We start from the raw sequence: 288,358 nt of genomic DNA, 5'->3' as shown, positions 1-288,358 counted from the left end.
TTCGAAACATTCAGCACCAGATGTTTTTCACTTTTCCACAGAATAAAGTCCTAATTTCTGGGGGCAACATATAAGAACTTGCTTTTTTAAATTCCAGCCAAATTAGGTCCAGCATCATCACCCCCTATATGACATGTCTTTAGGCTGCATTTACATCTAAGTGTCTATTTTTCTTCCCAAATATTAGGCTATTTCAGAAGACTTTCTCTCTGTCAGACTATTATCTTCATCCAAAATTTCCAGCCTGCAAATAGTTATTCTGATTTCTTATACCCACAACAGAATCCATGGTTTATATTATGTCTTATATCCACGACAGAATCTTTATGTGGGATCACCTAATTTTTTATAGACTTCATTGTTATTATAGTTCATTTGTCATTTTATTGTGGTTCATTTACATTCTTGCCAATGCCTTTCTTCATCCTGGGAAGTGACATATCTAATCCAGATCTCAAGCATGAATCTTAGATAGTATTTAGCAAATATTTTCTGGACTGAATTGGATTTGTATTACCCGAGAGCCTTCTTGCAATAAAAAATTATTAAATATAGTAAAACACAGAAAGTTGAGAATTTATTGAAAGTTTCTTATGAATCATGGAGGCAAGTATTGGTCAGGACCTCGCAGACATACAGAACAGGGGACTTAAAAGCAGGAGAACCACCTGCTTTATATCACATCGCAGTTTTCTCTGCATGTGTGCTTTGATTTCTTTCCCTGCTTTTCTCCACGTGGTTGGAAACATGGGTGTCAGTAGCTCTGAGCTGAGCTGTAGTATGGAAATCTCAAGCCAAGACTTTGATACTTTGGGCTTGAGTCACATTCCTGCCATTGGGTTCCTCCCCCCCCCCCCCCCCCGGCAAAAAGCAGGATTCTGGGGTGGAGGGCCCAGTCACCTAAAGCACGTAGTTGGATTTATAGGAGGAACAATTTTTCTCAAAGATGTGGAGAGCTGTTCCCAGCAGGGAAGGATTCTGTAGGTTTCATGTCTACACTGGAAGAAAGTTATGGATAAGGTAGAGAAGAAAGTGGGCAGGAGGGCATTCTAGATTCACCTGAGGTTACATCCAGACCAATGGCTCCCAATCTTTCCAAGCGTGAGAACCATCTATGACACCCACAGCCTGGGCAGACCTCCTTACAGCACTCACACATTTACTAAAAGTGCTGGATCAACAGGGATGCCTGGGTAGCTCAGTCAGTTATGACTGAGTTATGACTGAGTTATGACTCAGTATACGACTCAGCTCAGGTCATGATCTCGCGGTCCTTGAGTTTGGGCTCCGCACAGGCTCTGTGCTGACAGCTCAGAGCCTGGAGCCTGTTTTGGATTCTGTGTCTTCTTCTCTCTCTGCCCTTCCTCCACTCACACTCTGTTTGTGTCTCTCTCTCTAAAAAGTAAATAAACATTTTTTAAAAAGTGCTGGAACAACAATTTGGTGAGGGTGACAGCAGCTCTCACAAGGGCTATTATTACACATAGTTTGTGTTGTGAGCTCACTCAGTACCTGCTTAGCAGAGGGGTGATAGTCCTAGCCACATGCTGAAAGGAGGAAATGAAAGATCACAGACAGCTAGTGACTGGTGAAGCCAAGGCTCCAAATCAGTTCATGGAGACTCTAAAGAAATCCTTGCACTTACCATAGGCTGCTGTCAAAAGGTGCCACAAAGGAAATGGTAATCTATTTGCATTGGATTAACTACAATGCTATCTATTGTCATTTGAGAAAGAGTTGTGCATCTATTTACAAGATTATCAGTAAGATCCTCCTGTACCCCTGCCACACCTCCCCCAAGTCCCACACCCTCTCCACTCCTTCCTCCTGACAGCCCCTGCTCTGGGGCCTTTGGTCCAGTGATTAGAAAACTCTGAGATCACACAGGCTGCCAGCTTCACATGGGAAAGGCTTGGAAACTCCATTCTGGATGGAGAGGGGGTGATGGGACCAGTAGTTTGTCACCAGCTCATCCAGGTTTGTCTCCAGAACTTACACAGTTTTCAAATAGGAGAGCTGAGCTCTGAGAGTGACAGTGTCATCTGAGTGTGCCAACGGGCAGGGACAGACAATAGGGCTTCAGCCATGGGGGCCCAGATTGTTTTGGTGACTCTTGGGACTGTCTTATTTCTTCTGCTCAGTGAAGCTGTCCATTGTGGCCCTAACTTGTCAATAAAAGTGATATTTATTGAAGAAAAAGATGTTCAACTGAAAGCGGTTAGACTCCACTCATAGTATATGCACCTCTCGGGCTTGTCTTAAATCCTTCCTACACATGGTAGGATGGTTTTTGAAAAAGGTCAGGAACCAGCCTGTGCCCAAATTGTCCCATGTTCATATAAACTTTGACTCACCAAATGTAAGAAGAAGGATATGTATTAGAGATGAGGAGGTCAATACCATCAGTTTAAATTCATTAATTCAATTAATTTAACAAATATTTATTGATGATCCCAGATGGGGCCCAGATTATGTGTCTCTGACAAAGACTTAAGAGCCTGTGAACAGCACAATGTGTAAATTAGGGGATGCAGTAGCTGTTCCAAATGCAGCCCCATGTCTTGGGGGCTTCACACACCGAAAAGTCAATTCCTCCTCACATGAATCCTATAAGGGGGTTTCCACAGTGGATTATCATGAACTAAATTCAGTTGTTGCCCCTAGAACCTCAGCCTTGTCAGACTTTGTGACTGCAGCTAAACTGATTATGCATTTTGGCAGGATTCTGCCTTGAATATGGCTAATGCCTTTTGTTCAGTCTCTGGCACAAAGTGTCAAAGATCATTTGTGTGCAAGCTCACCTGGACCAGCAAACATGTTTTATGTCCTGCCACAGGGATACCTGGATGCTCACACTCAGTGCCACCAAGGCAGGGCCAGTAATGGGACAGGTCTTCCTCCCTCAGGGGTGACTGCACTGATGACCTCAAGCTGATGGGCTCCCAGGAAGAGCAGGTGGCAGCAGCCTAGGAGAAGAGTCCTAAGGAACCAGCTTCTAGTCAGTCTTGGGAGGACTGTGGACTGAGGTTTGAAGACACAGTTCTGAGGTAGGAAAAGAAAAGTGACTTCCCTTACAGTCCTCACAAGCTAAGTGGGAAGCCTGGGACTTACTTGGACTGTTTGGGAATAGGAGCCAATATGTGTCTCATCCAGGTATTTTGTTGAGGTTGAGCCCTGTGTATAAATTGACCAGAAAATCTGCTAAGTTTGCCCAGGGACTTGGGTAGCAGGTGTGTTACAGGCAGCCCCACAGGCCACCTACCTCAGACCCTGTAAACACCAAGGACCTTGGTGGAATCCAGGATTCTGACACTGGGAAGTGTGTTGATTGGCACATTTGACAGTGGAGGTGACATGTCCACCCAGAATCACCCCTTAGGGCACCAACTTCCTGCCCACATGACACACTGCTGCTGGCCTACTATTGGGCACTTGCGGAGAGTGAGTGGCTTTAGGGAGGACTGCCAGTTATCATTGTGTCCAGGGGTCCCCATCCTGCATTGGCCTCCCCAGATTCTGGGAAGGCAAACAGGTTTCTCATTAAAAATGGAAATAGAACATTCCAGAGCAGCAAGTCAGGTCCCACAGACAGGTGTTCTTCACATAAGAAAGTAGAACCTCATCTTTAAGGACCCTTTGTATCTCCCTTGATGACTCACACAGGAGTGTGGAGTCCCAGGAAGGTCCCTGGAGATGGCTCCCAGGAAGGTCTTGAGGATGCCTGGGCCTGGTTCACTGAAGGCTCATCCCAATTACAAGGTGATGTGTCCCTGGGGTGGCAATGACCCTCTAGTGCCAGTGACAACTCTTTAGTACCTACAGTGCTAGGAGCCCATCAGCCAATCAGTTAAATTTAAAGACAACCCCTTCCCTTAGGGAATACTCTTAACTACCTAGAAAGCCTTTTATCCCTTCTTCTTTGGCTCTAGCTAGCAATCTTGCTAGAGGGTAACAATCGACTGGTGTATCTTTTTGGATCCTGTGTGGATGCCCGTGGGAAGGTACAAGCCTGGATGAGGCTGACTGAAGTGATGTGGTTGATCAGCTCTGCCTAGCCCACGTGGTAGCATCAGTACCTCCATCTATTATTGGACCGGGTATACTAACCCTGCCGGCATACAACGGGCTCTAAAGATAGGCCTCCTTTATATGCCAAGGAAACTGAAATGATCTACCAAGGTTGTGGTACCTGTAACTGATCTGTCTCAGGGTGAACAAGGACTCTAAGGTCTCAAGGTGGGTCCTGTCCATGTCTGACAAATAGAACACATTGGTCTGCTGCTGCTGTCATATGGTTGCTCTGGCATCTAGTGGCCTTTGACACTTAACCCCACAACTAGAATTGCCATTCCTGTGCATGTGGCAGATTCTAGCCATACCACAGTTGCATTTGAGACCAAGCTCTGCCATAGTTTGGATATCCGGGACATTTGCAGTCATATGCTGCCACAATGCCACATATGCTATCACAGCAAAGGGACCCTGACAGTGGGCTTAAGAAATTAACATTCAGGGGACATTTCATATCCCTTCTGATTTTCAGGATGGTGGAATCATCAAGAGGCGTAATGAACTTTAAAAGACTTGACCGGAAAGGATTGCTGGATAGACCATGTTACCAGTATTGTAGACTCCCCATATGGCCAGGCAGTATGAATGTAATGCAGGTGATGCTCAGAGGAAGCATTCTCTCTGGAGAAGGTGTTTGGATAAGTTTAAGACAGAAGCAGTGGGGAGTGGGAGAGACAGCTTTTCATATCCATGATTCCACCCCCACAACCCCAACCACTACTCTGTGTTTTCAAATGATAATACTGCTTGTGAAGCCTGTAGCAGGTGGCATCATAAGTGACAACACAGAGACTGACTCTAGTCTGTTGTTTCTATGGCCCCTGGTTGATTATTTAATATGGAATATTACAGGCAATTAGAATTACGATGAGTTGGCTGAATTTGCAACCCCAGTGTAGTCTTACACTGGCTCACAGGGAAGCAATAGGGAAGTCATTGAACATTGAAAGTTCTCTTATTTTGCCTCTGTCTCATGACCCTGATCCATCTGGATGGAAAATCTAGTTTTGGGTGGATAATTGGTTGACAAGGAAATAGTAGTGGCTACTGTATCAGGACAAACAAGTTGTGACCATGGAAGGAAGTCAACACACCCAGTGGTTGGGGAGGGAATCCCTTTTACAATTAGGTCTATAATCCATTTTCAGTAGATTTTTTTTTTTTTTTGCATATGGTTTGAGGCAACGGTCAATTTTCATATTTTTTTCTTATGGATATCTAGTCGTGTCAGTAAAATTTGGTGAAAAGAATTTCCTTCCCTTTCTGAATTGAATGGAAACATTTCTTCAGGGTATCTCGTGCAGAAGTGGACAGGTCTGCCAGTCTTTGTTTGAACCCTTAGTGAAAAGGAGTTCGCTGCCTCAGAAAGAAACCTGATCTGTTATTTATTGGAAGCCTGCTTATGGGCAGGTGACATTGGTTCCCTTTTACTGAGCCCTACTCAGTGCCAGGCCTGATGCTGATCGTCTGCCCAATAAAGTAGGTGCAATCCCTTCCCCTTTACAGAGGGGGCATGTGGCTAAGGGAGCCTGAACTGCTTCTCAAGGGAGAGCCACATGGGAACCCAGGCTTCTGAGTCTGATACCAGCCCATTCTGCCTCTAAAGGACCATGGGAATCAAAGGAACCTAAAGACATGGTCTTTGTGCACAAGTGTTTGAAATCTTATTGAGGGAGAGAGAAATGAAATAATCACTCATTGAGAAGATTACAGAAAAGGAGTGGGAGTGTCCAATCTGACCTAAGGAATGGTAGCAGTAGCCCAGGAAAGGCACAAGGGGGTGCAGGAACCCCTACCCTGGGAGGACAGGAATGGAGACAGTTATTTCAGATTGACAGTGGGCTTTGGGGCTGTGGTTAGCCCAGTAAACCACCCCCCTCCCCAACCCCACCATGAATACACACTCAGAACCAACTCTACCTCTCCCATTTCCCCAGCAGTTACATAGCTACTGATGCTCTGTCAAAAATCTATAGTATGCAGTGGAGCTTAGTCATATATCTTGGGCAATAGCTATTTTCTAAATGGATCAAGACCTTTCCCTTTAGGCTGATTTGAAATATTGATTGACCAACCTTACTGTGCTTCAGACTCATCTGGAAAGCTTGTTAAAATACACATTCTTGAGTGATATCAATACGTTGGCAAACGTATTGTGATATCTCCCATTTTGTTCATTTTCAAGATTGTTTTGGCTATTCAGGGTCTTTTGTAGTTCCATACAAATTTTAGGATTATTTGTTCTAGTTTTGTGAAAAATGACATTGGTGTTTAATAGGGATTGCATTAAATCTGTATATTGCTTTGGGTAGTATATACATTTTAATAATATTTGTTCTCCCAATCCATGGACATGGAATATCTTTCCATTTGTTTGTGTTATCTTCATTTTCTTTCATCCATGTTTTTAGAGTATAGGTCTTTTGCATCCTTCATTAAGTTTATTCCTAGGTATTTTATTATTTTTGGTGCAATTGTAGATGGGATTGTTTTCTTAATTTCTCTATTATTTCATTATTAGTGTATAAAAATGCACAGATTTCTGTATATTGATTTTATATCCTGTGACCTTACTGAATTCATTTATTATTTGTACTTTGTTGGTGGAGTCTATAGGGTTTTCTATATATAGTATCATGTCATCTGCAAATAGTGTAAGTTTTACTTCTTCCTTACCAATTTGGATGCCTTTTATTTCTTTTTGTTTGATTGCAGTGGTTAGGACTTTTAGTACTATGTTGAATAAAACTGGTGACAGTGGACATCTTTGTTTTGTTCCTGATCTTGGGGGAAAAGCTCTCATTTTTTCACCACTGAGTATGATGTAAACTGTGGGGTTTTCATATATGGCCTTTATTATATTGAGGTATGTTCCCTATCAACCTACTTTGTTGAGGGGTTTATTATGAATGGATGTTGTACTTTGTCAAATACTTTTTTCCATCTATTGAAATGATCGAATGGTTGTTATCCTTTCTCTTGTTGATAAGATGTATCACACTGATTGCTTTGTGAATATTGAACCACACTTGCATCCCAGGAATAATTTCTAGTTGATCATGGTGATCTTTTAAATGTATTGTTCAATTTGGTTTGCTAATATCTTGTTAAGGATTTTTGCACCTATGTTCAGTTACATGCAAAAGAATGAAACTGGACCACTTTCTTACACCACACACAAAAATAAACTATAAAAATGGATTTAAGACCTAAATATGAGACCTGAAACCGAAACATCCTAGAGAGAATGTAGGCAATTTCTCTGACATCAGCCATAGCAATGTTTTTCTAGATATGTCTCCTGAAGCAAGGGAAACAAAGCAAAAATAAACTATTGGCACTATATAAAAATAAAAAGCTTCTGCACAGCAAAGGAAACAGTCAACAAAACAAAAAGATAATGTATTGAATATGAGAAGATATTTGCAAGTGATATATGCAATAAAGGATTAGTATCCAAAATATATAGAAAAAGGAGGCATCTGGCTGGCTCAGTTGGTTAAGTGTCTAACTCTTGATTTTGGTACAGGTTGCTATCTCACAACCATGAACTCGAGTCCCACATCAGGCTCTGCACCGGGCGTGAAGCCTACTTAAGTTTCTCTCTCTCTCTCTCTCTCTGCTCCTCTACCCACCACCTCTCTCTCTCTCAAATTACAAACAACAAAAACAACAAAATATATAAAAAACTTATACAACTCAACACTGAAAAAAACCCCAAATAATCCAATTAAAAATGGGCAGAAGATGTGAAAAGACATTTCTCCAAAGAAGACATACAGATGGCCAACAGACACATGAAAAGATGCTATCATCACTAATCAGGGAAATGCAAATCAAAACCACAATGAGGTATCACCTCATACCTGTCAGAATGGCTACTACTGAGAAGACAGAAAATGACAAGTGTCAGTGAGGATGGGGAGAAAATGGAACCTTTGTGCACTGTTGGTAGGAATGCAAATTAGTGCTGCAACTGTGGAAAACAGTATGGAGTTTCCTCAAAAAAGTAAAAATAGAATAACCATATGATCCACTAATTGTACTACTGGGTATTTACTCAAAGAACAAAAACACAAATTTTAAAGGATATATATACCCTGATGCCTATTGCAGCATTATTTATAATAGCCAAAATATGGAAGCAACCCAGGTATCCATCAATACATTAATGGATTTAATGGATAAAGAAGAGGTGATACACACACACACACACACACACACACACACACACACACATATATATCACATGTATATATGTATATATGTATAATGGAATATTACTTAGCCACAAAAAGAATGAAATCTTGCCATTTACAATGACATGGATGGATTTAGAGGGTATAATGCTAACTGAAATAAGTTAGTCAGAGAAAGACAAATGCCATTTGATTTCACTCATATTTAGAATTTAAGAAATAAAACAAAGAAAAAAAGAGACAAACAAAAAAGCCCCAGATTCTTAGCTATAGAGAACAAACAGATGGTCACCAGAAGGAAGGCGGGTGGGCGGATGGGTGAAATAGGTGAAAGGGATTAAGAGTGCACTTACGATGATGAGCACAGGGTGATGTATGTAAGTGTTGAATCACTATATTGTACACCTGAAACTAATATAGCACTATATGTTAGTTATACTGGAACCAAAAAATAAAAATGTATTTAAAAAGTATAATTTACATACAATAAACTGTACATATTAAAACTGAAAGAAAATACTGGTACATACATCTACATGCTAAAAATTTATATTAAAGAGAGCAGATTAAATTTGCTGCTTAGTTCCTCACATTTTTTCACATTAAAATACATTTGGATTCTTTTTCTAGCTGCATATAGACACTTTTTTTTCTTCTTTCTTTCTTTCTTTCTTTCCTTCTTTCTTTCTTCTTTCTTTCTTTCTTTCTTTCTTTCTTCTTTCTTCTTTCTTTCTTTCTTTCTTTCTTTCTTTCTTCCCTCACTTCTTTCTTTCTTTCTTTCTTCTTTCTTTCTTCCTTTCTTTCTTTCTTTCTTTCTTTCTTTCTTTCGAGTGTGCAAGCCAGGGAGAGGGACAGAGGGAGATAGAGGGATAATCTTAAGCAGGCTCCACATTCAGCAAGGATCCGAATGCAGGGCTCAATCCCACAACCTTGGGATCATGACCTAAGTGAAAATCAAGAGTTGGATGCTCAACTAACTGAGCCACCCAGGTGTCCCATTTCTTCATTCTTTTTAATTAAAACAAAAGTAATTATATAATATCTGCTTTCAGGCCCCGATGGAATTGAACTAGAAATCAATAACAGAAGAATAACTGAAAAATCCCCAAATACCTGGAAATTAAACAACACCATTCTAAATAATAAATGAGTCAACAAAGAAATCTCAAGAGAAGTGTGTAAATGTTTTGAACTACATGAAAATGAAAATACAACTTACCAACACCTCGGGATACAGAGGAAGTAGTGCTTAAAGGAAAACTTATGGCAGTGAATGCATGTATCAGAAAAGAAAACAATATGTAATACAAAATATTTAAGTTTCCACCTTAGGAAACTGGAAATAGAAGAGCAAATTAAATTTGCATTAAGAAGGAAAAAAGAAAGTATTATTATCAGAGAAAACATCAATGAGGTTAAAACCACGAAATCAATACAGGAAATGAATGAAACCAAAAGGGGCTGTTTGAAAAGGTCCCTAAAATTGATAAGACTCTAGTCAGACTAATTAAGAAAAAAAGAAAGAGAACACAAATGACTAATACCGGAAATAAAAGAGGGGATATCACTCCAGATCCTATGGACATTAAATGCATAATAAAGGAATACTGTGAACAACTTTATGCCCACAAATTTGATAACCTATATGAAATGGACCAATTCTTGAAAGACACATTTGCCAAAACTCACATAAGAACAATTGATTGGGCCTATATCTATTAAAGAAATTGAATCAATAATTAATAACCTTCCACAATATAAAGTGTCAGGCCAAGATGGGTTCACCAGTGAATTCTACCAAACATTTAAGGAAGAAATTATACAATTCTCCATAACCTTTTTCAGGTGACAGAAGCAGAGGGAATACTTCTGAACATATTTTATGAGGCCAGCATCACCTGAATGCTGAAACCAGACAAAAACATTACAAGAAAGAAGGTTCAAGAGCAATATGTCTCATGAATATGAATGTAAAACTCAACAAAACATTAGTAAATCAAATCCAACAATGTATAAGAAAAATATATACCATGACCAAGTGGGATTTATGTGCTGTTGTCTCTTTCTCCCTTCAATTCTAGTCTTTTGACTAGACTTCAATTTTGACATAACCTCAATTCAAATGAGTTTGTTTCGTATATTTAGGAGCTCTGATGTTTGGCCTAAATATTGTTTTTTCTTCTTGGTGAATTAACCCCCTTATCATTACATAGTGACCTTCTTTGTCTCTTGTAACAGTTTTTGATTTACAGTGTATATTAGTGTGGCCATCTCTGCTCTTTTTTGGTTGCCATTTGCGTGAAGTATCTTTTTCTATGGTTTCAATTTCAATTCACATGTGTCCTTAGATGTAATCTGAGTTTCTTGTAGACAGTATATAGTTAGATTATGCTTTACTGATAAGGAAGGACTCACTCTACCATTTTTAAAAATTTTACAGGTGTTGGCAAGGATGTGGAGAAAGGGGTATCCTCTTGCACTACTGGTTAAATGAAAACTGATGCAGCCACTCTGGAGAACAGTATGGTGGTTCCTCAAGAAACTAAAAATAGAAGTAGCCTACAATTCAGCAATTGCACTGCTAGGTATTAATCAAAAGATACAAAAATGCCGATTTGAAGGGGCACATGCACCCCAATGTTTATAACAGCACTGTCAACAATAGCCAAATTATGGAGAAAGCCCATATGTTCATCAACTGATGAATGGATAAAGATGTGGTATATATATATATATATATATATATATATATATATATATATACACACACAATGGAATATTTCTTAGCCATTAGAAAGAATGAAATTTGCCATTTGCAATGACATGGATGGAGCTAGAACGTATTATGCTAAGTGAAATGATTCAGTGAGAGAAACACAAATATATGATTTCACTCCTATGTGGAATTTAAGAAACAAAAGAGATGAACATATGGGAAGGGAGAGAAAAAGAGAAGAGAGGGAAACAAACTACAAGAGACGCTTAATGATGGAAAGCAAACCGAGGGATGATGGAAGGAGGTGAGTGGGAGATGGGCTAAATGGGTGAGGGGTAATTAGGAGGGCACTTGTGATGAGCACTGGGTACTGTATGTAAGTGATGAATCACTGAATTCTATTCCCGAAAACAATATTGCATGGTATGTTAACCAACTAAAATGTAAATTAAAAAAAAAGTTGAAGGATTAACAGCAACCCTCCTCAAGCTCTTCTAAAAAGTTGAAGAGGAGGAAAACTTCCAAACTCATTCTATGAGGCCAGCATTACCCTGACACAGAGCCAGATAAAGACACTACAGGAAATTAAAACTACAGACCAACATTTCCGGTAATTATCAATACAAAATTCCTCAACAAAATACTAGCAAATAGAATGCAACAGCACATTAAAAAGATTATACATCATGGCCAAGTGGGATTTATTCCTGGGATACAAGGATAGTTCAAAATAAGGTAATCAATCAATGTAATACACCACATTAACAAAATGAAGAACAAAAACCACAAGATCATTTCAACTGATGCAGAAAAAGCATTTGACAAAAATCAACACCCTTAAAAATCCCCAACAAGCTTGGATTAGAAGGAAACTATCTCAGCATAATAAAGGCCATTATTAATCTCACCACATTAAAGCCCACAGTGTACATCAAATTCAATAGGGAAAGACAGAAAGCTTTCCGTCTATGACCAAGAACAAAATAAGGATGCCCACTGAAAGCACTTCTCAGTAGTATCAGAAGTCCTAGCCAGAACAATGATACAAGAAACAGAAAAAAAGGAAAAAAAAAGTCATCTAAATTGGAAATAAATAAGTAAAATTAGCTCTGTTCGGAGATGACATGATTGCATATGTAAAAAATTCCAAAGATTACACACACACACACACACACCACAGATAAATTTAACCAAGTTGCAAGTTACAAAATTAATATACAAAAATCATCTTTGTTTCCATACACAGACAATGAACAACCCAAGAAGGAAATTAAGAACACAATTTCATTTACAATAGCATCCAAAAGAATAAGATACAAGGAATAAACATAATCAAGGAAATAAAAGAGCTGGGCACAGAAAACTACAAAACACTGCTGAAAAAAATTGAGGAAGTCACAAATAGAAAGACATACCATTTTTATGGGTTGGAAGACATGATATTATTAGGATGTCAAACTACCCCCAAGATTTATAGATTCAACACAATCCCTATCAAAATCCCAGTGTCATGTTTGTAGAGGTAGAAAAAAATCATCCTAAAATTCATATTGAATCTCAAGGGACCTAGAATAGCCAAGACAATTTTGAAAAAAAAAAAGAACAAAGTTGGAGGGGTCACATTTCTGGAATTCAAAACATATTACAAGGTTACAGTAGTCAAAACAGTGTGGTACTGACATAAAGACAGATATATAGACCAATGAAATAGAATAGAGAACTCAGTAAAAAAAAAACAGCAACACATATATTGTCCAATTATCATCAACAAGGGTGTCAAGACCATTTGGTGAGAAAAGGACTACCTTTTCAACAAATGTTGTGGGGAAACTGAAAAGTTACATGTAAAAGAGTGAGGTTGGACCTTTATTTTACATAATACACAATTATTAATTCAAAATGAATTAAATACTTAACATAAGGTCTCAAACTAAAAAGCTTCCAGGGGACAAAAAAAAAAAACAGGAGAAAAGTTTCATGACATTGGATTCAGCAATGATTTCTTGGATAAGAAAGCAAAAGCATGAACAACAAAAGCAAAGTAGACATAAGGGACTGTCATATGTACATCAACGGACAAAATCCACAGAGTGAAAAGGCAACTTGTGGAATGGGAAAAAATATTTGCAAATCCCATATCTGACAAGGTGTTAATACCCAGAATATATAAAGAATACCTACAGCTCAACAACAACAAAAATGATATAGCTCAATTAAAAATTGGGTGAAGGAGTTGAATAAACAGCTTTCCAAGGTAATATATGATTGGTCAACAAACATAAAAAGGTGCTTAACATCACTATTTTTAAAAAAGGTGGTCTGTGCATAGTTTTGACCCTACAAGGCCTCATAAGAATGAGCTTGGGCCTGAAACACTTTTTCACCAAGAGATAAGGAGTGTATACAGCTTGTGCTGGATTTATCACCTTGTGTGGGATTATCTTTCCTTGTTTCAACTTGTGCTCCTTTGTTCTGCTTAAACATGTACATTATGTGGCAATGGGGCCAGTCTCATTACTGTATCTGTTCTCTGCGGAGAGGGGATAGAGTCCTTCTGCAACAGCATAGGAGGGATGTGCTATATGCTAATAGCCCTGAATCAGCTGCCAGGAAGGACCTATTGGACATAGGGAACTGATGCCCATGATGCCCACTGCTAAAACTGATCTTGCTCTTTCTCTTTTCTACGTGAGTAAAGCGTCTTTCCATCCAGGGTGTGACTGCATGGTTTTCCTTGGCGACTCCAATACCACGATGCAATGGGCAGAAGTGCTTGAACTTCCACTCTTGATAGCAGGCAAGAGGTATCACTTGCTCAACACTTATCACTAGACAAATAAAAATGAAAACCACAATGTGATATCAACTCACACCAGAAACCAGAATATAACTAGTGTTAGCAAGGTTGAGCAGAAACTGGAACCCTCTTGCACTGTTGATAGGACTATAAACTGGCACAATCTCTATTGACGACATATACCTGTTCCTCAAAAAATTAAAAATAGAGCAATGATGCGATCCAACATTCCTATTTCTGGGTATATTTACAAAAGGATGGAAAGCAGGATCTTAAATACATATTTGCAGACCCTTATTCATAGCAGCACTGTTCACAATAGTCAAGAGGTGAGAGTAACTCAAATGTCCATATGCGGATGAACGGAGAGACAAATTGTGGCATACACATACAATGGCGTATTATTCCACCCGAAAAAGGAAGGAAATTCTATCACATGCTACAACATGTGTGAACTTCGAGGACATTACGCTAAGTGAAACCAGCCAGTCATAAAATGACAGACAGGGTAAGGTTACACTTATAAGGTGTCTAGAGAAGCCATATCCATAAACACAAAAAGTAAACACAAAAAGTGGGGGACCTGGCTCCTCTTCTAGTCCAGACACATGAGCTGTGTGATGTTAGACAACTCACCTCTCTAAGCTTCAAGTCACTTCATTTATAATTGGGAATAAAACCGCTGACCTCATAGGGATGTAGTGAGGATTATGTGAAGTGACAAGTGAAAGGCACAGAGCCTTTATAAGAAACAGATTTGATAAGTGTGTCAAAGTAGACGCTTGATTCATATAATTTTAGAAACTCAATGGCAGCAAACCTCCCGTGACCCCCACCACCACCCAGGCTTCTCTGTCTCTCACACACCTCCAATGGGTTGTCTTAACTCCAACCCTGACACTGAGGTTCTAGGAGGTTATGCCTTGTGTGTTAGATCACCTTTGCTTTATCCAGTGTCTTGCACAGTGCTTATATGATAAATAAATAGATATTAATTGTATAAAATACATACAGAAGCTGTATTAGCAGTTCTCAACCAGGGTATCACATGGAAAGTACCTGGGAATTAAATACAAATACGGCTGCTGGGGTACACTCCAGAGATTCTGATTTAATTGATCTAGAACAGTGTTCAACCTTGGTTGCACATGTAGAATTACCTGGGGAAATTTAAAAATCCACTGCTCGGGCCACATCTCCCACCAATTATATCAGAAGCTCTGGGCATGGGACCGAAACATCAGTATTTTTAAAAAGAATCTTCAGGGGCGCCTGGGTGGCCTGGTCGGTTAAGCGTCCGACTTCGGCTCAGGTCAGGATCTCACGGTCTGTGGGTTCGAGCCCCGCGTCGGGCTCTGTGCTGACAGCTCAGAGCCCGGAGCCTGTTTCGGATTCTGTGTCTCCCTCTCTCTCTGCCCCTCCCCTGTTCATGCTCTGTCTCTCTCTGTCTCAAAAATAAATAAACGTTAAAAAAAATTAAAAAAAAAAATAAAAAGAATCTTCAGGTGAACCCACTGTGTAGCAGGACTGGGCAGATTGGAAAGACAATTTACATACACAAGCAATGGACTCCTAACCTGTTCTTAGATGAAGACAAAAATAAAATTAGGAGGAGAGTGAGTCACTATTTTGCATGTGCCTGATAAAATCTTATTGTCTGCCCTTTCCAACTTTGTTCACTTAATTTACTTTCTGAGTGTTTAGAGCTGCTCTCTTTCAGGCTCACTTCTCTCTCTTTTTGGCTATTTGCTATTGCTCTTGGGTGACGGTGCTGGGTTGAATACTTTCTCCCAAAACTTCACGTCTATGTGGAACCTGTGAATGTGACCTTATTTGGAAGTAGAAACTTTACGGATGTAATCAAATTAAGATGAGGTTGTAGTAGATGAGGATGGACTCCAGTCTAATGATTGTTGTCCCTCTAAGAAGAGGGAAATCTGGATACAAGACACACAGGACATGACTCCATGTGGTGACAGAGGCCAGGATTGGAGACATACTCTCCAAGCCAAGGTGTGCCAAGGTTTGTCCGCAGCCACCAAGAGCTAGACGACAGGCCTCTATTGCTTGTGTGGCCCAAAACAATTGTATAGGGAGGCTGGAGAAGAAGGCGGATTGATGGATGGCCAGGGAGATGTGTTGGCACTGCCGTGGTTGTGGGTTTCTGCGCAAAGCCAGTGCTGAAATGTGGTTTTCGGAGGGAGGAGAGACCTCTCCAACACTGGGCAGCGTTGAGAGATGCAGACATGCTATACAATTGTAGATGTTTCTGAACGTGCCAAACATGAGCCAGTCATTGGAGTATGAGCCCTATAAAGAGAGTGACTTTTTTCTTCTTCTTGGTTTTCTACCCTTTTCTACCCCTAGAATAGTGTCTGGTGCATAGTAGGAGCTCACAGTAGATAATAAATAAACTAAGTATTTTCCGGGCATTTACACTGAATGCCTTCTCCCTGTGGGACACCTTTACGCCCGAGAGTCACCTGGCTTGGCATTTCGTTTTACTCAGGTAGGCTCAAGTCACCTCCACAGAGTGGCCTCCCCTGTTGTCTCATTTAAGACTGGTTTTAGTCCATCACTTTTGCCCGTTTCCCCTTTCTATCACTTGCATGTTTGTGACTTTATCATCAGCTTCCCATTGGTAGTTCAGCGGGGCAAAGCGTCCATCTCCTTTGAGCTACTGTATCTCCAGGACCTATAACATGATCTGGCTAAGTCAGTGCTCAAAAAATTATGTGTTGAATGAATGAGTGAGTGAATGAATGCATGCCGGCTCCATGGACTAGCTTAGCACAGTGCCTTGTACATGGCAAGGGAGAGATAAATGTCAGTGTTGATGTTGGTAACATCAAATGTCACTCTGAGGCTGTCACACTCTGGATTGGCCACTGACAATCCTCAGTGCAGGCAGTGGGTATTGGTGAGTGTAAAAAGTCACTCTTCCACCCTACCTGCTATTCTTCCCTGCCACCAGGAAAGACTCTAAAAAATAGTGCTTTTACCATCCGCTGCCCCTGACTCTTTGTTCTTTGTAGAATTGTGACAAGGCATTGATGATCACATCTTCCTCTGTCCGTAACTCTTGCATTAAAACACTTTCCGATCTTTCTCACTAACGTGTAAATGACCAAAAGCATTGTCATCCCTGCATCCCATCTTCTAAGATTTTCTCTTTTCTTTCCTTTCACATATGCTGTCATCTGCCTTCACTCTGTCTCATTTCCTACCTATGGATACTCTTTCCAAATTCCAGCTTCCCTACCACTTTTCTGAAAGTTCAGTTGATGCCTTTCTGCTGTTTCCACCTCTGTTGTCAATGCCACTATGGCCCCTTCTGTTGGTGTTTTCACACAGGTCATTGTATTTTCCCCCCCTCCTCTCACCCAGGCCAGATGAACGTTCTCAAGCTCACGGGCCCCACATATGGTGGGCATAATGGACTCTGACTTAGGTCAGTGAAGGGCATTCCTCCAGCCTGTGGACTTGGCTTACAGACCTCCTGGGTTCCAATCCTGCCTTTCCTACCATTTGTGAGACCCTGACAACTGTCTTAATCACCACATGCCCCATGTGTCCACTTGAAATCAAGGATCCTAGTTATTATAGTTCATAAATAATCAAATGCCTCAGAACAATAGATGAAAGTATGCAGAGAGGAATTCTAAAATGGGTCACCTTTGGGGACAACTTAGGATGGGTGGGCAACAGAATACTCTTTCTTAGATATTTTTCAGTGATATATTGAGAACTGTTTATGAATTCATTTGGAACCAGACATAGAGAAGCCAAACAACTATTGGACATATTTCTGAAAAATGCCCAGAACTTTATTATCTTTGTTAATTTGACAGAAATAGCGTCACACCGAAATCATCACTCTGGCTCATTCACCTCAAAGGCGGATCCTCCCTGGGCATATACACATAGCTTTGTGGGCAATGGAACTATACTCTGTGGTAACAGCCTCTGAAAATCACCTCACAAGTGAATATGAAGGAAACTTTAAAACAAGAACACAAAAATTACAAAATCTAAATATTCCACCGTACTCCCATAGCACAACACTTCATATTCATGGACAACTTGGAGAGCTTTGCAGCATACAGAGGGACAAAGGACATGACATTTCTTAACTGACTCCATTTGCTTTTGCCTCATGATGATTATTTGTCCAGTAATTCAATGACTAAAATTTTGCCAAAGATACTCTTACTCCTCACGATAATCAAGGGCCATCTGCTGGGCAGTAACTGGATGTACCTGCTGTGCTGTCTTCTGAACTGTACCCTACTATGGCTGCAGGTCTGTATCCAGGTATGTCTGCTGGAACATATCCAGGTCAGACTGCTGGAACGCATCCAGGTCGGACTGCTGGAACATATCCAGGTCGGACTGCTGGAACGTATCCAGATCCATCTGCTGGAACGTATCCAGGTCCGTCTGCTGGAACGTATCCAGGTCCGTCTGCTGGAACGTATCCAGGTCCGTCTGCTGGAAAGTATTCAGGTCTGTCTGCTGGCTTGTCTTTGGCTTAATTTTGATGGTAGAGTCATCCTTAAAATTAGGTTTGGTGGTAGTGGTTTGTATCTCCACTGGAACGGTGGTGGTAACCTCTTTGGTGTAGAATGATTCTGTGGGGGTGGTTTGTTTTGGGGTGGTCTCTCTGACTGTGGTCTGCTTTGTAGTAGTGGTCTCTTCAACCAACGGTTCGGTGGGGGTGGTCTGTTCCGGGGTGGTCGTGGTTGGCTGTGTAGTGGTGGTCTCTTCCACAACCAAACGTTCTGTGGGGGTGGTCTGTTCTGGCGTGGTCTCTGTGGTCGTGGTTGGCTGTGTAGTGGTGGCCTCTTCCACCATCAACCGCTCTGTGGTGGTGGTCCGTTTTGGAGTGGTCTGTTCTGGGGTGGTCTCTCTGATCGTGGTTGGCCGTGTTGTGATGGCCCCTTCCATAACCAACAGTTCTGTGGGGGTGGTTTGTTCTGGGGTGGTCTCTCTTACTGTGGTCTGCTGTGTAGTGGTGGTCTCTTCCTCAACCAAATCCTCAGGGGTGGTGGTTTCTTCATTAACAACGGGCACTGTGGGAGTGGTCTGTGGGACATGGATCACCTTGGTAGGGAAAGGAGGTATGGTTTGGGTCCGTTGCATGGGATAGTAGTGTTTGACATCTTTGGAGCTTGCATCAGTGTCTCCTCTGACAAAGATACGACACCAGGGGTTGCGCTCCACATTAGAATAGCTGGGATCGTGGATCAGAGAGGAGTACACCAGCTTCAGATTGGATTCTGGAAACCTCCAGCTGCACACCCTGGTCCTCAGGACCATCTTGGAGTCCTCACAGATGTTGTTTTGCCAGTGTAAGTTCTGGACAATTTGCCTCCAGTAGATTATGTCATTTCTAAAACATGATATGCAGGAGGTTGGGTTGCCAGCAAAGACACAAGAAAACTTGTGGTCCAGTCGGGTGCACTCCACCATCAGGGCGATGCCTTCCTTCTGATCAGCCACAGTCAAATAACATGTGGCCTGGTCTCGAGTAACAATTACGCCCCTGACCACGTGCCTTTCTGGCCATCTTCTCTGCACAATTTGAGGCTTACCCAGAGGGATCCATTCATCCCTGGCTTCAGTGCTGCTTTGCCTTTTCCATAATTCCTGTTGGCCTTCCACTAAGTGTGCCTGGGCAACCAGGAGGAGGAAGGAAAGCAGGGTGAGGCTGTGGAACCTCATGGCTTCAGCTTGGCGGGAACCTGTTTGGCAAAAGCAGGTGAGTCAGTGCCTGGCTGTAGTTCAGCAACACAAGGCTGCAAGATGACCCTCTCTCCACCCTGACACATTTCTGCCTGATTAGGAGTGAGATCAGGAATTCTGGCTCCCGGAATTACCAGACCAGCAGTCCTTCTATTCACATTTCTGCTTGAGTCCTGAACGTCAAAACCTCCCACTCTTCTTTCCTTCATTCACCATGTCTAAGCCAAATTAAATCTCATCCCTCACTCACTATTCCTGCATCTGCTCACTCACTTCTTCATTTACTTATTCACTTAAGAAGCACCTACTGTATGCCATGCACTAAACCAGATGTTGAATTAACCAAGTTGAATAAGAAAGTCTCATATCTTAACCTCTTAGATAGAACTCTTTGGTCAATTTGAATGACATTAACCAGAAGTCTGTCCCAACTCTGTCTTTAACATGATCTTGCGCAAATCATCTTCCCCCTCCAGGTCTTGGTTTTGTCAACTGGATATTGAGGTATTGGATGCAATGCTTGAGACTCTCTTATAGCTCTGTGTACTAGATTTGTAGTATAGGTTTATATGATGTCATTAGACCATGTAATGATAATGGACATGGCAAGTGACAAGAAAGGTGATGATTGACTCAAAATTCAACATGGGTGGAGTTCAGACACTCTGAGATAAATGGGTTTGTGAGGCTGGGCATTTGAGGTGTAGTAAGAACCCAAAGAAAGGCATAAAGGAGCAGAATTTATCTAATCTGAATGGGCTAAGTGAACCAGGGTGGATGGGGTGAATTTCTGCCAGAATGTTTAGACTAGGAAATTGAAGGGAAGGATGATGCCATCTCAATTTCTGGAGCCCTGTTTTGGTACAGTTCTGGGCGGGTAGAAAGCTCTTGACCAGTGCTTTTAAAAATAAACCATCGACTAGAAAGGGTGACCTTAAGAACTTACACAACTCAAATACCATAAAAAACCCCAAATAATCCAATTTAAAAAACAGACAGAGGACCTGAATAATCATTTTTCCAAAGAAGACAAATGGCTAACAAACAATGAAAAGATGCTCGACATCACTCACCATCAGGGAAATGCAAATCAAAATCAGATCTTACATCTTATACCTGTCAGAATGGCTAGAATAAAAAAGACAAGAAAAGTTCTGGCAAGAAAGTGGAGAAAAAGAAACCCTTGTGTGTTGTTGGTGGGAATGCAAATTGGTGTAGCTACTATGGAAAACAGTACAGAGGTTCCTCAAAAATTAAAAATAGAATTACCATATGATCCAGTAATTGCACTACTGGGTATTTACCCCCCAAAATGAAAACACTAATTTGAAAAGATATATACACCCCTATGTTTATTGCAGGATTATTTGTTTTTAAAGGATTTTTTAAAAATGTTTACTTTTTTATTTATTGTTATTATTTTTGGCATGAATAGATTTAATGAAGACCTATAAATTTGCTAAACGTAAGTCACAAATCAATTTAGCACAAAGGTATTTAGCAGGTTAAACATGATCAGTTATAAGATCCACGTAGCTTCCTGGAAGGTAGCAACAAATTCACTGATGCAGACACTCATGATCATTTCTAGTCCTGCAAACAGAGAAATTCATATCTAGGATGTAGTGTCATTCCTTCATATAGGTGGATTCATGCAGTATTTGTCTTTCTGTGACTGGCTTATTCCACTTAACATAATGTCCTCAAGGTTCATTGATACTAATGTCTATTGAAAAATGTCCTTTTTCAAGGCTGAATTATATTCCAGAGTATGTATACACTATTTTTTCCTTATCTATTCACCTGTTGGACATTTGGATTGTTTCCATGCCTTGACTCTAGTGAATAGTGCCACAGTGAACATGAGAGTCCTAATATCTCTTCAAGACCCGATTTCAATTCTCTTGGGAAATATCCAGAAATGAATGGAATAGCTGGATCATATGGTAGTTATATTTTTAATTTCTTGAGGAATTAAAAAAAATTGTTTTCCATAGTGGCTGCGCCATTTTGCATTCCCACCAATAATGTGCAAGGGTTCCAATTTCTCTACATCCTTGCCAACACTTTGTTGTCTTTTTTTTCTTTTCGTATTCTATCCTTAGACCTTTATTACTTACAGATAATATTGTGTATATATTTAAAACAAAACAAAGGTCAAATTAATATGATTTAACCCCCAAACTGTTGGCGATATTGTAAAATATAGGCAACAGAGGCTCTTACAAAATACTTAAGAGAAAAATTGGCTCACTATTTTAGACTTTGAAATTTAATTAGTACACAAATGTTCAAGCTTAAAGAAAATTTCTAGTATTGATTTCTCTCAATTTAGACATTTTTAAATGGTTACATTATTTTCTTTAAATATGGTCAAACATTCTCTCAATGGTTTATACAAAACATGTTTCTCTGGAATAAATATGATTATCTCAAAGTTCCTATTTAATGATAGCAATCATAAAAGCAAAATAATAAAAATAATGAAAGCTCAGTTACCAAAAACCTTGGACATTTTTCCAGTACTTATAATGAATCAATTGGCTTCCTGGCATTGTTCTATGGAAACATGATTGAATAAATAACCTTAGTGGTGCTATCTCATCCCTGTGGAGAGCAGCTTGATTTTATTTTATTTATTTATTTTATGAGAAATAAATTACTTTATTATCTAATTTTTAAAAATTTAAATCCAAGTCAGCTAACATATAGTGTAATAATGATTTCAGGAAGGGGTGCCTGGGTAGCTCAGTCATTTAAAAGTTTGACTTTGGCTCAGGTCGTGATCTCACATTTGTGGGTCTGAGCCCCCTGTCAGGCTCTGTGCTGATAGCTCAGAGCCTGGAGCTTGCTTCAGATCCTGTGTCTCCCTCTCTCTCTGCTCCTCCCCCGCTTGTGCTCAATCTCTGTCTCTCAAAAATAAATAAATGTTAAAAAAATAACGATTTCAGGAATAGAATTTAGTGACTCATCACCTACACAACACCCAGTGCTCATCTCAACAAGTGTCCTCCTTAATTCTCCTTGCCCATTTAGCCCATCCCCTCAGCTAACACTCCTCCAGCAGCCCTCAGTTTTGTTCTCTGTATTTAAGAATCTTTTATGGTTTGTCTCCCTTCTATTTTTACGTTATTTTTGCTTCCCTTCCCTTATGTTCATCTGTTTTGTATCTTAAATTCCACATATGAGTGAAGTCATATGACATTTGTCTTTCTCTGACTTACTTATTTCACTTAGCATTATACACTCTAGTTCCCCAAAGCAATCTACATATTCAATGCAGTCCCTATCAAAATAACACCAGCATTCTTTACAGAGCTAGAACAAATAATCCTGACATTTGTATGGAACCAGAAAAGACCCCAAAAAGCCAAAGCCATCTTGAAAATGAAAACCAAAGCAGGAGGCATAACAATCCTGGACTTCAAGCTGTACTACAAAGCTGTAATCATCAAGACAGTATGGTACTGGCACAAAAACAGACACATAGATCAATGGAACAGAATAGAGAACCCAGAAATAGACCCACAAATGTATGACCAACTAATCTTTGACAAAGCAAGAAAGAATATCCAATGGAAAAAAAAAGACAATCTCTTCAGCAAATGGCGTTTGGAAAACTAGACAGCGACATGCAGAAGAATGAACCTGGACCACTTTCTTGCACCATACACAACATAAACTCAAAATGGATGAAAGAGCTAAATGTAAGACAGGAAGTCATCAAAGTCCTCGAGGAGAAAGCAGGCAAAAGCCTCTTTGATCTTGCCCGCAGCAACTTCTTCCTCAACACATCTCCGGAGGCAAGGGAAACAAAAGCAAAAATGAACTATTGGGACCTCATTAAGGTAAAGAACTTCTGCACAGCGAAGGAGACAATTCGAAAAACTGAAAGGCAACTGACAGAATGAGAGAAGATATTTAATTTATCAAAATCAACACCCCCAAAAACAAATAATCCAGTGAAGAAATGGGCAAAAGACATGAATAGACACTTTTCAAAAGAAGACATCCAGATGGCTAACAGACACATGAAAAAATGCTCAGCATCATTCATCATCAGGGAAATGCAAATTAAAACCACAATGAGATACCACCTTACACCTGTCAGAATGGCTAAAATTAACAACTCAGGCAACAACAGATATTGGTGAGGATGCAGAAAAAGAGGAACCCTTTTGCACTACTGATGGGAATGCAAACTGGTGCAGCCACTATGGAAAACTGTATGGAGGTTTCTCAAAAAATTAAATACAGAACTACCATATGACCCAGCAATTGCACTACCAGGTATTTATCCAAGGGATACAGGTCTGCTGCTTCAAAGGGGCACATGCACCCCCACGTTTATAGCAGCACTATCTATAATAACCAAAGTATGGAAAGAGCCCAAATGTCCATCGATGGATGATTGGATAAAGAAGATGTGGTGTATATATATATATATATATATATATATATACACAATGGAGTATTACTTGGCAATCAAAAAGTATGAAATCTTGCCATTTGCCAAAACATGGATAGAACTAGAGTGTATTATGGTAAGTGAAATAGGTCAGTCAGAGACAGTTGGGGCTAGAGTGTATTTATTTATTTTTGAGAGAGAGAGACAGAGCGGGAGAGAGTGTGTGCACAGGTGGGGGAGGGGCAGAGAGTGAGGGAGACAGAATCTGAAGCAGGCTCCAGACTGAGCTATTAGCTCAGAGCCTGACATGGGGCTTCAACCCATGAACTGTGAGATCATGACCTGAGCCGAAGTAGGATGTTTAAGTGGCTGAGCCACCCAGGTGCTTCTACTGCAGCATTATTTGCAATAGCTAAGATATGGAAGCAATCCAAGTGTCCATCCGTAGACAAATGGATCAAGAAGATAGAGTGTGTATATACAACAAAATGTTACACACTCATAAAAAAGGAATGGGATCTTGCCATTGCAGTAACATGGATGGATTTGGAGGGTATAATGCTAAGTGAAATACATCCGATGGAAAGGCAAATACTATACAATTTCACTCATATGTGAAATTTAAGAAACAAAACAAATGAACAAACAAAGAAAAAAAGAGACAAACAAAAAAAAGACTCAAATACCAGGAACAAAATGATGGTTGCTAGACAGGAGGTGGGTAGGGGAATGGGTGACATAGGAAAAAAAAATGCATCACCTTAAACAGTACATTAAACCTCATGGATTTTATCAGGTAGCCAGTAAAAAAACTACACTTGAAAGAAGAAAAATAGCATTTGTCTTTGTATTTGATACCTATTTACATGCTATGCCCTTGACTAGCATTTGATTCTCACCTTGTTTAATCCACTCAAGAGCTATGCCTCATAGGTAATAAAAAATCACCCCCAAGTAACAGATATGACAGTTAAGGCTCATATCACACAAGATCCCCCAAAGGACAAGTGACAAAGATGGGACAGGCAGCCAGACCATATCTTTCTGGTTCTGAATGCCATCACTTGATTGATGGTTGCCTTAAACTTATTGTATTTTTCAGAAAATATTGGCAACAAATAAGAAAACAATGAACTACTCAGGATTTGCTTTGGTTTAGATGATAAGATGATCCATATTATTGTGGATTCACTTTAAAAATACATTAAAATCCATTTACAGTGCTCTACCATAAAAATAAATTCAGAATTTTGTTTGCATAAGGGAGACAGTCTTCTGTCTTTTGAGGATTGAGAAAGGGAGACAGTCTCAGGTACGTGGGCTCCCAAATGAAGGTTGGTGGGGAACTAAGTACACCAATTGAATATCCCCTAATTCATCAGGGTATTGGGACTCAACCCTAAGTGTCCCTGATGGCCTCCAGTCTTAGGATCCTGAGGTCCTCTGAGGAGCTAGAAGGAGGATGGGGGCAGGTAGTGAAACTCTTAAAAGAGCCAGGCTCTTACCTTGTTCTCAGTATGCAGGTCCACTGCAATCCCAGATGGGAGAGTGAGTTGTACACTTACAGCTGTCTCCTCTGCCATGCCAGGCAGGGACAGCCCTTCTTATAGAAGCCCAGGCAGATGGATTTTACAGCACACATATCTATCAATCTTTATCACACTCCTCCTAGCCACACCCTTCGGGAGGGAGCTAGTTCCTACAGGGAAAGTGGATGGTGTAATCTTGAGTGGGGGGGGAGGTGGCGGGGGGGGGGGGAGTACACGCAGACATTAGACCTGCTTCCCTCAAGCCCTCTCTTTCCCCTAGTGGCCACAATAGGAAGACAGTTCAGCCTTGCAAAGGCCCTCCTTGATGGGATGAGGATTCCAGCAGCAATATTCCTGGGAAGAGTTATAAACAACAACAGAATTATCATAGCTGCCAAGCCCTGTGATGCCCATTTTACCTACAGCTGTCACTGAATTGATGGCAAATGACATCTGATCTTTTTCTTTGACACAGCACAATGGAGAATTGTGTGGACTGTGGTGAACTAGAGATCGTCTGCCTCTCTAAATGTCAACTCTCAGTTCCATTGGCTGAGTACACTTGAGGGTGGGGATCAGCATTGTGAGACTTTCTGAATTTCCAAATGCCTGAAATCCAGACGTTGATATGAAATCGGGTTGACATTTAACTCATATCTTCCTAACGTAGTAATATGTTCCAATGATATACAGATCAAAAGTTGTAACTGTGGTTTTATTTTATTCAAGATTCACTTGTTTGAGAATTACAAGGTCACAGAGACATGGATGTTGACTTGTGCACTCAGTTTTTCAAAGAGTCTCTTCATGAATTCCACTGGAGGTGGCTATGTCCCCAAACTCCAGGCCTTTTGTAAAATTGTTCATTAGGGGCCATCTCTATTATCTTGGTCACCACCGTTTAAACCCCTGATCTCCATAAAGGCAGATCTGCAGGGTTATTTGGACAAGGGCAAAATAAAGCAACTTTGTTCCAAAGAAAGATATAGTTCAAGGTGACCACCTAAAAAACGAGAAATTCATCTTGGTCACAGAAGGCAACCAGATACTGCCTGGAGGAAGACTGTAGGTCAGAATACAAAGCAAATTTAGAAGGAAACACATGGACTCCAGGATCTTTTCTGGGAAGGGTCTCTAAGCTTTGGCAGAGAACATGGAACTTCACCCAATGGCTTCTCATGGATCTTCTGCCTTCCTGTGATCTCAAATTCTGCCTTGATCTTGTATTACAAACAGGTGGCACAATGTGAGACCAGGCTGTGTAACTTCCCCTGTTGGCTCAGCCTGTCTTTCCAAATTCTAACACACACACACACACACACACACACACACACACACACATCTGGCCACACTCAAGTCCCCAACCAACATTTCCTGAATACTTGGTGCACTTGCTTGCTCCCTTCCGGCCTTGATCCCACTGTTCCCCTTACTTGGAATTCCCTTCCAGTCCTGCTTTACCAAGCACACACCTGCTCATCCTTCAAGATCCAGCTCAAATGTCATCACCCCCCTGTTGGTGTCATTGGTCTCTTCATCCTTGCCTATGCCCCCCACCCTTTTGTGGATATTCATGGAGAGAAATAGACCATCACTCCCAGTTAGTGTATACAATGTGCCAGCATTGTGCTGAGGCTGTGCTATTATTTCACATGGAAATCCTGGGAAAATGGTGCACTTGTACCACAATGCACTGGAGAGACTGAAGACGTTTGGGGCCCAAGCAAGGCTGTCCACAGCAGAATCCCTCCACCTCCCCATGCTTCCAGGACCAAGGGGAAACCTGCCTTCAGCTGACTATGTAAAGACTTATCCCCTTTTTTCCACAGGAGAAATGTGGGATCACCTTGGAGTCTCATGGTACAGAGATGAACATGAGGTTTGGGTGGCCAAGTGCTTTTTGCCAACCTCTGAATGGCAGAGCCTGAAATGACTGTGGGTCTGTTGTTGGTTAATCTCCCAGCAGAGTATTTTGGACATTGTCTTATGGCTCTGAGACCTGAATCTGCCTCAATTCTACATTATGTGGAGAAGACCCTGCCATGCTGTCCTATGTACCTCCTTGTCCTTATTATCCACAGAAGTTCCTGGCATATAATAGGTATAGTAGGTGCTTTCATCAGAATTGTTGAAGTAATGAGTTGAAACCCTCAACTTCAACTGGCTTCAAAGACAAAAACATTTGACTGGGCAGTTGTAGGAGTAAGGTTGGTTCAGATACACATAGATTCAAAGGTTTAAAAGTCTCTTCTCTGTGTCTCCATTTTTTTTTTCTGAATCTCAGACTCTGTCTCTCTCACATTCTTGCTTTCTCTTCTGTGCACTCTCTGCTGTCTAGCTTCATCCTCAGGCAGGTCCCTTCCATTTGTCATAGAACAGAACATGACCTTTCATCCCTAGCACCATATGAATGCCCAGAAGAACTCTGATAGACCATCCCTGGTACATTTCACTGAGTCTGTTGCAGGGAGCAGAGACATGTGATGGACAGCCCACCAGAAGCACAGGGAGTGGAGGATGGACAGTTTGCAACCAGAAAAGGGGCTTCTGTTATCCACAGAAGGTGAAAAAGTGGACAAAAACAACCAATCTACATTTCAGCAGGTTCTCATTTAATGGGGACAAAGGCAGATAATGAATTATATTGGAATTCGCAGCTGTGGGTTAGTTGGCTACCCTCTGGAGAATGACTTCCTTCAGGCTAGGCAGGACTTCGCTAATTAGGGAAGCCATATCAGATTCATGGGACAGAACTGTTCCTAATCTGTTTGAGGATCGGTAAGTAAACTAGTTGCCTAAGGAGAAGGTTTGTGACAGAAGGAGAAGGTTTGTGACAGGAGAAGGTGGATGATCAGATCTCAAAGTCAAAGAGAGGTCTTGAATGCAAAGCTGAGGGTTTTGTTCCACAAGCTGAGGATGACAAAAAATCAACACAGGAGCCCTCACTTTCCCTTCCAGTGTCCTTGGAAGACTGCCAATAGGCTGTGCAGGGCACTCCTGCTGAGCCCAGAGACAGCCTCAGAAGTCATTTCAACCCAGTTCTCCAGAGAGCCACTAATCATCTATCAGTATTAACATGAAGGACAAAACCTATTTGCCATTCCTGCCATAGATGGGGCTTTTGACTATTTCTGATATTTTTACCAAGAAGAATGAGCAAACTCATACCTTAGAGAATCCACAAGCTTTACAGAAAAAAGTGAACCTGTATCAGGAATGGGACTTACACTAAAGATTTCACATTTAGGTTCAGATTAAATAACCCTTGAGAAAAAGGAAAGCAAATAGCATGTGTAGCTCAGGGTCATGTGTCTTTCATTGATCTGAGAAAGGCTTTATCTTTGGCCAACCAATCCCCCAGTGGAGATGGGAAGTAGAAACAATGGTACAGAGAAGAAACCAGACAAAAGAGTGTGAGAGACCAGAAATCTGAACACTGCCCCCACGTCATCAAGATTGTCTCTGTTGGGGATTTAGTTAGAAATATTCTCCTAATAAAGTTCTCTCGTTCTTTCCTCAAATTTGTGAGACATTGTCCACATTTTACCTTTGCAGAAAGATAAGTTAAAGATATTGATGGAGAGTTTTCCCCTCAAGATAGCTACCTAATGGTGGTGATGGTGGTGATGATGATGATGATGATGATGATGAAGATGGTGATGACGGCGGTATATAAGCATGGTCACAGAGCCTCTACATTTCAAGCACCATTCTGAAAGGTCATCTCGCTTTATTTGTACAACCCTATTATTACCTCCATTTTACACATGTAGGAACTAAACTACACCAAAGGTAAGGATCTTTCTAGACAAGTTACTTCAACCTGGGAAGTAAATATCTCAGCTGCATATAAGGGAGAATTATGCCTACTTCATAGAACTGTTTTGTGTTCCAATGCAATACATACAGAAAGTGCCTTGACCGTGGATTGACACACATTTTAAATCTCGTATATGGTAGACACTCCCAGTATTTTAAAAATATAAATAATGTACTTATATGTTTAAAAACTCTCCCTGTTGTCCCCTTATTCTATTAAAGTAAAAAAATTAAAGTTTTAGATTTATAGAAAAAAATAGAAAAAAAAGGACCCCTGCCCCACGTCTCACTCAGGTTGCCCTATCATTATTCTCTTATATTATTATGGTACATATATAAAAATTTGGGGGCTGATATTGATACATTATTATTAAAGTCCATACATTATTCAAACTCTTTAGAATTCACTTTATTATTTTCTTATGTTTATTTATTTTTGAGAGAGAGAGAGCACAGGCAGGGGAGGGGCAGAGAGAGAGGGGGACGGAGGATCCAAAGTGGGCTCTGCACTGATAGCAGTGAGCCCAATGTGGGGCTCAAACTCATGAACTGTGAGATCATGATATGAGCTGAAGTCAGATGCTCAACTGACTGAGCCACCCAGGCACCCCCTTAATATTCTTTTTAAAGTTGTTAATAGAGTATTTTTTAAGGCAGCTTTAGGTTCACAGCAAAATGGCTAGAAAGTATGTAGAATTTCCATATACCTCCCATCTTCACACATATACAGACACCCTAATTGTCAACATCCAGCACTGACGTGTACATTTGTTACAGTGTTTGAACTCACATTGACACATCATGGTCAATGTTTCCAGTCCATAGTTTACAGTGTAGTCCACTCTTGGTGTTCTCCGTGCCATGGGTTTCGACAGATATAATGATAATGTATCCACCAATATGGTCTCAGAGAGAATAGTTTCATTGCCCTAAAAATTCTTTGTGTGCCACCTATTCATCCCTCCTTCTTCCATAACATCTGCTAATCAGTGATCTTGTTTCAGACTCCATAGTTTTGCCTTTTCCAGAAAGTCATATGGTCAGAATCATACAGAATTTAGTTTCTTTAGATTGGCTTCTTTCACTAACTTTATTATTTTAAGGTTCTTCTGTGTCTTTTCATGGCTTGAGAACTGATTTCTTTTTAGCACTGAATAATATTCTAACATCTGGATTCACCACAGTTCACTTATATGTTTACCTACTTAAGGACATCTCAGTTGCTCCCATGTTTTGGAAAAATAAAGAAATAGCTGTTATAAACACTCATGGTTTTATTGTGACCATAAGTTTTCAACCTCTCATGGTCTTTTCTGTCCAGGATGCCAGCCAATATTCCACATCACAGTTAGCGGTCCTGACTTCATAGACTTCTTTGACTGGATGGTTTCTCAGCTGTTCCTTGTTTCTGATGACCTTGAGAGTTTTCAGAGGACTGGGCAGGTGTTCTGAGAAGGTGTCCCTTTTGGAGTTCATCTGGTGTTTTTCTCATGATCAGATTAGTGTTATGTCATTCTTTTCATCAATGATTTAAATGATGGTTGTCAGGTTTCTGTGGGGGGTTTCATAAAGTCTGAATACAATTGGTAACACACAAAGGTTAAGGCTGATTGTTGAATGCATGTCTCGTGTAGTCTGGTCTGGTAGTTGACTTCAAGTTTAAAAGCTAGTTTTAACTCTCATGTGTTTGTTACTGCAATATCATTCTTTGACTTAGGAGGACGGCACCTTAGGGTGCAGATACGAGAGATTCCTCAGTGGGTGCAATTTGGTTTGTGAGTTGAGCTTTGGATGCAATAATACCAGGCTAAATTTGCTTAAAAAAACAAAACAAAAAAAAACCACAAAAACATAGCAAAAACAAACAAACAAAACAGTCCGTCCTTCAAAAGTGACCACATGAATGCACTAAGAAAATGCTGAGTCAGTGCGTCAAAGCAATATTAATTTGTTGGGTCAAGTCATGTGCACTAAAAATTTATTGTCAGAAAATGAGGAAATCGTCTGAAAAATCTTAGCTAAGATCTAACCAGTCTGGCAAAATGTGTTTATCTTAGCTCAACAGAATGGTATTTGCATTCCAAATTTAAAATCCTCATTAGTCATGAGATTTCGGAATTCCTGTTCAGCAAATCAAATAATACATAATGCTAAAGTTTTCCTTTATAAAAATAAGAGACAGTGAAAGGTTGAGAGTACTTGGTATTAATGAGAACTGAAAGCCTATAAAGTGTTTACCTTAATAAGACGTCCAGATTCACACCCCATAATATTGAACCCATGTTGTTAGAAGTCATGTACAATGCTTCGTTTCTATTCTAAATCCATCTAAAAAGAAATGCACATTTTTGATACCATTTTAAACCATATGAAATTGCTGTTTGTAGTAAGTCAAAAGTCTTAGAGTATCAGGCTTTTTTCCCCCTTCAAGTAATAGGGCTGTTTCAGCCTCCTATGTCATTACAATTTTTTTTAGTGTTTTATAACAAACTCTCCAGGAAGCAAGTTCATTGATCACCTCCAGGTTTTTCGTATCTTTGTTTTTAAGGAGAACATTGTAAAACAGGTTAAGCATGCTTTAAAGAAGTCTATGTTTTTTGAATAATATTTCTGAGACATTCAGAAAAAGGCTAGTGGCCCTTTTGAATTTTCATGTGTTACAAAGAGAGCTAGTTGCCACCATGGAAAGCTGGCAGAGGGAGAGGACAAGTGGCCCTTTCTCTGTGTTACTTCGGTGAGCCACCATGCATGTGGGCATATAAAACGCAGCTTCTGTCACAGGGAGAGGTGCAGATGTTAAGCTGAAAAGCACACCCAGGACAAGTGGATCACACACCCAGAAAGCAAAGCTTTCTCACATGCTGTGGGCTGTTTAGGGGAAGTCAGGGATGGGCAGGGGAATAAGACACTGGTTGGCTCCAGCAAGAACAGGGTTGGCCTCTAACCAGACCTCATTCATTCTGCCACGGAATCATCCATTCATTCTATCATTCACTAATTATTCCATTCATCCAAAGAGCACTCATGAGACACCTAGGGTCCAAGGCTCTCTCTGTCATTGCCTGGAATGCAGTCAAGGTGACATGGTCCTTGTCCTCAAGGAGATGCAGACAGTAAGCAGAACGACAAGGATCTCAACCATGACAATAGAGAGGTAATTGCTATGTAGGAAGGAAGCCTGGGGTGATCTGGGTGGGAACACCTAACCTAGCCAGAGGCAGAGAAAATTTCCTAAGAGCCTATAACTGGTTAAGGGACACTCAACAGCTGGAGGAAAAGGAATGTTGTTTATTCAGTGCTGACTCAGTAACTGCTCTATGCCAGTTGCTAATATCAGTTTAGAGAATCAAAGGTGAATAGGAGTTGGTTTCTAACCTCAAGGTGGGCTGGTTTATTCTGTGGCTCACTATCAGATGATAGCTCTAGTGATGACACCTGTCACATCCAAACATTCAGCAACAGATGAGTTTCATTTTCCACAAAATAAAGTCCTGATTTCTGAGGGTGACACAGGAACTTTTTCTAATCCCAGCCAAATTTGGTGCGGTATCCTCTGTTCCTTTTAGGCATATCCTTAGGCTCCATTTACACCTGAGTATCCATTCTTCTGCCCAAATATCAGGCTATTTCCAGAGACTCAACCTCTGCCAAACTGTTACTTTTGTCCTAAAACTCCATCCTACCGTTGTCTACTTGGCAAATAGTCATTCTGATTTCCTGTGCCCACGTACACACACACACACACACACACACACACACAAAATCCATGGTTCTTTACCTGGGTTTCCCTAAATTTTTACAGACATCACTATTATTACAGTGGACTTGTCATTATATTGGGTTCATTTACATTCTTGCCACTATCATCATCCTGGGAATGAATCTCCAGCCCAGATCTCTGGCTTGACACCTTAGAAAAAACTTAGCATATATTCCTTGGATAAAATTAGACTCTGTTTTTCAAGAACCTTCTGCTTTCAGTAATAGGAACTAATTATTTTTAACATATTAAAACAAAGAAAGTTGAGAATTTGGTGGAAGTTTCTTAAGTCAGGGATGCATGCATTGGGAGACCACCCAGACAGAGTTTGGGCTGGAAACTCTGTGGTCACACCACATCTCAGTTGTCTCTGCATCCGTGCTTTGATTTCTCTCTTCTGCTTTTCTCCATGTGGTCGGAAACATGGGTGTCAGCAGCACTGAGCTGAGCTGCAGTGTGGAAATCTCAGGCTGAGACTTTGATACTTTGGGCTTGAGTCACGTTCCTTCCATTGGACCCCTCCACCCTGGCAAAGAGCAGGATTCTGGGGTGAAAGGTCCAGTCACCTAAAACATGTGGTTGGATTTGCAGGATGAACAATTGTTCTCAAAGATGTGGAGAGCTGTTCCCAGCAGGGAGAGACTCTGTAGGTTTCATTTCTGCACTGGAAGAAAGTTATGGATAAGGTAGGGAAGCAAGTGGGCAGGAGGGCATTCTAGATTCACCTGAGGCTACATCTAGACAAATGGCTCCCAATCTTTCCAAGCGTGAGAACCATCTATGACACCCACAGCCTGGGCAGACCTCCCCACAGTGCCCACACTTTACTAAAAGTGCTGGAACAACAATTCGGTGAGGGTGACAGTAGCTCTCACAAGAGCTATTACTGCACACAGTTTGTGTTGTGAGCTCACTCAGTCCCTGCTTAGCAGAGAGGTGCTAGTCTTACCCACATGCACAGAGGAGGAAATGAAAGATCACAGACAGCTGGTGACTGGTGAAGTGAGGGTTCCAAATCAGGTCATGGAGACTCTAACAAATTCTTTGCCCTTACCCTAGGCTGCTGTCAAAAGGTGCCACAAAGGAAATGGGAATTTGGTAATCTGTTTGCATTGGATTAACCACAATGCTACCTGTTGTCATTTGAGCATGAGTTTACATCTGTTTACAAGATTGTCAGTAAGATCTTCTTGTACCCTGTCATACCTCCCTTCAAGCCCCACATCCTCTCCACTCCTCCCACCTGACAGCCCTTCCCCTGGGGCCTTGGGTCCAGTGGTTAGAAAACTCTGAGACCACACAGGCTGCCAGCTTCACATGGGAAAGTCTTGGGAACTGCACTCTGGACAGGGAGGAGGTGAAGGGACCAGTAGTTTGTCACCAGCCCATCCAGGTTTGTCTTCAGAACCGAACACAGTTTTCAAATAGGAGAACTGAGCTCTGAGAGTGACAGTGTCATCTGAGTGTGCCAGCAGGAAGGGACAGAAAATAGGGCTTCAGCCCCAGGTTTGGGGGAAGAAGTGGGGGGGGAGGTAGGCTGGGTTTAGTTACATGATGCCCTCTTCAGTGAGTATCAAATGACCTAAAAGCAGAAAAGCATCAGTCACCTTTTCTTAATTTCTCTTTAAAACAATCATCTGGGGGTACCTGGGTGGCCCCGTTGGTTAAGCATCCAACCTTGGCTTAGGTCATGATCTCACGGTTTGTGAGTTTAAGCCCTGTGTTGAGATATGTGTCTTCTCTCTCTCTGCCCCTCCCCCACTCATGCTCTGTCTATCTCAAAAATAAATAAACATTTAAAAAAATTAAAAAAATAAATAAGCATCTGAATGAATTCAAAGATTTATTTTGTCTGAGATTTAAACTTGTTCTAACCACCTTCTGTAACAGATTATTTATGGTTCAAGTCAGGCCTATTTAGGCTGATGGCCTTCTTGGTGTGATTGGGGGACCCAATTTCACTGTTTTCATGAGCATTGGTGACTCTATATCATAGCTATGTGGTGCTCATATACTGGAAAAACAGATTGGGATATAAAGAGCTTTTCCTCTCCCTTGAATATTTCCATATCTTTTCTCTTGATTGATGATCATACTACACTCCCACATGGCACCATGTCATTTCTAAAGCCTTCACTGCACCTTGCTATGTGAGACCATATCACAACACCATCAGGAATGGCTGTTATTTCAAACAGAATTAACAAGGAGCTAACTGACCTAAACGACTTCCCTAAAGTCCCAAACTCATTTCTCTCAGTTGCACTAGATCTCCTGCTCCAGGTGCAGCCTTCTTTCTGCTCTAATAAGATGAAAAGTGATACCATAACTCCAGACCAAGCCTGATGGCACCTGGGTGCAGAATTCTGGAAGAATCCAGGAGGAGAAGTCCTGGTAAGACTCTGGCTTTCAGCCTGGCCTGGAGTGGCTCCAGGGGAAGAGGGGAAGGAGAGGGAGAGAAGCAGAAAGGGAACAGGGATACCTGGAGGTGTGGTAGGGTGGTATTGGAGATGGAGAGGTATTGGGTGTGGAGATGGACCACACAAACATGGTCATTATCTTTAATAGGTCTGAAGTTTTTCCCAGCTCTAACTTCTAGAGCATGGCATGCATGACTTCAGGAGACCATTAAACAATATAATATATATATTATATTATATACATATATAATAATATATATATTATTAAAGGACCAGTCAGAAAACCTCCCAGCTGCCTCCCAGATGGTGTCCGACTTGAGCTCTTACAGGCAGAAAGAAGTCCTTCCGAGGGTTCCTCTGTGCTGATTATAAACTGCAGTTTTCCAGGAGCTCACAGACCTGGATGTATTTGCAAGTGGACACAAAACACGGATTTTTCATTCTTGCATTTTTCTTAGCTATTTTATTCAAGGCAGTTAGACCCCGACCATAATATATGCATCCCTCAAGGCATGTCCTAAATCCTTCCAGCAAATGGTGGGATGATTGTTAAAAGCTAAGCAACTGGTCTGTGCTTAAACTGTCCCATGAACATATAAACTTTGATGCACCAAATGTGAAAGGAAGAGTATATATTAGAGATGAGGAGGTCAACACCATCAGCTTAAATCCATCAACTGAATTAATCTGACAAATATTTGGTGATAGTCCTTTAAGATACCTAGTCAGATTATGAGCCACTCACAGGGTGCTAGAATATGTGACCCAGCAGAGTGTGGTAGCTGGGTACCGACAGTTGCTGTAACAATAACATCCCAACCTTCAGGGCTTCGCACATTGAAAACTCATTTCTTCCTCACGTGAATCCAAATGGGGGTTTCCACAGTGGATTATCATCAATGAAATTCAGTTGATGCCTCTAGAAGCTCAACCTTGTCAGACTTTGTGACTGCAGCTAAACAGATTACGCATTTTGGCAGATTCTGTCTAGAATATGGCTAATGCCTTTTGCTCAATCTCTTTGGCCCAAAGTGTCAAAACTCATTTGTGTGCAAGCTCACCTGGACCAGCAAACATGTTTCCTGTCCTGCCACAGGGACCCTGGATGCTCACACTCGGTGCCACCAAGGCAGGGCCAGTAATGGGACAGGTCTTCCTCCCTCAGAGGTGACTGCACTGATGACCTCAAGCTGATGGGCTCCCAGGAAGAGCAGATGGAAACCACTTAGGAGAAGAGTCCCGAGGGACCAGCCTCTAGTCAGTCTTAGGAGGACTTGTGGACTGAGGCTTGAAGATCTGGTCCTGATACAGGGAAGGAAAAGTTACTCCCCTACAGCCCCCACAAGCCAAGTGGGAAGCCTGGACTTAGTTCGACTGTTTGGGGAGAGGAGTCAATATGTGCTTCATCCTGGTATTTTGTTGAGGTTGAGCCCTGTGTACAAATGGACCAGAAAATCTGCCAAGTTTTCCTGGGACCTGAGTAGCAGGTATGTTAAAGGCAGCACCACAGGTCACCTACCCTGGGGCCTGTAAACCCCAAGGACCATGCTGGAATCCAGGATTCTGACTCTAGGAAGTGTGTTGAGTGGCACCTCTGGCAGTGGAGGCACTTCTGCCCAGAGTCACTTCTTGGGGTCTGACTTCCTGCCCATATGGCTCCCTGCTGTGCTGTACCTGACACACTGCTGCTGGCCTACTATTGGGCACTTGTGGAGAGCGAGTGGCTTTAGGGAGGACTGCCAGTTATCATTGTGTCCAGGTGTCCCCAACCTGCACTGGCCCCCTCAGATTCTGGGAAGGTAAACAGATTTCTCATAAAAAATGGAAATGGAACATTCCAGAACAGCAAGTCAGGTCCTAAAGACAGATGCTCTTCACACAAGAAGGTAGTGTCTCATCTCTAGGAACCCCTTGTATCTCCCTTGATGACTCACACGGGAGCCTTTTGCTACCTGGAGAAGGTTCCCAGGAAGGTCTTGAGGATTCCTGGGCCTGGGTCACTGAAGGCTCATCCCAACCCTAAGGTGATGTGTCTACTGGGTGACAGCAGCCCTACAGTGCCAGTGACAACTCTCCCACTGTGGTAGGAGCCCATCAGCGGATGGGCTAAATTCAAAGCCACTTCCCTTTCTGTGGACAGTACTCTTAAGTACCAGGCATGACTTTATTATCTGTTCTTGGACCTAACAACCTAGTTCGTGGTTAAGAATGGCACGTATATTAAAAGCACCCGTCTCTGGAATTGTGAGTTCTGGAAAGCCGTTGCTTGATGAAACTCTTCTTGTACCCGATGTGGACGCCCATGGGAAGGCACAAACTGAGATGAGCCAGACTGTAACAATGTGGCTGTTCTAGCCTGTAAGTACCGTAAGGACAGTATTGGTACCTCAATCCATGTTGGACCGCGTGCAGTATTCCTGCCACTAACTGGATGCGCTCGAAGGACGATCCTCCACCTGTACGCCGAGCAGACGGAAATGGCCTACCTATCAGGACGACGGTACCTGTTTGCAGCTGATCTGACTTCCTAAGAGTAAACAAGAGCCCTTAGAGCTCCAAGGGCCATGACCTTTCCAGGCAAATAGATTGCATGTGCCCTCTGCTGCCATCTTGTGGCAACTTGTGGCTTCTTGTGGCCTGTGACACAATAACTGAAATTGCTATTCTGAGGGGGTGGAAGATTCTGGCCACACTATAGTAGCACTTGAGACCAGGCTCTGTCATATTTTGGATATCTGGGATATTTACAGTCATATACTGCCAGAGGGGCCTTGACAGTGGGCTAACGGACATGACATTCAGTGGACATTATATATTCCTTTTCATTCTCAGCTGGTGGCATTATCAAGAAGTAGAATGGATTTTATTTATTTATTTATTTATTTAGTAGTAACTTTTAATTAATTAATTTTATTTTATATGTAATTTATTGCCAAATTGGTTTCCATATAACACCCAGTGCTCATCCCAACAGGTGCCCTCTTCAATGCCCATCACCCTCATTCCCCTCTCCCCCACCCCCCATCAACCCTAAGTTTGTTCAGTATTTAAGCGTCTCATGGTTTGCCTCCTTCCCTCTCTGTAACTTTTTTCCCCCTTCCCCTCCCCCCTTGTCTTCTGTTATGTTTCTCAGGATCCACATATGAGTGAAAACATATGGTATCTTTCTCTGCCTGACTTATTTCACTTAGCATAACACTCTCCAGTTCCATCCAAATTGCTACAAATAGCCAGATTTCGTTCTTTCTCATTGCCAAGTAGTATTCCATTGTATATATAAACCACATCTTCTTTATACAAGAAGTAGAATGGACTTTAAAAGACTTGATTGGAAAATATTGTTGGGTAGATCATGTTATCAGCATTGTAGACCCCCCTTAGAGAAGACAGTGCGAACATATGCAGCTGGTCCTTGGAGGGAGTGTGACAATGGCTGCCCCCTTCCACGACTGCACCTCTGTGATTAGAAGCAGCGGTCAGTGCTCAGAACACAGCTCTCTGATGTCTGAGGGACAGGGTCCTTATGGCCCCTCCTGGCACTCAAAGTCTGTGTACCAGCCACTCCAGGAACACATACACAGGTACCTGTCATCAGACTTGGATGAGGGGTGGGTTGGAATTGCAGAGCTAAGAAATGAAATTCACTGAAGTTAACCACAATTTACCATCCAAGACTCCCTTGGAATTTGCCATGCCTTCAATAGATTTGGAGTTCCAAAATAGTTCATCAGAAAGATTCTGCCAGTGTAATTCCTGTTTAAGTAGGGAGGCGGGTCCTGATGCTTCTTAATCTGCCATCTTCCTTTTCCTTTCCTTTTTGAACTGAGTGAAGACTCCTGTTCATGACGTCTCACAATAGGTTGACCAGCCTTTGCTTGAACCACCGGGACAACAAGATCACTAGCTCTGAAAGAAACTTGATCTATTTACTGGAAGGCTGCCATGGGCAGGTCACATTGGCTCCCTTTTACTGAGCCCTACTCAGTGCTGGGCTGGATGCTGATCATACAGCCGATAAAGTGGGTGCAATCCCCTCCCCATTTTACAGAAGGGGAATGTAGCTAAGGAAGCTTGTACTCCTTCTCAAGGGAGAGCCACATGGGAACCCAGGCTTCTGAGTCTGATACCAGCCCGTTCTGCCTCTAAAGGACCATGGGAATCAAAGGAACCTAAAGACATGGTCTTTGTGCACAGCGTTTGAAATCTTGTTGAGGGGGAGAGAAATGACATAAATGCTCATTGAGAAGAGGACAGAGAAGGAGTGGGAGTGTCTGATCAGACGCAGGGGGTGGTAGCAGTAGCTCAGGAAAGGCACACGGGGGTACAGGAGCCCCTACCCAGGAAGGAATGGAGATGGGCATTTCAGACGGACAGTGGGCTTTGGGGCTGTGGTTAGCCCTGTAACCCTTCCCCCACTCCATGACCACTCTGGACCGGCTCCACCTCTCCCATTTCCCCAGCAGGTGCGTAGCTGCTGATGCTCTGCCAACAATCTGCAGCTCTCAGTGCCACTGAGCTGTACATCTTGGGCAATAGCTATTTTCTAAATGGATCAAGACTGTTTCCTTTAGGATGACTTGAAATATTGCTTGGCCAGCGTTACTGTGCTTCAGACTCATCTGGAAAAGCTTACTAGAATTCACATTCTGGGGCGTTACCCTCAAAGACTGGGATTCAGTGTATCTGGGGTGGAGTCTGAGAATTAGCATTCCCACAGCTCCTCAGGCCATCCAGATGCTTCTGGTGTTCAGGCCATACTTTGGGTAGCACTGATTTATATTGCATTTTGTCATTAGAAAATACCAGACAGCTACAATGTGGTTCTAGTTTGAAATATTAGGAATGCTTAGGAAATGGTTTGTGCCCAAACCCACCCTAGCCTGTGATGTGCATGGACTGAGAGCCAGGGGTTTACATTCTGGGGCACCTGGCTCCTCTTCTGGTCCAGACACATGAGCTGTGTGGTGTTAGACAACTCACGTCTCTAAGCTTCAGATCACTTCATTTATAATTGGGATTAAAAGTTCTGACCTCATAGGGATATAATGAGGATAGTATGAGGGGACAAGTGAAAGGCACAGAGCCTTTATAAGAAACAGATTTGAGGGGCGCCTGGGTGGCTTAGTCAGTTGAGTGTCCAACTCGATTTTGGCTCAGGTCATGATCCAGGATCATGGGATGGAGCCCCATGTCAGGCTCCATGGCAAGCATGGAGCCTACTAAGATTCTCTCTCTCTCCCTCTGCCCTTCTCCCCGATTCGTGCTCTCTCTAAAATAAAAAAGGAAAGATTTGATAAGTGTGTAATAGTAGGTGTTTGATTTATACTATTTTATTTATTTATTTATTTATTTATTTATTTATTTATTTAAATATGAAATTTATTGTCAAATTGGTTTCCGTACAACACCCAGTGCTCATCCCGACAGGTGCCCTCCTCAGTACCCCTCACCCACCCTCCCCTCCCTCCCACCCCCCCCATCAGCCCTCAGTTTGTTCTCAGTTTTTAAGAGTCTCTTATGTTTTGGCTCCCTCCCTCTCTAACCTCTTTTTTATTTTTTTTTTCCTTCTCCTCCCCTATGGTCTTCTGTTAAGTTTCTCAGGATCCACATAAGAGTGAAAACATATGGTGTCTGTCTTTCTCTGTATGACTTATTTCACTTAGCATCACACTCTCCACTTCCATCCACGTTGCTACAAAAAGCCATATTTCATTCTTTCTCATTGCCATGTAGTATTCCTTTGTGTATATAAACCACAATTCCTTTATCCATTCATCAGCTGATGTACATTTAGGCTCTTTCCATAATTTGGCTATTGTTGAAAGTGCTGCTATGAACATTGGGGTACGAGTGCCCCTATGCATCAGCACTCCTGTATCCTTTGGGTAAATTCCTAGCAGTGCTATTGCTTGGTCATAGATCTATTTTTAATTTTTTTGAGGAACCTCCACACTGTTTTCCAGAGCGGCTGCACCAGTTTGCATTCCCAACAGTGCAAAAGGGTTCCCCTTTCTCCACATCCTCTCCAGCATCTATAGTCTCCTGATTTGTTCATTTTAGCCACTCTGACCGGCTTGAGGTGGTATCCCAGTGCGGTTTTGATTTGTATTTCCCTGATGAGGAGTGACGTTGAGCATCTTTTCACGTGCCTGTTGGCCATCTGGATGTCTTCTTTAGAGAAGTGTCTATTCATGTTTCCTGCCCATTTCTTCACGGGTTATTTGTTTTTTCAGGTGTGGAGTTTGGTGAGTTCTTTATAGATTTTGGATACTAGCCCTTTGATATGTCATTTGCAAATATCTTTTCCCATTCCATTGGTTGCCTTTTAGTTTTGTTGATTGTTTCCTTTGCAGTGCAGAAGGTTTTTATCTTCATGAGGTCCCAATAGTTCACTTTTGCTTTTAATTCTCTTGCCTTTGGGATGTGTCAACTCAGAAATTGCTGCGGCTGAGGCCAGAGAGGTTTTTTCCTGCTTTCTCCTCTAGGGTTTGGATGGTTTCCTGCCTCACATTCAGGTCCTTTATCCATTTTCAGTTTATTTTTGTGAATGGTGTAAGAAAGTGGTCTAGTTTCATCCTTCTGCATGTTGCTGTCCAGTTCTCCCAGTACCTTCTGCATGTTGCTGACCAGTTGTTAGACTGTCTTTTTCCATTGGATATTCTTTCCTGATTTGTCAAAGATTACTTGGCCATACTTTTGTGGGTCCAATTCTGGAGTCTCTATTCTATTCCATTGGTCTATGTGTCTGTTTTTGTGCCAATACCATTCCGTCTTGATGATTACAGCTTTGTAGTAGAGGCTAATGTCTGGGATTGTGATGCCTCCCACTTTGGTCTTCTTCAAAATTACTTTGGCTATTTGAGGTCTTTTGTGGTTCCATACAGATTTTAGGATTGCTTGTTCTAGCTTCGAGAAAATGCTGGTGCAATTGTGATTGGGATTGCATTGAATGTGTAGATAGCTTTGGGTAGTATTGACATTTTAACAATATTTATTCTTCCAATCCATGAGCACGGAATGTTTTTCCATTTCTTTATATCTTCTTCAATTTCCTTCATAAGCTTTCTATAGTTTTCAGAATACAGATCTTTTACATCTTTGGTTAGGTTTATTCCTAGGTATTTTATGCTTTTTGGTGCAGTTGTGAATGGGATCAGTTTGTCTTTCTGTTGCTTCATTATTAGTGTATAAGAATGCAACTGATTTCTGTACATTGATTTTGTATCCTGCGACATTGCTGAATTCGTGTATCAGTTCTAGCAGACTTTTGGTGAAGTCCATAGGGTTTTCCATGTATAATATCATGTCATCTGCAAAAAGTGAAAGCTTTACTTCATCTTTGCCAATTTTGATGCCTTTGATTTCCTTTTGTTGTCTGATTGCTGATGCTAGAACTTCCAGCACTGTGTTAAACAACAGCGGTGAGAGTGGGCATCCCTTTCATGTTCCTGATCTCAGGGAGAGAGCTCTCAGTTTTCCCCCACTGAGGATGATATTAGCTGTGGGCTTTTCACAAATAGCTTTTATGATGTTTAAGTATGTTCCTTCTATCCCGACTTTCTCAAGGGTTTTTATTAAGCAAGGATGCTGAATTTTGTCAAATGCTTTTTCTGCATCGATTGACAGGATCATATGGTTCTTATCTTTTCTTTTATTAATGTGATGTATCACATTGATTGATTTGCAAATGTTGAACCAGCCCTGAAGCTCAGGAATGAATCCCACTTGATCATGGTGAATAATTCTCTTTATATGCTGTTGAATTCGACTTGCTAGTATCTTATTGAGAATTTTTGCATCCACATTCATCAGGGATATTGGCCTGTAGTTCTCTTTTTTTGCTAGATCTCTGTCTGGTTTAGGAATCAAAGTAATGCTAGCTTCACAGAATGAGTCTGGAAGTTTTCCTTCTTTTTCTATTTTTGGGAACAGCTTGAGAAGGATAGGTATTATCTCTGCTTTAAATGTCTGGTAGAATTCCCCTGGGAAGCCATCTGGTCCTGGACTCTTACTTGTTGGGAGATTTTTGATAACTGATTCAATTTCTTCACTGGTTATGCATCTGTTCAAGTTTTCTATTTCTTCCTGTTTGAGTTTTGGAAGTGTGTGGGTGCTTAGGAATTTGTCCATTTCTTCCAGGTTGTCCAGTTTGTTGGCATATAATTTTTCATAGTATTCCCTGAAAATTGCTTGTGTCTCTGAGGGATTGGTTGTAATAATTCCATTTTCATTCATGATTTTATCTATTTGGGTCATCTCCCTTTTCTTTTTGAGAAGCCTGGCTAGAGGTTTATCAATTTTGTTTATTTTTTCAAAAAACCAACTCTTGGTTTCATTGATCTGCTCTATAGTTTTTTGTTTTTTTTTTTTTTTTTAGATTCTATATTGTTTATTTCTGCTCTGCTCTTTATTATTTCTCTTCTTCTGCTGGATTTAGGCTGTCTTTGCTGTTCTGCTTCTATTTCCTTTAGGTGTGCTGTTAGATTTTGTATTTCAGATTTTTCTTGTTTATTGAGATAGGCCTGGATTGCAATGTATTTTCTTCTCAGGACTGCCTTCGCTGCATCCCAGAGTTTGGATTGTTGTATTTTCATTTTCATTTGTTTCCATATATTTTAAAATTTCTTCTCTAATTGCCTGGTTAACCCATTCATTCTTTAGTAGGGTGTTCTTTTTTTTTTTTTTTTTAACGTTTATTTATTTTTGAGACAGAGAGAGACAGAGCATGAACGGGGGAGGAGCAGAGAGAGAGGGAGACACAGAATCAGAAGCAGGCTTCAGGCTCTGGGCCATCAGCCCAGAGCCCGACTCGGGGCTCGAACTCATGGACTGTGAGATCGTGACCTGAGCTGAAGTCGGACGCTTAACCGACTGAGCCACCCAGGCGCCCCTAGTAGGGTGTTCTTTAACCTCCATGCTTTTGGAGGTTTTCCAGACTTTTTCCTGTGGTTGATTTCAAGCTTCATAGCATTGTGGTCTGAAAGTATGCATGGTATGATCTCAATTCTTGTATACTTATGAAGGGCTGTTTTGTGACCCAGTATGTGATCTATCTTGGAGAATGTTCCATGTGCACTCGAGAAGAAAGTATATTCTGTTGCTTTGGGATGCAGAGTTCTAAATATATCTGTCAAGTCCATCTGATCCAATGTATCATTCAGGGCCCTTGTTTCTTTATTGATTCTGTGTCTAGATGATCTATCCATTGATGTAAGTGGAGTATTAAAGTCCCCTGCAATTACCACATTCTTATCAATAAGGTTGCTTATGTTTGTGATTAATTGTTTTATATATTTGGGGGCTCCCGTATTTGGTGCATAGACATTTATAATTGTTAGCTCTTCCTGATGGATAGACCCTGTAATTATTATATAATGCCCTTCTTCATCTCTTGTTACAGCCTTTAATTTAAAGTGTAGTTTGTTTCGTATAAGTGTGGTTACTCCACCTTTCTTTTGACTTCCAGTAGCATGATAGATAGTTCTCCATCCCCTCACTCTCAATCTGAAGGTGTCCTCAGGTCTAAAATGAGTCTCTTGTAGACAGCAAATAGATGGGTCTTGGTTTTTTTATCCATTCTGATACCCTATGTCTTTTGGTTGGAGCATTTAGTCCATTTACATTCAGTGTTATTATAGAAAGATAGGAGTTTAGAGTCATTGTGATGTCTGTAGTTTCATGCTTGTACTGATGTCTCTGGTACTTTGTGGTCCTTGCAACATTTCACTCACAAAATCCCCCTTAGAATCTCTTGTAGTGCTGGTTTAGTGGTGATGAATTCCTTCAGTTTTTGTTTGGGAAGACCTTCATCTCTCCTTCTATTCTGAATGACAGACTTGCTGGATAAAGGATTCTCAGCTGCATATTTTTTCTGTTCATTGCATTGAAGACTTCCTGCCATTCCTTTCTGGCCTGCCAAGTTTCAGTATATAGGTCTGCCACTAGACTTATCGGTCTCCCTTTATATGTTCGAGCATGTTTATCCCTAGCTGCTTTCAGAATTTTCTCTTTATCCTTGTATTTTGCCAGTTTCACCATGATATGTCATGCAGAAGATCGATTCAAGTTACGTCTGAAGGGAGTTCTCTGTGCCTCTTGGATTTCAATGCCTATTTCCTTCCCCAGATCCGGGAAGTTCTCAGCTATGATTTCTTCAAGTACACCTTCAGCCCCTTTCTCTCTTCCTCTTCCTATTTTATGGATATTGTTCCGTTTCATTGCATCACTTAGTTCTCTAATTCTCTCTTCATACTCCTGGATTTTTTTATTTCTCTTTTTCTCAGCTTCCTCTTTTTCCATAATTTTATCTTCTAATGCACCTATTCTCTCCTCTGCCTCTTCAATCCGAGCTGTGGTCACCTCCTTTTTGTTTTGCACCTCATTTATAGCATTTTTAGCTCCTCATGACTATTTCTTAGTCCCTTGATCTCTGTAGCAATAGATTCTGTGCTGTCCTCTATACTTTTTTCAAGCCCAGCGATTAGTTTTATGACTATTATTCTAAATTCTTGTTCTGTTATATTGCTTAAATCGTTTTTGATCAATTTGTTAGCTGTCACTACTTCCTGGAGTTTCTTTTGAGGAGAGTTCTGTTTCGTCATTTTGGGTAGTCTCTGGGGTAGAACTGCAGGGCACTTCCCCTGTGCTGTCTGGAGTAAATTGTGTTGGTGGGCAGGGCCGTAGTCAGACCTGATGTCTGTCCCCAGCCCACCGCTGGGGCCACAGTCAAACTGGTATGTACCTTATCTTCCCCTCTTCCAGGGGCGGGACTCGCTGTGGAGTGGTGTGGCCCCTGTCTGGGCTGCTTGCACACTGCCAGGCTTGTGGTGCTGCTTCGATGGGATCTGGCCAATGTCGTATTAGCCAGGGTGGATCTGCAAGGTGCACAGGGGCGGGGGGGGGCAGGCTCAGTTCACTTTGCCATCTGTGGTCCCCTACAGGAGGGGCCCTGCAGCACCGGGAGGGAGGCTGACCCATCAGAAGGTTGGATCCACAGAAGCACAGCATTGGGTGTTTGCACGGTGCAAGCAAGTTCGGTGATGGGAACTGGTTCCCTTTGGGATTTCGGCTGGGGGATGGGAGAGGGAGATGGCGCTGGCCAGCTCTGTCTTCCAAGGGTCAACAACCTTCCCTTCCGGTGTCCTCTCACCCTCCCGCTCTCTGAGCAGAGCTGTTGACTTATAACATTCCAGATGTTAAGTCCCGCTGGCTGTCATAACTCATGGGGTCCGGCCCCTCTGTTTTTGCAAGCCAGGCTCAGGGATTCCACCTTGCCGGTGGGCTGCCCCTCCACCGCCCCAGCTCCCTCCCGCCAGTCCGTGTAGCACGCACCGCCTCTCGACCCTTCCTACCCTCTTCCGTGGGCCTCTTGTCTACACTTGGCTCCAGAGAGTCCGTTCTGCTAGTCTTCTGGTGGTTTTCTGGGTTATTTAGGCAAGTGTGGGTGGAATCTAAGTGATCCGCAGGACGCAGTGAGCCTAGTGTCCTCCTACACTGCCATCTTCTTTCTCCAATTCATACAATCTTAGAAACTCAATGGCAGCAAACCTCCCTTGATCCCCACCACCACCCAGGCTTCTGTGTCTCTCACACACCTCCAGTGTGTTGTCTTGGTTCCAACACTGACACTGAGCTTCTGGGAGGTTGGGCCAATCTGTTAGCTCACCTCTCTTCCATCAGCATCTTGAACTTGCTTGGGACATAGCAGATGATAAGTAGTTACCTATTAATCGGATGAAATGCACATGGAACTGTATTTGTAGCTCTGAAGCCAGGCTGCACGAGAACTGCATGGGGTGTAGCCCAGAAAGTGGTCTGTTAATCCAGGGAAGTGTTTCTCAGCCTTGGCCGTCTATTAGAATCATCTGAGAAAATTTAAGCATCCACACGTTCAGGCCACTATATCCGAATCTCTAAGGGTGGGTCCTCAGCATCAGCCACGTGAATCCATTGTGTGGCAGGGGCCAGGCATCATGGTGTTAGATGAAGAGACACTTTATGCTCACAAGCAGTGGAGTATTAACATGTTCTTAAATAAAGAGATGAACATAAAATTAAGAGGGAGATGAGTCACTATTTTCTATGTGTCTAACAAAATTTATAATTTTTCTATCTTTTATGATTTTGGTAATTTAACTTAGTTTCTGTGTGTAGAGGGTGTATAGTGTTGCTCTCCTTTGAGTTTCCTTCCCTATCTTTTTGGCTATTTGCTATCACTGCTGGATGACTGTGCTGGTCTGAATGGTGTTCCCTCCCAAATTCATATCACCTAGAACCTGCGAATGTTTGTCAATAGGTTGTTTGCAGATGTGATGAAATTAAGATGAGATCATTCTTGATTAGGATGGGCCCTGATCCAATGACTCCTTAGAAGCAGAGGAAATCGGGACACAGGCACCCAAGGAAGACTCCATGGGAAGACAGAAACAGAGACTGGAGTGAGTGTCCAAGGAATGCCGTGGATCATCTCAATCATCAGAATCTAGGAAAAAGGCATGGAACAGACTCTTGTGCAATCCCCCTTGGAAGAACCAGCTGTGCTGATGAATGCATTTTAGACTTCCGGCCTCCAGAACTGTGGGAGAAGGTACTTCTGCTGCTTTAAGCCACCCACCTTGTGTAACTTGTTACAGCAGCCTTGAGCAAATGACACAGTGACATAATCGATGTCTATAATATAGGTATGTGTTTCAATAAGAAGATTAGAGTCAGATTTCTGAAATCACTTTTATTGTTCACACACACAACTGCTATTTGCTGGATTTTGTCTAGCTACAAGTCTAGGTTCCCAAGCAATGAAATGTGACACAATTCATGCCTTGTTCTGAAAACTAAACTGGAAATGAATGAATGTAATACATATTGGAACTTTCATAGAAGGCTCAGATGATTAAAGCAAAACTTCTGGAGAGAAAACAAAACAAAAACCAAAACAGCTGTGAATGCACACTCTTTACTCTTTGGCGCATCGGTGAGTGTTGCATACAAAAATCACTAAACTCTGTAAACTCTGGAAGGGAAGGTTTCTTTTCCAGTATTCAGAGACGCTGTAGGTCAAGAACTCGTGCCGTTGGATCTGTTTAAAAACTTTGTTCATACAGTCTGAGTGGAATGATGTCTATGAAAACCAATATTACCATTTTCCATACTGTAACAAAAATAAATACACCAAAAACACCATGTTATCTCTAAGATGAAGTATTCACATTGTGAGCTACAAAGGCGATGCAAGGGGTCATGAAAAGCACGGGAGCATTTGTTAAATCTACAAAGAGAGTAAAAAAGCTATATTCACATTCTGCTCCCTTTAAAAACCAAGCACTGAAACAGCCATTTTATATATTAATAAACCTAACCTATAAAAATATCATTAATTTAACAAGTATTCCTTCAGTGCCTTGTGTGTGCCGGCCCTGTTGTAGGGGCATCAGCACGGATTTTTATCTGGGCATATCTAACGTTGTCATGTAATTTTAAGATGCTATTAATTCCGTTTTAAAAGTCCATCACATAATAATAAAGACCTCCCCAGTCCCATCTTAGGAATATGGTTTTTAAAAAAAGAAAAGGCTTACTTTTTGACGGATACAGTTTCAGCACTATAAAATACTAAAAAGGGAGATACAATTATTGTTTTTAATTACGATCACAGCTCGACAGCTGGATCCCCCACATTTTTTTTTACCCTAATACAGACACTACCCAAGTACATTCAGGAGAGACACACATCACGAAGGAGGTGAGTGAAGTAAAACACGAAGCATAAAGGTATATACTACAGAGTCAAAGTGAAAACTAGTAAACACAGCTATAAAGTAAAGTGCCAAATCCCCAAGACAGAGGAACTGCAAACAAGAAATAAGAAGGCTGGTTAAGGACACTGAGAAGATGAAGCAAGAGGGAGAACAGTTAAAATAAGCGTAAGAAAGGTACAAAGAAGACACCTGACCAGAGTGACCCCCTACTTTAAAAAAAGACCAAGTTTAATCTCATCAGAGCTCGTTCTGAAGTCGGTGCCTCTTAGAAAATGACCCCCTCCCCCAGCCTCTGTAGAAACGTGTCTACTTACTCCTCATACACATCCTCTGAATCCATTCGACGATAGTACTTGGCCAGCTTTACAGCAAAAATGAGAGCCGGAAGTAGAAATACGGTGGCTTTTCCTATGCCGAACCAAAATAAATTCTAGGGAAAAAAAGAAAATCAGGAGGATCAGATGCCTCTAGACGGGAAAATGGAAAGCAGCGGTCGCTTTTTTTCTTTTTTCCGCCATTGTTTAATGAGGTTTAATTTTGTTCATTGAAACCATTTGTAAATGCAACGGGAGTCATCTACTGTGTGAAAGGCTACACGTTGCTGCGATTCATTAAATCTCTCTGAAAACCTTGACTCGATCCTATTATATTTATTTTACAAATGAGGACCAGTGGGAGCAAGTGGGGAAGCAAGGGTTTGCATCTAAGACCCCACCAGATGGCGTCCCTTTGCTGCCTACGATAGGAGCATGGCGGGCCAGCAGGCCTGAGCTCAATCCCTTTTCTGAGTTGTCTGACGCGGCTAATTCACCTTTCTGGCTTTGCTCTGCATCAGAACCGCGGGACCGAAGCATCTTTATCCCATAACACTATTGTGTGGAGAAGGCAGGATCGGCGCTCGGCACCTGCTAGGCTCTCAACAAACATTCCACATTTAACTTAACCAAGCTTAAGGGCAGATCATAGGCTGCATTCAACCCTATTTTGTTTAAAAAGCATGTGAAGGTATTTTCAGAAGATAGTTGCCAACATTCCTAAGTCAGGCTTCACACAGAAATCTGGAGTCACGTCTTTCTTGAAAAGTCTTCAAGTTCAGTCTCATAAACTGAGCACCCATCCCCACAAGGCAACACCAGCGGCCGCTGAGTGGTGGTTCTTCCATCAAGAAGGTCCGCGTTTGGTTGGGGCCTGGCCACACCGCTAGCTTTTGCAGGGGTGACGCCCAACGCTGTTTAGCCTTATCCACCAATCAGAAGAGACGCAGCTGGAGACCCCGACGACACCATACACCAGCCAGTGTCTTACGCTTGGCCTGTAGAGGTTCGGGTCTATGGCCGCTGCCTTAGGGTGATGTTGTAGGTAACACCAGGACAGCCTCCCCAGCCTACCGGGAGGGAAAAGGCAGCTTGGATGTGACAGCCGCCCTCCTCCGCTGCCCTCCAACCCTCACAGCTCAGCCACTGACGTTCTGCCTTCCTCCGGACAGAGCGCACTGTCGGATGGCAGTGGCACCTCTTGACCCAGAATTTCCAGTAAATTTGTTCTCCTTTCCCCACGTGTTCTTTTATTGGTAGATTTCTGTGCATTCAAACCTCGCTTTGAGAGGCTTTAGAGCTTTATGACAACCAATCCTTTTACTGGAAGCTGCCATAATTCTTTCGGGAACAATCGAGGTATAAAAGAAACATGTTGGGCAGCCTGGGGTCCACTTTCCTGGCAAAATCAATGCCCAGAGCTCTTTCTTACTATTTAAACCACCTCGCTACAAAGCTCCAGCCTCTAGGCCTCCCTTCCACTGGTCCTCAATTACTGGGGGAAAAGCATCGATAGTTGGGTGATTTGACTGGCTGGGGGCAGGTGGTGAAGGCCGAAGGCAAGGAGATCAATTCAGAATCCACCAGGTTAGGGGCACCTGTGTGGGCTCAGTCGGTTCCACGTCCGACTTCAGCTCAGGTCACAATCTTGTGGTTCATGAGTTCGAGCCCTGCGTCGGACTCTGTGCTGACAGCTCAGAGCCTGGATCCTGCTTCAGATTCTGTGTCTCCCTCTCTCTCTGCCCCTCCCCACCTCATGCTCTGTCCGTCTGTCAGTCTCTCTGTCTCTCAAAAACAAACAAACATTAAAAAAAAAAAAAAAGAATCAACCAGGTTAGCCCAGGACACACCTACAAAGCCATCAGCAGGGGTCCAAGAAGCAGCACAAAGGGATTAGGGTCTGGGGAGGAGGGAAGTGGCCAGGAAGCCAAACCTTGGGGACTGCATGGCTAGAAGAGGACAGGAGCATCTCCATTCAGGTGTCAAAGTCCGTCCAGCAGATAGATGGGCATGTGGATGTGGGACAGGGAGATGACAGACGGAGCAGTACAGATGCACTTGGACAGACAGCTGTTTGATCATCCTTCATTCATTCAACTGCCTGTGCCAGGCAATATGCCAGAGGACAGGGACACAGCAACGCACAGGCCCTCTGCTCAGGGGGTTGACGGTGTTGCAGGGGACAGGTCTTTTTGTTGTTGTTTTTTTTTTTGTTTATTTATTTTGAGAGTGGGGGGAGAGGCAGAAAGAGAGGGAGAGAGAGAATCTCAAGCAGGCTCCGTGCTGTAAGCACAGAGCCCGACACGGGGCTCGATCCCACGAACCGTGAGATCATGACCTGAGCCAAAATCAAGAGTTGGGTGCTTAATCGACTGAGCCACCCAGCCGCCCCTGAAGTATCCTAACACATTCATCTCAATTTTAGATTTCAGGTCTTGGATTCTACACCTGTTAACAGACCCAAGCACAGAACTATTTTATATCATAGGGTGTACTACAATCTGCAAACAAAAAATGAAGATTGATGAGTTTACTGTGTTTCCTGATCTTGAAAGATGAAATGTCACCATTCTTACCATGGGGTCGATAATGTAGCTGCACAGAAAGACGTCAACAGCAGAGTCTAAAGCGGTGGCCACGGGTTTGCAGGCTGCAATTTTGTCAGTAATCTAGGGGGTAAGAAACACGAGTGAACTTTGAGGCACATGCACAAAAATCCACAAGAATCAGATGTGCCATTTATCTTTGACCTATTTTCACCAAAAGGATCTCTACACCCTCGTTGACATGGAGCAGAATGCTGATTTCTATGGATGAGTTTGACAATGTTTAAAAGCAGGTACTTGAAAGCAAGATGCTGATTCTCTCTGCCTCTCGGTCTCTGGTTTCTACACTTGTTTTATGGAACCATAACACCCACCCTTACCAGGCTCCTGAGAGAATGAAGTACAAGTGTCAGGTCCAGGGTCTCGGGCTGAATTTCTTACCAGATCCCTTTGAGATCTGACAAAGGATGTGGAAGAAAATGGAAAGCTAACAAATCAATAATTATATATTTTGGACCAGGCCTTGGCAAACTCTTCCTAGAAAGGGCCAGAGAGTAAATATTTTCTACCTCGCAGGACAGACCAAGAAATTTCTGTCACAAGTGCTGGACTCTGAAAAAAAAATGGTGAAAGCAGCCGCAGATGATGTATAAACCAAAGGGGGTGGCTGTGTGCCAATAAAACCATGTTTACAAAAACCAGTGCTACCTGCAGACCCCATTTTAGAAGACAGAAACTAAAATAAATAAGGAAATAAATAAATAAAATTAAAAAAAAAATAAGAAGAAAATAGGGGCGCCTGGGTGGGTTAGTCGGTTGAGTGTCCGACTCTTGATTTCAGCTCAGGTCCTGATCTCAGGGTTGTGGGTCAAGCCCCACTTTGGGCTCCGTGCTGAGCGTGGAGCCTGCTTGGAATTCACTCTCTCTTTTCCTTCTGCCCCTCTCCCCCCACTCACACACACTCTCTAAAATTAAAAAAAATACATTTTTTTTAGAAGACAGAAAACTATGTACTCATTAATGAGTTTAAAATAAACACGTTTACTAAATCTCAAACAGATGCTCCAATCCCATTGACTTACGATAGCCATAGTCATGCGTTTTAAAAAACTTTTGGGGTGCCTGGGTGGCTCAGTCAGTTAAGCGTCTGACTCTTGATTTCAGCTCAGGTCGTGATCTCATGGTTTCGTGGGTTCGAGCCCGGCGTTGGGCTCTGGGCTGACAGTACGAAGTCTGCTTGAGATTCTCTCCCCCTCTGTCTCTGCCCCTTCCCCAGTCCTGCAGTCTCTGTCTCTCTCAGAACAAATAAATAAACTTAAAAGAAAATCTTTAAAAAAAAAAAAGAACTTTTGAGTACATACAATGAGCTCGATGTTAGCTCATTTCCTTTATTGGTTGGTAAACCTTCCCTTTTTCTTCCACCACCTATACCTTCCAAGGCAATCCATGTTAACAACTTCATTTTCACCAAGCTCAACCAACCTACCTCTTTCTTCATAGGCTTTTTCACTGCCGGGTTTTTACAAAAACTGGGGTTGGAGTCATACTCTGTATGCTTTCTGCATCTTGCTTTTCTCCTTTATTTATAACCCTGTGAAAATCTCTCCTAGCCCCACAGCATAGCTCTGATCCATTTGGTACCAACAGTCACCCACTATTTCCATGGCATGGCTCTCGTGTGACTTAACCATTCCTGTCCAGATTCCCTTTGGTTTCACGGTATTTGTTTCATATTCTGGGTATGGATGTGACTAAAATGTGGTTCCTTGATCTGGTGGAGGATATGCACAGGGTCCAGTGGCCGTGGCGGCAATGACGATAATGTATCTCTTCCGCCGCTATTCACCCACGTGTGCACACGTCTCATGCCAGCACCGAGAGGACCCTGCGGTCTTCCCATCTGGTTGGTGGGAGGCGTCAGCACAGACATCAGGAAGCTGGGCCTTGAAGGAGAACCAGATACACGAGGCCCAGATGGTGGGGACTAGAGGTAGGGACTGGGGAGGGGGGTATGACACAGAGGAAATCACATGGAGAAGTGTGAACGTCTCAGAGAATCAAGCAGTGGGGTGTGGCTGGAATCCGGGGTGGGGCAGCAAAGAGGGAGGAGATGGTTGGTAGTCTGGGCTCACGCGGTCAAGGGCCAGGAATACATGTGAGAAGCTCACGACCGCTTGGAGGTAGTCGAAGACCTCCTGAGTCTCCAGACTTCTCAAAGCCCGTCTTGGCTAACAGCAAGTAGCCCAAGTGACTCAGCCCAAGTTGATCAAGTAACTCAGCGGCAAGCATCTCCCCCCCACCAAACCCTGCCCCAGTGGAATAATCCTCACAGAGGGGAGCTGGCCCAGAGCCCAAGATGACAAAAGGCATTTTCCAAGACACTATACTTCTCCACAAGCTGGCTGCTGGGAGCAACGTGCTGCCTTGAAACCACCGGAAACTTCACTCTGCTCCTCGACTTTCCTCTTCTAATGTATTCAGGGAGACCCCACTGTTGTGGACCGAATTGTGTTCCCCCAAATTCGTGTGTTAAAGCCCTACCTCCTGGTATCTCAGAATGTGACTGTATCTGGAGGTAGGGTCTTTGAAGAGGCAATTCAGTTAAAATGAGGTCATTAGGGTTGAGTCCTAATCCAATGTGACTGGCATCTTTATAAACGAAGTGGAAATTTGGGCACAGACATGCACAGAGGGCAGACCTCGTGAAGACACATGGGGAAGGTGGTTGTCTACGACCCAAGCAGAGAGGACTCTAAAGCAGAGAGACTCTAAAGGCTCTGAAGAAACCAACACTGCTGACACCTTGATGTCAGACTTCCAGCCTCCAGAATTGTGAGAAAACAAATTTCTGTAGCTCAAGACACCCCTAGTCGACTGATCCACCAACAGCATGGCAGGCTGAGCGCTGCCCCAGCCACCATTGCAAAAGAAGCTCACAGTGCACTGGGGAGACACAGTCAAGTGTGGCCAGAACTCCTACAATGGTGAGCAAGGGAGCTGAGGGACGATGTGAGGGGCACTTTCTCCCGCTCGGTGTCAGGCCCGAGAAGGGGTCCAGCGTGGACAACACGTGCTGTGTCTTACGCCACCTCCCATCATGGTCCCTGTTCGAGGCCCTTGACTTATCTCTCCTACCCAATTACTAGGATTTTAATTTTATCTCCTCCTGATTGTATCCTACAACATGGCCATCCTAACACATGGCCCTCTTGTGTTCATAAAAGAGAAACTACTTACTGAGATTTTGACCCACTGCAGATAGCGTTCAAAGTATCCTACTATCGTGTTCCCATACTTCTGACTTTCCTGGAAAGAAATCGGAGGGTAGGAAAACCGTTAAAAGGATGCTATGAGGTCACGTAGTTATGGGCACACGCCCACTTACTGGCATACATATTTTTTTTTTAATATGAAATTTCTTGCCAAATTGGTTTCCATACAACACCTAGTGCTCCTCCCAACAGGTGCCCTCCTCAATACCCCTCACCCACCCTCCGCTCCCTCCCTCTCCCCATCAACCCTCCGTTTGTTCTCAGTTTTTAAGAGTCTCTTATGGTTTGGCTCCCTCCCTCTCTAGCTTTTTTTTTTTTCATTCCCCTCCCCCATGGCCATACATATTTTTTAAAAAGAAAACTTACTTCAACAATAACCGAGGAAATACGGGTTGTGAGGAAGTCCTGAGCGGAATCCAAAGAGGAAAGGGTATTGGTCACTTTCATCTGGAAAACACAGCAATCGACAAGTGTCACGTGACGAAGGGATTTCACTAGTTTGCCTGTCGGTGCCCGTGCGGTCAGCTCAGCCCCATCCCACGACGACCTGCTAGTCAAGAAGACGACTGAGCCGGCCTAGCCCTCTGAGGGCAGGGGGACAAGAGATGTCATACTGAACACTCACTTTGTGCCGGACACTGGGCTGGGCCCTTGATCCAAATCGCCTCCCTGAGTACAGGAGGTCCCCCTTATCCACGGTTTCCGTTACTCAGGGTCCAGAAGCAAAGATCCTCTTTCTGACAGATGGTTAGAAATGCTGATAACAGCCTAACGCTCCCTCACATGCCTACCTCATCCCCCCCGGTCAGGCATTTTTACCACGTCACATCCTCGCAAGAAGGGTGAGTCAGAGATTTTGAGAGTGGGACCACATTCACATAACTTCTAGTACAGTACATTCTTATAATTGTTCTATTTTATTATTGATTATTGCTGTTAACCCCTTACTGTGCCTAATTTATAAATTCAGCTGTATCGTAGCTGTGCACGCACGGGTTCAGTACTGCCCGTGGCATCCGCTGAATGTATCCCCATGGATAGCGCGGGGGGCGGGCTCTTGTACTCACAGGCCGTAGGAAGGCGTTATCAGGCCCCCTTCACAGAGGAGGTGGCTGACCCTGCTTGACGTCACCAGGTTGGGGGCATAAGAGCCGGGATGTGCACCTAGTTTCTTGACACAGGTGAGAACTCCGACATGGCAGCTTGGTGCAAATTAGAAAAGGTGCCCTTTCTGTTCTGCCCGGAGACCTCAGGGCACCCAGCTTGGCCAGTGGGTCAAAGATGCATTTCCACCCCAACTCGCCCCCACACTGACCCCTCGTGAAGGGCAACGCGCAGCTCACGCTGTCACCATGAACGTCCAGATGCGCGGGATGGCAAGGGACCCGCACACAGTTACCGGTCTGTCCCAGGCTCCCTTGGCCCAGGACACACATGTGTGAAATGGCAACTGTGATGAGAGGAACAGTGACGGTCCCCAAGCCGAGCAAACCTCACAGAAGAGCCTTCAGGGGAACTCAGGGTCTCCCGTGCCAACAAAGAAGCAGGCCCAGTGCTGCCCGGGGAGTGTGCTAACTACTAGCGAAGGAGCTCACGGTTCACGGGGACACGTGTCACACAGTCACACATGGCAAGAAGCCCTGTGACCAAGGTCTGCAAAAAGACCTCAGAGAAAAGCACAAGGAGGAACGAGGAACGTGGGATTTTCGATTGTGGGCTGACATCCCCAACCTCTCATGGGCAGCCCAATCCGCTCAATAAAGAGAGGTTTCCTGAGTTGCCCATTGGCACTGAGGGTACGAGACAAACACATCGTGGCCGTGGAGCTCGGTTTCTGTTGTGGGGGTGTCTGCAGTCTGAAGGACCCCCTGTGGTCGACTGTATTAACTGCTCCTGACTGCTGATACCTTTTGAGCTCTGGCTTCTCAGCCCAAGATGATGGGCCTGGCAGCCTCACTTGCTTTGGCTAATGGAACGTAGATGGAGCGGCCGGTTCTAAGAAGTTGCTTAAAGGGCAGCTAGTGTTTCTACCTCGAGGACATGAGGTGGCCCAGACAGGAGCTGCTCCCTCAGCCTGGGTCTCTGGGTGGGAAGGTGGGCGGACAAGCCCGCAGTCAACCCAACGGTGAGAATGAGTCTGTGGTCAAAGGCACTGGATTTTGTAGGCAGCATTAGCTCAGTGAGAGTGACCAGTGTACCTTCTGAGCTTACATTCTACACATCAACTCACAGCTTTCACCTGTGTATCTAAGTGTGCCAAGGTGAGAGGTACTTGCAGGAAGCAAATGGTAGGAAAACCCAGTTTGCATTTAAAATGGGTGGATAACCAAGCTTTTTTAAAAAAATTATTTTTAATCTTTATTTTTGAGAGAGAGAGAGAGAGAGAGAGAGAATCTGAAGCAATCAAGTTCCAGGCTCTGAGACGTCAGCACAGAACCCAATGCGGTGCTTGAACCCACGAACTGTGAGATCATGACCTGAGCCGAAGTCAGATGCTTAACCGACTGAGTTACCTGGGTGCCCCCCGCCCACTTTTTTTGGAAATAAAGTCCACTCACAAATGTGGGGCTTGAACTCATGACCCAGAGATCAAGAGTCATGAGTTCTACTGGCTGACCTAGCCAGGTGCCCCCAAAGGATTTTTTTTAACTTAAATACTTGTAAAACCATTACCTCTGAAAGGCTGTGTGTGTTTTTATAATAAGACCCCGTGGCAGAAAAAGAAAGTAAGTCCTTACCCCCAATCCGCTGCTTTTTTGTTGAAGTTCCTTGATGCTTTGGTATACAGAGCTCTGGTGAACAAGCACACATAATATTTTCCAACTTATTACACGAACATTGTGTCTCCCTCTCCCCCTCCCCCCGCAGCCAGCCATCAAATACGACTTTACTGTGCAATATAGATGCAAGTAACCATGTGAGCCACACAAACCTCTGGTGTAAGAAAAGCGGAAGAAGAATAGCAGGATCTGTATTCTAGAACTTTGAAGGGCAGCACATCCCACACGAGGTGTCCAAGAGACCACTCGGAGTAGGGTTGGCTCGAAGTGGCAGACGGGAATAACAAAAGTCTACCCTGACTTCCCAGAGTAGCTCCATCTGAATGGTTTAGGTCAGGAATTGGTAAAACAAAGGCCAGATAGTAAATATTTTAGGCTTTGTGGGCCACGCCGTGTCCAAAGACTCAATTTTGCTCTTTTAGCAGAAAACGGCTGCAGTCATCCGTAAATAAGAGGGCATGGCTGCGTTCCAATAAAATTTTATTTACAAAAGCAAGCAACGGGCTGGATTATAGTTTTGGGGCCATAGTTTGCTAACCCTAGGTTTACATTATCGGTCACCTGTACACAGCAATTTGCCTATTTGTAGACAGATTGCCTCAGCTCTGCAAAGGCCCAGGAGGCTTGTGTCTACTTGAAGGAAAGCCGTTAAGGAGCATGGAAAAACCAGCTTAAAATGTTAACAAACTTGTGCTAAGCATAAACAAACAGAGCAGAGAATTATGATGAGTGCAGCACACATATTAAGAAAATTCAGTTTTCCTTCTGAATGCTCCAATGAGTTAGAAAGTCGGGAAGGAAGAGAGAGAGAGAGATTGAAGTGGTAAAAACTAGTTCTAGGAGGTTCCAAAGCTGAAGTCAAGTGGACTCGTGTGCTTCTCCAAACCTGAGCAAGCTGACTCTGTAACAGGTCTCCCACAGCAGCGTCACAATAATCCCTCCTGTTTACAGAGTCTCTCTGGGACATCAGGGCTTTCGTCTCCAGGAAGCAGGTTAACAGGAGGGCAGGAACCGTTCCCCCCATTTTCAGATGAGAAAATGGAAAATTCTAAGACTTTGGGGAGGTAGAAGCAGGGTCTGAAATCAGTTCCGCCTGAGTGCAGAGCCTGTGTTCTCTCTCTGCTACAAACTGCCTTTCCGGCATTTGGGAAAGAAGCCAGAAGGCAGCCGGAAGCAAAAGAAAGGGGAAGTCACAACAGAGGCTACGAGAGAGGAGACAGGGAACGCGGCCCATCGGATCAGTGAACGGAGCTAAATGAGGCAGGGGGAAAAGGACTTACCCTTGCCTTCCCATATTTCTTGGCAGGGTGTGGAGAAAAAGAATTTGAAAGTAAGTGCAAGGGAGTCCAGAACACAGACATCATCACCCCAGCCAGGTGCCTGGCTTCGGGGGCCTATCGAGCCGCAGGGAACCAGAGCATAGTGTGTGGGGCAAGCACGGGGTTAACCTACCTGGTCACACCCAAGGAAAAGGCAAGGAGATAAAGCACAAAAGGAGTGGGTGGTAACATTGAAAATCTGTCTTGTTTAAAGCCCAGCTACTATCATCTATTAATTTATTGATTTTTAAAAATTATTTATTTATTTATTTTGAGAGAGAGCGAGAGAGAGAGAGAGAGAGAGAGAGAGAGAGGAAGTGGGAAGAAGGGCAGACAGAGAAGAGAGAGAATCCCAAGCAGGCTCCATGCTGCCAGGGCAGAGCCTGATGCCGGGCTTGAACCCACGAACCATGAGATCCTGACCTGAGCTGAAACTGAGTCGGACGTTCAACCGACGGAGCCACCCAGCCGCACCAACTATCATTAATTTTTAATTTCTTAGCCTGAGGCCAACTGGATTTGACCCCCGCGTGAGGTGCAGATGCTTCATTAGGCTACATGAAAGCCAACTAATGACATGGGATTTGCTCGGGTCACAGGGAAATGCCAGAGGTTGTCGAGCGTTACCATTGACTGTTCCAAAGGGATGACTTCGCTACGGTGAATCGTCCTAATTGTCTGTGCATTGTTTTTCAGGGACTGTTTCAGACTTCCGTGGGGCTGCAAAGAGAAGAAAAGAAACAAAGGTCAACACCACCTTTCCAGACTTTGGAGCGCTCTCTGTAACCACAGGGGCTCGGGGCAAGGTAGCTGTGACCGGCGTGCAGCCCTCCTTGTATGCTGTGGGCGTGGGGCCCACCGGACGTGGGGCAGTGCCAGGACACCCTATTTCAAGGTCACAGGACTGTGAACTCTCAGTGGCCACCAAACCCATCAGCCTGTCCTGAGTGCCTGAGGCTGTGCTCTCTTTCTCACCTCCGCATAATACAGCCACTAGAAAGCCACTTCACAGCAGCGATAGCCCTGTCTCGCAGATGAGAACAGCAAGGCTCAACTGAGCAATTTTTCATTTGACCCACACTTAAAAAGTGTTTAATATATTATCGCGTGACATATTAATGGGCTCATTAATACATTAATGAGCAACTTTATTGCTTCCGTTTTACAGATGAGGAAACTAAGGCACGGAGGAGGAAACATCTTGTCCAAGTTCCCATAAATAGGAAGTGGCTGGGCCAGGATTTAAATCCCAGTCTTCCTCCTGAGCCCAGGTTCCTCATGGCCATGCTCTGCTGCTCCGTTCATGATAGCCATTTAGTCACTGGCCAGCAGGGGAAGTAAGGAAGGGAAGCTTACGGGGCTTGGGTGGCGTCTTTGCCTTCCGTTATCCACCTGTCACTGGCGATGCAAAGCACCAAATGGAAATCCCCCTCCCGTGTCCTCAGTTTCCATTCCCTACACTGCAAGAAAAATAGCACGCATGCGTGCACTTGCACACGTGTTTGGTGGCAGAGGGGTTGATGGGGTGAAAACAGAGCTGGTGCTAAACAGTGAGGGCACCCGCGCCACCAGCAGAGGTCGGGAGCAGGCGCGGGCACCCTGACGCCACCCTGGAAACGTCCACGTGCTCACAGACTTCCGGGCCCCACGGCAATGGCTGCTGGTGGGAAGTCTTGACGTGCACACGAGACACATCTTTAACCAAAGCTTACTTGTGGTGTATGGGAGCGAAGAATAGTACTGACATTTGACACCTGTAGTGAATACAGCATTTAAAATGGGACTGTTCGAACTCACCAGATGGTTGGCTTTTACTTCTAGATCATCTGCAAAGGATAAAAGGTTCGCTTTGGTGGGGGCTTTACTCAGCTGCAAAAGAGGGGAAAAGAACTGCGTCATCAACGTGGGATTTTTAAGCCTTAACGGTATCTGATAGACAACATAGTGAACCATCGTCCATGGCCATAAAGGCTGGAAACTCTTACTCAGGCGACTCCGGCTACATTCTTATTGATACATATAAAACCAGATTATTTTTATCCAACCACATCCAGCCATAAGAAGAAATCAAGTGCTGATCCGTGCTATAATGGGGGTGGATCTCAAAAACTTTAGGCTACGTGAAAGGGGGCCTTTTAAGGCCATCAGACACAAAAGGTCACATGCCTTAGGATTCCATTCAGATTCCATTCAAATGAAATATTCAGAATAGGTAAATAGATGGGTGGTTACCAGGGCTGGGGGGTGGGGGTGTGTGGAATGGGGCACAATTGTGTAATGGGAATGGGGCTTTCTTTTGGAGTGACGGAGATGTTTTGGAGCTGGATAGAAATGATAGCTGTGTAGCATTGTGATTATACTACATACTAATGAATTATTCACCTTAAAAGAGTTCATTTGTGTTATATAAATTTCACCTCAGCTTAAAAAAAAAAACCGCCCAAGTTAAAAACAAACAAACAAAAGAAAAACAGAAAAACAAAACAAAACCAACCCACGTTTTCCCCAAAAGATCAAGCATGAACTCATGGTCTCACCTCAGCCAAGTAGATGTTATAATTTATGGTGTCTATTCCTGAAAAGCTGAAATCCATAAGGTTTTTTCTTCCTGCTTCATCCAGCAGAACGATATTGTCAATATTTACTTTCATATTTTGAAAGTCATTGCTTATGTTTCCAGCATGCTGCATGATAAAAAGAAAAGTTATAAATAAGTCCATTCTTCAAGATAGTCACACACTTAGAGCTTTAAAAGAGCAGTAAAGTGACAAGGGACAAAATACACAGACATGCCCCTGACTGACATTTCTTCCCGGTAACCTTCTCTTCCCTTCCACACCTTCCCCGCTTCCCCGGCTCCTTCCTTATGCCCCACGTCGCACACTATGTGAGGAGGTCGGAGGAAAGGAAAATAATATTCCATCTGCACCCTCAAAGTCCTCAAAGGGAGAGGCAGTGTCATAATAAAGCCACATGAACTGCATCAGGACACCAGGCGCAGGAGACAGTTCTCAAAGGTAGGGGACTGGAGAGGACACCAGAGAGGAGGTGGCTTCTGAATGAGCCTTGGCAAATACAGATGCTGAAAGGGGCCAGGCAGGCTGCATCCCGGGGGAAGGAGGCAGCACTCACTGGACTTGGGTGGTGGGGGACACTTGAGATCATGGGGACACGGTTGATGACTTGGGGTTGTCCTAAGCGGCAGTCAGTAGTTTTAGGCAGCGTGTAGTGCCTGAGTGTCCCTAGTGCTCTGTCTCTGGTCCACAGAGAAAATGAAACATGGCATGATGTCAGATGAGTAGAGGGTATCTAGTTAGGGCTAGATATTTTATTTATGTATACATGCAAGGAATATTTAAGAAGGATAATCAATACAATAGAAAATACAATGCAATACAGAATTTTGTATCCAGCTTTTTTTTCTTTTTATTATATATAGAGAGAGCACAAGTGGGGGAGAGGGGCAAAGAGAGGGAGAGGGAGAGAGAAAGAGAGAGAATATCTTAAAAATTTTTTTTTAATGTTTATTTTTGAGAGAGAGAGAGAGAGAGAGAGAGAGAGAGAGAGAGAGAGAAAGAGTGCGAGCAGGGTAGGGGCAGAGAGAGGGAGACAGAATCCGAAGCAGGATCCAGGCTCTGAGCTGTCAGCACAGAGCCCGACACAGGGCTCGAATTCATGAGCTGTGAGATCATGACCTGAGCCGAAGTCAGATGCTCAGCTGACTGAGCCACCCAGGTGCCCCGAGAGACAGAGAATATCTTAAGCAGACATCATGCTTAGCACAGAGCCTGACTCCGGGCTCCATCCCATGACCCTGGGATCATGACCTGAGCCGATATCAAGAGCCAGATGCTCAACCACTGAGCCACCCAGGTGCCCCTGTATTCAGCTTTTAATGAACCTCTTCATATCTGAAAACTGCCAGGCCATCATGGTTTCATGGTGCTTCTGGAAGCCTTCTGTGATGCCTCAGTGGCAAGCTGTGGGGTTTGGGGAATCACCTCTTTCTTCGGTATCTCTTGGTATCTGCTTCCATTTGGAAGCCCAGAAGAAAGAAGTCTCCTTAAGTTCTTTCCTACAAGAAGGCCAGAAGGCCTCCAGATGTGGGGAGGCGGACAGTGCAGGCTGAAGGCACCCTAGGCCTGGGCAGCCGAAACTCTCTTGCTCTTTCTTCTGTCAAGTGTGCTGTGGAGTGGCCTCTCCTCAGAGTCTTAAGGCTCAAGACTAGAGTGTGGGCTTGGGCAAAGGAGAAGAGGAAATCATTCCACTCTGCTTCCATCATTGTGGCCATGCTGTCTTGCTGAGGGCCAGCAGACCTCAGCAGAGTCTACATGGAGTCCGGGGGCCACAGCCATGAGTCACGAGGGGCCACGACTGTGTGGACCAGAGTTCTCGGTGCCTCGTTCCCTCTTCAGGGACCCGGCAGAAGAGGCTGGCCAGTGTTGGAACGCCAATGTCCCCTGGGTGTGTCCCTCTAGGAGCAGCGACACACAGCAATATAAAATCTTCTTATGTAGTGTCCACAGCAAGACCCCTCTTGAGCATTGTGCGGTCTACTAGAGAAACTCATACGTCCATAAAGACAACTGGCTGGGGGTGACAAAAATGTTTTGGAATTTGACAGATGTGAGGTTTGCACGACCTTGTGAGTGTACTAAATGTCACTTTCAAATAGTGAATTTTGGGGAATCTGGGTGGCTCAGTTGGTTAAGTGTCGGACTCTTGGGTTTGGCTCAGGTCATGATCTCATGGTTCGTGGGCTCGAGCCCCACGTCAGGCTCTGCACTGACAATGTGGAGCCTGCTTGGAATTCTCTCTCTCCTCTCCCTCTGCCCCCACCTCCTGTTCGCACTGTATCTCTCTCTCTCAAAATAAATAAACATTAAAAAAAAAGAAAATGGTGAATTTTATCTTATATGAATTTTATCTCCATAAAAAAAAAATGAAAGGGGCCTCCAGGTGGCTCAGTAAGTTGAGCATTCGACTTCAGCTCAGGTCATGATCTCGGGGTCCGTGGGTGTGAGCCCCATGCGTCAGGCTCTGTGCTGACAGCTCAGAGCCTGGAGCTTGCTTTGGATTCTGTGTCTCCCCTTCTCTCTGCCCCTCCCCCACTCATGCTCTGTCTTTGTCTCTCTCCTTCTTTCAAAAACAAACATTAAAAAAAACTTTAAAAAAGTATTTCTGAAGAAAATGAAAGATAACTGGATTTACTAAAGAAATATGTCAATTTCATGATTGGTTCCAAGTCCTTACCTCTTGAATATTGAGATGTTCACTGATATTATAGCTATTCTCTAGCTTAAGTGTGGCATAAATGCCTTTATTTTCTTTGCAATCACTGTGGGAATAAACAGAGAAATCATGATCCAGAAAGGCAGCTGTGGCTGCCTCTGTCCACTGCTAAGGATGGAGAGAAAGGTTCACGGTTTATCTTTGATTTCAATCTGTGAGCAGAGAAGGAGCTTCTAAGCGCCGACGTGGGAGGAGGTCACCAGTGGACCCCCCCGGAGCCTCCCATTCCTGACTTCGTTCCCTACTTCGCTAAATGTCCCATCTTTGGAACCGATACAATAAAACTGGTAAATCAGCCTTCTGTCTGTCTCCTTCGTGCCTTTGGAAAAAGCCATGAGTGATAACAAGTTCACAGATTGGGAAGACATCAGTTCTCATAAAAAACAAACAGCAAAGAGCAACACCTGCTAGAAAGAGGTCTGTTACAAAGCATATCATGGGGTTTAGGATAAGTTTCAATCAAACCCCTGCCAGACCATCTGCCTCCATATTTTCACGGTTGAGCATCACTCTCTTAACATATGGTTGGATGTATATTCTAATGGCAGGATGGAGACAGGGAAGGGGGCCACAAATACCCAGATGGTGAGGACACCTAGCTTGACCTCACCTCTCTGTGCTCCTCTAACATGTGCAAAATGCCTCCTCGACTGAACTAAGAAGGGCGGCCTTATCCGATGCATATCCCTGTTGCTGACACAGCCACTTCCTGGGAGTGCCTCTTTCATGTTCAGCAGCCAGAGCCCTCTAGCCGAGGGATGCCTGGGAGACGCAACTTTCCCACATCCCTGGGAGATGTGATACTCCTCTCCAGGGAACCCCGAGTAGGCTGGTGGTGTTGGAACAGAAAGCTTAATACACGAACCAGCAGAGGTAAGACTCTGCAGGAGCCAGAGTCACAAAGAGCTGGCAGGCCAGGTCAAGAAGCTTGGCTTTGTCCTTTCAGCCCAGGGATGGTTCAATGGTGTGTAGAATCTCCGATCGCTTGATAATGTCCACCTGCATGTTGCGGAGAAGGATTCTGAGACTCTCCGGGCTATGGACAAGACCACAGCTGACTACCGATGTCTACCACGAGGGTCAGGTGCAATGGGTGGGCACGTGAGCTACTCATTTGCTATCTCTGCTAGAGGAGCTGGGGAGCCTTTGAACACTATTGAACAGAGAGGACGTGAAACTGCCCAAGATCACCAAGGCCTGCTCCCTGGTGGCAGAGTCAAGACTGGAGCCCAGGCAGCCTGACCGCAGAGCCTGGCCCTTCAGCTGCTTAACGATCAGCGTGTCTGAGATTTGGACCCATTGCTGAGTTCTTGTTATACATGGTATTCACTTGGGGCAGGGTGATTTCTGTACAGGAGTTTTCAGAGGGTCTCATCAATGCATCTTAGGGTCACCTTAAGCAGTGAGGTCTAGTGCCTACTGGACAAAGGGACTTTGAGACATCACCACACCGAAGTCTAGCAGGTTTTCGGGGGAAGGATTCTCTTTCTGGTCTTATTTCTACTCTCTTTGCCAAGACTACAGAACAGCTTAATTCTGAAGCTGGAAAGTCTTATCGAGTCTTATCAAAGACACTTTGAAAGTAAAATTCTCATTCTGGAACAGCAACATTTCGGTAGCAAAAAATGCATAATGCAATTATGTATACCTGTAAACTTGTTCAAAAGTGAGATTAATATCTGGTTTGTTAAATACCATGCCAGAGAGATAGTGTTTCCAATTCTCATTTAGTAAATACGGCGTGTCCAAAACCTAGAACAAGTTAAAAAAAGACTCTTATTTTTTTAAAAAAGATACTTTTACACTAATATACATGCATATAACAAAATATTCTGTTAAACATATTTCAGGGATTTTTCAGATCATGGTTTTCCTCATTGATTTCCAACTTAAAACCAGAAAATAAGACTATGATTGGAAAAAACTGACTGACCACTGGGTAACATCAATAAGAATGACTCAAATTGCCTTTTTTTTTTTTTTTTTTGGAGAACACTTCTCTTAGTAAGACAAACTTATAAGAAATTGTCAAAGAATAGACAACTTGATTCAAAATAGCTAATAGAAAGCCATAAAGCAGCTGGCCCACCTTTTCACTACTACTTCTCTATAGATAAAATGAATTAAAACTTTCATACTCTCTCATTTCATATCATATATTTAAGATGGCTAACATATGTAATGTAATATGTTATGTATAATAAGATGGGCTCATTAGTGCATGATCACGTACGTGCTTGAGGAACGTAAAGGGTGTCAAAATATTCCTTATTTTTAAAGAAGTTCTTTTCAGCAATTTAATATGGCATGGAAGATAATAAAGTCTGGCTTGATGTATCACTATAATTTTTCATTAAGAGGCCAAATGGACAAAATTTGACAAATTGACACTCTCAACTTAATTTTCTTCAACCAGCTGAATAAATAGAACACCATGACAACTTGTTACCTTAGTATCCACTCACCAGATTTCATAACAGATTTGAGGCAAAAAAATATATATGCAATAAAACAAGAAAACAGAAATATATCTTAAAAATTATTTTTAAATGTTTCTTTTTGAGAGACAGCGGGAGCAGGGGAGGGGCAGAGAGGGAGAGAGGAAGACACAGAATCCAAAGCAGGCTCCAGGCTCTGAGCTGTCAGCACAGAGCCTGATGCAGGGCTTGAACTCATGACCCATGAGCTGAAGTCGGATGCTAAACCGACTGAGCCACCCAGGCGCCCCAAAGAGAAATATATCTTAAAAAACAGCATCTGGAGGAAAGCACTGAAAAGCCAGAGTGACAAGACCCAAACAAGGGCCAAAATTTCCTCATTAATTAGTGAAGCTGAACAGAGAACAGGTCCCTAGAGTCCACAAGACTTGGTTTCAGAGGGAGAAAGTGAAGCCTGAATTCATTTCCCAACAGCCTCGTCAGACGTCTACCAGGGGCAACACTGGGCCACAAGGTGTGGAATTTTTTGGCGTCTTTCACTACAAATTTAGGGCCTCAAAACCATCTGTGTGGGCAACTGTCATTTGAGAAACTCTTTAAAATGTCAGAAACCTCCTGGGGTACCCCAGCTTGGGAATTTTCTCCTCCAGCTTATTACAAACCACATTGATGAAGAGGCCTTAACTCCTGGTGCTGATTTCACCTGACAGTTGACAAATAATACCACCATGGGGGCGCCTGGGTGGCTCAACTTCGGCTCAGGTCATGATCTGGCCATTCCTGAGTTCGAGCCCCGCGTCGGGCTCTGTGCTGACAGCTCAGAGCCTGGAGCCTGTTTCAGATTCTGTGTCTCCCTCTCTCTGCTCCTCCCCCACTCACGCTCTGTCTGTCTCTCTCTCAAAAATAAATAAACATTAAAAAACATTTAAAAAAGAAAGAAAATACCACCATATATATATATTTTTTGCTCTGACAAAGTGAAGGGATCTTAACTTACTGAATGAAAACCAAACTGCTCATCTTTTTTTGCACCCACAAGATATGGGGAAATCAAAGTTTCTAGTCAAGCCTTTCCATAACAGACCTTGAAAGCATACGTACCTGGAATAACTTCCTGTTTTGGTAAGGCTCACAGAGCAGTTTTTCCACGTTTGCACCAAGGACAAAAGTGAGAACCACGATGGTCATCAATATCCAACAAATCAGGAAGCTGACTCCAGCCCCACTGGAAAAAAAGGAAAAACAGACATAAAATTAAGAGTTCTACTGTAGATTATTCAATATTTGGGGATGTCTGGCGCTCAGTCGGTAGAGCATGTGACTCTTGATCTCAGGATCGTGAGTTCGAGCTCCACGTTGTAGAGATTACTTAAAAAAAAAAAACCCAAAACTACACTTCCCATATTACCTACCAGTACTTACTAATTCTATGTATGCAACGTAGGAAATGGACCTAGAGTGTTCGCTTTGTACAGGTTAAGTGAGCCGATTGGCTCAGGAGTGGAGACAGCAGTAAGCACTGTTGACTCTTCGGTCCCAGGCATATAGTGAGGGAGTCCTTCGACTTAGGTCTCTGGTCTCCCTGCAGCCCAGTACTTTGGTGCAGACACAGCCTCCGGGGTCGCTTGAGTGAACTTAGCCTTCCGCAGGGCACACAGTGAGTGGGGAGGTTCTGAGGCAGGAGAGGTACCACTGGGAGTCCGAAGGGGGCCAGCCTGGTTCGGGGAAGGAGGGCCGTGAGTGGCACGGCTACAGCTCGAGAGGCAGGCCGGGGTGCACGAGAGGGGGTCTGGCTGGTCCAGTAAGGGGAGGCTGCTGAGGGCCTTGACGCACAGGAGGAACACAGCCCAGTTTCTCTCTGAGGAAGAACACTCTAGGCAGAGCCCGAGGATGGGATGGAAAGATGCCCACGTGGACGGGTCTACGGCTGATGAGGCTGTCATCCTGGGGTGGTGGCCCGATGTGGCCGGAGGCAGTGGTGAGAAGTCAGCGGACGGAAAAGACACGGATGTGCTGAGGATGCTGCACGGGAGGAGGAGGCAAGGAGGGGCCGGGGGTGAAGCCAGAGCTTGTCAGCAGGGAAAGGAGACACTGGGTGCTGAGGAAGGGAAGAGAAGGCGGGATCTGGTCCTGCTGCCGGGAGACGTGGCGGTGGGGACGCTGCGGGCAGCCAGCTGCGTCTGGAGCACACGTAGCTGGGCTGTGGGCCTTCATGAGGCAATCGGCTGCTTAGAAGTGACCACTGGTCCCCGGAGCTGAGACTGGAGAGAGAAGCAGCCCGGGGCCGGGCCTGGGGACTTCGCCATTTGAGGAGCAGGTGGCAGAAGGGCAGCCAGAGGATGAGACCGCTAGGAAGACTCATAAAGTAGGAAGGAAACCAGTAGCGCTGCTGATGGGGAAATAAAGGCGTGTCTGCAGGAAGAGGGGGCGGGAAGCCGTCCCAAACAGGGCACATTCCAGGGGATCTGAAGCCAGTCCAATGGCTGGAGGCAAAGAGGCTGCTGCTGACCTGAGGGAAGGGGCGTGGCCTTGCCCAGGACGCGGAGGTGAGGAAACAGGCAGCAAGCATCATTACTCTTGATGTCTGTGAAGGGAAGGAGTGGTGTTGGGAGAGGTTTTCGGTTTTCATGGTGAAAGAGAGGAGAGAAGAGAACACGGTTAAGCGTTGAGAAGCAAGTCTGGGAGAGGAGAAGAGATTGAGGACACAGGAGAGGGAAGGGCTCATCCATGACACCCTTGGGCTGTGCGCAGGGATTGAGATTGGGAAAGGAAGGTGGGATGGGCCCAGAAGAGAGGGATTGCTCTGCACTTGACCCTGCACACGTGTGAATGCAGGTGCACTGGAGTTTTGGTGATGGGAAGTTGTATGATGGCTTTTATTTCCTTTGTGAAGAAGGAGGTAGAGTCAGCTGCTAAGTGAAGGAGGAATAAGGAGAATGGATGTATCAGTGTGGAAAAAGCCATTGCTGAGCAGAGGAAGGAGGGAAGGAGGGAGGAAGGAAGGAAGGAAGGAAGGAAGGAAGGAAGGAAGGAAGGAAGGGAAGGAAGGAAGGAAGAAACTTTTAGGGCTGTGAAGGATCCATGTGAGGTGGGGAATCATAATTTTGTAGGGATACCAATGTGCCCACTGCATGACTTCTCTCTAGAGTGCTCAGTTACTCTGGTGTAGACACAGACAGAGCAAACTCTTGAATCAGTCTAGGTGGAGTAGCCAGATCATCACTGATGATTGCACCGTCACTGGTGCAAACAGGAAAGACCCTCCGAAGTGTGTACTAGGCTGATGTACTTAGTAACAGTGGCATCCCTTCCTAAGGGCATGATTCTGCCCAGTGGACACCATTAAGGAACAATTTCGAATATTTGCCTGGTTTGGCTGAAATAAATAACAAGATGTGCCCACTGGAGGGGCCTCTGTCAGCCTGAACTTCTCTGACCTAAAAGGCTTTTGAGCGTGAAGAAGGGGAACACGTGGGAAGCATATGCTAGTCACCATGGTTTGAACGGTGTGCATGAGCATGTGTGTATATTAGAGTTATAAAAAAAATTGGAAACCTTTGATAGAGCATTTCAAAACAACACTGCTAATCTTAAAGAGCTTATGTCCAGCCTTTATTTCTTAAATATGCCTATATCTAGACAATGAACGCAGCACTGCCAGAGGCCTGTTTTTGTAAGGTCACTCAGATAAGAATGGCCAATGTGTGTTGAAAGTGTTGTAAAGAAGGAAAAGGAGAAGAAGTAAAATAAGAACAAGAAAAATAACGTGCGACAAAGACCATATGTGGCCGGCCGAAGTGAACGTATCTATTATCCGGACCTTTACAGAAACGTGTGCTGACTCCCGCCCGATCTACACAGCTGTGAGGAACATAGGCGATAGTCTTGTGAGCCCTTGTTGAACATCTTAGGGACTTTGGTCAACAATCCAGGGTAGCCAACCTAGTTACATTTCACTGGCCGCAGGAATGTTCTACTCCTTGGTGGCTGATGTTTGTGTCATTTCCAATGCCTCACTATTATAACTAAAGCTGCAAAAACATTTCTCTGCTTGTGATACTTTGTCCATAGTTGGGTCCTACTTCCTTAAAAGTGATCCCCTAAAATGGAATGACTTGGCCAAGGAGATTACTGTCTCTTTATGGCCCCTGCTACAGCATGACAAAATGCTTTCTGAAATATTTGTAACCACTGAACGGCCACTGGTCATGTAAGGGCACCCATTTTGTGACCCCATGGCTATACTGGGTATTAGTCTTTCTTCAAAGCTCTGGGTAATTGGAGCATGGTTTTCAAGAACTAAAACTAGAAGTTTCAGAGTGGGCTTCAGTACAAGACTGTTTTCTTGCTGCCTTGTTTAGGTGTCCTTACCTCCAGGGAAACCTTCTATGTGCCCCTGAGACAGATGTACATTCCTCGCTGTATCCTCTTTGGCCCCCAAAATGCTCCCTGGACCCTCAGAAGACACAGGATCAGAGCAGAGCCAGGGCTCTCTGTCTTTCCTCCCCCTAGACCTTCTGGTAGGATCCCCCTGGGAGATAAGGATTCTTGCTTGGTTTCTGAAGAGACCACACTCTTCAACGTCAACGTCAACGGATGGTGTTACTGTTTTTAAGAGCAGGTGGTGTTGTGGTTGCAGCTGAACAAAATATACTTTCTTGTTTCTACAAGTAAATAAATGATTTTTAAGAAATTACGGTCTTCTAATGAGTTGTATCATGCTTTCCCCTTTACAACTCTCGAGTTGTTTACCAGATGTCTCAAGAGATGGAAGCTCCTGCCAAGCAAGATTTCCATGTTGAGCCATGGGTGGCAACAATACAGACCCCACAGCCACCAGTTTGTTTCCTATCAGGTGATAAATCCCCTTGTTCCCAAGCCACATGCTTGCATGTGACTTTGTCTCTTCGGAGATTCCTTCCTCTGCAGAGGTGAAAATTATATCCAAACTGAAGTAATTTTAGCCTCCATCAAATTGCTCATGACTCCCCTGTTTCCGTTTTCTTTGAAACTGGACAGCACATATTTTGGTTTTGTCCCTTAAAAATGTTCAAATAGAATGTTATGAAAAGTGCACATTTTCAGAACAATTTAAGCCCTCCCATCAAGCAGTTAAAAAGATGTGATCTATAGAACCACCATCAAAACACTGACAAAACAGCCAAGTCCCAGGATTAGTAAATCCTGAACATTTAATTCATTTTCTATCTGTAGCTGCATACATTTAAACCAAAAGGAGGGGCAATATACTCTTCCTTGCTGCATGAATTAATTTCTTAAGCGTAGCCATGTGAGCAAATAGGCTTTTCCGTGCACGGAGTTCTGTTCAACTTTGTCTAAATCTGGCAGACTCCTGTGTTGTTAGTTTTAAAGTTATTTGTACAACTCTTGTGCCTTGATTTATGTGCCTTTCTTGGCTTGTTGTGCTATCCTGGAGCTGAAAGGTTTCAGGGCAAAGCTTTACAATCAGAGCTCATAAGTCTGATTCATTACTGTGGTGACCCAATGTTTGAAAAGGCACGTTAGTGCATGACAGTGGCTTGCGGCTTCTCCCAGCCTGGTACTAGTGACATAAGCAATGACAGCCATGGCTGAGGTGTTGATTCTCCATGGCTCCAAGGACTTGTTCCAAATCTTTACCTTGCTCTCCAAACCCATCACACTCCCTGCTGCCGATTCTTGATGTACTTATTGGAAAAGGAAATATCGGTTTGGAACCCACACGGCTTCCTCTCTGGGGAGCATTCAAAGCTTTAACCTCTGCCTCCGGGTTTATGTTTCTGGCTCCAAGTGCAGTCACACCCAGTTGGTGCCCTCTGCGCTCGTCACACCCTAGTAAAGATTTTTTACGTTTATTTGTTGTTGTTGTTTTTTTTTAAGTTTATTTATTTATTTTTTGTTAAAGGGTCAATTCTTTAAAAAAAATTTTTTTACTCTTTATTTTTGAGAGAGAGAGAGAAAGACAGAGTGTGAGCAGGGGGAGGGGGGGAAACAGAGAGAGAGGGAGACACAGAATCCAAAGCAGGCTCCAGGCTCTGAGCTGTCAGCACAGAGCCCGACACGGGGCTCAAACCCATGAACCGTGAGATCATGACCTGAGCTGAAGTCTAAATCTGGCAGACTCCCGTGTTGTTAGTTTTAAAGTTATTTGTAAAACTCTTGTGCCTTGATTTATGTGCCTTTCTTGGCTTGTTGTGCTATCCTCAACCAACAGAGCCACCAACTGGCGCCCCTTAAAGTTTATTTGTTTATTTTGAGAAAGAAAGAGACAGTGCGAGTGGGGGATGGACAGAGAGAAAGAAAAATCCCAAGCAGGCTCTGCACGCGGGGCTTGAACTCATGAACTGTGAGTTCATGACTTGGGCGGGAAACAAGAGTTGGACGCTTAACTGACTACGCCACCCAGGTGCCTTGACAATCTCTTTTCTAAGTCAAGTTTCCAGAGTTTCAAAGCAAACAAGCTGAAGAAACTGGTGACCACAGAGAACAGTGTCTGATACCAGGCCAATCCTCAGCAAGTTTCTGGTGAATAAAATGGATGGATGGATGGATGGATGGATAATAATCCATAATGTGCAGCCCAGAGGCCACCATATTCGTGTCATCAGTCTGCTCTTCTCCCCTCATTTCCACCCCCCACGTGGCAAGGAAGAGCAAACACTCACACCATGAGGAAGATGCCTCCAGTGTTTGAGACGCAGCCTCGTCTGGTCGGGGTGGCATTCCGGTCATAGCCACACGTGCCACACAGCAAGCCCAGGTAATAAAAAATCACGACGAGTGTCAGCAAACAGCAGACAACCAGGCCACCCAGCCACCTGGTGAAGCAAGCACAGTGTTATCATACATAAAAGAGGTGGCCTCACAATAACGCGAAAGCTATCGGACTGGGGCTGGAGCGATTGAGCGATACTTGGCAATCAAATATCTGATTGGCCCGCTGATTCCTCAGAGGGTGACGTTGTAGTGAAAAGATCGCTTCCCACCCCTAGTCCTCCACCCCAGCCAGCAGGAAACCTTAATTTTTATCTTGGTTTTGAAGAGATCTAGCTCGCTCACTGGTCAGGAGAGACTATGGCTTCCTTCCCTTGCTTCGTTTCTGCGGGGGTCCTAAGCAGGGCCCTTGCTCCATTCTCCAAAGCCACTGATAACAATACCCGTTTAAGACTTGGAAGTTCTGTCAAGTTTCCTGCTGCTGCGAGCGCTTATTGCGACGTTGATGACAACAGGCGGACAGGTCATGATCTGACAACAGATACAGAAATACCCAGCTCTTTTCCCCGGTCTTCCTCTAAAATGCTCTGTGGTTGCGGGAATATTTGGGAGGGGACCTTGCGTTCTTTGCTGAACCAGAAACTCTACATGGGGAACGTGCTGCATAGCTTAGAATTTATGAGCATCCTAAATCAAGTGCCTGCAGAACGCCAATCTCAATTTCGTAATGGTCCTGCGAGACATTTTAGGATAATGGAGCCTCAATTAGGTCTTACTGGCATTCCCGGAAGGTACAACAACCTTTTCCAGCAGCCGAGGAGCGTTCAAGGGTAGAAATGCTGCCCAACCATTAAAACACTAAAAAATAAAGCGTTTACTTCTGCGACAAAAGCTGCCTCTGAAGCTTTTCATTAAATTAAGAGCAAACTCACTAATTGTAATGGCCACCTGCACCCTTTCTGTGGCATTTTATTCCAGATACTGGGGATGCCAAATTAAACAAGCCATGGAACCTGGCCTCAGAAATCTTTTACAGTGAATGCATGCTTCATCTGCTTAGTTCGATTTCCTTTAAAAGTAACCTTCTAGTCTCAGGGCAATGGGAGTGGACGTGTAGATAGTAGTTGTATCATTCTTTCCATTTGTGAAACTCTAACCTTTTAAGAGATTGTGAATTCATTGAGAAACGGTCTGTCTTTTTTTTTTTTTTAAGTTCATTTATTTATTTTTGAGAGAATCAGAGACAGCGTGAGTGGGGGAGGGGCAGAGAGAGAGGGAGAGAGAGAGAATCCCAAGTAGGCTCCGTGCTGCCAGCACAGAGTTGACGTGGGGCTTGAACTCATGAAACCATGAGATCATGAGATCATGAAACCATGAGATCAGCCGAGCTGAAACCAAGAGTTGGGACCCTTAACTGACTGAGCCACCCGGGCGCCCCAGAGAAAGGGTCTGTCTTATGTTTGCCCTGATACCTGCTGGAGGGTCCCAGCCACACCGTAGGAAAATGGCTTACTAATTACAGGGCAATATAGACAGAGTATAGTCAGATGGGGATTGAAAACCCACCTCTGCCACACTGTTGTTGGCCTTTTGTAGGTCATTCTACTCCCCCAAGCCTCAATTTCCTCGTCTATGAAACAAGATTACAAATAGAACACAACCCTGGAGTTTTTTTCTTCTCTTTTCTTTTCTTTCTTTCTTTTTTTTTTTTTTTAGTATTAAATGAGAAGTCACACGTATAGCACTTGGAGGGCACATTGTAACTGTTCCTGAAATGCTAGCAGTTATTATTTTATTATTTATTATTATTTTATTATTTACCTTGAGTTCTTGCATAATAAATAACCAAGCAGGACTGGAACTCTCTGGAATCTCCACGAGTTTGGACAGTAAGAACGATTCCCAAAGTGGTAGGGCGTGGGGCTGAGTGTTTCAGAGAGGACAGCACATCTTATATCTCGCATGGTCGTCGAATAACTCAAGTCTGCAAGCCTATTGTTCCCTGAGATGTCCACTGTCATCTCCAGGGCCCAGACCCCATCACTAACATTGTCTAGTGGGGCAATCAACAGCTGGGGTCTAGAGCTGCTTACCTGAGGTCTCCAGCAAGCTCCTTATTTCAAGGATGTTTTTCTGTAAGAACCAACCTCTGTGTGTTTATTTTATAAGCCAACGAAAAGAAGAATATTATCCAAATGCCCTCCTTAATTACTTTAAGGCTTTAAAATCCTTTTCCATGTGTTAGATAATGATAACTAAGATTATAGAAGCCATTAATGACATAAAAATTGCAAAGTATTGACCACTTGGCTCAAGAACTTACAGTCTCCAATTAAAAAAACATACATAAAACTCCATGATTTTGCATGCCATCCTTGTGCAGGGATGCTAATCTTCCCTGTATAGTTCCAATTTTAGTATATGTGCTGCCAGAGTGAGCACTCCAACTTTTTAAATAAACATAAACTAGGATTAACACATATCCGGTTACGGCTTCTTTGTACAATTTTCTCCCACAAGATGATCCTGCTTCTCATGTCAGATTTCTACCCTGTTCTAGAGCAAGGCTCACTCTCTAGTTTGCTAGCTCAAGGGGGGCACTCACCTGTACGAATCATACTCTTCCAACGTGGGTAAATTGCGGTGGATGTAAGTTTCAGTGTCATTAATGTAACCCATGAAATTCGACAGCTGATCCTGAATAGGAATCTGTTCGCCTATACTTTCAATATCTGAACCAATGGAATTCAAGGTACTTTTGACATCTGAAAACAAAGATACCCAGGTTATGCATTTTCAAACCCAGGGGAAACAGGCACTTTGTTTTGGAGCCAAAATGAAAAGCTTCAACCACTTTTAGTTTTCCCCATGTTATGTATGTGGTTAAAACATGAAAAGGTTCTACAACAAGCACGAATGTAGCCAAGACCATCAGAAAGCAATTACTCAACAAAACAGCAAGCTATGAGCGCTGACTTTAATGATATGGTGCTGAATTCAAGCCAGAGTTTTCTTCTGTTACTTACTTCACTAAAAAATAAAATGAATCTGATGATTAAAACTTATGGTGTGCCTACCATGGGCCACACACTTTGATATAAATGTTAACTAATTTATTCCACTGAAATAGATATTCTTATTCCCATTTTACCAACAGTGACCCTGAGGCCCATAGAGGTTAAATTACTTGCCCATAGGTCTTTTTTTTTTCCAGAAAGCACTAGAAATGAAATTTAACCTTGGGTTTGTCTAACTCCAAAACTTCTGTTCAGTGATTTTGGAAAAAATAATTTAATAAGAAATAGCATTCAGGAATGCAGTAATTCTCCAGGACCAATTTTTTGAACAAGTGACCCCAGGGGATATTTTTCGTAAAATTTTATTTGACTCATACAAATTGAGACTTGTTAAAGTACATCTGTGTATCTCATATGCAGAGAGCAATTTATTCCCAGTGGTCAAAGAGTTTCTATTAATATCTACCCTAACCTTTCAGAGAGAAGGTAAGTTCCAATTTTTGGAAAGTGTTTGTTCCTTGTGACAGGTCCTGGGATCAAAGATACTCAGGACACAGGTGTCACTTCATTTAATGCTCACCTAGGTCTGAAGCTGGTGTTATCTCAACATGTGATTTTCGACACGGATGTACTAAGAACATGCTAATCAGTTAAATATCCACCGGTCCTGGAAGGGAGATAAACCTCTTTGCAGCAGCAAAGACAAGGTTAGCTGTTCTCACAGTGTGATCCCAGGGCTCCTGGTGAACTTTGGCTACCGGGTAGCATGACCCATGATGGAGTTACATAAAAGGGTGGGAATCTTTTTCAAAGTGTGCTGTTCACACAGATACGTTGAGACAGAGCTACTAGGAGGAGGCCGTTATCCACAGTGGCTCAATTCTCCTCCAAATGGATTGTGCACCCAAAGGCCTCAAGATCCTCAACAAGGTGACTCGGTGGGTCTCGTACTTAACTCTGGGATTTCTGGGAGTTTGTAGAGATGTGGTCTGCAGATTCCTCCTCTGAACACTTCCCAAAACTCAGAATGGTGTTCCTTCTGCTTCTCAGGCTGTCCTGCCCTCCCACACAACATGGCTCCCTGGCTTTGCCAGCTTGGGTGACTCTGTATGTGGCTGGCGTCCTCTCTCACTGAATGCTTCCCTCGGACTTCAGTTTTGATGTTGCTTCCTCCAGGAAGCCTTCTGCTACCCTCTCCCACCTTGGATCTCTTGCACGTATCCCATCATGTTACCAGAGTGTGATAACTGGCATCTGTATACATGCCCTGCTGAGCGGTAGGCAGGACTCATGCTTTATTCGTCTCCCATTCCCAGAGCCCAGCAGAGCCTGGCACACAGTAGGCACTCAAAATAGGTGTGCAGGGTGGGACCGGATGATCAAAACGTGGGAGCTAAGGGTTTTTATTCGTTTTGGAAGGGCACGAATCTAAGCAATTAATATTCAGGCTGATGGAGTGATATTCTCCCAGACCCGGGAAAACTCTGGCTTGTGTTTAGGCAATGACACCATGTGTGATGGGCCTCGCTCACACATACTGCACACCTCGCTTTGCCAGACTTACAAGGGAGGGCTGCATGTATTGGCAGAAGAGGTCCAGAAAGGGGGAACAGAAAAAGTAAACACAGAAATTAGTAAGCAGGTGGCTATTAGATGTACAGCATGTGTTAGCCTTCAGACGCTAGCACAGGAAAGCATGAACTTTGTCTTTAGTATCAGTATTTTCAAGTAGAATCTTAGATTAAACAAAAAGGAACCCACAAAACATCTAAAGCATTATGTAATAGGATAAAATACTTTTTACCCAAAGTCTTAATGGGTTGAAAGAACACTACTGGGGGGGGAAATCAAGTACTTCTAGCACAACATCTTAAAATCACTTGGTCAACAGATAAAAGGAAGCACAGAGAAGATGATTTAAAAGAAGAAGATCTTCCATAGCTTCAGAGATTTCTTCTTTAAGCGAAGAACCCACGTTTCTTGCCATTACTGCCCCCAAAACTACTTATACTGCACTGTTTCTCTGTACCTTCACCCCAAATACCATGACCTGAATACAACATACTTCAATCATTTAAGACTAGCAGAATTCTCTCAATATCAGTTGTCTTTCCAAAATCGTAAACAACCTTATGAGCCTAAAACACATTTATAGCAGCATCAGAAGGCAGATGTACATCTTCCTAAAAAGACAAAATCAATCCTTAAACATAGTAATTCTGGGAAAAAAAATTGATTTTATGTTCTTTTAGAACATATAATACTCTACAGTTTTTCCCTAGTGAAACCAGTCAAAATGTGACTTTCCAAACAATAGCTGTCTTTAGCGCTGACAGTTCACGATGAGGGCTCATCATTACAGTGTGGTCCTCAACCTTGCAGCCTCTGGCCAGCAGGACCATGTTAATCAGCGTTCAATAGGGTTATTATTTCTTAAGATCAAAATTGTGGTGTGAAAGTGGCACAATTAAAAAGCTCTGATTCTCATTTACTTTTCAAGATCAGTGAGAGGACTTTTTTAAGAGAGAAAAATAATACAGTTCTTAACAATACATTTTTTTGTCCTGATCATCCGTTTCTTAACAGAGAAAAAAAAAAGGACTTCAAACTCTGACTCACCTGATATGATGTCTGTGGTTTGATTTTTCACAATCTCAGGAATATCATTAAAGGATTTATAGCCCTAAAAAATAATTCAAAGTAGATTGATGGACATAGTGAATGGGAGGGCAGTTAACGAGTACCCATTTTCTAGCTTAGTTTGGAGTAGAGAAGCAAACTAAAAATGAAACAGTCATCTTAAGGAGGAAATGATCACTATATGGTCATTAAAAGACTACAAAAAAGTTCCCCTTTAAAGAAGATTTTCTTTAAATTGTATCCACTGAAGTTCCCATGAAAAGTTTGTTACTTAAAAAAATTTTTTGGGGGGTGCCTGGGTGGCTCAGTCGGTAGAGCGTCCGACTTCAGCTCAGGTCATGATCTCACAGTCCGTGAGTTCAAGCCCCGTGTGGGGCTCTGTGTTGACAGCTCAGAGCCTGGAGCCTACTTTGGATTCTGTGTCTCCCTCTCTCTCTCTGCCCCTCCCCTGCTCATGCTCTGTCTCTCTCTATCTCAAAAATAAATAAAAACATTAAAAAAAATTAAAAAAAAATTTTTTTTTAATGTTTATATTTATTTTTGAGAGAGAGAGAAAGACAGAGACAGAGCATGGGCAGGGGAGGGGCAGAGAGAGAGGGAGACACAGAATCTGAAGCAGGCTCCAGGCTCTAAGCTGTCAGCATAGAGACCGATGTGGGCCTCGAACTCACATGTGAGATCATGACCTGAGCTGAAGTCGGACGCCCAACTGACTGAGCCACCCAGGCGCCCCAAAAGTTTTTTACTTTTAAGCTTTTAACTTATCTATATTAGCGTTTCTCAATGGGGGGAAATTTTGTCCTTCAGGGGACATATGGCAATGTCTGGAGACATTCTGATTATCACAACTGTGGCACTGTGTGAGCAAGGTCCCCTACCACGCACAGGACAGCCCCATAACAGAGAATTATCCAGCCCCAAGTGTTAATAGTGCTGAGGTTAAGAAACACCTGATCTGTACAGTGTACCATGTGCAGATATAACGTGAATTTCCAGAACTGGAATCGTAATTTCCAATGCAATTACGAACCAAAACTAGAGATCTCGTCTTACAGAAAACAATAATGCCCCAAAACACAGCTTATAGAGAATATAAATTATAGTGAGGCTCCAGTGAAAACAAAAACAGCAATGCCAAGCTCTGTCATTTTGGGGCTAAATCTGTGACGGGAAGAGGTCATTACTTCCCTCCAAGCAGCTCAACTAAATATACAGCTTTTCCTCTGGAAGAGGTTCAATTTGTGTTTCTTTACTGTCTGCTGGTGTATTTAGCCAACTGCTAGGGAATACGGTATCGATTACAACTTGTCATGGACTGAATGTCTGTGTCCACCTCCTCCGACAGTCAGCATCGTATGTTGAAATCCTAAACCCCCCCCACGTAAGTAATGGTATTAGGAGGTGGGGCTTTGGGGAGGTGATTCATTCATGTGGATGAAGCCCCGTGGATGGGATTAGTGCCTTTATAAAAGGGACCTCAGACAGCTGTCTTCACCACATGAAGATGCAATGAGAAAACAGCCGTCTGCAACCTGGAAGGGTCTCTCACCAGAACTCGATCATGCCGGCCCCCTGATCTTGGACATCTAGCTGCCAGAACTGTGAGAAATAAATTTCTCTTGTTTAGAAGCCAACCAGCCTATGATATTCTCTTACAGCAGTCCAGTGTAAGTTACAGACTTTATAAGATTTATGGTGCCAGCAAGTTTCCAGTTTAATCTAGAAGCACGAATGCCGTAAGAAGAACATCTACCACTTCTGTTTCCTCAACGGTGACTAAGTTCGCAGCCTGTTTGGATTACTGTCCACCTGACCTTCTACATTTATCTGCAGTTGGACTTGTGGAGGCCCCCCACTGTAAGAGGTTTTACGGCCAGAGAGGGCCTTACAGATCTCCTGGTTCAATTCCCTCATTTAACAAATGAGGGGACACCAGGACAAATGACCAAGAGTTTTTAATGACTTGTTTAAGGGGACACTTAACTTTGTCAGTAGATGAGTATTTAACAGATACCTGATGATCTTTTTATATCCCCTGCTAAAAGACATAGAGGCAAGAATAAAACTGTTCTCTCCCTTTCCTGCAGGCCCCAGCACTCTTGTTGAATCATAATCTACAATCTATTGTGCGCTCAATATATAGGTTGAATAAATAGCAATCATTGGTAGGCTACCAGGGAAATGATGATGCCCTAGACCAAAGTGGTCCCTGCCATTTTCAGGGTTTACACTCCAGTGGGACAATAGAAACATTAAAGCAATAATCACAGTCAGGAGGATGTTAACAGAGAATATCTGCTGTACTGCAGGAACGTATTAAAAAGGGTTTGACTTGGTCAAGATGCGCAGGAAAGGTCTCATTAAGAAAGTGATACCGAGGGGTGCCTGGGTGGCTCAGTTGGTTAAGTGTCCGTCCGACTTGGACTCAGGTCACGATCTCATGGTTCAGGAATTGGCGCCCCGGGTTGGGCTCTGTGCGGACAGTTCAGAGCCTGGAGCCTGCTTTGGATTCTGTGTCTCCCTCTTTCTCTACCCCTCCCCCACTCGCACTCTCTCTCTTTCTCAAAAATAAATAAACATTAAAAACATAATAAAAGAAAGAAGGAGATACTGAATGCTTTAAGTAGTTAGTATTTAGCAGCATAAGTAGTTCGGTGAAGGAGAGGGAGAAAGGAGAGAATGGTGGGCATAGCTCACAGCATGTGCAACTGTGCAGAAGGGGGAGGAGACAAAAGCAAGGGGAGTGACTCCCGGCACAGTGGGAGGGACCTTGCCTCAGAGTCAGTATGGGGTTCAGCACCACCCCTAGCAAATTCTGAATCCCAGGAAGGCGAGATCAGGTTTTGCTTTCTACCTCCAGCATGGTGCTGTGCACACAACAGATGCTTAATCCCAATTTCTCGAAGTGAAATGAGCAAAATTATCTGGAAGATAACAGTTATGTCCTTGGCAAACCCCTTTCCAAATTTTCACTGCTTTTTTGCGGTTACGTGTTTTCTTATGTACTTGTCTACTCTTTAAAGTGATGTAAAATAAACTACAGTCTAAACTACTGTATGTTTTTTTCCCCCAAAATACGTACCTGTTGAACCAGGCTGGACAAATTTGTTTGAAGAATATCATTAATCTTATCAATTGGCTTATCCAAAGATGGGAGCTGAAATTTGTAAAACAAAACATAAGGCAAAGTGGTTACTCCCAGCATTATTTGTCATAAAAAGGGAGTCATCTTATATCCAAAGTCTCTATAGTCTCTTAAGAGATTTAAGTCTCTTAAGTCCCAAAATCTCTATATTTAACTTGCTTTTGAACAATAGAATATTTATTGGGGGGGGATACATTTAGCTCAGGGTGGCCTCTACAAGCATCAAGTTTTAGATGTTTGGTGGGTTTCTGTTGCAGTTAGCTCAAAATGCAGGAAAGAAATTTAACACAGAGCGAATGTGGATGACCTCACAATTTCAGGTACCGAATACTGTTGAACAAAGTCATAAATAATACAGGCAATAGTTATACTGGTGAGTGGTCTGGAATGAAGTTTCCATTATAGCATCATACCTGGGTTTAAAGTGTTCTGTCTCTTGCCAACACTGAGACAAACATCATGGACCTTCTGACACGATGTACCAAGAAGGACACAATATCACTCTTGTGATACCCCCGGGAAACATGCGTAACTCAAATCTAATCACGGGGGAACACCAGATAAACTTAAATCATGGGTCCTTCCATAAAACAAATGGTCTGTGGTCTTCAAAAATGTCAAAGTTAAAAAGGAAGAAGATAGGCTGGGGACTGTCCAAGATTGAAGGGCCTAAACAGACATGACAAGTAAAGACCAGGTGTGACTCTGGACCGGTGTCTAGACTGGAGAAAGAAAAACAGCTGTCAGTTTTTTAAAAACATCCACAAAATTTGAATATAAACTATGGACTGGTCAGGAGTCTTGGGTCAGCATTACATGTCCTAATTTTGATAACTGTCCAAAAGGTTGTGTACGTTTAGGAAATGCACGGAAATAGTTAGGGGTAAAAGGACATATTGTCCACAACTTATCGCCAGATGATTGAGAAAAACACAACATGCATCATACTTTATATGTATACATGATAATGAGTAGACGGGAGATACACAAATGGAGAAACAAAGAAAATATAAGGAAGCAAATGAAGCAAAATGGTGGCAATTGGCAAGTCAGAGTAAAGGGTGAAGGAGTTCCTCTTACCATCCTTGCAAATTTTCTGCATGTTTAAAAAGACAACAGAATAAAAAGTTACCTCCCTCCCCAAAAGACTTGAGTTCAAACAATTTCAATGCAAGTGAAAATCCCAGTCTCTGAAAAGCTATTCAATGGTGACCACAGTGATGGTGGTAGATATGTAGACACAGAGGCAGAAGATGAAGAGTCCGTAGTATTGGCCCATGAAATAGGAAGGTGAGAAGAGTAGGTTTTATATATTAAAATATTATTTTAGAAAAAAGGTGGCATGTATATACTGCTATCTCGATAAATTAAAAATCATGAGTAGATGTGATTATTTTATCTGTATCTTGGGACTTTATATTTTCAAGATGCTCCAAATTCTTTTTTTCCCCCTAATTTTCTCTTTGGAATAGGAGAATTACTTCTATTTAGATATAAATGGTTAATGTAGTAGGCATGCCCTTTGAAAATATATTTTAATTTTTAGAAGTCTACAAAAACACACACTTCTTTCTCTTTCTTTCTTTCTTTCTTTCTTTCTTTCTTTCTTTCTTTCTTTCTTTCTTCTTTCTTTCTTTTAATGCTTATTTATTTTTGAGAGAGAAAGAGAGAGAGAGAGAGAGAGACAGAGCAGGAGCAGGAGAGGGGCAGAGAGAGAGGGAGACACAGAATCCAAAGCAGGCTCTAGGCTCTGAGCTGCAAGCACAGAGCCTGATGTGGGGCACGAACCCACAAGCTGCGAGATCATGACCTGAGTCGAAGTCGGATGCCTAACCGACTGAGCCACCCAGGTGCCCCTCTTTTTTCCTTTTAAAGCTGAATTCATTCTGGTAGCTTCCATCAAATCTATTGCAGAGAACACTTGAAAGGGGTTTCCCATTATCCTTTCTCTCCTGCTGCAGCCATGCCCATGTGGCGATCAGATAACCAGGACAGGCTGACAGACACCCAGGCCACTGTCCACTGGACAGGTGTACCCACACTGAGTCCTGCACGGTTGTCCCAAAGACACTGCTCCGTAGCAGAGTCCCCTCACCTGATCCATGTTGGTATTGTCATCCAGCTGGCTTAGAGACGTTCTGATGTTGTTGCAAGTGGTAGCCACTGGAGGTGCAGAGCACATGGGGTCATTGAGTGATTGTTCCAGGTCCCTTTTAACGTCACTGAGGCTGGTGTTCAGTTGCGCGCTTGACTTTTTCAGCTCCTTTAAGGTATTGTTCACATTCAATAGGGCTTCTTTGGTCTCTTTGATTGCTGTAGGAACACACCTTGCTTTAGAACAGAGGCACCCACCAGGCTGCCAATGGCAAAATTCCCTCTCATCTACCAGGTACCCTAAAGGAACTTGAGGCGAACTTCTAGATGACACTGGAAGGCAACCAGAGGAGCCTAAGAGGGGAATATAGGGACATGCTTGGCTTCCTCAGCCAGCAACTCCAACCAGCTCAGCTTTCCCGCCTGCACGCTTTTCAGACAAAAAGAGAGAGCAAGAACCAACTCAGGGACACAACAGGGCATGTAGGTGTAGCATTAAGTGGCCTGCACAGGAGCAGTAACGGCAGGAAAAGGGGCTGTAGCCCCAACAAGCTGGCATCTTCAGCCCCGAGCAGTTTCGACGCACATAAACACTGATCACGCCCGGACCTAGCTTTGCTAGGAGTATTCAAATAGCTGGAACCAAACACAGAGCAACAGTTCAAGAACGTGGTTTTGGATTCAGGCGGGTGTAGGTGCAGATCCCAGCTTTGCTATTTTCTGGTCACCGGAAACTGAATCCTGAATGTTCTTTAGCAATCTCCTCATCTGAAAATGGTGAAACCACCACCACAGTCATCATGAAAGGTGGGGGTCGGATCGATCAGAAGGAGCTCCTCCATGGCAGTGAGTCCATCGGTACTATGTGGGCAGCCTCACAGCCTAGGACACGTGCTTGCATTAGAAAATCCTTGATAACTGTTTGCTATCCTGGTTTTTCTGAGCTGCGGAGCTCTGTATTCATGGCCATGCAAAAGAGTATGGCAAAACACACTTCACATCACACAATACATACCTCACATTTTAATGTGGTTTACCCCTCCTAGTCCTTTCCATTTAGAGGCAAGGTAAATTTTTAAGGCAAGAAATAAACAATAACCTAAAATGATGGATAATAAAATAAATTGATGGTCCAGAATACGTGTGTCCATTGAAATGAGGTCTATAGACATTCTGGGTTATGGGCACTATTCTGTCAGACCCGAGAAAGACTCAGAGGTAATAAATACACATTTTTCCCCAAAGGCTTCGAAGCATTTTATGTCTATAAAATATCTACTGGATCCGGGAGTCATTCCAGACCTAGCAAGATCACGTATATTATGCATCTGAAGTCACTGGAAAGATATTTCAGATTCTCAATTTTGGTTAATTAGCATTTTACCAGCTCATAGCACATTTCCTTTGTAGGTCCTGATCTGAAGCTCAAATAAGATTTACACAAATCAATATGCATGTTTCTGCTCTCTGCAAAGCCACTAAACACGGAAAGCTGCAAAGAATTTTAAGCAAAAAAATTGTCAAGGCATCGCTTCTCAGCCTTTTGGCTAAGATCCAGTGTAGTATCTGTTCTTAGCAGTTTCGTATCAGATATGTCCTCTGTCCGAGGGTAATAGATTAAATGGAGTTTTAGAGCAGGGAGATTGAAGAAGGGTTTCCTCTGTCTACTCCACACATTGACCTGGTCCTGCATTACCTCCAGGAGAGTGACCCCTCAAGGACAAAAATATATTGTCAAAGCAGTTTATTAAGCACACTTTTAAAAGCTCTGACAACACCAGAAGCTGAACTGTGATTTACTCAGGCTGTCTTAAAGACAAATAAAACTTTAACCCTATTGCAGGAAGCACTGAAGAGAAAAATAAAATCCGCTTTAATTGCCTTTAATCCAAAGAGAATTCTAATTCAAACATTGAAGATTGGGCAAATGATGGGCCACAAGTAAAGGTACATGCCAAGCACATTACATCATTCGTATATTTTTGCACAGAATTTACCATCACATAATTTTGGAGCTGGAGGAGATCTTGGAAGACCAATTTTCCAAATGCCTGGCATCATCCCGTGGCCACAGCACACTTGAACTCCAGATTCCTAACTCCTCTCCCAAAGTTACTCTGTGCTGTCTTTCCATGGACGGCACAGAAACACCCTACATCTTAACACTCTCAAATGTACCCAAATACCATCTAGTGCAGACCAGGCAACACAGGCTTTATAGGCAGACCCGCATCTGAATCCCAGTCCACCATTTCCCAGGTACCTGGTCTTGGACAAGTTACATCATCTCTGAGCCTTACTGTCTTGAGTTGGTACAATGGAGGTGACTATACCCATTGCACAGAGCTCTTGGGAGCACTAAGAGGGTTTAGGAAAAGTACCTGCTATGTGGCAGGCCCTTAACACTCAAAAGCTTTCTAAATACTACTTTATAGCCAATCATTTCTACAAAAACTTGCTGTGGACTTTGGTGGTTGGCATCTCGGAAACCATGTCACCTGTCTCCCGTGCTGCAGCAGACTTGTGTTTCAATCACATGGGTCCCACCTCTGGCTTAAGGAGTGGGGCCTGACTACCTCTAGCCAAACCACTTCCCCTGTGTAGCACTGGTCCACAGATGGCCGCAGAAACCCAGATGGCCCAACTGGAGGGAAATCTGGTTGAGGAGGAGTAGTGATGAGGCTGGTGTCAGCCCTCTTGCAACTACAGGGGGAGTTTGCATTGGAGTGATATAGGCGTTATAGAGAACAGCTGGGTGGAGAATCTCACCACTAGATCAAGCCTTACCTGAAGCCAGATATCAGTTACATGAGCAAGTAATCCACTTACTTCAAAGCCAGATAGAGACAGATGTTCTATAGGTGTCAGGGAAATGGCACATAGTTACTCAAGAGATATTAAAATAAGACAAGACAGATGACTGGAGACATCTGACTGTCAATGTCACAGAGCCAGCCCACATCATCTTCAATCCATTGGTGAAGACACACAAGGCTATGATGAGGGGACATGGCGGATCATCAGCAAGAGCAATGCCAGAGATGTGGGCAGTGGAAGGTTGGCATTTTCCAGGAGTGATGGTCCTCCCAGTGAGGGAATGAGGAGCCAACAGACCCTTACCTCCTTCCGTAGTCTGATCCTGGTGGTGATGTAATATCTCCTACTAACCACAGGACAGGGCAAGAGCATGAAGGCTCCTTGACAGTGCTGAACCCCCGAATCCACCAACTTTGGAACTGCCATACGTGCAATATCTTGTCCTGTGTGATAGGCTTCCTGTTGTTTACGCCACTCCAACGATCTTTGGCATTGATAGCACATCAATGGCACCTCCCAAAGATCTCTAAGTATAAGAACTGTCTGCAAAGTTCCCAAAGCAAATGAAAACAACCGTACCCTGATTTGAATAGATAGATATATCCATAAAGCACATCGAGGGCAACTAAAAAAAATCAAATGATTACAGACATTAAAAGTAAAAGATCAGGAAGCTCATGAAGTCGAAAGGAGTTGCCTCGCAACTGAGGCAGGACTACGGAAGAATATAATCCATTTTCTACTCTATAACCAGTGAAGTTACAGGATTCCAAACTTGGAAAATGAAGGTAAGGGCTTCAGGCCTTTCTTTATACGTTCCAGAAATGAGAACCTACTCCAGGCCAGACACTCTGCTGGGCTGTCCCCAGACACAAGTTAGGGGAATAGAGACATGAGCAATATCAACACGTCTTGCCCTTAAGGAGCCCGTTGCCTATCAAAGGTGGGGGGTGGGCGGGTAGGGGGCGGTGCTGTAAATACCACAAATGAGCTGTACGTTTAGGGTCACAAGGTAAGGAGCAGAAATTAGGAGGTTGTCATGCTCTGGGACGGGAAAAGGAGACATGAGGTGAAGCGTGCAGAGAACAGAACACTTAGCTGTGGTTTGGTATGTAGTAAGAAGATGTTGGGAAGGTCCTGTGGCACTTCACACAGAGAAAGCACACGCAGTAAAAGGGTCTGGGAGGGAATGATGCCTTTGGAGACCCACAGAAGAATAATACTGAGGTTCATGGCTTGGAATGGAAGGTTTGGGGGCTGGAGGGTTGAGACAAAAAATGATTGGAATGATAGGCAGGGGCCAGGTTTGGAAGGAAGGCAGGAAGGGAGGGAGGGAAGGAGGGAGGGAGGAAGGAAGGGGCTACATGTAAAACTCTAAGAAAGGAAGGCAGGAGGCATGGATGCTTGCAGTCACATCCCTTCTCTGGGCCTCAGTTTCCTTGCATTGGTAGGACATGGTTGGTGATGCGGAGAACAGGTGTTGGGCGGGGGGGAGGGGAGCATCTAAGGCATCAACAGCAGAGGTCACACCTTCAGTTGCAGGTAGACCTTTTGCAGGGCCAAGGAGAGAGCAAGGAAAGACTGATCAGTTGGTTAAAAGTAATCTTACCAACTCCTGGCCTGTTCTGCACATCACCCTGTTTCCATACATCACCTGAGTCTTTGAACTCTTAAGTGGGGGGTGTCAGGGAGGAACGCCAAAACGAGCGGGCATAATTTTCTCACTTCTACACTGTTCCTTCCTTTGTGGGCTGTCTTCTCAGGAATACTGGCTCATGACAGCCACATTCATGGTGGCTGAATGACGAATGTGGCAAGTAGGTGACATTGTCCTCTCTATGAAATACTAAGCACAGACATCTCCTCAACATTTGGAAGCATCTAGGAGAGCTTTGACTCACTGCAATTGAATATGTCGTTTCTTCAAATCCGCACATCTGCTCACTTATATCACTGTCTGTGGTGTCTTAGAAAGTGTGCAGATTCTTCTTTCCCAAAGGTGGTTTTTTCCAGGGAAAAGGAAAGAGTAACCAATAGACCCCACCCCCATCCCAGACCTAAAATTCTCTAGGCTGCTCATCTTCTATAGCAAGAGCCCACAAGCTTTTTCTGTAAAGGCGCAGAGAATAAATAGTTAGGCTTTGTGGTCCATGGGGTCCTGCCAATGTTCAACTCTGCTGTCAGCCACAGTGTGAAAGCCACCTTAGATGCCACCTCACCAGAGGAGTGGGGCTGCCTTTCTAGAACTGTATTTACGAAAAGACGTGGCAGGCTCCTATCGGATTCTGCTGTTGTTATTTCAAAGGACTTTGAGATAATGAGTACAACTTCTCAGGCACAAGCTTTTTAAGCAAACAAACCAACAAGCCACACCATTGCCACGGCGTGTGTCTGGACTTGGCCTGTGGGCATGTCCGCATCCAGGAAAAATGAGAAAAGGGGAGCGGGATCCTGGGAAGCCAGAGACCTCCAGGGGGAATATTCTCTCGCCCATTTCCGTCACGGTGCTTACCTTCTGCCATGGCTTTGATGTCATCAAGCGCGGGGATCACTTTAGGTCTCAGCTGTTCGTGAATTCCGCCTCCTAGCAATGATTTAACATCTAAATCCCAAGAAGCAGAAGGGGCTATGAGGGTAGGATCCACGAATTTCTGCCCCCCCCCCACCCCTTACCTGCATTCTCCTCCCCCTGTGGGATTTCCTTTCCTAGAAAGTCATCCATCTGTGGTCTCGCCTGCCCCGAAGGCCCTTTTTTTTCGTCCTCCACCCCACCTACGTGCTGATTCTTGCCGAGATTTTCTTCACGCTATTCAAAGTTCCCACACCCGCAGTTCCCATACCTGCGGACTCGGCATTTAAACGCGCAGGTGTCCCCGGCTCTCCGGAAGTTCAGACTATGCATGTTTAGCCTTTACGAAAGACCTACGTTAGTACCAGTTTTCACTAAGGTAAAGGATTTTTGCTTTGATGAAAACATCGCTCATCGCTGGTTTTGCAGCGAGACGAGCCCAGAGACAGCAAGAGTGGCGCCCCCCAGCGCCTTCTGCGGGAACCACACCCAGCATCTCAGGCACAAGCACCAGAGCTCCGAGCCCTGTCTGTGAGCATCTGGGCTGTATCTCCATCAGTCGTATGCATCCGTTAGCAAGATGTGTCCCATGGTATCAGGAAAGCCTAAGAGAGGTGATTTTGGGGGTCTGGGAACGCTCAAAACATTTCCCGTATAAATTAACGGTAATCGTTTCTTTGCTTTATGCCATTTTTGGTTTATAAAAGTATTCACAGGAATGCTCAGCATTCGGTTAGCGGTTAGCGCGGGCGGGGGCGGGATCTGTCCTGGAAACACAATGTTGATGAAGTTGAGCTGCAACCGTTATCTCTAATCTTTCCAGCAAGGCCCGGGGTTCCCAACATTGGCACTATCAATGTCTTGAGCTGGATAATTGGTTGTGGGGGCTGTCCTATGTGTCGTAGGGTGTCCGGATGCATCCCTGGCCGCTACCAACAGGTGCCAGTAGCTCTGTCCCCACCCTCACTGTAGGGACAACCAGAATGTCTCCAGATGTTGCCACATGTCGCCTGGAGGGCAAACCAGCTCCTGGTTGAGAACCACTGAGCCAGGCTGTGTGTGAACTCCTCGCGGACCCGCAGGGACCAGCACTGCCCGCCCCTCGATTTCTGAAGCCCACTGGTTTCTCTGGGGAGCCCACTGCTGTCTGTAACAAGGGACCTGACAGAGACCCATCTCCTCTGTCACAAGGGGAATGAAGAACAAACACTTCTGACTAAAGAAAGCAAAAGCATTTTTACAATAAAAGCTGGGCTTTACTCATCAGGTAACAAGCTGCAAATTGTCACTGTTGGGAATTGTTCTGTTTTGCTCCAACTTTCATGAAGAAATTGTAGACATCGCATACTTTATCCCTTAGCCCATGTTTTATGGGAGATGGTCCTCGCATCTTCTAGCCAAAACAAACAAACAAACAAACGAATGAATTCGAGGCAATTTTAAGTCTTACTCACTATCCAGATCTGAGAATGCCTTTTCCTTAGTGGTGGTGTACTGGCTCAGGATATAGCTGATTTCCTAAAAAAATAAAATAAAATAAAGTTAAATTGCATGAGACCTCTTCTAAAGTTCAAAGCCACAGTAAAAAGAGATTTAACATACAAAAACTACCCTGAATCCAAACATGAAAAAAAATAAAGCAGGTTCTTAAAGATGCTTATATGTTCTGACACCCAGACTTCCTAATACCACTCCAAAACTTCTTGGCTCAGGAAGCATGATTTATACTTTCTCCTGATTCTGAGAGTCTGGGCAGGGCCGGCTCCCCTGGGGACAAATGGGCCCCTCTCCTGACATGGCCTCTCATCTTCCAAGTGGCCAGTCTGGGTGTTTTCACATGATGGTCCTGGCAGCAAGGGAATGAGAGCGAACACTGCAAGGTCTCTGGGAGCTTGAGGCCAGGGTCACGTGCACTGCGTTCTTCTTGCCACGGCAAGTCACAGGCACAGTCCAGATTCAAGGGGTTGGAAACAGATCCACCTCTCTCTCTTTTTTTTTATGTTTATTTATTTTTGAGAGAGACAGAGTGCAGGGCAGGGGAGGGGCAGAGAGAGAGGGAGACACAGAATCCGAAGCAGGCTCCAGGCTCCGAGCTGTCAGCACAGAGCCCGACGCGGGGCTCGAACTCACGAAGCATGAGATCATGACCTGAGCCGAAGTCGGCCGCTTAACCGACTGAGCCACGCAGGTGCCCCTAGTTCCAACCACATTTTAAAAAACTGATACAATATTTAATGTGTTAGTATTGTTTTGGTAGACTAAACTTAGAAGAGTGCATTTCTGTGTGAAAAAGCCCATGGATCCTAGTGGGCTCTGATTAGTGAATTCAACAGGAGGGCATCCTTCTGCACATTCTGGTACCCATCAGCCCAGCATCAATTATTTAAGCTGCTTTCTGCTCAGATGTATTTAAAAACAGTATTTTGTACAGGCAAGACATTAACATGCTTCTGCGATACAGAAAAAAATGTGCCCTCCAGCCATCCTGTTCCCCTTCTCCCCAAAACAACTTCTGAGTGTGCGTGTATGTGTGTGTTCATGCGTGTGTGTGTGCATGTGTGTGCATATGCATGCGTGTGCATATGCATGCGTGTGCATATGCATGCGTGTGTGTGTGTGCATGCATGTGTCTCAGTGTCCCCTTCCCGAGGAATTCTACACAACTATACAGATATTAGCAAATGGGTATTTATAAAGCAGAACATTTTCATGACAAGAGTAACTGCACACAAATGGCAGGTATTCCCAAAGGGAAAGGACAATAGCACCCAGATTTTTCTTTTTAAAAAAATCACTGGGGCACCTGGGTGGCTCAGTCGGTTATGCGGCCGACTTCAGCTCAGGTCATGATCTCGAGGTCCGTGAGTTCGAGCCCCGCGTCGGGCTCTGTGCTGACGGCTCAGAGCTTGGAGCCTGTTTCAGATTCTGTGTCTCCCTCTCTCTGATCCTCCCCCGTTCATGCTCTGTCTCTCTCTGTCTCAAAAATAAACGTTTAAAAAAAAATTAAAAAACAAAAAATAAAAAAAATCACAAGACCCTTAAGATAGTTAAGCAGTTTTATAATAAGTATTATAATCTTATGTTATACCTTAAAATAATTAATTTTTTTTAAAGTTTATTTATTTATTTTGGGAGAGACAGAGACAGTGTGAGTGGGAGAGGGGCAGAGAGAGAGGGAGAGAGAGAATCCCAAGCAGCTTCTGCACTGTCTGCACAGAGCCCAACATGGGGCTCGAACCCACAAAACCATGAGATCACGATCTGAGCCAAAACCAAGAATCAGATGCTTAACCGGCTGAGCCACCCAGGAGCTCCTGTTGTACCTTAAAATAAAGTAAAATAAATAAAATAACAAAATAACGACACCAGTTCTGCAATTATGCTTTTATACTCTTTTGAAAATCACTTGCTGGGCCTTTATTTCCTCATCTATAAGATGAGGATAGCACCTGTGTATGCTGATTTACTGGGTCTCTAGACATCCAAAGGGGGTCCCAGATACATACAGGGACTCTGAGAGGCCCAAACACAAAGCATCACAGATGTACAAGTGTGGTTTTTACCGCTGGAGCTCCGTTCAGGAGAGTTCTCAAGTCTCTGAAGTTGCTGTCTGCCAGTTTCCGAGTCTTTTCGATCTGGGCCCTCAGGTGGTGGTTTGCCACAAAACCATAGATGATACCAATGCTGCAGGAAATGAAGAAGAGAAGAGAAGAGCATTCAGTGTGTGACTCATGGTCACCTGCCCAGGCACAGAGCAGCTCTGTAGATGGGAGGGGAGCAGGGCTTCTGAGCAGAGGCCCCATGACGGCAGGACCCTCCTCCCCACCAGGCCCTCTTCCCCTGCTACAGCCTTCCTGCCAAGATCCCATAATCCAACACGTGGGCCACAAAACAGGACTCGGTCCTCTTGGAGGAGGCACATACCCGTTTAAGATATGCTGTTCTGTTGAATAGGAAATCTTATAAATGGAACAATGTTCCCAAGAAATTGTGGAGGAAACAGAAGGAACAAAGGTTATAAGACAGAGCCTGTCAGAGTCCCATTCCTGCACACATGTGAATATGGCGGTACATCCTCCTGCACAGTGCACGCATAAACGCACCTCCCATGCATACCTCTGCTCCCTCCAAAGGCAGGGATCTCTCTAATTGTCTCTATTAGTTTTATTTTACAGGTTAAAAAGAAACATGAGTTACTTTAGTATTAAAATGCCACATGAGAAGCTGTAAACAAAGCATACATACTGTATCGTTCTGTTTTATATAATGTACCACCTCGAGAAAATGATGGTGCTAAAACTCAGTGGTTCTGTTTGGGGAGGGGTGGCTAATGACATCATCTGCACGTTCACGACATGGAAGTTGATGCCTACGTACTTATGATATGGATGCTCCAGTCTATGTAAAATGGACTTAAATAAGAGTTTAAAAAACACTATGAAAGGCATTGCTCATGGAAAGCTACTGTACGTGAAAATTAAAAACAGAGTTTTCAATTCATCTAAGATGTCTGCATTTGATCACTTTAAGCGTTCTTAATGCTAACTAGTTACTAACAATCTCCTGACTTAAGTTAATTTGACCAGCTGGTTTTTGTGTCGGAGCCTTCCAACGTTAAAATGCTACATTGAAAATTGGGAATTACTAAGGCTCTTCTGTATTTCACCACTAGATGGCAGCAAGGAATTACACAAACTCCTAACAGAACAGTAATCAACCTACAGAAATGTACAACAAATCTTTTGTTTGTAACTATCCGGTGGAAGATGTGGATGTTTCCAGAACAAAGTTTTGTAAGTAACAGGCAAACACTGTGGCCAAGTGCCTGTTTTTTTGCACCCAGAGTCCCATGTTCTCAGGCAACTTCTTCATCTTGGGAAATGGGGATAATCATTCACCCTATATACAGTCACGATTCATTGCAAACAGCATTCGTTCATTGCTGGTCTCACATAAAACGTATTTGCCCTGAGCAGTATTACACAGGTACATTACGTTTGCCAAATGAAGCCAAAAAAAGTCTGTAAGAATACACAGTGTTGAAAAGTATTTCTTATGGTTAACAAGTTGCCATGGAACGTGTACTGGAGTAGGAACATGAGACTCGGGTTCTAGTCCTTCTACTGCCACTAACTTACACAAGCTTGGGAGCTTGGGAAAGTCACTTTCCTTCTCTGAGTTTCAGCCAGTACTGCAAAACTGAAAATTAAACTGGATAAGTACTTCTCTTGTTGCAAAGGAGAGGGGTAATGGATGTCCACAAGTTCTCCAGGACTTTTTTTTTTTAATTTTTTTTTAATGTTTATTTATTTTTGAGACAGAGAGAGACAGAGCATGAACGGGGGAGGGTCAGAGAGAGAGGGAGACACAGAATCTGAAGCAGGCTCCAGGCTCTGACGGGCTCCAGAGCCCGACGTGGGGCTTGAACCCACGGACCGCGAGATCATGACCTGAGCCGAAGTCGGACGCTTAACCGACTGAGCCACCCAGGCACCCCTCCAGGACTTTTTTCTAAGGTTTGGGTTCATGTGGATGGTAATTTAAAAAAAAAGCATATTAACAATAATCTGTGCCATTTGGAACGATCATCCATCGTTACATCTTACAATCCATCTTTGCCAGTCTTAAGTCCACCTTTGTACTCATGAGGCAGACAATATAGCATAAAAGTAATAGTTATCAAATGATGCACCCAATGCCAAATGAGGCCAAATGACCCAAAACAAGGACTTTGGAGTAGTGTGAACAGAAAAATAAAGGAAAGAGTTGGGTTGTAGCAACGCACCTGGATCTTTATTTACCAGGTCCAGTTTCAAACATTCCATCCCATGACGAGTCAGTGCTAACACCTGAGTATACCTGCCCACCCCAGCATTTCACGCTGGGGCCCCTTGCTCTCTCTCTCTCTCCCCCGCGTGTCCACATGGTCACCCATCATGCTCCAGACCGATTTTGTCATGTAAGAAGGTAGAATGAACTTGAGAAACACACAGGTCCAAGTCCACTTGGCTTTCACCGAACCCCCTAGACGGAAGAACCTCCTGGCCCCGAACTCCCAGAGCGCTCTCCCTGAAATTCTCGTGGGCCATTGCTCACTTCATACTCTATTTTGTCTTTATTTCTACCTGTATTTAATTTCCCTAGAAAGAGGTGGGAACTGCTTCTTTGTCAACTTTAGGTGAACGATGGGTCTCTAGTCCACGGGGCGGGGGGGTGGGGGGTGCTCAGTGAAAGTGGGTTTAAAGACTGGGCTTTATTTCACTTGATCCATTTAGAAGATTAGCCTTATGTTTGGAGAGTCTTGGTCATAAACTGTGTTCCTTTACTGGATAGATGCCTTTACTCAAAAGATCATCAATCAGTAAAATGAAATGCAATACAACTCTGCAAAACAATACTGAATTTCAATGCAACATATTTAAAAAGACCCACATTTCTGCCAATCAGTTACGAATCCAATTAAAATGAAAGCATTGATCTTTTTTTGAAAAAACCAAACTGTCCTACACAGAATTCCGGAATAAAATTCAGCAGCTTTCAGAGCTGATTTTCAGACCCATAACACATTGTAAATCTTATATGAAGGATGGCAAATTCAAATGCCTACACAGAAACCACAAAGGGCAAAACCTACGATATGAACCGCTAGGAGCTGGGAGGTGGCAGGTGGGGGTGGGGGCAGATGCTCTGCACTGCCAGACTTTCCACTCATTCCAAAAATCCGGAAAGCTGTATTCTTACGTAAAATTTCCCCCTTTAAAATATTACCAACTAAAGGATGCCTGGGTGGCTCAGTCGGTTAAGCGTCCCACTCTTGGTTTGGGTTCAAGTCATGATCTCACGGTTCGTGAGTTCGAGACCTGAGTGGGGTTCTGCACTCACAGCTCAGAGCCTGCCTTGGCTGCTCTCTCCCTCCCTCTCTCTGCCCCTCCCCCACTTGCACTGTCTCTGTGTCTCTCAAAATAAATAAAAAGACTTTATTAAAAAGATAAAATTTTACCTACTAAGTAAAGGGAAAAAAACCCTAAATACTAAGCAGACCAACTGACAGTCTCCATTTAGAATCTCTAATTTAAAACTCTTATTTAAACACAAATAATAGAGAATAAAGAAGTTATGCTTTTTGTTGCCCTTGATTTAGAAAGTCCTATTATGCAATATGTTTTGTTTTCTTTTTTTTGTCTAGTGTTCTGTTTTGAGAGAGAGCACGTGTGTGCGAGTGGGGGAGGGGCAGAGAGAGACTCATAAGCAGGCTCCGTGCTCAGTTCGGAGCTCGGTGCGGGGTTTGAACCCACGATCCTGGGATCATGACCTGAGCTGAAATCAGGAGTCAGTCACGCGCTGACTGAGCCATCCAGGTGCTCCCTCAATATATTTTTTAAGCAGAAAAAAAATCACATGAATGTGTCAGCCAACTATTAGAATAGGAGAACACTGAGGGAACTGTCTCACACAAAAAGGGGAATCTGGCATTTGACATAAAAAATATTAAGAACATATGCTTTTATGCGGTACAACAAGATCTCTTGAACTTTTTAGCCAAATATAGGAATTTTAATTTTTATGGTATATTAATATTACATCTTCTATATTTTTAACGGACAGACCAATCTTCTCGCATATACACTTAAAAGTGAACTTAAAAGTTTTAAAAACTGAGGCTAACCCTTTAAAATTTGTAGCAATTTTTTTTTACCAATTTCCACTGACTTGATGAAATTAGCCAATAATTGCCAAATAAATGCTCTGTCTATAACTGATCTCTTCTTTTTTTTAAAGATAGTTTTTTAATTTTAATTTTAAATAACTCTTTCATTCACATCTTGAAAATCTCATGATTTTCAGGCATGCTCAGTTTCTTTTCTAGAACCTTGTGGCCTCCATGCCAGGAATTGACCATCACAATCCTAATTAAAAAAATGAACTTTGAAAACAGCCATCTTCCTGAAAGAGACTGGAATTCAATTTTCACCATGGCAACTGGAAAAGCTGGTTTGCTGTAGTCAGAAACTTAGAAATATACTGGAAAAATAAATATGGCTATTTGTTCCTCTTTTGTTACTGTCCATAACCTTTTGGAATTCTAAAAAATGCAGCGATGACAAAGTGTAAAAGAAAGAAGGGAGAGGAAACTTGGCTTTTTCTGGAGTAACACACATCTGCTTCAACAGTCTACAGTGAGAGATGGAAATTCAATTCTGCTGATGGTCAAAAAGACTTACATAAACATATGTCAACGTCTATGAATTCTAACATTCCACAGCTGCCTCTGGAAAAGCTCAGAGAGAGAACATGACCACATATATTCCATATGTACTAGGGGACCTTTCTCCTTAACACCTATGCCTTTCTCAATTAAAAAAAAGATTTAATTTGTTTTAAATAAAAAAAAAAAGGATGGATGAAAAATAAGAGGACTGAAGATGCATTTAAAAACCAACATCGGTATTAATTGTGATGTAGTGGAATGCCACGAAATGAAATTGAGCCTGATAAAAGGCAAGTAGACTGTTCTCGGCTTACAAAAAAATCATATCCAAAAAATAAAAAAAATTTAAAAAATTAAAAAAATCGTATCCAAAGATTATTTATCAATAGGACCCAATCTCTGCTGAGGTCAGTGTAAGCCGGAAGCAAATATCTCTTTTTTCTTCTTTCTGCCTCCTAGCTTTACTGACATTCTTTCCCCTATTATTTTTATCTCCTATGATTTCGTGGACATATTCTTACTCTCCTTTCTATCGAATTGTAACAGAAATCTTCACTTTCCCTTGGTCTTTAACCTCTTTGGCTAGTTCTGATTACTTTGCAAAGAATATACAGCTAGTATTTGACTCATGATGTTGAAAATACTTGCGAACAAATAGAGGTTTCAAAAGACATCATGATAGCGATTCTAAGTTTTACACTTCCAGCCAAGAAGTTTAAACTTCTAGTGTGACTTTAAAGTAAACTAAGTAATCTCAAATGGTACTCCTTTTTGGAGCTGTCTATAATTCATATATAAATTCAATGTATTATGTAAAATTTGTTTTAAATTTGTCACTTGGCCTCAAATAGGTGATCAATTTTGTTTTTTTTTTTTTATTTTTTTTTTTAACGTTTATTTATTTTTGAGACAGAGAGAGAAAGAGCATGAACGGGGGAGGGTCAGAGAGAGAGACACACAGAATCCGAAACAGGCTCCAGGCTCTGAGCTGTCAGCACAGAGCCCGACGCGGGGCTCGAACTCACGGACCGCGAGATCATGACCTGAGCCAAAGTCGGACGCTTAACCGACCGAGCCACCCAGGCGCCCCTCAATTTTGTTTTAATTATATTGAAATTTGAAGTTATGGGTTTTAACTTAGTAAGTTTTACTTGAGTGGGGAAAAATATCTAAACTGAATGTATACAAGGCTGTAGAATCACAGCATGTATTTTTTAAAATAATTTTTTAAACTAAAATATCCCTGGGGAGAAAAAAAAACACTTATCTAAATTTGTTTGATGGATCTGAGTTCTGAAGAAAAAAAAACTGTCACCTTCATTTCACATTATAAATGAAAGTCAAGTTTATTTCCAACTTTGTAGCTTTATTGTTAATTATATTTTGGTATTTTAAACATAATATAAATAATTCAAACAGTTCCGGGGGAAGTATGACATATGTGACACATAATTATACGTAATGTAAATAAAAGCCCAATTTAAAAGTAGAAACCCAGGGAAGGAAAAATAAGACAAAAACAGAGAGGGAGGCACACCATAAGAGACTCTTAAATACAGAGAACAGACTGATGGCTGCTGGAGGGCAGGTGGGCGGGGGATGAGCTACATGGGTGATGGGCACTGAGGAGGGCGCTTGTCAACATGAGCACTGGGTGTTATATGGAAGTGATGAATCACTAAATTCTACTCCTGTAACCATTAATATGCTATATGTTAACTGACTTGGATTTAAATTTAAAAAATAAAAATAAAAATAGAAACCCAATATAGAATATGTGCTTCATTCAAAAAAACCTGGGAAGTCCATTATTGCATATGTAAACATTTATCTGGGTAAATAGGTTAACTACATGCAACAAAGACTTTTCCTGAAATTATATCACATGTATTTATATCAAGTGAAAACTATTAACTATTAAGTAATCATGTGAACAAGAAGCCCTAAAGGCGAGTATTTTTACATGACACTTTGTCATGTGGGCCTCATTTTGGATGCTCAGGGTATGCCTCTACAGAGGGAGAAGCATGGCTGTCCAAGTCTCTGGATGAATGAAAGATGGTAGTTTTAGGCTTAAAACAAATGCACAATGATCTCTGCTGGGTCTGACGTCTCTTTGGACTGTAACTAACACTTTCCTGGTAGCTGGGAGGAGGTAACCACTTCCATAGCTGTAAGGTCCGTGCATTCCTGAAAAGACTTCAAACACAAAGCAGAGAGACAGGGACATCTGAAATCACCATTGACCTGATCTCAAGCTGCTCTTCAGAATTCAATGTGCAGAAACAAATTATTTACAGAGAGAGGTAGAGAGACAGACAGAGAGACAGAGAAAACAAAAATAACTCCCTGGTGGTCAAACAAGGGTGCATGAAATTAGCAATGCATTCACTTGGGTCCTGTTTGCACATAGACCGTTAAGGTCTATTATTTAACTATTTGCAGCAAAAGTGTGTCTTTGTTCCAAAAAAAAAAAAAATGATTGCCCTGGAGTCAGTGGAATGCACTGCCTTTTAAGCTTTTTCTGAAGATTTTGTTTGGTTGTTCAAGTTTAATTTTTGGTGCAATGAAGTCGGTAGGTAATACCTGAGGCATGGTAGGTAATTCAAAAGAGACAAAAAAAAAATCTATATGCCGTGAGAAGTGATTTCCTTCCTACCCTCCACAACCACCAAAGTTCCTTCCCAGGGGCAACCACTGCGTCTGGGTCTTGGCAAGCCTACTACAGATGCTCTGTGTAAATATAACCAAGTGTTTGTGTCTCTCTCCTTTTTGTTTTTGTCATAGGGACCATGTGGATATATACGTGGTCTGCCAGTTGCTTCTGTGAATTCATCTTTCTTGGGGACTGGTTCATATCAGCACTTCGGGATCAGTCCAGTCCCTTCCAATACTGCCTTCCTTTTTTTTTTTTTTTTAAAGTTTATTTATTTATTTTGAAAGAGAAAGCATGAGTGGGGGAGGGGCAGGGAGAGAGGAAGAGAGAGCGAGAGAATCCCAAGCAGGCCCTGCACTGTCAGCATGGAGCCTGACGCAGGACTCGAACCCATGAACCACGAGACCATGACCTGAGCTGAAGTCCAACGCTTAACCAACTGAACCACCCAGGCATCCCTAGGTATACCGCCTTCCAATGAATGATCACCCCAAAGCGTAGGTCTTACCAGGATCCCACTAATAGCCACAATTGAAGAACTTTTCTTCTTGGATTTCCATCTAAAACTTCAGCTGGTAGGCCAGCTTAAATTGTTCCGTTTAATCCTGTTTTCTGCTTAAATTCCCGAACATCAGTTATTTAGTGAAACCAGAAAAATCTTACAGCTACCAAGCAAACACGGTGCTTGGAGGAGACAGCGAGGAGGAGGCTGACTGCCAGTCCTCACGGTCTCTGTGCCTCCTTGGGGCCTAGCACTATTCACGTCATAAGCACTTTACTTCTGTCGCTAAATGTCATGACATGCATTGGCTGAATGAATGAGGAAATGTGGAACCATGACCAAATATCACAACCAGGGGACCCCTAACGTGAAGCACATTCCTCAGCCGAGGATTCTGATTTGGACTCAGCAAAATGCTACTGTCTTAAGAGCAGTGTACTCCTGATCTGTCAGGCAGTTGGAAAGCTGATGGAGCAGAAGGGACCGTAGAAGAAACACATCCTAAATTATGAAGTGTGTTCCAGGCCTCCACAGAGGGTAGCAGCTTAACTGCAAATTCAGGAAAAGTGGGTTTATTATTAGAAAGTTAATTCTGTTCTACAGTGTTCTCACATTCCCCGATTCAGGGACTGTACCCATCCTTCAGGATCCCTTTGGATGCACAAATCAACAAGCAAATTCTCTGCCTTCTGCAGGCCGCCTGTCTCCAAACAGCTATTTAAGGAAGGAGCTGCTGGGGCGCCTGGGTGACTCAGTCGGCTGGGCATCCGACTTCGGCTCAGCTCATGATCTCACGGTTCATGAGTTCGAGCACCACGGTGGCCTCCGTGCTGACAGCTCAGAGCCTGGAGCCTGCTTCAGATTCCGTGTCTCCCTCTCTGTCTGCCCCTCCCCTGCTCGTGCTCTCTCTGTCTCAAAAATTAATAAACATTAAATTTTTTTTTAAAAAGGAAGGAGCTATTGTTCTGTGGGGTAAATGCTTTCTACAGGCCAAGATTTATCAGCTCGTCTTCGACACAAACAAGCACCGAAGGGTTGGCTTGGCACCCTGATGACAACCCTAACTTCTGGTTATGGTAACATTGTTTTGAACCCCCCGGACAAGCATTTTTGTCTTCTTCTGTTTTATGGCTGTACTGTGGTGGTTGTTGTTTTGTATTAAAGGCATGGGCTGAACAGTTCAAAACACAATCAGCTGTCCCCCAAGATTCTACTCGCCTTATAAATATAGAAATCACCAAGAGGGAGACCGCAAAGCACTTCCTCAGGAAGGGCCCATTCTTCTTCTGACGCTGGTGCATCTCTCCACCGCACTTGTTACAGCAACGACACAGACCGAAGCAGAACCCTACCAGGGGCATCAGAATGACAAAGAGCAGTCCCAGGACAGCACAGATGATGACCCCGATTTCATAGTAGATAATCTGCAAGTCAAACAAAAGAAACAGCATGTCCTCTAACACAAAATAACGAGTAGAACATTCCACAGTGTACCTGTTTCGTTTTTTTTAACCTACTTGCCACCGTGAGTTGAATTTTAATGTGTGTGTGTGTGTGTGTGTGCTTCCATCTTGATGCTCCTTCTTGAAACAGAAGTAACAGAGTGGTGCCTGGGTGGCTCAGTCGGTTAAGCAGTTAAGCATCTAACTTCGGCTCAGGTCATGATCTCACCATTTGTGAGTTCGAGCCCCATGTCGGGCTCTGTGCAGACAGCTCAGAGACTGGAACCCGCTTCAGATTCTGTGTCTCCCTCTCTCTCTCTCTCTACCCCTCCCCTGCTCATGTTCTGTCTCTCTCTCTTCTCTCAGAAATAAACATTAAATTATTTTATTAAAAAAAAGAAGTAACAGAGATTGGAGTTATCAGAATGTGTAAACAAGTCATTACTATCTTCTTTCAACTCACAGTAAAATGTCCAAATGCAGGGTCAAGTTGCAAATGACTTACTTTAAACCCCAAAGATATTTTGTTTGTGTTTAAATGGTGTAACAAATTTTGGCAGAAATACTTGCATTATGAATAATCTACAGGACAGGATGCTTTTCACCAGAAAGACAGGACCAGTAGAAGTTATCAAGAATTCAAAGCAGTTCAGATCGGATCAATTAATGACAAACCCACAGTTACAAAAGAATCTGGAATATATCTAAATTTAGGAAAAAAGCTCAGACTTTCTGAGTCAGATATGTTAATCACTGGCCACTCACTTTGTTTCCCTATCCGTATGCTGGGAGTAATAATACGCATCTTGTAAGGTCATTGTGAACATTACAGATAGTGTCTGATCAGTGATAACGTGTCAGGGGAAGTATGTGGCCCAGAGCAGACACTTAATAAATGGTCTTTTCATGCCGTGTGGGTGAGGCTGGGCTTGTCGGCCCGTGTCTCAGACAGTTCCCTACGTTCCTAGGAACTAGCACGGCTTCTGGATACAATCATGTGACCTAAATATATTTTTATAATCACTGCTGGCTTTATTCTGGGATAAAAAAAAAAAATTAATGCCACTGGATGACAAAACTAGAGCTTACTGCAACTCATGTTTCCATAAAGCAAGACATTTTTTAAAGAATGACAACTACAGGCTGGCTGTTTACAACTAATGGACCGGCTCGCTAACAACAGATTCTGAAGCCAAGCTGAGCGAAGTAAAAGAAGACACAAGTGTTGTTCCTCGAAACGAATGTGAGGTCTTAACACTGGACTGAGAGTCAGAAGACCTGCTTTAAATTACACAGGGTGGGGGCGGGGGAGGGCTTCTGGTTCCCTAAACCGGAATTAGCATTAAGGTCATAAGCATATTGTGAGGGTCAGATAATTAAACGATTGAATGTGAAAACAGCCAGCCAAGTGCCCAGCACACAGCAAATATTCAATCAATAGTAATTAAGTCTGTGGACAAATGCCTAAGAGGACCGAGGTGCACACGACACCTGAATATTATGTACTTTGAGATTAAGGATAAAATGCTAAAAAAAAAAAAAAGTGGTTGACTTTTGCTTCATTCATCAAATACATGCCCCGCTTAAACCAAGCCCTATTCCATGGCCACAGAGAGTCATTACCTACTGGTGCTTGTAACCTGCCCTTGAGGACCCACATCATCGGCCAATTGAGATACTCCAAACTCTTATTTCTCTATTTCCCAGAAAATGATCTAAATTATTTACTATTTTGAAAATTTTTTTTGACATTTATTTATTTTTGAGAGAAAGAGAGAGAGACAGAGCATCAGTGGGGGAGGGGCAGAGAGAGAAGGGGAGACACAGAATCTGAAGTGGGCTCCAGGCTCCGAGCTGTCAGCACAGAGCCCGACGCGGGGCTCGGACCCACGAGCGGTGAGATCATGACCTGAGCCGAAGTCGGACGCTTAACTGACTGAGCCACCCAGGTGTCCCAATTATTTACTATTTTAAAAGGGATTTAAAATCCTTTCTGAGTCCAGAAGACACTGAACTCAAATGCAGGAGAGAAGGTGTTTTCAAAATGTTCTAAACGCACTATGTTTACCTCCAAGTACAATTTTCACACTTGATACACAACCTTTCCAACGTTACTGACTCAATATTATGTCAAACAGTATCAGGATCAAGGTATATGTCATCTCAAGAGTTCACTTCTGGGTGAAGTCTGGCCAAGGTCTGGCAAAGACCTAACTGAGTTTCTGATATGCCAGGATCTGCAGAACGCTTTGTGGATTACGAGGAGAAGATCAAGATGGAAAGTTGCTGAGGTGGGTCGCTATTCTTTGGTGAACTACTAAAACTGGAAGAGAAGATTGATGACGATTCCATAAACAAAAATGAAAGGAGCCATTTAAAACACCATCACAACGGAGACGACAGCGGAAGGACAGGAAGTTCTGGCAGAAGCATCTCATTCCCCTTGGCTTTAGACAGAGTCACGAGAAACAGCAAACAAGGACTTTACCTTCAGGGTCAAGACTACATTTTCTGGCTGTGGAAGTCAAGGCAGTGGAGGAGTTGAGGAGAGTAAGGCAGAGGCAGCATGCATCAAGAAAACAGAAAAAGTTACATGAGCGATTAACCACAACTGAGAACATTAACATTCCATACAGCGCAAATCAAGTGAGAGGTTGGTCCACATAAGCCAGGAACATAAAACTTGAGTGTTTATTAGAGAAACAAATGGAATTTACATTTGGAATGTATATTTGGATTTCCTGAAAGGTTCTTATCAGGATGCTAATCAGGTGTGGACAGAATGGGGGATATTAGAGGGAAAGTGACACAGGCTTGACACACGAACCGTGTGGTCTTTACACAATACAGGATCAGCCGCTGAACCCCAGCCGAAGGCAACAGTTTCCAAAGTGTCCTTTCTAAACTGAGAATCGGATGAGGTCATTCTCTTGCTTACCTGCATTTCCTGGATTCCCATCATGTTTAATTCCAGCCTCTTAATGTGGTCCTGTTACTTAATCCTGGCCCCATGCCTTGTTCTTCTTGGCCATTCTAGTCCTAAGAAGAAGCCTCATGCTCCCCCTTCCTGCCTCGAGCTCCCTGGCAATGCCTCCTTGCCCAGAACGTTATTCCCTTCACTCCTCTGCTCATGGGACTCAAGTCTGCCTGGATGTTGCTTCCTCCTGGAAATCTGTCTTGATAACCAGGTCTGGGTTTGCTTTCATCCCTCCTTCATGCTGCCTTGGAGCCCACACTTGCCGGTTGTCAGCATCTGCTCCCACAGGAGCCCTGCCTGAGCGGCATTGTTTGCTCCTGGAGAGCAGGAACCATGAGGTCACGCCCACCGTTCTCTGGCAAGCACCCACCCGGGGACCCGGCATGCAACAGGTGCCCAGTCGGAAGCAGGTAAACTGGTGAACCGAGGGAGTTCCCTCAACGGTGGTCCAGTGATGGGGATGGACCACCCTGCAGGAAGACAGAAAAAGTAAGGTGCAGCGAGTTTCCCTTGAGGTGAAATTTGTTCAGTTTATCCTTTTGGTGGGGAGAGGGGGGTGGTATGTACGTGAGAGGGGACAAAGTTAATACGGTGTTGTTGTTATGATGGGTGTTAAATGTTCTTGGGTGGCAAAATAAACGTTAGGCTCTGTGTCGTTCCCTGGGTTACTTTCTTGCAACTGTGTGCTCTGGGAAATCCAAAAGTTTGGAAACTATCGCTTTAGATGGCAGATTTTCACAGAGGTGGGAGAACAATGTTTGTGATATTAGTACCTGTTAAATGAGGCATCCAAAGTGTTGGGGTGGGCAGCTCAGGTACACATGCCGCCAGGGTCACATGGGGCATCTTGAATGACCCTGGACTCCCTTCCTGGGCATGGGCCCCACAGTCTCCCCAACTTACCACCATAAATGTGTGAAAAACACTGACTTCAGGCTCCTCCCCTAGAGTGGGTATCAGGAGATTTGGGTAAAACCAGGAGCCTGTCTTTAAACCAACCCTGGTGTCATGGCCTGATCAGGTGGGTTTGGGACACCTGCTCTCGGCTCCAAGGGCAGATGGTGCTGGGCTGGGGCCAGAGCAGAAGCCCCTGTAAGCTACAACAATCAGCTGATTCTTTGGGACTTAATATTCCCACCCAGGAGTCAGTCTGGTCTGATGTATTTGATGGGGTACCAACAACCGCCCCCCCCCCCAGTGGAGCTGGGTCAATCTTCATCTTTTTCCCGTTCGTGCCGGCTGTCACACAGTATGAGGTTACTACCGTGCGGTGCCGCAGTTTGAATCCGGCTATGCCGCTTTGCGTCAGTGACCCCCCACTCCACTTAATTACCCATCATCGTCTCCCGGGGACCTTTTGAAAAATATCAATAACCAGCCAGCCCTGACCCATTACATCAGAATCCCTGGGGGACGGGCTTAGGCCTTGTTGCCAATGCTACTCTGAGCCTTGGTTACCTTACTGATGGAATCTGGATCAGCAGAGGCTCTATTTTATGCAGTTTTTCAGAGACAACAAGAGAAAACGGTGAGAAGCAACATGCTCAGTGCCTTATCCTGTTCTAAACGCTTTAATGTATGCGAGGTGAGTTAATACATGTGAAGTGCTCAGACCCGGGTGTCCCAGGGTCATGCTCAATCAATCGTCATCACCATCAGGAAGATGATGTTTAACAAGAAGATGTAACGATCAACGCACGGTAGCATTGTTCCCATCCCTCAGCTCCAGCAAGCCCCAGACATGATCCTGGGCACAGACTGCCGTGCACTGCTTGCTCTCTAAATGCTTCTGAGATCTCTGGAAGGTGCTTCTCTTGCCGGGAAAGGGGAGTGTGCTCTTCCAGGAAGCATGCCTCGCTCTCCTGGAGGGCAGGAAACAGGGAACTCATTCACTTACCTTTCGCGGACATGCAGGGTGGGTTCCAAACACCACAATCCCATCTGGAATAATGACCTGACGTCTCCTAAGTGCCAAATCGATATCCAGTGACTGTCAGCACTGGTGAGGTCAAGAAAAGCAGCAGGGATGAGGCCCAGGCCCAGCACCTGCCCCCAGAGGAAGCTTCAAGAAAGGGAAAGGTAGAGGCGCCTGGGTGGCTCAGTCAGGTAAGCATCCCACTTTGGCTCAGGCCATGATCTCACAACTCATGAGTTCGAGCCCCGCGTCGGGCTCTGTGCTGACAGCTCAGAGCCTGGAGCCTGCTTCGGATTCTGTGTCTCCCTCTCTCTCTGCCTCTCTCTGCCCTTCCCCTGCTCACACTCTGTCTCTGTCTCTCTCAAAAATAAATAAACATTAAAAAGTTAAAAAAAAAATAGGGGCGCGTGGGTGGGTGGCTCAGTCGGTTAAGTGTCCGACTTTAGCTCAGGTCATGATCCCACGGTTCATGAGTTCGAGCCCCGTGTCAGGCTCTGTGCTGACAGCTCAGAGCCTGGAGCCTGCTTCAGATTCTGTGTCTTCTCCTCTCTCTGCCCCTCTCCAACTTGTGCTCTATTTCTCTCAAAAAAATAAATAAATGTAAAAAAAAATTAAAAGAAAGGGAAAGGTAATGAATGGAAGGTGAGGAATTTCATCCGAGGAATGAAATGAAGGATGAAGATACAAACCAGCCAACCAAGAGGCAGCCAACCAAGAGGCAGGAGTGGGGATGGACTGTGGCCACAAGGAAACAAATCCAGGAGGTCATTGCAAAGAAGCCGTCCATTCCGACGGACCGGGATGTGCAGAATCAAAAGACGGAGGTGACGGGCGTTGCTGGGACAACTGTCCCCTGGAAAGGTTTCTAGAGGTGCAGGTGGCACTTAGGGGTTGCTGGTGGGAAGCGATGGGAAGCCATCCACCTACACTCCACACTACGCATCCTTTGAAGACAGGAATTGTGTCCTTTTATTTCCTTGGGGGGGTCACCACCCGACAAGCTAGGCTGAGGGGCTCTCTCTGCAGAAACTCCACGTGAGCTTGGAGGAGGGGGAGGTCATGCTGTTTTCCCTGGGTTTCCGTCAGCCGGCGCTCAGAGAACCCGGGAAGGGGTTCGCCCGCTCTCTGATCCCCGAGGGAATGACACCCAGGGGCTTGGCGCGGCTCAGGTTGTATCTGGAGCACGGCGCTTGGCACACGCTGAGTGGACAGATGAGTTGCCCGTGTCATCTCTACCTTAACACCTCGAGTGAAGACAGACCACTCCTGTAAAGTCTAAACGGGTTAATACTCGTAAATCATGACCGAGGGTACCTGCCTCACTGTGCGTGCTGTAGGGACGCTAGAAACCGGCGGTGATTAGAGCCGTTCCTCGGATTTCCGCGGCTTCGTCTGCCCGGTCCTCCCTTTCCCTCATTTCCCTTCCCAGGGTTAATTACCCACTGTAACATTTTATGGTTTAATAAATAAAAGGCACGGCACTGAGGCTGTGACGGTCTTTTCACACAGCTCAGAATACTCAACGCGAGCTGCTTCTAACAAATTAGTCACTTCAGGACTCCAGTACAGTGGCTCGGGTTGAGCTGAATTTTTGTTGGCCGCGCATGTGTTGGTTTGGAGTCAGACCGGTCCCGGGAAGGATCCCACCTTCACCACTTAGTCACTGGGTGACCTTGGGCAAGTTCCCCAGCCTCTCCGAGGGCAGGATTTTCTTGAGCGTGTAGCGCAGAAATACTTCTGCCTCGGACAGGTGTCATTGTGGGGGTTGGAAACGATGTCAAGTTCGGGCGCCTGGGTGGCTCAGTCGGTTAAGCGTCCGACTTCGGCTCAGGTCATGATCTCGCAGTCCGTGGGTTCGAGCCCCGCGTCGGGCTCTGTGCTGACAGCTCAGAGCCTGGAGCCTGTTTCAGATTCTGTGTCTCCCTCTTTCTCTGACCCTCCCCTGTTCGTGCTCTCTCTCTCTCTCTGTCTCAAAAATAAATAAACGTTAAAAAAAAATTAAAAAAAAAAAAAAAAGAAACGATGTCAGCTCATAAGCCAGTGTTGGCCCAAGGTGGACAAGAAACGGTGGCTGTTGTCATTACAGAGAGGACGATGACCCGGTGTAAGCTTCAGAGGCAGTGGAGAAGCTTTGTGCTTTGAGCCTCATGCTCATAAAGAAAGGCTGTAGCACTCGTTTGCGCTACGTGCCTTGAGGTCTCAGTTCGTTTATTTAATATTTAAAAAATTGTTTTCAGAGACAGACAGCATAAGCGGGGGAGAGGGGTGGAGGATATAAAGAGAGAATCTCAAGCAGGCTCCGCGCTCAGCGTGGAAGCTGATGTGGGGCTCGATCCCACAACCCTGGGATCATGACCTGAGCCGGAATCAAGAGTCAGACGCTCAATGGGCTGAGTCACCCAGGTGCCCTAATGAAGTCTCAGTTTAAATGCATCCCAGGTGCAAAACCACTCTCCCTCCTCGGGGCGTTCTCGTTCACGGCCCTCTATCAGAACTTCCGCGTGATGTGTGTCCCCCTCCACCTCCACCAGTCCAGCTGTGGACTGCATCAGTCTGCTGGAGCTGCCTTCACAAAGTGCCGCGGACCAGAGTGTTTGAACAACAGAAAGGTGTTTCCTCACAGGTCTAGGGCCTGGGAGTCTGAGATCAAGGCGTGGGAAGGTTTGGTTTCTTCTGAGGCCTCCTTGGCTTGCAGATGGCCGTCTCCTCCCTGTGTCCCCACACGGTCTTTTCTTTGTGTGTGTCTGTGTCCTAATCTCCTCTTCTTATAAGGATACTGGTCAGACTGGCTTAGGACTCACTAATCACCCCATTTTAAGTTAATTACCCTTGTAATGACACTATGTCTCCTACGATCCCTCTCCGAGGTGCTGGGATTACGACTTCAACGGATGAATTTGGGGCACAATTCAGCCCATAACATCCATGCGTATTTCTTATCCCACAACCTCCCTGCCACCAGCTGAGAGTTGGCGGAGTAACGGCCACACTTTCACAAGTTTGTCCCCTGCGACACACTGCTCCTAGCCAGCACTCTGTAAAATGAATACATGAAAGAGAGAAGTACATAAAAAAATGTCGAGGAGGAGAAGGGGCCAAGGATCTTAAAATATCACCTTTAACTTTCAGCTGAAGTATAAAGAGGAGGCAGTTCTGTGAAAAGGCGCCCTATTTCCCTCCCAAAGTCGGGCCCAGTGGTTGGAGCAAAAGGTCAGCTGAATGCTTCTGAACCTCCTTCTGAAGAGAGTTCACTAAAAGAACACCCAGCTGGAAAGTCACTGACCCCGCGGCCCAGGCTCCTCTGCCATCTGAGAACTCACCAGAAGAGGAAATGCTCGACTCAGGACAAAAGCTGAAAAGACTCCCCAGGGCCCCTCGCCTGGACAGACCTTACCTGTGAGTGCAGTAATTAGAAAGCCAGTGGGCACTGGTCAGTGTACAAGACGCTGCTGGGGCTCCCACATCTCTCAGGCCTCAGTCATCTCCATGTACCTCCTCAAGCTTCTAGCTACTGGCATCTTTCACTCTGTGCTTGACAGCCTTTTCCGGTACCACGGCAGGTCAGAAGTGCTTAGGGCTTAACACAGTCCCCCGCCCCCACACCGCCCCTAACCTGTGCCCCTTCAGTCTTGGTGTCTGGAAACCTCAGCTCCCTCACACTTCCCAGGGACTAATTTGGACACTGGGGTTTTACACCATTGCCCCGGCAATTCTGCAGGATGAAGCTTCAGCCGTCCCCTGTGGCCGGTGGCTTAATGCCACACCCTTTCCAGGCTGCCCTCTCACCCTCGTGTTACCTCTCCACTTCTCGGCCAGTGTCCCCTGCACCTCCCAAACCAATGACGTGACCGCGAGGCCTTGACTCAGGGTCTGCTTCAGAGGACTCCAACCCAACACAGCCGGCATACGTCAGATCACGAGCAATCAGAGAGCCCCCCTCCTGAGGTGTCTGGCTTCTCCAGTGTCTCTGCCTAACCAAATCCCTCTTTCTTGGACAACAGTGGAAAACGTGACCCGATCCCACGTGAAGGGGGAATTCAGGTCATGCATGAGGACTCAGTGCACTTGTCCCCCATGCCAGTGGTGTTGGTCCATTTGCAAAGTCACCTGAGGTGGAGAGGAAATCAGGCACCAGGGAGATCCCCAATTTCACAGGAGCTCCAAATCTAATACCAAGCCAGCCATAAAGGACTGGCCCAACTAAGAATCTCGCCACGGGTAGTTGCTGAGGTGCCCAGAGTCACCTCAAGGTCTCAGGACCCCATCCTCCGAGGCCTGGACCAGGTGAAGCGCAACCCCCACCCATTCTTTGGCAGAACTAGCTGGCATTCGGGCCAGGCTGCTAATGGCACGCTATTTTTCGATATCAATATACAAGCAACGGTCATTTTGTTCTGCCCAGGGATGCAGGCAGACATCGGCAACCACGTTTGGGAGACATAGGAAGCCACGGGCATTTCATAACGAAAATGTTTTTCCACGGTACTAGGGAAGGCTGTGAGCGCTAGAGAGAAACTAATTCGTGTAAATGGTCTTTAGATAAGGCTTTCCTCTTTGGCATCTGTATTTGTTTTCTCTTGGGTATCACTTTATTGCAAACTGAGAATAGGAGGCACTGTCACCACAGCATCTGAGGTGACCATTCACTGGGCGAGAGATCACTGCCCTCCCCATACATTGCCCCCACCACACTGGGACACTGTCATTCACGTTTGCTGTGCTGGCCATTCAAGGATGTCCCCCGTGTGTCTGCTTATATTGTTCTCTTGATAACCACTTTCAGGAGAGGACAAAGTACTTAATCCTTCAGGACTAAGAGCCTGACAGATTCAACTTTTTTTTTTTTTTTAATTATCCTAACATTCAGTACAACAAGCATCTGTTTATTTCACTGGCAACCTGCACTCATCGCAAACCAAAAGCAAAGGACACTCTTGTGTTTGGGTAATCCATCACAGATGCAAACAGAATGAATGCGCAACACCTTGGTATTCAGCAGAGGCACGCAAGGTCCTTTAATACTTTCTGAAAATACCATCTGCTCATATTAGCGAGCGTTCAGGGTCCCAGGCCGCCTTTCCTTCCTCTCCACTCTTTCACACCTTGTCCTGGTGGCTCCCGTGGTCCCCGAAGCCTCGGATGCCAGCAAAGCCACCTCCCCACCTGCTCCAGCCCTGCTCCTTCTTCTTCTTTTTTTACAACAAGCCCCCCAATCACCTTTTATGCAAGAACTCCTGGTCAGAATTACGTTTTTTCACCTACGTTCCTCTTCCTGTTACTTATACATCTACTTATTTCCTTCTTCTCCTTCTACTTCTTTAAACAATCAGGTATGGTCTCTGCCGTCTGGCTCTTTGCCTCCTGAGATCAAGGGCGATTTTCCTTATCCTTAGCCCAGGCAAGTGCACACACAGAGCTCTCAATACACCTGTTCCAGTGTGAAGCTGCTTTTTACCAAACTGTATTTTATTTTTTTATTTTTTAAAAAAATTTTAAATGTTTTTATTTATTTTTGAGAGAGACAGAACGAGTGGGAGAGGGGCAGAGAGAGACAGGGAGACACAGAAGCTGAAGCAGGCTCCAGGCTCTGAGCTGTCAGCACAGAGCCCGATGCGGGGCTCGAACTCATGAGCACGAAATCATGACCTGAGCTAAAGTCAGAAGCTCAACCGACTGAGCCACCCAGGCACCCCTACCAAACTGCATTTTGAAACAAAGTACACATCCCTGTTTCTAGAAATGTTCAAACAATTCTACTTAGTCTGGGAGTTCTCTCCCCCTTAGCTAAGAAAAACCTACCCCATTACTTCCCTTAAGGAAATTTCAGTTTTTAAATACAGAAATACATACAGCTTAAAAGGTGAATGTTTTTTCAAACGCTACTTTTGGAATTTCTGCTTTAGAAATCAAAGGGGATTTATAAGATGTTTCAATATTCCATAAAAATTCTTAGTCAAAGAAAATTATAAAGTTCACAGGTGAACTGATTGCTTAAAGATTTACTTTCAAGTCAACCAAAATTTTGTTCATACTTATTTTTACTAACAAATGTATCAATAAAAATTACCTTCTCATAATCAGTTGAGAGGTCAAACTTCTTCTGTAGAATTTTTCTTAAAATATCTGGGGGAAAAGTCACAAAAGAATAGCAAGGTTACTTTTACAGTAAAAACACAACATGTATGTTTAGAAAATAAATTTTATATATGCTTACAAATTATTGTACCTCTATGTAGTATTCTTATCATTTTATTTCTATTTCTTAAGGTAGGTAAATAATTAAGCTATGAGGCTCTAAACAGAAGCAAAGAATGGAGGGCAAATATTTTTGACTTACTATTTAGCAGTGGTGGAATTAGACAGTTGCCATTTTTGAGTTTTCGGTTTCTCACAAGACACCTTGATATTTACCAGCATATAGGTCCTTAATAATTACTGATAAAATGTTATACCGAAATTGCTCACTCTTAATTTTTTGAAACCACAAACACAAATGCAACTTATTCTTTAGTAATTCTACATTTACATAATATTTTACAAATAAAAAGAACCTTACAATTAATCCAAGCAGTGCATGAAAACCTGAAATAATATGCAAAATGGTATTTTTCCCGCCATGTTCATTTTGGGCATTTCCAAATTCTCATATAGGTTAGGATTCACCTCTTATCCTGACTCACCAATCTAGCAATGATATGCCATGACTGATGCCCAGACAGAGAATAACTTGTCTAAAATCTGGGATGTGTGAGGAGGCCAGACCAAGGCCCAGGTGGGTCGTCATTTTTCTGCCCCAGGGTCCTTCCCACGCTGCACATTGTAATTCACCCTGGGAATGAGCTTCTGGAATGCTGTGGCTGTATCCTGTATACATCACTTCTAAAGTGTACTACAAGGGGCACAAAGGAAAACTTGTTGTGAATGCTTATTTAAAGCAAGAAGTATAGATTTACATGCCGGCCACCTCCCCGCAGGGCTTTTTGGAAAACAACTTCTGACCTGCACAGACTAAATGCAACGACCTGCAAACTAAATAAAACAGATCTTTAAAAGGTGTGCTGTAGGAGCAGGGATCAAACTGGTAGGTTTGGGATGCTTACCCTATCCCTAGGGTACTGGGAGTCCTAGTTATTCATTCTTCCAAGGGAGACCCAAGGACGGGAGAAACCTGAGTCTGCTCAACCCCGCAGATCTCCTCCAGCCTTGAGCTAGTCACTTTGCTTTGGTTTGTTGTACATATTAGGCTTCTGTTCTAGATTTCATTGGATGAAAATGTCCACCGATGATTTTTTTTAATTGGGAATCATCCATTTATTTCAGTATATTTAATGACACAGGTGACGTTCCTGTGTGGCATTTTGGGATCTTGATCTGGTTAAGAGTTGGGATGGAGTCCAAGCTCCGCTACTTTCCACGGTGTCTCCTCCTGGGTGAAGAAGAATTACCTGCCACAAGCATCCTCATCTGCCAATGGGTTGATAATTAGTCTCCACCCTCAAAGGACCACTTCAGGTTAAGTGAGATCATGCAGACGAAGGAAAACGGTACAGGGCCTGGCACACAGCGGGCCCTTCACTGTTCTGTGAAAGGGTTTTAGGAAATGTCTGCTTCAGAGCAGTACGCAAGGAAAGTATGGCATGGAAGGTGTTCTTGTGGCCACGGAGTATGCATTCACTTGGCTCATCTTTATAAAACCCAAATGAGAACTTTGAGTCTCTTCCGGGGAGCCGCCCCCTCCTTCCTCTCAGGTCACACTGACCAGGTAAGTGGTGGGCATCCCCCACTGGCCTCAGTGGGCACATCTCTGAATGTGGTCCGCGGACCCCTTGGAATCGTCACGATATGTTCAGGGTGCCCACGAGGAGGAAGCAGAAGATGTGATCCGCCTTTCCACGGTGTTGATATTTGTACTCAGGGTGCAAAAACAACGGTGGCAAAGACTGTTGTAATTTAGCAGGAACCACATAGCATCCATTCTATTCTTCTATCAACTCATGGAAAATAGAAGCTCAAGTCACAGAATGATCTCGAGGATTATTACAATCATAGCGTCCGACTTCAGCTCAGGTCATGATGTCACAGTTTGTGGGTTCGAGCCCCGCCTTGGGCTCTCTGCTGTCAGTGTAGAGCCCGCTTCACATTCTCTGTCCCCGACTCTCTCTGCCCCTCCCCAGCTCACTCGCTTGCACTCTCTCTCTCAAAACTAAACATTTTTTTAAAAAGAGAATAATCTTGATGGAGCATTAAAAACTCGTAATTGTATTAAACTTCAATCTGTGAGCAGCCATCTTTCTATTATTCTGTGCGAGGAAATGGTAGTGTGAGTAAGGTGCTTTTGCTGCACACCCGTTTCCAGCTGACTCCAGAAAGAGCACTGGGTGCTGGTCTTGAGTTGGGAGCTAAACTCACCACATTTCTCACGGAGCGCGATTTTCACGCAGAAGAAAAGACAGAGAGACAAACCATGGTTATTCAGACTTGAGGATTTTGGAGACACTTTCCTTAAAATGGAGGGAGTGGAGCCCACAGCTTCGAGAGGGCGACTCACAGGACTTGTTGCCAATGATAAAATTAGAGCATTTAAGCAAAAATTAGAATTTTGCAAAATCTGCTTCCATGGGGTTGACAGACGTGGGATTTTACCGCATCGTTCTCACCACACTTGAACACATGAAGCAGGTGCGTCTCTAACAGACTATGTGGAGGCCAGTGTATATGGGACACATGGATCACACGTTGGCCGCGGCCCCAATGAGACAGTGCCAGTCTTCCAGTGCCAAACAGATGCTCCCAGCATTTGCCGGAAGATCCCCAGCCCCTCCCAAGTACCCGGGATCCCGGTGGTCCCGGGTGCTGAAGAAGGGTCCCCGCTACACCAAATGACACTCCTTACTGACAACTGACCCCTGCCCTTTGTCTGCCAGCTGGCCCCATCTCTCTGCCAAACTGATCTTTGCCGTGAGGACCAAGCACCCACCTGAGATTTGGGGGCAGGAATGTTCTCCCTCCCCCTGGTTTAGAGCAGCGCTGCCTAATAGAAATATATTACAAGCCATACAAGTAATTTCAAATTTCCTAGTAGCCACATTTAAAAAGTGAAAAGAAATGGGTGATTAGTTTATTTTACATTAATTTTAATAATATGCTGCCCTTAATCCAGATACATGCAATACACTGTCATTTCTGTATGCCATCAATATAAAAATATTAATGAGCTGTTTTACAGTCACTAAGTATTCAGGTCTGGTATAGATGCGCTCAGTACATCTTAGTTCAGACTAGCTATAATTCAGGTGCTCAGGGGCCACACGTGGCCATGGCCTCTGTACTGGACAGTACAGGGTTAGAGGCTGTAGGTCATCGACCTTGGAGGCCTCAGTCCTTTTCCTCATCCTCCCTCCCTCCCTGTGACAGTGTACCCTGTCACAAGAACACAAAATGAGCATCCACCATATCCATTTTTCCTCTGCCTTCCCTGTGGATCTCTAAGTGGCTCTCAATCCAGGTAAATGAACATCAGCACAAGGCCTGTAGGATGCAGCCCAGCATCTTCATTTGTGAGGTCTTGGCATCAACTCTGCTGTTCACGCCTCATGCGGGAACTCATGAACCCCCCCCCCCCCCCCCCCCCGCCCACTGACACACACTAGGAAACTCCATCTCAGTTCAAACACGTTCGTCGCTGTTGAGAACTTTTAATCGATTATGGTCCATCTCAGAAAGCGTGGGGAAGACCCAGGGTCCCACTTCTGCTCCCCTACCCCCCCACCCCCGCCGCCCCTGCCTGGGGGTCTGGCTGCACTACAGTCCTTTGTCTTTGTCTCTGTCCTCCTGGCCAGCTTCCAATGGAACCGATCTCTACCTCTGGATCTCCTACATTCCCAGAAAGTTCCAGGGATCCAGCACCATTTGTGGTACTGATGCTGCAGAAACATAACATTATCCAAAAGAAAGTGTTGCCTCCTTTTTGTAGATCAGACGGGATCCCTGAGGTCTGTGACTAGTTCCTCGTATTGCCTGGTGAGCGAGGTAGCCAGTAGCATTTGGATCACTAGTGTTATCCTGACCTCTGTGAGACCTCAGTGTGGACAACAATGGCCACCTTGTCCTTCCTAAACCGAGGGAGGGTCTGTTCCGACAGAGCCTGATAGGCACTTAGCATGGGCCAGACAACTCCCAGAGGCCAAGGAAATATCCTCCCTGCCCTGAACTCAGGGAGTTATCTGGCCACCTTTCCCATGTGGCAATTCATTTTCCACTATAGAAATCCCATGCTCTTTTCACAACATAACAGTTGTCTCTTAAGATATAGCAGTGGGAGGGAAATATGGACTCCAGTGAACGAAGAAGCTCTTGTCATGGTAGATTGTTTCTCAGCATCTGGTCCCATAAAGGGGCTCTGTGGGTCTTTCCAGAATGATGGTGGCTATGAGCCTCTCTTCATTCAACTCTTAGATGGTACAATGCCCTCTTACCTGGGACTTTTAAATTTCGTGTGATGATGGAAATTAAGAAAGGTAGCAGCCAGGGCTAATTCTGACCTCTTGTGTCACACCATCAACTTAGAAAGTAAGTTGCTTGGGTTTATTTGGTTGGTTGTGTGGTTTTTTGCTGTGTGTGTGTATGAATAATTTCTCTATGAATTTTTTTTGATGTCTGAAGCCATACAAGTAAGATAAAACAAGAAAAGTGCCTTGTGCAGGATCCATATATTAAAAAACCCATCTTCCTTATCTTAGTCGAAACACATCTTTGACTAAGTAAGATATTTCTGTTTCCTAACTGGGCTTCTTTTAATACACATGTAGGTTCTGGTCCAAGCGAGGCAAAATAAAATTCTACTCTTGGAACGTTCTCTTGTAAAATGGATAGACAATTTTTTTTTAATGTCTATTTTTGAGAGAGAAAGAGAGACAGAGTGCTAGTGGGGAAGGTGCAAAGAGAGGGAGACAGAATCCAAAGCAGACTCCAGGCTCTGAGCTGTCAGCACAGAGCTGGACACGGGGCTCGAACTCACGGACCGCAAGATCATGACCTGAACCAAAGTCAGATGCTTAACCAACTGAGCCACCCAGGCACCCTTGGATAGACAACATAAAACAAACAAACAAACAAAAAAACCCCAAGCCTGCTGTTGCCAGTTGATTCGTCGGATTTGTGACGAACTTACGTGCTCTCACAAAGATCTCGTTGCTATCTATTTAATGAGACTTACCTGGCTAGGTCTCTAATTAAAAAGATACGCTACCTGATAGCTTCTAAAGTGTGTTCCTGCCATTTACTGGGAACAGAATCTCTCAAATGTGCTAAATTATATTTAAAAGTTTTTTTAAAGAGATTTTTATATCTGATATAAATAAACATTTAGTATGTGGCAAGCCATTCTTAATCTATGTAAAACAATATTATTTGTAATGCAGTTCTTGAGAAAATATTTTTTGGAATGTTATTTTGTTCATAGCTGGTAATTTTTCTGCCAAAGTATTCTAATCTTGGCTTGTTTTATTTTAAAGCCTTTTAAAAAAGTTTAGTAAAGTTTTATGTGCAGGTCATTTTAATTAGTCTTTTGCTCCTTTCTACCTGATGTTTTCTAGTCTCTTTAACTAGAATTTTTTAAATGAAACCAAAAATTAAGTGATAAACTTAGAAGCACTATGGTGTTAAACATCAAAATTGAGAGATTAAAACATACAGAACAGGTTTTTCTTTGCGGACAAATCTTAGAAAATGACTCTTTTTTTTTCCTTTTCTTTTTTAAATTTTTAAAAAGAATGTTTATTTATTTTTGAGAGAGACAGAGCACAAGTGGGGGAGGGGTAGAGGGAGACAGAGACACAGAATCCAAAGCAGGCTCCAGGCTCTGAACTGTCACCACAGAGCCCCGTGCGGGACTCAAACTCATGAGCTGTGAGATCATGACCTGAGCCAAAGTTGGACACTCAACTGACTGAGCCACCCAGATGCCCCTGACTCATTTTTTTCTAAATGTCAAGTTAGATGTATTTGTACTCAGAACTCTTATTAATGAAAATTAAACCCACGCCCGCAAGCGCGCGCGTGCGCACACACACACACACACACACACACACACACACACACAAAGTAAGCTCTCTTTCAGGCACTTGAAGTGTTTTCTTGGAAATATGATTAACTAAGGGCATAAACAGTGTGAAATATTCCCTTGTGGAGACACCACAGTGTCCCTCTTTGACCTCCAGTGGCATTGTCTGAGACTCCAGTAGTGTGTGGGGCTCTCTATTAAGAGTGACTTAATCTAGTATTTTGTGCATGAAATCAACACTGTCAAATTGAAAGAGATTGTTCAAGTTTTTACTAAAAGTAGCATAAAATGATATTCAAGTTCAACTTAGAAACCTACAAAAGTTAAGTTTGTGAACGTAAAACTTTCATGATTAAGTGTTACTTAAAACTTTAGTCATTTCTTTCCAGGCACGAAAGGCTTTCTGCAGGCTCTTAAATTTTTTTTTTAAGTTTATTTATTTATTTTTGAGAAAGAGAGAGAAAGAGAGAGAGAGAGAGAGAGAGAGGATAAGAGGGGGAGAGAAAAAGAGAGAACCCCAAGCAGTCTCTGTGCTGACAGTGCAGAGCCCGACGTGGGGCTAGATCCCATTAACTGTGAGATCAGGACCTGAGCTGAAATCTAGAGTGGGACGCTTAACTGACTGACCACTCAGGCGCCCCTCTGTAAGCTCTTAAACATCAATTTGACAACTTGCCCCCCCCCCCAACTCTAGACTAAATTCCTGAGGGGACAAGGGGCAGGTAGGCACCAAGTGGAATGCCTGACAAGTGCAGATAAAACACAACCCTGGACAGTTCAAAAGTATTAACTTCGCAGATGTGCTGGTATTACGCAGGGTGTGGAAGAGACAGAGGCATTCTGCCCTATGAGAAATGTTCAGTATGGTGTTTGTATATGATCAACTAACATGGAAACATTAGCGTCTCCTACTTCCATTCTGTACCTTTTCATGCTCTGCCTTTTCCTGTCCTTCAGCTTGTGGTACAGAATATGAATGCCCAGAAGAAGCCATGTGTCACCTCATTTTCCTTGGCCCACTGCTTGACTACATTCCCCAGCCCCCAAGTACTTAGATGGGACATATGACTTGAGTCCTGGCCAATGGAACATGGGCAGGTGTGCAGGCACAACGCTTCCAGACCCGGCCTCCAAAACCTCCCACAAGAGGTTTGCATGCACACCCTCTTTACCCATCTCCCAGCCAAATACGAAGGACTTAGTGGAGAATCCTGAAGCCCATGGTGATAGAAGGCCCATTAGATGGAGGGAGCCAGAGTCCTAGGACCTCTCCACTCCATCGCTTCTATATCAGACCATTAGACAGCATTTTTCATCAAAATTTGGGCTTGTTTGTTATAACAAATGGTGTCACGTTCCCTAACTGAAAAAAGCCTTGGCCAGTGAAGACTCCCAACATTTTTGTGCTGCAGGCATCCTCTACCTGTTCCCTGTCTTGCCAGCTTTGACGAAATAAAGGTTAACTCGTTTTTCTCAGGAGCAGGTACACATACACATAACACAGCAGACTGAGGTTTGGTGAAGCCATTATGTTGGCACTAATGGAGACAGATTTCAAAAGACATCTTCATTAAAAGGTTGAGCTTTCTGTGTTTATAAAAGAGAATGCGTGGCAAGGCATTCAAACCCAGAAATATCACTATAAAACGTGGTACAAGGTAGCTCAGATACAGCATCTTTCTAACTGCTTCTCATCTGTGGGTCTATAAAAGCTCTGGAAAACATCCACAGCCCTGCCTTAAATCTCCATACGCCCTTCAACAGCTTCACTACCAACTGAATTTTCCTAATCTACAAAACACATGTTCAAAACACGCTGATTCAGGCGTGTGTCTACGGCCAAAATATTTAAGGAAAATGCTCTCAGGTTACAGTGTGATCCTGGGAAGTTTGCATCGAAAAGGAGTTACGACTAAGTTGGCTTAAGATCTTGGGACCATCTCCAAGAGTCATGGGCACAACATGGCTGCTTAGATGGGTTGAGACCACCAGCTCCCAGGGCCAGGCTGCTCTTTCTGGAGCAGAAGGCAGATTGTCATCAAGATGACAAGTTAGTTGGTGAAACTGTGAACATTTACGTGGTTCCTACGCGGCCCTTGCACTTTCTCCAGAGCTCCCACATGAAGGGGTCTTTAGACTACAGACAGGAAACTCACTGTGGTTGAATCTTGTCCTCCCTCACTGGGCTCAACTTGCTGGGTTTTGTTTTTGTGTTTTAGAACTTCCATTCAGAGTTCCAATGAATGAACATTTATTTCTTCTCGTGTCAGGGAAATATTTCAATGTGAACAAATCGGAAATCTTCTGGTTATTTGGATTATTTGGTTCAGTTCACCTTTTATCAAGAAAAATGTTTAAGGAGACAACTCATTGCATGAAATATGTTTAAAACTACATTAAGCCAGCACAGTAAGTATGATCAGTTCTGATATCCGATAGGTTAGTTGAAAGAGACAAAGCAGGATAATCATGCCTTAGATGTTTTAACTTAAGGCACATGAATACCCATTTGTTGCCCATCATTGGATGTGAAGCCAAGGTCCATTTTTGAGTATGAGTCCACTGGCCAGAATGGAGGTGAGTTACGGTAAAAGAAAGCTCCTCTCTTATTTCAAGGTAGACTCATGCCAACCACTCCATCTCCAAACGTACCCTTAGGGTACATGAGGAGGAGTCATTGTTTCACAAAATTACACCACCTATACATAGTGTGGGTCCTCCAGAGAAAGCACTTGGTGATCACAGACTCTGCCTCAAGATATGGAAGTCAGGGGGGAACCTGGCTGATTCGATTCTTCAGTGACTGAAATGGGGAGTGGAGGGGTAGGCTTTACCCCAGCTACACATTCCCTGCCCCCCAGTCCCCAGACATTGAAAATGATTGCCTATGTCAGTCGGGGTTCGCCAAAGAAACAGCATCAATGAGCAAGGAGATAGAGATAGAGAGAGAGGAGGATATTTATTTATTTATTTATTTAATCTTTTGGTGAACGTTTATTCACTTTTTGAGAGAGACAGAGTGTGAGCAGGGCAGGGGGCAGAGAGAGAGGGAGACACAGAATCGGAAGCAGGCTTCAGGCTCTGAGCTGTCAGCACAGAGCCCGACGCGGGGCTCAAACTCACGAACTGTGAGATCGTGACCTGAGCCGAAGTCGGACGCTTAACCGGCTGAGCCACCCAGGCGCCCCGAGGGTTTTTTAAAGAGATTATGGGGGTCAGACAGTTTGAAATCTTTAGAGCAGGTTGGGAACTCAGACAGGGGTTCATGTTACAGTCTCAAAGCAGAATTTCTTCCTCTTGGGGAAATCTTAGTTTTTGCTCTTAAGACCTTTCAGCTGATTGGAGGAGCCTCCCCCACCCCCCCACATTATGGAGGGTAATCTCCTTCACTTAAAATCAACTTATTGTAGGTGTCAATCACATCGATAAAATACTTTTATGGCAACTCCTCGATTAGGGTTTCATTCAATCGCTGGGTGCCAGAGCCCGGCCAAGAGGGCCCAGAAGACCCCAGCCCTGCCCCAGCCAGCTGTGTTAGCCATAGAAGGGTCCCGCCCCAGAGCTGTATCGGAACCGAGCATATCTGAGCAGCCCTCTTACAGAGCAGGGGGACTCACTGTCACTAACGGCAACTACTGACAAGCTGTGCCAAAGGACCGCAATCGGGGGCCCAGTGAGTGCAAGGGCAGGGGATCACATGTAGTCTCAGAGGACAACTGATCCTGAATGATTTTCCTTAACCAGCCCCCACACTGACTTAAGTTGGTGTGCGCTAAACTACGAGGCAGGCAAATAAATGCCATTTGAAAAGATGTCCCTCAAAAGGAGCGGAACGAAATCTGTCTGGCACTTGCATGGTTAATTGCTTCCCTGAAGAGTGTACCTAGCAAGGCCCATCTTCCTGAAGCCCTGGTCGCTTTTATGTGTTTGCTGTCCTCTGACACTGAGATGAACACCCTCTGCCCAGAGCTTGGCTCACGTCTTCCTGTGGCTGATGTGAGCGAGGCTGAGCCTAAAGAAGTGATCTGGGGACCTAAACAATGCAAGTGCCTCTGGTCTGGGCGTTCATCAGATTCCCCAAATGAAGCACACTTCCTTCTGGAATGGCTGCCAAGAGCCTGTCTGAATTTAGTGCTCCAGGGATATGCATTTGAAGAATCACTTCGTGCAGCAACCGTCCTGTACTTTTCAATCGCACGGAGCACTTCATTATATGGTTCCAGTCCTCCGGCAACAAGACGAGACTCTGGTTTGCTTTTTAATACAGGGATTGATGCTTCAGAAATTTGGGAGCCAAGCCGCGGGGTCAATTGGAACTTATCAAATGTACTCCCCCTGCCTCCGAGTACATAAAGTTTTCCGGAAGGTGAGTCCCCTTTTCCTTTGTTTAAAATACAGTGTGAACACCCTTGCTTTGCTATTTCCTTCATTACAGCTGTCAACACAAGACTCTGTGTGGTTCTCCTTTAATTGACTGGAGTGGCTTCTTGCAGAAGCAATGAGGCACGTTGGCTTGCAGTAGAATTTGATGGCACTGACTCAGGCTCCAAGAAAAGAGCTTGGGAAAAGTGCTGCCCGGGAAGCTATTCTTAGGAAAACATCTGGGACCATTCTGGCCCCTGCAGCTTTCTCCTTGCTATGTGCTCACACTGATTGTGCACTGGGGTTTCGTCTTAACCCTTAGCATGTGGCCCGGCCTGCCCTTAAATCACCTTGAATTCCTTTAGAGGAGGTGGGAGCTCCGGTCGCACAGGCGGAGGGAAACTTCTGGGGTCTCCTGGGGCCCAGGGCCCTCGATAAAGCTGCATGTGGGTCCCCGGCCTCAGTGCTGGGAGGGGTGTGGGGAGGGGGTCTCTGTTCCTGGGATGGACTAGGGGCTGTGTTGCCACCACCCGTGAATCCAAGGAGGGGAGCAGGGAACACGGTCAAAATCTCTGTCGATTCCTGAAGTTTTTTGGTTCGTTTCCTTCCCTGAGACATTCCTGGAAAGCGGAATTCCATTCGCCGCCTTTGTCTCTGCTGTTTGTTGGGGAAAGTTTGCCTCGAGAATCTTGGAAAGGAACACAACGTGCATGAAATCCTTTGTTCTGCACCGGGGCCCTCATAATCTCACATACACGCCCGTGAGAACGTGGGTCCGCTAAACCCCACTTTGTCCTGCCTTGTGACAGAAGGCTCAGCTGTTGGCAATGGGGTCTTCCCGACTGGGGACAGAGAGGGACTAGGGGCAGAGCAGAGGGGGACTTCTGTTTTCTCCAAGGTTTTTTGAGCTCCCGGGAATTTCTGAAAGAATATTTAGCAATTTTTTAAACAAGGTACTCTTACTTACAGGCTCTTCCACCCCCTTCTCCCTCAAAAATGACATTAAAAAACACAATTGTTAGGGTGCCTGGGTGGTTCAGTCGGTGGAGTGCCCAACTCTTGATTTCAGCTCAGGTCATGATGTCATGGTTCATGGGATGGAGCCCCACCCACGTCGGGCTCTGCGCTGACAGCGTGGAAACTGCTTGGGATTCTGTCTCTCCTCTTTCTCTGCTGCTCCCTCCCTCTCTCAAAAATAAATACATAAACTTAAAAAAAACCCATAATTCTTAACACTATCAAGTTAGACATGCTACTTCCTGTAAATGTAAGTCAGATTTTACCGTTATCTTGTGTAGCCTGGGGCCACTTTTACAGCATTTCAAACACATATGGTTTGTCACCAAAAAACTGGAAAAGAAATGAGGCTGAAATCCGCAAAATTGTCCATGCTTCCCAATAGTCTTTGGAAAAGTAATAATGAGATATTCAAGATCTAGAGAAGCCCAATTTTGTCCCGATAAGTGTTTGGTTCAGGCAGCATACACTCTTCTAGTGTTTTGTTAATAATGTACCAGAACCAACTTTTTTTGTGGTTGTGTGTCCACCCCCTCTGCTTGTGCAGTGAAGCTGTAGGTTTTCCAAGACGCTCTTGTCTTTGTCCCCAGAGCGCTTTCTGCTAGTTGTCCTTGATGCAATTGCATCACTTAACTGAATATTATGTAAACAGATAAAGAATGACTATAAAGAGCAAACGTTGCTGTTTATATAAATTCTAAGTTGAATGTTTTTAAAAGCTCAGTAAAGAAGAGGGGTCTTAGAAAGAAAAGATCTGTTGCATTCAATGTAGGGGACACAACTGAAAAAGCTCAGCGTGAAAACCAGCAAAAATCTAGGGGAAAAAAATCAGCACTGAGTCTACACCGTAAATTCTTGTTGCTTGAATAAAATCCAGACTGGAAATCATAAAAGTTGTGTTGACAGGGAAATTCCAGTCGGGAGACTCACACTCACCTGATATTAAGGATGTAGGAATCTGCAAAGCAGTGTCCCTCCCACCAGCAAGAAGAACTAGCTAGATGAAAGACGATGTTATGGCTTTAAAAATAATTTTTTTAATGTTTACTTATTTTTGAGAGAGAGAGAGAGAGAGCGCAGGGGAGGGGCAGAGAGAGAGGGAGACACAGAATCCAAAGCAGGCTCCAGGCTCTGAGCTGTCAGCACAGAGCCTGACATGGGGCTCAAATCCATGAACCGTGAGATCATGACCTGAGCCGAAGTCGGACGTTTAACAGACTGAGTCACCCAGGAACCCCTGTTATGGCTTTTCATGGGCCCCCCAGACAGCTGAGCCTGCAAAGCAGTCAATTCCACACAGAGCGCCAAGCCCCTCTGAGGAAAGACAAGGGATACACAACCTGTTTCCCTTTTGGCAGTCTGGTGAAAAGAAACCACTGAAAATGCTGACAAGCTCTTAAGGCTGAGTGTGGCTGGCATGTCCACTGTGGGCCCAGAAGGCTTGGAAATAATGAGGAATTTGCATTTGCTTGCGAGCCCCCAGTGAGCGCTCATGAGAGCGACTGGGGCAGGGCAAGTGATGGGAGAAAGTCTCCCTGGTGGCATAGGTATACAGGAAGTGGAGGGCTGCAGCTGAGGACAGGCACGGAGCCCACATACTTCCCTAGGCCTTTCTCTCCAACAAAGCAAAAGATTTAGAGCCACTAAGTGAGAGGCAGGGAACTCTCTCAGTCCTACGGCCAAGGCAAAACTCCATTGTTCCTAGGATGGGGGTAAAAGTAAAACTCATCTGCTTGTGGGGAAGAGGCTGGAAACCCTCCCACCTATAGGATACAGGTAAAGGCTTATTGCTGCTGGGGGACAGGGCAGAAGCAAAGCCCCTCTGTGCCTGGGGACGAAACCACTCTGAGGCACACTACTTTTGGGACCAGGGCAAAAACATGCTCCTCCCCAGACCAGTACAGATTCCAAGTAGGAGTTTGGCTGTCATGGGAGAAGGTACAGGCACAAAGAGAAAGCCCCACTCCCCAGGCCCAGTGGCACATGGCCTGCCTATGCCTGAAGCTGGACCAGTTCAACAGAGACCCGCCATGAGCCTGGCACCAAGTGACAGGCACCTCCACCATGGGAGAAAAAGCAGGGCTCTCTGTGCCACAGGTAAGCAGTGACTGTTGAAAGCTGAGGGTGAAGCAAGAATACTGAGTGACACCCTCCAGCACACCAGGCCCCACACCACACACAAGGTGAGGAATTTAAAGCCTGTGGCCCATTGGAGGTGATGGCAGTAACAAACTGACCCAGGCCAGCTCAACTCCTAACCAGAAGGACTCAGTCCCCCACACAACAGCCTGATGGGATGGAAATCATGTCCACATCCATGGGTAAAGACAATTCACCCCACTTTCTACCAGTCTACACAGGATGTCCAGCATTCAGTGAAAAATTACAAGACACACACATACAAGAAAGAAAAATGACCCACTGTCAAGAGAGATTCGGACCCAGAGATCATTCAGATGGTAGAGAACTTTCTGACAGGAAGTTAAACATAGGTTGTTGGGGGGAATTTACATTTATACCTCAGGGTAAAATAAAATGTTTCATGAAAGTGTGTAAAATGTTTAGGATTCCCAATATTTACCAACTTTAACCAACTAACTACCAGTCATATTGTTGAACAAGAGGGTTCTACTCTCCCTAAATTAGTCTTGATTTTTTTTTTTACCATAAATCAGCCCTAGTGGCAATTCTATAGGAATTATGATAACCTGTCCTGCTCTATCCAAGTCTCTAACCTATGGATTGTATTCTCCTACTCTATCTTCTAAGTTTCTCAGCGTGCCTTAGAAGAAAGAGAGGGGGATGAGAGGAGAATATTAGCTGTCACCATGAATTACCCACTGAGCTAAGTGCTCTGGGCCATGTGGCAGAGCAGGAAGTGCAGGGACTTGGCATCAGCCGGAGCTGGCTTCAAGGTCTGCCTCCAGCACTTAGAAGCTCTGAGGTTGGCTTGAACGTGGACCAAATTACAAAAACTCTCTGGGTCTCAACTTCTGCACCTGTAAAATGGACAGACGGCAACTACTTGTGACCTTATCAAAAAGATCATGAACGACTCAAGGTGGCCGTCTCACCTTCCAGCAAATGTAGGAGGGGATGGGACATCATTCCTATTCCCAAATGGGGAAGCCGGACCTTAGGAAGGCTGAGTGGGTTGCATTACATCACTCAGTGGGGCAGGAATTCAAACTCAGGATCACTTTCCACTACACAACTCTGGGCAGCTTCAGAGTCCAGGGCTGGCCTTGCTGCCCATGGGCACGTAGACTGACTCAGGCCACTGGCTTCTGTTCTCTATGCTCCCATGTTCTCATCTGTGAAATGGGGAATCATACTTACCTTGCTCGACTATCCTAAGCAAGGTAAGTGGTATGTGTAAAGCACTTGGAAATGGTACCTGACGCAAAATAAATGCCCCCAAATAGTGGTGGTGATGGTGGCCGTGGTAGGGGAGGAAGCAGTAGGTCTAGGGGTAGTTTATGAAAAGATAGACCTCTGGGCTTTTCTTGTCTTTTCTTTCTTTTTTTTTAATGTAAGTTTTTTTTTTTACCTATTTTGAGAGTGACAGAGACGGTACAAGTGGGGGAAGGGCAGAGAGAGGAGGGGAAAGAGAATCCCAAACAGGCTCCACACTGGGCAAGTTCCTTACCTGCCTCGGGCCCTCAGTTTTCTCATATTGACATGGTCGCACTATACTCACAAAGAGACTTAACAGGAATGAACATGTCCCAGACCCTGTTCTGGGTGCTAAGGATACAGAGATGAAAAGATGCAATCCACCCTGTTAATGGGCTCACAGTCTGTTGGGAAGATATGAAAGTGAATCAGATGAAATGGGGGTGCTAAGATGTGGTCCTAGGAGGTTCAAAGTCAGTAGGCTAGGTGGGGGGGAGGGGCCTGTGGGGACTAAACGAAGGTTTACCCGAGCAGACGATATTTGAACTGTGGCTTAAAAGAGAAGCAGACATGTATTAAGTGGAAGGAAGGAACTTCAGGGAGAAAGGACACAGTGAGGACCCAACCTCTGACCCTGGCTTAGTGAGCCCTGTACATGAACACTTCCAGTTCCTCCTCACGGCAGGCATGAGGCCAGAGTCCTGGGATTAGCGGGAACCTGGTGGCCCCCAAAGACAACTCTCCAAACCCCAAGACAAGCACAACACATACTTAGTTGCTTCAAATCCTTGTTACATAACTTCCTCTTTTTTATCTTTTTAAATGTTTATTCATTTATTTAGAGAGAGAGAGCACTCAAGCAAGGAAGGGGCAGAGAGAGAGGGAGAGAGAGAATCCCAAGCAGGCTCCACACTGTCAGAGCAGAGCCTGAGGCAAGGCTCATGAGATCATGAACTGAGTCGAAGTCCAGAGTCAGACGCTTAACCAACTGAGCCACGCAGGTGCCCCCAGGAGAATGGCTTTTTCTTCTGGAGTATTGAGCGGTGTGGCAAAATATTAGCAACTGATGAATCTAGGCAAGGGCTCTACAGGTGCTTGTTTGTAGGATTCTTATAACAGTTCCAAAGGTTTGAAATTATTCAAAATAAAAATCTGGAAGGAGAAACATCCCTAGATCTCTTCCCATCATTCTCTATAATCACTTTCCCTTTACTAAACTGTTTCCAATAGTCGGTGAGCCAGTTAACCTATTTTCCTATTTACTAGGCTCAGAGGTTTTGATGGTTTCAGAGAGTAGCAATGTTTTATTTCTTGTCGGGATTCTGACTCAAGGGAAGAAAGGAATCAGTAACAAGCTAGTTGGAAGAATGCGGATATTCAACTTAATGAGAATTAATAATAAAAAATTAAAAATTCTTATTAATTTTTGTCGGTTGGTAATCATGCTATGGATAGTAAGAAATGCCTATATTTTTTTAGAAATGCACATTGAGATGAGAAGTGAAATGATATTATGTCCACGTTTGCTTTAAATGTTCCAGCAAAGAAAAAATGGAAAGAAAAAAGGATTCGATAAAGCAAACATGACAAAATCAGATAATTTTTCATCTGGGCAATTGGTCGGGTGATTCATTGTATCATTCTTTCCAGTCTGGGGTAGGTTTGAAATTTTTCATTATAAACAATGTACAGGAAATCTTACTCCTCTCGCTCTCCGGTATCCCAGCCCTTCATCACACACCTAACCCACTTTCAGTGAAGCTTTTAGTGACTAATTACTCCTTTGGGCTCTATCTCTCTTCTCTCCATTCCATTCCACACAGTGCCGCCAGATGAATCAGTCTATAACCTCCTTTATGTGGCCTCCATTAATTACCTTTAGAGCTATCCATTATGTCACCCTATCCTTCCAATTAAAATCAAAGTAAGCACAGTCTTTGGAGACAAGGTGGTCAAACATAGTTCTTGGTTTGCCCAGACAGTCCCGGTTCACACTTATGGCCCTGACTAATCATTACCAGTGTTCCCTTTTTACTCTTCAAATACCCTGGTTTAAATGATAAACTGAATGTCACCCAAATCGAGTGATCCTAAGTTCAAATTCAAGATCTGATACTTAATGCTGCACGATCCACTTAATATTCTTGACCCTCAATTCTCTCATTGTTGAAAACTAATACACAAAAAGCCCTGAACAGGATGCCCAGCACATATCAAGCAATCAATAGGCAGTTGGTATCATTATATCTCCCTCCAAACAAGATGCCCTTAATCCAGCCAGATTTCTTCCTTGGTGCCCAAACCAAAACGAGCCTTCCTCACAACCCCTTGAGTCTTCTTGATGCTATTTCTCCACCTATAAAAACCCTCCTTTAAGGTCAAAATTTGAGGTTCTCAGCCGACTTTCCTCATCACTAAATACCTACAACTCATCACTCACTTGTGACCTTTAATGATACACCAGCTTATGTGTTCCCTGGACTATTTATTCTCTGTAAATATATTTGTCTCCTCAATTACAAACCATTCTTTCCTTAAAGCAGGAAAGTTCTCTCTGCCACATAGATCCTGTGACCCCTAACCTGGTGCTATGCACCTGTGGCAAGAGCTCAGTAAAACTTATATGCCCTAAACGAGACACCTAAATGAGACCCAAGAAGCTGACTTCCTTCTAGGAAGAATATTTTCCTTGAAAAAAGAATCTACAGATACAGTCATGGTAGTATCCATAAGAAGTTGAGCATCTGACTCTTGATTTTGGCTCAGGTCATGATTCCAGGGTCGTGGAAATGAGCCCCGTGTGGGTCTCCATGCTGAGTGTGGAGCCTGCTTAAGATATTCTCTCTCTTTCCTTTTGCCCCTTCCCCTGCTAGCGCTCCCGCTCTAAAATGAAAACTAAAAAAAAAAAAAAAAAAATTTAAAGAAGTTCCTTTTTGATTAAGTCCCAAAGTGGGTGGGGATGGAAAATCAAAGACTTGCTACAAACTAAAACACAATTCCAAACCCCCATTATTGTTGAACTTTAAAAACCCCAGTCCTTCCAATGGTGCATAAAACATCAGACAAAATATGATTTCCCTCAGCTCTAAGTGCTTAATTCAGTCTAGTTTTTAAATGTGCAACCTATTTTTTAAGTCTCATTTATCTTAATAAAAGAATTATTAAACCCTCAAGCACAGTCAGGTTGGTAATCTGCATACGCAAGAGACCAACGGGTAAATGGTTTGAAACCAGATGATCTAAATATCTATTTTTCATCTTTTTTTTAAGTTTATTTATTTATTTTGAGAGAGAGAGAGAGAAAGCACGAGCAGGGGAAGGGCAGAGAGAGAGAGAGAAAGAGAAAGAGAGAGGGAGAGAGAGAGAATCCCAAGCAGGCTCCATGCCATCAGCACAGAGACAGATGTGGGGCTCGAACTCACTAACCACGAGACCATGACCTGAGCCGAAACCAAGAGTCGGACGCTTAACTGACTGAGCCACCCAGGCACCCCTTTCTGTTTTTCTTCTAGGTCATAACTTCATGCTTCCATCCTATATGGGGTAAAATGTGACTTTAGCTATATAAAAACAATAACAACAAAAAAATCTTTGCCTAGGAAAAAAAAAGTCTGAAAACATTAGACCAAAATGTAAACAGAGGTTATCTTTGGATGGGAGAACGAATACTTGTTTTATTTCTGTTTCTGTGTACTCTGTATGAATGTATTCTACCTGCAAGATGGAAATAAATACAGGTGTGTCTGTTGCATTAGCAATGAATGACATCGCAAATAATTATGCAATTCGCTTACTTAAGTCAATTGAAGCACAGTCATTCAATGAAAGCTCCGGCTGTGCTCCAAGAACCAGGAATCTGTTTTGAACAACAAAGACAGCACTTCCTCCCCCTCCCCACGTGCTGAGAACCGTCCCAGGCAACAACATCCCCTGTCCCCTTTCCTGCTTGCTGATCCTACCAGCTCTCATTGGCTGTACCGGCTTAAACAAGCAAGCTTCCTATGTCCGGTCCTCAGTGTTCTTATCCATACAATGGAAGTAATAGGTTGGATGATGATTTCTGATCAGATGATGTTCCCCACATGACAAATTCTCTAAATCCAAATGGTCTAATGGCAATTACCAGTAGACAGATTGGGCAAAGGGTTTCTGATGTCATGGAATCAATACAAAAAGGACGAACTCTGCATTTCACAGAAAAACTCCCCCAAAGGGAAACAAACACATAGGAACACCATCCATCTCACTAGTAGTCAGAAATAAATATTAAAGTACTAACATGCTATACCCATTGCAATTAATTCATTCTTAAAAATGCCCAACACGTTACGGGTGGTGGCATAAACCATCACAGGACCTTCTGGTAATTCTTTCTAAAACTGAAAATGATCAGATCTTTCCACTAATAATCATTCTTCTTGGGGCAAAGAATTCTAAATGCCTGGATAACCCTGAGTGAAAAACTGGAAATAAAAGTAGGGAGGGTGTAATTAGTTTCTATGTGATTCCATCCGTTTTCTCCATGGACTCTGAGGTCACTGGCTGGTGGAGGAGGGTGTAGGGTAGAAACTGGAGAAGAGGAGAGAAAGTAGGTAAGTGGGAAATGGGAACGTGCTCTCGAACATACATTTAAAGTGAGCCCAGCAGGCACAGCGAGCGGCTCTAACAGCAGCCTGAGAAAATGGTGCATCCAGGTTTGGAATTGTGTAGGAAGAGAATCAAGGTGGCAGGAGGGGGGAAGGGGGCGTCTACGACGCAGGGCAGTAGGTGCTCACAGAGTGAAGGTGAGGAGCTCTCAGAGTGAAACTGGGGGTGTAGAGTCAGAGAAGAATAATTGAGGAGGAGGCTTGCCGTGTTGTGTCGGGGGACCACCACTGAGGAGGAACCACGGGCAGAGATCGCAAAGATACAAAGGAACTGGCCTCCCAGAAACAGGATGTAGAGCACGCAGGTGGGAGGTACAGCAGGTGCAAGGGCACTGGTGTCACAAAGTAACTTGTCTGTAGGAACCGTCTAGGCCAGTGTGACTGCGACACAGCGAACGGGTGGGCTATGCGAGAGCAAATCCACTGACGCATGCAACCAAGATTTACATCCTATGCGCTGTCCCAGGCTCTGGGGATACAGTGTTGAAGAGGTGAACAAAATAACATCCCCTCCGTGAAGATGCTTAGAGGCTAATAAGCAAGATAAACCAGGATTTACTATAATACCAAGATCCGTGTTACAAAGAAAAATGAAGCAAGGTAAGGGAGTGGGGAGCTGGCCAGGGACAATCTCTTCAAGGGGATGAAATTGAGCAAAGCCCTGAGTGATGTGAATAACAAGCCATGCAGAAGAGTGGTCGGGAGGCCACTGCAATGGTCCCAGTGATGCGCAGCCTCAGCTAGGGGAGCACCGTGCTGACACAGAGAAGTGGACAGATTCGACACATATGTTCACAGTAGAACATCTGGCTTTACCAGCGAACAGACCGGTCTTCAAGAAGACCGGTCTGTCCCTGTTATTGTAATGGGATACTTAAGAGGCACTCATTTCTGAAGTCAGCTATTGACTTGACTTTCACAGTAGATACTCATTTCTACTTAGCTTTACTCCTACTGCATGAGTTATACCTGGACTGACTCTTTAGAGAAATGTCATTCCTTGCAACATAGGCACCCAGGGCATCCAGTCATTTTGGAGCCCAGTAGACGTGGCGGCATTAAACACAGCATGTCACAATAATTCCTTTCCGAGCAGCCTGCTGTCCAAATCTCATTAGGCTGAGTTTCTGGGTCAGCCAATTTCCAAGAGGATATTACAACATACAACCCCCTCTTCCCCAGGATATACGAGGCTATTTAATTCCAAATCAGGTTTGAAGGGAGCCTTCCTCTCAATTAATAAACCTGTGCCATTGAATCAGCGACCCCATCAAATTAAAATATTTTAAAATTAAAATTCAAGAACTCACTGGTTCCTGCCTGATGTAAAACTGCTAAAGAAATGCCAGACAAACATAAACAGTTCTGTCACCACCTTTCGGCTCCCAGTGTGGACTACAAAGCTTCCTCCCCACAGAATGAATACACAGACAGAAACCTTGTCTCTCAAGCTGCAATCTGGAAGCTAACCACTACTCTCCCTGCAAAGCTCTAGAGACTTCTTTCACCTAAGCTGCTGCCCTGGGGGTCTTCTCCAACCTTCTTCCTCTAGTTTTAAATGAGGTAGTTCTTATTTTTCTTAATCCCACTCAAGAAAAATTTGGCCTTTAGGGTTTCTTATTTGGCCTATAAAACAGCATGAATAAGAAGAAAGAGGAACCAGGCCAGGGACAGAAGCCTAAACTCCTTAGCTCCCTGTGGACAGAGACGTTCTGACCAGTGGTTCCATCCCCCACGTGCTTTTGGCATTCGTGGAAAAGGATGACGTGAGGCAAAGGGCACACGGGAGGCTCTTGTACCAGTGGCCAGAGGCAGAGCCACTGTTCTAGAATGCCCAGAAGCCACCTGCAATCACCTAGACCAGTTGTTCGGGAAAAACTCAAGCCTAGAAAGCAGGTTTCTCCCCCACGCGCTCTCACCAAAAGGAAACGCTGAGACGCCATCAACAGCTGCCTTAACAACATCCTGACGGTAGCTGGTAACCAAAGAAATGCCAGTAAGTTCCAGAAAGCAAAGAGCAGAGATGTGTGAGAGGAGCGCTCACCACCAGCCATCAGGGGGCACAGCTCACAGCTCAGAACAGAGCCCAGGCAGCGGCAGAAGGTACCATTGGAGCATTTAAAAATAAACGGACCAGAACAACTCACACTTAGCCTGTGTCCTTTATTCCTTTTCAAAAAGGTAAAATGTACTCAACTGACATGAGTCCAATGGGATAAAAGAGAAACTCAGAAGATAATTATTAGAAATTAAAAATGAACATCTATATTTCAAATCACAGGATATAGCTGAAACTATCTTTAATAGATTTGAATGTATCTGTTAGGAAATGAGAATAAAAATGAAATAACGAAATGTTTAAGTCAAAAAGGTAAAGAAGAAGAGTACCTGGGTGGCTCAGTCCATTAAGCGTCTGACTTTAGGTCAGGTCATGATCTCATGGTTTGTAGGTTCCAGCCCCACGTCAGGCTCTGTGCTGACAGCTCAGAGCCTGGAGCTGGCTTCGGATTCTGTGTCTCCCTCTCTCTCTGCCCCTCCCCAGCTTGTGCTCTGTCTCTCTCTGTCTCTCAAAAATGAATAAACATTAAAAAAAAAATTTAAGTTAAATTAGAAAATTAAGGAGACTTCCAAATGCAGAAGGGAAGAATTACTAAAAATAGATTGAACAAAATAAACATAATGGTTTATTTTAATGTTTATGTATTTATTTTGAGGGGGGAGGGGCAGAGAGAGAGGGAGAGAGAGAATCCCAAGCAGGCTCCATGCCACCAATGCAGAGCCTGACACCGGGCTTGAACTCCTGGACCGTGAGTTGAGCTGGAACCAAGGGTCGGACACTTAGCTAACCAAACCACCCAGGTGACCCCCGCATTTTTCATTTAAAAAACATGCAGGGAGCCGGCTAAGGCCAGTCCTTAGTTTTGAAGTTTATTCCCGTTGCGGCAGGGAAGACTGATGTGGAAAACAAGCTGTGCGGTGTCTAAAAAGGCACCTGGAAATGTTCTCACATCCAGGAGTGATAACTGGACCGGACCTTCATATCAAAAGTTAAAGTCATCCTACTTCTTATCCTTTCTAGACTTCTTGCAAGTAGAGCGTACAGAACATTTTCCATGAGGTGCAATGTTTGATCCCACTAAAAGGTATCATGCAATAGCTTCGCCTAAGAGCAAGATAAGAAGAGTAAGAGGGGCGCCTGGGTGGCTCAGTCGGTTAAGCGTCCGACTTCAGCTCAGGTCACGATCTCACGGTCTGTGAGTTCAAGCCCCGCGTCGGGCTCTGGGCTGATGGCTCAGAGCCTGGAGCCTGTTTCCGATTCTGTGTCTCCCTCTCTCTCTGCCCCTCCCCCGTTCATGCTCTCTCTCTCTGTCTCAAAAATAAATAAACGTTAAAAAAAAAATTTAAAGAAGAGTAAGATCCTGAAGCCCGACAGATCTGAGTCCACACCTCTGCTCTGCCCACTCCCAAGCTGTGTGATCCTGGCTAAGTGAGTTCCTCTCTTGGAGCCTCTATTTGCACATATGTAATACAGAGGTGATGTCCACCTATATAAGACACTAGACAACATCAGTAAGATTTTTTCTTTTTTTGCATTACCAGTGTAGGTTTCAACTGGACCAACCTTTTTGGGGTGCAATTAGGCAACATCTATTATAAGCGAAAATTCATAATATCATGTTGACTTGGCATTTCCATTTCTAGAAGTATATCCTCCATAGATACTTGCACATTTATGAGGTAATTAAAGTGACACATAACAGTGTTTGTGGTAGCCAAATGGTGGAAATGAGCTAATAAGCATCGGTCTATTTTTACAGCAATAAAAAAAAGGATGAAGAATTAGATCTTCATATACTAATATAAAATAATGACCAAGATGTATGTTTAAGAAGAAAGCGTTGGGGCTCCTGGGTGGCTCAGTCAGTTAAGTGTCCAACTCTTTTTTTTTTTTTTTTAACGTTTATTTATTTTTGAGACAGAGAGAGACAGAGCATGAACGGGGGAGGGGCAGAGAGAGAGGGAGACACAGAATCGGAAGCAGGCTCCAGGCTCTGAGCCATCAGCCCAGAGCCCGACGCGGGGCTCGAACCCGCGGACCGCGAGATCGTGACCTGAGCTGAAGTCGGACGCCCAACCGACTGAGCCACCCAGGCGCCCCAGTGTCCAACTCTTGACTCAGGTCGTGTTCTGATGGTTTGTGGGACTGAGCCCCGTGGCAGGCTCTGCACCAAGAATGGGGAGCCTACTTGGGATCCCTGTTCTTCCTCTCTCTTTGTCCCTCCCCTGCTCTCTCTCTTTCTCTCTCTCAAAATAAATAAATGAATAAACCTAAAAAAAGCGAGGTGCCTAATGATATGTTATCATTTGTGAAGAAAAGACACAAATGTCCTTTTTGGCTTGTATAGGTAGTAAATAAATCTGAAAAGACACAGTCACACAAATAGACACATAAGACTGAGACCAGCGATTGCCTGTAAAGAAGCTAACTGGGTGGCTGACAATCAAAAAGGGGACAGAAGCCTCACGTTGTGTATCTTTTTGTACTTTGACGTTTTGAGCCATGTAAATATGTTACCTATTCAAAAAATTAAGTATTTTTAAAATTCAGTGAGATACTGGGACAAATCAAAGTGGAAAACACCAGTAATTGAACTGAAAAATAAGCAAAGGCAGGGGCGCCTGGCTGGCTCAGTCGGTTGAGCGTCCGACTTCGGCTCAGGCCATGATCTCGCGGTTTGTGAGTTCGAGCCCCGCGTTGGGCTCTGTGCTTGCAGCTTGGAGCCTGGAGCCTGCTTCGGATTCTGTGTCTCCCTCTCTCTCTGCCTCTCCCCTGCTTGCTGTCTGTCTCTCTCTGTCTATCAAAAATAGATAAATGTAAAAAAAAAAAAAAAGAAAGAAAAAGAAGCAAAAGCAAAAACAGGAAGTTCTTTGAAAAATGGAATAAAAATGTATAAAAGGCTATGACTCACCAGTGATTAGAGAGACACAAATTGAATCATGTTTTTTTCCTATAACATGTCACACTTGTTATGATAAAAGGTTTAATAACCACAGTTGGAAAATGTGTGGGTAACCAAGCACTTTCTGGTCCTAATACTGGGAGTGCAAATGGGTATGCAAATTAGAGAACAATTTGGTAATATCAGTCAAAATTTTAAATACACATACCATTTGTCACAGTAACTCCTCATCTAGAGGTTCCTCCTGTTGGATTTACTTGCTCAGGAACATAAAGCGAAACATTCAAAAGTGGTCTTTGTAGCAGTGTTTGGAGTAGCAAAAAGACCCGATAACCCAAGCATCCACCAAGAACAGTGAAATGCACCGTCAAATCAGTAGAGCACTGCAGCAGTTACCAGGATGAGGAAGAGACTAAAAACTATCACCGGAGGACAGAATAAACACAACGTGGCTTACTCATTCAATGGGACGTCTGCACAGCTCAAATGAATGCATTAGAATCCATGGGTTTCAACGTGAAGAGAAACCCAAAACTTAACAGTAGGTAAAAACAAAAACAAAAACAGAGGCGCCTGGGTGGCTTAGTCGGTTAAGTGTCCGACTTCAACTCAGATCATGAACTCGTGGTTTGTGAGTTCGAGCCCTGCGTCGGGCTCTGTGCTGACAGCTCGGAGCCTGCAGCCTGCTTCCGATTCTGTGTCTCCCTCTCTCTCTATTCCTCCCTTACTCACACTCTGTCTCTCTCTCTCTCTTTCTCTCTCAAAAATAAATAAAGATTAAAAAAAAATTAAAACAAAAACAAACAAAAAACACCCCCGCCCCCCCAAAAAAATAAGCAGACACAAAACAAGACACACACAAAACAAAACTCTCTGGGTATGTGGAGTGAGTAACATAAAACCATGCATTGAGAGGAAACGAGTTTCCGTGGAGAAGCAAAGGAGGGAAGGCAGGAGGGGAATGGGATCAGCGATGGTATGTAAAGGGGATTCCGATTGTGTCAATTATGTTTTCTTTCTTTTATTCAAAACAATCTGACTACTTATTCAATCTGGGAGCATAAGAAAACTACCAATGTTTCATTATTTTTTTTTCTGTACTTTCCTGCATTTTGTGAAGTTAAAGAGAAATGAAACGGATGTCTAGAATAATCTATCAGCTATGTTAAGTTGAAAAAGCAAGGGGCTAAGAAAATTTTGAATAATTCCTTTAAGAAACTGTGTGTGTGTCTGTATGTGTGTGTGTGTGTGTAAAACATTTTTTTGGATGTTTTTTTTTTCCAGAGTGCAGAACACAGCCTGGTACTTGATAAGCACTCATAAAATACACACTGACTGACTGACTGAATGAATGAATGAATGAATGAACAGCTGCATACAAAACTTGTTAACAATCCTTACCTTTGAATATTATTTGCTTTTTATGTGTACATATTGCCTTTACATTTAAAAATAAATTTAGCTTCAAATTATTTTAACAAATACTGGGCCTGACAGTAATGAATATAATTGGCCCCATATAGTGATTTAGATTTAATTCAATATTTATTCCTTCTCAGTTCAAGTATCTCCAGGACTCCTTGTCACCTTTAGTCTGAATCACATATGATGTTCCTCAACCTCAAGGCCTTCACAGATATTTAATTGCTGTTAAGTTTGAAAATCCTGTTGGCTAAAACATTATAAACTTGAGTTTTCCCAAACAAGCAAAAAACCAGTAACCTTGGAAATAAAGTATTAAGTCTCCGAAATATATATAGCTATCATACAGCCCATGCACCTTGAATTCTACAGGAAAAATGGAGTCACCCACTGCAACTCAAGTGTATAAAATGAAGCATTAGGATTCTGGAAAGCAGAGCTGCATTAACAGCTGATAACGCAAAAACAAAAGAAAAAGTTGCATGGGGCACCTGGGTGGCTCAGTCGGTTGAGCGTCCAACTTCCGCTCTGGTCATGATCTCTCAGTCTGTGAGTTCGAGCCCCGCATCGGGCCCTGTGCTGACAGCTCAGAGCCTGGAGCCTGCTTCGGATTCTGTGTCTCCCTCTCTCTCTGCCCCTCCCCCACTCATGCTCTGTCTCTCTCACTCTCAAAAATGAATAAATGTTAAAAAAAAAAAAGAAGAAGAAGAAGAAGAAGAAGAAGAAGAAGAAGAAGAAGAAGAAGAAAGTTGCAAACCTGACAGTAAGGGAAGTTATAGAAGAAAATTTCAAAGGAGAGCAACACACTCTAGAAAGACACATGGCCCTGAGGGTTTTACTGTATAATAATAGCTCAGCGGTATCATCATGACACCAGTATTTCAAGAAACTACACATAGCAAATACTCACCTTTGTCAAGTAAATAAACTTGGTAGGGAAGGAAAAGTATAATCTTTTTTTAAATTCAGAAATCCCAGAACAAAAGCAAGATATGATGAAGGATCTCTGATGTGCCAGGCACTGCCGACATCAATAAGTTTATCATCTAGGACTGCAAACGATCGCAAGGCAGTGTTAAACACGTAGCACAGTGAGAAAGTGATACAGAGATAGTACAGACAAAATAATGAGGTCAGAGGTTCCAGATTTCCAGAATACAAATCATGTGGGGAAGGTTTTTAAAGAAACAACAGGACTTTGCTTGGAGGCATGTGGAGGGTGGGAGGGGAGAGAATGAGGTGTCTGATCTTGAAGGGGCTTGGGGCCTCGCATCAGGCAGGGACACCAGTGAACAAAAAGCAGATAGAGAGGAATTATCTCTGAAAATCCCTTAAATCTCTGGCCTCAACCATCCATGCCAGTTTTTCTTTTAAGCGCTGATGGAGGCAGTAAGGCCTTCAGGTGAAAACTACGTGATGTGGTTGTAGATTGGTGGAGAGACACAAACATTTCGACCTTTTGTTCCTTTGCAGAACATATTGTTGAATCTTCATGAATTAAAGTGACTCAGATGTATGTATAAGTGCACAGTAGAGATTTGCGGAGCTAACTTCTCCTTTCCAGCTGACCAGATTACCTCACCATCAGTTCCTTTCCACAAAAACATGGCTGTTCGCTGTCCTTCACCGTGAAGTGACCACCTCTGCTGGATACACTGCCCGCCCCCCCCCCAACAGTTCACTCATCGACTTCCCGGGTGGATACGTTGGCTAGGCCTGTTGCAACAAAATACCACAAATGGAGTGGCTTAAACCACGGGAATGTTTTGTTTCACAGTTCTGGGGGCTGGAAGTCTAAGATCAAAGAGCGGACAAGAGTATGCTCCTTCTGAAGGCTCTAGGGAAGGGTCTGTTCTCCATCTCTCCTAGATTCTGGTGGTCTCTTGGCTTGTGGCAGCATCCCTCTGGTCCTCACATGACACCCTCCCTCTGTCTATATCTGTGTCCAAGTTTCCCCTCCTCAGGACACTAGTCATATAACTTTAGAGGCTCATCTTAACTACTGGCATCTGCAGGAACCTTATCTCCAAATGCGGTCACATTCTGAGGTACCAGGGGTTAGGACTTCAACATATCACTTTGGGGCAGGGGGAGCAATTCAACCCGTAACACCCAATTTGCTCCCAAGCTTCTTTCTACCTCTTTATACGTGTAATAAGTTCAACGTGTAATTAAATATTATACAAACTGAGAAAATATGCACATAAAAAGAATTGAGCATAGAAAACTAAATGTTCTATAAAGACTTAATAAACACCATTCAATTGGATGACATTATGTGTGAGTAAACTTTAAAAGTCTGGGAAGAAAAAACAAACTAAAAATACACAACTATGAACTCTAAGTGTTTTCTCTGAATTCAAAGAAATCAAAACAAAGAAACCAAAAATTATGGAGGATACATTTTGGCTGCTATTTATATCAGAAACACTAATCAGGAAACTTCAAACAATTAACTCATGGTAAAAAAAATTTTTTTCAGTCTTGGCTCTACATCAAAAGGTTGGGGAATAAATGTTTCCAGTTCCTTGTCTAAAAAACCTTTCTAGTTTGGGCAACACCCAAACAGGAACAGGTATGGAAAGATGTCCATGAAATATATTAAGTGAAAAGGTGCAGTTACAGAATATGCAAGGTATTCCATTTTGTTTCTTACGAGTTTTGATAGTTAATAGTATCAAAACTTTTGATACTTGAGAGCATGTTTGCAAATACTACTGAAAGGGCTGGACCCATTATGAATGAATGAATGAATGAATGAATGAATGAAACCAGATGGTGATCATCAATGCTGTTAACATCATAAAAAGAAAGACAATCAGACAGATAGTATCCGTATGCACACAATATCATCTATAAATGGCTTTTGTGCCCCAAATGAACTTGTATCTGATCTTTATGAATACTGGTTTACAGGAAATGAAGAGGACAGAGAAACATGTTAAGAACACCAATGAAAATGGAACCAGTCAAGTTCAACCTGTAAGAAATACTAAAGGAAAAGTAACTAGGTTCTTCAGCAAACAAACTGCAAGGAAGAAAAAGACATAGAGGAGTATCCTATAAATTCAAAAGAGACAGAAGGAGGGGCGCCTGGGTGGCTTAGTCGGTTAACTGGCTGACTCTTGATTTCAGCTCCGATCATGATCTCACCATTTGTGAGTTCGAGCCCTGCATCGGGCTCTGCGTTCACAGTGCGGAGCCCGCTTTGTATCCTCTGTCTCTGTCTCTCTCTCTCTGCCCCTCCCCAACTTGCTCTCTCTCAAAAATAATTAACTAATTAAGAAAAGAAGATTTGACTGTTAGATCACCTTGGAAAACTGTTTGTTCATGTGATAAAATAGTATACAAAAGCAAGAATAATATTTACAACTACATGTAACAATCTGGGTGAATCTTACAAATAAAATGTTGAGCTGAAGAAACCAAAAACCAAAGTGGCCATACTGTGTTGCATCAGGCATAACTAATCTATGCTACTGACAGGCAGAAGAGGGGTTACACTTGGGATGAGTTGGGAGACAATGAGCAGGAAACAAGACAGGGTTCTTCTGGGACCTTGTTCTTTTCCTTGATCTGGGTGCTAATTACACCGATATATGCAGTCTGTGAAAAGTCATCAAGATGTAGATTTAGGGGCACTTTTCTGTATGCATATTATGCTTCAACACAAAAAATGTTTTCAGTAATTTTTAAATTAAAAGAAAGATTTTGATTTGCTAGATAGGGGGTGGGACCTAGGAATTGGCGTTTCTAATAAGCTCCCAGGCGATATGGAGGCTCTTGTTCCAAGTGCCATGCCTCGGGTAGCACTAAGCTAGGCCACTAGTGTCCAAGTGTAGCTGAGAATTTCCAAGAACAGGCTCAGTGGACAATGCATCCTCCCTGTGGCCTCCTTCCTGTAGCTTAGGTCGGGGGGACAGGTTTACTGAGCGATGCTCACCCTTCACTGTCAGCAGATCCCCAGGTAGATGTGTTGGCATCTCCCCAGGCTGATGGCCTGGCCATCTCTCAGGCAAACAGGGCTCTAGCCTCATATCCAGGCCACATCCTGTGAGCCCCGTCTCAACCTGCATCACTCAGGCCTCTGCTTATACACCTGGGACATTATCCTTTGCTTCTTGAACCCTTCCACACCCTTACGGCCCAGTTCAAATGCCACTTCTTCCATGAAGCCTTCCGTTGGCCCCATCGTGACTAAGTCTTCCTCTGGACAGCCAAGAGCCCACTATTGACACTTGACACTGATCAAGGACAAGCATGCCCTGCATAACAACAGATGGTGGTCTCCTCACTCAATGTTAGTCTTTTGAGAACAGAGAAACCCAGTCTACACCATCTCTGCCAAACAGCACCAGGCGTGGCCTCCAGTAGGAGCTCATTACCTATCTGCAGGATTAGAACGTGAGCACTTGAAATCAAACAGTCAGGTTTGAATCTGGTTCCATTTTTCAGAAATATGACCTTGGCCACATTACTTGATATTGCTGAGACTTTGCGGAGGACTAAAGAAGTCTGTCATGGGTGTGTGTTCGTTGAAAGGTAGCCTTCGAAAAAGACATGTCCAACTCTCGACCCCAGGAATCTGTGAAAGTGACCTTATTTGGAAAAAGGGTCTTTGCCGACCTAATTAAGTTCAGGATCTTGAGATGATATCATCCTAGATATAGGGTGATCCCTAAAGCCAATGACAGGTGTCCTTATAAGAGAAGGGAAGAGGGAGCCAGTGACACAGAAGGGGGCCATGTGAAGACAGGCAGAGATTAGAACACCTAGAGCCACCAGAAGCCGAAAGAAGCAAGGATTCTCCCCTGGAGCCTTCAGAGACAGTGTGGTCCTGCTGATACCTTGACTTTGGACTTCTGGCCCTCAGAAGTATGAGAGAATAAATTTCTGTTGTTTTAAGCCACCAAGTTTGTGATAATCTGTTATGGCAGCTTTAGGAAACCAATACAGTTGGGGGTCAAATAAATACTTGTTCTTTTGTCCATGTGACCACCCCAAATCTGACATTAACTTAAAAGCTTTTTTTTTTTTTTTAATTTTTTTTTTTCAACGTTTTTTTATTTATTTTTGGGACAGAGAGAGACAGAGCATGAACGGGGGAGGGGCAGAGAGAGAGGGAGACACAGAATCGGAAACAGGCTCCAGGCTCCGAGCCATCAGCCCAGAGCCTGACGCGGGGCTCGAACTCACGGACCGCGAGATCGTGACCTGGCTGAAGTCGGACGCCCAACCGACTGCGCCACCCAGGCGCCCCAAAAGCTTTTAATGAATATGAATTTTATACACTCCTATCTTATTCGACACACACCTAGCACTTACTGTGTATGAGACACTGTCCTAATTGCTTCACAAACATGATTTATTTAGGAATTATGTTGCCCCCAAAAGTACCTTGATTATTCTCTCCCTTTTACAGAGGGAAGACTAAGGAACAGAGTTTCAGTAACTGGCCCAACGTTACAGAGCTAGTAAACAATGGAGCCAGGATTAAAACCCAGGCAGTGGCTCCAGGATGGGACTTCTTCACCACGGCTCAAGTGTAGGGCTCCTTTCCGAATCTAGATCCCCATCAAGCAGAGGATACATGGCAGGCCGGCTGGGCCTCTCGTCTCTGCTGCTAACGTCCGTCCTGCTCTGCGGTTCTGACCCAGCACTGACTTCCCAGCACAGGCCGCACTTTACGGCTGCTTCTCCAAGTGCAAATTTTAGGACTTCTCTCCCGCTCAATGCCTGTGGACAAGTGGTATTTAATACCGCACCAGCTTCATCCAGCAGCTGCTGGGGTGGCCTATCTTTATTTACATTCATACTTAAGCTCTCATTTCCTGCATGTACTTGAAGGCTTCCTAAAAGGACATCATCGCTAGAGACCAGAAGTGTAGCAAGATTTTCTTCTTGTGTCTTTTGTGGGACTGGCACACATTTCCCCGAAGAGCAGAGCCTGCCTCTTCTGTTTACACACAGAAAGTCAGGAGCACGTTCCAGCAGCACTTTGTAGACAAGGTTACAGGAATATAGTCAACCAGACTAGATTTTTAGGTTAGCGCAAAAGCTGTTCTATGAAGCAGAAGACGTGTAGAATGGATTAGAGTCGTGCCCATCATAGTCTATGGACGTGTCGCCTCCCACCCAAACCCTGCCCCACAGGTCACTGGGGACATGTAAATGCAATCTGTACAGCAGAGCTCCTCCGCAGAGGCGACATGGTGCAGCACGGTGAGGTGGCAGGCAGGGGGAGGAGGACAAGTCATGAGCCCTGGGTCAAATCCTGGGTTAACCACTTAGCTATCAATGTGTGTAACCTTGGAACAGTCCCTGAGTCTCCTGAGTTGCTGTTCAGCAAATACAGGCAGTGACTATGAGCCTGGACAATAAAGCCAGCCTACCTGGATTCCAATCTTACTCTGCCACTGACTAGTTGTGTGATGCCGGACAAGTGAGTTATTCTCTGGACCTCAGCTCCCTTTTCTGTAAAATGAGAAGAGTACCTAGCTCACAGAGTTACTGAGTTGTTCAAATCCCGGAAAGTGGGCACATCATAGCTGTTTGCTCTTATAAACGTTAGGATGGAAAGCGATGACAGTTGTAGACTGCCCAATGTATTGAATGACGCCAGGAAGGAAGGATCACTAGATATTAGTTCTTTCCCTCAATGACCTTTTTTTATGGCCAGGCCCGTTGCCAATACAAGTCATGTGATCTAAAGAAGACAATGCCAGCTTTGTCTGAATTAAGTAAGAACACACAGGTGTTGGATATAATACAACATCCTGATTCCCAATGGACATTGGCCAAGACACAACTATTGGGCCGTCCACCCAGCCATCCTCTTGCCCGGGAAGCACCACCCTACCTGTGATGCCACGGGTAAATTGACGGCTCACAGCACAGGACCATGAGCTGTGATGCTGGCTGGCCACTGTTATTCAGTGGGTCCACGGTTGGTCACTGGCCCAGGCAGGACTGGAATTGGGGCTGGGGACTTAAAGAGAAGAACTCCCAACCATTCTCCAGGAAGTTGGCCTGAAATCTATGATGCTGGCATCCTGGTTCTCTGCCATGAGTAGGGCAAGAGTGGAAGAACCCAGAGGGAGGGGGATGGGAAGGCGAAGTATGAAGTGGCTGTGTGCAGAGAAGAGTCAAGGTGGGAGGCAAGGAGGCCCCAGGTGAGACCTAGTCTTTGGTGGCTGGGTGCCACGAAGAAACCTGGAGTCCTGGTGATAAACTCTTTTTTGACTCCTTCAGCTAACAGGTTTCTGTTACCTGGGATGGAGGGAACTCCCATTCACTAGAACAACCTGCCGGATCTCAGATGCACTCTTCCCTCCTCCCGTGCCTCCTGCTCACCCAGCTCCAATCGGGCACGCACCAAATCCCAGGCTCAAATCAGATTAGCCCAGAACACTGTTAGAAACAGGTCAACCGGCCTAAAGTCCCATTTGAAAATACACCAAAACAGAGCAGAGAATAATTTTAGAGACTTTCTATAAAAATAAAAGCAGAGAATGCTTTTTTTTTCCACTTGCTCCAATAGAATAGCTCTGATCTGGGTCATGATTTTTGCCAAATTCATCACAGACACATGAAACTGAAAAGGCACTAGTCAGCATCCACACCAGATGATCTTCTGCAGCACACGCTTTTAGTGTGTAAAAATTACCATTTTTTATAGTGACCCGCAGACACTTTTAAAGCACTTTGGTAAAGTAAAAGGGAAATAAATTACCCACAAGGTAGGCTGTGGAATATAGGAGAAATAACTACTCCTGGAGACAGGGGTTTCTCAATCTGCCAGAGGATGGTTGTGTACCTTGAATATATCATCTCCTTCTGACTTAAGCTTTCCAATCTCTAGCGATGGGTATAATAGAAATAGAAGGAGAAATAGAAATAGAAATAGAAATAGAAATAGAAATAGAAATAGAAATAATAGAATAGAATAGAATAGAATAGAATAGAATAGAATAGAATAGAATAGAATAGAATAGAATAGAAAAGAAATAGGACCACCAGTTCCACCATCATCTACCTCCCAAAGTTGTTGGGAGAGTCAAATGAGCTAACACTTAGCAAAGTACGCCTTACAGCAGATACTGGGGACAGCAGGGAAGAACAAAGAAACAAAAACAGATGTGAGTGTTTTTGTGGAGGAGTAAAGACCACTCAGTAGACAAGCACTGCACCCAAGCCCTGCCTTCTAGACCCCATTCTGCTACTGTGGGGCTTTACCAGGAGACACAGCCCACTAAGCTTCAAAAGTAATGGAACTAATTCTTACAAGGCAACTCCATGGAGAATATTCCTGATAGAGCAGCAGCAAGGACATTTTAATGATCCCTCCTGGAGACATCCTTTTCCCACGTCCCTTTTCGACATCAATCTTGGCATTAAATTTGGTCAATTCTTCCTCTCAAATAATATTAATAGCAGCTACACTGATTGAGGATTTGTATCTACGCCTTTCAGCCACAGTTTTAAACATAGGCTTTACATACGGCCTCACAGACAAAGCTATAAAGCAAGGTATGATTACAGTCATAATACATCTATGACAACAGAGGTTCTGAACATTAACTTGGCCAAGGTCATTCGGTAGGTAATAGGCAAGAGTATGTTTGAACCAAAGTCCTTTGAAATGAAATCCATGAAATGGATCCTGCCTCTGTTTTCCCCATTACCTTTGCCTTGTGCTAAGTTAGTCCATTATTACCTCCTTCTGGACCTCTACCTCCCTAATACGTCTCCTACCAGCCACTATCAGATTCTTTTCCCAAAACTCAATTCCCCTTCCACCCTGGCTCACAACCCCTAACAGGTATATAACAGAAAGCAGGGGCTCTCAATAAATGCTTGCCAAATGAGTGAAACCTTTGCTCATGCTGATTTAGGTTCCTTCTCTCTACAAAACTCCCCAGCCTGCCAGTCAGGATCCTCTAGCTCTGGCTCTCTGACCTTCGCAGACTTATTCCATGAATACCCACCTCATGGGTCCCCCTTGAACCACTATCTCCGCCACTCCCTGGGCATGCTATTCCCCATGGCTAGAACACCCTTCCCTCAACTCCCCCTGGTCATCCTGCCATTGACACCCTTTCTAAGTTGAATGAATGGACAAGTGACTCCTCCCAAATGTAAGCCATCGCTCTCTTCTTAGTGAGTTCAAACCCAAGACTCAGTATCCTTCTTGAAGCTTCAGACCAGGGCAGGTATTTATGAAGTACCCACACCAGGTTCTTGGGCATATTCTGTTGTGGCATATGGCAGTTACCTGTATTTCTGGTCTGCCCAGGAAGTTAAGTAGGCCTTTGTCTCAAGTCCCAGCTAAACAAGACCTTCCATCTTGTATTTATAAGGCTATAACCCAGGCTTTGCTTTAGAGAGTTGCAAATGCAAAATGTAGTATGCTGTTTTGCTCGGACACAGGAGGTAAAGTGGAAAACTTCCCAGTCCAATGGCATGAAAAAAGGGAGCCCAGGCTGGAAGGTCCTCCTTTCTCTCCCACTCCTGCACTGGACCCCGACTCTGAATCTAAATCACTCCATTCTTGGGCGCCTGGGTGGCTCAGTTGGTTAAGCGTCTGACTTCGACTCAGGTCACGATCTCACGGTTTGTGAGTTCGAACCCCACGTCAGGCTCTATGCTGACAGCTCAGAGTCTGGAGCCTGCTTCAAATTCTGTGTCTCCCTCTCTCTCTGCCCCTCCTCTGCTGGTGCTCTCTCTCTCAAAAATAAATATTAAAAAAAATTTTTTTAAATAAATAAAAAATAAATCACTCTACTCTTCCAAATGAAAGAGGATACCTAGGGGATAATTTTTTCTGCGAGGATGTTATTTTATAGAAGACCTGTCCTGAAGTCATCTGTTTCGGTTAATGCCTCACATTAGTTAAGCTACTAAATAGGATTCCTTTTCTCTCTCTATCTCTCTCTCTTTCTCCCACTGTTGTTGTTTTATATCTTCAATTATGAAGACACCTGCCTAAGATCTGGTGCTCATGCAATGCGCTGGCCCCGGCAGGAAAAAATGTGTCTCGTATTTGTCCTTTATGTGACAAAGCACCTAATGGACACTTTGAGACCATTATGAAATCTAGTAACTAGATGAAAAAATTTAAATAATGGGGTGGTGGGAAAAAACCAACACTCCATGATGTCACCTGTGAAATTCAATATAATATTCTTTAAGGAACCTAAAGAGTTTTGTTTTGTTTTGTTTTGTTTTGTTTTTTGAAAGGGGCACTGCTGGTCTGCTCTGATCTCCTGTTGAGACTTTTGGGAATTTCTTCTTCCAAAGTAATAAGTATTAATGAAGGTCAAGGGACAAGCAAGGCTAACACCCTCAGATTACAGCAGGATTTAAATTCTTCAGACGCCTCCTTCTAGACTAATAATGATGCTGGAGTTCAAAATCTTAGAATGCATTGGAAGCAAAATGCCATTTGACCTGATTGTTTGAATGAAGACTTTAAAAAATATGGCTTTCCCTTGTAAACTAAGTGCGAAGAAGCTGCCCTATGAAATCTAGAGGAAGCAAAATAAAGCAACATATGGAAAGAGATTATAGGATTAACTAATTACATGATATGCCTTAATAACACATGGATGCTTCACAATCTTTTTGAAGATGTCACTATAAATTCATATGAAATAACTGAATTCTATTCCTTTTGCATAAAAAGCAAAGAAGCTAAGACTAAAAACGTTAGTAGGTATTTGTTTATTCAGTAATACTTACACCAACGCTACAAATAAATGAAAAGGTATCTACTAAGAATAGTGAACTTGTATCCAATATTAATAAATAAACTGTTTATTTTCTACTTGTGTCTTTTGGATTTCCAGATTTAGTCTCTTAAGCAGGGACATAAATAGTAAGTAGTATTTGTTTAGGATTCTCTTCAATGACGATAGGGCCCAGAGTGATTTGTTTCATTGAATTAAAACTTAACAAAAAATTAAGAACTACACTTCGAACTGTTTCCGTTGCTTAATCTAAGATAAATAAATGAAAAAATTTTCTTTTTTTTATTTTAAAAAATTTTAGTGTTTGTATTTATCTTTGAGAGAGAGAGCGAGCATGAGCGGGGGAGGGGCAGAGAGAGAGGGAGACAGAATCCGAAGCAGGCTCCAGGTTCCGAGCTGTCAGCACAGAGCCCGACGCGGGGCTGGAACTTGTGAACTGAGAGATCATGACCTGACCTGAAGTTGGATGCTTAACCAACTGAGCCACCCAGGTGCCCCAATCCAAAACAATTCCAATATAAATGTGTCTTAATGAAAATCTACCAATGCCCATAATACAAACAAATGTTAAAGTCCACTAAATACATTCTCTTTCCCTCTCACCCTCTCTCCATCTTTCTGTCTCTGTCTCTCTCTTTCACTCACTCACACACACACACACACACACACACACACACACACACACAATTCTCTTATGAACAACAGCTAACCAGTTAAGGAAGATGATAATGATTACCACAAATTTTTAATTTGTATATTGTGGTAAAAATAGTGTTCAAATCTTCTTAGTTTAAAAAACAAGCCTAGAAGAGATCTAATATTAAGTCAATAAATATTTAGACTGCCAAACCCTAATAGCACATACTTCCCATAGACCATTTAAATCTTCATAATCTCATTCCTGAAAACACATACCCGCAGATTTCTGAGTACAGGCAGTAGGACAAACACAGCGGTCCTCACGAAGTGTGAGGCGCCATGCCATCAAGGCTCCAACAAGGAGCCATCCTTCCTTTCCTCACACGTAAGGTCTTGGAACTGAAGCAAACAGTTACTCAGGTAAACACACTGGGTCAGGCCTGTCTTTGTCCCAAGCAATGTGAAATTGCACTTTGTGGTGGGTGGAGGAGAGGCCAATTTGTAAGTGCAGGTCTAGCCACCAGAGGTAATTATTAACTTATTTGATGTCAAAGAATTTGCATTTTTACCCTCATTTTTACGTGCAGTGTGCACTGGAGAGTAAGTCATTGCTCTAACCAGGAAGGAAAAAAAAAAAAAAAAGAGGGAGGGAAGAAAGATCAAGAATTGGAAAACCAACTTAGCAACATAGTTTGATTTCATTTCTTATAATCACATTCCTGACAGTCTATTTAAGCTGGTGCAAGTTTTCTTAACTTCTGTCTCAATACTTTCTGCTCCTGTGCAGTCCAATCACTTTGAATCTCATGCTTTAAAATGCTGAGTATATTACATACTTACTATATCGTTATTAACAAACAATATCGTGTGAGCACACGGCAGCGTGTTTGGGGACAAGTCCTCTCTGTTCTATGCAACGGGCACTCACCTTCGGGGAAATCATTGGGCTGCACCACGCGGAGGAAGATGTGCACGATTTGAAAGAGACCGCCAATGGGCCCAGCTTTGTAGGAGTCTTTGGTCTCATAGTTCGTGGCAGGCAATTCCAATTCCAAGACCTCCGTACCCTTTGTAGATGACCGTGATCCCAGGGAGAGGGTATTCCCGCAGAGCTCCAGCAGCAGCAGCAGCAGGAAGCCGAGGAGGAGGGCCATCGCTAGCAAGGTCCCCCACGCATGAGGTGGAGCTAGTGGCCTCCTGTCTCAGAGGTTCTGGAAGCCTTGGGTGAGACAGGAGCCTGCGTTCCTTTTCCTGCGGGGAGAGCCCGGGGTGTGAGGAGTCCTCCCTTTCCTGGCTGGGCTGGCATGCAGTGAACCGCGTCCAAGGGCCTTCTGTGGGTGTGGGTCTGGCTCCGTGGCTCAAGGCACCATCCCTGGTGGGAGAGAAGGGCAGCAGTGACTTGGCACGCAGCCTGCCCGCCCCAGGACCTTCCCTGCAAAGCTTTAGAGCCAGCACTCTGCCTAATCCGCTGTGTGGGAGGCAAACACAGAGCCTGCTTAGCACTGCTGGGGCAAGAAAGCCAGAAGGTCCCTCCCCAGGGGCCAGACGCAGAACACAGACCTTTTATGGGTTCAAGAAACACCCTACGGTGTAGAGAAGGCTTAGAAACTGACACTTACCGGCCACTTACTATGTTCTGGACAACGTTCTACATGCTGTGCTGGCTGGACCCCATTTACAGATAAAGAAACAACCACAGAGAGGACTTCCCGGGGACTTGCCCAAGGTGATGGCTGTTTTAATGGTGGGGCCACGGTTCAAAACCAGGACTTTGCCTTGAAAGCCCAAGCTCTGAGCAGGACACCAGGACACCCTTCCTAAAGAGCCCTGTGTCTCAGGGGTCCAGAGGCCTCCTGCCATAGACTGTTTTTCTCCAGGCTGCTGTTGCTGTCCGTACCTCTGAAGATTCATTTTCTCTGCCTTTTATTCTACTCATTTGCTCACTGACCTTATTTCAGGCATCCCCCTCTCCACCTCACCCTCAACCCAAACTAGAAGGCCTCAAGGGCAGGAACCAAACTCTCTAAGGCTGGATGACACTGGAATCTATCTTTCTAACACGTCCACTGGGTAATCGTGATGGAAACTTCTGCTGCCAAGTCACTACCTGGAAACTGGGGGTCCCAGTGATGAGAGACAGGGCACCCGCCCCAAGGGTCGGCGGGAGAAATGAACAGGAATTCTAGAAGCAGCTACCAAGCCAGTGTCTAGTGAGGGCACGAGACCTAGAAGGTCTCCAAAGTGGACCCTGTCCCTTTGTGTTTCTGTTCCCGGGAACGCGGGACAGGGCACAGAGTCAGACGCAGTAAGTGCTGCAGGATATAAATCAAAATGATGGTGTGGCTGGTGCCACTGCGAGGAACTGGGAGCACCAGAACAGAACCTACCCGAAGACCTGGGATGCTGTGCTCGTAGTCTCTGAACTGGGGTCAGGAACGCCCTGATCGCGTACCATTTTGTACATTAGATACACACTCAGTAACTTTCAGAGTAAGGGCAGGGTGCTCCTGAAACACCGTGAGAGGGTGGAAGGGGGGTCCAGACAGTGACGCGTTGCACAAGGGGCCGGAGGCCCCACTGCCTGCATTCCCCCAAGTCAAAGAAAGCTCCAAACAAAGGTGGGATTTCAGGAACTGAGTGTTCCTGAAAGATGTTAATTCGAATTTAATCCCCTGGATGTTGCCTCATCTTCTAAGCCCCGTCCCACTCCAATTACTTCTGCACAGAGCTCCCAACAGAATGACCCCGAACACTCTCTCTATCTAATCACAGGCTGCTCAGCCCCTCTGGCTCCCGGCACCAACCGGGTTAACCCCGTATGGGCTTCCGCGTCCGGGCTCCATCGCACCCACGGGTACACCAGGACCCTGGTGACTTTGCACTGGCCCTTCCAGGCCTGGCTGCTGCAGGCGCCCCGTCCTCGGTGCTGCAGGCTCTAGCCTTTCACTGGTCCTGACTGGAAGCCACCCGCGTGTACGCTCAAACACGGGCCTGCTCTGCGCCACCTTCCCGTCGTCTCCAGAGAGGACAGATGAGAAAGACACGAAGCAAGCTGGCCTCTGCAGGTCACTCTGGACGGGTCTCCGGGGCCACCCCGCGCGGGAGAGAGAGGGGAGAGGAGACGGTGTGTGTTATTCAGGCTGGCCGCCGTCCTTTAGACCAGCGGGCAGGCATGCACACACACTGACACACACACACACACACACACACACACACACACACATTACACAAAACATCCACATAACACACACTAACACACGGATACATCACACACTGATACTCTACACATTCACACACCACACATACGACTACCACACACACTAACACGCTCCATACATGCCTGAAACTTACATACGCACAGCACACACACTCACCACACGCCCATCTTATCTTGTTTGCTGCTAAGGGAGGGGCAGGGAGCACAGCAGCTGGAAGGATTAGAGGCTCAGCGGGTAAGAAAAGCTGACTTCCTGGTGAGGCCACCACCGGGCCTCAGCCAGGGAAGGAGAGAGACGGCAGGAGGCCCGAGGGAGAGCTTGGAAGAAACAGTCTCAACCTTCCTCCTGAAAAAGCGGGGGAAGGCAAATCACACATGAGAGGCGGCCCCACTCATTGCTGTGAGGCTGGAAGCACCAATCAAGCCAGCCAAGACCGCGGCTACCGTCCAGATTTCTTCACTCTTTGCTCCAAAGTGTGGTGCCATCCCCCCTAAGTGTGGGCTGAATGTGAGGAAAATACTAAACTCTCACGACTTAGGAAACCCCAGATAATTAATAAAAGTCAAGGCGAAAGGCATCTCGGCGGGGTCCTCACCTGTTAAGCTCAGGGGGCAGCCAGGGCATCTCAGGGCAGCTCCTGGAACTGCCCGAACACACGGAGGCCAGCTCTCCCGGCCCCAGAGCAGCATCCCCACAAAATGGGGTATTTATATAAAATGCTAATTATTGGGCACAGTGTCAGCAGCCATATCCAGGGCCTTGTGGTGGCATCTGTGGCCACACACCAAGTGCATTAATCTGCACTTCTAACACTCTTCCCGGTGACTGATTCTCAGCACAACCGAAGTTTGAGAACCAGCACTGTTCCCGCGCGCTTCCTCACCTAACTCGTGCCAGTTGGCAATGACGCCTTCCCCAAATGCCCTTCTTCTATTGCATTGAGCTGATCCATCCCAGCTGCTGTGTGGGGCCCCTGATTTACTCGTCTCTGTACCTCGGAGTCGGGCACACAGTAGGCACTCAGTAAGGATTGCTGAAATCCAGTGGTGAGGGGTAGAGGGAGAACTGACATGACGTGGTCATTTTTACCTATTTCAAAATTGTATCAAGTGTTTATCGGTGGTCCCAAAGCGTCTGGAAGGGAGGTGTCGGGGTGTTTGTCGCTATTCCCACAATATATGCAGCAGATTGTCTCCTTGCTGGATTTACCCATCGCACAGCAACTGGTCAACCATCCTGGGGCAGTGCCTTCTGCTGGGACCCTCAACTTTGCAAGCCTTGGAAACGGCTACCTCCTCACACGGGCACTAGACCAATCAAGAAGTCGAATTCACCATTTTTCTGATTTATGGGGTGCAGATTCCTGGTGTCCATTGCAAATACACTGAGTTCAAACTGGAAAGGGGGCCCAAGAATGTGAAGTTTGAGCAAATATTTCACGTGATTGTGAGCTTGGAGCCCGGAGGATGGCACTTCCACAAAGACTGTTTGAAAAACAAATATGGTGACCATCCACCTTCATTTCTTCTTCTTTTGATGGAGTTTCCTTCAAAAGGAGCTTTGTAGTAGGAACTGGTCATCTGGGATTTGGGGGAGGGATGAGCTGCTCAACTTCAGAGTCCACCTTTGTGGGTCCTATGGGCAACACCCCTGGGTTTCATGGTGAGGTCAGTTGAGGTGCCCAAATTGTGCCCTGGGGGGTGCCTCAGACTCACCAAGCAGATGCTTACTCCTGGGCTTGTGCCTGGAGCGCACACTCACGCAGGGGCAGTTTCTAATTCATTCTAGACACGACGGCACAGTGTCAGCAGCCATATCCAGGGCCTTGTGGTGGCATCCGTGGCCACACAGCAATCAGGGGTCCTCTTGTATGTCCCGCATGAGCTCCTGACCCCGGCTAGCCAGCCTCCTTGTCACTTCTCTAAGCTACCCAGTCCTCAGTCCCATTTCTGCTAAAATTACCGAGAGTGGGCTTCCGTCACTTGCAACAAAGCATCCTGCCCCTTAACATATCTGAGATAGCTCTTGGTCCCCTGCAAAACCTTCATATTTGAAATGGTACCAATAAAATAATATTTGGTTTAAAGCCTTATTATTTTGATACACTTGTCCTTTGATACACTTGCTTGCTTCACGGTGCTGGGAATGCACAGAAATAGTCCACGGCAGAAATCATAAAGAAGTTCATTTAAAAAAAATTATGGGGCATATCAATAAAACAAAACTAAACTAAAGGTCATTGCTGAAGTGACAACAGGCCTCACGTGAGACAGGGCAGGAGTCTCTAGTCCCCCTCACTAACCTTGCCATGAGAAGTTGCTTACCTTCTCAGTGCTTTCCTTTGCTCATCTGTAAAGTGGGGTTTTGAATGGTGTTGGAGGGTGAGACCCCGAATGGGTACAGCTCCCCGGCACACAGCTGCTAGTCAATAAAGGGTCCCTACTGCCATTGCCAGGATCAATTCCACAAACCCCACCGCGGCCCTGGGCTCACCCTGATTTGACAGGACAGCTCCGAGGATACTTTCAAAAGAGTGAGAAAGTCTTTGAGCCACAAAAACGGCTCCATTTCGCAAGGTTCAACCTGACATGTAAAAGCAGATGCTTGAGTCTCCAGTGGGGCGTTCAAGGACCCCAATCATTCACCTGCGTGTCTTCACAGAGGTCAGCCGCAGCCCACAGGCGGCCTGGAAAGCCTCTCGGGATCCGGGAGCCCGGGAGGGAGAAGGGTCAGCGAGCCGCCTGGGGCTAAGGCTCAACCTGTTGCCGCAGGAAGCCTGGGGCGCCGGCTCCCCCCGGTCTTGCTCTCCAACCCACCGCCAGGCCGGGCCCCCTCCTGCCCTCTCTTCCTCCGCCGCAGGAGGCTCTCCCGGGCTGCGGGACACAAAAGAATGGGCTGCAGGGCTGGCGCGGGAAGCGAGGAGACTCAAGGAATCCGCCGCCGCTTGGGGGAGGGGGTTGCCGGAGTAACTTGGCTGCCGGAGCGCGTCCGCGCGGGTTCCCCGCCGCCGCCCCGGGGAGGCTGCATCGGGGTCGCCTGGGAGGAAGGGGACCGGGGCGGTGTGCCACCCCATCGGATCCCCTCCCTCTCGGCGCGGGCTTTCGGGGAAACTGACCTCGGGCCCCGCCTCTCCCGCACCTCGAAGCTCCTTCCTCTGTCCACGCTTCCCTTTGTTGTCCCAGCCGGCGCCGTACTGGCGAGGTGCGCCCGGAGCACGCAGCACCCAGTGCTCCACGCGGCAAACGTCGTAGGTGCCCGAGCTGTGCACCCAAGGGGGCAGGGGGCTGCGTCAAGCCAGGGGTGCGTGCGCTCTCCCATGGGCGCGGGGAGACGGCCTCTCATTGCTCCCCCAGGGTCCCCCTCTTGCTGCGGCCCTTTGCACCGCGTACTCCATTTGGAAAAGCCAGAGGGAGGTGACCCCTTTCCATCCCCAGCAGGGAAGGCTCCGTGCCCCGCGACCTCCTGGCCGCCCCCAGCACTCCACTCGCCGCAGAACAGTTCCCCAACTCCCTGACGAGCCTCCCCTCGGTCCTCCGCACTCTCTGAGAGCGAGCCCCCGGCCTCGGGGGTCCCGGTCCCGCTGGCGTGTGCCCTGCAACCTGGCGCGCCGCAGCCGCCGGCTCCCCTCCAGGGGATGGAAAGAAGACCCACCACACAGCCACCCGGCAAAGTTTGCGCGCGTCCGCCCTCTGCCCGGAACTCCCGCTGGCCCCGGCGCCCGGACCACCTCGCCCACTTTGCAGCCCCCTGGCTTCCCGGCCGCTCTCGGGTGGGGGGGGGCGGGGGGGCTCCTACTACCTGCTGCCGGGCCAGCGGAAAGAGGAGGGCGCACAGCGAGCCTCTCCGGTCCCGATTTCCTGCCCCCAGCCTTCTGGCCGGGGGTGCGCTCGGGCCCCTACGGTCTCCGCAGACGCCTCCTGGGCTCCGGGATGAGGACGCCGCTACTCACCGTGCGCCGGGTCCTGCTCCCGTTTCGGCCCCAGCGCCGCCCGCCCTCCCCCCTGCGGCGGGGCTCGCCCGACTCCGGCTCATGAATGATTTATGAGCCGCTCGGGGGACCACCGGGACGGCTTCCGGAGTGGCCGCCCGGCCGCCCCGCGCGCCGGTCAGTCCCCGGGACGCGGCGCGCCGGGAAAGGCGCCGGCCCTGGAGGCGCGCGAGCGAGGCCCGCGGGGTCCGCGGGGACCTGTTGCGGCCTCCCCCTGCTCCCGGGCGGGCACTCGCGGATGGAGCCTCGGGAATGGCAGTGCTATCTTGAGCGTACTCACCCCCCCAGCGGGAGAGCTGAGCTGGCGGCCCGGTTCCCGGTCCGGGACCGGCTCGGGATTTTAAAGGTAGCTAACTAAGCCTGGGGTTCTGGACGCGCCCCGGACTGGGTCGGCAGGGCTGCTTCGCCGCGACGCCCCGAGGCACCCACCGGCCCAGGACTGCGTGCATTTCCTGAGGCGGGAGTCCTGCTCGGCCGCGCACGCCCCTCGCGCAGTACCCACGCCCCCTTCACCTGGGCCGAGCCTCCGGGTGGAATGCAGCCACCCCGCGGAAAACTCCTCCTCTCTCTGGCCCCAGCTCGGTGGACCTCGGTTGACCCCGCCCCCAGCTTTAGATCTTCGATTGCCGACCCCCAACAGACCTCTTTTCTGATTTACCCAAACAAAACCCAACCCAAATCGTTTGGTGCGTTCGTCTGTACGGATCACAAAGCCTGGAAAACCCGCCTAAAGCTGTCCTTGCTCTCGTGTACGCATCTAGGCATCTGCTGTAGCACGAAGCAGGATGTAATTGCTCTTTTCAGATGCGGGGCGGAGAGTCCCCTGACATCCCCTCGTCCCCGAGCTGCAGCGGGTGGAAACCGGCCCTCGGCACTCCCTCCCGCCCCTAACTGCTCTCACCAACGGGCACCTCACGCCTCACTCACCACTTCCTGTCTCGAATTGAGATACCCTTGTAGGAAAGGTAAGATTTAGGGAAGACTAGCACCATCGAGATGCTACCGGATAGTTCCCGGTAGACGTTTAATGTTTGCGATGCGGATGGAGGGAAGAATGCACAGGAACATTCCCAACGTAGCTCGCCCTTACCCCAAGATCTAGCATAAAACCGCTGCTGGAAGGAGCATTGTTTGATTTAAAGTTTAAACTGATCTTGAACGTGCATATTTCTAGGACGACAAGTGTTAGTTCAGGACATTTCTGAAAATGACACTACAGGCATAGCCCCGTTTAGGTGGTAGTTTAAGTCTTCTGATCAGGCCTGAGGTTTCGCTCCTACTGGTCAGAGGCCTCTGCCTCAACACCTCCAGAGGCCTCCCAACACCTCTGCTCAAAGGCGGCCCTCGCAGGGCTGGGCCCAGAGGGGAGTCCTCCCTTCCTGCCAGCAGCCAGCTCTGACTTGCCTAAAACCTTGACCCTGTCCCTTTTTATCACTGTGACTTTGCCTGCTTATTCTCCCCAAGCCTCAGTTTCCTTGTCTGCAAAATAAAGACAATTATGCCTCACAGGGCTCATGTTTATTCCTACCAATAATAGTAAAAATAACAATGATGACAGTAATAGAAGTGAGCGCTAACACTCACTCTGAATGAATGAATGTTCCCTCTGAACAAGGCACTAGGCCAGGTGCTTCAAGTGCATTATTTTGTATAATCTCAGTGACAAAGACAGCCTCTTATCTCCATCTTAAAGATAAGGCTAAACACAGGTTCAGTAATTTGCCCGAGGTCACAGAGGTACTAAACGAAGCGCTGAATTTAAACCCAGATCTGGCTTCCAGAGCCCATCATTGCCCTAACCCCAGGATATCAGAAGATAACATAAAACCCTCTGACCGGTGCTCCCCTGATTGACAATGTGGCATGGCATTCTAGCACCTCACTGAAATGGTTGGCCATCTGTCTTCCTGTAGGCACTGAATGCTTCAACTGTTTGTATCCATTTTCCTACACTGTCCCCCCACCCCCCAGCACCTACTCTATGTGGACCATTGTAGGGGTTCAATAATTAAATGAATATGTAATAAACATAGAACACAATATTAAGGTCTGTTCTGAGCAGCCTTAGGCAGATAGTAATGCAGGACTTAATGATTTGTTCTGTTCAATTCAGCTTGGAGTCCTAATGCTAGTCTTCTAATCTCGAATTAGAAATTCTAGCACAACTGAATTTCTCTGGCTGGAAGAGGTAATATTATTCGCATTTTTCCACCCAGTCGTTAGGTGCAAAAATTAGGCCTTCCTTTCTGAAATCGCCCCTCATTTTTCCTGCCCAAATGAAATCAAAACATGAGGCATCGTGGCAGCTGGAGAGAGCCCGGAGATTCATTCAGCTTCTGTCACTCACTGCCAATGTGGTCCCTGGGAAGTCATGTAACCGCCCTGGGCTTCACATTCCTCATCTATCCAATAGCTTTGCTCAGTGACTATATAAGGCTAGAGGCTGGCATGTGGGACCCCGGAGATTGGAGATCGGGGACATTTTCATCAGCACAGGAAGGTCTAACGGGTGGCATTCGTTTAAATAGTGAACCGTAATAAAGCAAAAATGACAACAGGATGGGATAAGAAACTTAAGTTTCCATGGAAATGATCAGGGTTCTGTGGCATTAGAAATGAAGTGTTGACATTAATTACTGTGAGAGTATACAACGCTTGGCCATTCAACAATCCTCAATCTTTGACAAGCCGTTCCTTATAAAAGACTTTGGATAGCCTTCTCTGAATCACCAAGACTGAAATAAAATAGGTTAGTGAGTATATTATTCTAATTAATATGACATTTCCTACTATAAATAACTATGTCCCTCCCCAATAATGTGTTTGTATGACCAACAAACATGACAGCGTATGACCCTTTAGGAAAACAAGTTTGTGTCATTTCAACATCTGCTGCCCTAAGACTGAAATTTGTGTAAGAGACGGCTAAGGAGAGAGGGAGAAGTTGAGCGGGGGCAGGAGGTGGGAGTTGTGGGGAGAGAGAAAGAGAGAAACTGATTGTTCCAAATAGAAATGCCACTCGCTTTCAAAGGAATGGCTTCATGCAAGCCAGAGTTCTCCCGTAAACGTTTTACCTCATACTTTCCTGTTCGTTCATCTTGCTTTTTCTCCCCTTGCCTCTGGGCTTAGAAACCAAAAATAGCATTGCTGATGTTTAATAACCCAAAGCCAAAAAAACATTCTTCTTGAACCTCAAGAACCTTCAGGTAAGATTTGTAACTCATTCATCAAGCCCATTGTGTACGAATTCAAAGGAAGAAAACTTCACCCCAGTTTGGACAAAGAGGAGGAAAGACAGAGCGAGGGCCAGACCAAGGCCAAGACCAGTGTCTCAGCGCTTGGATTCTGAACTGGGAATTTGGAAAACCCCATCCCACTCACTGGGGGCCAGCATGGGGTGGTTTTATATTTTATGTGCTGAATCTGTCTTCCAGTAACAGTTTCAAATAAATGCTTCATCTCTAGGGCTGGCTTTCATCTGTGCCGACATCATTTTTAACGCACACTAACCCAGACAGGGCTTCATAATTTGCCTTTCGTCACCATATGGGAAAAAATGAGCGGCACAGGGCAGAGAATTACTAAGCGTTAGGATACTTGATCTCATTTTCTCAAGGAGGGCGAGGTGCCTTCGTCTCAATGCTTGGACTGAGATTGAGGAAGGGGGTAGGCAAGAAAGTTCCACAACTTCTGGTTCTATAGTTGTCAGTTTTTATCATATCCCCTAAAAGGCTCACCCAGGGACATGTAATTCATACAACAGTAAAACTGACCTCTACACTAAGAAGTGTTTTACCCCTCTGGGAATAATTGCTACTATTACTTCCTTCTAAGAATTGGCACTTCTCCGCCCATCATATGAAAGCTTTCCTTAAGGCATTTGTTAGTCACTCATTCGGTAATTTTTATGCAGCACCTACCATATAGGTCAGGAGCTAGAGATTCCACTTCCTTTGATCCAGAACATTCTTGGGGGAAAAAAAATAATAAAACTTTTATCAAATGCTATCTCTCCTCTTATTTACCCCTTGTATATTTCCCTCATTGTGAGACTTTTATTCATTTATTTTTAAATGTTTATTTATTTTTGACAGAAGGAGAGAGACAGAGCGTGAGCGGGGGAGGGGCAGAGAGAGAGGGAGACACAGAATCCGAAGTAGGCTCCAGGCTCTGAGCTGTCAGCACAGAGCCCGAGTTGGGGCTCGAACTCACAGACCGCGAGATCATGACCTGAGCCGAAGTCGGACACTCAAGTGACTGAGCCACCCAGGCACCCCACTTTTTTTTAAATTCATTGTGAGGCTTTTAAAACATCATTCTCCTTGGCTTCATACTTTATCTGCCACTTGAGCTGTAATCAGGTATTTATTTTAAGCACAATAAACTGTCTGCTCATTAAAACACTCATTTTTGCCAGAGTAACTAAAATGTTATAGTCCCACCCACCTTAATGCCTTGAAGGCATGAAGCCAAGTGAAATAAGTCAGAGAAGAGAAAAAACAAATACTGTATGATCTCACTTATATATGGAATCTAATAAAACCAATTCATAGAAATGGTGATCAGATTTGTGGTGGCCAGGGGCAGAGAGGTTGGGGAGTGGGGGAAAGGGGGAAGATGGTCAAAAGGCACCACCTTTCGTTTATGAGATAAATTAGTTCTGGGGATGTAATGTACAGCATGGCGACTATACTTAACAATACTGTTTTGTATATTTGAAAGTTGCCAAGTGACTACATCTTAAAAGTTCTCATCACAAGGAAAAAGAATTTTCTCAGTAAAACTGGAAAACAAAATAAAGTAAAAACTATGAAATACAATATAAAATATTATAGCTCTGGGGCGCCTGCATGGCTCAGTCGATTAAGCATCCAACTCTTGATTTCAGCTCAGGTCATGATCTCATGGTTCATGAGTTTGCATCCTGCTTGGGAACCTCTCCCTCCCTCCCTCGCTCTCTCTATCTCCCTCTCTCTCTCCGCATTCCCGATTGCCCATATAAATGTCTGCCTGTGCATGCATTCTCTCTCTCTCTCTCCATATAAATAAATAAACTTAAAAAAAATTATAGTTCCATCCAGCTACTTACTCCATGGAGTGAAGAAGGATAGCTATTTTTTGTGATGTAGTGTAGTGGAGAACTTATGGGATGTGGTGTTTGAACACATACGGGAATGAGTCCTTGCTGTGCTCTTTCATTCATTCACTCATTCATCCATTCATTCATTCGCTCATACATCGCTTATCCATGCATTCAATGGATATTGACTGAGCCCCTTCTGGGGGCCAGACTGAGCAAGATATGGCAGAGAATAAAACAAAGGGGTAAGCCCTTGCCCTCCCAGAGCTCACTCCCTTATAGAGAACATGAAACATGGAAGCCACCAAATCAATAAGCATGTTCACTGCATACCCTTGAATAAGTTACTTAACCTCTGTGAACTTCAGTGTCCTTACGTACAAAATAGAGGGGTTTGCAAAGATTAAGTGAGCTGACATATGTAACATCCTTGGCACAGAGTAGGCAATAAATGGTAGTTATTATATCTGCTCTTTTTTGAGAGAGAGAGAGAGGGAGAGAGAGAGCGAGAGAGAATGCTTGAACAGGAGAGAGGGACAGAGGGAGAAAGAAAGAGAGAATCTTAAGCAGGCCCTATGCTCAGCACGGAGCCTGGAACAGGACTCGATCCCACCAGCTGCGAGATCATGACCTGACTGAGCCACCCAGGCGCCCTTCTATCCGCTCTTTCTATTTCTTTGTCAAACTCTCTCTCTCGCCCCTACCCCCCTTTTCATTTCCAATTTCATAGCTTAGGAGAGTGAGGCTGTGGGATACACAAGCTAAATATTCACCCCACAGATACTCACCTACTTCACCCCAAGGATTGGCAAGGCTTCACACCAGAAAAAAAATATGTTGAGGACATATTCCAATCTCTGCCCTGCAGAAGAAGTTGTCCAACACGTGGAAATGGGCAACGCAGATGACTGGCATTTTGTCGGTGTGGCAAGGGGCATGATCTAAGGGACGTTCAGGGAACTTGCGGCTTCTATAGAAGCGTATACCTTTATTTGTATTTCTATGGACTGGGTCATATTACAAATCTGTAAGCATCTAGTGACATGTTTTGCAACTACTGGAAAATATTCATTTCAGTGTTGCTGATTGCCTGTGTAAATGTCTGCTCTTCAACGTGTCCTCGGAACCAGTCATAACATCTTACTAGTCCCCTCAGTAATTACTGAGTTGAGTAAAATCTTTGATATGCATCCACTATACATTTACATGACAATCATGTTTTTAATTCCTCGAAAGTTACAATTTAGAAGCCCCAATGGAGCTTATGGTCTGTAGCAACTGGCAAATTTTAACGATAATTAATTCTGTAAATTAAAATTTGAATATATGCTGGAAAGGTGAAACTCTAAATCTTTGCATAGGTTCTAATATTGTAACAGCCTCTTCAGTGGGACAGAGATGCTGTAAGTGCCACACTAAAGTTCCTGCCAGCTTCTCTCCCAAAGCCTCCCTACAGCCAACTCATTTAGAGCAGCCTTTGACCCAACACTCCAAGAAATTGCTGGGGACAAAGGGAAAGATTTCAAAAAGACTTCAATAAACTCTGACGGTTGAGAACACAGAATAATTTGTTTTTTAATTAATAGGTTTAAGGCGGGGAGGGAGAGAAAGAGAGAGAGAGAGAGAGAGAGAGAGAGAGAGAGAGGATCCCAAGAAGGCTCCATGCTGTCAGCGTAGAGCCTGAAGTGGGGCTTGATCCCATGAACTGTGAGATCATGACCTGAGTGAAATCAAGAGTTGGACACTTAACTGACTGAGCCACCCAGGTGCCCCAATAGGTTTAAGGTTCTTAAAGATCAAGGAAAGTGGCTGGGAAGCAGTTTCAAATGTTTACAAATGAGGTTCTTTCGTCCATTCTCAGAACTCAAGTGCAGACCTCACCCACAGAAGATCAGGGAATGTGGACAAAGGACTGGAGTATGTGCAGGAACCGTGCTTGGAGATGGGATAATCCCTTCCAATGGGCAAAATCTGGGAGAGAATTCCAGAATAATTTTCATTATGGAAGGAGGAAAAATTACAAAGTGAGAAAATTGTTCTAGATGAGGGTTTTTTTTAACTTCGTTTCTCTCAACATTTTGAACTGGCTAATTCTTTGTCACGGTTGGTCCTGGGTGTGCAGGACGTTTGACGGGATGTCTGACTTCTGCCCACCAGGTAAAAGTAACACCCTTCTCCCAGCTGTGACACCCACAAGTATTCAGCACTTAGAGTTCGAGTTTTTTTTTAAGGCATAGGAAAAAGTATTGAGTTTGGACAGAATTTTATCAGGTACATTAAAGAGGGACTCCTGGTAGCAGATTTGGCAAATGCTAAGGATCTGGGACATAAACGGAAGCATATTCGGCACCCAGGTCACTTAACCACTCATATTATCTACCTGGCCCTGCAGAACCAGCTCCCGTGTTGACTTCACATCACCTCTACACCTGCCCTGGAGGAGTTGCAATGTGAGATATTTCAGGAAAGCAGTTGGCCTACTTGTATTCCTCCTGGAGACATTCAGAAATGTCCCACGCTGGGGGCTGGGTACTGGGTGCTTGTTCTGAGTATAACCTAGCTTGGAGAAACTCAACATTTTACTTATAACTTGGAGCAGAGAAGCATCCAAAAAAAGGGAATCGGACTGTAAATGATATTAGCCATGACTTAATGAGAAAGGGCCTGGCACATTACAGGGCTTCAATAAATCTTAGGGAAAAACATGAGGAACAGGTGAAACTATTACCCCATCATGAGAAGACAAATAAATATAGTAACTGCAAGACGGTGCTGAAAGGTAGAAAATGCATATCCAGTTTGTGTACTCGTTGTCACTTATTAACTAAGTACTATCTATCAAGCACTGAGCAAAGGACTTTCCATTCATTCCCTTATCTAATGAACTTCTCCTAAGGGGGTATTATTACCCCTATCTTCCCAGGAATCAAGACACACCAACCAAGACTGCGTTTTATTGGTTTCATAATAAGAGTAACAGTTACCATTTATCAAAATAACGATTACTCTCAATATCTCATTTAATATTTATGATAATCATAGGAAGCAGGTATTGTCCAAGCAAATTAAACAAAAGTCTATTGAACACGATGCGCCAGCATGGTGCTAGGTAGCGGGGACATGAGAGCAGACAGTCCCTGCCCTCATCAAGTGTATAGTATAGGAGAGAAAACAGACATGAACAAATACTTACAGGTGGGATGATTCATTTCAAATTCCCACCTTCCCTCTCCCAGTTGGAAGCTCTTACCACAAAAATACAGATGGCAGCTTTCAGACCTAGGGCCAAAATAAAGACATTTTCTCAGTGAGCTTTAAATAAACATCTAACCTGTGCCAGCCAAGGGACAGGTTGGAATGTAGGGACACAGAGGTGACTTCAACCCCATCCCAATGAGAAACAATTTGCTTGGACCCGGCTGCCCAAATACTGTAGTTACATAATTAAACTCCATCACACGGCAAATAACAGTGGTGATAGAAAGATAATGTAAAAAGAAGGTGTAAGAGGAACAACAACAAAATCCTGGAATCTGTTGGAATACAACAAAACAATGATGATAAGCCTGGGGAAGCAGGGCCTTGGAAAAAACTGAGCTGGGGTTAGGGGATTTGAGAGCTTAACTGGGACAAAAGACAGAATTACAGACGTGCGGAAAGAAATATCTGCATGGGGGTCATTCTGCAAAACGTTTCAGAAGCCACTTAACGCTGTCTAAAAGTGCTAAGATGCATAAGACCAAAAAGAGGGTTTACTGCTTTTCGAGGCGTCTCATTTGAAGAAGTGGGGGCTGGAGGCAACCAGAAAAGTAAAATTAAGCTTGAATCCTAAGGAAAAGTCCCCCGGTAAGGAGACCTAGTGATTCAGGGAACACTAATGAACTTTGGAAGCGTGCACTGAAGTAGAATTTAAGTCAGTAAAATTTCTGAAGCTCAGTAATAGGTATCAGGGGTTCTGTTTCATGCCAGTTTGAAATTTCCCACTATAATAAGGTAAAAAAAAAAAAAGTCAATGGCTGGAATATTGGGCATTGGGAAGGGGCCCTGGGGCCCGTCCATGAACTTCAGTGAGAATGAGATGGCTGCCGGGGCTGAGTTGAATGTGGGGTGAAAGTGCAGCCAGCAGGCTAGGAGAGAGACCTGTGTCATCTTGGCTCCTTTTGACACATTAGTTCTTATGGAGGGAATATGGCAAATGCCTGGGAAGTTTAATAAATAAGGGGCAGTGATGGATGCAAATTGCTCACCCTTGGTTATGAACCAGGGAGTGACATGGATTCTGGAATAGTGGACCGTGGAATAGACCAGGCTGGGTTTGAGTCTGGCTCTGGCACACTAAGTCTGTGTGTTGCCTCGGACGGATCACCTAACTCCTGTGAGCCTTGGTTTACCGCACCTGAAAAGTGGAGTTAACACAGGTAGTACCACTGGGGTTTGAGAGCATTAAAGGAGATCTGCACATCGGAGAGTTCCGAGGAGAGCTGGTCCTTTCCTCCTGACCACTCCACCCCCGATTGTATCTAGGGCAGAACAATGATCCTTCTTTACTCTACCTTGCTTTTTCCCATCCCATGGGTCTGTGGCTGGTTGGATTAACTGGATAAAGTGATATCAAAAAGACACGGGAGCTACAGATCATAGGATGGCTCTGATGCCCCACTCCTAATCCCCACTGCAAGAAGGCAGCTGCTCACTAAAACCGTACTAGAAGGTGTAAGAGGGCCACGCATCCCCACAGCTTTTCACCACCATGGAAAAGAATCCAAATGTGTCCTACGGGCCCTCACCTATGTGTGAAGTAGAACCAGAACACAAATCTGAAAGTAAAACCAATTTAGTATTTTTCCCTTTGCCAGAGTTTTCTATCTTAATTAATGGCTCTATGCAATCTCTCGGGAGAAATTCAACCTTAGCTATATTTAGTATTTGCCATTTGTAGAGTTGTCCAACACTCAATTTCTTTTCTAGCTGAAACAGACATCCCTCCGTGGGGGTAGTCGTGGGCTACAGTCCAACATCTCCCACCACAAAAGCCAAAAGATTTTCCTCCCATTGACCTGTCATGAACCCAAGGCATTGTCTTATCCAGGCCTGGTCAGTTGGCTACTCTTGCCTGTGACTTTGACTCTTGGATGTGTGAGATGGCAAATAGGGCCAATCAGACCAACAGAGGGTAGCAGTGATGGTGGTGCGGGTGGGTAGCAGGTGCCAACAGCCACATCCTAACCAGGCTGTCCCCACTGTCCTTGGTTCTGATTCTGCCCTCCAGCCTCCTGACAAGGCCAGGAATCACCCAATACATTGCCAGTACATTCCTTCTCTGGCTAAGATTGGCCAGGATTGCTTCCTGCTGATGTCTGATGGATGAATACACCACCTCCACTATCTGCTTCGCCTTCACCTTACTTTCTAACCCACGTCCTTCTCTCCAGTCTCACGGTGGCAGTTGCTAACTCAGCCACTGAGCACGTATGTTGGCAGTCATTCCCTCTGAGCAAATCGTTTAGGCCAGGACTCAGGGGAGGTGAATGTCTCCTAAGGTGCAGGATCAGATCCCATCTTTTCTTAACATACTGATTTTTTTCATCATGGAGTTGGGGCATAGATATTGGAGTTCTAGAAAATATTGCATTAAAATATTATTTATCCTAATTAATGAGCTCTGGGGGCACCTCCTTATATTTTGTGCCAGCCTTCACATGGCTCTATGCAATACTGGTCAAGACCAGAGTTCACCCATACATTTCCCTTCATTCACTAAAAAAATTCTTTAGGGTTCTGCTCTGCACCCCATTATACTAGGCTGTACACATGCAGAGATGATTAACACCAAGTCCAGCCCTCAAAAATGTCACCATCTTGTGGGGGAAACAAATACAGGGCACTCTGAATTCTAGGTGGCCCGACAGAGGGATAGGATGAGGTAAATATGGGCATAAAGATAGCAATGAATACTGAGTTCAGCCCTGAGTGGGTCAGGAAAAGTTTCTGACCATGGGCTCTGGTGCTTAAGCTAATCCTTTGGAATGAGATGTTCATCAGGTGGAGAACAAGGAAGACATTCTGAGCAGAAGAATAACCTACCCAGGTGTGTTCAGACTCAGCCAATGATATCGTGAGGCTGGATTGTAATGTGCCTGGAACATAGTGTTGGAGAAAATGAATAAGGAGAGATAAATCTAGAGCAGGAGAATGGAAGGGGTCGTCAGATTGCCATACCAAGGGATTTGGACCATGTGAAGGCAATGGGGGGGGGAGCCATGTGAGGTTGTAAAGTAGAGGGGTAATGGTGTTATGTTAGTTTCAGGAAGGTGAGCCCGGAAGGAGGACTGGGGAGGAGAAAACTGTGCGGCGTGCAGACAGATGAGCCTGTCAGGAGACTGCCTGGGTTGGGGGTTGCTCAGGGACTGGTTCGTGAGAGCCTCGGTGTCCTATTAAAGAATCCAGCCTTTTCCTATAAGTTGAAGGGCTCTGGCCTTTGGAAGAATCCATTAGATCTAACATCTTGTGCTGCCTTTCTCCTTCCAAGTGCTGATTAAAAAAAAAAGTGCAATTATTATGTGTAGCAAATGTCTGCAGGCCTCAACATCTTGGGTCTACACAATAAACTTTCATTTACACTTAGGTCACAGTTAGAAACTCCATGCCCTGCCCCACTTCCTCCCCTCCCCAAGCAGGAAATTAGATGCAGGGAAGAGGCTCCAGGACACCTCCGCCATCATCCTCCAGGGCTCCAGCTTTCTGCTTCTCAAGGTGAAGCCTGAGACAGCCAGTGCGGAGCCCAACCCAGGAAGGTGGGCTTGGAAGGCCAATGTCCTTCAGATGCCGCATCAAGGCCTGCTGTCCCTTCCTCTGTTACACATCCCCGAAGTTATAGGTTTCCATGACCTGTAAGCTCTGTAAGCTTTGTTCACTCAAATATCCCATGAGCCTAAAACTGTGCCTGGCAGAGAGTAGGACCTCAATAAATATGCCTCTATTGAAAGTGTTTAGTATAAGCACCCTAACCTGGCTTCAGATGTGCTTTGCTACATGCTGGCTGAGTCCCTTTAGACTAATCATTTCACCTCTCCAACCTAAGCGTCCTCATTGGAAATGGGCCTGCCAGTGCTTAGACATTCCTCCAGGTATTTTAAAAATAAAGGTATTTTTAAAAATAAAAATATTGTAAACTAATACATACACAAAGAAAATTCAATATAGAGAGTGCTTGGCACCTAACAGGTGCTAAATTCCTTTCCTTCTTCCTTCTCTTTCCTTTCCCCTTCCACCCTTTCTCCTACAAATATTTATTGAGTGCCTTCTATATGTGCCAGGCATTGCCCCAAAGACATGGCAGGAACCACAACAGAAAAGGGTCAAAGGTTACTGTCTAGTTTCTGAGATACACAGAAAAATCTGTACACAAATCAACAAAGTGGACCATTTCAGACAGTGTTAAGAACTACGGAGAAAGTCATACTGAATGAAGTAATTGACCACGGAGGTGAGGGGGCAGTTTTTCTGAAGCCATGTCCAGATTTTAATTTGGGTAGAAATTTCTTTTGCCCTGGGCTTACGGACCAAAGCTACATGATAACTGGGGTCAAGAGCTGGGAGTTCTGGACCTGATGGTCCGTCGGACTTAGAGAGGTACCTAGTGCTGGGGGCCCTCTGTTTCCTCATCCAGGTGCAGAGTCTCTGAGGTTCTTCCCACGGTCAAACACTTCCGTGATTCATTGTTCTCTCCAAGTCCAGCACTGTGTCTGAGCCAGTTTGTGATTTGTAGGGAGCTTAATATTTTAATTTAGGAAACGACTGTTAAATTAGTTAATAGACACGCTGTCTTGCTGCTTGGCAGCTTCCTCGGTCCATCCTGAGTTTTATTTTATTTTATTTTTTTAAAGGAATCTTTAAAAAAATGTTTACTTATGGGGCACCTGGGTGGCTCAGTCGGTTGAGCATCCGACTTCAGCTCAGGTCATGGTCTCACAGTTTGTGAGTTTGAGCCCCACGTCGGGATCTGTGCTGACAGCTCAGAGCCTGGCGCCTGCTTCGGATTCTGTATCTCTCTCTCTCTCTCTCTCTCTCTCTCTGTCTCTCTCTCCCCCTCCCCTGCTCATTCTAGGCCTCTCTCTGTCTCTCAAAAATAAATAAATGTTAAAAAATTTACAAAAATGTTTACTTATTTATTGACTGATTTTGAGAGAGAGAGAAAGGGAGAGAGAGAGAGAGAGAGAGCAAGCGTGGGCTGGGGGAGAGGGAGAGAGAGAATCCCAAGCAGGCCCTTTGCTGTCAGTGCAGAACCCGATGTGGGGCTCGAATTCACGAACAAGAGATCATGACCTGAGCCAAAACTAAGTCAGACACTTAACCAACAAGGACACCCAGGCATCCCCCAATCCTGAGTTTTAAACTTAAGCCAGGAATCCCATGGTGACGCTCAGTGTGACTGTGGATACCATTAAGAGGCATATAAGAGCTTATTCTGAGCTTCCTATATACATGTCTGTTTGAACCAGCTTGTATTCTGGTCCAGGTTTCTGGACACCCCTCAGAGCACCCTACACTAGAGGTGACTTTGATCGTGGTGTCTCAAAGACGTTTTGAGTAAACGTGCGCTCTGGGAGCCACTGCTCTGTGACACGGGCTCCAGAAACCCTTTGATATGACGAGCCTGTTTCCTGCAGGATCAGTTCTAGGTGAAAACGGGAAGTAGGCATGGGAGGAAAACTGTGGGCTTTGACCGAACAGACTACGTGTACGGCCTTTGGTGTGGTTTTGGCATGTCTTCGATCTCTCAGAATTCGTTTGACTGCGGACAAAATGGGAATAACGATGCTTATTTCACAGTTACTACAAGGGTTTTATGAAAGGACGAAGTGACGCCCATAGATACTTCCTGTGGGCCTCCTCTGGGTGTCTGCACCTCTGTGGTGTTCTTGGGGTGCTCTGCCACTCCTCTGCTTTCTCCACCCTCCACCCCAGCTTTGCAAGCTCTGCCTGTCCCTCTTTCTCCTTCTGTTCAGCATGAGCACCCAAGGCATTCAGACACCTGGGGAGCACCTCTGTCTCCCTGGGGAGACCCTCGGCGAAAGGGCTACAGCCATGAACCTGAGTTAATTTCCCCCAAATTGCTCAGGTTCAGACTTTCTCACTGTGATCTCATCAGGTGCTCATGACACCCCATCGTGTGTCCCCGGCTCCCCTGCAAGGTCTGGCCATGGTTGGGGCCCAGCACGCGGTGGTTGGCATCCCTCCCTTCCTGCCCTCCAGGGAGACTAGGTGGGCTAAGAATTGCCAGCCTCTCCCTGTCACTTCCTGGGGCCCGTGAGGGTTGCTTACAAGCTTTAAGGTATCCAGAGACTTGGGGGCACCTCTCTTCTTGATGTGACCCTCTGAACCCTCTGTGAAAGGGGCCCCAGGCTAGCACTGCGTATCTTTCTCCTGAAGACAATTGGGGGAAATGTTCCTTTTGTTTCTACCTCTCAATCCCCTCTCTGGAGATGCAAGCCTGAGGCCACAGGATACTGGGCAGGACGGAACAAAGAAGAAGACCACAGAGCTAGCAGTCCAATCCTTGTCTGGGACTACCGCTCCGCCCACCTTGTCTCCCGTGGCTCCCCACCCCAAGTCTGAGTTACCTCCTGGGGAGGCCTTGACCCTCCAGCCACTGCCTCCCAGGGACATTCCCGCCACCTCACTGGCCAGCTCGCACTCATCCTGTCCCAGCACTGCAAATGCCCCCAACCGCAGCAGCCACCCGCACAAGAGGACACTGAGACTCCCAGAGACTGCTCATTCGGCTTTTTCCATCAGAAGGGTTCAGTGCTGACATTCTGGAGGCCAACTGCTGGGTATTTACTGCCCACGTCTTGCTGGACACCCTGTGGAACCCCCTCGGTGCTACAGTTTCCTGGTCTGTAAGTCGTAGCTAAGACTAGCACCTTATATGGCGTCAGATTGTGAGGTTTTGGTGACAAAGAACTTGCACAGGGCTGACATATAGTATTACTCAGCAAATATTTACTGCAAATCTGCCGTGTGTTAGCTGGTATCTTCTCCAAGGTCACAGTGCTGATCACCAGAGGGGTGAGTGATTAAATCTCGGGGCTCTCAGACTCAGAACCACCGCTTTGCCTGGGACACATGTGCCTCCATCTTTTCAGGCCAGAGAAAGAAAGGAAGACTTGAAACACTTCAAGCACGCCCTCCCTCTTCTCAAGGTCAGTGCTGAGCTTGGGCTCAGCTACTCTTGTTTCCCAGATGTAGTTTAAGGAATCCCTGGGCCTCTGACTTCAGAGTCAAGTGGAAGCTGTGGAGGCCCCCATTGCCGCAGAACCATTCCTGTTAATAAGGAGAACCCGGGACACGGTTCTCCCCCATGGGCCTCCTGGCTCCGGGCACCCTAGTTGCTCAGGATAGAGTAAATAAGGCCACAGGACTCCCAGAAAACACCTGGCCCCTGGTCCTCAAACTCTGGCCCATCCATCACTGAGAGCTGGGCCTGGAGTTTCCCCATTGTAACCCAAATAAACTTGGAACTTCCTGCCTCTTTAGGCCTGCCTGAACACGCCCTGGCGTTCTAGGCACAATACCCACTTATACATCTGCCTCCAAAATGCCCTGTGTGGTGATTGTCTCCTGAGGGATGGTGGAACATTGCCCAGCAAGGGTCTGCCCGCAGACCTTCCTTGTAGTGCCCTGCCCTCCTCGTCCTGCAAAGCGTCGCTCGGATCTGCCCCCCAGCTCTGCTTTCCATGGACTCCCCGCTCACGTGGCCCTGGTGCTGGCACAGAAGCAGCAGGAGTCAGGAGGCGAGAGCTAGAGAATTACTAGAAGGTGACTACAGAGAGTCTGGGTTCCTCGGCTGAGGAATCCTATAGGGGACAGCAGAATATGGGGAAAGACCACACTGGGCCCCTTCATCATGGAATGAGAGGGCAGCTTGGGGATGGAAAGGTGTATTCGTCTGGGGCCCGCTGGCTCTGTGACCTGGCACAAGGGATTTGCCCTCTCGGAGCTTTGGTTCTGCTCCGCAAAACAGCATGACAGGGATGTGCGTCTTACAAAGCTAGCACTCGATAAAAGTCTATTTATGCCTTCGTTACCAAAAGCCTTGTCTCTAAGGACTTCTGGTCTGAGAGTGGCTTTCTGCCTGTGATACATGGAGCCCTAGACTTTGCCTGGACGTCCCCCAGACTCCCAAGGCCTGTTTCAAGGACAGCAAATGCCCAGATGTCAGTTACACATATTAGGTTACTGAATACAATTCCCACTTAAGAAAAAGCATTCTATTCTCTCAGCCTCAATTCAACATTTAAAAAAGGTGGGCCTAAGAAAAGCCCTGGCCTTGATGAGTATTCAAGCAGTATGCAAATAATGAGGATGCAGCCCAGACTGCTCTTCCTCCATCAATTTCCACTTCCCCTCCTTCTTCCACCCGGAGATCTCGAACTAAGCAGCATACATGGCCTCCTTGAGGAAAGATATGTTTCGCAGCCCTCCTTGGAGCTGGCATGCCCATCTGACTAATTCTGATCGAACGGAATTATGCAGTAGTGGTGTGTGAAATCTTGGGAAAGGGTCCTCAGAGGCTGGGTTACTCAGGATTTTCCAGAGAAACAGAATGAATAGGATGTCTAAGAGGTATTAGCACGAGCTGGCTCACGTGGTTTGGAGGCCGTGAAGTCCCACAGTCCACCACGTGCAAGCTGTAGCCCCAGGAAAACCAGTGGTGAACTCGGGCTGAGTCCGAAGGCCTGAGAACAAGGAGGACCAATGACACAAATCCCAGTCCAGGAGATTCTCCCAGGGCAGGAGAAGGTGAAATGAAATGTCCCAGCTCAAGCAGGAAAAAAAAAAAAACCTTTTTGTTCTATTCAAGCCCTCAACAGATTGGCCAATGCCCCACCACATGGGGAAGGCAGCTTCCTTTACTGAGTCCACTGATTCAAAGACTAATCTCATCTGGAAACATTCTCACAGACACACCCAGAAACAGTTTAATCTGGGCACCTGCAGCCAGTCAGGTCGACACATAAGGTTAACCATCACAGAGGGAGAAGATGCCTCTTTCATTTCTTCCTTCTACCTGCTGGCCAGAATTTGCACTGATGGCTGGAATCCAGCAGCCATGTTGGACCATGAGTTGACCTTGAAAATAGAAGCCATGCACGGCCCAGGAACAAGAGCGGAGCATCAGTCTAGCCCCGCACTGGCTTCCCTCTGCCACCGTGATCATGACTGACAAATAAATAAAGACCCTAAGAAGGCTTAGGTTACTGTGATGCTAGCCAAACTTCCTCTTAACTAAGAAAATGCAAATATACCACACTCAGTGGAAGATGATGGGTCCTGTGGGGGCTTCTTTAATTGCCATTCATTTTCAGTCTAGTGTGTTTGGATTTACACTCTCCCCCCAGCCCCAGATTTCATTCAGGAAAGGCCCAGCTACATGTGCCACACACTTGTTACAGAGAGCAAGAGTCTGGGAGGAAGGGGAACAAATTCCAAATCCAGAGCAGAACAAGCCACTTCCCCCACCCCCACTCATTTGTCCTTTCATGTAGCCAATGCTGACCGATGCTGTGCAGGCCCTATGCAGCATCTCACCTAGTCTTCACTAATAACGCAATGGTTTTGGCATCATGCCCATCTTCCAGATGAGGAGACCGAGGTTCTGAGAGGTAAGGAAATGGCAGAGTAAAATTCAGGCTGCCTCCCTTGATCATGCACTGATTATTTTTTTTGTCATCAGGCCTATATCTGTTTGACTAGTGGGAACCCGTCTTAAGTATTCCATAGATATACTCCAACGAGGCAGAGAATGAAATAGTCTGGAAAGTGCCCTGTTTCCAGGTCAGGATTGATAAGAGGGTGGGGTTGGTCAATCAGTGAGCCCCTATCTATCTTGTGCATCCTATGTGCCGTGCGCTGTCCTTGTGGTTTGTCATCACTGATGTCTATGGGGCACCTGTTGCCCTGAAGTGTGAACATCACAGTTTTCTGTGAAGAGCCCACGTTGTCCTGGCACAGTCTTGTGGTTCAGAAGGGAAAATACTGGCCAGGGGTGCAGAGCGCTGGGTCTGGTTCTATCTCTACCACCTACCCACTGTGTATTTTCAGATGAGCTGGGCCGTTGAGAGCTTCCCCTTTGCTTGTGTTCCTTTTGAGTCATTCAGACTTGGCCAAAGCTCATCAAAGAAGTGCTATTTAAGGTTGTCCAGGAAATTACACTCTCAGTGGAAATTCAGGAACCTTCTGTTAGGCCCCCAAAATAATTCACATAAATAAATATCAGGCTTCAGTTGCAGCTTCTTTTTATAAAAGAGAGGAGATATTTGAGAAGGAACTGTTATTAGAGTTGAAATAGTCACTGTGATTGTGTTTTTATGTCCTCTTTGACCTTTCTTTTTTGGGGACTTCTCTGAGAAAGAGTCTCAGTGAAATGTGTTTCCAAGACTTACGTGGTGATAAGAATCACTTAGGGCTCTTGATTAAACTGACGAACACACAGAACCAGGATTCCAAGGCGATCTTGGAGTCCTGATTCTGTCGGCTGGTGTGAGACCAGGAATCCGTGTTCATAAGAAGTGCCCAGTGCCCGGGAGCTTCTTGTGGTCAGATGAATCTGGGGAACACCAGAAGGGCATGAAGTCGGAAAGACACTCAATGTCTGATGCTCTCTTTGTAACGTTGGAAAATCGAGGGCCAGAAAAATGAAATGGCTCTTTCATGAGCCATCAGGAGCTGGCGCTAAAAAAGTCAAGACTTGAGTTCAAGTTCTGAAGCCACAGGAAGTTGGAGAGAAATTTGAACCCTGATCTTCCTGCTTTTTAGCTGTGTGATCTTGGGCAAGTTTTCTATTCAACTCTCAGAGTATTAATTAGCAAGTGTCCACACTAGGTGCCAGATCGTGTGCCTGGCTTAAGTGCTGATGGGTGAACAAGAGAGAAGCTAGCCTGCACTTGGGTGTTCTGGAGCCCAGAGGGGAGACCAACAAAGAGTGGGGCTCTCAAAGGTGAGGACTGCAGCCAAAGTGGAGGGGACCCTGCCGAGGTACCCAGCCCACGTGGCTTGGTCTGTGGAGACAGGATCAGCTGTGGTTAAGGGTTCAGAGGATGAGCAGGACTTAGACAGGTGAGCAAGTGGGAGGAGGGCACTGCAGGTACCGGGAAAGATTTAAAAAAAGTCCAGGGAAATACCTGAACTCGGGCCTCTTGAGGAATCAAAGAGACAAGTCCAAAGATGATGGCCGTGAGGGAGCTGGGGAGGGAGGCTGAGGAAGACCATGTGGGATCTCATCTGCATACATGAGCTCTATTATAAAGGCAAAGGGAAGTCACTCAAAGATTCTAGATGGTCATGGTGCCATCAGATTTTTGAGACGTTCCTGAGCCTCTGAATCTTCATCTGGAAATGCGGGTCATAACTTGCCCCTTCTGCTCTCTCTCTTGCCCACTTATGGGCTAATTCCCCACAGTAGGGCCAGAGTGAAGCTTTCACAGTGGAAGCCAGATCCCATCACTCCTCTGGTCAAGCATCCCCGGGGGTCCCCATCCCAACCTGTGCTCAGAACCACATCCGAAGTGCCCAGTGGGACCTAGACCTATCGTCTATAATCCTCGACCACCTCCCCCAGTCTTCCCTCCTGCCCCAGGCATGCAGGGAGCACTTCCCCTCTGGGCTGTGCATGGACTGTGCTCTCTGCCTAGGGTCTCAGCCCCAGACACCCACATGGTTCTGAGACCTTCGCTGACGACACCCCTTGCTGTCCCTTGAGGTAGCTCAGGTTTTCTTTGGGACACTTTCACCTGTCATCTCCTGTACTTGTGCACGCAATTCTATCTTGTGTGCTCCCCCCGTTAGAAGGCAAGCTCCACAGGGTGGGGGGCTTAGTGTCTTCTTGCTGCCTTCTCCCCAGGGTCTGACACAGAGCTACCAGCCCATGATATTTGTGAGTAAATGGCTGAGCAAGACTGATCTCGCGGGGTCACTGAGAAGCTCGAATAACAGAATTGCTGTATATGTAGTACTGGGAGCAACAAGGACTTAGCTAGTGGCAGCTTCCTTCTTTCTTTCTACCCCATTCCCTCTCCTTCCAGACCCCCAGTTAGAAGTCCTTCCCAGGGCACCATTTACCCCTGGGCCCCCAGTTGCCCCTGGATCCTCTTTCTGCCTGCCAGCACTAGGCTCCATCCCCGACTGCCCTGCCCGTTCTGTGCTGCCCAACGCCGGCTTGGCTGTGTCCCTAGAGGAAATGGGATGTGCCACAGTTACCACACATGGAGGCTGACGGGGGGGTGGAGGCTGGCCGCTCAGAACTACTCATTGTCCTGGACCTGTGGGGTCAGAGCCTGGCTGAGGCCATCACACCTGGGCGGCATCAGATGCATGCCAGGGCGTGTTTTGCAGGCGCAGAAAACACAAAGCACTTCCTTAAGCCTTGACTGATGGCTTCTTTTCTTCTGCCCCTGACACAAATAGGCTGTGACCCCAGCAGTGTGGACATGGGATCATGAGGGGAAGGTCCCCTGCCCCACCTCAACGGCAAGGTTCACAGAGATGGCCATCTGTGGTGGGGAGGCCCAGGCAGTGTCCTGGGAAGGCTCTCCCCTCCTTTGCTTCCTACTCAGAACTCATGGGGGGTGTAAATAAATATACGGGGGCATGAGCTGTAAGCTGCCAGGGGCGGCCTTTAAAATCACCTATTTCAGGAGTGTTGCCTCTGAGGCTCCCAGCTGGCTAAGGGGTTTGGACATGGGTACCGAACTTTCATACGAGTTTCTGTCTAGTTTCTGTCGAGAGAGGCTTTGTTGCAATTTTAGCTTCTCAAAACCCACCTGTATAAACATCCGGCCTGGAGATGAGAAAGAACTCACCTACAGTCATAGTGTGAATGGCAAACTCAGTCTCCTGCCGCCCCCGGGACCTCCATTTCCCAGGTCACCAGTACTGTTGAGGAAGAAACAAGAGTCAGATAAGCAACAGCAAACGCAGAAACAATGAAAACCTAGCTTAAAAAAAAAAAACAAAAACAGAGCAGAGCAAAAGGAAATATACCAACATATGAGCCATGATTGTCTCAGGGAACAGTGTGACAAAAGTCTTTTTTCTTTTCTAGTCTTCTTAAAATTTTTCCAGATTTTCTATTAAAGAAAATCTTTTTTCTTTTTTTTTTTTTAATCATTAAAAGAAGAAAGAGTTCTCTGAAGGAAAAAAAATCACTGCCATGTATCAAAGTATCTCCATTCCATCCTTCTTTTATGATTTTTTGGGGTTCTTAAAATTTTTTTTACTGTTCAAGTTTGTGGGTGATACATTTCGGAAATTCACTCTTCTGGAAAAAAGCATGAAAGTTAAAAAATGCATTAGCTTTCACACTGGAAGTATTTAGTTTAAGAAGTTCATGGAAATGGTTTAAAGGACAATCGTTATGTTCTTACAAATTTCAATAAACGTCAGAGCGCTTTAGTTGGAAACATACCTTTTTTTATGGATAGCTTTTTTTTTTTTCATTTAATCTCTTGTAAAGATTTATTTCTTCAGGGACTGAACTAAATTCAGTGAGCTAACTTTGCCCCCATGATACCACTTAGGGCCACTCTCTTATTTTTCTATTCTTAGCTTCAATGGGGATTTTAAAAATATCTGTTTTAAACAGTGGCTTCAGCTGATGAACCCATGTGATAGCTACTGAACTCAGTAATTATAAGATTTCCTAGAATAAATTTAATTGCCAAATTCTCACAATCAGCTGTTACTGTTGCTATAAATACCCCTCTTGCCTTTTTAAGCCCTGAGTGAGCTACAGTGGCTGTTCTGGCCTCTGGAAAACTGTGAATTAGGCATCACCAATTTATGGGACCTCACTGTAAGCCAACTGCTTTGATTCATCTAGGGCAAGTGTCTGTGTAGTTCAGAGTCTCCTCACACAAAAAGAAGACAATTTCAAGTTATTTTCATCCTTGTGGAAAAAGGACACACTGTTTTTATTTACTTTTTGGCATGTTAGAATCAGGTGTACAAACCCATGCCTCTTTGTGTCTAGTTACATCATCTTCTAGAATTCTATGTATTTATAAGGACTAAAATAATTTAACTGAATATAAGCCATCTTGTCTTTTTTTTTCCCAAAAATTTTACATCTTTATTTGTGTTTGAGAGAGAGAGAGAGAGAGAGAGAGAGAGAGAGAGAGAGAGAGAAAGCGCACACACACGCAAGTGGGGGCGGGGCAGAGAGAGAGAGAATCCCAAGCAGTCTCCACGCCGTGACTGGGGGAGACTCTATCTCACGAACCGTGAGATCATGATCTGAGCCAAAATCAAAGGGCCGGATGCCCAACCGACTGTACCCCCTCAGGCGCCCCTCAGTAGACATTTATCACCTTTGATCATTCACTCAGCAAGTATTTATCGAGTGTTGACTATGTGCCAGGCCCTGAGGCCCTTGGGAGTCACCGGTGAGCAAAAATACAGTTCTTGCCTCCATGGCAAGAGTACATTCTACCAGGGCAAACAGACGGTAATCAGATGAACAAATACACATCTTGTAGAGCATAATTTCAGGGAAGGAGTGCTGTGAAGTAAGAAGGTGTAGGGAGAGACAAGAGTTGCTGTTTTCCAAGGGGTGGTCAGGGGCGTCTCTCTGAGGTGATACGCGAGCTGAGACCCGGGTGAGTCCTTGCAGGCAAAAGGTTTTTGGGAGAAGTAGGGCATGTGCAAAGGCCCGGATATGGAGTTGCTTCATGTGCTAACGGAACAGTAAGGATCCTGGGTGATTTCAATGCAGTGCTAGAAAACGGGACCAGAGAGGTGTGAAGGCACAGATGAAGCTTTCTAACTCACCCTCATCCTGTTCTGACCCTCTGAGCTTGGTTCTCCCTGAATTTAAGGCCCTGCTTGGGCTTTCCAGGACAGGCTCTCCTGGCGCCTGCTGGCTCCCTCTGCCCTGACAGGAACCCCTGACCCACATGTGGCCACCGCACACAGGCCTGGATGCCAGTCTCGGGAAAGGAAGCCCACAGAGAAGGGCGCCTCCCCCACCAGTGTCCTCAGCAAATTCTCACCTTGATTCTGCAAGGTAGGTAGCAGGGGAGAGGTTCTCACCATGGGAGGGCCGTGTCAGTCTTGCCTCTGAGACTCCCCTTTCCCTCCGGGGTCCGCTGGTGTCATCACACCCCTGATGTCCAAGGTCCTGCCTCTTTACACCCTCTGACCCAACCCTGAACACAGAACTTTCCCTCAGTTTGCCCCAGCCCAGCTGCGATGGGGCTGGGCTGTTTAGCAAGACTTTATAGGGAGTCTTTGGAGCACCGAAGGGGCGTAATCAGAGTAACTGACAACTATCACCAACATGACTGCTTTCAGAACCCTCGAGGCCATCCACATTGACCCCTGCCTGGCCCAGCCTCTTCCCGGGCAGCCGCTGCCATGCTTCAGCCCTTGGCACCCCTCCTTCCGACCCCCGGAGCCCACGTCCCCACAGAGGGGCCCACAGACAAGAAGGTGGCAGTTCCTCACCAGTTTAAGACCCGCCTTCCAAGCCACTTCCTGTCCCAGCATCCTTCTCTCCCCCACCCCCCAACCCCCGCCCCACTGACATCAGAATTGTCCACTCTCATCTGGGAGACCTGCCCCCTGCCCCCAGAGGCTTGAAGTACCGCTTATCCCCATCAGAGCACTGTCCCTTCAGTGTCATTCAAAGGTCTCTGATATTCCTGTGGGAGGGACTCCTCACAGCCCCACCCGCTGTACCTGCACTTGGTCCCCTGAGCTGCTTGGGGCAGGAATCCCCGCCTGGTCATCTAGACCCACCAGCCCAGCACAGAGGAGGCTCGGGAGCCTGGCAGGGGCTCAGCCCTCCCTAAGCAGAAGCTGGGTCTTTGGTGGTGGTCGTGGTGGGCTCACTGGGGACGTCCTGAAGGAGTCTCGGGAGGGTGGGGAACATGGCTCCTTGCACCCATCATGCCTCGAGCTGAGGAGGTCTTACCCCGTTTACAGGATACGTACTAAAGCAAATGGTCCAGAGCTGTTGTCCAAATTCAAACGGGACGCAAAAGGAATGGGGCCCGGAGAGGCCGCCAGGGAAAAAAAGACTAAAAAAATGGCAAGCCTTGTAACATAGGTGCGTGTAGTGATATTGCATATATGTGACCTTGAGAGACTGGATTCAAGATCATATTATACCCCAGACGTAGAGATTCATTTTCTTGATTCCCTGGGTGAAGAGACGTGAGCAAATGCCATTGCTGGGGAATGGGGGGGGGGGGTGGTGGTGAGGGGGGTTGTTGGAAGGCAGACCGCCCTTGCCTCCGGGCTCGGGGTTTTGACCACCACACTCGATGGCTTGGCAAGCAAAGAGGCCTGAAGGTCGAGGAAGAGAAAATAAGGTCTGGAAGGATTCACGGAACCAGGTTTCTGGGCCACTGTGATATTTTATGCTGAACTCATGACCCGTGTCCATCAAAGAGTATACTTGGAATTGTCTGGAATATGGTAGGAAACCACCCAGTAAGAGCTGCTTTGGTCAGGGCAGTGGGGGGATTCAGGTGCGCTGGGGTTTTCCCACACCCGGAACAAGCTGCACCCTCGTGCTATAAGCAGAGATAGTTCTGTCTGTAATTATGATTACTCGCTGCCCTTCTGTGGTCGGGTAACAATGGTACCAGAGGTCTCCTGGGGTGCCCCGGGCAGGACTGTTCATTTCCTGTTTCTCTGAGGCAATCTGATTCCTGGCAGCCAGTGGGGAAGAAAGGCCCAGCAGCGTATTTCCTTATTCTAAACCCAGGAGCCTTATCTTGGGAAAGTAAATACAGTGGCTGCAGGAAACTTTTGAAAGTGAAATGTGTGGCTGTGGGCGGCTGTCCCCTGTCCCATGCTGTTGTCTTCATCTCGAGGCTCTGATTTAACTGAACTCCTCCAGGTATGGACAGGCTGGGATGGGGGAACACCCCGAGGAGGGAGGCACAGGCCGCTTTGAAGGAAACTAAGGTTCCAGGAAGCAGAGAAACAGCCCAAAGGCACCCAGCTAGTTAGTGTCCAGAGCAGAGATTCAAGCTTGTGTTGTCTCTCTATAGAATTCATCAGGAGATCATTACCGAGCGCTTGTTATTTGTACGAGGGAAGAAGGAAGAATGTAAACACAGCCAGCCCTTCTAGACTGTCTGGAATTGGCTCCTCTGAGCCCTTTCTCCTTAAGGGCCCCCTCACTAACTGGGTTTCCCAGCCGTTGCCAAAAGCAGGGATCACATTGGTCTGGCCACTGAGGCCCCCAAGACCACCAAGCAAGTCCAGTGCGACCGCCATCCTTTTGCAGAACTGTCTTCCGAGAGGCAGCTGAGCAGGGAGAAAACTCCAGGTTGTAAGATTGCTTGGGGGCTACTAAATTCTACCACTGCATTTCTGTCTTGTTAATCCTGTGAAATCAACTTTCCAGTTTTGTGCTTCAGGGGGACCCAGGGAGTCGGATTCAAAGGAAGAGGGTGCTTATGGGCAAAAAGGATTTACCTTGAATAACTACATCAGAGGTAAAGAACAATGATTAAGTCCAGAGCAGGCCCCAGCACTCAGTTAGTCCCACCCCACCCCCCACCCCCGTCACCGCCAGGCCCTGGGGTGGGGGGGTGCTGCACCAGGACCAATGGGGGCTACATCGTGGGCATCGTGGGGCAGTTTTAACAAAGTGGGGAGGACAAGATTGTCATCTAGGAAAGACTCTCCAGACTCCAAGAGGCCTGTCAAATGCCTCCTGCCCCTCCAGGGGCAGCAGGGCCCATAACAGGGGCGCTGGCCTCTCCCCAAGAGGCCCCAAAAAGCTTCGGGAGGAGGAATTTTCAGCTGAAGCTCCTGCCTTGACGAGGAGAAGAGGGAGGGTCATTCCAGCAGATTCAGCTATTGGACAGGAACGGACTACAGGTATGATCCCACTCTCTCCCTTTTTTTTTTTTTTTAACTTGAGGTTAAATTCACATAACATAATATTAACCATTTTAAAGTGTACAATTCACGGCACTTAGCACATTCGCAGCGCTGTGCAGGTACACCTGTCTTTGGTTCCAGAACCTCTTCAGAACAAAGCTCATTTCCCCCATTACCCCCTCCCAGCCCCTGGCGACCAGCAGTCCGCACCTGTCTCTGCGGATCTACCTGTTCTGATATTTCATATGCATGGAATTGTACCACAACCTACAGGGCATCAGGCTGAGGGCGGTTGAACTGTGGTTTTCCTTTTGATAGATCCCAAGCTTTGTTGAGACTTTTGTGTGTGTGCAGAAGTGATGCTTTTCATGGTGCAAACCCTGGACGTTGTCAAGAGCCTCTCCTCCTCCCGTCTTTCCCGTCTATGTTACCCCCTTGCAAATGTTGAGGAATATCTGGGCCGCTTGCCCTGTTGTGACCCTTGGGCTTAACCTCTTGGTCTCATGTCCTCACTTGTAAAATGCAGATGAGACAGTACCTCCTTCACGGGTTTATTGAGAGGAGGAACGAGTGAACACTACAGGTGGAGTGAAAGTGGGGTGAGCCACAGAATAAATGCTCAGTCAATGCCTACACTTCAGCTGTTATGTTTTTCCCAATGTAGGGACATGGGGAGTATCATATCCGTGGAAGGGAGAGCCAAAAGAACTTGCCAAAAGAAAGCAAATATGTATTTTTTTTTTTTTGAGTGCCTATGTTTGCTAAGTCATCATCACTGCTCCATTTCACGGAGGAGGAAACTGAGGCCCTGAGCGGTTAAGTGTGCCGGAGGTCACACAGCTAGTTAGGCTGAAGGCCTTGGGCGTTCCTCTATCTGGTCCCAGGGTCGCCTCCCGTGGATCAGAGGCCCCTAATCTGGGGTTTAGAATCACACGGTCAGGTCCCCTCACCTCTGTGTGGTTCCAAGCATCTAATTCCGCCTTCCTGGCTTCACAGGGCTGCTGTGGGCTTCCCGCCTGGCTTGTCGCCCTCGTCATCTGGCTGTGACCGGAGACACTCATGCAGTGCTTCCAAAAAGCAGAGCTGCGGAAGCAGGCTTTCCAGTCACTGGGTTTCTGCCGCTGGAGCCGGCCGGGTACCGCTCGGAGACCGTACAAGGCCCTCGGGTGATGCCTTGCCCGGAAACCCCGGCTGCTGCCTGCTTGGGGCCAGGCACCTGGCCTGCCTTTACTCGCGCCATCTCATCAAAGTCTCCCGACTCCCTGGAGAAGGGGAAGCCTTCGGAAGCAAGAGGGAAAGGAGCCTCAGGCCCGGTAAAGCAAAGAAGATGTCTCAGGCTTGGCTTCTTGTCCAGCAACAGCACCGGCTCGCCGTGGTAGGTATTGGATCCTGTTGCCAAAGCAAGCCGATGGGCCGTGGAGCTTTCCCTGAGATTCCACAGGAGGATGGCGAGGCTGCAGCCTTTTCCCAGGATGCTAATTAAAACTGCAAGTCGACCAATGCAGCAGCATAAATAATTCAACTTGGAGGAGCATGGGGACCAGGGTTCACACGGCTGCTCAAATCCCTCCAGAGCTCGCAGTCCTCGTTCACATGCCCCAGAGAGGACAGCGTGCACCGGTGGGAGCTGCCCTGCCTCGCGGGGAACCCTGGATGAGAGGCCTGCACGGCCGCCTTGGTCCTGGCAGCCCATGGAACCTGGGCGTGGCCACTGAGCCCCATCTGGGGGTGCTGCCCAGTCCGCCTATAGCTGCCAAACGGGAACTGAATCTGGAGGAAGGATGTCCCTCCCCCTGATGGCGTTTCAAGCGCCCTCCAGTTTGGGGCTTGGCCTGGACTCATGTAGGCCTTCTGGTTTCTGATTCCCAGAGCGCCCACAGGTGAACTCTTCTGACACCAGCCTCCTGACGTCACTACTTCTTCCGAGTAGAGTCCCAGGAACCTGGCTGGCACTGCCGGAGGGCCGCGGGCCCCACTCTCCACCTCAGTGGAACCCAGCTGGCAGCTGTCACATCACCCTGGGATCCTAGGAGGTCAGGGCGAGAGGTGCCAGAGGACCACCTTGGTCCTCTTCTGCATTTTCCACTGTCACCTTTTGGGGCCAGGCTTTCCCTAAGTGACCAGCACGTCACCGTCCCCTGCACTCGTGAGGGGAACACTCTCGTGACCCTCACCTTCCAGAGAGACCAGCCGGGGTTCACGGAGGTTGTACGGGCTGCCCAAGAGCACACAGGGGTGGTGGTGAGGCCGGAGCCCACAGTCTTCATGAAGGTCCAAGTCTGCGTAGATCTGCTGGTCACGGGATGGCTTATGGAGCCACGCTCGGCAGTTGGGAGAAGAAACGAGAGGCTCATGAGGAGGAGGAGGCGAGGATGTTTAGTTCCAAAGCCACATCAGATGAAGAGAAGGGAGCACAGGAGACACCACAGCTGACAGCAGAATCTGTGGATAAACTGACACCAGGGCTGAGTTTCTGGCATGAGTCTCTTAACTGTGGATGGCCGTGGGGGACTTGATTCGCGAGCTCAACACGCCCTCTCCTGCCTCTTCCTCACCCCGGACTAGACAGACTCCATCCTTGTGTCAGAGCATTCAGCAGTTCATGTGTTAGCTTGCTGTATTTTTTTCTTTTTTTTGAGAGAGAAGGGGAGGGGCGGAGAGAGAGAGAATCTGAAGCCGGCGCCACATTCAGCACAGAGCCCGACGCAGGGCTCCATCCCACGACCCTAGGATCACGACCTGCCTGGGCCAAAATCAAGAATTGGACATTCAACCAACTGAGCCCCCCAGGCACCCCAGTTCCCTGTTTTTTCTGAACTAAGAACTGAACTGTGGTGATGAGAGAGACCCATCAAAATAGTTTGACGTCACAGTGAACAAATACCACGACTCCGTCCTTCTCAGACAGGGACCTCCTTGCTTTCTTCTGTTCACTATGCATTTTCCCCTGGTTTTCAAAGTGTGTATTCAAATCTCTTTTCAGATGTATATCTTACCTTGTGTACCATTATTCCTCCTGTTTTCAAAATAGAGGCTCACAGCGCTTGTCAAACATGAGCCATTCGTTTATTCCCTTGGAAGTACCAGGCCCTTCCCTGTGTGTCCCCGAATTCAACACAACGAAAAGCTTTCTGGAAAGGTGCATGTGTGGGGAGGGCATAGGGTACGTAGAATTTGAGCCTTGCTCATGGGAAAAACAGAACCTATAAAACTGAGGGATAGTCGCTTGGCTCTCACTGCTGGATAAAGCCCTCACTTCTTCCGGCACACAGACTTTTTATGAGATAACTAAAGTTTTATTTTAAAACCTTCTGTGTCCGTGATCTTTTTTCCACTCTGTGTGCAGAAAGAATCACCCACAAGTGAGTGAGCCAGCCTGCCTGCCCGGCACCCGCATCTCAGTTCACCCCTCTCTACACCTGTGGTCATACCCGATATGAAATGTACTTGGTGCATTTTGTGGGGGCATTTACATGCTATCGTCGTGTTCCTGAATTTAGAAATTACAGAAGACTCGGAACGTATCCGTTGGGAATGTCAAGCACCCACGAGATGATGAGGTGGCTAAATGTGTATGGAACACTGTTGGTGTAACGGGTGTGGTCTTGACACAGGGAAAGGCTTGGAATGTCCACACCAGATAGACATGAGGGGTGTGCGATGCCTCAGGTGGTCTCTGTCCACCTGACCTCTTTCCTGGGCCTTTCTGAGCTAATGAAAAACTCACCTGATTCACCTTGACAAATCTCCATCATTCATGACCCATGGGTGAGGCCCCCCAAGACATGGAGAAACTTCCAGAACTTTGACTTTACCTTGACTGAGGCATCAGAGTGACCACAGTTGCTCCCGACTCCAGACTCTACTCCTATTATACGTGTGGCACACCTTCCTGGTTGTATTCCACGGCTGTCCACACACTTCCCTTGGTGACAAAGCTCTGACTGGGTCTGGTATTCACTGTTCCATGTGCCCAGGGGAGCCGGCCCCTCTGTGGCCACAGGTGATGAAGGTGACCAAGTCTAAGCCAGTTGTGGTCATTTCATTTCCCGTGACCATGATCATTTAGGCAGCGGCATGGGAGGGGATCCTAGCTTCTGGCGTGAAAGGAGGGGTCCTTTGGAGATTTGGGGGAAAGAGTTTCCTCCCTGATGAAAAGGAGGTGAGGAGAAATCGCCCTTCCTGTTCTTGGACGTGATTCTATAAAGATAAGCTATTGGAGGCCGAGGCCACATCTTGTGGCAGTGAGATAGTTGCCGGTGAACCTAGCAGTGGTATAGGAAGTACCCACACCCTTGACCTCTCAAAACTAAACAACCTGCTCGCAGCCACCTTTGTACTACTTGTTATATTAGATAACAAATCCTTTGTTGCCAAAGCCATTGATTTCCAAACTTCAGTGTGTGTAAGGATCACTCAAGGAGTTTGTTATAACACAGAAATTCTGACTCAATGGGGCTGGAGTGAGGCCCATGAATTTGCATTTCTAACGTCTAGTGATACTGATGCTGGTCCAGGAACCACACTTGAAGTAGCCACGGCTTAAACTAATTTAAATTGCACGCTTGACTTCTTGCAACCCAAACCATCCTGGCTGCTAAGTGCTTTTGGAGGGTACGTGACAATGGATACTTTTGCTTCCTACTTGCAAAGCTCTGATGCGATCCTAGTTCATTTGATCCTCACCACACGCCTAGGAGGCAGCTGCTTTTGCAGAAGCGGGAAACCGAAGCTTAGAAACTTAGGTTTTCCGGAGCCCTTTTATTTGCGAGTGACGGAAACCTGGTTCCAAAGGAGTTTAAGCACAAAGGGAAAGTTGTTGACTCCGGTATCTAGACAGAATAGGGGCGAACCTAGGAACAGCTGAATCTGGTGGCTCATATTGTGTTGTTGGTCTCTTTCATTTTATTCTTAACTGCTGGCCAGCTTCCTTCAGGTAGCAGAGAACCTGACCACCGGCTACCCAAGGCTCCCATCCCATGACACTGGATTGGGACTCCAGAGGAGAGGGTTACTTTTGCCCAATGCCTGCACATAACCTCCTGCACCCCCTAAGAATGGACACAGGGAGAATCACGGGGGAGAGACAGTCACATCTAGGCTGAAGACGATATGGCTCCCATCAGGTGGGAGGCGTGAGGGTTGTGGAAAGCAGTTGGATGTGTTTAGATTCAGATACCATTGTAAGATTTCCATATAAACATGTTTAAAAATCAGAAGAGACTGCTGATTTATCAGAATTCTTTCTGCAGGGTTTGATCCTGAAAATGTGGTCCCTGTGATTATAGCTCTTATTTGACTCTGTAGCTTGTAAATACTGATTATTACCTCCCCCACTAGGTAATATGGACCCTGACAGCAAGAAACATTTAATTCGTTTATTTCCTCAGCAAAAATGTATTGGCCCTGCTGTGTGGCTCAGGGAATGTCATTGATAATGTTGAGTCTGTTCTAGTTAGAAGGTGGTTAGAAGTTAGACAGTGACTCCAGGTGGGTCGGGTGTTCTGGGAGAGGCAGAAAGATCCACTTTATCACACTCTCCAGAAATGGGAAACTTGTTTAATCAAGTTAATTTTGTTAAATACACACACACACACACACACACACACACACACACACATACACACACACACACCAGTTAAGAATGGGTTTGACTACATATACCAATATAGGGCTTAAATAGATAGTTAGAAGGAAGGAAGGAGGGGAGAAAAGATGCTGAGAAGGCCACCAGCCATACCTATCATAATCTATATGTGTAATAAGATGCTCTGAGATTGGACCTAGTACTTTTGAAACTTCAATGCACAGAAGTGGGAACAAACCACTATTTTCGCCTAAAAGCTGAAGTCTTCCTATCGCCCCAGGGCAGACGTCATCTTTTGGCAAAGACTGCACATTGATTTTGCAAGGACCCTGTAATAAGTCTCCCGTCATCCAACAGAAAAGGTCAGAATCTCTTCTGAACTGAAGGAATTCTGAGCAAGTTGTTGCAACCCACTGGTTGCAAAGTGACATGGGTGGATGTGTCCATGGAAGGCAGTGTTGTCTTTTTTTGGAAATCCACGTTTGATCCTTCCTTTGGCGTTGAAGATGAAAGATCCCTGGATCTAGCAGGGAGAAACGGCAAAGGCTGTCATCCCATTTCGGAGACCAAGCTGGTGAGAGGTAGGATCCCTCGAGGGATCCCTCAAGGTAGGACTTGGCCTCTGGATCTCTGGAGCCATAATATTTTGTATCTTGTTTAAGTGATTTCTTTTTTGTTTTGATTGCTTTTTGAGAATATTGCCTACAGGAATAATTTATTAACTATCTGAGCCTGGTCCCAGCGGTGGTCTGGGGATTAGGGAGGAAGTAGTCATGCTCGGGAAGGCAGCGATTATAAAATAGTAGGGATATCTCTAGGGAATGAGCTAGATTCCGAGAGGTTGTTGGAAGAGGAAGTGACAAGGGACATGTAGGGCAGGTTTTGAAACACGCTTGTCTCCCTCTGGGACCTCTGGGTGGGAACCTATTGAAACCCTGTATCCTGCTAAATGGATTATTTGGGGCATGACCTTACCTTGGCTATTTAAGGGGAGATTTTCTCGTAGATTGAGCAATTTGGGAATACCTGGGGAAATACTAAAGGGTCACAAAATTTGACTTTGTTCTCAGTGTTTGTTCACATATATGATTACATTTGGCCTTGCCCTTTGGGAGGCTAAAGAGCCAAGTGTCTACCTCTTCGTCATATCTGGCGTCTCTGAGCTTATTTAAAGACACATTTTATCCTTCTACACCAAGAAAAGGCTAAATTTGTGTGCATGCAATGAAAACGGAGGTGTGCTGGACAATCAGGTGTGATTTTATTCCCTCGAAAGCAAATAATATTGCTCCATTACCACATTCCTAGATCCAAAATTTGAGAACACATTTTTTTCAAAGGATGATGTAAAGCAGTAAGTACACCCCCAAATGAAATTGCAAGAAGGGCAATAACCTTAAGGGCACCTCTGCAAATATTAATGAAGCATCTTCTTTCTTTGGTCCTAATCCGCAAGCCTTTAATTTCGTATTCTTGTCATGTTGCACTTAGGTGGAACTTCTGGTACAATGTTAAACAGCAAAGGTGAGTGAGGACTTCTTTGTCTTGTTTCCAGTCTGAGGGGGAAACAGTTCAGTTTCTCATCATCAAATATGATGTTAGCTATAGGGTCTTTTCATATTCCCTTCTTGTATTAAAGAGGTTCCCTTCTATTCCTAGATTTTTAAGAGTTTTCATTATTACACAACTGTATGGTTTTTTTTCTTAAGTCTGTTAAAATTACATTGATTGAGGGGCACCTGGGTGGCTCAGTCCGTAAAGTGTCCGACTTCAGCTCGGGTCATGATCTCATGGCTTGTGAGTTCAAGCCCTGTGTTGGGCTCTGTGCTGACAGCTCGGAGTCTGGAGCCTGCTTCCAATTCTGTGTCCCTCTCTCACTCTGCCCCTCCCCCACTCATGCTCTCTCTCTCTCTCTCTCTCTCTCTCTCTCTCTGTCAAGAATAAATAAAAAACATATAAAAATTTTTAAAAAACTACACTGATTTATGACTGTTGAATCAGGCTGGTATTCCTGATTCCTGAATCACACTTGGTTGTAATGTGTTATCCTTTTTATATATTGCTGGGTTCTATTTGTCAATATTTTGTTAAGAACTTTTGCATTCATATTCATGAGAGATAATTGGTCCACAGTTTTCATTTACTGTAATGTTTTTATCTGCTTTTGGTATTCGGGTAATTCTGCTCTCTAAAAATGAGAATGGAAGTTTTCTGAACAAAAATTTGTAGAGAATTGGTAATGTTTTTTTCTTAAATGTTTGATAGAACTCACCAGTGAAATTCCAGTGTTTTCTTTTTCTGTAAGAGTTTTAATTATCAGTTCGATTTCTTTAATATAAAGATATGAAGGTTACCATTTTCCTATGTGAGTTTTGATATCTGTTTCTTTCAAGGAATTGGTCTGTTTTATCTAAGTTATCAAATTTGTGAGGAAGTAACTTCTTTGAGTGCCTAAAGCTTTGGTTTGTGAAATTGCTTCTGTGAAGTTGCCTGAGCATCAGAAACCAAGCTCTCAACTCAAGTAGGTGAAAAGATGATAAATCTTTATTTTAATCGCTACTCTCAGAGTTTGGGAAAAGCCTGGTAATTAATTTGCTGGCAACGTCAGCCATACTTCTCCCGACGGAGTTGGCCTAACATATCTTCCTTTCTCAAGAGTGGAAAGTGAGCATTTATTTTGTATAACAAATGAGAGGGATAGTGACTTAGCAGCTGCACAGCAGCTGGGGGTGATGATACAGAGTTCCTACACTACCATTTCAAGCTTTAAAATTGACTACTAAGTTGTGGGGCATCTTGGTGGCTCAGTTGGTTAAGTGTCTGTCTTAGGCCTAAGCATGATCTCACTGTCCCCGAGTTCGAGCCTCACGTCTTTGTTGACTGCTAAGTTGTTTTACTAACAAAAATGTAACATTGCTTTTTTTTTAGTTTTCAAAAAAATTTTTTAATGTTTATTTATTTTTGAGAGAGAGACAGAGCATGAGCGGGGGAGGGGCAGAGAGAGAGGGAGACACAGAATCCGAAGCAGGCTCCAGGCTCCGAGCTGTCAGCACAGAGCCCGATGTGGGGCTCAAACCCATGAACTGGGAGATCGTGACCTGGGCTGAAGTCGGACGCTTAACTGACTGAGCCACCCTGGTGCTCCTAAAATTAATGTATTTTGGATAAAATATCAGATTTATTTTTTATTGCCTGATTTTATTCTACTATGAGTGTAATATTCAGCTTTTGCTTTACCAAAGACTGATTTTTACCATTTGCCAATTAAGAATTTGGCCAAATACAGGGGTACCTGAGTGGCTCAGTCAGTTCAGTGTCTGACTTCAGCTCAGGTCCTGATCTTGTGAATTCGAGCCCCGTGTTGGCTTGCTGTTGTCAGCCTGTCAGCACAGAGCCTGCCTCAGATCCTCTGTCCCCTTCTCTCTGCCCCTCCCCCACTTGTGCTCTCCCGAAAATAAATAATAATAATAATAAAATCATTTGGTCAAATACCTAATCACTGTGCCTCAAAAATGCACACACTTGAACATACACACACCCCTCATGATCTCAAGGTCTTTAACTCTCACCGGGCTGTACTTACGATCCCACTGAGGATAATCTCTATGGTTTTCAAGGAGTGCTTTTGTTTACATTTACATTCTGGGCCTTTCTTACCTTACAGTGCATAATAACTGGGTCATAATGAACCTCAAATATTAGCTTCCAAATTATTTTCAGGTCCCCGGGACTCTACTCAGTAGCTTAAGTCTTGAATCTGACTTGTTTTGCCAAAATCCCACCCCTCTTTTTAATTCTCTTGCAAGCATCCTCCGGCACTTTCGGTGGCTGGGTAAACCCACCCCTCCCTTGTTCATAGAAAGACAGGGAAATCACAACGGGAGCTCGCCTGCAATGTCTGTGACTCATCTCACATCTGTATCATTTAGGCCTTAGGATTAGCCTTCCTACATGTGACCAAACCATTAATTGACAGTGGTCTAAACAAGACAGATGTTTACCTCTTCCTTATGTAAATGGACTCTAGAGACGGACTGTCCAGAGGCCAGAACAAGGCACAATAGAAGAAGCAAAAGGGTACACTCTCTTCCTTGTACTGAGCCTTCTTGGAAGTTCCACATAAGACTTTTGTTTGTGTTATGGCTGCAGAGATGCTTCTTGTCCACGAACACTAACCTCCTTAGAAACAGAACATCCCCATTTTTAGCGGGGTTCATAATTGTGTGAAATAAAAGCTATCTCAGACATCTAGCCAATGGGAAGGAGACAGACTGTCATGTCTAACATTTAGAAAGTATCCTTAAGGACAGGAGCATGCCTTTCTTCCTCCCTCCTTCTCCTGCTGGCTAGAATGCAGAAATGTTTGCTAGAGCTCAGAAGGCATGTTGGACCATGGGGTGGAAGCTATATATTAAGGGTGTGAAACAACAAGACAGAAGGAGTCTAGGTCCTTGACAATCCTGGAACAGCTCTACAAGATTTGGTTTGCATCCAAGCAGACTGTTTTCTTTTGAGAGAGACATAAACTCCGATTTTGTTATTTTGACCCTTGTAGCAGCTGAACAAATATCACAACGTACACAGATGGATAATGCATCTAAACTGGAAGATTGGGGGTTGGAACTGGAGAGCCACGCCCTATTTGGGGGCACTGAGCGCAATCTCCAGGGAGCGTTCAGTAACTTTGCATAATTTTCCAGCCCAGCCTCCTATTCAGAGATTCCGATACAACCCCCGCCCCCATCCTATCTGAAATAATATAGGAACGATGTCACTGATGGACATGTGTTAGATGTGATAACAATGTGGAGGCAGGAAAGAACTTGAGATGAATTATGCTGGAAGGCTGATGGTGACATGGGCAGAGTCAGGAGGACAAGAAGGGGAGGTGGATGGTCCGAGCTGATGGCATCCACGTGGTGATGCCCAGCAGCCGGTAGAGCAGCCATCTCAGAAGCCTCCTCAGGGAGTTTTGCTTGAAGGCATGAGAGGAAGCTGGTGAATCTACAAAGGAGGGCAGCCCCAAGAGGGAACTCACCCTGGAACACATCTGGGGTTGAAGGGCAGAGAGGAAGTAGAGAGATTCAGTCAATGGAAGAGACGAAGAGGAAAGCAGCCTGAGGAAGGGCAAACGGGGCATTGTAAGATGTTCAAGGGCAGGAACAGGTCTGGGGGGAAGGAGAAATGGAGTGGAAGCACCAAGAAATCAGTCAAGTGGGGCTGGCAGCAGCGGAGCAGGGGGTAGGTCTGGTATTCAGTTGAGGGTGTTGCTCAGGGGCTATTACAAGTGGGACAGATGGTGGTTTCACTAAGTCTAAGTCAAAATAAACAGTAAAAATAAATAAATAAATAAATAAATAAATAAATAAAAAGGCAGCTGTGAAAATAACTTTGATGGATTGGACCATTTGCTAGTAAAACAAAGGTTATAACCAGCCCTTACATTTGCATGATGCTTGGTGCCTTCCGGGCAGGACAGGCAACATAATTTGTAGGGCCTGACGCGCAATCAAAATGTGGGTCCCTGCTTAAAAATGACTAAGAATTTCAAGATGGTGACAGCGGAGCATTGGAACAGGTGTGAAGCGCTGTGTGACTGCACAGGTTGCACGCCCGGTGAAGCCCGCCTGCTTCCGAGAAGTTTCCTCCTCTAATTTCAGAGAGAATCTTCGAGATGCTCTACCCCATCCAAGTCATTTGGAGTGGATAGCTCTTTTTTTGCTGTTCAGCATTAGACCACCCCTCTTGTCTGGGGGATGGAGGGACTCCCCCACTGAATTGGTGCAGGTGGGAGGCATGGCCCCTTCACCACGAAAACCTTCTCCCAGACTCCAGGACACCAGGGAGAAAGCACGTGATCCAAGCTTAGCTCATCAGATGCTTCCTCACGGGATTTCAATTTTTTTGCATTACTCTTAGGATGCAGGACTCCCAGAGATGCTTCTCTGTGGCAGTGGCAGAATCAAGAGGCCGGGGCAGAGGCGAGGATCCAGACAGAGCAGAGGTGAGTGTCCAGCGGGAACCAGGGGTAGTGTCCCATCCCACGTTTCCCTGGGAGCTGCTCTTGGATGCCCTGCTACTGACCACTCCTTCCTGTTGCCCCTTTTCCAACATGTAAGTTCAGGAGAGTCCCCAAGGCCACCCTCAGGTTCAGCAACGCGGACATACTCACGTTGATGCTTTTCTACCGTGAAAGTTCATAGATTAAAATCATCACTAAGAAAAGGAGGCCAGTGGAGGGGCCAGGAGGGCTCCAGGAGCAAGCGTCCCCTTGTCATCTCCCACGGGAGTTATGGGCAGCCTTTACTTCTCCCACCAACCGCGTGTGACAATCCTATGCTCTGAGTATTGATGCCAAGGGCACTCACCCAAGTCTTGGTAGCCAGAGTTTCTATGAGTGCTCACCATGTCGACACAGCTGACTGCCCTGCCCACAAGACTGACTTTAGTATCCAGTCCCTCCGGAGGCTGAGCTGATACTGTGTGGCCCGAGGCCCCGGCAGAGTGCACAGTGTTAATGTGGACTATCTGGCACGGCTCGAGAGCCCCCCAGTAAATAAAGACCTTCTTATCGAGCAGAACATCCCAAGGGCTTAGTGGTTACCTCCCAGGAGCTAGAGGCAAAGGCTACACCCTTCTCTGGGCAAGGTTAGTTACTGCACACCACGCGGTCCCCAGCTTTCCCATCCATTTCTCCAGGTCCCCAAGCCCTTCTGGGAAGCCCTTCCAAAGCATCTAGCTGCCTGGATCTTCTAGATGCCTCCTGAGGTAAGCACAGCCGATGCTGTGATCTCTGTTTCCCAGATGACTCAGCTGAGGCCCAGATGGACCCAAAGTCGCACAGATCGTTCTGAGGCGTCATGTCCGGTGACCTAGCCCCGTGTCCTTTTGGCTGCACCTAGAGGCCCAGGGGCAGGAATTACTCCACTGGGCAGCAGCTGCCCAAGAAGAATCAGTCATTGGAAAGGTCAGGAGATGGAGGTCATCTGAAATTCACCTCAAATATCTGAGGATGTGAATTTTTCTTTTTTCTTAACTTATTTTTATTTTTTTATTAATTTTATTTTTTTTTTAATTTACATCCAAATTAGTTAGCATATAGTGCAAAAATGATTTCAGGAATAGATTCCTTAATGCCCCTTACCCCTTTAGCCCATCCTGCCCACACCCCCTCCAATAACCCTCTATTTGTTTTCCATATTTATGAGTCTCTTATGCTTTGTCCCTCTCCCTGTCTTTATATTCTATTCGTTTCCCTTCCCTTATGTTCATCTGTTTGTATCTTAAAGTCCTCATATGAGCGAAGTCATATGATATTTGTCTTTCTCTGGCTGAATAATTTCACTTAGCATAATACCCTCCAGTTACATCCATGTAGTCGCAAATGGCAAGATTTCATCCTTTTTGATTGCTGAGTAATACTCCATTGTACATATATACCACATCTTCTTTACCCATTCATCCATCAATGGACATTTGGGCTCCTTCCATACTTTGGCTATTGTCGAAAGTGCTGCTATAAACATGGGGGTGCATGTGTCCCTTCAAAACAGCATACCTATATCCCTTGGATAAATACCTAGTAGTGCAATTGCTGGGTCGTAGGGTAGTTCTATTTTTAACTTTTTGAGGAACCTCCATACTGTTCTCCAGAGTGGTTGCACCAGCTTGCATTCCCAGAGGATGTGAATGTTTCAAAACCCATCTAAGCCTGCTGAAATTAACCAAGGCTTGGCCATCCACTGGTGTTCTCAGGAGAGTATAGAGGCAGTTTGTGGATAAATTTCTGTAGATATTTACAAGTTTCCAAAAATACTCTCCCTTTTCTATGTTGGGGAAGCTGGCCAGTCTTCCTGGGAGACATGACAATACCAGGGGGCATCCTACATCCACTGAATGGAAAACAAGCCTTTAGCAACTAGGTGACTTCCCCGGGCCACTCGTCCCCCACCCTGACCTAGAGGTGAAAGTCCTTTGTGAAGCACAAGATTTGTCTCCTAGCCAGGAGGGCAATTCACCTCCAGCCCTACCGCCAGCTGGTCCCATCTGCAGCGTGGAGCCCTGGGAGAGAGACGATCACTAAGGTAACCACAAAGCCCCAAGGGTGGGCAGATGCAGACACACAGCAGCTGCCACGGCTGGGCACACAGCCTGTGCCCTGCTCTGGAGGGACTCCCGCGGGCCTTCCGCCAGCTGAGGCCTCAGACCCGGGGCATGCAGGGTTGCCTGGAGAGAGCTGCTTGCATAGAGGCTTCCTGGTCTCTGCAACGCTCTGTTGGATCCTAGAAAACCCTGGCATCTCTGAGACCCATCTCTTCCCACTGGGGAGACCGAGGCCACAACTGGGAACTTACATTTAGCAGCAGAGCTGGGACTTAAAGTTGATGTTCCTGACGCCTAGTCCTCCTTTAGGCATGACTGTTGGAGGCAGTGGGCTCTCCAGGATCTCATAGAAAGGGGCTGGGTACCCCTGCAGTGGATGGTGCATACATGCATTCGTTCAGTAGACACTGAATGTCTACTGTGTTCTTTTCCCAGAGCTACCATCACAAATTATCACAAACTTGGTGTCTTAGAGTAATGGAAATTTATTCTTGTGCAGTTCTGGAGGCAGGAAGTCCAAAATCAAGGTGCTCACAGAGCTGTGTTCCCTCTGAGAGGGATCCCTGGGAGACTCCTTCCCTGTCTCTTCCAGGTTCTGCTGCTTCCCAATGTTCTTGGCTTATAGTTGCATGTGTCTGAACCACGTCTGTCTTGATGTGGCCATCTCGTCTGTGTCTCCTTCCTTTCTCTTGTAAGACATGTGCCATGGTTTTAGGGCCCACTACTTTTTTAAATGTTTATTTATTTTGAGAGAGAGTGAGAGAGGGGAGAGGCAGAGGGAAAGAGAGAGAAAATCCCAAGCAGCCTCTGCACCGTCAGTGCAGAGCCTGATGCAAGGCTCGAACTCACCAACTGTGAGATCATGACCTGAGCCGAAGTCAAATGCTCAACCAATGGAGCCACCCAGGGGCCCCCTAGGGCCCACCTTAATCTGGGATCATCTCATTCCAAGTTCCTTAACTTACTTATATCTGCAAAAACCTTTTCTCCAAATAAGGCCACACACATAGTTGCTGGTGGGCATATCTTTTTGGAGGGTGGGGGGAGGGGGTGCACCATTCAACCCAGTATACCTACCACGTGACACGCTCTAACCCTGTCTAAACCTTGGATACAGCAGGAAGTGCGGCTTCACAAAGTTTGTATTCTGGTGGGGGAGAGGTAAACAAACAAACTACAATTTAATGTAATTTCTGATAGAACCACTCTGAAGCGTACTTGGGACGGGTAAAGGGGCAGAGATGATCCGGGGGGGGGTGATCTCTTCAAAATAAAGTAGTTGGAGGAGTCTTCTTGGAGGATGCAATGCAATGAGAGGGATGGTGGTCGGCTCATGTCAATCCCACACACACAGACCCCCACCTATCCAAGCCCAGCAGCCTGGTAGGCAATATTATGGAAACTCGGAGAAAGTAAAAATTTGGTAGCTTGTCTTTTATAGAGCATGCATAGGAATACAGCTTTTGGGGAGCCTTTGTGGCTGTAAATGTCTGCGCAGCAATGAGAAATGAAACGGTAGTAGTGGCATGGAAGATGCTGGAATTTGGACATTTAAGACTGCCTGTTATTGAGTAGTGTGAACGAGGCACTATATCCATCTTCCAGCACGCTAGGCAAGACTTCTACTGTCTGGAGAGGTTTCCTGAACTTCTCCAATTGAAGGTAATGGGTTCTCACATGTCCTGTAAGGGGGTGGTAGTCACATTCCCCCTAGGAATGCCCATATCTGCAAAAACCTGTGACCCTGGCTCACCATGCTCCTCCTGGGTGAGCAATTCAGAGATTGATCAAAGGTTATCCTTTTTTTTTTCTAATGTTTAAAATGTTTATTTATTGAGAGAGAGAGAGAGACAGAGAGAGAGAGAAAGGATAGAGGGAGAGAATACCAAGCAGGCTCTGCACTGTCAGCACAGAGCCCCACACGAGGCTTGAACTCACAAAGTGTGAGATCATGATGTGAGCTGAAACCAAGAGTCAGATGCTTAATTGACTGAGACACTCAGGCGCCCCTCACAGTCTGTCCCTTAAAGCAAATTCACAGATGTGGAGAATGTGTGTTTCTCCTTCTCTCCCAAAGAAAAAAGAAACAGGCGAGCTCCTCATCCCAAAAAGGGGCAGGGGACCGGAGGAGAAACCCTGGGAGAAGTGAAGGGTGCAAGTGGGCTAGTCTGGCATCGATGGACTCAGCACTGAATGTCTCCTGAGCTGCTGGAGAGCAGGCCAGGGGCCACCACAAGACCAGAGCGCAGTGTGGTGACAAGTGGCACCCCTTCCCTGGATGCACAAGGAGCAGTGAGGGCAGCAAAGAGAGCGTCCTGCATTCCGAGAGGCTAGTGGGGCCAGAATCATGGGAGTCTTCTTGTGGCCAAGCAATTGCCAAGGAAGGACCCAGACCAGAGTCACCCTGGAGAAGACACTGCCCTGGGGGCTGCTTGCTGAGGCAGGGGACCTCCATGGTGAACTTCAGGGAATGTATCTCCCATGCCAGGGGGTCCTGGGGGTGCAGGGATGGGAGTGAGCAGGTGGGTATCTTTGAACCCACAAAAGCACTCCCCAAAAGACAGAGGACAAAGAGGGCTGTTATGTACGAGTTGACCTGTGTCCCTCCAATAGATATGATGAAGTCCACAACCCTCCAGTACCTGTGAACATGACCTAATTTGGGAATGAGGTTATGGCTAATGTAATTAGTTAAGATGTGGTCATACTGGAGTAGGGCAGACCCTTAATCCACTGTGTCCTTATAGGAAGAGGGAAATTTGGACACTCAGAGAGGAACAGGGCATTTGAAGACAGAGGCAGGGACTGGAGTGATATGGCCACAAGCCAAGGGAGGCTGGAGCCACCAGAAGCTGGAAGAGGCAAGGAAGGATCCTCCCCTAGAGATTTTAGGGGGAGCGTGGCTTTGCCCAAACCTTGATTTTGGATCTCTAGCCTGCAGAACTGTGAAAGAATAAAGCTCTGTTGATTTAAGCCAGATTGTTCTGTTGATTAAGCCAGATTGTGGTAATTAGTTATGGCAGCCCTAGGAAATTGACATAAGGACCAACCTTTGGGGATCCACCCCAGCAGGTGTCAGTGGCCAGAGGAATATCCGACAGGAGTCCAGCAGGACTGGCTTGTCTTCACATCTTCTGTCCCCTTGACTACCCTTCTCCCCCTAATTCCAGAGAAGCCGAATAACAAGGCATAGTGGGGAGAAGAAAGGAAACAGATGAGCTGAAGGACACCCCCCTGCTCCATTTCCGCTGCTCTTCTGCCTGAGCTGGGGGGGAGAGGCACTGCTTTGAATGAGATGTGAGATGAAAAAAAAAAAAAGGAAAAGGAATTTCTGGCTTAAGTTGGACTGGAATCTTTTTTGCTACCTGAACATGACCAGAACAAGCCATAGGATCCACCTTAATGTGGGAAGCTGCCTCAAGGAGCCAGGACTAGGAAAGAACCCACAGGAAACACACAGGTAGAAATAGCTGATGGGCCCCAAGCCTCCACGGGTGCCGAAGTTGTCTCCAGCAGACTGCGAGAGGCAGCCAAAAGTTTTCTGGGATTCTCTGCCATTCCTTGGGCTTTTCCATAAATGGAAGGAACCCTCCTCAGTTCAGCTTCACAGAAGTCTCGGATTCCTCCACTCCGAGAGCTGAAACCTAACCTAGAGCCCGGGTCACTGCAGGGAAACGATCCAGACCTCAAGGGATGGCCAAACACTTGCTCAGGCAACAGCTTCACCTGGAGGCTGGCCAACGAACGTCATGTACTGGCCAGGGCGACACTCTGGGGCAGGGAAGTGCTTTCAGGGGGGAAAACCTGCGAAATGGTAGATAGTGACAGAAAGGCCAGTGTAAACAAGCAAGTCTTCTGGCATGAGGGCTTGGGTGTTCGAGGCGGATGGCGTGGGGCTTTGTTCCTGGCCAGTTGTGCAGTCTGGGTAGGTGGCTTTACTGTCAGGATTAGCTGTAGGAAACAAAAACCGTCTAGTGGTTTCTAAGCAAAAAGAGACTTTGTACAGGGAATTGAGTGCTTACAAAATCGTCTGAAGGCTGTTGAGGAGTGAGGGGTTCTAGACTGGGTCTCCAGGAGAGTTTAAAGAGTAGCTGGGATTTGTTTCGATCAAGTATGGTGAGACATACGGGCATAGGAGGGACTGTCATGGAGGAAGAAGCGTGTTATCGTCACAGAGCCCTACAGCACGCTATGCGGGGCCACAGAGGGAAGTGTCTGGGTCCGTAGGGAGGTAGAGTGAGCAAGTGGAAGGGTGGACAAGAACCCTTCTCATAGTTTGCAGGGAAGACATGTGCTACAGGACAAGCAGGCTTGGGATTGGCTAGGGTGCATAATTTCAGCGGACTCTGGGGCATGGGTGCTGACCCTTATTGTCTGTACCTGGCCCTCTGGTGATTAAGTCAGGTAGATTGTGGCTGAGGTGAGACCTTATTGAGAAGGTGGTTGTGGCAGGGGCTCTGGATTGGTTGGTTTGCACAGGAAAGACTTTTTTTTTTTTTTTTTTTTTTTTTTTTTTTTTTTTTTTACAAGTCAGCCATTTCATATCTCCAGGAATTAGCTATCCTGGGGAGGAATGGTCCTCCAGGGCCACGATGTCAAAGCATCAGGAACACAGAATGAAATGATTTAATTAATACAGGAGGGCTTTCTTTATTTCTGTAGAACTGACTGATTAGATGAGGAATGGCTTCTGTAACCTTCTGGAAGGCAAGGAAACAGAAGGCCGCAAGGAAACTACTGAGCCCAAGAGAGTGAAGAAACCAAGAGTTGGATGCTCAACCGACTGAGCCACCCAGGTGCCCCCCAAAAGACAGACTCTTAAATACTGAGAACAAATTGGTGGCTGACAGAGGCGAGGTGGGTGAGGCGGTGGGTGAAATAGGTGAGCAAATCAAGAGTACATTTGTCATCATGAGCACTGAGTAATGTATAGAATCATATTTACGCCTGAAAGTATAATAGTGCATGCTAATTATACCTGAATAAAAAAATAAAAGTAAAGGGAAGATACACGAATAGACAAAAATTAAGGCCTATATTTTAAAAACCACATAAGGGAGGGGCACCTGGGTGGCTCAGTCGGTTAAGCGTCTGACTTCGGCTCAGGTCATGATCTCCTGCTTTGTGAGTTCGAGCCCCACGTCGGGGTCTGTGCTGACAGCTCGGATCCTGGAGCCTGCTTCGGATTCTGTGTCTCCTTTTTTCTCTGCCCCTCCCCCACTTGTGCTCTGTCTCTCTCTATCAAAAATAAATAAATGTAAAAAAAATTTAAAAATCACATAAGGGAAAGAAATCAGAGTCTGATCCCATATACGTGATCACTCAGCAGTCTGACCCATATGCATGCAGTTTCTGTAAACAGAAACTTCTTATATAAATAGTTTCATGTTATAGGGTTTTAGCCTGTTTTTCTTCACTCAGCAACATGCTGTAAACATTTTTCTAGGTCAAAAAAGACCTTATTACATTTTATGATATCTGCATGTAAATCCGTTATGTAGACGAACTACAATTTATTTAAACACTCCACATTCTCAGACATCATCTTAATTTGTGTTAGTATAAATACACTGTGATAAACATCACATGTTCTTAGAATAAATTTTTAAGTTTTTTTTAACGTTTTCATTTTATTTTTGAGAGCGAGAGAGACAGAGTACGAGTTGGGGGAGGGGCAGAGAGAGAGAGGGAGACACAGAATCCGAAGCAGGCTCCAGGCTCCGAGCTGTCAGCAGAGAGCCCGATGTGGGGCTCGAACCCACGGATGGTGAGATCATGACCTGAGCGGAAGTCGGATGCCCAACCCACTGAGCCACCCAGGCACCCCTAGAGTAAATTTTTAATGACAATAAAATAACGAATATTTGTTGAGTGGTTAGTAAGAGCCAGTGACTGAGTCCTTCACAAATGTCTGGATTCAGGAACTCTCAGAGAACCCCAGAAGGCAAGTCCTATAATTAGTCTCATTTTACAGGTAAAGCAACTGGTGGATATAGGAAACGACTTGCCTGGTAAACAGCTAGTAAATGATCGAGGCTGCCTAGGTTTATCTGATTCTCATTAATAATTTCTGATGCCTAAACATACCAAATCAGTTCCTGTATCTTTAATCCTTTCCATACCTTTTGTTAAAGAGCCCTCAAGAAAATTCATGCTAATCTATACTCCCCACTAAAAATGCAGGAAAGTGCTCACAACCCCCATCCACACCTTGTGTTACAGCCCTTTGTAGTATGTGCGTTAATCTGATAGGCCAACAAATGGGCTCTTGTTTCAATTTGTAATTGTTTAAAGTTTATTTATTTACTTATTTATTTTTTGGGGGGGGTGGTGGGGGACAGAGAGAGAGGGAGAGAGAGAGAATCCCAAGCAGGCTCCACACTCAGCACGGAGCCTGACGCCGGGTTCCATCTCCCGATGGCAAGATCACGACCTGAGCTGAAATCAAGAGTCAGACGCTTAACCGACTGAGCCACCCAGGCGCCCTTCGATTTGTCATTTGTAAATTACTTGAGAGATTGTCTATTTTGATACTTATTGGCTGTATGTGTTTATTTTCTCAAGAATCGATTTTTCATGTGCCTTTGTTCTCTTTCAATGGGCCATTTATCTTCTTTGCATTGATTTGCTTAGCCATATCCCAGCTGTCATGTACTTTCCAAATGTTTTTCACACCGCATGCTTTTTTATTGACAATTCCATTGACAATTTCCATTATTTGTTCATTGAAATTCTAGGGTTGGACTTTGAAAGCAACCCCTTACTAACTCCTCTAGGCACGAGACGGGGGCAATAGCCCCACAGACCAGAAAGCCGACCCAGCCTCAGAGGCGCCTCCTGAAATGCTTTAAAATCCATCCCTGCTTTTACTTTCTCTGAGATCAAATCCAGAATAAATATCCATATTCTCTGCCCTCTGTCACAGAAGGTCGGAAAACATGTCAGATATAGAAGGCCAGTAACAAAAGTGCAATTTGGAACTCAAATTTGGTGTAGAGAAAATAAATACTCTCTCTGCCTCTACCCCGCTAGGTCTCTCTCTCTCTCTCTCTCTCTCTCTCTCTCTCTCTCTCTCTCAAAAATGAAATTTGGAGCAGAATACAGCACACATCACAGCAGAGTCCTCCTCATTTATTTGCTAGCTGGTTTTTTTTCATTAAGATATTTCACATACTATAAAATTCACCATTTAGAAGTCTCAATTTCAGTGGTTTTCATTATATTCCCAAGGCTGTACCACCCTCCCCACTTTCTCATTTCAGAAACTTCTCGTGGCTCCAGAAACTCCATACCCATTAGTGGCCATTCCCCAAACCCCCCAGTCCAGCCCTGGCAACCACTAATCGACTGTCTGTATGGATTAACCCATGCTGGACATTTCCTAGAAATGGAATCCTACATTATGTGGTCTTTGGATTTTGCTTCTTTCACTTAGCCTAATGTTTTTCAGGTTCATCCACCTGTGCCTGGCACATGTCAGTACATCATTTCTTTTTTGTGGCTGAATAATATTCCATCCTATGCAATGCTGTCTATGCATTTAATATGGATGGACATTTGGCAGTTTCCAAATTTTGGCTGTTATGGAGAATGCTGCTATGAAAATCCATGTACAAGTTTTATTTTTTAAATTTTTTTTTTGAGAGAGAGAGACAAAGTATGAGTGGGGGAGGGCCAGAGAGAGAGGGAGCCACAGAATCTGGGGCAGGCTCCAGGCTCTGAGCTGTCAGCACAGAGCCTGACGTGGGGCTTGAACTCACAGACTATGAGATCATGACCTGAACCGAAGTCAGACGCTTTAAACGACTGAACCACCCAGGCACCCCCAAACAGATCTTTATGTCTCAGTGTCTTATCTGTTTATTTATTTTTGAGAGAGAGAGAGAGAGAGCTCATGAGAGGGGCAGATGAGCAGAGGGAGAGAGAGACAGAGAGACAGAGAGAGAGGGAATTGTAAGCAGTCTCCACACGTGGAGCCTGACATGGGGCTCAGTCTCATGACCTGAGCTGAAATCAAGAGTTTGACACTCGAACCAACTGAGCCATGCAGGTGCCCCTATTATTATTATTTTTTTTTAATGTTCATTTATTTTTTTTGAGAGAGAGAGAGAGACAGAGCACGAGCGGGGGAGGGGGAGAGAGAGAGGGAGACACAGAATCCGAAGCAGGCTCCAGGCTCTGAGTTGTCAGCACAGAGCCCGACAAGGGGCTCGAACTCACGGACTATGAGATCATGACCTGAGCCAAAGTTGGAGGCTTCACTGACTAACCCACCCAGGTTTTCCCATGTACAAGTTTTTATGCAGACCCATGTTATCATTTCTCTTGTGTAGACGGCCAGTAGAGCTGCTGCACCATTGGGTAACTCCGTGTTTCATGTTCTGGGCACCTGTTAGACTGTTTTCCCCAACACCTGCACTATTTTTCGTTTGCACCAGCAACGTGCGAGGGGTCCGATTTCCCCACATCTCTGCCAACACTTATTCCTAAGGTTTATTTATTTTTGTAACAGCCATCCTCGAGGGAGAGACTTCTCTACTGGATGAACTCGGAGTCAGTTTAAATAAAGACAATCCTTTTGAGTGGGTTTTCAAGGGAACCAGCAGTCAGGTCAAACAATGACATGCTTTTGGGAATGACATTTTGGGAGAATTCCAGCTCCCTTCTGCTCCATCCAATACGGGGAACGTGGACTTACTTTTCAAGGCTACTGTTGAGCTGGAGAGTGGAGGATGGGACTGGAGGAAGTTAAAAACCAGAAACCACATGTTTAGGCAAAAGTTTTGGATTTTTCAAACACCTTTTGACAGCTGCAACTGAAAACACTTGTAGATGAAAGCCAACTGTGGGCCCCAGTTAGAACCTTGGGCGTAGGCGGAGATGGGTTGGTGGAATAGAAACGTTTTCAATTGTTTCAAGGCAGTAGAAACGTTTTGTTAGATAGAGTTGCCTTCAGTACTGGGGCGCCTGGGTGGCTCAGTCCATTAAGTGTCCGATTTAGGCTCAGGTCATGGATCTCGTGTTTTGTGAGTTCGAGCCCTGCATGGGGCTCTGTGCTGACAGCTCAGAGCCTGGAGCCTGCTTTGGATTCTGTGTCTCCCTCTCTCTCTGCCCCTCCCCCTCTTGTGCTCTGTCTCTTCTGTCAAAAATAAATCAACATTAAAAATTTTTTTTAATATGGAATTTATTGTCAACTTGTTTTCCATACAACACCCAGTGCTCATTCCAACAGGTGCCCTTCTCAACACCCATCACCCACCCTCCCCTCCCTCCCACCCCCCCGCCATCAACCCTCAGTTTATTCTCAGTTTTTAAGAGTCTCTTATGGTTTGGCTTGCTCCCTCTCTCTTTTTTTTTCCTTCCCCTCCCCCATGGTCTTCTGTTAAGTTTCTCAGGATCCACATAAGAGTGAAAACATATGGTATCTGTCTTTCTCTGTATGACATATTTCACTTAACATAACACCCTCCAGTTCCATCTATGTTGCTACAAAGGGCCATATTTCATTCTTTCTCATTGCCACGTAGTAGTCCATCATGTATATAAACCACAATGTCTTTATCCATTCATCAGTTGATGGACATTAGGCTCTTTCCATAATTTGGCTGTTGTTGGAAGTGCTGCTATAAACATTGGGGTACAAGTGCCCCTATGCATCAGTACTCCTGTATCCCTTGGGTAAATTCCTAGCAGTGCTACTGCTGGGTCATCAGGTAGATCTATCTTTAATTTTTTGAGGAACCTCCACAATGTTTTCCAGAGCGGCTGCAACAGTTTGCATTCCCACCAACAATGCAAAAGAGATCCTCTTTCTCCACATCTTCACCAGCATCTATAGTCTCCTGATTTGCTCATTTTAGCCACTCTGGCGTGAGGTGGTATCTGAGTGTGGTTTTGATTTGTATTTCCCTGATGAGGAGCGACGTTGAGCATCTTTTCGTGTGCCTGTTGGCCGTCTGGATGTCTTCTTTGGAGAAGTGTCTATTCATGTTTTCTGCCCATTTCTTCACTGGATTATTTGTTTTTCAGGTGCGGAGTTTGGTGAGTTCTTTATAGATTTTTGGACACTAGCCCTTTGTCCAATAGGTCATTTGCAAATATCTTTTCCCATTCCGTTGGTTGCCTTTTAGTGTTGTTGATTGTTTCCTTTGCAGTGCAGAAGCTTTTTATCTTCATGAGGTCCTGATAGTTCATTTTTGCTTTTAATTCCCTTGCCTTTGGAGATGTGTTAAGAAATTGCTTCGGCTGAGATCAGAGAGGTAAAAAAAAATTTATTTTAAAGAATTTCAATCAGTACCAAGGGTGATATGTGAAATATTTCACAAACCAAAGGCACGGGCACCCACTCATCAGAACAGACTCAGGCCTTAGCTGTGCCAGGTGCTGCTGCCCTTGAGTGGCTGGACTGCGGGGATGTGACAGGGGGTCCAGGAGGGGTCCCTCCAGGAGCAGCCCCCAGGGGAGATCTGCCTGCCACAGATTCTCAGATGAGACTCTTGTGCCTGGACGTCCTGCACCACCCTCACTTCCTACAGGGGAAGGGGGGACCCAGAGCTCTGGAGAAGAGTTTAAAACATCCTGCTAGAGGATAAAGAATTGCCACCAGCTCCTGGGTCTCCCTTGCTTTGATCTTTTGGGGATGTCCCTCTCACCCAATGGAGGGTGGGAAGGGAATTACTAGGGTGTCCCGGGGCGTGGGGGCTCGGCTCTGGCACAGGGGTGGGGGATCTCTGGGGACCCTCCCATTCCCCTCCGCAAGGGTGGCTACCCCTTCTCGGGAACCTGCAGACCTGCTGTCCCCACTACTCCTCTGGGAAGGTCGCGGGGTGCCCCAGGCAGGCTGCTGGGACAGAGGTGGGAACTGCCACCTGCCACCTTTGTTCCCGCATCCCCACCGCTTCCGTACCTCACGAGGGGGTGCTTCTGGGGAGGGGTGTCTCTGACATCACCACCTCTTCCAGCACTCCAGCCCCACCGGCAACTCCGCCCTCTTTGCGTGGGAGACGCTTTCTCCCCCCACCCCCACCCCCCCCATTGTGTGGTCTACAGCCTGGTTTTGCTGGGTGCCCAGGTCTCCCGGGTGGGTCCCTCTGAACCAGGTTCAGTCTCCCTGCGGGACAGAGCTGGCCGAGTTCCACGCTTCTGCCCCGGAAGGAAACATGGTCAACGTGAGCATCGATCTTTCTTGAAAACAGCCACATCTCGCCTCCCTTAAGGAAGGCGTATCCGTCCACTGTGTGTGTTGGACCCCGAGCCTGGAGAAGCAAAAGCCTTGGCATTATTGAAGTTTTACTCAGGAACCTCTGACTCCTGGCTGAGCCCCGTTTATACTGGGAGTCTCCTCAGCTGGCAACAGGCTCCTTAACTGTCGTTCATGATCAGCACCAGGCCTGGCAGGATTGTTTTCTCTGCTGCCGTTTTTCATTCAGCCTCAAAGGCATGGTCTTCGGTGTCAGCCAAGGTGGTTTGACATTTCCACAGCTGCTGAGTGATCCTAGGGGCTCGCGGGGTCTCTGTGGACCACAGACTCCTCAGTTATAAACCTGAGATAAGTCTTTCCTCTTTGCTGTGAGGCTCTAGACGGTGTGGGGCAAGTGCTCCGCCCTCTTGCAGGCGTTGAGTAGGTCATCAACAGAAGCAGGTTTCATTCTCTGCCCCCTTGGCTCCCTGTGCTCAACCAACTGATGTCCCTGCCATCTGGAGGGGCCCCTAGGAGGGTACGATGCTCTGACGGTCCGCTGCTCTGCTGGCCCTGTCTGCGCCGTGGACAGGACCGTGATCCAACCGGCAAACATGGGCCCGGTGTGCGGAGACGCTACAGTTAGAGCCGAGTGGCACTGTGGGTCCCAGTGGGGTCTGGAGGCAGACTGCCCGGGTTCGAATCCTGCTTCTGCCTGCCCCTTACTGTGCTCCTTTGAATTTGCGTCTTTGAACTGAAGTCTGAGTCTCACCTGCTGGGACTAGGCTGCAACGGTACCCAGTCAAAAAAAATATGTGCAGCGTGAACGTCCCAGGGCTCTACTTTAGTAGATGTCCAGATGTGGTACAAAGCACCCACGAACCCAAACTGGCACTATAGGGCATAACCTCTCAGGGCTGCCCTGAACATCCCACGAGATAATGGCATGTGGGCTCCTGGGGAATTGTAAATGGCTATTTAAAAATAAAAGCTTGTTGCCTTTTGGTCAAAACAGCAGAAGAGGGAAAATGGCCAACTCCAGGATGAAACCCAGGGCTTGGGAGTCTGCCTTGCGAGTCTGGACCGAGTTCGTGAGTGCACAGAGAGAAGATTCTAATTCCCAGTTGGGATACTGTTTCCACACGGAGATGCAGCCTCGGCTTTTTGAATCGGGTCAGCAGCTTGCTAGGGGGGATGATCCTGCTGCCTAATTAAATAGTTGGAAGTAAAAGGACATGTGCAAAGTGGAGGAAAGTCTACTTTACTATCGGGTCATCTATGTTAAAGTGACAGCTAATTAATGTCATTTTAATTAGGGACTGACAGGAATTTAATTTGTAGTGGCAGTAGGGTGCTCTCTGCAGTGTTGTAGAGGGACACAGGTCAGAGCTGCAGGTCAGAGACCTAATTTGGGTGGATCTTGTCTCCATCACCAGCCACATCTGAGCACCCAGGTCAGGCTCTCCAACCTTTGCTGGTCTTCTTTTTCCTATGCTGAAAAATGAGTACAATTAAACCTATTTAACCAATTAAACCATTAAACCAGGTAATTGATGGGAACCCACTGCAGAAAGTATTAAGTCCATCCCGTTGCCACCATTTCTCTTGTCACCAGTCCAGGGGAGCCCAGCGTTACCAGAGAGGGGTGACGTTTGTCTCTGTGTTCCTTCATTCTTTGTTGACCACCATTTTCCAACAAGGACTTGAAGCAGCACATAGAAACAGGGAGTACACACAGCATCATTCCAACAAATGCCCGAATGGGTTTCAGGAGGCTGTTTCTTAGAGGTGAGACAGTGCAGAAAAAGTGATTATTTGGGAATCTTCTTCCCACTTGCTGTGCTGAAGGAATGAATGAATGAATGAATGGAAAACAATGAGTTGAGATTAGCTTTCAGTAAGATTCCTTTGTACAGGGATATAGACATATTTCATAAAGACTGTGGGTTTCGTTCCAGACCGCTGCAGTAAAGTGAGTATCACAATAAAGCAAGTCAAACTATTATTATTTTTTTGGTTTCCCAATGCATACGAAAGTTCTATTTGCACTATACTGTAGTTTATTAGGCGTGCAATTGCATTACGTCTAAAAAGTGTATATACCTTAATTCAAAAATATTTTATGGCTAAAGAATGCTAATATCATCTGAGCTTTCAGTTAAGTCATAATCACATCACCGTATCAAATACAGTCATGACGAAAACGTTTGAAATAGTGCAAGGACTACCAAAATGTGACACAGAGACACAAAGCGAGCAAACACTGTTGGAAGAATGGTGCTGATAGGCTTGCTCCAGGCAGAATTGCCACGAACCTGCAATTTGCAAAAAGACACAGTATCCGTGAAGCAAAGTGCAGTCGAGCGAGGTACGTCTGCTCATACTTTTGCAGTCCATGATAACCAGTCGGATAACCTCTGCCTCCTAAGCGTAAGCCAGTCACAGAGGCATCATGGGAATGGCATCCCTTTTCTTTCTGCCATCATTGGCCATCACCTATATGATGAAGAAACTGACACTCCAAACGGACAGGAGCCAGGACTCTCATTAGGGTGAGTATCAGATCAAAGATCTGGTGAAGCCTTAGTCCAACAGAATGGGAAAGAATCATTGGTAAAAACAAAGATGCTTTATTTCTGAACACGAAGAAAACTGAGCAGAGCCCTTTTGGGGGGAATTTGGTATCCAGTCTAGACAGCATGGGGATCACTTCGTACCCAGTTGCTGGGTCCTCGGCCCGCCGGGGCAACAACAGTGAGGGGCAGTGAGAGAGCGCTGAGCGCCACGTCCCAGAGGCCGGTGTGGTTCATCAGACGCTCTGGGCGCCGTGGCTCCCGGTGCTGCGGGTCCCATCGCGGGTGACACATGTTCTGGATGACACGGGGTTGTCCAAAGCCACTTAGGGAAACAGCCAGATGATGAGTTTAAAGAGGACTTCGGGGGAGCCTTTGTAATGACTGTACACTTGAAAAGACATTAAGAAAACGTATTTCACGTGAAAAAAATAACTCACCAAATGAGTTCCAACCTGAGTGCACCTGGAGAGCAGCCCCGAGCGGGGTCAGCCTGTTAAAAGAAACGAGTCCTGGGAAGAAGGGCCGCGGGGCATCTGAGCATCCCTGCCCAGGGATAACCCTCTCTGTTATGGCCTGAATGTGTTCCTCTATCCCAAATTCATATGTCAAAATCCTACCCCTGAAGGTGGGGCCTTGGGGAGGTGATTAGATCATGAGGGTAGAGCCCCATGAACGGGATTAGTGCCTGGCTTCGTCGGGGTTCTCCAGAAAAAGAGAACCAGTAGGAGATACATAGTTACCGGAAGAGGAGGCCTACTCTGGGCTTTGGCTCACCTGGTAATGGAGGGCAGGAAGCCCGACAGTCTGGTCTGCGAGCTGGACAACCTGGGGAGCCGAGGGTATCATTCGGTCTGAGGCTGAGGCCGGAGGACTGAAGAAGTTGCTGGTTTTAAGTCCCCGAGGCTGAGGGCCCAAAAGAACCACGAGCTCCGGGCTCTGAGGGTGAGAGAAAACGGACACCGAAGCTCAAGGACAGAGAATTCACAGAGAATTCACCCTTCCTTCACTGTTTTGTCCCAGTTGGGTTCTGCGTGGATTCGGTGATGCCCATCCACATCTGTCCTCAGCCCACTGAATCAAACACTGATGGCTTCCAGAAAGGCCCTCACAGACACGCCAGAAATAATGCTTTCCCAGCTACCTGGGTCCCGGAGCCCAGCCAGGCTGACGAGTGAAATGGACCATCACAGTTCCCTTATCAGCAGGCAGCAGAGAACTTGCTTTCTCTCCCTCTGCGCTCCACCATGCCAGGACACAAGAAGCCGGCCATCTGCAAACCAGGAAGAGGGTGCTCACCAGTTATCGGGCCTGCCTTGCTTGTTTGCAGCCTCCTGAACTCCAGTCTGTGGTGTTGATTATGGCGCCCGCACTAAGTCACTCCCTCAAGAGGCTCTCCTGGAGCCTGGCAGCCAAGGTCCTCTGTGGCAGGCAGGGCTCAACCAACTTTCCCAGCGAGCCTCCTTCCACACATCTCAGAGCTCAGCTGGCGTGGTGCCGGGCACACGCACGCTTTCCCTGCTCCGACCTCCTCTCTCTCACCGGGGCTCTCCCAGTCTTCACCTGCCTACACCCGGCCCACCCTTTAAGGTCTGAGGGTGACTGTTACATGTCTGCTTGATGTCTACCTCCCTCTTTTCCTTTGCTAATAAGACCCTGACTTTGTTCAGGGCCAATATGTTCAGGCAGCTGAAGCTGTTGGGTCTAAGCCAGTGTTTTTCAAACTATGGGACACAATCTATGGCAAGATTATGGACTCAATTTAATATGTAATGACTAGCGTTTAAAAAATATAAATAGAACTACCCTACGACCCAGCAATTGCACTACTAGGCATTTATCCAAGGGATACAGGTGTGCTATTTTGAAGGGGCACATGCACCCCAATGTTTATAGCAGCAGTTTCAACAATAGCCAAAGTATGGAAAGAGCCCTAATGCCCATCAACTAGTGAATGGATAAAGAAAATGTGGTATATATATATATATACAATGGAATACGATTCAGTGATCAAAAAGAATGAAATCTTGCCCTTTGCAGCAATGGAAGTAGGGTGTATTCTGCTAAATGAAATAAGTCAGTCAGAGAAAGACAGATATCATACGATTTCACTCATATGTGGAATTTAAGAAACACAACAGATGAACACAGAGGAAGGGAAGGAAAAATAAGATAAAAACAGAGAGGGAGGCAAACCATAAGAGACTTTTAAATATGGAGAACTGAGGGTTGCTAGAGGGGAGGCGGGTGGGGGGTGGGCTAAATGGGGGATGGGCGTTAAGGAGGGCGCTTGCTGGGATGAGCACTGGGTGTCATATCTAAGTGGGGAATCACTAAATTCTACTCTTGAAACTATTACTACATTGTATGTTAACTAACTTGAATTTAAATAAGTTAAAAAATAGATATAGAGAGACAATATTTGAAAAAATCAGAGTAAAGGTAGGCATTGTTTGGTAAAAGTTTACTTTTCAGGTATATATGTGTGTGTCCACTGGGTTTTGACGTAAAATATATTATGGGTCCCCTTTCTATTTGGGTCTTCCTACTATGGGTCTCTATCCAAAAGGTTGAAAAACGCGGGTCTAGGGCGATCAATAGGTTCTCAGGTCCCCATTTCTTTGTCCTATTTCCAGCTACCACTGAGAAGAAATATTAAAGATATAAATATGCACGTCACTAAAATGAAAAATATTTCATAAATATATTAAAAATATCTAATCAGACTCATAAAACTAGGTCCCCTTTTTAAGCCACTTGTCAAATTGGCCAGGGTGAGGACAGTCATCCGGCCCAGGGCTGGTGAGAGCGTTCATACACTCTGTGTCTCTGGAAGGTGATTTTGGAGCAACACATCAAAGGTGGTTTGGAGCCTTTGCCCAATTCCAGCTCTAGGAATGTATCCCAAAGAAATAACCAGACAAATGTACAACAAGAAGGAATTGATCAGATAAACTGTCATATGGCCGTACGTGGAATTCTATGCACGCATTGAAAGTATTGCATGCTGTTGACACGGAAAAATTCCCACCACGTGTAAAGGAAATGAAGCGTGCCGAAAATCAGCACGTAGAATGTCACGGACACATATTTATGTGTACAAACCCGTACCTGTGTGTATAGTCGCAGGAACAGTTGGAAAGAATATGCATCAAATTAAATGCTGAAATTCCTCCTTTCACCCCCACCTTTTTCTTAGCGGCTTTCTGATTTTCCAACGATGAACACGTATTACTTGAGGATCAAAACTAATAAAAGCTTCAAATGTGTGGCATTCGCCACTGTCCCAGCCAGGAAGGATATGCTCTCCCAATGCTCCCTCCTTAGTCTGGGGCCTGCAGTGCTAGGCGTGTTATGACCATGTGTTGAGTGACCTTGTGCCCTGTGTTGGGTGGGGAGTCCTCCTGTCTGGACCAGGCACTACATCCAAGCAGCTGGAAACTCAGGGCCCTGGTTTCCTGGTCGGCACATGGACATCTCGATCTCTGTTGTACCCACCTTGCAGGGGTGAATAAGAAGCCAAGGAGAGACTATTTGAAAAGTGCCAGGCGTCACATAAATCCGCGTTGTTATGCCACGTCATGATTCAGCAGGGAGAAAAAAGGTGATTCGCCAACAAACAGAACCAGAACAGTCCGTTCAGAATCCAAATTCTAAAAATAACACTCAGCCGTGCCAATCTGTGGAGCATTAGAATCATATGAGAGTCTGGGAAAGGTGAACCAAAGGAGGTCAGAGGGGGTGGAAAGTTCGTTAACTACGCATGCTTTTGTTAGAGAACTCCTGGATGCAAGGAAAAAAGATCGTGTGTGTGTTGGCTCCGTGCCTTGGTGACAAGCTGACATTCTGCCGTCACAGGGGCCGGGCTTTAAATCTCGGTCCCGTTCCTCTCCAGCTGGGTGACTTGAGAAAAGAGCCTCGTAGCCTCGGTTTCCACATCTGCAGAATGGGAGACTTACTATAGGTATTTCCCATCCCAGCTAGATGACAACCTATCAGGGGTGCAGGAGAAACCCATTATACTCACAAGGGAAAGTCATGTTCTTTCCTGCTGTGTTTTGCAATTAAAGATGGACAGAATCTGAAAGTGCATGGCTTTATTTCACTTGCCAACGGCTTCTTCCCTGCCTGGGTCCAAGGCGGGAGGGCTGAGCCCAGTTCCCTGCTACTCGGCATGGGCCCTCGCTGCTTCCTTCCACTATCTTCAGGAAACGTGGTTTCTGTCGAGGGCCAGGGAGCAGCCCGGCCTGCCCCGGGGAATTATTTCTACAGAGCAGCACCTCCGGAGGCTGCTCGTCACCACGCCCATCCAACGAGAAAGTCAGACAAAAGCGGATTTTGTGTCCGCGTGGAAGAAACGAGGGGATCAGGTCTAGGTGGAGCCCTCTGTTCTGTGACTGCATTGCCAGTGGAGGTTTAGAGGTTCCTGCAGAGGCACCAATGGTTTGCCTTTCCCGGGTGCAGACGGGGCCAGGTCAGTCTGGGGGACTCCGGGCCCGGCCCTGGTGTGATTCCAGGCTGGCCTGAGCCCAGTGAACTCCCTTCAAAACAGTCCCGTCACCGGTCTCCCTGATTCCGCTCGTTGGCTGCTCTGCGACCCAGTCGTCACAAGGTCAGAGAAAAGCAACATCCTAACTCCTTCCCTGGCCCTCGGACCAGCAATACCCTAACTCCTGTCCCTGGGCTTGGACGGCCTGGACACCCCCCCCCCCCCCCGCCACCCCGTGGCCTCCGACTCTGCCCAACTTCCTTCTGCTGGTAGAATACACGCTGCTTGCTCTGATGCCAGCAGCTTTGAACTTGTGGCTGTCTGCCTCCATGACATTCCTTCTCGCTCAGGCTGCAGCTAACACAGAGGTCTTCCCGGCCTGTCCAATTTCAAGAAAGCAAACCCACCCTTTCTTTTATTAAAAACATTTTTTTTTTAATGTTTATTTAGTTTTGAGAGAGAAAGGGAGACAGAGAACAAGCGGGGGAGGGGCAGAGAGAGAGGGAGACACAGAATTGGAAGCAGGCTCCGGGCTCTGAGCTGTCAGCACAGGACCCGACACCAGGCTCGAACTCACGAACCGTGAGATCATGACCTGAGCCGAAGCTTAACCGACTGAGCCACCCAGACGCCCCAAGAGTCTGCATTTCTAACATGTCCCCAGGTGATGGATGCTGCAGGTTGGGGACCACACCTTGAGGACCAATAATCTAGGCTACGAGGACTTGGGCGATGACAGTGAACAGCTTCGATTCGCACAGTGCTGCATCATTTACAAACCGAGTGTCAGACGCCCTCTCATTCCTCCCAACGACCCTGAGAAGTGCGTGTTATCAAGCCCGATCGACAGCTAAGCAGGTGTGCAGTGTCACAGAACAACCCTCTGACTCCAACCCCACGCGGTCGGTTGGCTCTCCCTGAACTTCCTGGAGGGGCAAACACCCTAGGCACCCAACATCCCAAAGGTCGCCACAGCCTACATCCTGTAGGTCCTGTCCCTTTGGCAGGAAGGACCGTGGTGGCCCCCTTAAGGGTCTCGTGGTTTCTGCTTCTCTCTTCCCTCACAAGCAGCAGAGAACCCAGAGGTAGAGGGCACAGGCTTCTCCGGGAAGGGGTTTGGCTTTCCGCTCTGATATGTGCTACGCATGTGACCTTGGACAGGTTACCTAACTCTTTACGGTTTACAAGTAGCTTTTTGTTCCCCATTTATCCTCTCATCTGAGAATTCCCACGATCCAGTGTAAGATCCCAAGTAAGCCCCGTTGCCTGCAGGATCAAGTCCAAGACTCTTTGTAAGGCATTCAAAGTTCTCCAGATCGAGCCCCTGCCTCCTTCTCCCAACTGCCCCTGGAGCGAAGCTGTTCCTTCTCGTATTCTGAGCGCGACAGTTGGCGCTCGACAGGCACTCAGACATGCACCCAGTGAGTGGACGCAGCCTGTGCTGTCATGGTGTGCTTTCCTCCTTCGTCCGTGTCTGGCTTGCCCTTCCTTTCCTATCCATCTAATTCCTTCTCTCTTTTTAAGATAGTCTCAGTGCACATTCTCCACGAAGAGTCCCATGTTTATTCATCCAATGTTTATTGGCCACCTGCACGTGCCGGGAACCATACAAGATAGACGCTAGGGCCCCAGCGGGACCCCATCTGAATGAGAAGCTCTGCGGCAGCCAGTCCCCATGTTTATGGTAGCAGCTGACTCATGGGACTGTAACTGCCAAGTCAGTTCAACCATCTGTCTGCCCACTAGACCTTCGATGAGCTCTGTGATCAGTGCTTATCCACTTCTGTGCTTTCCACAGTGACTGTGCAATTAATATGTTAAATCAAGCCCTACGAGATATTTATGCATTTTTCTTCTATCTCACTTTATCTGGTTAATAACCTTGACATTACAGCAATTTCCCAGTGTTTACATTCTTACATAGACACATCTAAGACGAAATGAGAATATGCTTATTAAAAATAACGGCAGTTTCAAAAACGATTGTAGGCAAGCCACCCTTCAAGAGCTTAGACATTCTAGAATTCCTGATCCAATCTTTTTTAAGAGGTGCCTCATGCAGTCCAGGACCCCCCTCCCCCCACCACCCTTACCTTCCCACTGCCAAAAAGAGAGTTGCAAGCTGACAGTGAAATATGTTGTGTGGATGCCTACCCCCCCCCTTTTTTTTTCATTAAATATCGAACAACTTCAAATACAACCTTACTACATGACGTCAAAACATGAGTTTTAGTGACTTGTGCGTATGTGTTAATGATCTTTTCTTACTGAAATTTAGGACAGCAAGGCCCACTGCTGAATATCAGGTGTTCCCTATACGCAGACTTTTCAGATCACGAAAATTCCCTTCGAATGCCAATTTCTTTAACCCCTTCCGCCTCAACTGTAGACGTTTCTACCGGATCAGATTCGACATAAGCGAAACCGTCCCAGATGTCTCCGGCACTCATGAATGCCACACACATCATGCTGAAGCAGAACACAGGGATATTTTGAGCAATCACTTGCACGGAACCATTTGCCTCAAACTGGCCCCAGATGATCGTATTTTTGCCGCTCTCTTGATATATTCACTCCTTTGCCTCCACTTCTCCGTGCTGTTAGACTATACTCATCGTCTACTCTTCCTGTACACGATTTCCTGAGAGATAAGGGACAACGCGTATCCGTTCGGTAGAGTATATGAGCAAACAGGACTTCGCAATTGATGAGCAAATTTAAAGTTGAGTTCGAGATGGCCAAGGGTGCTGGGAGAGCCACCTCTGAATGAGGGGGACGTAGTCATCTTTATCTTTTCCCTACAAACAACAGAGTACATACGAGAATCCAGAGTGTTTTCGAAGTGTGTGTTTTCGAGGTCTTAGACCTCACTCCATTTGTGTAAAGATCTCTAAATAGACCCTTCCAGATTTCTTAGTGTGTTAATTTGGACTGTGACATTGACCTTCTGGATTCAGTGGCTTAGGAACAAAGGCATTTATTTCTCTCTCATGTACGGTCTGAGTGTTCCTAGCGGACAGGCGGCTCTACTCCACAGAGGCATTCAGGGGCCCGGAATCCGTCCCTCCCGTGGCTCTGCCGTCCTGTGGGCACCGTGTTGACCTGCTTGGTTGGGGCAAAGTCACACCTTCTCTGGGTTCCAGTCGGTGGGAAGGGAAGAGAAGGTGGAGGGGAGTCCATAATGGCACATATCCCTTGACTTACATCCCTTGGTGAGAACGCCACTAGGCCCCAAGTAACAGCAAGAAGGACTTGGGATTGTAGTCCCCAACTGCCGCCAGCTACGTGCCCAGCTGTAACTCTGTGTCCATGGAGAACAGATTCTGATGGACAATTGGCAGTCTTCAGCATTAAAAAAAAAAAAAAAAAAAAAAAAAAAAGAAGTATTTTCTTGTTTTATAGAAGTACTGTGAAACCGTACATAATTCTCTTACTTTACACCAATACAATAGGAAAACAAGTCAGACTGCTATGAAGTGTTAAACAACTAGATTTGTTTTAGACCTGAGATAAACCTGAAAGATCCTCTCCCTGGTCACTAGGCCGTGTGTCTCCAGCAGACGTTATCCCGCTGACGCGTTTGCTCTCACCCTTTCCCAGAAGGGCAAGAGCTTTGCTCAGGGCTGATCCCAGCATCTAGAACAGTCCCTGATACATAGAAGGTGTGGATAAATCTCTGTTGAAAGAATAGATAAATGAACCTGAAACATATCAAAATGTTGCCATTTTAAATTATTTTGTGAATCTACAGCCTCCTCTGCTGAGTTACCAGGGGTGGCAGAAACATTTTGGAGGATCTAATGAGAAGACATTTCTTCCAAGTACATGGATAATGGGTATGAGGTCTAAATGCTAGCCAAAGGACAGAGGTGCAAGGCACAAAGAAAATTTGGACAAGCTCCTGAATGACCCTTGGTTGTTCCACTTCTGTTCTAAAGGTAAAGCTCGTTAGAGTGACCTATGTTGTGTCTTAATTTAAAAAAAAAAAAAAAAGTACTGTCTTGAACTTTACTCCCAGATGTGAAAAACACATTGTGAGACATTCAAAACACCTGCAAAATGCAAGTATCTCCATCGGCTGAGAGATATTAAACAATCTATGATCAAGTACCAGCCTTTTTTTTTTTTTTCAGCATAAAAATCAAACATTTTGCCACCATTAAGACCAAAAGAAGAATTCAAATTAGACAGTCCTGTCACTTGTCAATTAGAAGTAAATTCTTATTACAGAGTGGGAAATTTATGCCAGCAAATATAGCAACAAACCTCATTAAAATAAATTCAGTGAGCTTTTTAAAAAAGATTACAAAATTGAATTTATTGAGTTTCACACAAGATGCACTTATAAAATTAGTATTGAATGCCATTTTAGCAGAAGAAATGAACATCATTCCCAACTCCCAATATATCCTGCAAAGGAAATGAAATCTTCCGAAAATGACAGCACAATAACAGGCTAATTCAAGCTGAGTGGAAGGATATACCCAAATCATATTCTTGCACGGATCAGGGCTACATTTGGCAAAGTTCCCCCCCAAACTATTCCATTCACATGGACACTGTTCCTTTTGGTGGCGAAGAGGGGATAGAAAAAAAGTATAATTCTAAAATGGGGCTTCATTGAAACATAATACGAAAGTCTTTTCATTTTTAACTTAAAATACTTCCTGGTTTCACCGAAGTATTTCAGTAGGACTTTCTTTTCTACCCTATGTGAACATTAACCTTCAGATTTCCTTAGCTGATGCAAAACATTAAAATCCACTTCCATATTTCTCATGAAGAAGCCAAACGTTAAAGCTTGCTTTATATTTCACCCAGGAAATAGAGAAATCCCCTAAAATTACTTTCTGCAGGTCACATGCCTGAAATATCAGCACAACAGCTGAACTTCAAAATGAAAACGTCAAAGGAAATGACAGTGAACAGTAGAACATGTGGACATTTTGAAATGAGACGCTGTAAAATTTTTATAAAAATGCAGAAAGGTTCCTCGAGCTAAAACTGGTGGGGAATAACTTGTCCTCTGCTGTAGGCCACAAACTGGCAGCTAAACAGAAATGGAATCTTGATCTCAAACAAAACCAAGAAGCACCTTTGGCTGCTGTTCCCAGCGTCCAGACACAAAGGTCTCCCCACACAGACAGCGGCCCACAGGCCCCGAGCCCATGGGCACCCCCAGCTCGGGCACCCCCACGGACACTCCAGTCAGAAAGACTGACGCGTTTTTTAAGCCCAAGCAAGATGCTGCCCAAACCGCTTAGAATGTTTACTTTAAAACTGTCACTTTAAAAACTCAGTTCAAGTGGACACCTTCAAAACCTTCGGGTTTTATACAATGACAGTCCTGCGGCCCACTCGACATCCGATCCTTTTAACTGTAACAATTTGTGAAGCAATTAGTTTTAAAGCGAAACCGGTTAACTATACACGAAAGTTAACACTGCTCTGCTTTTTCAGTATAAAAAGTGCCTTTTCGTAAGGGTATTTCTATTCTCTCCATTGCAATTGAACAACACACAGCTCACATTTTGCTTTAAAGAGTAAACTGAAAAATCATGAAACGTTTTCTCTGTGATGCATAACTTTCATTAATGAATATTTTGTAAATAAACAAACTGGCTTAGGGTTTCTTCCTATAAAATGCTACTATTCACCATGAATTATTTTAGGTAGCCTTTTATTCTGATTAATTCAGATACATCTTCAAGGATTATTCTGGTGGTAAGAACATTTATCTTGACTTAAGTTTTAATCTTTTTTTTTTTTTTTTTTTTTTTAATGCTTTGGCAGATGAAGTCAAGTCTGAAACCTGTTTGTGAAAACAGTATGAGCTGGAAAGGTAATGTCATGGTAGAAGCTTCACAGTTTTCCAGGTGTATCCTTGTATGGAAGAGGCCTCGAGGGAGAATTCGAGGTTCTGGAAGCGCGGACGGATACGGCAAAGTGATTGGGAGGTGGCCCCCGTGAGGCCCAGAAGTGACTGCCCGCCGCCAAGCCGGGGGCTCCTCCTCACCCGTCAGGTTCCAGAGTCCAGGCTGGAGGTCGCTGCTGTTCTGTGACCTGACCTTCAGCCAGACCACGTCACCGGAAGAAAGATATTAAGATTCGCTTTCCATTAATAATTTAAGTTTTTAAATAAATATTTAAGTGCCAGTTTTCGCATCTGTCCATCCCAGTAGCAGAGCGTCTCCCGCCCCAGGACTTGGCCGCAGAGCTCAGTCGATTCGGTTTCCACAGATTGTGAACCTGTCTACCTCCAGCAAATCTTTCTTTGACGATCTGTGCTTTAATTCCGAGCTTTCCTGCGTTATGTCTTTCTCATCACCATCTGGAGTCGTCAGAAACTGATCAGAACTGCTTGTGACAAGTAAGGGTATGACGTTTTCTTTCGGATGAACAGGCTGGCTGGTGACCGAAGCAGACAAGTTTTCTTCTGTGGAAAAACAGATGCCGTTGGTTAGAAAAGGATTTCCCCTCAATTTATAATAAATACAAGCATACCAACAGAGCGGCAATGAGAAAAGGTGGCCCCGTTCATCTTCTAGGTAGAGCGAGTGACAACCGAATAGCACGTGGCATGTCAGCGGCCATGGTTCATTACGAAACTCAGCGGCTATGCCATTTCTGTTTGCTCAATAAAATTCTACAGAAGGGATATTATGTGGATCCTGAGAAACTCAACAGAAGACTAGCGGGGAGGAGAAGAGGGGGAAAAAAAAGTTACAGAGAGGGAAGGAGGCAAACCCTAAGAGACTCTTAAATACTGAGAATAAACTGAGGGTTGATGGAGGGGTGGGGGGAGGGAAAGTGGGTGAGGGGCACTGAGGAGGGCACCTGTTGGGAGGAGCACTGGGTGTTGTATGGAAATCAATTTGACAATAAGTTCCCTATTAAAAAAAAATTCCACAGAGGGACATTATGTGGATAGCATCACACAAATAATACCACCACCTGACTTTGGTACCAGAGCTCCTCTCTGACAAACTCCCTCCTGCATAACCAGGTCCTAATATGACTGTTGCCTCAACAGTTACCACTGGCTCCTACGCTCAAGACGTCAAGGAGAAGCAGACTCTAACACATCCTACCTCTCCTGGGTACCGGCACCAGCCCTTTTTTTGTCCCCCCTGCCCAGGACAAAGATCAAACATTTTGCCACCATTAAGACCCAAAGAAGAATTCAAATTAGTCCTGTCACTTGTCAATTAGAAGTCAATTCTTATTACAGAGTGGGCAATTTGCGGAATGAGGCGCTGTAAAATTTCGCTCGACTCAGCAGTCCACCTGCGGGAAGTCCAAAACAGGGAGAAACAGACCGACCGACAAGACCCAAATGTGTACTCTGGGTCACGGGAGTCCTGGAACCCGGCTTGCGGGACGGCTCGGTCAGGGCCTGCAGCCACCGATCTCTGCGTCACACATTCAGTCCTTAGGAGAGCAGCTTCATCAAGGTAAGAATGACAGCACGTGAGCTGAACATACTTAAAATGAATAATCTGATGGGTGTGGACACACGCATACACCTGTAGAAACCACCGCCACGATCGACCGTGAACACGGAGTCTATTTTCTTGCCCTCCCTGCCGCTCCCACCCCCACTGCTGTCCTTTGCTTCTTTAAGAACATGACGAACACGACGCTTGTTTCGAGAGCTGCCCCTCTTTTCATCCTTGAATTGAACCTGAGCCACCTGACTTACAACACCTTCCTCAACAGTGTCTGTCTGGCCTGTGGTCTCCTGACCTCCAAAAACACCCTACATGGACACTCACACTCTCGTCCCAAATGCACTTCTTAGTACGTGGCTCTGGAGCCAATGGCCTCGAACTGAGGTGTGCACTTAAAGGTTTCACCTCCTGCGTCCCCCATCAGACTGGAGTCCCGACTGCATGACCGACACTCATCTGTCAATGTGCGGAAGGTGCCTAGCAGGCACTGGCCCGGTCGAAACACACGCAATCCCGTGTTACTAAGAGTATTTACATGCTCTCTGTTATGACGAACATTATTTTCCGGTTGTTGGACAAGATTTCACTTTCCTCCTGGCTCCCTAGAAAGCACGCATGAGCACGGCACTCCGTTCAGCCTGGACTTGGCCCCTTCCCACAGCAAACGTCGCACCCGGAACACTGAGCTGCTAGTTCCTGGCTGCTTTTCAGGCCTCTAGACTCGGCTCAGGCCGGTAGGTTTCTGAAGTGCCCTCTCCACCCATCTTCGCCTGGGCCCACTTCTCATCCTTCGAAACTCAGCCCAGGCTTCACCACCTCCAGGAAGGGACCCCGTCCTGTCCCTTCCACACCTGTCTCCGACCCGCTCACGTGTCTGGATTATCCACTCTTACCATCTCCTCTGTCTGTGAGGCCCTGCGGCACGATTTATTTACCTGTGTATCTCCAGGATCCCATATCACCCGCACACAGTGGCTCCGTATATTTAAAGGTAAGTCAATGAACGCAAAGTCTTATGAACAGGTACCACGAGAACCGGGAACTGCCATCTAATGACAAATCTGACGGCAGGGCCCCGCTTCTTCCTCCAAACATTCCAGGCCAGCAGCCCTGGAATCCTCCACTTCTCTCCCACACTGTAAAACTCATCAGCAAATCCTGTGCTCTTCCAGACCTTTCCAGAATCTGGCCAGCTTTCCTGGCTCACACCACTCACCCCGGCTCTGAGCCAAGCAGTCTCCCTGCTGACCTCCGCCTCTGGGCTCACTCTTCCCGAGTCTACTTTCCACAAAGCTCACAGCTGGATCACGTCCCTCCTCTGCTCCAAACCCTGGAACGGCCCCTTCCCCACAGTAAAAGCCACGCTCTTCACAACAGGCAGCAGGGTGGCCTCTCTGATGCCTTCTCCAGTCCCTCACTCATGGCAGGGGTCCACTCCAGCCACCTGGCCTTTGCTGTCCCTCCACACGCCCGGCAGGTTCCTGCCCGGGGCCCTCACACGCACCGGCTGCTGGCACTGAGCCCGGGAAGGCTCTGTCTCCTTGGCTGGGGGAGCTCCTGACTCCCGCTCACACTCCCCTTGGTGGACCCGCTGGAGTTTTCTCTGTAGCACTACCGCCCCTTGGCTCTCTCTGTCTCCCGGTCAGAACCAGTTCTGTTTTCCCCACCAATGTATCCCCTGAGCCTGTCATGTACCAGGTGCTCAAAAATCATCTACTGAATGATGAACACATGGAAAAACTCAGAGCACGGCATGGGGGTGTATCCGTGACGAGATCTAAAATAGAAACATTGAAGACAACTCAGCAAAGTGAAATCAAATCTTGAAAGCAATGTCAAACATCAACTGAATAGGGATTTCTTCACTAGGGAGAATTCAGACCATTAACTCTGTAGAAAACGATTCACACAGTGATGAAAGGAACAGAACGTACCTTGAGAGGGTTTACATTTGTTCTGTGACTTATGGGGTGGTTTGCCTGATGTGCTGGCTGGAGGAGGATTGAACAACTTTTCTTCCATTTTGGCCTCCTTCACATACTGACATGACTTGCCCAACAGCACGATGCTATTAAGGACTTTCAGGGAGATCAACCTAGAACCAGAAAGAAAGAAACAACCACAGCTGGAATTCATCTCAATGACCACAAACGCCGTATCCCGCCACAGCTGCCGAGGAGGTGTGGGGCCTGGGTAGGAGCGTGGCCTGGGGGTCGGAGGCTCGCATCTGGGGTGGACGAGGTTCCCGTGAAAGCCCGAATTCCTGAGGCTGTTTTCCCATAAGGGAAAACACTTGGTGAATTCGTTAGTCCTCAGTACAAGAGAAAAACTGTACCACTTACAAGTTTTACCTGGTCCCGAGTTATTTAGCATTTACTCTCTTATGCAAAACCAGTACGTGTAGTAAATACAGATGAACCAAAAAGAACTTAGAATCCCATGCCCCAGGGCTACTCACTGGGACATTTGGTATATTATGTCCTGGTAGTGTTTGCTATGACTTTATACTAATTTGTACCTTCCCACTGTTCAGAAATTGGGGCTATTTTATAAGGCAGAAGCGGATGGAGTTGGAGGCTGAGCTGATTCTGGGCATCAAGCGCTTGAGTTCAAACCTGATGCGCTGCTTAGAACCCGTGTGGACCTGAGTGAGTTTCTTACCCAGTAGTAAGAGATGATTCTAGTTAAGTGCTCAGAACAGTACTTGGCACACCGAAATGTCAACCAATGTTATTTCATTAGATGCTGGTGTTGTTTTACATAACAATATTCTTAGTATTATTATGAATATTTTCCCTACCAGTTAATGTTCCTCAGTGACATTATTTTAATGGCCTTAAAATATCACTGTTTAGGTTATCGTGTAACAAAGCCCCCAAAAGCCCTTAACTTTTGGATATTTGGATTATTTCCAATATTTTGTTTCTATTTAAAAGTTTCTAATTAGGAAAACTTAGGTGAAATCTGTATTTCCTTAAGATAAATTCCTAGATAGCTATAATTATTGAAGTGGAATTTCTGGGCCAAAAAATGTACATGGCATTTTCAGGTACTTGATACAAATCTGACAAAAAAAATCTGAAAACCTGCTCTTCGCGCTGATATGTGCTCACGTGACGTTCTTCAAATGACAAAGAAGCACAGATGTCACTGCCAGCGAGTGAAGAGGCAGCTGCTGTCTCTTATGGCTGAGGGGAGGTCGTGGCAATGACAGGAAGTGGCGAGTCAGTGGGGGTGACGCCAAGAAGGGGCCTGGCAGGGGGTCAGAGCAAGGGGCAGACAGGTTTCCTTCACCGTCCGCAGCCTCTCCAGTCCAGGAGCTCAGAATGCCACCACGAGGGAGGGCCTCACACAGATCCTTGGCCCCGAGGACTTACACGTGCGGAACACTCCCCAGCTCAGCCCCAGGCCCAACTTTGTCAGGAACTCCTTACTCCTACTCCCTGACACTGCCTTGGGGAAGTCTAACCGGATTCCAAACTTACTAAAGCCAAGCCAGAATTCTTGATTCCAATCTAACCCTCCAAAAAAGCAAAGGAAAACAAAACAAAATCACACCCCCGTGTATCTCTTACAGGCTCCCTCGTCACGGTAATTCTACTACCCTGACTGCTGGGCCCCAAACTCTGGAATCACATCGGATTCCTTTTATTCCCTTACACCTCACGTCCCATCACCGCTCAGCAAGTCCTGTCTGGCTCCACCGTCAAAACAAACACACGCCAGCGGACAAATCGTTACCACTCCGCCGCGACCACCTCAGTGGCAGCAGCCACGGTCACCTTGGGCCTAAGGTCTGCCTCTCCTGCCACGCACGCTCCAGCCCATTCCCCACGTGGCAGCCGGATCTGGCACGCTCTTCTGCTTGGCAGCCTTCGGGGTCCCTCCCTCCCTCAGCTGGAAGCCCGGTGGGGCTGCCGGGTCCGCCGCTCAGTGCCCTGTCGGGACCGCCACACTCCCGGCCGCTGCTGTCAGACTTGTCCCGCGTCCCCTCCGTGAGTCTGCCATCCTCCCGGGCATCTGCACGGCTCTCTCCCTCACTCCGGCTCTCTCTCCCTCTGTCCGGTCTCCACTGAAAAACACCAGCTCACCAGGGAGGCCCCCGCCTGCTCGTAGGCAGCCGTGTCCCTCATTCCGCATCTCCTCACGCTGCTCTTTCGTACTTCCTGATGCCGACCACCAACCGTCGTCTTACGGTGGTTTGCTTTTCTGGGTGCTGTCTATTTTTCCACTAGAGTTTCAGTGCCATGAAGGCAGGGCGCCGGTCCCACCCCAGGACCAGTACCTGGCGCCTAGAGGGCTCTGACTGAGGCGTGCTGCCCAGATGAGGAGGGCAGAGGCTGCGAGCCTTCCCTCTGCAGCTTGGCCATAGCAAGCCTGGAGGGAAAGAGGCTGAAACTGAGGGGGTGGGGGTGGGGACACAGCACCGTGTGCCAGGAGGGTCAACTGAATTCTGACTGGTCTGTGCTCAAGGGAGAGTCCTGGGCTTGGTGGAGTTAAGGAATAAAGAAGGCTTCACGGACAAGGTGGTTTGGGAAAGATTTTGGAGGAGGAGAGGGTCATCCGGGCACTACCCTGATCCAAGGCGAATCAGGACACATCAGTCGAGGGGAAAGATCAGTGAGCAGGTATGCCTCTCTGGGCTATCGGGGGGGAACAGTGACAAGACGGGGGAGAAACACGGGGGAAGGTCGTCACTTTTCAGTCATTTGGATTGAAGCGCGTCCACTTTGGTGAATTACGCACACACAACAGTCACTAAACGAAGGCTTTTAGGTGTAGTGTACACATGCTTCACTTCCTGGGTTGTGTCACAAGAAAAATACAAGAATATTCTGTTAAACAAACATGGGAGCAATGACAGCAACACCACTCGAGGAACGAGGCACAATGCCAAGAACTCTGGAGGGCTGCGTGAGCATCTGGACCAGAGGAGGAGCTCAGGGTTTTAATGTCAAAAAACTGAGAGAGGGGTGTGGTCCCCTGAGCTTCTGACTCTGGGAGTCAGTCCCTGCAGTAGGAAGAAGGGGCAGGACCTGAGGGGAAATCCAGACCCCGGGCCCCTTGCCTCAACGCAGTTTCTTACGTGCCTCGTGTCAGAGCAAAGCCACGAATCAAGGTGCTGACGATATGGCTTGGGACAATGCGGGGACAGAGGCCTGACAACCACGCGGAGGCGTCCGCCTCCTAGAACCTGAGCAAAGCCACGCTGCGGGGAGCCCCAGGGATTAACGGAGTTAAAGATGTTTTAACACAGGAGAATGTCTGACTGTGATGGCAGATTTTATCGTAAGAGGAAATACGTGTACAACTGAAATCCTAAGCAGAAAGAGCTTTAACAGACTCCTTTTGCTAAAGATTAAAATAAAATCTAAAGTGTTGTTCATACTAGCACCAAATAGCAGCGCATTTAACTGAGTCTCACTCAGCAAGTCACAGACACACCTGGAGGCAGGTGCTGCTAAGGGGACCCCGGGACAGTGAGAATGGCTACAGTGTGAGGTGGTTGATACTACTGTCCATTACATCCTGTATTTGTACTTTACTGTATAACCAAAAAACATGTTCCAGAACAGTTAATCTTACCCAAAATAGAAGAGTATGACGCAGGCATACGACAGGATTCCTTGCACTTTAATGGAGCTTGTGACGACTCTGATGAGCTAGTGAGAAACAAACCGAAACAACACACACACACACACACACGCACACACACACACACACACACACACACACACAAAACACACAATCACAGAGTTATTAGTTAATATTTAAAGACCTGTTCACGCTGATTTTAACACTTTAGGTGCACCCCTGTGGCCCCTGTCTGAACCCAAGTATGTCGTTCCAGCTTTGACAATTCCTATACAATCTGGCTGCCTGTGACAACTCCTGCGGCTGATTTGGGTCTGTTCAGGCAAACCTAAGGTGCCACGTTCAGCTGCTGGTGAGTGTCAAGTCGGGCACTACGTCCAGGTTCATGAGTGACACATTTAGTTGTACCTCACAGAGATGCAAATCAGGTGATCTTTAAATGAAAAGTCACTCTGGGAAATACAAATGGGTTCATCCTACTGCATGTATCCCCCCGACCAGAGCTAGAACCACTTGGTGGCCATTTCCCTTGTTCTTGCTTTGTCTTTCATGGACTCTTTTTAGGAACCCAAAGGGACCTACAGGGAGGAGAGAGAAAAGGGAGCCTTAGGAGTTTTGTACTGTTACCAAAAAAAAACTGAATAGTATTACAAAATTAATTATAAAGGATGGACATTTTCTGTCTCTTTTGGATAGTTATGGTTAAACACATGTTTTCTTCCTTATCTCAGAGAAATACGGGCTAAACAGCACTGTCCTTGGAAATGTGTAGAATAAATCTGGTGGGATCTGTCACCAAAAAATATTTACACATTCCAGGTCAGGCTTCATAATGTACCCACATATCAGGGTCTAGGGGGACTGCTACGTGGAAATGGAAAAGTCAGGGAAAATAACTGATATCCGCAATGTGAAGTTATCATCAAGCCTACTAGAGCGTCTTAAACAAGTATCCTAAGACACAGTTTAAACACTATTTACAAATGCTTTCAGTAAAAGAACAGCTGGGTGCAGACAGAAGGGACTGTAGTATGCCCAGTGAAGGTCCCTTAGGAGAAAATGGATATGGAAGTCTCCATCTCTCACACAGGCTGTGACGGGGAGACAACCCCTGGACACACACTTGGGATGGAAGTTAAGATGGCTCTAGGATTTGACTCATGAATACGGAAGGCAAGCCATCTGCCCCATTCAAGGCTTAAGTAATTTCATTTTTATTTAATATATTCTTAGGTAATTTTAAGATACATAGGTCTAAAGTTTAGTTTCCATAAGACCTTAATATGATATTACTTTGTCTATTTGGGGTCTTTTGTGGTTCCATACAAATTTTAGGATTGCTTGTTCTAGCTTCGAGAAGAATGCTGGTGCAATTGTGATTGGGATTGCATTGAATGTGTAGATAGCTTTGGGCAGTATTGACATTTGAACAATATTTATTCTTCCAGTCCATGAGCATGGAATGTTTTTCTGTTTCTTCACATCTTTTTCAATTTCCTTCATAAGCTTTCTATAGTTTCAGCATACAGATCTTTTACATGTTTGGTTAGGTTTATTCCTAGGTATTTTATGATTCTTGGTGCAATTGTGAATGGGATCAGTTTCTTTGCCTTTCTGTTGCTTCATTATTAGTGTATAAGAATGCAACTGATTTCTGTACATCGATTTTGTATCCTGTGACTTTGCTGAATTCACATAACAGTTCTAGCAGACTTTTGGTGTGGAGTATCGGGTTTTCCATGTATGTCATCTGCAAAAAGTGAAAGCTTGACTTCATCTTTGCCAATTTTGATGCCTTTGATTTCCTTTTGTTGTCTGATTTCTGATGCTAGAACTTCCAACACTATGTTAAACAACAGTGGTGAGAGTGGACATCCCTGTCATGTTCCTGATCTCAGGGGGAAAGCTCTCAGTTTTTCCCCATTGTGATATTATCACAATCCCAGACTTTAGCCTCTACTACAAAGCTGTAATCATCAAGACAGCATGGTATTGGCACAAAACAGACACATAGACCAATGGAATAGAATAGAGACTCCAGAACTGGACCCACAAAAGTATGGCCAACTAATCTTTGACAAAGCAGGAAAGAATATCCAATGGAAAAAAGACAGGCTCTTTAACAAATGGTGCTGGGAGAACTGGACAGCAACATGCAGAAGGATGAAACTAGACCACTTTCTTACACCATTCACAAAAAAAACCCTCAAAATGGAAAAAGGACCTGAATGTGAAACAGGAAACCATCCAAAGCCTAGAGGAGAAAGCAGGAAAAAACCTCTCTGACCTCAGCCTCAGCAATTTCTTACTTGACACATCCCAAAGGCAAGAGAATTAAAAGCAAAAGTGAACTATTGCGACCTCATGAAGATAAAAAGCTTCTGCACAGCAAAGGGAACAATCAACAACACTAAAAGGCAACCAACGGAATAGGAAAAGATATTTGCAAATGACATATCGGACAAAGGGCTAGTATCCAAAATCTATAAAGAGCTCACCAAACTCCACACCCGAAAAACAAATAACCCAGTGAAGAAATGGGCAGAAAACATGAATAGACACTTCTCTAAAGAAGACATCCAGATGGCCAACAGGCACATGAAAAGATGCTCAACGTCGCTCCTCATCAGGGAAATACAAATCAAAACCACACTCAGATACCACCTCACGCCAGTCAGAGTGGCCAAAATGAACAAATCAGGAGACTATAGATGCTGGCGGGGATGCGGAGAAACGGGAACCCTCTTGCACTGTTGGTGGGAATGCAGACTGGTGCAGCCGCTCTGGAAAACACTGTGGAAGTTCCTCAAAAAATTAAGGATAGATCTACCCGATGACCCAGCAGTAGCACTGCTAGGAATTTACCCAAGGGATACCGGAGTGCTAATGCATAGCGGCACTCGTACCCCAATGTTTATAGCAGCACTTTCAACAATAGCCAAATTAGGGAAAGAGCCTCAATGTCCATCAGCTGATGAATGGATAAAGAAATTGTGGTTCATATACACAATGGAATACTACGTGGCAATGAGAAAGAATGAACTATGGCCTTTTGTAGCAACGTGGATGGAACTGGAGGGTGTTATGCTAAGTGAAATAAGTCATACAGAGAAAGATACCATATGTTTTCACTCTTATGTGGGTCCTGAGAAACTTAACAGAAACCCATGGGGGAGGGGAAGGGAAAAAAAAAGGGAGGGAGGCAAACCATAAGAGACTCTTAAAAACTGAGAACAAGCTGAGGGTTGATGGGGTGTGGGAGGGAGGGGAGGGTGGGTGATGGGCATGGAGGAGGGCACCTGTTGGGATGAGCACTGGGTGTTGTGTGGAAACCAATTTGACAATAAATTTCATATTAAAAAAAAAATATGCATGAAGCCACACAGTGCCTAAATGAGACTTCAAAAGCAGTTACTATAAATAAAGAAATTTACTTGCAAAAAAAAAAAGACGTTAATAAATAATTTCTTTTACTTCTCCTGGACACAAATGCATTTTAGGACATAAGGTAGCATTTAGAGAGAAATTTTGTCACTCGTGGGCCTCAGTTAAAGAATGTGTGGGATTGCTGAGGCCCTGGAATATTCCTCAAGGCTCCTAGCTATCTGCCAAAGCTACTGGCTCACTCTGGAGCTCTGTGAGAAAAGCGCTGGAGGAGAAAACCCTCTGGATTCCTGCATAACAGCATAACCCCGTCTGAAAATACCCCCCCCAAGCATTTTGTTGATCAATTATTAGTTAAACTTAAATCTTTTGGTATAACAACCATAAAAACTCATTTAAGGAATAAAATAAAGGCTGGAGAAAAATTTAAAAATACTAAATTAAAAAAATCTATATTAATTATGAACAGAGTTTTCTGGCAAATAAGTTACTAGATAGTCAATTATTATTTGCAAAGAAGGGCCACATTTAAATCCAATCACTTAACCAATCCTTAAAAGAAACAAAAAAATCAGGCAACCTAGGTTTACCCTTATACTACATGTATCATGATTCCAGTTGTAGGAAATAAATGTAGAAAAATTTAGTATTTTATCAATCTCTTATACTTTAAAGAATTTTACTCTTTAAAATATCCTGTTTTTCCAAAATTCTAGGAGTTTCTCTTCCCAAACAAAATAAAGCTATATTATTATATAATAAACAAGTTACTAACAGAATTGAAAACATTTAGGATGTGGCTGTCTGGATAGTTACAATGAAATATACATAACATTAAATTTATCAGTCTCCTGTCCTCTAAAAAAAGGTCAGGCAAACTGGTCTAAAATAGTTGGTATCACTTACAATTGCTTTTTACATCTCTTAGCTGACTTCCATGACACTTTGCATCTACAGGAGAATTCTAGATGTCCTTTGGCAAAAAGATGGTTGCATTTGTTTTGATGTGAGACTAGGTAGCCAACAAGGAATATAATCAAATACAGGTGCAGCCAGCAAATCTTCTTAATTAATATTATTACAGCCCGATGTGGCTAGTAACTTTCTACAAGGCTGTTCTGAGCAATTCATTAAATTATTCAAGGTTGGTGACATTATCTTGGATTGATCTAATACATTTCAGTGCTATTACTTAAAAAAAAAAGAAAAAAAAATATATATGATATTTTCTGGGTATAACAGTAAAAATTTTCATTGTAAAAACTTTGGAAAAATTTTAAAAAGTAATGACTATAATGGATAAAGACTACTTCTTCATTTGAGCATACCATAATTTATTTAACTTATTTCATTTCTTTCCAAAATTTTACTACTATAAATGCCACTGCAATGCATAATCTTGCCTATAAACCATCATGTGCCTTTTATAACTACTTTCTTAGGATAGATTCCTAGAACTGGAATTGCTGCATCAAAGCATTATGCTGTTAAACTGCCTGTTAGAAATGTTGGATCGACTTCTTATACTTCCGCTAATACATGCTACAGTGGCCATGCCAATGCCTACCACTAGGCATCTCCATTCAAAACGAAAAATCTTTGCCAAATGAGTAAGTAAAAATGAGTACTCCCATTGCTAGCAAAGCCATTACATAAAATGGTTTGTTAAAATTATCTACTGGACAGTTCAAAATCCAAAAACATAATGCCACAACTTAAAATTTCCTTCCCATTTTATATCATGTCCTTCTGAAATAAACTTAATGATAATCCACTTATTAGTATTCTGTAATGGTGGCTCTCTCATCATAAAAAAAGGGAAAAAAGTATGAACTTACTAAAACAGCTAGTGGGAGAGGAATGAACCCCATCCTCCGTGCCACAGAGTCACTGTAATCAGTATACGCCTGGACAGAGAAAACAGAGAAGGATTATGGCATTTAAAAAGTTCGCTTCCACTCATCAACAGCAAATGTTCTCAACAGGCAAGACTATGCACAAAAACAGAAGCCGGCACCTATTATTGAGTAATTGAGTAAAATACTGTGAACATTATCTAAATGTTCATAAGAAGTTTTAAATCCAAAGTTGTATAACTATTACAATACTACAGAAATCTTACCCTGCTTAATATTAAGGACTATTATTATTTTACTAAACACAGTGTAGAGAACAGAGATTAAGAGGAAGTTGAAATTTATGGACCTTTCCCTTAACCAATATTCCATGCTAAATTAAACCACTGTTAATTTCAGACTATGTCTCTGTTATAATGCTCACATTTTTCTGTCGGCTGCTAACAAGGTCAAAAGCAAGGCTGGCTCTATATTCACTGTAGACCTAAAGACAAATAAAAGTGATATATTAAGTAATATAGTGCAAATATACAATGTGCACAGATTCAGACTTTGTAGATGAAAATGTTTAATAATTAACCGGGAAAAAGGTGCTGATCACCAAGCAGACATCTGGGTAGTGTTTCTCTATCTTCCTAGAGTAAGGGTAAAATAGTCCTAATTCCCCCATCTGTTATGTTTATGAGCCTTTCAAAGATTTCCCTTCAAAGAGCAATAGTCAATGATTATGACACTGAGAGTTTAGAATTGGGGGAAGAGGGGCTATTTTAAGTAGTATAATATATATATATATATATACATATATATATATATATATAAAATTTGACATTTTAAATGAAAAGTTTAAAAAATTATTGACTGTCTATATATATATATATATATATATATATATATATATATACACATACATAGACTGTCTATATATAACGATAATGATGCCTTCTTCAAAAAATGGATGCTCTGCAAGATATAAAACTGAGAGAACACAGAAGTTATGAAGGGACTGTAAACTGTCATTTCACTAAAAACTGCACTGAATCAAGTTTATTAATTTTGACCTCAGATGCTGAGAAGATGATTCCATTCTGTACTGAGGAAGCCAAGAGAGTAAACAGTGAAATGACTCGATCACTGCTTTACAAAAGAATACAAAATCTTATTTAAATATATATCAAATCATCACACAGTAGCAGTTGCAACCACATTAGATTTCTGAAATAGTACCTTCTGAGACAGTACTATAACAAGACAAAGTATAAACCAAATAAAATGTAGGAAACTGATGAAATTAATGTTTATTTTGGGCCTGAGGCAGGAATGGGGAAGATGCTAGGAACTCCCATGGTTTTGTACCCTGAGCCTACAGCACATGTCTATTTCTGGAAACTCCACAGAACAGCTGGCTGAAACACAAAACAAATCTCTCGAATGCTTTCACCAAAAAGTATAAGGCTCTTGTTTTCTAGAACTTTTCAGAAATCCATAATCACAGAAAAAAAATCTATTTTTAAATATAAAATACTTAAAAAAAAACCTACCCAGAGGGAACAGTTTTGATAGTCTAATGCTTAAATAGAAACAATGGGATTTGTATAAGTTTAAGTAAACAAATTATGATGCTATTAACAGTTTATAATGATTCTGAGTCAGTGACACTCTACTCTGACCTGAACTATTGGCCGAACTATAGTCCCACCCAAAAGTATGGAACAGGACTGTTCAACATTGAAATAGTATACTTTCTGTACTATAATTTGTAGAAATTGAAAATTATAATTCTAAATTTAAAGTAGTAGTACTCTTATCTTTATAAACGCAGTAAACCTGGACTCGTCATTTTACAACTTCATAATATTAAGCAGCAGCAGTCAACATTAAACACTGAATTGCTTATTAAAATACATACATCTGCAGTAATGTCATTGAACTTGGTGATAAAGGCATGTTTTACAATATCCACAGCAGTTTCTGATGCAATCACCATACAGACATCTGGAAACAACACCCAGAGGTGATCTAGAAAGTGCAGGGAAAAAGAGACAGTTGAATGTCTTCATAGGAAAGGGGTATCATGTACCATAATAGTATCACACAGGCAGCTACAGAAATCTGCAATCTCCACATGGCTCAACTATAATGCTGCCAATAAATGACAACCGAGGCAAAACTAGCATTCAATTAATTATCAAAAAACCTCTATTTTATCAAGTTAAAGGATAATACACTCAATAGATAACCTATTTTGTATTTTCTCTGTGCCAAGCCCTTGACGGGCAGGTCACAGAGGTGAGTGGAGCCCCTGAATTCCTTCACACAGCTAACACGCTGGTAGGACGACTAATTGAGCAGGCTTGTTATAAAACCCTTTAATTCTATAGCTGCCTAGTATGCTAGTAAATAGCTAGTTGGGACATGTGCTGGAGTCAATGGAACGATCTTCCTCTCTTTGCTCCCTAAGATGCAAAGATTTTGATCATTTATTTCAGTATCCCACAGATGCAGTCTGTCAAGTTTGCGCACCTTTACCATTATTTGTTAAGATGTCAATTCAGTACCAAGCACCTGATAAAAAAAAAATGCAAACAAATAACCTCCTAAGACCCTGAAGAAGGATGTGAGAGTGTGACAGAGCAAGAAAAAGGTTAGAAATGTCAACAAGGTCCTAGGCCGTTTGGGATCTGGGCACTGGAGGGCAGGGTGGAGAGAATACAGCTCAGGCCATCCGAGCTGACGGTTTTAGTGGGTCTGGCATTGCGTTGAGGTTTTGGGAATCAGGAAACTTTTTTCCACGTCAAATTCTGCCACTAACTAGCTACATGACTTTTGGCAAGTTTCTTCATGACCTAAGTTTCAGTTTCCTAATCTACAAAATAAAAAGCATCTGTATTTCACCACTATGAGAATAAAGACGGACAGCGCAAAGTGCCTGGCACACAAAACAGCTAGCATTACTCTTATGTTATTCATGATCTTGCAGGCTTACAGGAAGCTTCCGTAAATGGCATTTTTTAAGAAAAGAAATTAAAAAAAAGAAACTAAAGAGAGAGTGAAGGAATGATGACTCACCAACATTAAGTGCTCCTTTCATCACACCGCCATAGCAGTAATAAAGAAGACCCAAGCAATTTGCTGAAAGTCCCAGGACAAATGAGAATAGGACTTCAAACCTCCAGCTGTCAGCAGGCTTAGGACTACTGTCCTTTGGCACAACAGCTTGCCTCAAGACTTCTGATCCCATGTGGGCTCTGCTGAGACCAGCCACACATGCCCTCTACCCAGCCTCATGCAGACACCATATTAGCTGCCGTAGCTGTAAACCAAGAACGCAGCTACACAGAGAAAATCCCAGTGTGTGGAGCACGGCTTTGCTGCCACAACTCAGGCAGACTTTGGATCTATTCAGACAGGAACGCAAGCCACTGTAAGATATATTTCATCTTATGCTTTCCACAAGAAAATTACTTCTGGAAATGTATTTCCAAGATCATATATCTCACTTAACATCTGTTTCTGGTTTCTCACAGGTACCCAAAGACTAGACTAGCAATGAATCAAAATAAATTAACAAGAAGTTATTAAAAGCCTGGAAAGTGTATCGCATTGAAGGTAATGAATAAAATGCAAAAAATAAGCTTGTTCCTTAAGAACAAGGTTGTATAAAAATGTCAGAAATAAAAAAAACAAAAAACTCTTAATTACTTGAGACACCTGAGCACATGATCCTTTCCCCACCAAGCTCACTTCAGCATTACCAGACTGTGTTTAACTACCTATTTTCACTATTAGCCTGAGAGTCCTACACATATCTCAGTACTGTCTATGCGGGCCACAGTGCCCAGCCTTATGTAAATGTCTGCTTTATGAATGGATGATGAAAATCCATAGAATCTTATTTTATTTTAGAGAGACAGAGGGTGCATGTTAGTGGGGGGAAAGGAGCAGAGGGAGAGAGTGAGGGAGAATTTTTTTAATTTATTTTTTTAAATTTACATCCAGGATAGTTAGCATATAGTGCAACAACGATTTCAGGAATAGATTCCTTAATGTCCGTTACCCATTTAGCCCATCGCCTCTCCCACAACGCCTCTAGTAATGCTCTATTTGTTCTCCATATTTAAGAGTCTCTTATGTTTTGTCCCCCTCCCTGTTTTTTATATTATTTTTGCTTCCCTTCCCTTACGTTCATCTGTTTTGTATCCTAAAGTCCTCGTATGAGTGAAGTCATATATTTGTCTTTCTCTAACTTCACTTAGCATGATACCCTCCAGTTCCACCCACGTAGTTGCAAATGGCAAGATTTCATTCTTTTTGATTGCTAATACTTCACTGTATATGTATACCACATCTTCTTTATCCATTCATCCATCGATGGACATTTGAGCTCTTTCCATACTTTGGCTATTGTTGATAGTGCTGCTATAAACATGGGGGTGCATGTGTCCCTTCGAAACAGCACACCTGTACCCCTTGGATGAATTACCTAGCAGTGCAATTGCTGGGTCGTAGGGTAGTTCTATTTTTCATTTTTTGAGGGACCTCCACACAGTTTTCCAGAGTGGCTGCAACAGTTTGCATTCCCACCAACAAGGGAAAAGAGATCCTCTTTCTCCACATCCTCGCCAACATCTGTTGTTGCCTGAGTTGTAAATGTTAGCCATTCTGACAGGTGTGAGGTGGTATCTCACTGTGGTTTTGATTTGTTTTTCCCTGATGATGAGTGATGTAGAGCATTTTTTCATGTGTCGGTTGGCCATCTGGATGTCTTCTTTGGAGAAGTGTCTATTCATGTCTTTTACCTATTTCTTGACTGGATTATTTGTTTTTTGGATGTTGAGTTTGATAAGTTCTTTAAAGAGTCTGGATACTAGCCCTTTATCTGATATGTCGTTTGCAAATATCTTCTCCCACTTCGTCGGTTGCCTTTTATTTTTCCTGATTATTTCCTTCGCTGTGCAGAAGCTTTTTATTTTGAGGAGGTCCCAATAGTTCATTTTTGCTTTTGTTTCCCTTGCCTCTGGAGATGTGTTGAGGAAGAAATTGCTGCGGCCAAGATCAAAGAGGTTTTTGCCTGCTTTCTCCTCGAGGATCTTGATGGCTTCCTGTCTTACATTGAGGTCTTTCATCCATTTTGAGTTTATTTTTGGGTATGGTGTAAGAAAGTGGTCCAGGTTCATTCTTCTGCATGTCGCTGTCCAGTTTTCCCAGAACCACTTGCTGAAGACACTGTCTTTATTCCATTGGATATTCTTTCCTGCTTTGTCAAAGACTAGTTGGCCATATGTTTGTGGGTCCATTTCTGGTTCTCTATTCTGTTCCATTGATCTGAGTGTCTGTTCTTGTGCCAGTACCATACTGTCTTGATGATTACAACTTTGTAGTACAGCTTGAAGTCCGGGTTGTGATGCCTCCTGCTCTGGTTTTCTTTTCCAAGCTTGCTTTGGCTATTTGGGGTCTTTTCTGGTTCCATACAAATTTTAGGATTGTTTGTTCTAGTTCTGTGAAGAATGCTGGTGTTATTTTGATAGGGATTGCATTGAATATGTAGATTGCTTTGGGTGGTATTGACATTTTAACAATATTTGTTCTTTCTATCCAGGAGCATGGAATATTTTTCCTGTGTGTGTGTGTGTGTGTGTGTGCGCGCGCGTGAGTGTGTGACTTATTTCTTTCATAAGCTTTCTATAATTTCAGAATAGATTTTTCACCTCTTTGGTTAGATTTATTCCTAGGTATTTTATAGTTTTTGGTGCAATTGTAAATGGGATCGATTCCTTGATTTCTCTTTCTGTTGCTTCATTATTGGTATATAGGAATGCAACTGACTTCTGTGCATTGATTTTATATCCTGCAACTTTGCTGAATTCATGGATCAGTTCTAGCAGGTTTTTGGTGGAATCTTTTGGGTTTTCCATATAGAGTATCACGTCATCTGCGAAGAGTGAAAGTTTGACCTCCTCCTGGCCGATTTGAATGCCTTTTATTTCTTTGTGTTGTCTGATCGCAGAGGCTAAGACTTCCAATACTATGTTGAATAACAGTGGCAAGAGTGGACATCCCTGTCTTGTTCCTGACCTTAGCGGGAAAGCTCACAGTTTTTCCCCATTGAGGATGATTTTAGCATTAGGTCGTTCATATATGGCTTTTATGATCTCGAGGTATGATTCTTCTATCCCTACTTTCTTGAGGGTATTTATCAAGAAAGGATGCTGTGTTTTGTCAAATGCTTTCTCTGCATCTATTGAGAGTATCATGTGGTTCTTGTCCTTTGTTTTATTGATGTGATGAATCATGTTAATTGTTTTGTGGATATTGAACCAGCCCTGTATCCCAGGTACAAATCCCACTTGCTGGTGGTGAATAATTTTTTAATGCATTGTTGGATCCGGCTGGCTAATATCTTGTTGAGGATTTTTGCATCCATGTTCATCCCGGAAATTGGTCTGTAGTTCTCCTTTTTAGTGTGGTCTCTGTCTGGTTTTGAAATCAAGGTAATGCTGGCTTCATAGTAAGAGTTTGGATGTTTTCCTTCCATTTCTATTTTTTGGAACAGTTTCAAGAGAATAGGTGCTAACTCTTGCTAAAATGTTTGGTAGAATTCCCCTGGAAAACCATGTGGCCCTGGACTCTTGTCTTTTGGGAGATTTTTGATTACTGATTTGATTTCTTTACTGGTTGTGGGTCTGTTCAAATTTTCTATTTCTTCCTGTTTCAGTTTTGATAGTGTATATGTTTCTACGAATTTGTCCATTTCTTCCAGATTGCCCATTTTATTGGCATATAATTGTTCATAATATTCTATTATTGTTTGTATTTTTGCTGTGTGGGTTGTGATCCCTCCTCTTTCATTCTTGATTTTATTTATTTGGGTCCTTTCCTTTTTCTTTTTGATAAAACTGGCTAGGGGTTTATCAATTTTGTTAACTCTTTCCAAGAACCAGATTCTGGTTTCCTTGATCTGTTCTACTGTTTGTTTGGTTTCGATAGTACTGATTTCTGCTCTAATCTTTATTATTTCCTGTCTTCTGCTGGTTTCAGGTTTTAATTGCTGTTCCTTTTCCAGTTCTTTAAGGTGTAAGGTAAGGTTGTGTATCTGAGATCTTTCTTCCTTCTTTAGGAAGGCCTGGATTGCATATACTTCCCTCTTATGACCTCTTATGCTGTGTCTCTGAGGTTTTGGGCTGTGGTGTTATCATTTTCATTGGCGTCCATGTACTTTTCAATTTCCTCTTCACTTCTTGGTTAGCCCATTCATTCTTCAGTAGGATGTTTTTTAGTCTACAAATATTTGTTATCTTTCCAAATTTTTTCTTGTGGTTGATTTTGAGTTTCATAGCATTGTGGTCTAAAACTATGCACGGTATGATCTTGATCTTTTTGTACTTGTTGAAGGCTGATTTGTGCCCCAGAATGTGACCTACTCTGGAGAATGTTCCAAGTGCACTGGAGAAGAATGTGAATTCTGCTGCTTTAGGATGAAATGTTCTCAATATATCTTGTTAAGTCCATCTGGTCCAGTGTGTCATTCAAAGCCATTGATTTCTTGTTGATTTTCTTTCCAGATGATCTGTCCATTACTGTGAGTGGGGTGTTGAAGTCCCCTACTATTATGGTATTACTATCGATGAGTTTCTTTATGTTTGTGATTAATTGATTTATATATTTGGGTGCTCTCACATTTGAAGCATAAGTGCTTACAATTGTTAGGTCTTCTTGGTGGATAGACCTCTTAGTTATGATATAATGCCCTTCATCTCTTGATACAGTCTTTATTTTAAAGCCTGGATTGTCTCATATAACTATGGCTACTCCGGCTTTCTTTCGTTGACCATTAGCATGATGGCTCTCCATCCCCTTATTATCAATCTGAAGGTGTATTTAGGTCTAAAGTGGGTCTCTTGTAAACAGCATATTGATGGATCTTGTTTTCTTATCCATTCTGTTACCCTATGTCTTTTGATTGGAGCATTTAGTCTACTGATGTTTAGAGTGAGTACTGAAAGATATGAATTTACTGCCATAATGTTGCCTGTAGAACGGAGTTTCTGGTAGAGTTCATTGGTCCTTTCTAGTCTTTGTTGCTTTTGGTCTTTTTTCTTTCTCTCTTTTTTTCATCTCTTCTCCTCTCAGAGAGTCCCCCTTAAAATTTCTGGTAGGGCGGTTCAGTGGTAACAAACTCCTTTAATTTTTGTTTGTCTGGGAAACTTTTTATCTCTCCTTCTATTTTGAAAGACAGCCTTGCTGGATAAAGAATTCTTGGCCGATTTTTCTGATTCAGCACATTGAATATATCCTGCCACTCCTTTCTGGCCTGCCAAGTTTCTGTGGATAGGTCTGCTGCAAACCTGATCTGTCTTCCCTTGCATGATAAGGACTTTTTTTCCCTTGCTGCTTTCATGATTCTCTCCCTGCCTGAGTATTTTGTGAATTTGACTATGGTACGCCTTATTGATGGTCAGTTTTTGTTGAATCTAATGGGAGTCCTCTGTGCTTCCTGAGTTTTGAAGTCTGTGTCTTTCCCCAGGTTAGGAAAGTTTTCCGCTATGATTTGCTCACATAACCGTTCTGCCCCTATTGCTCTCTCTTCCTCTTCTGGGACCCCTATGATTCTGATGTTGTTCCTTTTTAATGAGTCACTGATTTCTCTAATTCTTAAATTGTGCTCTTTTGCCTTAGTCTCCCTCTTTTTTTCTGCTTCATTTTTGTCCATAAATTTGTCCTCTATATTGCTGAGTCTCTGCTCTGCTTCATCCATCCTTGCCGCCACGGAATCCATTCAAGATTGCCGCTCATTACAACATTTTTTATTTCATCCTGACTAGGTTTTACTTCTTTTATCTCCTCAGAAAGGGATTCTTATCTATTTTCAACCCCAGCTAATATTCTTATTATCGTGATTCTAAATTCTGGTTCAGACATCTTGCTTATATCTGTGTTGATTAAGTCCCTGGTGGTCATTTCTTCCTGCTATTTCTTTCAGGGTGAATTCCTTCATTTTGTCATTTTGGAGAAAGAAAAGGAATTAAGAAGGTAAAAAAAATTAAAATAAAAAAATTAAAAACAACCACAAAAAATCAAATAAATGATGCTAGATCCTAGGTGTGTTTTGGTCTGGTTGTTGAAAAGAGCTTGATAGATTAAAGAAAAAAGGTAACAAAAAAAAAAAAAAAAAGAAAGAAAAAAGGAAAACGTTTGAAAATTTGAAAAATGCATACAGTGAAACAGAATAAAATGAAATGATGGAAGTAAAATAGAATTTGAAAAATTTATAAATAATAAAAAATATAGAAAAAATTAAAGAAAAATATTTTAAAAACTTGAAAATAAATTTTTTCTCTCTGTATTCAAGAAGCAACAAAAAAGAAAAAAAGTAAATTGAATACTAGTGAACAGACTGCAATACGACTGAAATTACAACATTTTCCCCTAGAAGTCAAACTCTGAAGCACTTTATAGTCCATAAACTAAGCAGGTGGAGAGACTAATGGTGTTCCAGAAGAGCAAGGGTGGCTCAGATGGGTGGGGCTTAGTGTAACGGCGCTGTAGATGGCGCTGCTTAGCCTACTGAGGTGGATGTCGTGGCACTTGTAGGTGTGTATGCGCATGTGCAGATGGGGTGAAAATGGCGTCACCCAGCTACCCAGTCTCTAGTATCGAAAGTCTGTTTTCCCCGATCAGCAATCGCGCACCACTCCTCTGTCTCTGGCTTCTATCCACTCCCCGCTGAGAGTGAGAATTTTAGGCAGGCTCCACACCCAGTGCAGAGCCTGACATGAGGCTCCATCCACAACCCTGGGATCACGACCTGAGCCGAAATCAAGAGTCGGATGCTCAACCGACCGAGATACGCAGGTACCCCCCAAATTCATAGAATTTTCACAACTTCCTGTTAACCCTGATTTAAGGTGTGTAAGTAACCAAATTTACTGCCTTACATTATATTTCTTCAATTTATCCTTATTCAAAATGCCGATTAATAGGCAGTGAACGAGTAAGAGACAAATGTTAATAAAGAACAAAAGTTTTTCTGGTGAACCCTGTAAATGGAAAAGAGCTATGTTTAGATAACGCCAGCACGTTAAATAAATAAACAAAGAGGCCGCAGTGCCCAGCAGGGTCCGCCCAGCAGGGTCTGCTCACCACCGAGTCCACCGCCCTAGAGACGCCGTGAGATTCACAGGGAATGCCGGCCGAAGACTGCTTCCCATGACGCGGCATCCTGGCACACCTCAGAGAACATACTCAATCCCTCCTATTGAAACAGGTATTTTCAATACCCGAGGAGTTGAACGGCTGATGTTTTTGAAGCTCTCTGCAATATTCATCTTATTTCACGTAAAAGAATGATTTTTGGTTCAAGAGTAAAATTCGAAGGCACTATATTTGTTGAGTTACATACCTGGATTCCAAGAAAACTGCTCCATGTTTCTTAGACACACAATTAGCAAAAGCACATAATTCGTGAATCGTTCCTTAATATCTGAAAAAAATTAACATAAATACTGCACTGCATATAAATAATAGTAATATAGTGCATGTATAATTTTCTTTTAGTTGGAACATGATCAAAGTATTATTATGTACAAATGTCTGCAAAATAAATACACTATTTTATATATAGGATGATGCTACATTGGTAAGGCATTTACATCTTTCACTGACTTAATTCTAGTATGGAAATTCCAGTTTTGTATATGGTTGAACAGATCAGTGGTTTTTTTTCTTTTTAATACCTGAGGAAGGTTTCACAGAATGGCTCAACTACCGTTTGTTTATCTGCTTTCTTGCTGATGGACATTTGGGTTGTTTCCAGTCTCTGGCTGCTATGAATAAAGCCGCCATATTTCTGGTACAAGTCTTTTGTGAAAATGTGTTCTCACTGCTGAGTTGCACGACAGGCAAATACTTCAACGTGTCAGAAACTGCCAGAAGTGTTTGCAGAGCAACTGTAACGTCTTCTACTCACGCTACCAAATCCTGAGAATGCCCATCACTCCATGTCCTGCCGACATTTGGCACTGTCACACCACAGGAGCAGCCACTCTGGGGTGTGTGCAGTGGCATCTCCTTAGGGCTTTTTCAACTCCATTTTTTACCACAGTGAAAATGTCAACGTGGTGAGAGATAAATCATATGTTCATATTTTGACGAGACAGTCTCGACTTGTGAACTCTCTTCCAGGGTCTCAGGAATACCCCTCCAGGGTTCCCTGGGCTATACTTTCATATCCAAGCCACTATGCTCCTTTGATTTTCATAACTATGAAAGATAATTCCAGGGATAGATGTTGCGCCTTCAGGCTTCTCAAGGCAGTAAGGAGGCAGTAAGGCATAACTGAAAAAGCTGAGAACAGAGAGACAATCTGAGGGTTACGTCGTAACTCTGCTCTTAGCGCCCGTGTGGGTGACCTTGGGGAAGTCAAATTACTTTCTGTGTTAGTTTCCACATCTATAAAAGGGAATATCATCTGTTACAAAGAAATTTCTGAATGAAGAGGAAACTCTGAAAGTATGGTAAGGTGCTATGCCATTCTTTACCCTTTATCATGTGAAATATCTTGAGATTACAATAACCTAGAGAATAGAAAACTCGGTGCAGATGTTGAGGGAGTAAGAGAAAGCAGAGCTTAAGTATAGGAAACCGTAACCTGGAGGCAATGTGACACCCCAGTTTCAGAATGAATTGCGAAACAATACTGCATACAGCTGCCTGTAGAAGCCAAGAGTACGTACCGCTATTAGACATTTGAAAAAGGTTGTTCTTTTCAAACTTCTTGAAAACACTTCCTTTAATTTCAACAAACTGCAATAGTAAACAAAAACATGACTTTTATCATGATAATAGATGAAAAAATGGACATGCTACATATAAAACTTCCTGGAGAGTAGATAACGTGAAAAAAAATAACTTTGTCCCACCCAGAATATTACCACTAAAGTGCCGTATGACCTCAAAAATGTAAAATGAAACCTCATACTTACATTATTAGACATCATGATGGTGAGCAGTGACTTGTTGTGTGAGTTAAAAGCCACGTTGAGAGTGGTTGCTTGAACCATGATGAGAATTGCATGCAAAACTAGTGGGCAGTGACATCAAGGAAAAAGCCCGTTTTCATATCGTATCAATAGATACAACTATACAGTTTTGAAAGTGAACAATGTGGGAGGGGGGCATGGTTATGCTTTCTAAATCCAGTCTTGCGTTCATGCTTTGTTTTCTTATTAGCTATAGGTGATACGAATATATAGGTGTTACGACAGGTAACACGTACGGGACCCATGTGAAACGAAAGCAGAAATGAGCCTCTGCGCATCCATTCACTTGGACCGTTGAGTCCTGGAAGATGGTTGTCTGGTTCTTTCTGGATTTCTGGTATTTGGCACAAGGCCTGGCAAACAGGCCTTGAGAACAGTTTGTTAAATATATGGAATAAATTATGATAAATACTGAGAAAAGAGACTTAGCTAATTTGCCTTCTAAACAGAAAAGCACACAAAGTAAAAGTCTGGAAGCAACTCACCTCTGTAGTTCTGCAGGGGATGGGGACTGTAAGATAATAAGAAATGTCTAATAATGAAGTTTCTTTACATGTCATTTTTGAAAACATCCACAAGTTGCAGGCATGATATCTGTATGACACTTGGACTAGTTCGTTTACATGAAAAGAGTAGCTGTTTTACTTCCTATACTTGGAACAAACTTTTATGCTTACAGAAATCTTCCCACTTAGTCCCTACATTTTCCAAGTGTTAATCCAATCCTTTCAAGTCTCACTCTTTCAGAGACAGTACAACTCCCGCAAAGGAGCCCTGACCCCACGTGGAACTGAAGTGCAGCTGCTCACGAGTGTGTACAAATGTACGTATGGGTAAACACGCACGCGCACACAAAGTTTATCTAGTAAAGCCTTTGCTCCTCAAAAGAAAAGCTTTAAGATGGGGTGTGGGGAACAGAGGAGATAAAACCTCCAAAATTCCTCTCAACCAATTTCAAATTCTACCTCTAGATGAGCCGTATACATTTTAAGCCCTAGGATTTAACAAAGAATTCACAGGCTTAAAGATAACTTCCACACAATTCCAGTGTGGGTATGAAAGTTATACAGATCACATAAAGTATGTATAAATATAAACCCTTCATTCTCAAGTTCTTCCATATAATCAGTTACACTGAGACGAGAGCTGCTTTTTCCCAGTTATAGGGAGCAAGCATACACAAGTCTCTTTAATTTATAATCACTACTACAGCCAATTTACCAAAAGAAAGCAGACATTTCACACTAATCTTCAGGATACACACTCCTCCCCCTTTAAATCTGAGAAGCAGCTAACCAAATAAAATGATGTACAATATGCACTGACTTGAAATTCCCAGTAAGTTTAAAGGATACAGACATAGAGAACGGCCATGAAAAAGTGAGGAATCACTCCGATATGGGCTCTTTTTCTTTCTTTAGGCTCTGTTGCTGTCCAGTAGAGAGCATCTAATATATCTTGTCCAAATGATGAAAACAGACGATCTGCTACCTGAGGAGAAAAATTATTGGCAAGGTGTTTCCTTTCCTTTTTTTTTTTTCCCTGCAACGTGTTTCTTAATATTCCACCGAAGTATGTTACCACAACTCAGATGCAACTCAATCCCAACTGAGTTGGGATTTTTAAATACCGCTGGAAGGCAAGCTATAAAAGAACAGAGATCTTTGTTTACTTATGCAGGGGTGTTTCTTTATTCTCTCACATACAGTGAGTGCTCAAATTCTTGTACACTTAGACTCATTATCTATAACAAGGAGTGTCTTACATGGGGGCAAAGATAAAAGGGAGAGGCACATGAAAATCATGGGTCCTCCAGTTTTAATTCTCTAAGTTCGGATTCAGGGTCTGAACTTAAATCCTTTAGGCCAAATATATAATTTGACAAATATAATATTTGTAAACAATGGTAGCTGTAATTTGTTTTGGATTAATTACATAGTTTATAATATGCAGATTTACTTCCTAAAAACATTTTCAGGGACTGATCTCCATGAATATAGTATGATAAATAACCGGAAGCACGCTGAAATTAAAAACAAAAGAAACAAAAAAAGGAGGGCATAGGTCATTCAGGCTTCAGCTATCATGTGCATCCACACCCAGATCATCAGCCTTGGGCTCCCACAGTCTCTAACCCATCACTCTGTTCTTTTTCACCATGGTATTTATCATTTCCTAATATCTTCTTGTTTATGGTCTTTTTTCCACCTGCGGAATATAAGCTCCATGAGAACAGGCTTTGCTCACCTCTGGATTTTTAGAGTCTAAAGGCAGTGCCTGGCATGCAGAAATTGTTGATTAAATATTTGCTAAAGGAAGACATAAGAGCTACCCACCGTTCGGGGAGTCTCAACGCATGTGTGGCACCGTGCTAAGCCCTACGTACTGCCTCACTGAACGTTCCTAATTCCGCTAGCACCCGCGGTTCACTGGTGAGACAGTAAGAGTTACAGACACTCGGCAACCCGCAGCCAAGTTCAGGACAGCAAGGCAGTAAGTGAAGAAGCAGGGTTCGGTCAGAGACGGTTTATCTCTAGATGAGAGTCTGGACTCCTGTCCACTGTGCTGAAGCCACATCGTCAACCGTAGTCTGCAAAGTGAGTATGTGTTTCAGCCGTTCCGATCAGCAATTTACGGACCCTTTTCCTTAAGGCCTATTCGCGAATAATAGTACTGAGGCCACCCCGTAGAGGGCTTCGTATACTAGGGGGCGCATTACGTTTGGGGGTAGGTAGAAGCCCTCGGCACCTACAATCCCCTATGAGGGAAGGCAGGGAAGGGAACTAGTAGGCTACTGGCAGGAAGAGCCACTCACGCGGCAGAAGGAAGGAGATGAGCCCGGGCTTTTCTGTAGGTGAGAGGGAGGGGAGAGTGGGGCGGCTACTCTGCCTCAAAAACCCACTCCCACCATCTGCATCCTGCTTGGTGGGGCCGAAACGAGAGCACAGGCAACGAGCCTAGAATCAGGAAGCTGGGTGTGGTTTTAAGTCATGTTGGTCAACGAACTGAGGAGTAACCAGGACCGGCCAGAGTTCCATGGCTTCCGTGACGATACGGAGAACCCTCCTCCACCACAGCAATGCAGTCTCAGAGCAGACAGGCCGGCAGTCCCCACACCACTCCACTGCCCCACTCAGTAGGGAAAGTCCTTTCTTGGCTCATTTAAAAGGTAAGGAGACTTTACTTGTGTCCCTGAAAAGTAGTATAGGAAAATGCATTTGAATCTCAAAAGTTTTACTGTATCACCTAGGGTAGCTTACTTACTATTTTAAGAATTTATTAAAGCAAAGCCTTTTTTTTTTTTTTTTTGCTTTGTGTAGCTGCTTATTTTTGTACGAAAGCAGATTTTCATATGTTGACTGCTTTAAAGTGAAATATATTGTATTACAAATATTAAGTACTTGGAGGAATTGGGAGACTTCTGTTTGCTTGCTCTATGAAAAACTTCCAAAGCACTTTAAAATATACATCTATTATAGCAAACACATATAATCCTATCATTTTTCCATAATTTTTAAAGGTCCAGTGAAAAGTATACGTGGGTTTCCAATGAATTTGCAAACAAATTTCCCTAACAACTGACAACCTATATTCTCACGGGGGTTCTGACTAAACTCCAGGCAGCAGGCACCCTTCTCTCCCACCTGAGGACAATACACGCCCTGGGGACCCAGGACCAGCAGTGGGCACCATCTCGCCAGGATGAGATTCTCCAGCCTCAGACCAGAACCACTTAATCAGAATCTGTATTTTTAACAAGGTCTCTAAGTGACTCTATAAACATCAAGGCCAACAACAGTCCTAATACTAGAGTCGGCGGGCAAGTATTCCATATCAGAAGGCCCCAAGTCTGTGCATCAGCCAAGCGTGTCACGGTCTGGGAAGCTCGACCGACCGTGCGAGTGCCCTAACTCACCTCGAGCATATTGTAGATGATGTACAGCTTGATGACTGACTGCCCCCTTATCAGGTGATACATCATGGAGTAGTCAACGTAGTGCATCATGAAATAGCAGATTACCAAAATGACACCCTTCAGGATGTCACACACCTGAGCAGGCTGAAGCAAACGTCTGTCCCTGAAATGCATAAGAAGTAATAAAAACATGAGTTTTATTTTATGTGTTCTCGAAATAATCTTTACTGAACATGCACTGGCATACAAAAATAAAAATGAGAATTACGTTGATATTTTAAGAACTAACGAATTCTACTGACTATTCAGCAGTGTGAAGTTTTCTGTCGAGTACAAAATATAAAGATGTGAAACCAGAATTACTATTAGAAGTGGGCCCTCTTAACAAGCAAACGCAGAGGGCGGGCATCTGCTGATAAAGGACTTTGAAGCAATGGATTCCCATGATTTCGACACAAGACTTTCACCTCAAAGCCCTGCGGCCCGCTGGCTCAGCCCCTGCGGTACAACGGTAGCCCTCGGCACTTTTTATTTATAGCATAGAAGGTTTCTCCTTGTCTCTTCACAAGGAGTTCATACTTCCATGATGGCGTCCTGGTCCACTGTGTGGATGTGCCGTAATTTACCGGACACCACTGGCAAATGTCCAGTCTTCTGCAACCACAAACCGTGACGCCATGTACATGTCACGTCTCATATATTAACGTATATCTGCAGGATAAACTCCTAAAATTGGACTTGAAGGGCATGTTGCCTGGACAGAAGCAGCAGAACTGCCCTCTCTGATGGCTGTACCAATTTTCATATCCACTAGTGGCTTATGAGGAAGCCTGTAGCCCAAGCGCATCAATCCAGATATAGATCAACTTCCGGATCTCTGCCAATCCCACTGCTGAAAAATGGCATCCAGCGTAGTGGCCATTGATTTTTCCCAATGGAAAAGTGCATTTCTTTATATATTTAAGTTATTTACATTTCTGTGAATTCTCCGCTCGTATCTTTTTCTTACTCGCTTGACCCAAGTTGCAAATTGTTTTACTAATTAATATGGGCAGAATCATTGTTTACTTCAGATGGGGTTCAAGGCAATCCACCCCCAAGTATGCCAATGTGGCATATTATTTTGAATTAAAGTGACTGAGGAAACAGCTGATACAAGGACACTCTGACCTCTTCTGTCCCCTTGAAAACAGGAGATAAATTCCCCCATGAATGGCACCCTCCCTGCACCTGGAGTGACGTAGAAGGCATCCTGATCACCAGACATAAGAAATCCAGTGCTGAGAAGGCTGTATAAGCAACCCTTGTCACTTCTTCATTAACTTGCTACCCCAAGCCCGAACACCTGGATCTTGTTAATTCTTCACAAATTTACTCTTTCTTTGTCTTAAAGGCATAAAAGCTTCCTGCTTGGTCACTTCTTTGAGTCTCAAATATTTTTATAAGCTCCTGTACATATGAAATCAAATGTTTCTCCTGTTAGTCTGTTTTATGGCAGGTTAATTATTGGATCAGCCAAAGAGTCTAGAAAGGAAAAAAGAAAAAGTTTCCTCCCCTACACTTCCGAGATCACAGCATAAAGAGCTAAACCTAAATTGTGCATGGAATCATCTCACTAAATCACAAGGGAAAACACACACACACGCACACACACGCACATGCACACGCACGCACACACACACACACACACACACACAGAAAAGAGGAAATTTAAGATTTCTTTCAGTGGCTATGAAATTCCCGTGACAGGAACGGAAGCGGCTCTGTGTCCACAGGCGAATTCCTCACGACAGGAAATGCTCCCCCTCCCGTTCGCACAGCTGTTCTGCCCAGTGTCATCAACAAAAGCCCTGAGTACTTTCTTCAGGAGTTACAGAATCTCTTCATTTCCGCCCCAGTGACAACATTCTAGCACCAGCCTAAGGGGTCGGCTCCTTTTCCAGCTGGCCCTCGACCTTCTAAGGTCTCCGTATATTCGGTGTTGTCTGCTGACCTATTCTGAGGCTCTTTCCCAACCACTGTCCCCACTCGGATCAGGGGCTCTTTTCTTTCACAGTCTTGCAGAGATCAGCAAGGAATCTGCAAGCCTTCCCAACTGTTACCCGAAACGCTGTTTTACACAAACAGCGAAACATCATTTTACAAACGAGGTTTGCGGTATCAGCTCCACGAGCAGTTGATACAGGACCTCATTCTTATTTCCTATAATGCACACCACACGTGTTTTCAGCCAGATATGAATTCGATCTGTTCATAGAACACGGGATACTGCAAAAGTCCTGAAAAGAGGCAAATTCTATGAGAACTAGGTCTACAAAGGTTTCCAAGTAGATGGGAAGACACCGAACTGAAGCAGGGAGTCTAACTGGGGAGACAGGTCAGAATGTGTCTGTGTCAGACCGTAGGTCTTGAGACCAGTGCTACCAACTGACACGCCAAGGGAAATTATTCTTAGCAGCTGAAGTTTGGGGCAAAATTGCTTCAAGGACAAAGCTGATGAAGATCTATCATTATTTCCCTCTCCCCCTGACTCTTTTCTCCAGTGCCGTTCCTCTCTCCCACGTGGAGTCTGGCTGTTTCTCACCGCGGCCCATCTCCCAAGCACCCAGCCCAGAACACAGATCTCTGTCAAGGCCTATTCGATTATCAAGGCAATTCCCTGCCCCTACTTCCACAAGATTAAAAACAGAAGAGGCATTACATTTGTTGAGAGGTGGCACTAAACATATTTTTAATTCAAGCAATGAGAAGAGGAGAGTTTGAACAGGTGGCCTATGTGTGACTGCCTCCCCTGCGACAGCCAGGGGACAAACCGGCAATGGTACGGAGTTCACTTCCCGACGCTTCCCCAGAAGCGCAGGTGCAGCTCTGCATACGCTGACTATCACAAATCGCCAAGAGCCGTGGGTCTCTGTATTTAGAAACTACAGGTCATGTTTTATGAATTAAAGAAAATGATAGATACCAAAAGTAGGGCAGTATTAATTAATTTGCATTAATTACCAAGGTGATTTTGATTACTAATTAAACGAAGAAAACTATACTTAGAGCTTTCGGTAATAGATTGACATCTACTTAGTTAAGTGATCTCAGCCAAAGTAATTTTATTTAAGAGACAAAGGGCTTTTATACACACACACACACACACACACACACACACACACACACCCAATTATGTGTCTTCATAAACATTTACAACAAAGGACCAATGTGTTGCTATATCTATGAAGGAATACTATCACTAATTACAAGTCATTGTCGGGAATCAGAGCTACCAAACATGGGAAAAATATATCCCAAAATAACACAATATGACACATTTTGAACAAAGATGATAACTCACAATTAAGCATAAACAACTTTAATTTAGCTTTATCTTGCCTAGGATTAAACCAGGTTGTAAAAACGACAGACAAGTTGTAGAAACACCTTATATGACAGTTCCGTTACTATGCGGCAGGCACTGTTCTAGGCACTTGGAATATACTCATTCCCGTGTTCACAATAATCCTATGGGCAACGTACTATCACCATCTCAGTCTTACAAATGAGGCAAAGTACAGTCGAGAATGTGCCCACAGCTGGACAGTTACTAGTCAAGCAATGGAGGAGCAGGGATTTGAACCTTGGCAGTCTGGCTCCAGAAGGCGTGTTCTTTACTACCATGGTAGTCTCTATTACCATTCTAGACTTTTCTTTAAAAGAACTTATAAATCAACAAAATGGTACCCTTTCTCTTTCAGCATAATTATTTAATTCCATATTACTTATCACTGTACTGACATCTCATTTGGAAAAATTTTGTGCTAAACAGCAAATATAGCCATCATTTTTGTTATTTCTAAAAAGAGAAAAAAAACAGGACCATATTTTCCTGGACCCACTGCTTTCTGTGTGCTCTCTGCTCTGGTGAAAACATCCACTGCTAATATCATAAGTGGTTGCTCCAGAGAGAACTTTGATTTTCAAAATGAAGGAGTATCATTTAAATAAAGAATAAAAGTAACAGACCTCCTAAGAAACAGACTCTTATTTTCAGATAAATATCCCTGTTAGTAAAAAAGGAAAGTTGCAAAAATTAAAATTATTTCTAAGGTGGCATCTTAAAAGGTATCTTTATCTATCACAGCATCTCTGAGTAAGCAAAGACCTAACCTCAAAATAAGTTCACAGTATTAAAAGAACTTGAACCAGTCCCAATATAGGTTTCCTTCTCCATCAAGATATTTTTAGACGACTATCTGATAAGCATTTCCAACTCCAAAAGCAGCTTATCCATAGCCTTGCCAATCAACTTGGAATGGGCTTTCAAACAATACTTTCAGGTTCATGTTCTCCCTTATAAATGTCTGTGAAGTGGTAGTTACTGGCAATTCATTTGGCAAATGCTAAAAATCCTACACGGACACATAAATAAGCGGAGGAAGCTGCTGGACAAAGTGAAAAACCCACTAAAGTCTAGGCTTGGTTGTGAGTTACTGCAAGACGGGGAACATTAAACAAGATACTCAACAGAACTTAAAATATTTTTAAAATTTTCATGTCAAGCCACTCATACAGAAACCACATTTTCTCATTTCTAAATTTCACCTTCTACTCATTCAGACGCTTCCCCTGGACATGCGCAATTGTCTATGGAAGCACTGCCGTTGTTTCAAAGGGCTCAGAGATTCATGGGAACCGAACAAGGTAGTGGACAAAGATCTCTAGGTAGGCTTCTTCCTTCCGCTCCATGGCAGAAGGGAACGTGCTGAGACTAAAGTAAAAACTGGTAGCATACAGAAAGATCAAGAAAAAAGAAAAGGTAACACAAATGAGCAAGAAAAATGGGATAATCCCTGCCTGGTTGATTTTCAAATTGGTATAGAAAGGTGTCAAGCTATCAGCACGAGATATTTCATTATAAAATACATAGACTGAATCTTTCTTTCTTTCTCTCTGAACGCTTTAACTGTTTGTAGTATAACTAAAAGAATGCAAAATTTTTAAAAAATGTAAAATGTTATATGGTTCCCATTTTTAAAAAAGAAGTCCCTTTATAATTTAGAAGTAAATTCAAACACAGTATTGCGATTAAGATATTTTCCTTGGGGCGCCTGGGTGGCTCAGTTGGTTAAGCCTCCGACTTTGGTTCAGGTCATGATCTCGCAGTTCGTGGGTTCAAGCCTCACTTCGGGCTCTGTGCTGACAGCTCAGAGCCTGGAGCCTGCTTCGGATTCTGTGTTTCCCTCTCTCTCTCTCTGCCCCTCCCCTGCTCACGTTCTGTGTCTCTCTCTCAAAAATAAATAAATATTAAAAAATTTTCTTGTATTTAAAAAAGATACTTTCCTTAATTAGGAAACAGTATTTTAAATCTTAAGTTCTGTTGACATACAGTAGGAAAATAATGACTAAATGCTGAAATTGAATGATTATAAGTCTTTCCTTGGGTTTCAAAATACTTTCAAACTCCCCTAGGAGAAAACCCAACTCGTTTAATAAAGCTATGCTCACTATCTGGAATAATGCAAAATAAAAACTGTTTGGATGGCAGCGGCTAAGCAGCTCAGCTGACTCTGCTGCGGCATCGAGGAGAAAGTATTGCTGTCAAGTCTGAACAAGTGTAATTAAAGATCATTTTACTGGTGATTTTTCTATGTTGGGTGAGATCATGGTCAAAGCCTGCAAAAATGTGGACAGAGCTTTAGGACCAACAAAGGACAGGGAACCATGTTTTCTTCAGGTGGCCATCTTCAAACGTTTACGTCTGCCTATGCCATTTTTGTCGTTTCCGTTATAATTAATATTCGTTTGCACTGATGTCAATTTGGCCAAGAGTAGAGAAGGAAAAATCAGGGTTTACTCACCACAAGGAGTCCCTGTGACACCACATTCCATTCTATAAAGGAAGTGAAAGTGCTCCTCCCTTGGGTCTGATTTACGAGAGAGAAAGAGAGAGAGAAGGTTGTCATGTCGCTACACTACTCAGAGTGCCATGGTGAGGAGACGGGACAACAAACCCGATTTAAGAGGACTCTCTAATTAAACAAGTACACTGCTCTCGACACATCAGCCACGCAGATCAACCCTGATAAGAGGAAATCACAAACATACTTGTTTCCCCAGACAGAGCTACCAAGAGCTCTCCCTCCATGTGCTGTAGGGGGTAGATTAACCATTCAGGGCAAAATTGAGGCTCAGGCCTAAGAAGAGAAAAGTCGTGTGTGTATGTGTGTGTGTGTGTGTGTGTGTGTGTGTGTGTGTGTGTGAAGTGAATTTGGGGTGAATTATCTTGAAGGAGGTAAGGCTTATAGAGGAAACCCAACCGCTGAAGAAACCCTCAAGCATTTGATATTCGTAATTCTTCTGAGAGACGAATGCCTTCCTAGGGGATAAACTCTCCGAGGAAAAAGACACTATTGCCTCTTAAAAACAAAAAGGTCCATGAAACCTCAAGTAAGAGTTCTGTCTAAAACCGAGGTGAGGCCGGGAAATTTGCTTGCACATATTTTATTAGCTCTGATAATACAAGAAAAACACTCTGGCATTTATCACCTAAGCCTACTCTATACTTACTGCCGTCTAAAATGGTTCAGCAAAGTTTTCAAAAATACCAATCAGTTCTTGGCACCAGAGAGCATGGTTTTTCTCTATCATCTCCCTCAACTTTAGTTCAAGTGTTATGGAGAATTCTAAAACACAAAATGAAGTCACAAGTTTGAGAAGGAAAGAGCATTCACAAAAATGTCAGGTAAATTAAAAACACTTCCACAATTGGTTATTCTATATTTACTCTAGAAGTAAATTTGGAAAAATGACGTCTGATACCTCTTTCGCACAATATAGAGCAGTCCACTTTTCTAAAAAATGAAATACTTCCATTCTTCCAAGAAACACAGATAGTTCACATAATCAATCAAAAGGGAAGAAACCTAGGAATCTGCTTTTAAATAATCTGGATGTCTGGGGCACCTGGGTGGCTCAGTCGGTTAACCTTCTGCCTCTGGCTCAGGTCATGATCTCATGCACGATTCAGGAGTTTGAGCCCCGCGTCGGGCTCTGTGCTGACAGCTCAGAGCCTGGAGCCTGCTTGGAATTCTGTGTCTCCCTCTCTCTCTGCCCCTCCCCAGCTCGTGCTCTTTCTCTCTCGCTCAAAAATAAACATTAAAAAAATTTTTAAAAATAATCTAGATGTCTTTCTTTTATTTTAGTCTCCAACAAAACATTTGGGGGCAAAAAATTTTCAAGACTGTTAATTCATTAGCAAAAAGTTGTCAAGTAAGTATTCCTGAGATCACTATACTTTTTATGGAAGCAGTGCCTCCTTTGTAGGCAACACAAACACACCCACCACGTCAAGATAATTACCCTGCCAACTTCTCAAAATGAACAATGTTTAAACAGGGTCAAAAGCTGGCAAAATGCCAGCCAGTGGGGACATCGCAATGAAGGCTGGGTTTTCTTGAGGGCGTGGAGAATGGCCTTGGCCCTCAGCCGGAGTGAAGGGCAGAGTCCTCGTGTACTGAGATGTCAGTAGAGGCAAAAAGCAAACCCAAACCAAAAACCATGGGAGGTTTACAGAATATTTAGGACTCGGTTCAAAGAATAAATTTCTAAAGCAGAAAATCTGGGAGGCTGTCAGCTTTCAAAAGCATCTCACAAACGCTGCCGGAGATAAGCTCTGCAAGCGGAGGAGGCAAACACACTGATCTCCAATATGGAAAGAAGGCAACAACGTTACACAACTACTGACGTGATCTGGAAACAGTACTGGAGACCACAAAGTCACTGTGTTCATGTCAGCATCCTGATTACCCTGACAAATATCCTTCTCCCCGCTTTGTGGGGGAAGAATTCAACAGAACTAAGAGACTAGGAAGACAGCAACTTTCTTAGAGAAAAGAGACTGACATATAGGAATATAAGAATAAGGGAACAGAAAACCCCACAATCGAATTCTTTATTGGTCTTTTGAATTTCCTTTTATCCCTTTGAAAAATAAAGTCAGACTGAAGGAAAGAGCACTTTTTGCTTGCTGAAAAAGTTGGAACATAACACAGCTACTGGTGAAGACAAATCAACCTTTAATGGAAGTAGAGAATGTTGGAAGAAAAGGTATGAGAAGGCAGAATTTGGCTATTTCTAAATACTAATTCTGTAAAAACAAATGTGTTTTTCTATTCTTCAAAAATTAAAGAGGTCTTAGGCATAATATTAACAATAGCTTTGGTAATATACTTTTCTTATCCTAGTTCAAGTTTTAAACACTTCAACTTTGGTGCTTTTAAAAATAATGCCCCAAAAGACACTGTTTTCTAAATTGTTCCAAGAAAATATAAATTGGAATGCACGCTAATGGAAGTACAAACTACTCAATTTGGATAAGGCATACTTAAGGTACTAAGACAAAGTAAGGCAGTATTTTCACATTCTGTGTAATCTGGCCTACATTCACACAGAACACTGAAAGTTGCTGAAGTTCTATTACACAATTTTAACTGCATTTCACATTAGATACATATATATGTATACATGTATATAATATTTATTAGAGAGAGCATAAAATGTAATTTTTTAGTTGGTCCACATTGCAGAAATGGCAAGGGTTTGCGCTGGGAAACTTAACGGAGTCCTGCATGTAGGGTAACGCGCTGCCCTCTAGTGTCATTTTAGCTCTAAAACCTTGAAAACAGAACACTTTTTATTTGATTTTGAAATGTTACTCAAATTAATTTACACTGAAAGTATGTTAAAGTAATATACAAAAGCAATCATCTCTACTTTATGTGCTAAGAAAAATCTTCAAATATCTTGTAAAGGTCGGCTCCAGGGACCATCAGCCACTCACAACAAAGCCAACGGGAAGAGAGGAATGAAAATGTGCCAGCTCTCTGCAACACCTCTTTTAGTTTTCAGAACACACACTGAAAGACTACTCTCATGCTATTTTGGTGTCCTGCTTCCCCCAAGTGACAAGAAACACTAGAAATGACACAGTTCTAGATGCCCGCACAATAACAAGATGGGTCTTCAAACAGAACCTAAAAAAGGCCTTCGGGAAAACACTGACAAATCTCCACTGCCACTCATTCTGTGAGCCTCCACTGTGTGCTAACATACCCGAGGAAGGACCCACTCTAGAAGGAAGAGAGTTTTTAAGTTGTATTTCCCTCTACTGTTGTATCTCATCACATGCCAACGGCCATACGGAACACACTATGTCTTTGAAAGCCATTCACTTAAAGATGGCTGGAACACGAACTTCCCTCACATTGCTGATCAGAGAAAAACTAAAAAGCTAATTCAGCTCACAGTGTAGACGTGAACATCTCTACACGGCATTAGTTATTTTATGTCAGGTAGCTTCACCTGGCTCTATCTGAATTTCTATGTGTCCATCCTGGCTATGCGGTCCATATGAAGACTTATATTCAGTAATGTTTCATTAGATACTTTTTTCTGGTCTTCTGAAAACTAAAATAACCATAATTTTACTGATCCCCCAATAGTGATAAAAGGAAAAAAGCTATATGAGATTAGGCTTTGCTGATGTTAAAATACCATGCTATAAATGTCTTCAAAAAGGTTTGCTAATAAGAACGAAGCATTAAAAATTCTCCCAAAGGTGTAAAGAATGAACCTGAATTCTGAAAGCTGATGATCAAATTTCTAAAAAGAATCTTCCATTTGTAACACAATTCTCTCGTTCTGGTAGGTAGGGTTACAGAATGTCAAGCATCACATATAACAGGGATGCGATCTTAATTTTTATCATTGTTTTACTCCATGTAATGTGGCAAAGAATTTTTACTCTTTCCACAACATGGTCATCATGACCAATAAATTCTTCCCATTTGTACTGGAATGATTTCTTCCTTATTGAAACTGACTAAGGTTCATTTCTAAACGGACTACATGTGTTATTCAGTGCTTACTAAGTATGAAGTATATGCCCATTTACTACTTTAAAAGAGAATCTTCCATGACTTTAGACATTAAAAAAAAAAATCAACACGTAATTCTGTATATCGACCATTAATTTTGTACCTCAGCTTCCATGGTTAAGTTGTTGATAATTTTATTAATCATATTTTTATATATCATGGAATCACTACCTAATTTATAGTTAAATGAAGTTTATTATTATTGTCCATTTCAGTGTCTTAAAACTTTTTCAGAATGAAATGTGTTTAGAAAAGGGATCCATGTGAGAAACGTCACTTGGGCAACTCTACTAAGAACCGTAAAATGATGTCATAGAGAATGACTCCATAGAGTGGAGACATGTTGGTGTATCTGTACAAAAAGAGAAACCTGTAAAACCCAAACTTCTAACCTCAATAAAGCATTAAGATCCATGTAAGCTTAACGTTTTCATCTGACTGTTCCTAGTTTTGGTAAAGAAGAAAGGAAGGAAACTAGTATTTGTTCTGATCTACTATGAACCAGGCATCGTGCTGGGTATTCTCTGTATGCCTCCCAATCTTTGTGGCAAAAGATGCTGGGCTCTCAACATCCCCTTTCTACCGTGTGGAAACAGGCTTAGAGAACAGAGAAGTTAGTTCCCCACATCTCACCAATTAATCATCGTTGGGCTGGGCTGCGCTTTCCCACTAGGACAATGCTCTCCGAGAGTTCCCCCCTCTCACAAATTGGAGGGAGAATCAACAGGAGTCAGTAACTAAGGCTCCACAGCCACTAAGACAGTGATCCTTAAACGAGAGGATGAGGAACCCCTGAAGTAAGAGCTCCTGAGGAGATCCTGGTAACTGCCAGCCCAGAACCCAGTTCTCACCCTACAAATGATGCCCAGGAGGTCAAGGGACTTCAAGAACCCAAAGGTACTGGGCAAGGTGGCAACAGTGGCCACAGGGCCTTGGCTCTCAGCCCCCAGGCCTTCCCACTCTCCTACGTAGCCGTCTGCATTATTATTACTGCACGAGCCGAAGCAAATGTCTAGTTCAAAACCATTTGGAAAAAAAGCGTGCACGAAAAAAGTACAAATATTATATAAACACATTATATAATATTCATTAATAAGACAAACAGAATTAGTTAATGCATTAAGGGCCCAAGTATAAATGAAAACTGTATGAATTATCCCTATTCTGCAAAATCTATCCAAGTGATTATTTACTTTAACAACTACAAGTAGTAAAATACCACTTTTATAAGTAGCAAAAATAATTTAAACATTTAAAATAGCTCACAATCTTAAACTTACCTTAAGCCATAGCAAGGCAGAGTGAAGAGCCTGAATAGTGCCAGGAAAACTCTTAAAGGAAGCAGGGTGAACACATACAGAAATGCATCCAGGCACAGAAAGATTCCAAAAACCATGAGCTGGATTTTAAAAGGAGAGAAGAAAACAAAACAAAACAAAAAAAAAACAAAAAACAAAAACAAAACATAAATATTCTCTAAACAACTGTAGATGAAAATTTCAAATGAGGACTTTCTAAACTTGGTCGGAGATTCGGTACTCATAACTCAGCTACGCGAATAACAAGTTAATCATTGTACATGTGCCACATTTAATGATGAATCCCTTTTCAAAGTGCAAGTTTGTAGTTCTCCCCACAGAACCTTTGGTGTACCACCTGGAGAAGTCAATTACTCAAAAGACAATCTGCTCCGACCATGACTATGAAACACCTGATGTGCACCTCCTCAGACTTTAAAGATACTGTTGAAAAGCTTTCAGATAAAGTCTTTAACTTTACTCTTTCTGATTTTGCTGTCTCCTGTTTATCAGAGTGCTTCGTGGACAGGGAAAGACTAGGACATATACTGGGCTCAAACACTGTCTTTTTTTTTTTTTAATGTTTATTTTTGAGGGAGATTGAGTGCAAGTGGGAGCAGGGCAGAGAGAGGGTGGGGACACTGGATCCGAGGTGGGCTCCATGCTGACAGCTCAAACTCACGGACTGCGAGATTATGACCTGAGCCGAAGTAGGACACTTCACCAACTGAGCCACCCAGGTGCCCCTAAAATACTGTCCTTACGTCACAAATGTGTAAAGGGATTACTAATTCTAACACAATTTCACATGCACTCAAACTTGTTGTACTTAGAAGGCATTATATTTTTAAGTTTTTTTAATTTATTTTGAGAGAGAGGGACTAACAGCACAAGAGGGGGAGGGGCACAGAGGTGGGGAGACAAAATCCCAAGCAGGCACCTCGATGCCAGCATAGAGCCCCACGTGGGGCTCGATCCCATGAACTGTAAGATCATGCCCTGAGCCTAGATCAAGAGTCAGATGCTTAACTGACTGAGCCACCACGTGTCCCAGAAGGCACTATTCTTTTTTTTTTTTTTTTTAACATTTATTTATTTTGAGAGACAGAGATAGAGCACGAGTGGGGGGAGGGGCAGAGAGAGAGAGGGAGACACAGAATCCGAAGCAGGCTCCAGGCTCCGAGCTGTCAGCACGGAGCCCGACACAGGGCTCGAATTCACGAACCACAAGATCACGACCTGAGCCGAAGTCGGACACAACTGACTGAACCACCCAGGCGCCCTAGAAGGCATTATTCTTAACTGGAGGAGTAGCTGCTAACGTTTGCACCTCTTCCTCTTTCTTGTTCTCTTGCCACATCCTTCCTATTTTTTAGTAATGTTATGCATTTGTCCTGTTAAATGCATGACATATTTTGTAGGAAGGTGGAGTTTTTTGATGGCTTGGAGAAGTAGCCACACCTAGGAGACCAAACTCTGCTCTTGTAGGAGCGGTAACTTTCTGGGTCTGACACACAAGCACGGTGAGATCCCAATGTCCTCACACGTTAACACTCCATGAAACCTGAGGTAATGAACTATCCTATGTAAATACATTAAGTAGTTTAAAATTCACAATGTTATGGGCAGAACTGTGTCCTCCCCAAATGCCTATGTTGAACCCCTAATGCCCAGGACCTCAGAGGGTGACCATGTTTGGAGGCAGGTTCTTTATATTTAAACAGGTAATTCAGTTAACATAAAGTCATTACAGTGAGTCCTGATCCAGTGTGACTGGTGTCCTTATTAGATGCGGAAATGTGAACACAGACAGAGGAAAGATGATACAAATATACAGGGAGAAGACATCATCTTGTAAGCCAAGGACAGAGGCCTCAGAAGAAATGCACCCTGCGGACACACACCCTGATCTCAACTTCTAGCCTCTAGAATTGTGGGGAAATAAAATTCCTGTTGTTTAAGCTCCCCCCCCCCCCCCCCCCCCCCGGTCTGTGGTGCTCTCATAAAGAAGCCCTAGCAAACCTTTAAAAGAAGAAAGGACACGTTAATGTTTTGCAAAACGTCTCAAAAGAATATATACATATACGGACGAGGTTTCTTAATCAGAATACAGACACCCTAACAGCTGTTCTGTTTTTTTAAAACAACGTAGGCTCACTACGAACACCAAGGGGAGGACCGAGTCATGTGCTGCGAACCACGTTCCAGGGTTCCCTCCGTGGCAGCTGGTCAGTCAGGTGTCCTGTCTGCCAGCACAGACCTGCATCTGCTTCCTTGTTTCGCGTGCAAAGGAGTGTTGTAGGAGACTGAGCATGGTCCACGTAAAGCTCGTGGCCCTTATTTACTGCTCTCTCGTCGCCGAGAAGCCTTCCTCTGTTTCCTGGTGGACCGTTGGTTGCCCTCCAAAGGCAGAAACTACTAGAAGCCTGCATATCCCAGAAGGTAATTTCGGTGTGCATGCAACTCAGGAGATGGCACACTGGGCAGGAGACTAAGTGGTCGTCTTTCTCGTGACCTTACACTGGGGAGGAGCACGTTACTCGTTCATCCAACACCCCCTAAGCTGTGAATATGGGCCACGTAACGAGCTCAGCCCGCCAGGCGTGACACCAAGATACGATTTCTGCCCTCACTACACTTACTCAATTTTAGCACGCAGACACCCACAGAGACTGCTGCTACAAACAGAACCAAGTTCACTAGGAACAGGGGAGCCCTGGAGAGAGAATGGCGGAACCAACTTGGAGAGATGTAGGAAACACTCCAGGGGAGACCCTTAAAGATGTGTGAGAAGATGAGGGCTACTGCCACACGGAGAGGATACACTGGGCAGGAGTCAGGACGGGGAGGGGAGGGGAAAGAAGTTTCCAGAGGGAGGAAGCAGAGCAAGGGCACAGAGGAGGAAAGAAATTATGAAGACTGTAACTTTCTCTTAAAGAATAAAAGTGCAGTCACCTAGGGGCGCCTGGGTGGCTCAGTCGGTTGAGTGACCGACTTCAGCTCAGGTCTTGATCTCACAGTTTGTGAATTCGGGCCCCACCTCGGGCTCTGTGCTGCCAGCTCAGGGCCTGGAGCCTGCTTCGGATTCTGTGTCTCCCTCTCTCTCTGCCCCTCCCCCACATGCGCTCTGTCTCTCTCCCTCAGCGTCTCAAAAATAAAGAAAACTAATAAAAAAAATTAAAAAATAAAAAAAGTGCAGCCACCTATCTCTGGCTTAGAGGAATTAGTATTCGTAATCGTTCACGGTGAACAAGAGTAACAGATGTCTACTGGCCTTTCTCTTTGGACTTTATTTTGTTTTGTTTGTTTATATATTTTAATGTTTATTTATTTTTGAGAGAGAGAGCACGAGCAGAAGAGGGGCAGACAGAGAGGGAACACAGAATGTGAAGCAGGGTCCAGGCTCTGAGCTGTCAGCACAGAGCCTGACGTGGGGCTTGAACCCAGGAACTGCGAGATGGTGACCTGAGCTGAAGTCGGACCTTTAACCGGCTGAGCCACCCAGGTGCCCCTCTCTTTGCATTTTAAACCAGCCCAGCAAACCAAGCGGGCAAGCAATAATCTCACACAGTATGCTAACCGTGGACTGTCCAGAGCTGCCGACATAAACAGACTGCAACAGAAAAATGGAAGGAGGGCAAGTGGCTGCGGTCTAAGGAAATTTCAGCTGGGTGGGGAGAAAGCACTCATGTGGTGAGAACACACAATGCACGAGAAAAGCAACACAAATGCCTTTCAGGGTTTGGAAATGTGGGAGAGGGGACTCAACTACTGTCCCTGCTGTTTGGAGGTTGCACTTTCTCAGAGAGCAAAGGTTCTTTTAAATTCCTTACGAGAAAACTTCCTAATAAACAGGATGTGATCCTAAAACCATTCATCCTTGAAGGAGGTAAAGCCAGCATGCGAGGCGCAGCGTGAGCCTGGAGCCCCGCGGGACACTCACCGCGTGGGTATTTCTCAGCTAATTCACGCGGCCACTCCGGAGTTTGGGGGGGCTGGACAGCAACGTCACCCGTGCTCACACCGGCCAGCCACAGTGGTAAGAGCCTGCTACTTCATCCTCCTGACAGCTCTTTGAGGTAGTTATTACCATCCCTCCTGGACACTTGAGGAAACCCCAGTTCTGGAAGCTGAATGCTCGCCCACAGCTGCGGGTCAGAGTAAAGGAACTGGCGTTCAAGCCCGAGTCGTCCTGACCCAAGGCCCTACACGCTCGGTTCGAAGCAGTTTGAGCAGAGCCAAAAGAACTTCTGCCCTGTTTTTACTAGACCTACGGATTAATACGGTTTTCTCTGTGCTAACTTTTCTTCTGCTAATTTACCTAGTGTCATTAAAAAATGCAAATAAGACATTTAATGAATCGAACTTATAAAAGGCAAATAAATTTCACATATTGAGATTTATAGCTAACTTTGAAAACACGTTACTAAGAATTAAAAGCTGTGGGTGTGGTATATATTAGGAAGGGAATGATGTGTACTTTCACACCTTCAGTTACTTTGCATGGCATCTTGGTAAAATAGGCCCTTACGATTTCCTTTCTCTTTGGACCCAGAGTGATCAAGCAGTCTGAAGCAACGCCTAACGAAAATCCCTCCGAAATATCCAAGGTATGACTGTAATGGAATCGGTGTCATATACCACGCTCTGTTTCCCTTTTGAGAAACACAAAAGCCTCCTGCCCTCCTTTAAATGCCACTTGCAGACTCAAAACAAAACAAAACAAAACAAAACAAAACAAAAAAAACCCCACTAGGTTCTAACTGAAATTAAACAGCACAAGGCTTTCTGACTGTGCCTCTTTTTACAGCCCGGGTGCAAATCTGTCCCATCAGCTAGCAGTCATGCCTTGTGCACTGGACCCTCGCTGGGCTCACCCATTTCTCCATCGTCCTCACCCGCTGCAGCACCGCCACCCCAGGCTCAGCGCGCTTTACCTTCTTGTGGATTTGGATCTCATTTCATACCCATCTCACCTTTACAGGCCAGCCCTTAGAATGAATACATCACCTCTTCACACTGACCACTACATAAATAACAAAGAGCAGAAAATGAAAATACGGCAAAGAACCAAAGCATGATGAAAATATTCCGAGAAGAAATCAGACACTGGAATTTTTTTGTTTTTTTTTTTTGTTTTTTTGGCTTTTGCTTTTCCATTCTGTGCATTTGCCCAGGGAAAGAAGACAAAACGCTATACACGGTCTTGTGTGAAACATTCTCAGGGCTAACATTCTTTGAGTTATTCCTCCTTTCCTCTTAATCAAACAAATATTGAACAGCTCTCATGTGGCAGAGACTGTGATAGCTGAATCAAATATATGACCACTATTTTAAGGCCGGTCTTAAAAAAAAAGTCAAGTCTTGGGGCGCCTGGGTGGCTCAGTCGGTTGGGCGTCCGACTACGGCTCAGGTCATGATCTCACGGTCCGTGGGTTTGAGCCCCGCGTCGGGCTCTGTGCTGACAACTCAGAGCCTGGAGCCTGCTTCCGATTCTGTGTCTCCCTCCCTCTCTGGCCCTCTCCCATTCATGCTCTGTCTCTCTCTGTCTCAAAAATTAGTAAACATTATAAAAAAAAAAAAGAAAAAAAAAAAAGTCAAGTCTTGTAAAGGAGCAAATTGCCCAAAGAAGAGCAATCAAACTCTGACCAGGATCCACCAATAGAAACACTGTTATGATTCACTACACACATATTCATATAACGCAAAAACCCAAAAGAAAAGTTTTGCCAAAGTAAGATTCACTTTTATTCCATAAGATACAGGTTGATATCTTCTACTTCCCTTTTATAACGCAGTACTGGTCTCCCTGAATTCCCAACCCGCTGAAGGATGGTAATGCACTCTCTGAAACACAGGTACATACAGGGATAGGCTGGTTGGAACTCAGTTCCCTTCATGGACAGACACAGGGGCAGTGAAGACAGTTCAAAGTGGCTACAGGTAGTTTGGCAGAGAGTTTCGGGGTAAGCTGGGAAGCTCTTTGTACAAAAATGAATGAAAAGCACTGAGACAAATTGCAGATATTCACTTTGAAAAGATCTTTTTTTTTAAAAGCTTACTTATTTGAGAGAGGCAGACAGAGCAAGCAGGGGAAGGACAGAGAGAGAGAAGGAGAGAATCCCAAGCAGGCTCTGTGCTGTCAGCACGGAGCCCAACGTGGGGCTAGCACTCACAAACCGTGAGATCATGACCTGAGCTGAAACCAAGAGTCAGACACTGAACCGACTGAGCCACCCAGGTGCCCCAATTTGAAAATGTCTCTTAAAATTCATTCTCAAAGTAGAGACTTATTAAAATTTACATGGAAATAGATTTTGAAATAATCTGCTTATTTCAACCTACTACTATTGCCCTTCGTCGTTTGAAAAATACTCACCTCAAAAGAAGTAAATAGAAGTGCCAACCTCCATGGAGAGTGGAGCACGGTTTCTTAACCTTTTTAGAATCTGTCCCCTTTTGACAAAAATCTCCTGCCTTCCTTTTTAAATTGCAAAGTAAATAAACTTCTATGGCTAAAACTAAAATAGCACATTCTGGAATACGCCTCTCTGAATGACACAAACCACCCTGTGGCAATTCGGAACACCATCTCCTCCACCACAACCACCGCTCGGCACCCGCAGGTGGAGGGTGGCTGGCCTGGAGTGTTAGCTGGAAAGGAGGAAAATGGGAAGCGGTGTTTCCCTTTTCTTCCCTGGTCTCACAATTTATAGAGCTCTGGGTCTCCTCCTGTAAGAGCGGAGACCGTATCTGGCTCAATTCTACACTGGGGATAGAAGGTCATTAGGAAGGACACGTTCCTCAGGGAATTCACAATCGAGTGAGCCGGACGCAGGCCAGGTAGTATAGTGCTGGTGAATGATGTGCTCTGGGAACACTGCAAAGAGATTAGGTCTGTGCAGGGTGGGCACGTGTGGGAGTGGCGCTGGGGAATGTACACCCAGGGGAGGGAGGAACAGAGTCAGCAAGGATCTCCCACAGGGGAGACACGATGGGCACTAGATTTTGGCAGGCACGGCAGGAAGGAACAGAATTTTGGAGAAAGAGAAGGGCACGCCCGGGTGCAGTGTGAGTAGGAGCCTGCATGGCCAGGATGTAATCACTCTACAAGAGGGACAGAACTCATCTCCAGTAATCACCAAGGAACACATACCTTTATCCTACATTCCAGAAGTTCTCAACGAACCCACATGCAGGGATCCATTATGAGAAGAGTGGATTATCATTCTTATGAGAATGAGTTGTCAATTGAAAAAGTTTACAAATGACTGACTTTGAAAGCAATTACTGCTCCAAGGTCATCCCTATAATAACTTTTATTCACCTGAATTAAAAAATTCACACCCCCCGGGAAGTCTGCAATGGGATTACCACCGTGAACCTGGGACCTTCACGTGAAGCAGCATTACATATACATATGTAACCATGGAAAACAAAGTAATTTTGATGAAAGCCTTCATAATAATCAGAATCTACACCTGACATATATTTTAACACGAGGAATACATTTCTTAAGAGGTAAATGAACTGAAGGTTTTCATTTGTAAAAAGACTCTATACGTGGAAAGGTCTTGGATTTTCTTGCCTCTCTTTAAGTCACGTTGAATATTGTTACATTCTAAGCCCTCGACCCACATTAACTTGTTTACTCCTCGCAACAGCCCTTGAGGCAGGGACCATGACTTGGCATCTGCAAAAACAAACAAGGCTGCAACGCACAAGGGAGAGTCATGGTAAGGAACAGGTCTTAGCAGCTGCTGCCGGCTGGTGGTAACACCGTACCACTTCCTGGCTCCAATCTACTTTCTTAGGGAGGGATCGGCAGCGTTGCCGCAGGCTGAGAGAAGCCGAGGGGACAGGTAAGGAGAATAACAGTCTCAATGAGAGATCACAAGGCGTGATAAAACCCAATGGAAAGAGACAGGAAGGGAGAGATTTAAAATTGTTTCCAGAAATAAGTTACTGATTCGAAAAGATCAACAGAGCCCCGCGGTGCCAACTTCACAAGTTGTCTTTTAACTACATCAGTGAACAGGGCAGAAGCGTGAAGTCTTTGGCTGGTTATCTAGAACTCTTGGATGCGTCCCCTATACCCAATAGGTAGCAGGGCCTGAGAGGCCCTAGATGCCTGGTGCTCCCCCGCCTCGGAGCCCCACTTCTGGAGGGGCTGCTGGCTGTCCTCAAAGAGAGTCAAAAAAGGTAAGACTGTTGGCAGGAGTGAGGGACTGCCGTCACCACCACCCCAATCAGGGGCAACAAGCCTCAGACTGAACCAGAGGGGCACCAGCCTAGGCTGCTGAGGTGCTGGATTCTGACAACTGTGGATCCCGTGGCTTTCCTGTTTCTTAGCAGTCTCGTGGTGGGGCGTCTGAGTCAGGTCGTGTCACAAACGAGAGCTGCATCACGAGAAGAACTTAGCGGGGTGATTCCCCAAACACACTTCCATGAAATTAGAAACTGAGCAGGACGTCCAAGAAATCGCTGCCATAAACATGGGTCTGGGTAAGTACTCTCTATTCGTTTCACCATGAAACCCCAGGACTGTTCTGTTGACATAAAGGTGACACAAATGGCTGTGACATTTTCTTAATGTTTCTGAACACTCACACTGAGAAACAACGAAAAGGTTTTATGTGATATTTTGAGTAAGTTCGTAGTTTTGAAAACAACGTGTTAAATTATTTTTTCTAAATGTTACACCCCTGGACCCTCCAAAAAGCAGAACTAAGTTCCTCCATTAGATTAATAAAATTTCCTTTTCTGCGAATCTTTCCATTCGCTCCTGTTTCCTCTGTTCCTCATATGCAAACCCATTCAGAGTCACGGACTCTCGGGACACCCTAGTCCAACCCCCTGATCTTTGACAAAGAAAGTCAAAGTCAAAGGAAGTTCAACACCTTGATCAGGCCACTCGGCTGTCACCTGCAGATCTGAGAAGAAAAGTTAACATTACTGAATTCTGACCCCAAATTATCCCGTGTGACACTACTCTTTCTCACTTTCAATCACAGCAATAGCCTATGTGGAAAAACAACAATATTCTGTACCCACAGCTGACAAATTTAAAGCCTAGAAGAATTTACTAGATTCTTAAGACAACTAAGTAGTTCCATTCAAGACCAAGCAGTTGAGTTCTATTTTTTTTTTTTAATGTTATTAAATAACCGTAACATACAAAGGATGGTAACAATGAAATAAAGGACTGCCAAAAAGCATAGAATTACCAGACTAAGAATGGTCAAAAATACACTTTTATTTTAGTTCTACTTTTCATGACAGGCAAAGTCACATAAACATACGTAGCCACAGGAGGAAGTAATTTTGGTAAAAGACTTTGTAATCATCACAACCTACACCTGAGGTGTATTCAACACAAGGACTACACTCCTTAAGAGAGAACACAAATAAATCAATCTATTTGGCTCTGAAGGAAGATGATGTACGTGGATCTTGGGCTCCTTTCGCTTCTCTCATTGCCAATCCACGTTGAACACCGCTCTCCGGTTTTCAGCCGCAGAGCTCTGGCCGGTGGCCACCCCAACCGCCATTCTCCATCCGCCTCTCCCTTCCTTGGAAGACCTGTCGCCCCCTCTCCTTTCGGAGGGTAATACAGAGGCAACGCCTGAGGCTGCGGCTGCCATCTTTCTATTAAAAGGCAACAAGCACGAGGACCAGAAGCCAATTTGCCAACGATGGCAGAATGGAGACAGAGAAAGGACCCGGGCTGGCTTCATTAGTCGGCTGGAGCCATTGAGATCTCTTTCCTCCAGACTCCTCAAAAGTTTTTTTAAAATGTGTCCAAGCCTCTGTTAGGTGGTCTACCACACGTATAGGTAAAAGTATTCCTGGGAAACCCTCCCAAAGCTAGCTTCCACTGCTGAGTCTGACCACTCACAGTTTCCCGGGTCCGGCCTACCCTCCCACTGTCCGTCCTGTCCCTAATGACTTCCCACCTCTGGATCTTCCTACATACCCACCCATACCCCCCAGCCCTAAAACGCAGGTGCGAAATCCACCTCCTTTTCTCATCACCTTGCCATTACCTTCACAGGTCTGGGGTGGAGGGCTGTGCTTCTGCCGTCCGTGTGCCTGAACACAGCACTCAAAACACACTGAGAAAACCGATAAATCAGTGAACAAGTGACCTGTATCTCTTTAAATTAGCATTTAAATACTATTAAGGAATCTTAAAGAATACTTTCGTGAGCATTTCCTTATTAGTTCCTGCAGTTTGGGATTCACACAGATGAATCCTTGTCCCAGGGCTAATTTTGTATGTGGTACAGGATAAATTGTTCCCAGGGGGTCCAAGTGCAGCACAGACACCAGCAAGATCGCCATGTCAGGGCACACGAAGAAAATGGGACTTTATGAGAACATGTATCACATGTGGCTGTGGGGGAGATTTAATGCTAATTCACTTAAAGTGCCTAGGACAGTGCCTGGCACCCAATTCTTATTTGATAACCACTATCTGCTTTATTATTTTTTTTAATGTTTATTTATTTTTGAGACAGAGAGAGACAGAGCATGAACAGGGGAGGGGCAGAGAGAGAGGGAGACACAGAATCTGAAACAGGCTCCAGGCTCTGAGCTGTCAGCACAGAGCCCGACGCGGGGCTCGAACTCACGGACAGCGAGATCATGACCTGAGCCGAAGTCGGACGCCTAACCGACCGAGCCACCCAGGCGCCCCTATCTGCTTTACTATTAACACAGAAACAGCTGCCAGAGGTGGGATGTAAGTGGCCAAGTCAAGGGGGGCTATGGAGCAGTGAACACTTACCCACTAGGAATTTTCTAAGAAACTGGTGACGCTGCCCTGATTTCACAAGGCTTCTGGTTAAAGCGGTGTGGTCCGACCTAACCATAAACTCTAGTCATGTGCCTGCCGAGGCCAGACTCTAGAGGGCCTGACAGAAAATGTCAGGGTGATGGGATGTGTTACCTCTTTTGGCCATCAGCTAAATCCCTCATGAAAAAGACATGCTTTACTCTAAGACAGCCTGGTTACAAAGACAGAGGGAAGGAAACAGTTCTCTCCCACAGGCTCCTTCTGCCTGTGGTCAGCAATCCAAGAAGGCAGAGAGTCAGAAAAGTCAAATTTAGCAGCAAATGAAGTAGGAAGATTAAAAGTATCATATAAGATCAGAGTGGGACATGGGGAAACCATGGACACCAGACATCTCCCGGTATCTATATATACCCTACCGTACAGGGGGCCCCAAGTAGACAGCTACCCTTACTATGAGGCGACATCTGTTGGAATGCAACCTGAAGACAAGAAAACTTTCAAAATGTCTCTTGTTCTCCTAAGGCAGGGCATTCCCCAACTTGCTGAAGTGAGGGCTGTAAACCAGTTTAAAACACTTACATAGGGGATACCACACAATTAATATACAGATGAGAAAACGGAGGCAAATGGACAGAAGTAAATTGGCCTCACAGCTAATAAATGGTGGAGTCAAGATGCAAATCCAGGCAGGCTGGCTTTAGAGTTCGTGCCCTTGACCACTGTACTATCCTGCCTCTCAGTTCAGAACGCAGACGAAGTGTAGTTCAGTGTCCCCCACTGTATAAAGAGAAAAACGCAGCCCCCACACAGACGTGCCTGTGGTAACAGAACCAGGACAAGAACCCAAGGGGTGTGTGGGCACAGGGGGAAGGAGTTTGTGGCAGAAAAAAAAAGAAACACTCCCCAAAGCCAACGAAACACTCTAAAATTTTATCCCCTTACATCAGAATGAGAAGTTCAAATGTGAAAAAAGTGCCAACCACTAGAAATACGATTTTACATATATAAGCGATTCACCTTTTCTGAATATCAAGTGTAACGGGTTTATCCACTGATAAGATTACACAAAAATTCTGGGATTTTTTTTTTTATATTAAGTAAAAAGGTTCAGTAAGAGATATTGAGTTGACCTTTCTCTTGACTTGGAAGTATAAACATTAATTAAGTGTTTTATAGCATGTGCAACCCTTGTAGAAGCAAAATGCTCTTTAATTATCAAGTTTCTCATCCTGAAAAGGTTGGTGAAAATATCACAGGATTTACCAGAAAACAAGAAAAAAAAATGTATAAAGTGTTAACTATCAGAAGTGTTCTATATCAGGGAAAGGTATTACATATTAGGTAGCACATATCAGATAATGAATTTATTGACATGAATGTCTAGAAAGCCCCCCCCCAACTCTTGTAATAAAAGCCTGAAGTGAAACCCTACCCATAAAATAAAGGCCTCTGAGACACCAGAGGGAACTCCCACTGTTACGAGAGATATTTATGCCGATAATTAAACTGAAATCGAATTCTGCTTCCCTCTACATTTCACTTATTCTGAGATGTTAAGAAGAAACTTCTCTAAACCGAAAAACGCACATCCTTTTGTACATCTGAGGCAATAAAGCTTCTGAAGTGTTGTTCTAAGAGACTAAATCAAATTTTCCTAAATAGACCTCAAGCAAAAGTCTCTGTGATGGGAAACAGGGCTAGAAAATTTCTACAGTCGTGCATGAGCAGTGTTAATTCAACTTTCCAGACGTTACACATCCTACGTGCACACAAATAAAACCAAAGTTTCATGAGAAAACACCCTCCTATAGGCAACACACACTGATGCTTTTCTATCTTTTCTTTAGAAACAAGTCCTAATTGATTGCAACCTACCACGTGGGTTAGCCAACCCGTCAGTGGTCCCTTCATGCACCATGGTGTGAAAAACACTGGTTTATACTGAAGTCCTACCAAGACCTGCGGGCATTTGCCCCGGAAGACAATAGTCACAATAACAAACGTGAAATGCTTGCAAGTTTCTGCGAGAAATCTACTGAGAAACTGCTTGGCATTTCAACAGAGCTGGTAAAGGAGAGAGAAGGACGTGTGCATTGAACCTGCCTCTGATGAGCTAATAATCATGAGGGCTGTTACTGCTGCTCACCGTTTCTGCTATAAGAGGGGTAATAAAAGGGGTCAGACACACTTTGAAGCGACCCCCTGGGCGTGTCTACAGTTTGGCTGCGGATTGCAGGCAAATCTCTCCCCAGAGAAAAATGGGAATTCACAACCATTCAGACAGGTGGAAGAAGAACTTTCCCTCGAAGAGACCAGGTAGATAAACCTTGACCTCGGCCGGCACTGTCCTGGACGAGGAAACAGGCACAGGCTGACCATCTCTCCAACTGCCTCTGCGGTGTCCTCACACTCCCCTGCCTTGGCTTATCGTTGGAAGGAAAAAGTGAGCTCAGAAAACAAAGACATAATAATAATGCCTACAATTATAATTATTATAAATATAATAGATATTTATATGTTTACATTTAATAATAATAATTACTAGTATTATTATTGGCAAGCAGAAGAAACATTACCCCCCATCCCTGGCCAAAATCTTAAACAAATTCCAATGTGCAAAATCAAGGTGCCGTTGCCCTGGGGACGCAGTGGTGCACAGCACGCCCCACCCTCCTCCATCTCACCCACCGGGCCCTATGACTCCCTGGAAAAGCAGCCACACTATCATAACTGGGCATCAGGATCCCGACCACAGGCAACGACCGTCTCACTGTCTCGACTGCTCTCTCTCCGGTCTGCGCTCGCTCCCACCGCTCCCCGCCCGAACACAGAACTCCCTAAAACGTCAGCCTGCCACGCGCCACCAAGAACCCAGGTGAAGCAACGCTTCTCAGACTGTCACGCGACATCTGACTCCCTTCCCCCTACCACACTGATGGACTGTCAGAAATAAAAGACCATCAGCCAAGCCAGCGGGGTCCTCACTTCTCACCGTCGACCGCACCCCATTATAGAACACTCTGGTCAAGCTAACCAACAAAACTCTTCTGAAAGCCACTCCGCCAGAAAATATGATTCTAAGGAAGTGATCAGACCATTGGTAAGTTCTACGTTACGATGAAAGTATGAAACTGTATTCCAATATAGCTGAAGCTGAATTATTTCTTAATCCTTTCTTTCTAGCAAGAAATCTTGGAAGTGCCCAGACTTACCAACTGAAGCAACACAGAGGAAAAAGAGCGGCCTTCCTGTCACATCTGACTGGTCTTCAGGGACTCGAGACACAATCAAGGGAAGGCGGTGTGCACGCATTCAGTGCTGTTGTGGCTGTGCCCACCCCAGGATGTGAGGTTTTGTGTGGCAATGATGAAATGAATCGTCTTTTTCTTTGAGGAGACTGGCATATGTGTTTTTAGATATGGGGGCTTTCTGAGAAACCGAAACCTTTAAAAGGGCTGAAATTAAGTAATTTCCCATGCCCAATGGGAAAAATACTGCTCCTACTACAATAAAACTGATGGGAGCTAAGGAGTGGGTGGAAATGAATTCCCCAGAAGTGATCTGGATGGGACACAAGTGGAAATATGGTTAAGTTGAATATGTAGCAAAGTAAAGAAACACTGGATCTTACTTACACTAAAAATATAAGTTTTAAAGCCTCTTCCTACATGGGAATTCCTACTCCCCAATATATTTAATTACCTATGATCGCATTATTCCCAATATTTAAAAAACTCAACTCAAGGTATTCATGGTTTATTTTCATATAATTAACATGTTGACATAACTTTCAAAATGATGTCTAGTAAAAGAAAAAAAAATAGTACCTTTTCCAATTCTCTTGGTATTCGCATACAAGTGTATACTCTTTCTCTTCTTTCGGTATACTTGGCCTCATTATGTTCAAGGAAGTAACCTCTTGTTAGTTCAGCACTGAGGAACCTCAACAATGAAAGCTCTACAGGAAAAGAAAATGACACAAAATAAAAAGAACAGTATTTATCAAGAAACATATGCTCGTTGGGGTCACAGATAATACATATATCAAACAAAAAGAGAATAAAAAAAATCTATAATTCTGTGCCCAGAACTGAACAGCTACATACAAACGATCAGTAAAAATTGTTGACAATTGCTACTCTGTGTGGTGCAAAGGGAAAACGCCACAGACATATATAAGGAATGATTACTGTTAATCAGAATAGTTAGAAAAGTGTCTGTAAGAGCCCAGTCCTGGGTCTTATAGGTGATATAGGACCTGGACTGATGGACAGAAGGGAGGTAAAATGAGTCGAGAGCAAGTATATATAAAATGAATACTATATACATATATATACGTGTGTATGTATGTATGCACACACACACACACACATATATGACTCTACATACGCTATAAGGGAGTCAAGTCACCTAAACAGGCATGGATCCAGTGCAAAAACCATCCCCGGGGGAACTACACTGATATCAGTGCACCTTCTTCCTTCTTCTTCAGCCCTGGAGATCCTGCAAAAGTATCTACATAACGCCGTTTCCCTAGGCGAAGGCTTACTAACAGGATAATAATCACAGCAAGTCATACAAAGTAGAACCTCAAGCAGATCGGAACGACTTCCCTTTCTTTGATTGGTCCACCTGCTCCCTCTGTTCCTCCAAAAGAGATTCACCCAGAGTCATCCCGTCTCACGTGAAAGTAAGGCCAAAGGAGGTGGAGTCCTTCCCCTTGGCTGTGCCTGGAGACTTTGAGATGAGAAGCTAAGGTTCCAACCCCTTCCAACATGTTCCGCTTCCCTGACAACCCATCACCTCAATGACTTTTCAGTACCCCAACTCACATCACCTTCCTATTCTTACTCACCAGGAGGCCAAGCCCTCTGCCGGAAGTCAGGATAACAAAGATTTCAAATTGTCCTCTTTGCTCTGAACTGGCCCTTGTGGTCCTTTTACCAGACACAGTATTGGTGCCTCCAAAAAACAACGGAAAGGGAATGTGCATTTCATTTATGAGTACTGACTTAAGGAACTGCATCTTTTGTGAGGGCTAGGATTGAAAGTCTGGAGGTATGGGGAAGAGTATACAGTCACAAAACACCGCTACAAGGCCCTGAGAAAACCCAGAAGCAGTGGGTCTTCCCAGTGAGCCTAAAACAACTTGCTTCCTCCAGGACTGAACGGATGGCTAGTTCTCAGCATCAGGTCAATGGCCTATTCACGTAAAGAAGTTATATTGCACACAAAGGTATACACATGCGTGCACACACTTCTGTAAATTCCAGATTCGTCATCTCTCTGGAGAGGTGGTGATACCATGAGAGGTATCTGGGGACTGAAACAGACGGAGAGAAAAGCAGACTTCCGCCCGCTCCAGCCCCATGCAGGGCAGGCCAAGTCATCAAATGTGCTGCGAGCCTCACGCTTTCAGTACACGTACAATGAGCCACGGACACCGGAGGTGAACAGTACTGTTCACGCATTAACAGGTGTTCAGATCAGAAGGCCTTAGTATCACCAAATCCATGTAGAGCACAACTTTTGATTAGGGACTTTCCAATATGTTGTAGGCTGGGTACATCCAGAACAAGATCGGCTGTTTGAAGGGGAGAAAAAGAAAGCCTTCTGAAGCGCACACAAGAACTGTCAAACCAGTGAAGGCCAAAATCTGTACTCTTACTCAGTTCAGTTTTCCAATGAGAGAGCAGAGGATGTTTTGATTAGCTGATACTTACCAATAAACATACCATAACTATCAATCTTTTTGTGTGAACACTGAGAAGCAGCAGGCCTCTCGGAAGGCAGGAGAGACTGAACTTAACACGACTTTCCTCCGACACCAGCGAGCCCCAGAGGTCACTGCCCCAGGATCCCTGTCCCCATTCCGCCTGCCACCCTCCACACAGGTTCTCCTCTCTATGATCGCCCGACTCTTCTGACCTGGGCATCTTTGGCAGCTCGTCCTCCTCCTGACCCGTACAGGTCTGCCGTTCCGCGTTCTAGTCCCTGTGTCCTAACAAAGCACCAGCTACAGTAACAGTAATGCAAGGCTGTATTCCCTGACATGCCCTCAATCACCCTCTCTTCGCTCCTTTATTCCCTATATATACTCTCCTTGCACAGTCTAAGGTTAAAACCACCACCTGAGTCCTAAAGTCACCACATCTGATTCCCAGCTGCCTCCCGGTCAACTGCACCTGGAACCACTCTCCGCCCACCCCCACCACTTTAATCTGCAAACAGAGCTCAGGATCTCCCCGCTCAGCTCAGCCCGCCCTGCCCTGCAGCCCCGACTCTAGTTCCCGCACCACCAGTGACACACTCGTACGTTACAAGCTGGGGGCCAGCCCTCCCCCTCTCCAGGTCCCACTGATTCCTCCCCTGGAACATTTATGAACTTTCCCCTCTCTCTGTGTCACCTTCCTCTGGTCCTCCTCTCCCCCTCCAGTTCCCGCACAAGCTTCCTGACTGGAGCCCTCCCTCCAGTCTTGGCTCCCTTGCGTCCTAACCCCTGGCAGCCAGGCCCTGCGGGTCGCGTCCTACACCTCAGGAGTGGTGACACAGCTCCCTTAGGATGTGGCCCCCTGCTGTTTTCAGTTGTGCCTCACACCCACCTCCCCTGAATCTCTGGGCCCCTAGTTACCAGGCTGTTTCTCCTTTCTCGAAAACGGGAGGTGGGCTGGCGAAGATTCCCTTCCAGTGTCCCACAGGCAAGTGCACAGAGGCACAGACGCCCTCTCCGTGGGGACGGCTCCAGGTCCCTGAACACAAGGCAGCCTCTCCCCCCTCGGTTCGCACCCTTTCCTGCGCTTCCCGTGCCACACTGTGCACTTTCTTGCCCAGGTCCCTCCCTCACCTTGCATCCCCCGTGCCGGATGGGACACACACCAGAGGTGCTCAGCAGGCGTGGATCGGAGGAGGAGGGGGCAAAATCACGGAGAGGAGCGTGGCAGAGAGAGGACAAAAACAGAATCAGAAACAGAAGTGGCAAAGGCAGAGAACACCAGATTCTCAAGAAAACAGCCCGTGACTGGAAACAATTTTCTGAGGCTGGGAGGGTGAGCAGAGGAAGAGTGACAGGCCCCAGCACCCCGCTGGACGCAGCAGAACCAAAGATAAGGAGCCTCTATGCCGTGTGCGTGTCTAAGCGACTGTCAAAGGTCACCCACCAGGTATCAGAACCTCTACCCCAAAGGACGGGGTGCCATGGCAGCGGGCACAGCCAGCATGTGCCCTGGGGTCTGGGGTCTGGCAAGGATCTCACATCATCCACAGCAGGGGCAGGGAGGGCAGCTGGGCAGCCTGCCGGCATGTCGGCCGTGGTAAGGAAATACAGAAACAGGTCATTACAGAATCTTACATTTAAAACAGCAAATTAAAAGATTGAGACAGCTGTACCCTGTTTACTGAGAAAATTATCCTCCGCAGTGGCGTCTTCCCTGATGACTGCAGATGACCGAGTTTTACCATAATAAGAGTTTTGTTCAGATCCATGAGAAAAGCAGGGATTGGCGATCAGAAGAAGGGGGTTCCGGCATCCTCTCTATCACATGTTAGTCCTGTGACCCTGCTCAAGTCATAGATGTAGTTTCACAGAAGAGAAAACCGAGGCCTGCAGCAGTTTTAGACCATCTGCTACCTGCGTCGTCCACACAGGACGGCCAAGGGGCCCAGTCAGGGTTTGCATGAAAGCACGTGACAGTGCGAAGCAGGACACGAGGTCTCGAGCTCCTTCTTACTGAAGGACCTGAGAGGTATTACTCAGTTCTGGTTTGGGGTTCCCTAGCGTTTACTGATGCTACTTCTGCAAGCTTGTTTTCATGGATAAAGGGCAATGCAGCAAATAGACATATTCAATGAACTACAGAACCTAATAACTAATTTTTTGTAAACAAGTCATATAATATAAACCCACAAGTGTCTTAACTATATTCTAAATATAAAACAGTGGTGTGTCAGGATTCTACTTCTGGAAACGCAGGAATTTTAAACACTAATTTAAATTCCACAATGCACTTAAAAAAAATCAAATGATAAAAACGTGTTTTTAGTGCACAGCTCTCAAAACTATGGAGCACAGTCTACTGTTACGTCCATTTTGCAGATGAAGAAACCAAGGGACAGAGAGGGTAAGGAGGTCTCCAAGATCACACAGGAAGCCAGAATTCAAAATCAAGCAGTCTATCCCCACAGCGTGGGCTTGGGGCACTAGACTATTCTGCCTATCATTGTCTCAAGTGCGTATGTACTTTCTGGAAAACTGGGAGCCGTCCATTCTCTCCTTTTTCTGTCTGCACATACAGCACGCTGGGTTCACCTCTACGATGTTACACTGTTAACTGGTCGGCTCCCTAACCAGCTCACGAGCTGTTTGGAAGCAGGCACCGTGTACCCTGATCTTCCCGATGTCTAGCCCCTAGTGAGTCCTGAATCTAAAGGAAGTGTCCGCTTACAATGACTGATGGCCTAGGGAATGGTTTTTAAAGATGCGTTAAAGCAATATTAACAAAGGAACCAAGCTTCATGGGGTGAAATATTCTGGAAGCTTTGTCTTACCTTCTCCCTCACTGCTCATAAACTGGCTCGGCTTAAGGGATTAGGATCCTCCCACTCTGCCAAGAGGCAGTTTGCAAAGGTCTTGCACACGGTACTTCATAAAATTCTCACAACAAGCCTGAGAGCTACAGAGAGCAGATAATGTTCATGTTTTACAAATGAAGAAACGGAGGGTCGCGGAAGTTAAGAGACTTGTCCGAAGTCACTGAAAGGGTAAGAGGCAAATAGGGAATAGAATCTAGATCTCTGACCTCCAAGTCCAACGTGCTCTCTCCCTTACAGCACAATTAGCATCCACCTATCTGTCAATCACACAAGATAACCTCACCCTAACCTGGCTTCAGCTGGCCAGAAAGAGCCCTTTGATTCCTACCGAAGGAGAAGAGGCTTACACTGGCCTGCAGCTGGGCAATTAAGTTAGGCTCCTGGTTTTGTGAGTCTGCTCCCGCCTTTCCGTAGCCATAGACATACTCAGCAGGATGCTCCCTAGTCTTCTGTTCCCAAGTATAGCTGCGTTTCACTGTTTTTCTTCTTGCTCTTTTAAATATTGTTCTCTAGCATTCTACAGATTTGCCTGAGCTTACTTGTCCTGTTCGAGTGGGCAGAGCTGCCTGGCTAATTCCTTAAGAAGCCTCTTGTTTCACCTGTGGCTGCCACCCCTCAAGAATTCTAAGTATACCTTAACTTTTTCCATACTGTGGTGGCATTTCATTCCTTCTTAGCCAACGTCCCTCTCGTTCGTTATGCCAAACATCTGTCTTTATAGTTTAAGAGCAAATTATTTTCCAAAATAAAATAATCCAAATGTTTATTTTCTGAACAGTGACTTAACTTTTTAGATGCCAACCAATTTTAGTTCATTTACCCAGTTCTCACCAAGAAGAAATGTCAGCATATAATATACACAACCGCTTCTACATTGGAAAACTAAGTTTTGCCACTTGAAATATATGAATATTTCATATAAGGAGAATAATACCCATCATAAATGCAAATCAGTTCCTCCAGAGTATTTTTAATCAATATTCATCTTTCACCACAGAAATGTTCTGTGATCAGTATTTAATTTTTTTTTATTACGTTTATTTACTTTTGAAAGGCAGAGACAGACAGAGTGTGAGTCGGGGAGGGGCAGAGAGAGAGGGAGACACAGAATGTGAAGCAAGCTCCAGGCTTTGAGCTGTCAGCACAGAGGTCGAGGTGGGGCTTGAACTCAGGAACTGCGAACCTCAAGATCATGACCTGAGCTTAACCGACTGAGACACCCAGGCACCCCTGTGATCCAGTATTTAAAAAAAAAAAAAAAAAAAAAAAAATTAACGTTTATTTTTGAGCGAGAAAGACAGAGCACGAGCTGGGGAGGGGCAGAGAGAGAGGGAGCCACAGAATCCCAAGCAGACTCCAGGCTCTGAACTGTCAGCACAGAGCCCAACGCACGGCTCGAACTCACAGACCGTGAGATCATGACCTGAGCAGAAGTCAGACGCTGAACTGACTGAGCCACCCAGGCACCCCGATCTAGTATCTTAAATTGAGGAAAAGTATAGTATAAATTGCTCTCCTCATCCCTCAAAGATGACTATGTTTAATTATTTTCTGAGATAGCTTGTTTTAGAAATAAGAACCCAGGATACAAAAGTATTAATTAAAAGTAATGAGTAATCATAAATATATTTATATGTTAAGTAATATGTCCAAATATATCTTTCTTAAAATAGCACTGACCCCTAAAAAATTGGAAAGTAATATTGGTTAACTGTTAGGAAAATACTACAAAACATACAAATCTCCACAGTCTTAAATAACGTAAAACCGTAATAAACTTTACTAAGGTTATGTGAAAATATTATAGGTAATTTTATTATACAAATACAGAGGTACATCTTTGTACAAGGCCAACTAGAAATCAATACAACAGCAATTCTGTCTTCCTAAGTCAAATAGTAGTAAAAGTATCATTCAAGTTTTTGAGACCCTCATACTACTTATAAATAGTCTCATTTAGGAACGTTAAGAATAGGTAGAATTCTCATAAATTTATACATTTATAGATGGAAAATAGGGACACAGAGAAAAAAGGTCACAAGGTTACAGGGTTAAGGACTAAAAATGTCATTAATCTGACAGTCAATACTACCGTCTTTCCAAAGACTTGTTTCATGCAAACATTCCTCAAACCCGGCCACAAATAAGCAGCCAGGGCTGCATTTTGGAGGGTAAACTAGGATGAAATTAAACAGTTTAAAAAGCGAGGATACTGAGCTGGTCAAAGACCAAAATGAGTAATTTTTCATTGCTTGTTTAGTTGACACGTACTAGTTAAATAAAGCAAGTGAGAGTTTTAAAAGCAGAGGAGTAGCTCGCCAGAGTGAAGAAGCTAATTTTATCTTACCTATCTCAGGGTTGTGGTTACTCCAAGTTACTTCCCAGTTTTACAGTTATTAATACTTCCTTTTGTAAATGAGAAATTAATTGCCCAGAGTACAATATCAGAATAACCGCCTTTAATCATCCGTGGAAGATGAGGTCCGGTTAAATGAAAAGGTATTTATTTATTTTTTTAATGTTTCTTTATTTTGAGAGAGCGTGTGAGTGTGCACACACGAGAGTGGGGGAGGGGAGGGGCCGAGAGGGAGGGAGAGAATCCCAAGCAGGCCCCACGCTCAGCTGGGAGCCCAGTGCGGGACTCAGTATCACAACTGTGAGATCATGACCTGAGCCGGAATCAAGAGTCTGACACTTAACCCAGTAAGCCACTCAGGCATCCCATGAAAAGATATTTTAATAAAAATAAATTATTTGTAATAATTTACACAAATAATAGGGCATAAAAAATATGAACAGTTAAAAACTTTGTCCCACTCGAAGGCCTCTGCGGGAACTGTGAAAAGGAGTTCAGCTGGCCTTTCTGGGTTGAGGCTTTCTTCCTGCCTCTGCTCATTCCCTCATGGAGGGAAAGCAAGAGGTCTAAAATGGGCAAAAGAAAGAGAAAAACAGCAAAACAGATGGATAACAAGTGTGAGCTCTAGAAGTGGAGAGTCACCATTTGAACAAAAGGACAAACATGGGCCCCACGGCACTGTTGAAATCAGACACGATACTATTCAACCATAACCTTGCTTGAAGCTCTTCTGTTTTCCAGACAACACCCATCCCTGTGCATATTCCAGCACCTGCACTATATAGGTACTGTTTCCTCCTCACCAGTAGGTGAAGCTTATTTTACATCAAGTCTTCTACTGTTAAGTCTCCACGGGCACTAGAGCCAACTTAGGTGCTGCAGATACTAAACTATTTAGTAGTGGAGTCATGACACAGAGCCAAAGAATTAGGCAAACGGTCTAAGCAAGCACAGAGTCTACAAAGCAACTCAACAGCCGGAGCCAGCCAAGAACAGATTGCCTAATTCTTAGTCCAAAGTTGACTTGCTGGACCTAGATTCCTAAATGGGAACATGGCTGATACAGAAACTCTCCCGCCTAGAACTTCTACAGATGAGAGGCACCTGGGTGGCTCTGTCGGCGAAGCATCCGACTCTTGGTTTTGGCTCAGGTCATGATCTCGCAGTTCGTGGGATTGAACCCCACATCGGGCTCTGTGCTGATAATGGGGAGCCTGCTTGGGATTCTCTCTCTCCTCTCTCTCTCAAAATAAATAAGTAAACTTAAAAAAAAAAAAAAACTTTTACGGATGAGTCAAGTGGGGAATGAGTACAAAACTATGGTAACATGTACTTATTATCTGAGCTTATATCAGAAAGGACAATAGAAGTTGGTAGTATTTTTAAGAGTAGGAACAAAAGACAAAAGAGATGAATCTGCAGCTCCACACTATACCCGGAGTCTAAGAACAGTGACCACATAAGGCAATAGGGGAACATACGATGCACGTTTGAGACAGAGACAGAGAACAGGTATGGTGAGTGGCATATCCCTTGCACACTACATTACGGTAGAAGTTCTAGGACCAAAGAAAAGTTTCAACCCACTGCCACGCCACGTATAAGTCAATGAAGGCATTCAGAAAATCAAGTGATTCGAAGAGTTTGAAATGAGGGGAAAAAAAAAAAAAAAGCTTACACTTGATGTAGATACCTGTATGTGGTACAAATAACTGCTCATACACAAACTAATATTCGTATATATTTTCTAAAGATATAAGTGAACCAAGACAGGTATAAAGCAAAAATATTAACCTCAAACACTAGGTTTGGAATTATTTTACTTGGACGGGGAGAGTGTGGATAAGCACCTCGTCTGTGTATTCATTCAGGAAATCCTAGGCTGTTAGGACAGGTCAACAAACATTGTAAGAGTTCTAAATTCCTTGGGAAAATAGTAAAAAGAATTTTGGGACTAACTGATGGGCCACCAGGACATTAAGATTGTGCCTTTCCAAAGGCAAAACAAAGATTGCCCTCCACTGGGGAGGAGGACGAGAGGATCAGAGGCAGAATCAGAATTCAAAAACAAAAACAAAGGCACAAAACAAAAAAAAGGATATGGTGACAGACAGCAGCTATACTTGCGGCCAGCACAGCATAACCTATAGAGATGTTGAATCGCTATGCCGTCCACCTGAAACGAATGCAACCTTGTGTGTCAACTACACTCAAGAACAATTTTTTTCCAATGGATGAGGAACACCTTAAGGGCAAGCAGCAAGACATCGAAGACATGTGATTCAGGGAGAAACGCTTCCCACATGACACCAGGTGGTGCCGCTCAAAGGCCCTCTGGCCCAGACCAGCCCCTGGGGAACAGGTCTCTAAGTTCTAGAGGAGACACAGGGAAAGGTTACAGAGCAGCAGAAAAGGGCGATGCTAGAAAAGCCAGGTGAAGCAGAAGCCGCTTTGCAGCCTGGCTGTCTAAGAATGGCTGTAAGTGTGCTAATCTCCAGAGAGTGGCTCCAAACAAAGTGGCATCCGACTCACAGGGTGGACACCAGCAGGGCAAGAGCTGTATGACTGGCAGAGAAGGGACAGACACCTGGGGGAAAAAATAAGGGGTCCACATGGTACAACGCTGGCTGGTGACCCCTGTTGAAATATTCCTGGGATTCTTACCGAAGTCTTGATCCCCACGGGTTTCCACCGTCTATCTCCCCTCACAACAAGACTGATGGAATTAGGGGGACAAGGAGGACTACCCCCACAGCTAAAGCTGGAAGTGTCCCTCAGATAGACTTTCTGCAACTATGGGTTAAAAGTCCAGCTTCCAACGTGTTAAGTAAGCCAGGCTCAGAAACTCATGCCGATGAAGAATACGTGTGTCGGGTGTGAAGTCTCTGCAAGTTCATGGTACCAGGTATTCAGACCCGTCTTGGGAAGGGCTAAGGAAGGGATGCTAGGGGTTATTCCAAGAGCCTAATACATCTGTGCTCATCAAAAGGCTCCCGACAACCTCATTTTCCGTGTATGCAAACAATACCAAAAAAGGCTTTCATAATATCGGCTTGCCTGAAACTCCGAAATATTTCAAAGACATCGTAGTGAAACCTGGCCACACTTGAAGCCATTGGCACCAGAGCGTCTTTAAGGTTCAAGTCTAAGTCAGTAAACAGACAGCTGAGACTTAATACTTTGTCTTACTTAGAGCCTGCCAATTCAGAAAGCAAATACTCTTGAAAGCAAGTATTTGACAACTAAACCAAACACAGTGGAGAATTTTTAAGTGGTTAATTAAAAAAGACTGAACAAGGCACAGTCTGTACTTCATTTTTCAAAGACACGGATCTCTTCAAAACCTAACCTACGTCTAGTTCAGAGAATTAACAAATCAAACAGGATCTCACCTGATCAGCCTTCTGATATTTGAGTATTCCTACATTTTCAATATCCAAATACAGTCAGTGATGCCGTAAGCCTGAAGACTGAACATTTATTTGCAGGAATTGCAGGAAATGATGGCTAATGCAGCCCCTACTGCCCATGAGAAGCAATTTGGGGGGAAGAAATTCAATGGAGTTATGATTCAGTTGCTGTTCAAAACTTAAAATTACAAAAATAATTAAATGTTGTGATCACTGTATTCAGTGAAACATATACCTCAAAATTTTCTTCTTTTAAGCCTAATATACAACTACGCTATGAATACAAACGCAATTTAAAATTAAAAAAAAGAATCCTACAGTTTACAAAATATTATAACAATATGCTTGAAATTGGTCGTTGAAAGTAGGATTTACAAAGTCATCTTTTCCTATAGAGTCTTTTTTTTTTTTTTTTTTTTTAAGAGGCTTAAGTTTCGATTTGGGAAAAGTTCACAGGTAACATTTTCAAGACAGCTAAATATTTCTGTTCTGGGGAAAAGTACTGAACTTCACGGTCATTGGTCACTACCACATTGCTAGCTGTGGCTGAGGAACACATATTTGGAGGGCAAGTTAACAGGTTTCTATGGCTCAAGTTCGCTTAAAATACACAACGAAAAAGTCACCTTGGCAGGAAACTGATGAAGAAATCAGCCTTGAGCTTCTCAGTTTTGAGCTCCCTGAGACGTGGGAGACGCTCTCCAACGAGAACTGGGCGTGAGGATACCCCGGGGGTCTTTCTGAAAGACCTTGCAAAAGCGGCCAAGGCCCCCGGGACGGAACTTCCCGGGCCGCAGCGCGGTCTCTCGGCCACACCTGGCCGGGCGTGTGCCGCGGAGACCCCGGTGCCGCGCGCGCGGACCCCGCCCGACGAGCTGTCAGCGGCCGCGGAGCCCCGGCAGCCGCGGCGGCTCGCGCGCCCACAGCCCGGGCGGCCCCGGAGGCGGCGGCGGCCGCGGGACAAGGACCCGGGGTCGCACGACGCCCCCACCCCCACCCCGCGCCGCCCTCGGAGCCCTAGCCGCGGCCTAGCGCCGCCCGCCCGGCCGCCTCACCTGCGCGGCTGCGGCGCCGCTCCCGCCGCCGGTCGCTCTCGTAGAAGCCCAGCGTCTCCGTGTGCTGAGGCGCCGGCGGGGGCCCGTGGCCGCCGCCGCCGCCGCCGCCTCCGGGCTGCTCCGCCTCGCCGCGGCCGTCCCGCTGCGGGCCGTCCGCGCCGCCACCGCCGCCTTCTCCCGGGGCGGCCGCATCGCCGACGCCCGCCATGTTCCGAGCACAACAAACTGTCCCCGCCGCTTCCCTCCAGCCTCCGGCCCGGCCTCCGCCTCCGGCCGGCCCCCTCCCGGCCTCGCCCCGCCCCTCGCCGGAGCCCGGGCCGCCGCCGCCGCCGCCGCCGCCGCCACCGCCGCCGCCATCCGCGGCTCGCCGGCCGGCGCGCGCCATTGGCGTCAGCGGCGCGTGGGAGGCCGCCGCCGCCGCCGCCGTCGCCGCCGCCACCGCCGCC

At 44.8% G+C, this 288,358-nt stretch overlaps 2 protein-coding genes, 1 long non-coding RNA gene and 2 other non-coding genes across 11 annotated transcripts; 2 read left to right on the top strand and 3 right to left on the bottom strand.

Moving 5' to 3' along the window:
• Positions 1-1,560: 1,560 nt before the first annotated feature.
• LOC122237772 lies at positions 1,561-10,812 on the top strand. The gene is made up of 3 exons (XR_006216414.1): positions 1,561-1,681; positions 2,907-3,047; positions 10,711-10,812. It is a non-coding gene; the product is annotated as an uncharacterized LOC122237772 (long non-coding RNA).
• Positions 10,813-48,176: 37,364 nt separating this feature from the next.
• Positions 48,177-181,936, bottom strand: PROM1 (prominin 1). Of its 7 annotated transcripts, none has more exons than XM_042984892.1 (26): positions 181,919-181,934; positions 181,465-181,620; positions 179,278-179,350; positions 152,057-152,500; positions 113,944-113,999; positions 102,761-102,966; positions 93,739-93,859; positions 91,630-91,693; positions 90,119-90,208; positions 84,791-85,008; positions 82,633-82,707; positions 79,530-79,593; positions 76,499-76,658; positions 73,845-73,997; positions 68,281-68,404; positions 66,390-66,493; positions 64,703-64,787; positions 61,987-62,133; positions 61,247-61,318; positions 60,077-60,169; positions 58,089-58,142; positions 55,717-55,797; positions 55,316-55,384; positions 52,109-52,201; positions 49,533-49,648; positions 48,177-48,611 (listed from the first exon to the last, which is right to left on the bottom strand). In XM_042984892.1, the coding sequence occupies exons 4-26, from the start codon at positions 152,280-152,282 to the stop codon at positions 48,557-48,559; spliced, it is 2,526 nt and encodes an 841-aa protein (XP_042840826.1). In that variant the 5' UTR covers positions 152,283-152,500; positions 179,278-179,350; positions 181,465-181,620; positions 181,919-181,934; the 3' UTR covers positions 48,177-48,556. The 7 variants fall into 7 exon arrangements, with proteins under 7 accessions (XP_042840826.1, XP_015398206.2, XP_042840829.1 ...); XM_015542720.2 differs by lacking the exon at positions 181,919-181,934 and adding an exon at positions 49,039-49,072 and having other exon boundaries at positions 181,465-181,912; XM_042984895.1 differs by lacking the exon at positions 181,465-181,620 and having other exon boundaries at positions 181,919-181,936.
• Positions 76,232-76,335, bottom strand: LOC122238203. Its single transcript, XR_006217165.1, has one exon. It is a non-coding gene; the product is annotated as a U6 spliceosomal RNA (small nuclear RNA).
• On the top strand, positions 86,317-86,506 carry LOC122238286. Its single transcript, XR_006217230.1, has one exon. It is a non-coding gene; the product is annotated as a U2 spliceosomal RNA (small nuclear RNA).
• Positions 181,937-221,990: 40,054 nt separating the features above from the next.
• On the bottom strand, positions 221,991-288,132 carry TAPT1 (transmembrane anterior posterior transformation 1). The gene is made up of 14 exons (XM_042984890.1): positions 287,913-288,132; positions 276,330-276,460; positions 261,687-261,805; positions 250,484-250,646; positions 247,923-248,058; positions 246,511-246,608; positions 246,262-246,331; positions 244,929-245,009; positions 236,439-236,548; positions 234,957-235,016; positions 234,515-234,583; positions 229,284-229,360; positions 225,632-225,792; positions 221,991-222,682 (listed from the first exon to the last, which is right to left on the bottom strand). The coding sequence occupies exons 1-14, from the start codon at positions 288,118-288,120 to the stop codon at positions 222,465-222,467; spliced, it is 1,701 nt and encodes a 566-aa protein (XP_042840824.1). The 5' UTR covers positions 288,121-288,132; the 3' UTR covers positions 221,991-222,464.
• Positions 288,133-288,358: the final 226 nt, after the last annotated feature.

The sequence above is a fragment of the Panthera tigris genome, chromosome B1 (genome assembly GCF_018350195.1).
Source record: "Panthera tigris isolate Pti1 chromosome B1, P.tigris_Pti1_mat1.1, whole genome shotgun sequence".
Classification (NCBI taxonomy): domain Eukaryota; kingdom Metazoa; phylum Chordata; class Mammalia; order Carnivora; family Felidae; genus Panthera; species Panthera tigris.
This window is presented reverse-complemented; position numbering and strand designations above follow the sequence as displayed.

What these genes read in the sequence shown, in the direction of transcription:
- PROM1 (XM_042984895.1), bottom strand. Translation starts at nt 152,282, where the DNA reads ATGGCCCTCCTCCTCGGCTTCCTGCTGCTGCTGCTGCTGGAGCTCTGC. An exon ending in ACAATACCAACATGGATCAG is followed by an intron (nt 82,708 to 84,790) that starts GTGAGGGGACTC and finishes TACAAATTTCAG; the next exon opens with CTCCCATCTTTGGATAAGCC. An exon ending in TGTCCAGCCTGGTTCAACAG is followed by an intron (nt 79,594 to 82,632) that starts GTACGTATTTTG and finishes ATTATTTTTTAG; the next exon opens with GGCTATAAATCCTTTAATGA.
- TAPT1 (XM_042984890.1), bottom strand. Translation starts at nt 288,120, where the DNA reads ATGGCGGGCGTCGGCGATGCGGCCGCCCCGGGAGAAGGCGGCGGTGGC. An exon ending in CTCTCCCACTAGCTGTTTTA is followed by an intron (nt 229,361 to 234,514) that starts GTAAGTTCATAC and finishes GTTTCTCACTAG; the next exon opens with CTCATCAGAGTCGTCACAAG. An exon ending in CAAATGTAAACCCTCTCAAG is followed by an intron (nt 222,683 to 225,631) that starts GTACGTTCTGTT and finishes GTTTTTCCACAG; the next exon opens with AAGAAAACTTGTCTGCTTCG.